Consider the following 288,358-nt stretch of genomic DNA (forward strand, 5'->3'; position numbering starts at 1 on the left):
TCACTCATGGCCTGGGTGAGACAGATGAAGCCTGTACACCGATAAACTCAGCTTGGTTTGGGGTCTATTAACCCTCTGGGGACCAGAGGTATTTTCTAGATTTTACTATACTTTTGATAATTCCCATTTTAAGGTTTTGTTTTTGTTTGTATTGTTTTTTAGTATGATGGCCATGTGTTGCATATAAAATGTTCAAGACAATGTTAGCCTTCAGAATGTGTGTCACATATTTGTCTACAATACTATATGTAGTAATATTTTGGCTCTGATTTTAGAAAAAAAAATCAAATGCATTTTTAGAAAATTCTTCAACTATTTTCAGACTGACAAGACTGAGGGTTTTATTTTAGCATTTATAAGGGTTAGTGGCAGTGTGAATCAATCTGACTCTTGAACAGAGTAAAGGCCCTGTCACACCTTGACAATTTAGCCTGTGTATGGCGACTATATTAAAGATGCTGGCATATGCTGGCATATGCTGGCATATGCTGGCATATGCTGGCATATGCTGGCATACGTCTAATAAATACAGTACACTCTGCATTTGTGTTTATTGTTTGAACCTTTTTGTTGTACATTATTTCACACAAGACCTAAAATTACCTTTATAAAGTGTCAAAACAGTTGTTTATTATAGTTTACTGTGTGTTTTGAACAAATGTGTGTGGAAAATTATTTTTCACTTTATTTTTTCCTTTCTTATTTCTGATTGTAAACCTTTATTACACTTATAATACACAACAAAAACATATATTCTAAAAGCACAGGGTGTCCTGAAAAAAGAGACATAAAACTTGATTGTGGGATGCAGGGAGAGCTGTTAACAGCAACAATAAAACATTTATGCCAGGCGAGTGAACTGTCCAAAAAAAATGCCCTCGGACCCCAGAGGGTTAATATAACCCTAACCACAAGCAAAACTATCCAAGTAAACAGGCCATGGTACAGTTGAAACAGACCAAACCTGATAGGCATGAAAGCACCTAAAAGAAATGACCATTTTCAGAAAGGAGCTGGCCACACCTACTTTTCAAAGGCAGTAGGACTAGCCCAGCTTTATCCCAAAGACCTAGTTGGGAGTGTTACACAGAGTGCAGACCTTCTCAGTCACCATGTGAAGCTGAAGATGTGGAGTGACATCATAAGTCACCGAGGTCTGAAACAAACTGCTTCAGTCCAAGTTTTTGCTTTTAACATGATCATTTTGACAGGCACAGACAGAGAACTTTAGGATTTTTAGATGTTTCACACAAAACCCCAATCACTTTCAACTCTAAAATTTAGAGTTACACACACACACACACACACACAAAGCAAGTTTACATAAGGGTTAGGGATACAACTGTATGTTTTTTGGGCTGTCAACCTACCTTATTTTCACAGGAAGTTAAATTCTCAGGGCAGAACAGTGGCTGAGCGGATTGCACTGTTGCCTCACTGTGAGAAGTTCATGGAATCGATTCCCACCTGTGGTCTTTCTTTGAGCTCCCAGTATTAATGTATGAAGGTTTTGATTTTGAGAGTTTTATGGTTTTTGAGTTTTAAGATATGAAATTTTGCCGGAAGGACATACAGAAGAATGAAATGTCACCTGTCAAGGACAACTTACAGTTGTGAACCAAAAAAAAAAAAAAAATTGATAGTGTGACACCTTTAACTTTCCTCCGCCTTTGTGCATTCTGTCAGAGAGTCATTAGGATGACACTCTGGTGAGGATACAGTTAGACTTTCTCCTTATGAAGCACCTTGGGGCAACATACGTTGTGATTTGGTGCTATATAAACTCTTATGTTCCATGTGGACAAAAAAAAAATGTACTAAAACGCAATTGTGTTCTACATAAATCAGCAGGTCATTAAGACATCATATCAGATTTTTACAAATGTCATCTTCAGCTTTGGAATAATACAGCTTCAAATCAATCAATCAATCAATCAATCAATCAATTTTTTTTTTATATAGCGCCAAGGCGCTTTATATTGTAAGGCAAGGCCATACAATAATTACGTAAAACCCCAACAGTCAAAACGACCCCCTGTGAGCAAGTACTTGGCTACAGTGGGAAGGAAAAAAAAAGGAAAAACTCCCTTTTAACAGAAAGAAACCTCCAGCAGAACCAGGCTCAGGGAAGGGCAGTCTTCTGCTGGGACTGGTTGGGGCTGAGGGAGAGAACCAGGAAAAAGACATGCTGTGGAGGGGAGCAGAGATCGATCACTAATGATTAAATGCAGAGTGATGCATACAGAGCAAAAAGAGAAAGAAACAGTGCATCATGGGAACCCCCCAGCAGTGTAAGTCTATAGCAGCATAACTAAGGGATGGTTCAGGGTTACCTGATCCAGCCCTAACTATAAGCTTTAGCAAAAAGGAAAGTTTTAAGCCTAATCTTAAAAGTAGAGAGGGTGTCTGTCTCCCTGATCTGAATTGGGAGCTGGTTCCACAGGAGAGGAGCCTGAAAGCTGAAGGCTCTGCCTCCCATTCTACTCTTACAAACCCTAGGAACTACAAGTAAGCCTGCAGTCTGAGAGCGAAGCGCTCTATTGGGGTGATATGGTACTACGAGGTCCCTAAGATAAGATGGGACCTGATTATTCAAAACCTTATAAGTAAGAAGAAGAATTTTAAATTCTATTCTAGAATTAACAGGAAGCCAATGAAGAGAGGCCAATATGGGTGAGATATGCTCTCTCCTTCTAGTCCCCGTTAGTACTCTAGCTGCAGCATTTTGAATTAACTGAAGGCTTTTTAGGGAACTTTTAGGACAACCTGATAATAATGAATTACAATAGTCCAGCCTAGAGGAAATAAATGCATGAATTAGTTTTTCAGCATCACTCTGAGACAAGACCTTTCTAATTTTAGAGATATTGCGTAAATGCAAAAAAGCAGTCCTACATATTTGTTTAATATGCGCTTTGAATGACATATCCTGATCAAAAATGACTCCAAGATTTCTCACAGTATTACTAGAGGTCAGGGTAATGCCATCCAGAGTAAGGATCTGGTTAGACACCATGTTTCTAAGATTTGTGGGGCCAAGTACAATAACTTCAGTTTTATCTGAGTTTAAAAGCAGGAAATTAGAGGTCATCCATGTCTTTATGTCTGTAAGACAATCCTGCAGTTTAGCTAATTGGTGTGTGTCCTCTGGCTTCATGGATAGATAAAGCTGGGTATCATCTGCGTAACAATGAAAATTTAAGCAATACCGTCTAATAATACTGCCTAAGGGAAGAATGTATAAAGTGAATAAAATTGGTCCTAGCACAGAACCTTGTGGAACTCCATAATTAACTTTAGTCTGTGAAGAAGATTCCCCATTTACATGAACAAATTGTAATCTATTAGACAAATATGATTCAAACCACCACAGCGCAGTGCCTTTAATACCTATGGCATGCTCTAATCTCTGTAATAAAATTTTATGGTCAACAGTATCAAAAGCAGCACTGAGGTCTAACAGAACAAGCACAGAGATGAGTCCACTGTCCGAGGCCATAAGAAGATCATTTGTAACCTTCACTAATGCTGTTTCTGTACTATGATGAATTCTAAAACCTGACTGAAACACTTCAAATAGACCATTCCTCTGCAGATGATCAGTTAGCTGTTTTACAACTACCCTTTCAAGAATTTTTGAGAGAAAAGGAAGGTTGGAGATTGGCCTATAATTAGCTAAGATAGCTGGGTCAAGTGATGGCTTTTTAAGTAATGGTTTAATTACTGCCACCTTAAAAGCCTGTGGTACATAGCCAACTAACAAAGATAGATTGATCATATTTAAGATCGAAGCATTAAATAATGGTAGGGCTTCCTTGAGCAGCCTGGTAGGAATGGGGTCTAATAGACATGTTGATGGTTTGGATGAAGTAACTAATGAAAATAACTCAGACAGAACAATCGGAGAGAAAGAGTCTAACCAAATACCGGCATCACTGAAAGCAGCCAAAGATAACGATACGTCTTTGGGATGGTTATGAGTAATTTTTTCTCTAATAGTTAAAATTTTGTTAGCAAAGAAAGTCATGAAGTCATTACTAGTTAAAGTTAATGGAATACTCAGCTCAATAGAGCTCTGACTCTTTGTCAGCCTGGCTACAGTGCTGAAAAGAAACCTGGGGTTCTTATTTTCTTCAATTAGTGATGAGTAGAAAGATGTCCTAGCTTTACGGAGGGCTTTTTTATAGAGCAACAGACTCTTTTTCCAGGCTAAGTGAAGATCTTCTAAATTAGTGAGACGCCATTTCCTCTCCAACTTACGGGTTATCTGCTTTAAGCTACGAGTTTGTGAGTTATACCACGGAGTCAGGCACTTCTGATTTAAAGCTCTCTTTTTCAGAGGAGCTACAGCATCCAAAGTTGTCTTCAATGAGGATGTAAAACTATTGACGAGATACTCTATCTCACTTACAGAGTTTAGGTAGCTACTCTGCACTGTGTTGGTATGTGGCATTAGAGAACATAAAGAAGGAATCATATCCTTAAACCTAGTTACAGCGCTTTCTGAAAGACTTCTAGTGTAATGAAACTTATTCCCCACTGCTGGGTAGTCCATCAGAGTAAATGTAAATGTTATTAAGAAATGATCAGACAGAAGGGAGTTTTCAGGGAATACTGTTAAGTCTTCTATTTCCATAACATAAGTCAGAACAAGATCTAAGATATGATTAAAGTGGTGGGTGGACTCATTTACATTTTGAGCAAAGCCAATAGAGTCTAATAATAGATTAAATGCAGTGTTGAGGCTGTCATTCTCAGCATCTGTGTGGATGTTAAAATCGCCCACTATAATTATCTTATCTGAGCTAAGCACTAAGTCAGACAAAAGGTCTGAAAATTCACAGAGAAACTCACAGTAACGACCAGGTGGACGATAGATAATAACAAATAAAACTGGTTTTTGGGACTTCCAATTTGGATGGACAAGACTAAGAGTCAAGCTTTCAAATGAATTAAAGCTCTGTCTGGGTTTTTGATTAATTAATAAGCTGGAATGGAAGATTGCTGCTAATCCTCCGCCTCGGCCCGTGCTACGAGCATTCTGACAGTTAGTGTGACTCGGGGGTGTTGACTCATTTAAACTAACATATTCATCCTGCTGTAACCAGGTTTTTGTAAGGCAGAATAAATCAATATGTTGATCAATTATTATATCATTTACCAACAGGGACTTAGAAGAGAGAGACCTAATGTTTAATAGACCACATTTAACTGTTTTAGTCTGTGGTGCAGTTGAAGGTGCCATATTATTTTTTCTTTTTGAATTTTTATGCTTAAATAGATTTTTGCTGGTTATTGGTGGTCTGGGAGCAGACACCGTCTCTACGGGGATGGGGTAATGAGGGGATGGCAGGGGGAGAGAAGCTGCAGAGAGGTGTGTAAGACTACAACTCTGCTTCCTGGTCCCAACCCTGGATAGTCACGGTTTGGAGGATTTAAGAAAATTGGCCAGATTTCTAGAAATGAGAGCTGCTCCATCCAAAGTGGGATGGATGCCGTCTCTCCTAACAAGACCAGGTTTTCCCCAGAAGCTTTGCCAATTATCTATGAAGCCCACCTCATTTTTTGGACACCACTCAGACAGCCAGCAATTCAAGGAGAACATGCGGCTAAACATGTCACTCCCGATCCGATTGGGGAGGGGCCCAGAGAAAACTACAGAGTCCGACATTGTTTTTGCAAAGTTACACACCGATTCAATGTTAATTTTAGTGACCTCCGATTGGCGTAACCGGGTGTCATTACTGCCGACGTGAATTACAATCTTACCAAATTTACGCTTAGCCTTAGCCAACAGTTTCAAATTTCCTTCAATGTCGCCTGCTCTGGCCCCCAGAAGACAATTGACTATGGTTGCTGGTGTCGCTAACTTCACATTTCTCAAAACAGAGTCGCCAATAACCAGAGTTTGACCCTCGGCGGGTGTGTCGTCGAGTGGGGAAAAACGGTTAGAAATGTGAACGGGTTGGCGGTGTACACGGGGCTTCTGTTTAGGGCTACGCTTCCTCCTCACAGTCACCCAGTCGGCCTGCTTTCCCGGCTGCTCGGGATCTGCCAGAGGGGAACTAATGGCAGCTAAGCTACGTTGGTCTGCACCGACTACAGGGGCCTGGCTAGCCTGAGGAGTTAAACCTCAGCCACCCACTGAGAGCAAAATGACATAATTGCAGATCAAGTAGCTGTGTAAAGATGAGTGACGCGTCTCTGAATCCATGGTATTTCATTTTGTAAAAGCTTGTATTGAACTCAACTATGCACATACTTTGTACAAAATCACCAGATCACACTGTATGCAAATGAACCACCCCTTTGTGATGCACAGCGCAGTTCTCATTGTGAAGGAATGCAAAGGAATGACAATAAATGGGTGTTCTAATACAGATTTTATAGAGCAGAGTTGGTGGGGGGTGGGGGGGGCGCTGTGGGCTGGCAGCTGTTGCTGCTGTGCGGGGGCCCTCGGGTCTTGGCCTACCCCTAATGGTCAGACCAGCTGTCGGAGTTCTGTCTGTAGGGATGCGGGGTTTCAAGAGGCGGGGAGGGCATGAGAACTTCCACCCCCCTGTCCTGGGGGGCGGGTCCCCGCCTTGTCTGCCCTCCTCTGAAAGGAGGTGATTGATGGCACAAGGTTGACACCATGCTTCCCCAACAATTGACTCGGGGAGGGGGACAGAGGATGAACAGAAAGCTCAGGACCCCTCTATGTCTTTCTCCTCTGGTTTTCAGAGGCAAATGTGGGATCAGTCGTAGTTAGAATTCAGTCATTTTTCTCAATATGTCCTTTATTTGACAATTCTAGAGGAGCATATGCCAGTTGGAGCACTTTACAGAGGCGACGTTGCAGTAATTCTTCATGCAAACTCAGCCAGACCTGTGCTGTACATGTCAGATTACACAGATCTGAGCTGGTCAGATGTTCTGATCATCACCTTTTGTTGCAGCAGGTTGTCAGTACCCTTGTTCTTAAACCAACTTAATTACTCATGACAATAAAATGGAGACCCGGGTGGGCTCCAAGGTGAGCCTCGACCTCAAGCGTGTGTGCCGGGTCATTTGTGGGTATCGGCTTAGCGATTTGGCATCGACGCCTGCTAATACAGTGCTGACCTTTTGCACTAAGCCCCAGGAACCTCCTTGGATCCCTTTCAGCAAGTCGCCAGCACCTCCGTTCTCTACTGAGATTTACAGCCCTGCAGAAGGGAAGAGGAGGTGAGGGGAGAGAAAGGGAGAGAGAGGACACTGTCCGGCAGCTGTTCACAGTGGTCTTAATGCAGCTATTTCACAAGGAAACACAGACACGACATTCAGAATTCCTACAGCGGGCCCGAATCCAGCTCTGTCTTAAATGCATTCCTGCACAGAGCTGTCTTTTTCACTCTGTCTCTCCTCCATTCTCACCCTTCTGTTGATGCGACGCCTTCACTGACTTAATATCCACCACTATGCAGATTTATATTTCAAGGGGCTACAATTCTTCCACCTTCATTCCTGACAAAGACCCTTAATCCCCCGTTAGCCAGCACAGACAAAGACATACATGCCTCCACATCTGCAGGACTTCTACCTCCTGTCTGTCTTCTGGGATGACAGTTTATCAAGAAACAGGTACAGTGAAAGAGGGGTCAATGAAACAAATGGCATGGAGGTTAAAATTGCTTTTTTTTTAACCCTTCTGTCCTCTACAGAAACAAGACGTGTGCACACATACAGGATTTAATAGCCGTTTAGAGAGCTTGTGTGAAAGTCAAACACTTTTTCCCACAATCCAAAGAGAGATCCATCATTCACATGTGTTTACTTTAGGCAAAAAGCCCGAGTCTCCAACTCTGTGTGGGTTGTGAACGTGTGACGGGGGGGTGACCAGTGAAAGAGGATACAGAAAGTATGAATACAAACACAAGTCCAGCAGTAACTTTTGCTCCTTTAGCGTGCAAGATGATAAATTATGTCACCCATTTTCAGGACAGCGGAAGCGCAAAATACGAGGTCTGTTAGAAAACTATCCGACCTTTTTATTTTGTGGAAAAACTATATGGATTTGAATCATGTGTGATTGCATCAGCCAAGCTTGAACCTTCGTGCGCATGCGTGAGTTTTTTCACGCCTGTCGGTTGCATCATTCGCCTGTGAGCACGCCTTGTGGGAGGAGTGGTCCAGGCCCCTCGTCGGATTTTCATTGTCAGGAAATTGGCTGATCGACTGCCGCTTTGCTTCATTAAAATTTTTTCAGAAAGCGTGAGAGACAGCCAAGTGGAAACCATTTGGAAAATTCAGATGGCTTTCGTGAAAATCTTATGGGGATCACACAGATTAAGAACAATTACAACTGGATTAAAGACGACCCACAGCGGCAGATGGCGCGCCGCACACCGAGCGGCGATCAACAGGCTCAAACGACCAGATCATTTCCAAAGTGAACGCTTTGTTGATCCGGGACGTCGTCTGACTACCAGAGAAATGGCAAGACAGATGGACATAGCATTTTTTGGCACATTCCACTGTTACAGGAGTTTTTGTAATGGAAAGAGGAGCGGAGAAATTCGCCACGGAGCCGCTCATGGCGCGAGACGAAAGCACCTCCGTGTTGGTCTCACAGGACAAGCCCTAACATGCCCAGTCCTTGCACCATTCGGAAAATACAGACGGCTTTCGGTGGCTTTTCAGTCGTGTGACTATCCGAGAAATTGTGGACGAGCTGGACATGCCACAACATGTCCTGTGAGGCTTCATCACAGCGTTGCTTTTTGTTCTGTGCCCTGCGCCTCCATCCCGACGCGCGAAGTCCTCCGCACGTCTTTTCATGACAAAAATCTGCCATCCATCCGCCGCTGTGGGCCGTCTTTAATCCAGTTGTAATGCTCCTTAATCTGTGTGATCCCCATAAGATCTTCACCGAAAGCCATCTGAATTTTCCAAATGGTTTCCACTTGGCTGTCTCTCACACTTTCTGAAAAAATTTTGATGAAGCAAAGCGGCAGTCAATCAGCTAATTTCCTGACAATGAAAATCCGATGAGGGGGCTGGACCACTCCTCCCACAAGGCATGCTCACAGGCGAATGACACAACCGACAGGCATGAAAAAACTCACGCATGCGCACAAAGGTTCAAGCTTGGCTGATGCAATAACACATGATTCAAATCCATATAGTTTTTGCAAAAAATAAAAAGGTCGGATAGTTTTCTAACAGACCTCGTATAAGCAAGCCTGATGAAAGGCCAAACAGGAGAAGGTATTGGGAAATATTTCAAATGCATCATCATGAGAACGCTCAGAGTTATGAAGCAGCACTTACTAGAGAGTTTACATCCACTAAAGGCCAACAATCAACTGAAATCACAAAGTACTACTACAAAAAGAATAATAATAAATAAATAAATTATTGGGGAAATGTGTATATTTTCTACGATGGTCCATAGTCTGCATGTTTTCTACAGATATGTACATTACTTTCTGCATTACTGACAAAAACATCCCCTTCTCAAAATTTTATGGGATAATTTTGTGTAAAGAAGAAATATTAGTGTTGCTACTTTTTGAAATATTCTGTATTTGACAAATAAACCAAGACAAGAACACAACCTACACACAGTTGTGTCCATAATTGGACAGTGACGCAATTTTTGTCATTCTGCTTCTGTCACCAGAGTGGAGTTGAAATGAAAGAATCAAAATGTGCAAGATTTTCTGCTTTAATTCATGTAGATTTAACAAAAATGGTCACATTCACTATTTAGGAATCTCCGCCATTTGTATGCATAGTCCATTTTCAAAGGCCATAAGTAATTGCCAAACTAAATGTAGTGATTCCTTTTTAAATAATTGTATTTCTTAATGGTTGATATTGTAAATGAAGCTCAAGAAATATTCAATGACTTAACACTGATTAGTTTTTTTTTTAAACTGGCTATAAAAGTAATTATTTGTAGTAAATTTATATATATATATACACACACACACACACACACACACACACATATTTGTCCAATTACATATGGGCTATGAAAATAATGAAAATAGGGGAACTTTGTACACAAATGGCTGTAAATTCCAAATGGCTCATGCGGTGCTTTTTGTTAAACCCCATGAATTACAGCTAAATTCTACGTGTCAACCACATACTGTTTGGCTTATTTCAACTCCATTGTGGTAAAATTACAAAAATTATGTCAGTGTTCAAATATTCCAGTCAGTTCCATAAACACTGACTGGTGTTTAGTCATGTAACAAACTGAAATAAAAAAGTTCATGCTATTACAAAACCCTTACAAATTCCACATGAATAAATATGCTAGAATTCAAATCCAAATGGACAATTTTGATGATAATTAAAAACCTGTATAGTTAGCACTTAAATATCGCCTATTTGTTTTCATGTTTGTGGTCTTCTTTGTAAAAACTGGGGGAAATTGTGATTTAAAAGAAAGAGCTGAATAAATACAACAGTACATTCTCCTGAAAAAAATCAAGTCTTCCTTTGTAACTGAAGTTCAACTCTCCCCAACAGAATCAGAGTGTTATTACACTGTAGTTTGTATGTATTCTTGCCTGTGTCATATAGAGACAGTGGCAGAAGTGTGTCTAAGATCTTCAAAATTCTCAAATGCACCACACGAAGTGCAAACCCACAAAGCCCAAATAAAGGGATCATATGAAAATGAAGCAACTATAAAGGGAACGTCCAGACCATCATGATGAACACTGCGCACCAATTGACCCGACGTCTATCAGTAGGAGGTCTCAGCTGCTGATTGGCCGTGACCGGTTTTGTAGAGGGTTTTCTAATCCTCTCCACACTCCCTGTGGGTGCTCAGAGGGCTTTTCCCACATAAATCAGTCTGGCCTGGGTGGTAAAGTCATCATGTCCATGGTGTCCACGCTCACTGCCTGTTAGCACCATACAGCACATGGAGAGTGCTGGTTCTAACTATACTCTTACTCTACCAAATAAATAGAATAACATTTTGTTGTCATTGCACATTGCAGACAGTGAAATCTGTCCTCTGCATGCAACCAACCCTAATTATAGTGTTAAACTACAAATATATAGGCTGGGGTTTGATTCCTGGTGTATGCTTCAGGGTACCTGTCTGTGTCCTTGAACAAGACACTTCATCTGCATTACACCAGCCCACTCAGCTGTAACTGGGTACTTGCATTAGACTGGCATCCGATCCGGGAGGAGTCAGACTCTCGGCTGTGCGGGATACTGCTGCGGCTTCCCCACTCTCACATTTCCTCAATTCGGATGACGGACTGTTTCAATCAATCAATTCAATCAATCAATTTTTTTTTATATAGCACCAAATCACAACAAACAGTTGCCCCAAGGCGCTTTATATTGTAAGGCAAGGCCATACAATAATTATGTAAAACCCCAACGGTCAAAACGACCCCCTGTGAGCAAGCACTTGGCTACAGTGGGAAGGAAAAACTCCCTTTTAACAGGAAGAAACCTCCAGCAGAACCAGGCTCAGGGAGGGGCAGTCTTCTGCTGGGACTGGTTGGGGCTGAGGGAGAGAACCAGGAAAAAGACATGCTGTGGAGGGGAGCAGAGATCGATCACTAATGATTAAATGCAGAGTGGTGCATACAGAGCAAAAAGAGAAAGAAACAGTGCATCATGGGAACCCCCCAGCAGTCTACGTCTATAGCAGCATAACTAAGGGATGGTTCAGGGTCACCTGATCCAGCCCTAACTATAAGCTTTAGCAAAAAGGAAAGTTTTTGTTTTTTAAACTTTGTTTCAAAGTTTAGTGTACATAAACAATGAAATGTATATGTATGGTTGTTTTAATTCTGATGTGTGCCATTATTACATTCAACTTGTAATAATTGTGGATTAATTGTATTTTTGTCTGAGGTGACTGGGTGTGAAGAAATTTCGCTGCACTTGTAATAACAATAAATATATCTATCTAGCTATGCACGTCAAGCTGTGGTACTATTCAGGGATAAGTACCTCAGAGCATGCACAGGACTTGCTTCTTACTTAACCACTAGGAGCATCGTCCACAGTCTTGCACATGTGGATGATCTTGCACGCCAATCTTACACTCCATATCTACAGCCACATCCTCATTCAATGGCAGTGTAAGAGGTATCATTATTAAAAACAGCTTTATGTTGATTTCAGGTCCACAACCACTACATTCTGTCTCTTATGAATCTAGAATGCAGACTGAAATTATTACACCCGTGTGTAACAGTAGCAGATGCTGGGTATTGATTGATTGCAATGATTGAGAGTCAGCCAAGAACAAAGTTATTTGCCACTGTTGCCACAGAGAAAAATCAGTTAAAAACTAGCGCACCGCGCTCATAGAGCGCAAACCTCTGCCGACACTAGTTTCCAAATCCACAAATTTTTACCTTGGAAAAAAATTTCAGCATCAAAGATCTGTTATAAGTGGGTTTTCATCAGCTAAATTAGATGTGATCAGATGTCAGGAGGATGTATTTAGTTCATGCACTTGAATCAAAGCTCTTTTTATTGTGGTGTTGTGATTTTTTTTCAACTTTTTTGGTTTCTGAATTCTTTTTCAGATAATTTTCACAAAACATTGGTTTTCTCTGTTACGCACAATTTGTCATTGCTTTTTGGCACTTGATTTCCGGCTGAAAACTGGAAGACAGACAGGCAGAAAATTAGAACCTCCATCCAATGTTGGTGGTGCAAAAAATCCACAATCCGGATCAGGTCCGGATCAAACTTTGACAGCTCATAGCGAGTGCCAGTCTGCACCTCACTTTCAAATATGAGAGTGACTGGGGCATGTTTGATTAAGATATGATGTAAAATATACACTAAATGGTGTTTTTTTTCTGTTAAATTTAAATGGCCACAAAATCTGTAATCTGGATCAAACTGTTAGTCAATAAAGGATACCATCCTACATAACGCTGTCAAATATGAAAGAAACTTGATATTTTTTGAGTTATAAATTTTTGAAAATTCATTCAACGTTAAAAGACAAGCTTTTGACTCATGACCTTGAAAATTGAATCACTTCTTGCCAATCAGGAAATAAATCTTCAGTAAAACTTTCATAACGATATATGAAAATTTGTGGGCTCCAGGCTGTTCACAAACAAACAAACAAACAGGGGCAAAAACATAACCTTCTACAACTTCATTGGTGGAGGTAATAATAAGGCCATAATAATAATAATAATAATAATAATAATAATAAGGACACAGTCAAAATCTGTGCCCAATGAAAACTGTTAAACACTAAGGTGAATTCACATATATCAGCATTCTATTATCACATGATCTTTGAGTTTGGGTGACACTGACCTAACCTGAACTAAACTAAACTAAACTTCAATAAAACAAAATAAAGGAAAACTTGAAGGAGAGATGCAGGAATGGGCCCTGAAAGTTGATCAAAATCATCAACTCTACATATAGTGCTGCAGATAACAGAATATTTACAGAGGAATCCTTCAAATGGTGATACAAGCACCAAATTTGGCAAAAACACACCTTAGATATTACTCTTTTGAAAAAAACTGACGGCCCACTTGAATTTTCAATAGGCAGCCACGTGGGGGTCAATTGAAGAATTACATAGGGGTCAAAATATAAAAATGCTCCAGACATATTGAAAATTATACCACATTATTTGTCTGATTATAAAGATTCCAAAAAGGTAATCCAAGTAGCTCAATCAACAATTTGCACCATTTTTTACTAAAATTGGAGCAACTTTAACTTTTGACCCCTGTACAAACTGAAACTGACCTTTGTCACCATTCTTAAGGTTTTTACCCCATAACTCCATAACATTCAGTCATAGATAGTCCAAACTATACCTTTTTTAAGCTAGTATGTGTATTCGGATGTAGCCATGGTTTTCACTGAATGCCTTTGGGCTGCTTTCACTCTTGATGGCACTAATTTACAGTCACATTCACATCTACTTCTGGATAAAAGCCTTTTGTTTATCTTTGTGCATCACAAAAATGCACCTTATCCCGAAGTATCAAACACGGAACAGAAGGAATTAGAGATCGTGTCGTACAGAGTGGTTTACTAAAGTAAAGACACTGTGCTGCATGAAGGTAAACCTGCTATTTCTTCTGATTTACACCTTAGTGTTCAAAGGAGAGAGCTGCTTCCTTTCCAGCAGAGAACATAGTTATAATTGGCAACCTGTCACATCCTTGTTTGTGTGAGTGAAGATTCCCTCTGACCTCTGCTCAAGAACTTTATCACCAGACCTTTCACACTCACATTTTCACGCTAACACAAACATTTTTTTTTTTTTTTGTCTCTGCAGAGGCAGTTAAAAGCAGACAGCATAACACAATCTAATAAAAAACACATTACACAGACAAAAAGTATCCTATTATTAAACTAGAGGATGTTCCACTGATGTTGGTTCACACAAGATTTAGTTTACTGCCCTTTCATTTCAAAAACAATCAAAGAGAGGTCAGATTTCCAGAAGGAAAGGCTGGACCAGCCAATTCCACTAATGACATCACACAGAAAGCAGACAAACTGGAATTTTCTGATTGGTTCTCAGTTTTCTTGATGTTAAGAATCCCTGATTGTATCCTCTTGTACAAAGCACTTTAGCTGAAGAGTCTGTGATTGCTTTGGGGATGTAACTGCAGACACTCTGATTACATGGGGGTGGGGGGGGTGGGGGGGTAGAATTTGTTCAGAGCTGAAAGTAGCATTTTGAAATACCTGACAGCGCTCTAAAAGAACTGGGGCTCATGATATTCAAGATTCAGTCTCACTGTCTGAAGTCTTTCAATGACTTCCTGGTCTCAGACAAAAGCAGTGTTTCAGTATGCGGCGAATGTATGGAACTTGTAGAAGCAAATCCTATATAGGTCCCTGAGGCCCACTGGTGCCGGTGCTCATCTCTGGAGTCCGTAGTATTGAGCAGATGAGAGTCTACAACTCTGCCTTGTCGGGACGTCAATCTGATGCAGGTTACTCCCCCAGACAAGGCTGGTACCCATTTTTAGTTAGGTGGAATGACACAATGTAGAGGAAGTGTCTTATCCAAGGACACCAACAGGTAGCGTGGACAAGATGCAAACTCAGGTGTGCAGATTGGCAGACTAAGACTAAGTCCCTGTTACACACTGAGCTACCTGCTATACAACTACTTGTAGAGATCTTCACATGCTACCTTCAAAGTGGAATTCATGTTTCTTGGTCCTCAGCCTTTGAAGTTGGAAAACACCTAGAAAGAGTTTATGGAGACAAGGAGTCTCTGAACAAAGGTGTTTGCAATGTTGGGAAAGTGTAGGAACACGGACCCACAACAGGGGGCGCAAATTAACGGACAATGGAGGAAGTCAAATAACAACACTTTACTGTTGTGAATAAGCACAACAAACACAACGGATCACAACAATAGACAAAGAAGTCAATTCACAAGAATGTGTCACGTGGGCAGGCTCGAAGATAAGAGACATCTGTCCAAAGCAGAACCGGAACCACACGATTTCCTCCGCCACCGAACCCCGGGAATACTGGAGCCGCCAAGTCCCGAACTCCCAGGTGGCCACTGCCTCCGCGTGTCGGATCTGGTACTGCTGGCGAGGAGCAAAAACAGTTAGAAGTGGGTGCGTGTGCACCCAGCAACACGTATGGTGGGAAACCACCTCCACCTCTCGTCGAAAAAAGAAACGGAATATCCAACTCACACAATCAACAGATATTCTTTATCAAAAACACAGTCAGCTGAGAAATTACCTCCTTGGTAGAGTGATATCTCGGCAGAGAAGTGGAGATGACGTCTTGCAGATATACCGCTGCGGATCAGATGATTGGTAACAGCTGTCGTAGGTGTCAGCTGTCACCCCGGCTGCTCCTGTGAGATGGCAGCGCCCTCTGGTGCCTGGAGCCCGCACTCCAGGCAGGGTGCCCTCTGGTGGTGGTGGGCCAGCAGTACCTCCTCTTCAGCGGCCCACACAACATGCAATGCCGATATCTGCAGGGGAATGATGGTCCAAGTGTTTAGGGTTGCAGTGCTTCCTATCTATGAGACTTGGTTGCTAACCAGTGAAACACGTCGATGTCTTTCATATGAAGTCACTTCCAGTGGCTACCAGTGGAATGACTTTTTGTCAAATGAATGGTTACTTCGGCAGACACAGATGGGGAGTATCACTTTTATTTTGAGGGAAAGTCAGCTATAACATTTTGGCCATGTCACACATGACGTTGGGCATCATCCAGCACACAGGTCCCTAAGTACTGAGACCCCCAGTGGCTGGAGAAGGCTCAGGGGACACCTATGTTTCATCTGGCTGAAACACATGGATGGCTACTTTTGAGAGGAGGAGATGGACCAGTTGTCTACCTGAGTGGTTCCTGCCAAGGACTCAAACCGGTTTTGTGTGTGGTGAATACGGCAGCAAGCAGTATTAACACTTACTCCCAGACCTGACCTGACCTGACCTGAGTCTGACAAAGTTTAGGAATCCAGCACACTGGGTGTACAGTACCTTGAAATGTTGGCGGTGTTCCATTGTTCTTACTGTATATCACAGGAACTAAAATAAAAAATAAAAAATACAATATAATGCTTCCACCAAGGGAACCAGGACATATTTTCAAAATACCAGCAGATTCCATAATCACACTGTAGACGTGGTGATTTCTGTGTGTCCAAGAACAACAGGGGTGGAGCTTACAGCACCACGGGGCACTGATTGGTTAGCCACTAAAAAGTAATAGAGTAGTGCTTTTATCCTTTGCTCACAGAAGACAAAGGAAATGAAAAACACAACTAAATCCTCAACACCCTCCATGCTGTTAACCTCCCTCTGTTTGATTCGAACTTTTGAACTTTGAAAACAGCGTGCATCCATGTTGCACATCTGATCCCTTTCTGCGAGGCTTTTGCAAAAAGTACAGTGTGATAAGGAAGAAAATATAATGCATGAAAGCCTGTGTTATCTGAAGGCGGTTATTATTCACAATTTTCTAAAAATTGAAGATTCATATTCTCCAGATCCATCAGGCATACTAGAAATGGCCGGCAGGAACTTGGCCTAGACCCAATCCGTCTGTTGATCACATAGTTCATCTTACCTGCACTCCTGAACAAGACTCAGAGATACTTGAACTCCTTCACTTCTGGTATTAACTCTCCCGAGGGGACAGTCCACCCTTTTCCAACAGAAGGCCACGATCTCTGATTTGGAGGCGCTGATCCTCAACCCAGTCACTTCACACTCGCTCTCAAACCTGCCCAATGCACAATGAAGGTCACTGTTACAAGCGATTCTGGTACCCCATATTCCCGTAGCACACCCACAGGACACCTCGGAGTCAGGGTTGTACACCTTTTCCAAATCCACGAAACACATGTAGACTGATTGCACGTACTTTCACGTCCCTTCCATTATCTGTGCAAGGGTCCACTGTTCCACACTGAAAAAAGAGAATAGTTAAACCAACTTTAAAAAAGCATTATAATTGGTAAAACCTGAATGAATTAAGTTGTTCGAACTTAAGTTTGTAAGTTAGAGTTGATCTAGTTTTGCCGCCATCTTGAACAGAGACTTCCGGTTAGTGAACCTCTCGCTTGCATGTTTGGCGTCATTAGAAACAACAGCTTGTTATAACGCCTCATGGAGCGGCTGACTGAACGGATATTATGACGCCTCACGGGGTGGGTAACCGAACAGATGTTATGACGCCTCATGGAGCAGCTGACTGATCGGATGTTATGACGCCTCACAGAGCAGGTAACTGATCAGATGTTATGACGCCTCATGGAGCGGCTGACTGATCGGATGTTATGACGCCTCACAGAGTGGGTAACTGATCAGATGTTATGACGCCTCATGGAGTGGCTGACCGGATGTTATGACAGCGACTGATCAGATGTTATGACGCCTCATGGAGTGACTGACCAATCAGATGTTATGACACCTCACGGAGCAGCGGACTGATCGGATGTTATGACGCCTCATGGAGTGACTGACCAATCAGATGTTATGATGTCTCACGGAGCGGCTAACCGATCATATGTTGTGATGCCTCATGGAGTGGCTGACCGATCAGATGTTATGACGCCTCATGGAGTGACTGACCGATCAGATGTTATGATGCCTCACAGAGCAGCGGACTGATCGGATGTTATGACGCCTCATGGACTGACTGACCGATCAGATGTTATGATGCCTCACGGAGCGGATAACCGATCGCATGTTATGATGCCTCATGGAGTGGCTGACCGACCGGATGTTATGACGCCTCATGGAGCGGGTAACCGATCGGATGTTATGACGCCTCATGGAGTGGCTGACCGATCCGATGTTATGACACCTCACGGAGCTGCTGACTGATCAGATGTTGTGACGCCTCACGGAGCGGCTAACTGATCGGATGTTATGACGCCTCATGGAGCTGCTGACTGATTGGATGTTGTGACACCTCACGGAGCTGCTGACTGATCGGATGTTATGACACTTCACGGAGCGGCTAACCGATCGTATGTTATGACGCCTCACTGAGCGGCTAACCGATCGTATGTTATGACACCTCACGGAGAGGCTAAATGATCGTATTATGACACCTCACGGAGAGGCTAAACGATCGTATGTTATGGTGCCTCACAGAGCGGCTGACCGGACAGATGTTATGACACCTCATGGAGCTGCTGCCTGATCAGATGTTGTGACGCCTCATGGAGCGGGTAACCAATCGTATGTTATGACGCCTCATGGAGTGGCTGACCGAGCGGATGTTATGACACCTCAGGGAGCTGCTGACTGATCGGATGTTGTGATGCCTCACAGAGCGGCTAACTGATCGGATGTTATGACGCCTCACGGAGCTGCTGACTGATCGGATGTTGTGACGCGTCACGGAGCGGCTAACCAATCGAAACTGGACACTGGTTAAACAATGTCTCTTGAAGTCAACTTGAGTTCAGAATTAGCATCAAAACTACTGCACAGATTTTGACAACATTTTCACCACAGATAGATGTTAGAACAAGGAAGATTCCATTGAATTTTGGAGGTGATCCAGATCTGGATCTGGATTCTGGATCAAGTTTCACTTTATATAGGCCTTGAAGGATTATGGTTAGCAGGATTACATCAAAACTACTGCACGGATTTTGACAAAATTTTTAACACAGATACATATTAGGCCATGGGAGACTCCATTAAATTTTGAAGGTGATCTGGATCTGGATTCTGGATCAAGTTTCACTTTATATAGGCCTTGAAGGATTATGGTTAGCAGGATTACATCAAAACTACTGCACGGATTTTGACAAAATTTTTAATACAGATACATATTAGGCCATGGGAGACTCCATTAAATTTTGGAGGTGATCTGGATCTGGATTCTGGATCAAGTTTCACTTTATATATAGGCCTTGAAGGATTATGGTTAGCAGGATTACATCAAAACTACTGCACGGATTTTGACAAAATTTTTAACACAGATACATATTAGGCCATGGGAGACTCCATTAAATTTTGAAGGTGATCTGGATCTGGATTCTGGATCAAGTTTCACTTTATATAGGCCTTGAAAGATTATGGTTAGCAGGATTACATCAAAACTACTGCACGGATTTTGACAAAATTTTTAACACAGATACATATTAGGCCATGGGAGACTCCATTAAATTTTGGAGGTGATCTGGATCTGGATTCTGGATCAAGTTTCACTTTATATAGGCCTTGAAGGATTATGGTTAGCAGGATTACATCAAAACTACTGCACGGATTTTGACAAAATTTTTAACACAGATACATATTAGGCCATGGGAGACTCCATTAAATTTTGAAGGTGATCCGGATTGGATTCTAGAACAAGATTTCACTTTATATAGGCTTTGTAGGATTACGTCAAAACTACTTCACAGATTCTCACCAAATTTGCACCACAGATAGATATTAGGGGATGGAAGACTCCTCTGCATTTTTGGAGGTGATCCATATCCGGATTACTGGAAATCTCTGATTGCTCTTGTATTGTTGATAAAATTGCTACTTCTCTTGCAAAAACATCGTTATTCTATAGTTTTCACAGAAAAAGCCAATATGGGTTATTACTCCATGGTAAGTTTCTCCATGTAATATAAGTTGCATCAGGAGGGGCATCCGGTGTAAAACCTGTGCCAGTTTAACATAACAAGCAGATCCAACTCGGATTTGCTGAGGCGACCCCGAGTGAAAACAAGGAAGCAGCCGAAGGGACTTACTTTACTGCATGGTAACAAGGTTTTCAGCTTTTCAGAATGATGCACATGAGGCAGTTGTAGAATTTAAGTACATGGATATGCAGTACATCTGGAATTAAAATGCATGCAGTATGCTTAAAATATAAAACACCTCCAAGGATGACGTGAAAAGTAACACAGCAACACAGTACACAGCAACGTACAGCTAGACACACAACTCTGCTGTACACTGGGAACTCTCTTCCTGGGACATCAGCCAACTGGACGCCACCCAAAATACTGCCAGCACCTGCCAGAGTGTGTTTGTCATGCATCTACTACATCCCCAGGAGATGTGAGACATATTTTACAGCCAGATGAAAACGCTAAACTGTGGACTATTACACTTACCTGTAACATACAGTGCATAACCTCGGCTATACCTCCCTCATTGTGTGTGCTTGCAGAAACCTACAAAGAGCACATAAACTCATATGATCTTGCATTAAGCTTTATTAGGTTTTAAGATCTTTTAAAGCAGTTGCAAAAACATTGTAGGGGAAAAAAAAACTAATTTGTCGAACTTTCGCTGTATCATACGGTGGATGCCAAATGAAGCAGGTGTCTGCAAGGTCTAACGAGCTCTTCGCACTCACCCTTATGGATGAAGTTACACACAAATAAACTTCACTCCAAACCAGCCAGCTGCATTCATGGCCCTCTAATTTATTCAAGACCAGGAGCAGGAATGGTGCAATGGAGAGCGGGGGAGACCGGGGTGGAGGGCCTGAATATTAGTGCGCTGTCCTCCCCTGCAGAGAGAAACTGTGTCATAATGCCGTACGCCTTTTATGATTCAAATTAAGTCTATTGTCTCTGTTAAAGCAAGCGGCTCCACTATTTTCCACAGAACAGCCGAGGCACTATACACCGGCTGGCGAAAAATGGGTCCGCTATGGTGCAGCAGGACAGCGCCTCAGTGCATTGGCAGAGGGGTTAGCTGGAATCTGTGCTTTCACTTCATCCAACACAGTTTACTTTCTTATCATCAGTAAATCAACGTCTGCATGGGATTCCAATCTGCGTCTTTATTACAGCAGCACAAGCAAAGGTAGCATCTACGGGACTTTGTGTGCATATGTGAGTCTGATTTGGCACAAATTTGGTGAAATTGTTGAGGATCACCCAAGAACAAAGTGATCTGAGTTTGAGAAAAATTGGTTAAAAGTCGAGATCTCAGGCCAAGGTCAGAATTGGGTCCAGTGCTGAGGGGATATTTAGAATTGCTGTTTTGAGGAACTAATTAAAGATACACCCATGGCTACAATTAAACATGAATATGAAGTCATTTATCAGCTTTCTATGGATCACATGTCCTTTGACCTCGGATGATTTTGAAAGATCAAACCCAAGTCATAATTATTTAACGTAAACCATATGGAGCAGATATAAATATAACAATGATGGAAGGGTTGTGTGTCCACTTTGGACAGAACTGATCAAATGTTAAGGCCACGCAGAACCATATTTTATGCTATCACTGAATCACAAAGAACAAATACACTACCCATCAGGGCAAGGGACAGCCCAGACTCACAGCATGTCGTGATTCAGCAACACTAAAGATACATTAATCTATTGGTTTGTGATATTGTCACCAAAAGAGACACATTTTTGTCACAGCAGGACGAATTCATTCTAATATATTCCGTGATGGTTGCACAAAATTAAATTATTACGTTATGGTTGGGGGTAGGAGTAGGGTTAGTAATAGTGAGGTGAGTTTAAAAAAAACCCTGGCTCGAGAATCTGAATCATTTCGGGACGGGGGGGACAAAAAAAGACATGAGACTGGACTGTAAGGGACACAACTGTAAATTGATTCTTGTCTGTCAGCCTTGCCACTTCTCAAATGAATCAACAGTTGAGACCTTGCTGCACATTTGAGTAGCTTTAGTCACCATCTAGTGGCCAATGTGAGCATTTCAGGGCCTATGTTATATTTCCTACTGGAAACCCATAATTCAGTAAAAAGGCATTTATAAATGTCAAAAATGCATGGTTTTGCAGCAGGCAGAACTCTGACCTCCCAGTATTAAAGCATAAAAATTTCGAGTGTTTTATGGTTCTTGAGTTTTGGGATGCCTAAGTTTTTATTGTACGGACATACAGAAGGACAGATGAAAGGACAGCAATTTCTCTTGACAAGCACAATTTGCAGTTGTCAGTTAATTTGCATTGTGTGGACAGCGGTGAACTTTGTAGGGTTATTTTATTGCCAGTAAAAACACAACTAGCAAAGCTTTCATAAGGGCACATATCTTTCTGATGTGTTTGGGGAGATTCTTGAAAATGGATATTCTTCCTCAAGCTCAACCATCAACCATCCTAGAAGAAACTTTTAATGTTATAAATGGGGTTTTTTTTCTGAGTTTTTCTACTGATTTGTTCTACTCACTTTTCATCTATATTTCTCACTTAAGCTAAACTACATAGTAATAATAAGTTAGTGAAGTGTAGCGGAGCACTCGGAGAAAAGAAGCACTTTGCCCGGACTATTTGTCCCGCGCGGGATTGAGAGAGGTTAATGGAGAACGGAAATCAGAGAGAGAGAGAGAGAGAGAGAGAGAGAGGCGGAGTGATAACAGGAGCAGGGGCTAATCGGGAAGGAAAAGTTTTTCAAAAGTTTCAATAGCGGCGAAGAATCACAGCAGCGGTGGACGAGCTGCGGAGACAGAACGGGTGATTGGGACTCTACTCTGCGTGTCACTGGCTAACTTTATCACAGATTTCCCATCGACTTTGTAGGCTTTATCTTTATGTGAACTTGTAAAGGATGTATTTCTGGTAAAAGCTCAGTTTGGAGCGCTGGAAGCTTTTCCACCGAAATGGAAGGGATTATTCCATGGATTATCTTGTCATCCTTGTTGTTTAATCATAATTGCGAAGGTGAGTGTGGTTTTTCTTTATTTTATTTATTTATTTTTTCTTTTAACTTTTAGCATCTTTAGCTTGGACGCATCCACAGGTGGACATGTCTGGACATCGGCCAAATTTACCGGTGCCTGCTTCTGACTATAAACGTTTTATTTCATTTATTATTATTATTATTTTAATTTATCCTTGTCAGAGGTGTTGGTTTGTCTTAAAGGAACCAAAAAGGAGTACTAATAAAGTTCTGAAAAGTTTAGTTACTGATGAGGTGAAACACGTGTAGACCCTTATCTCGGTACCCTGTTAGAAAAAGTAGAATAAAACTACAATATAACATTTGCAACAGTTAAACTTTTCCTTATTTAGCTTTTTTTTTTTTTTATTAAAACTCTTTAAAATGATAATGAGTAGGGGGCAGGGTGAGAATCAGTTTACCGAAAGAAGGGGTTTGAGACTGTTAGATCCCCCTCCCCTTTGTGAACAAAGACCTTTTAAACATCTTAAGGCTTTTACACTGAAAATGAAAAAAACATTTTAAACAAACACTCATTTATTTATTTATTTGTACACTTTTTTCCTAGCCATCAGTATCATGCGTGCAATCTTTAAACAACCTTAAGCACCTATCATCAGCGTTTGCCTCTCTTCTGGAATCACTAAACTTTATCGTCTTTAGTCAAAGTAAACAACAAAGATGTGGGTGTTACTGAATATATGTCAGTTTTAAGAATCAGAGAGCTCCTCCACCTGTCTGGTAATGAAATGTCACTCCACTTGTGTACCATGATTTGTCGGAGGTTTGCTAAGATTTCCTACAAGTGGCATGAAATGTTTCAAAAGTTCATTGAATGATATATCAGTGAATGTTTTGGTCGAATTGGAGTTCTTTTTTACTCATTTCTATGATTTCCACAGGGTTCCGTTGTGTGGATAAATACAGGCCTTGTGAAAATGGAGGGACTTGCATAGATTCATCTTCTCGATGCATGTAAGTGGAACATGTGTGAAGATGCAGCAGGAAATACTCTCCTACAGCTTTCTTTCTTTTTACAGACCTTTGTTCTTGTGTACTTGGAGTGTACACCTCGACTAAATGGATTCACAACAGAAAATTGATTTTGCAGTGATGATCGTTTTGTTGGTGATGGCATTATATTCTGTTGGCTGTTAATTTACAACATTCACACAAAGTGCTGAAGGAGATAGGACAAATTGATTAGGCCTACACCAGTGTGCATCAACAAGCCTCAACATGCTTGTCTGCAACACTCATCTCCTGCACCTGTTCTCCAGCTTTGTCAGACATAAATCACAGCATTACAGTTTGGCACAGGCAAACTTTTTTTTTTAGGAAACCTTTTGAAGAATTGTTCAAGTCTCTTAACTGCTTTGGCTGGCCATATTGAGTTGTCACATCTTTTCCAAGTGATAAGATCTGTTTTTCAAATTGTGATTGGTTGTATGGGAGTTAAATAGTAAACAGTGGCTTCATTTGTCTTTTTTCCCGGGCACCTAATGGCAACTTCTGCTCCTACTGGCAGTTAGGATGGGTTAAATGCAGTAGACACATTTCATTGTGCAGGGAATGTTCTTCTGTACATATGACAGTAAAATTCCTTTGAATCCTTTAAAATCCTTTGGCCTAGGAAGATACAGTCAGTGTTACCTACTTGGTTGCCAGTAGCTTCCCTCTAAAATACTGAATTTATTATTTTATTGGTGTGGGCTAGCCTTTTACTTTTCCACAAGGGTCGAAGTTGAGTCAGTACACGAAGTGCACTTTATAAAGGTACTGGGAATGGTTTTAAAAATAAAAAAAAACAGATTTTAACAAAGTAATTGCAGAGTGTAATGAAATCCCACTGTCATTTCTGACAGATACGTTAGCAAATGTGTAACTTGGCTGCACATGCAACAGGAAACTATCAGCTACATCTTTTTAATAAGTAACTAGGAACAAAGACACATATGTATTGTTCATTGAGTAAATGTATAATTTTTCTTCAGACAAATTTGCTAAATATTTCACACATCATTCATTTTCAGTCTCATTTTTATTACACTCAAGTCTGAATATCACCAGATCATTGGGTTTGTGTTTATTTTTGATTGTGCATTGATGGTTTGTTGCACATTGGGTTGTGCATATTGTGGTGAGCTGTCCCTTAAGGATCTTTTAATTCACTCAACTTGAAACCCAGAAGAAAAAGCAGTTAAAGTGCAATGGGAGATTAATTTGAGTGTGCATTAAATCTCACAACGCACAGTGTAAGAGTCCCACAGTGGGCAGTGGAGCGGAGCGTGGCCACATGAGAGCGGTCAGACCAGTCCTAAACAGAGGTGAGTGGTGGAGCCACCCCACCCCTTCCCCTGGGAACCTCCAGTAACAGGAGACCCAAAACAGCAGAAAAGATCCTTTCTTCTATCAGATACCTGGCTGTAACATGGCACCATCAGAACAGGCTCTAAAGGGGTGAGAATAATGACCACAGCAGAGTCCGATACAGAAAAAAATGAGAAACTTCATGTGAATAAAGAGACATTCTTGTGCTTGAATTTAAGTGTAACTGGGATATTTATTAGAAAAGAACTTTGCTTGATTTCATCAGCAGCCGTTTTTATTGTAGAGAGCATTGATCATCTGCTCTAAAATTGTCCCGCCAAGATTTTTTTTTGCATTTTTCGGCAGCATGTAGTTTCTCAAGTAACAGTAATAGCAGCTGCTATTGTCAGTGTCCCAGATACCTATGTATCTCCTGTCCTGATTGTGACACCACAAAGTACCTATAACAGACAAAACTCACAAAGTTCTCTTTAGCTAGTTATTTTCTTAGAGTGTCTGTGACTGGACTAGCATCTTCCTCAGGTGATTTAGTAAGGGTCACAGGCTGGAATTACAGGTGTGGCATTACAGGAGTAATCCTTAATAACCTGTTGGCGTGAATAAACCCTTTGATACTCATTTCATTTGTTTCAGTGACCCAAGAAAGACCTGTGTTTGCTGTTTTCTGGGAATGCTAGGAGTGTCATGGATCACAAAACCCAGGGCTTGGTGGTTTTTAAGTCAATTCTTCTTAACCAACTAGGGCTGGAACTAGAGTAAATGCTATTAATGTTAGTTAATCTCCTGGTTATTTGTACAACTGCATATAAATTGTTTAGTCTATGAAGTTTAAAAAATACTTTTGCCACAGACCAAAGTGATCTTCAAATTGCTTGAAGATCACTTGGTGGTGGGTAGGTGAAAACACCTACCCACCAGTTCATCACCCAAACAGATTTCATAGTGACACAATCCCTATATTTCAGAAGCTTTGAACAGTCAAAATTTGACATTTTTGCTTTATAAATTACTTAAACTGATTATGAATACAGTTGTTGATAATTTATTGGGACACCATGGTGGTTTAGTGGTTAGCACTGTTCCCTCACAGTGGGAACGTCCCAGGATTGCTTCTGATCTGGTCCTTTCTTTGTGCAGTTTGCATGTTCTCCCAGTATTTGTGTGGGTTATCGCCGGGTGCTTCGTCATCCTCCTTCCAAACACATGCCAGTTAGGTGACTCTTTATTGACCATTGGTGTGAGTGGGAGCGCAAATGTATCTGTCTGTCTGTATGTGTGGCCTTGCGATAGACTGTTAGCTTGTACAGGCTGTAGCCTGTTTTTCATCTAGGAGTGGCTCAATCATGCCTTTGACCTTTACTTGGAATAAACGGGTTTGGAAAATGGATGTAGCTATTCAATTTGTTGATTGACTCTTAGTCGGTCAAATAATCATATCAACTCTAGACCTGTCTTTAAAGGGCATATCACACTCCAGTCAACACTGTCTGAATCATTGCTTCCAATGCTTTAACTTGTGTGAGTCCTGATTTAGTTGATAAAATAAAATTAGCCTTACAGCATCTGAAAAATGCACAAAGATTCAGAGCTATTCTTAGCCATAAAAGTGACGTAACCTGAGGCGCTGAGTGTTTGCATCCTGCAGGTTACTCCAACTGTGTTCAGCCACAGTCCACTTCATGTCTTACTCCAGTATATGCCAAGAGTAAGAGCCCAGTCAATCTGGGCTGTTTTTGTCTCCAAATGTATTATGGCTTTAATATGCTTTTAATTTTGGCTTTCAAATCAAATTCTTGTATTTTGAGATGAATAAATGTCCGTCTTCGCCTCTTTGTAATAGGAATGCACCGATCCACACTTTTTCACTTCTGATCCGATCCCGATATGTGAATTTGGATGTGTGCTGATACTGATACTTTTCTGATACCAGAGTTTGCTTTAATGTTATTATTATCATTATTGTTGATTTTCTTAAAAAGAAGACCTGAAAGCTACAATTTGCCAGAAGGTGTATCTAAGATGAAATCCTAGATTTGATGTTTTGGTGAAAGAATGAACTACTTCTATTTTTTATAGACTTTTATAGCCATATTTTTAATAGACTCTCTCTCTCTCTCTCTCTCTCTCTCTCTCTCTCTCTCTCTCTCTCTCTCTCTCTCTCTCTCTCTCTCTCTCTCTCTCTGTCTGTTTCTCCTCAATTTTCAATTTCAGTGTAGCTTTATTACTATGGGAGAGATATGTTTACATTGTCAAAGCAAGTGTTCATAGTAAAAATTAAGTCCCCTCTCTCTGTCTCTCTCTGTCTTTCTGTCTGTGTCTCTCTGTCTTCTCAATTTTCAGTGGAGCTTTATTGACATGGGAAACATATGTTTAGTTTGTCAAAGCAAGTGTTAAGAATTACAGTTAAGTTCCCCCCCTCTCTCTCTGTCTGTCTCTCATTCGCTTGCTCTTTCTTTCTCTCTCCCTCTGTCTCTTTCCTGTCTTTGCTCGTGTAAATGGGCCTTAACACTGGGGCTACTGGTAGCGCTTAGCTTAGCCCTCAGTTTAGCTCAACTTAACCTGTAACTGAAAGGCCTGGGAGCTGGTTCACATCACAGCTGTCCTGTTAAAAGCGTCCACTAGCCCTGGGCAATATGGCAAAAAATGTGATCACAATTTTTTTTTTCATATCGTTCGATCTCAATTATCACAATTTTTTTATTTGTTTCAAACTGCCAGTTTTAAAGTATCTGCAATGAAAACTGAAGAAACTTCAACATTTTATTAACATACGAAGTAAAAACAAAGCAAATTAAATGATGAATATATATATATATATATATATATATATACACACACACACTCAACAGTAAAACAAGTAGAAAAACACAGCAACTAGCTTACACTCAAGTGCTTTTGCTGGTATGAAGGACCCAAAACAAACAAATTGCCCCCTTGGGGAAAATGAAAAAATGTAAACATTATCACTTTCAAGTAATGATTCTACATATGCTGTTAGCATCATTGCTACTTGCAAACATTCATAATCTTTAATAACAGTGCAGACTAGCTAGTTTCAAGTTAAACTCAATGCAAAACAAACATCTAACCATATAAATATTAGCAGCATTGAATACTGCAATTGCCTTTTGCAAACAACAACATTCCTTGTGGTCGAAATTTCAAACAGTAAACCCAACATTATATTAACATACAAAGGAAATAGAGCAAAAAAAAAAAAAAAAAAAAATATATATATATATATATAACTATTTTCATTCAACGGTATTTTTGGAAATGCCCCTCAGGGATAATGAAAACCATTATATGTAAACATCATTTTCAAGTTATGATGCTACATAGCGTACACTGTTAAATCTTTGCTTATTTCAAATGTGCATCATCTTACATGCTACAAAACACCTGAATAAAATGTGCAAAACTTGTAAACATTACACATGTTGAAATTATCTAGTGCACATTATTTAGGACTTAGGCTTAGGTTTTTTGCCAGAAAGACGAGCCTGTCTACTGCATCTGGCCTTAAAGCTGCCCTGTGGCAGGACACGATACTGCCCCCTGTACTAAAAGCCCTCTCTGAGGGGGAGCTGGTGGCAGGAATACACAGGTACTGCCTTGCCAATAGGCTAACTTTGGGATATGTTTCGAAGTGGGTCTTCCACCATGCCAACGGATTGGTTTCACTGTCTGCATTTGGCGCTTGCAGATAACTGTTTAGTTCTGCCTCAACAGCCTGCTGGTCAGTTAGACCAGAAGTAGAAACGGAGTAGGGCTTTTTGAAAAAGCTCCCCAGTGTTTTCTTCTGTATTTTTACTGGTGTAGCTGAAGTTGTAGCTTCTACTGCTGTAGTAGACCTACAGTGTGATGTCTTCCATTCATCCAACATTTGAGAGACAGCACTGGCCCTAACAGTCTCTACTTTGTCAGCCTGGATGTAGTAAATCTTGAAGCGAGGATCTACAAGGGTTGCCATGCACAGGAGGTCATCAGTAGCAGCATCATCAAATTTTTCATTTAGGTAGCTGGTGACTGAACTCTTGATGGCCTTGGTAAGGTCTGTGTCAGTATCTGCCGGCTTCAAGACCCCTTCATTGAAGAGCTGAAGGACAGGTTTCACACAAGAGACACTAACATATGCTTCTCCTGAAAGGGCATCGGTAAAGTCAACAAGTGGATTTAGGGCCTTGTGGACAGACTCCAAAACATCAATGTCCTGCCATGTTGGAATCAGATGCCTGTTTTTTCGATCATCTGATAAAACCTTTGCAATAGCCTTCTCCTGCTCCAGTACTCTTGCTATCATGGCATGCCGAGACCCCCACCTGGTAGGGGATTCTGTAATCAACCTGTGCTTTGGCAGTTTGAGTTCATCTTGAGCAGCTGCTAGTGCCCTTTTCTTTTTCCATGAGTAAGAAAAAGTACTGACCACTTTTTTGGACACACTGATGGCTCTCTCAATTCTCTTGTCCTTCATGCTTCCCTCTGGAGAAAAGTAAAAGTAAAAAAAAAAAATAATAATAATAATTACAAACTTTTAATATAAACACAATATCATATCAGTTCACATAAATTTAGAAAAATACTTTATATCTCAAAATATTCAGGAACTATTAGCAAAAATTATTAAGGGACAGCCAAAAACGTGATATGTCAAACAGATATAGCATCAGAAAGAATAGTAAATCAATAAAATAATAACCAGTATCATTCTGTTATTTTGAAAGCTAAACATTAATATGGAACAACTTTCTTTTTTACTCACCTATAGCTGAGTGCCGCCGGTGACCAAAACACTGCAACCGAGTCCAGCCTTTCAGAGCAACAGCTTTTACTATGTTGGCTCCGTTATCTGTTGTGATGCACACCAGTTGGTCTTGGCTCAGGCCCCATGATTTCAGTGCGTCCTCCAGCCCCTGACTGATTATTTCGGCAGTGTGGTCCTCTGGAAAATACACCGTCTGCAAGCACCTGCTTTGAAGACCCCACTCCTTGTCAATGTAATGTATTGTGAGACTCAAATAAGGCTCCGATGTGCGACTTGACCAAAGGTCACTGGTAGTTGCAAAGTATTTCACATCTTTAAGCTCAGTCTCCAGCTTTCCTCGGCATTCATCATAAAGCTGTGACATTGCAGTTTGAGAAAAATATTTTCTGCCAGGGATTTGGTACCTCGGGTCCAGCACTTTGATTAAATGCTTAAATCCCTCTTTCTCCACTGAGTTTAAAGGCATCATGTCTTTTGCAAGGCAAAAAGCAATTGCGTGTGTAATAGTTTTTCTCCTCTTAGAATGTTGCTCATATGGCGCAATGGCTGCAAAAGATGACACGATTGATTGCTGCTTTGGTTCGGTGGCTGCACCACTCGAAGCAGCAGAACTGCTAATGCTACGTGTGCTGGAGGCAGTGGCAGACTGTGAGGACTCCGCTCGCATGTTCATGCTTTCCGTATAATCACTTGGGTGGTACTTCTTCAGATGATTAAACAGATTTGTTGTGTTGCCGGTTTTTGAGGGCACTGACCGCCGACATACCTTGCACATCGGCTTAATTTGCTCCGCGTCACTTTGGAGATATCCAAACCAACGCCACACAACCGACGTTGAGTGACTTTTCTTCCCAACAATAGCGTCATCTTTGGAGGATAACTCCAAGTCATGGCTGACATCTGTTTCGCTCACTGAGCTCAGTGGTTTCGCTGCTCTCAGCTCCGCGTTTAACTCCATTTTCGCTCATGCTGTTTAGAACGCGAAACAGAAGCGAAGAAGTAAAAGGTCGTCTCTGATTGGCTGTTGTCACGCATGTGACCACGTGCGTCTTCTTCATCGAGTATGATGGTGGTTTGCATCGTAGTGTTGCATTGGGGCCACCAACTGTATTATATGTGTATTGCAACAATGTGCACGTGTAATCGAGAAATATGCTCAGAGCTGATCATCGTAATCGACCTGAAATTTATCACGATCATCGATCATGATCACATAATCGCTCAGGCCTAGCGTCCACTCATCCGATCATAGAAGCGGCTTCCTCAGCTAGACTGGCCGGTGTCCTGCGTGTAGACGCTTAGGTTAGCATGACGTGATACCACAGCACAATCCACAAACACAGCCAATTCAACACTTTAGGGAGAGGGGACACACTTTGTTAAGAATTTTCTCTTGGCCACATGAAAGAAACAGATAAAAGCCATGGTTAGGTCCTTTTATTTTTTTTTTAAGACCATTCTCTCGCTGTGTTCGGCTACATTGCTCTGTCCCAGACAAACTCCTTAAAAAAAAACCTCTCACTTTCTTCCTCAAAATGTTATCTTTGAAAAATTTGTCCATTTAATAAGCAATAGTTGTGTGAGTCCATCCTTGCAAAACACACATTTTATCGATTTTGACATTTTCACTTTCAAAGAACACAAAAAACACTGATTTCACACTGTAAAAAATGATGTTTTCCCCCATTCATTTTAAAGGAGTGACCTGAGATGATGTCACCAAAATTCATATTCATCACAGCTTGAGGTTTCTGAGGATTTATCAGAGGCATATGAAATCATGCCAATTTCTTCAAATTTATGACTTAATTTCTCTGGGCATATGGCACCAAAAATAAAATGAAACACATCAATATTTTCATAATTCTTTATTTATTTAGAATAGTTGGCTCATTTGAAAATGTCCTTACTCGTGATATGCACTTTAAACTTGTTTGAATATTTTGATTATGGCAAGATGTTACATTGACTTTTCCTCAGGTGACAGATAATCCATTAAAAGCTGTACTATTGTGATTACATCTGGTGTTTTATATAAGTGCTACAAAACATTTGGTGAGAAAGTACAACTGTGTGAATTGATATGCATTCATCTACAGTTGTAAAACTCTTAAAGCAGAAAACTCAGTATTTTACCCATAAAAAATTCATGCTCAAGATTTGTTGAAACGTTTAGACACGATTTTGCATATGAAATATGAAAGTAGCACAGCATGAAAGGAGACATCTGTGCACATGAAATTTACATGGATCTAGGGAGGAATGTCTGCATGAAGGATGCTGGGAGGGACACGCCGACTGCCAGTTGGTGTAAATAAAGGTAGCTTGATGTCACCTGGCTACTTGCTTGAACAAAATAAAGCAAGATGGCAGAAAACACTTCAAAACAGCTTATTTCTGTATGAATCAAATGTTTTTCTTTTTTATGTGTTGTAAAAGTTAGCAAAAAATAAACATTTCCAAATCTAAACATTTTGAAACCAGATAACGCCTCTGAAGTGATTTACCAGACATCTTGTGGATGTTAATGGGCACATGCCATGGGAACGCACATCAAGCAAGTGGGTCAGGTCATAGTAATCTCAGCACCTCATACATGTGTACACTTCTTCCTGCAGTCTGTCTGCATGACGGTGATGAAGTTAAAGAAAGTATTCACTATGGATTTCCCCCTAGATGAATATATTTGCTTCATTAAATTGATGTGACAAAAAATAAACCTACATTATTACTTGGATCTCAGTAGAAACTAAATATTGTCTTTTTTGTGAAATTTGAAAGGCCGTACAGCAGGCCTCTGCAACCCTGATCCTGGAAGACACCTGTCCGGCGTAGTTTATCTGTCTACTTGCTCTAGTCAAACCTGATCAATTAACGTGTGTGTTTCCCAACTCTTGATTAGCTGAGCATGCCTGACTGAGTTAATTAACTATGGGTGGAGTAGAGAGTGTTGTAAATATACTAGGCAGGGTAAGAGCTGTACAGCCTTAATCCTTTGTGTCACTTCTCTAAATTGTACTTACAGTGGTCCGACATTATTAAATCAAGGGATATCCTGACCTTATTTGTTGAAATCCAATCGGAATCGACCCAATAATGGCATTTTTTTAATTGATTGTGTCTGTTAAATTAAACCCAATTCACTAAATCAGTGTGTGTTTCCTGTTTGTTGCATATAGACAGTGTCTGTACAAAGTTGAATTGAGGAGCCATATAAAAAATATTTACTCATTTTTCAAAAAAAAAAAAAAAAAAAAAAATCAATTAGACATAAAGGTGTAATGGTGCAGCCTCTTCCTGCTTCACTGAGTCTCACTAATTCAGTGCACCTGTTTCTTCACACAGCTGCTGTCACTTTTATGATCAGTGTTCAGTCACTCTTCTTTGTGAGTCAGTGCTAGATTGTAAGTGTTCCATTGTGGTCTTCTCGCCAGCAGCCCTTGTCTGAGTTTTCTTGGTTTTGATTGGTTGACCTTGGCTTGTTTAGTACTCTGCTGCCTGCCTTTGACCCCGTTTTCCTAACTGAGAGTTTTTGCCTGAGCCCTAACAGATTTTGTCTGCCACATATTTGGATTTCCTGTTTATGACCAAAGGTCGTTTGATGACTGCCACACCCTACCTGATGAACAATGGGAGCTCTCTGCTTTACCACAGCAGTCCAGTAGCAGTGAAGAGGATTGTGAGAGCTATTATTTTTAAGGAAACACAAGTTTGCTTTTGGTGAAGAGGATTTATTTTGTCTTTAAGATCTTTGTACAGTGACGTGTGGCCTGTTTGGCCATTCGCACTATTAGCATGAAAACAGTCAGCAGACGATCACTTTCGAGCTGGATGTGAAATTTGTCTAGGTGCCCCCATGAGTGTGGTGTGAAAGCAACACACGTGGTGCATGTGTCTTGCACGTGTGCATATGTATCGGGAGAGCAGAGGGGAGCACACTTGCATAACATGCTGATATGTATGTACAGATCTGATCACATGGGGGTCGGACAGTGAGGTCTGAGCGCACACAGTACGGGGAAGTGCCTGTCAGCTGATCGCAGCTGGATGATGGCTCAGTGCACACATTAAAAACACAGAAACCACTGCCATGACAGCTATATAAATAATTACATCAATACTACAATTACAATACTACAATATATTACAATTACATCAGTAATGAAAATGAATGACCACATAACACAGAGAGTGACACGTTTGTCTGGGTACTGAACGGACAGGGGGCGTGTCTGCTTACAGCAGCTGCTATTGTGATCTGTACTCCTGGACGTCCTGGCTAGAGAACACTTAAAATGTTTTGAAGGACATGAGCTTACTACATTCCTCCGTGAGGCGTGTGTCTGTACCTGCTGTCCTCACGTGGAAATACATAAAAACATATATTGCTTTTGCGACGGGCTGGAGAGCGAGTACATTGACAGGCAGTCCCAGCTGGAACGGGCCATCAGTTCATGTGGACATGCAGCAGGTGATTTTAATGTCACGTCTGTCTGACAGAACACGCGTGTCCTGTGAGCGGCACATCGTAGGACCATATGACAAGCCAACAGTGCAACAAATACTCCACTTTCAGTCACGTATCAGAGAAATACGCCATAACAAATGCCATTTGGTCAGTTATCACGGCACTCTTTCTCTTTTAAAAAAAAATATGTTTATCTGCTTGTTGATTTTAGCCATTTCCTGTTATAAGACCGTGATTGTAGTGCAGTAGTAAAGTTTTCGTCTGGTAATCAGAGCTTGCATGTTCGATTCCCGTGAGTGGCATTTATTTTTTATTTAACCAGGGTTATTTAACCGCGGAGTTCTGTATTGTGTCCCCTTTTATTTATTATTTATATCAACCCAATGATATTCACTATTTATACAGCTGGTTTTTATTGTATTTTTCTCCACATCAGCGGCACAATGTGCTGCACCACGTCCCAGCTGCTCACACTGTATCGCAGCAGGATCATATACACCTGCCCGTCAGCTTGATGTTTTTGTAGTTCGCTCATACTCACTTTTCCGCCATGATTCGCCCTGATTTGTACTTATTCGTACCACAAGCCACCGTGTGGGCAGCATTGTGGCTTAGTGGTTAGCACTGTTGCCTCACAGCGAGAAGGTCATGGGTTCAATTCCCGCCTGTGGCCTTTCTGTGTGGAGTTTGCATGTTCTCCCCATGTTTGTGTGGGTTGCCTCCTGGTCCTCCGATTTCCTCCCACATCCAAAAACATGCGGGTTAGGTGGATTGGAATCTTTAAATTGTCCATAGGTATGCATGTGGGTGTGTCTGTGCTTGTTTGTCTATATGTGGCCCTGTGACAGACTGGCGTCCTGTCCTGGGTGTACCCCGCCTTGCGCTCTATGACTACTGGGATAGGCTCCAGCCCCCCGCGACCCTTAATGGGACTAAGCAGTTGAAGATGTGTGTGTGTGTGTGTGTGTGTGTGTGTGTGTGTGTGTGTGTGTGTGTGTGTGTGTGTGTGTGTGTGTGTGTGTGTGACAACTTGTTAGCAAGTTTAAGACCTAAATGACTCAAAAACATGACTGAATTTTAAATTTTATTCACTATTATACAGCCCTGCACCGTCTCAGAGTGAAAGGCTGATAGTGTTGCAGAAAGTGTGGCCTTCAAGGTGAGCAGTCAGGAAGTCCATTTGAAGAGCCTTTGGTCCCACAGCTACGCCCACAGAGTGGAATGTGCTGCTTTGGAGAGGGCCATGGCAGCACAGCCAGAGGGGAGATAATTAGGCAGGTTGAGAGGGTGTCATTCAGAGAGGATCCAGCTGGAGGGATCAGGCTGGGGGTGGGGAAGAAGTAGAGGGTGACTGTGGAGGAAGGAGAAAGGGGGGACTGCCTAGAGGACAGCTGGTGGATGTTGTGATGGTAATCCAGTGAAGTCAGTTCTTGACAAAGGGAAAGCACAGGACCAGGTGCTGCCATTGAGCAGTCAGCCACCCCCATACTGCGAGAGACAAGCTAGTGTAGGAATGGAGCCGGTAGCTCACAGTCTGTCCAGCAAGTGTTGCCTCTCTCACATTGAAGGAGCACCCAGGATCTCTCTGTCTCTCATGTTGTCCTGGCTGTGGTAGCTCATCCTCTGACTCTGTCTCTGAACACAGCAGCAAATCGCTGATTACAGCCAACTCTTTTCTCTTAGATCCTCGAAGCTGAATGGAAATGAATATGAGGCTTCATCACTGTGTGAGGCCCAAAGATGGATACCACAGTCCTCTGTGTGATATTAGTGCTTTGGCCTTGGCTTAAGTAACAGTCAGCACATAAATCCTGAGTGTTGTGTTATGACCCAGTGGCAACTCCCAAACTCTTGGGACTTGATAAAGGGGGATATCACTGAATTTCATAGGGAGCAGCAGACTTTACTGATAGCGTACAGTGTTGTGACTTGTAATGAAAAGTTTGTGTCTTGTGTACTGCTTGTAAAATAAAATGTTAAATGTGTTTGAGGGGTGACAAATCTCCTTTTCATCCTTCTTTTAAGTGTGGGAAAACACAGTTGTCTCATGGAAGAATTATATCTCTTTCCACATACGAATTGCACTACCTGTGATCAAAAAATTTGCCCAAATGCAAGAGAAACACAATTCACCCACAATTTTAAATATACAGGCAGTGCAAAGTGATATTTACAAGGACCAGTGCAAAGAGACAGATTATATTGTTGGTTTAGTTCAGGACACCTCGGGGCGAGTGTTTTCTTTAGCATCTTTATGGTGGATTAGAAAGGAATACTTAGTAAGATTCCTGCTGTCCCTCTGGTGCTTTTAGCTTATTGTCCTCACCTCCCATCCATTCACCCTAGGAGCCCCTTCAGGAATGCTTTAAACAATACTGTCAGCAACTCTAATTGAAAATGGGATGTTTGGAATGACTTGTTTGATTTGCAATTAGTTACTTTTCCATTTTGTAAAGCAGTTTACAGCCCATATTACTCTTGCTTCACCGACAGGCAGATGGAGCTATTGTAATGTCATTATCCAACACCAAAACTGAGCCTAAGCTGTCCCTGTAGATTACATTTGTCCAAACAGGGACATAGTGGCCATGTCCATCAGTAGATGAGTATTGTCTTTAGTTGATCCCAACACACTTAGGCGGTTTGGGTCTTTTCTTTCCTTTTGGTCAATATTGGAGACTGGGTGCTCTTGTTCCCAGGCCCCATCACAGGAAGTGGTGCCTTCTGACCTTTATGTTATGCACATCCTCTCTTATCAGTGTAGCTTAAACAGTGTACTCCAAAACAGTCATACTTTGCTACACTGTGATTCCATTTCCCTTTCTTCCAATAGGGCTGCATTGTACTTATGGTGTAGTTGCTTCATCTTTTTTATTTATAACCTAAAATGTGAGCAGTTCTGTGTTTACTCGCACATCACACATAGAACCAGAAGACTAGTTAGTTACCCAAACCATCATCGTATAAATCGGATATTCACACTCGCCGGACAAAAGCAAAAGTCCCAATGCTTCACTTCTTTGACATGAAAAGATTTTTATTGTAAAGCCCATTTGGGGAAAAAATGTTTGAAAAGTACATTTTTATCACCTGTTGACCGTTGAGACTTTCCTCTTCACAGAATAACTTGGCCAAAATGCATCTGTTTTTCACCAAGTTTGAATGGGACATATGAAATTTATTGTATCTCATTTGGTGTAGGATTTGAGCATGATCATGTTTTACCAAGACCCTCTAAAGACAGTCCATTTTATTGAGCAGAGTATTATTTATTGCTGTAAAATTTGTTGTACATGCATGTTTGAAAAGTGCTTTAACGCACTGCTTTGCTTTAAAATCACACTAAGTCCATTTTATTCACACAGATCATCAACAGGATGCACACACTCGATTTATCGATGCGTCTTTTGAGGAAATCAATGCAGAAAAGGTGCACTCAGCACCCCCAGGAACATCACTGCTATTAATGTTTTACAAATGTTACTGAATTTTTTTAAATGAGCAGTCCTGTACATTTCTGTTCTGGTAAGATCAAATCATTCACCTTAACATGATGCAAAGAAATAAAAATTAACATGCCACACTTTATTAAGGAACAGAGGAATTTGTGCTTCTTCACAATGGGGTCTTGAGGACTTATACCAGGTTTGTTTTTGATTTAGGCTGTCAAAATAAAGCGTTAATTTACAGTAATTAATTGCAATAATGTGTCAACTTTTTAAATCTAAATTTATCACATTTTGCGGTCACTTACTTGGTTGATAAATAGTGTTACTGGTTGCAGACACTTTCTAGTTTGGAACTTTTTCTCAAGCCTGCACAGCTTTCTGTTTATTTGGTTTGGATTTTGGAATAAGGCTGTGCAAAAGCCGTGCAAATGTGTTCAGAGCTGTGCACATCTAAACCATCAATTGATCATCTCTGGAGAGATCTGAAAATGGCTGTGCACCGATGCTTCCCATCCAACCTGATGTTTGAAAGGTGCTGCAAAGAGGAATGGGCAAAACTACCCAAAGATAGATGCACCAAGCTTGTGGTTTATGGAATCGATAAGGCTCATTAAAAGTCTGTTAACGAGTCTTTCATTGGATTCAGGTGTGTTGGAGCAGGGAGACAACTAAGAGTGTCAGGAATGTGGCTCTCGAGGACCGAACTTGGCCACCCCTGGTATAGACCCTCGGTCAAGTGATCTCCTGCATACCACAAAACCAAACCAACAACTGATCTGAGAAACGACACGAGACAGTAGATTAACCCCACATACAGCCCTCCATCACAAGCGCAAACACAGCGCAATTGGCATGACAGTCACACAACTGGTCAAAGATAAACCTTTCATGTAGATATATTTACAACAATACATAACTTAAATATCTGTCATTGCGGGCGACTGGCCGTGAACGGAGGGACTAAGAAAATGCATACCGCACGACAACAGCATGTTATTTGCATTATTATCACTTTTTACTGAGATACACAACACGTAACGCGTACATAAAAAGTTGGCTCACTTAACTTTTGTCGTGTCGGCTAGCTGGCATGCGATGCTCTCCAATTTAGCCAGTGGGTCCTCATCAAGCTGGCTGCTTTAGCTGCTGTTCATTGTCGTACTATCCATGAGAAAATCATCCGGAATATCCACATTGGGACCAAAACTTCTCACACTTCTCGCATTTTCATCTTTTCCTCTGCGGACAGTTTTTTTTCCCCTTCTGTGGACAGTTCTTGGGCTGCGCGTGCGCTATGACGTCATTTGTTACGCATAGCGGGCGGGTATAGCCAGGTACCGTCGACATAAATCTACGATACCGGCCCAGCAACGCCCCGGTAAAGTGATAATAATATTGAATAACTAATATTTTGCTATATTTTCCAGTATTTCTTTTTCTTTCTTTTTTATTTTTATTTTTTTGTTAACTCTCACATCCGAGGGGGCAGGATTGATGACGTGAGGGGGCGTCGCCCCCAATCGCCCCCTCGTGGCGCCGGGTCCGTGTACCATGCATTTTGTTTCATTTTATCATGCATCTTTGTTCCATACATTTCGCTCTACTCAACAGCCACATTCGATTTTTTTGGAAAAAAAAACTCTTCCATGATACAAGGAAGCTAAATCCACCAGCCACAATGTTTGTCGGGACATCTTTAGTGGCTGTTGTTATGGTGTCAGATGAACAACTGGACAAAACGTATGATTTTTTTTTTCACTAAATTGAAGAAAATAGATTTGTGCTCCACATACATTGCTCCTCAGTGGCGCTAAGGTTGGGGCCGATCCAATCCTGGTTACCAACGTAATTCGCAGATCGGAATTTCCTGATCCAACCTGCAGGATTTTCCAATACCGGAGAGAAACCACGTCTGTGAAACCTCTCTCGTGCTGCCTTCTCTCTGCTCTGTTTACTGCTGAGCGGGATGAGACGAGGAGGAGGCGGAGGTTTCTGAGCTGAAGCCGACCTGTTTCTTCCGCGCACCGCAGCCAAGATTTTAAGCCACCAGTAACAGCAAATTTCTGCCCGGCTCTTGGTTTCAAATGGTCTGTGCCGCCCAGCATGGATTTTTCCAAAAAATTAACTGAATTGTTATTAAAAAAATCAGCCGCTTCAACGTCCCAAGGCTGTGAAACACTTTAACAGTAGCTTAGAGCACAGCTGAGGAGGGCAGCCGAACAGAGATTCACTTTTTTCTCTCCACTGAATGGGAAACCCAGAGTTACCCGCGTGAGTGCCGCTTATGATACATTTAGAAATTTAGAGTTTATTTTACAGTTGAAAGACTTTGTGTTTGCTCAGTAGGAAAACGACGAGCGAGGGACAATGTAACCATATGTTTCCTATGTCAATAAAGCTCCATTGAAATTGAGAAGGAGAGAGAGAGACAGACAGAGAGAGAGAGAAAGAGAGAGGGAGAGAGAGAGAGGAGAGAGAGAGAGAGAGAGAGAGAGAAAGGGGAGACAGACAGACAGAGAGAGAGAGAGACAGACAGACAGAGAGAGAGAGAGAAAGGGAGACAGACAGAGAGAGAGGACTTGATGAAGGTATAATTTCGAAAAACTGGTAGATCTTCCCAGGGTCATAAGTTCATTCATATCTGCATTTCAACCAGGAAATAGGTACCATAAATAAATGTAAATATTTATTATAAACACAACAGGAGATGATGTAACAATGGCTGCAGTGTGTCTGTTAATTGGGCTTTCTAAATGTGACATAAACCTCATGATGAAATCATTTTTTTTAATTCAGTCATTTCAACATTTAATTATGTCTGTATTCACTATATGATTGATTTTTAATGTTGTAGCTAATCAGGACAGAGTAATTACTAAAATATGAATTTGACTATTCTAGTGATTGTGAATGCTTTGAAATTATACACAATAGAGGTGAGGCTTCTTCTGCCTGTACTCTTATTGACTAAACTTTGACTTCATGGACAAGTTTATTGATTCATTCATTTTATGTTAAAATATAAAAGGAAACAGCTTTTTCAAGCAATAACATAGTTGCTGTGTAAAGAGCCTTTGTTTATTTAGAAGCATAGCAGCAGATGTGACTTTGCAAAGATGACAGGTGAGCTGGACCCTCAGGAGATTTAACCAGATGAAGGTCTCTTCTGTGGCTTTGACCTGTTTCTGGAGTTTTTCAAGACACTTTCTTCACATTTTGAAATGCAGAGATGTTCTTTTCTTCCATCTGGACTTCAGGTTATGCAAACGCTTCAGGGGAGCCAAGCCTAAGCAGCCCTCGAACCCCTGGCTTCTTAAGGTGATTTTTCCATCCCGTTACACTGAGGAAAAAAATCCTGCAGAGAGCCCTGTCATGATGAAGTGGTATAGAGGAGAATTTTCTTAAAAAGAAGACCTGAAAGTTTAACTACAAATTGCCAAAAGGAACATCTGAAATGCAAGCCTAGATTTGATCTGTTTTGGTGAAAGAAAATCCTTCTCCGCTCCACTCCACTATGAAGCTAAAGCCCAGGTTACACATAGACGGTTTTGTCGGCGGGTAGTACGTAGACCGAAGTTCACGGTAGTTCCGGCTGTTTTCGCAGTGGAAAGGGGCGGAGCATTTCGCCGGCGTTTTGAGCGCCGTACTAGCCACAAATACGCGGATAAAACGCTGCTAAATCCGCCGAATAAAGCGGTGTTTTGACGCCGTAGCATCCGGCACACGTCAGGCAACGGGGGTTAATACCCAGTTCTATCCTTTACAATCGCAGGTTAAGACACGCGTGAGAACGGCGGTGTTCTGCTGCCGCCGATAATGCCCTGTGTACCGCTGGATTTATCCAGGCAAATCCTGCGTTACTGCAGGAACTTTTGCGTATAGGCACCGCCCCCAGAGTATAATAGGCTGAAGCAGCTGTCACTGGAGGGGGAGGGAGCTCATCCTCAGCCTTTTCTTCTCCTTTCCTTTTCCCCTCCTCAACGTGTTGCTCGTCTCCACCACAGGCCTCTCCTCTGCTTCTGAACCAGACCTCTTGGTAAGTCCTTGCCGCTGCCAATTTTCTTTTAGGAGGCATACTGGAGCTTCTCTGCAAAAATATCTGGAGCTGGCCACGAGTGAGAGGCCTGCATGCAGCACGCTAGCGTTTTTATACTGACCGCTGCCTATCGGCCGTTTGGAACGCCGTTAACCTGGAGGTGGCGTTTAGAACGGCGTACTCTCCGCTAGCGCCGCCGTTTTGTCTGCCTCTGTCGCCGGTTAAAACGCCTTTGAGGACGCCGATGTGGGCTCTATCGCTGTTTTACATGCTGTTGATTAGGGATACAATGACGGCCGCCAATTACGGCGGTGTAAACTGCGGCACTACAGGAAGGGGCAGGATGAAATGGCGATTAAAAAGTATCAAACGCCGTTGTCTCCGTCGTCACGCGAATTCTCCGGGAGCGCTCCCGGAATTATTCGACATGTTGAATAATTTTTTCGACATGTTGAATAATTTTTTCGACGATTCCCGGTAAAGCCGGAACTAAGCCACGCCCCCTAGTGTCAGCGTTAACAACGGCGTTTGATCCTTAAGACGGCCAAAAACTCTTTTTGGGACGCTTCCGGGAGCTCTTATCGTCTATGTGTAAACGGAGCTTAAGAGTGGTGATGCAAAATGCAAAATTTGAACTGTGCACAATTTCTTCAATCACATCTACATGAGCCTATAACTTTTTCTGGGTGTCTTGGTGGCTTTCCTCACTCTTCTCCTTCTTGCACAGTCATTCAGTTTTTGAAAACCGTCTACACCATATAGATTTACCACAGAGTGCCATACTGTTTGTATTTTTCATAATTGATAAAGTCCAAGACATATTCAGTGGCAGCTTTACCATCAGAGAGTCTCATTCACAATGACCACAAAAGACTCCAAGCTGTCATTGATGTTAAGGGGAGCAATACACTGTATTACGAACAAAGTATGTAAACTTTTGGTTGGGGTAATTTGGGTAGTTTCTGTTGTTGTAATTGAGTTAAAAAGGATAAACAGTTGTTTACAGTTGTTTGACAATAAATGGCTTCACCCAGCCACTAACCATGAGTGAAAAAAGTTTTAGTGTTATCATTCATATTCTCTGAAAAATGCCCCCCCCCCCCCCCAAAAAAAACAAAACTCTGCCAGAGTATGTAAACGTTTGAGCACGTGTTGAGTAATATTTAGGTAGACTCTCCAAATTGGCGGACTAGTTGGATCATACGTAAATTCCGGCTTATTGCACCAGCATGCAACTGTTGTCTTTGAATTTTGCTGTTGTTTATTATATTGTTTAATTAATTATTAATTTCACTATGTGTTATTGTTGACAGTATTGTTTTAATATATTCATGCCAATAAAGCAAATTGAAATTGAGAAAGAGTGTGTGTGACAGAGAGAGAGAGACAGAGAGACTGACCTTCTCAAAGATTGTATCATATTTCTTTTCCATCATTGTCGTGAAGTGAGCTTGGTCTCCTCTCAGTCACCCACATGTTCAAGATTGCTTCAGTCAGGATATTGGCTTGCCGAGGTGTGCATGTTATTGGCTTGGTAAGAAAGTCGTCCATTGAAGAGGAACGTATTTTTAAGCACTGTAACATAGCGTTATAAAACATTAGCGTGATCATATTTCCTATTCAAACATGACATCACTATTATAACGTTACAGCAAACAAATAATATGTGTGCTAAAGCTAATGAAATTGTCATTAATGCTAATGTTTACAGTAGGGATGCACGATCCGCAATTCTTCCACTTCCGATCCGATCCAGATACCCGAATTTGGATATCTGCCAATACCGATACTTTTACGATCTGATACCAGTGCTGTGTCTGCTTTTATATTATTGTTATTATTATTATTATTATTATTATTGATTTTATATGAGGATTTTCTTAAAAACAAGACCTGAAAGTTGAGCTACAATTTGCCAGAAGGTGTATCTAAGATGAAAGTCTAGATTTAATGTTTTGATGAAAGAATTACTTTTATTTTTATAGATTTTTATAGCCTTATTTTTATATACTTAAAGAGAAAAGACAGCACTCTCTCTCCTTGCGTGTCTCGCTGTTTAAGTGCTGCACAAACTTCGAACTTTTGGGAAACACGAAGCCTTTCAACTGTAAAATAAATATATCATCATCGACGCTCACGCGCAGGATTTTAATGGAGACTTTTTCCCTTTCAGCAGACAAAATCTCTGTTGGGCTTCTCCTCCTCAGCTGCACACTGAGCTGGCTCTTCATAGCGTTTTATAGCCTTGGGACAGCGAAGCGGCTAACTTTTTAGCACACATTTTCAGCAACAATTCAGTTAATTTTTCGGAAAATCCATGCTTGACAAACAATTTGAAGCCGAGAGCTGGGCAGAAACATTCATTAATGTTAGCGGCTAACTAGCCAGTTAGCTTACGACTGTCCCTCTTCATCAGTATCTGAATCAAGCACATCAGGCTTCCTTCTCAGATGTCCTGCCTTGCAGATTTTGCATTGCACGTTTTTCTCTTTAATTTGGTTAAAATGCTCCCAAATTTTTGAGCTCCATTGCCAGCTAGCCATGATATTGTTTGGGCATAACTTTTCCGGTAACACCACGGCTGACCCCAATTAGGACTACTGCACATGTGCATCAAGGACAGAAAGGCAGAGGAAGGTACACCAGCAGTTTTGAGAGAAAAACAAAGCTTAAAAAAAAAATATGTTGATTATTATTAGTCACCGACAATTTTGATAGTTGACCTATTCATGATTAGTTGACTAATCGTGGCAGCCCTAAATCTCCTCTGCGCCCTAGTGTGTAATGCTCAGCATACCTCTGAACACACAATGAATATCTTGGGAATCCATTGGTCATTGTTCTGATCACAAAACAACAAAGGTGGAATGTAATTTCTGGTTATGGCTGTGTGAAGTTTAGCTTGGTGTTTTTTAACTACTTGTTTGGTGAATTTTGGAGGTAGAGTGATAAAACTATTACTGTTGTCATCTGTGGAGCCTCTGCTTTCATATGGTGTGTAGTTTGTATCAGTAAAGTAGCACAAACGTATATGCTGATTTTGCGAACGTGCGAGATTAGCATCTTTTTCCTTCCTGCTTGTTCATGTAGCTGCTTGGTGTTGGAATTGTGTTTTGCTTTGGTAGAAATAGTTGTTGGGCATTTATTGGAGATTCTAACCGTTAAGTGGTTATGCAACATGCACTGGATGCTACATGTTTAGCATGATTTTAAATATTTTTTTGCTGCCCCTGGCCCTGGGGGTGCTTGGGTTTTATAGGTCATATAGAAAAACAGTTTATGAATGGGGTAGTATGAAGCCTAATTTTGTCAAATGTGTTCTTCTGGCTCCTAGACTGTGATGTCAAGAGTTGTAGCCAACACCCCCCCCCCCCCCCCCCCCAAAAAAAAACAAAACAACTGGGTATGTTGATTCATCCACTTTCTGAATCTGCCACAAAATTGAGTGTAGCTTCACTTCCAAGCCAGGATCAAGCTTTTCAACAAATTTCATGACAAATAGCTTTGTTTGTTTTTAAGTAATTCTATTAGCCAACAACCCCACCCCTGCTGCATTTTTCTATGTAATGTGGAGTTGCGTCAGGAAGGGCATCAAGCTTAAAACCTGTGCCAATTCAACATGCAGATACACCTTGATTTGCTGAGGCGACCCTGAGTACAAACAAGGGAGCAGCCGAAGGAACTTACTTTACTATCAGCCAACAGCAAATTAACCGATAAATATGCATGCAGAGGCATTTCCTTTTTGGAAGAAATTACTAGGGTCAGACTTTGCTATTAGTTTGAGTCAGCACAGAAATGTCCATCTGGGATTTGGAGTCTGTATATGTCTGAACCACATGCTTAGGTTGGGATAAGATGGCCTCTGAGATCTCATCCCCTGGTTGCTTGTTCTTATCCAGCAGACAGTGCTCGAAAAATCCATTAAAGCTGAACTGATTAGAATAAACCCGACCAGCCAGCTCAGTTCCCTTAGCGTGTCTGTCATTTTGAGAAAAGGAAATGATGGGTCCATCTTAACGTGATTCAGGAAAAAACACTTCTTTACTACTTCCACAGTTCTTTGATCTTAGTACATTACCATAAATTAAACATAGTCCTTGTCCAAAACTAAAGAAAAATAAATAACTTGCATGATTGGCCTGCATTCTTCAGCTTAACCATCTCTCCTGCTTCATTTATTGGTGACCGGGGAGATAATTCTCCCTACAGCATATAGTCACATCCACGCCTCTGTAGGACCACATAATTCTTATTTACCTTATTTTGAAGAGATTCACAGTCAGCCTTTTTTTTACAGTTTGCTCCAAGTGGCACAGCCAACGTTAAAAATTGATTCAATAAGTGTAAACCATTCTGTACAAACTAAGTAACAAATAATAAATACATACCATTGCAACACAACTGCATCCCACTAATTTCATTTCTTAAGCGGCACACAGCAGTTAAGGAAAATATTGTCCTACTGTCTGACACTGCTTTCTACTTTACAGGTCTTCATAATCTAACATATTTCAAAGTTCCACATCATGGTCATTAAACATTGCTTGCCATTGTCTCGTCTTTTGATTATTTCATTTGTCCAGCCACAGAGCATAAGCCAGTAAACATAGGTATCGCTAGCAGCTAGCAGTGCTAATTTCTTCCAAGTCCCATATCCACATTACAGCTGTCCCATTGAGCTTGCTAATGCAACATCACTTCCTCTCCAAGCTTTCACGGTAACGCTGTTGTTGCGTGGCTTTCTCATGGAAACATGAAAAAAATAAAAATATAAAATGTGGTGGACATCAACCATTGTAACTTTTAGTCAGACTGGAAATTGGTCTGACTAAAATAAATTAAAAAAAAATGGATGTTGACAAAACTGCATTCTGAGTTGATTCTTTGTTTCTATATGCAATAGGAAGAATTATTCTTAGGCTGTTTCCTTCTCTGCATATCACCATATAACATTAGTGGGACTGGAAACAAACCTCATTTTGTTTTAACTGTAAGGATGAAAGAGTCTGTTATTATTTCACTTAATCTGCATCATAGTTATTGGCCATGATATTAAAATGCTGCATGTTTTATCACTAGTGCCGGTTGCTGTTTCTGTGATTTATGTCTCAGATGATGTAAAATAATCACAATGAGCAGTAGGCTAATATATAGAATGGAACGTTGGATGGTTTGAACAACATCTGTTGCTGTGGCAGGGGGAGGGGGGGTGTCTTCCTTTTAAATTTCAAAGTTTTCCTGAAATCTGGTTCAGGTTAGGTAGTTGGGTGGGGGTTTTTGTGGTTGAGTCCACTGGAGAATGCTTTGAAAGACCTCGTCTCAGAGATTCATGCAATGCGGTTATGGGCAACTGCACTGCTATTCGAAAAATGTGACGGAGTGTTCCACAAATCTGTTGACACCGTGGGCAAATTTCATCTAGTGTAAGAACTAAAAGTACAAAAACTTTGAGCACTTTAATTACAGTATTAGTGAATACATCTTGGTACAACATTTGTGGGCTAACAGAATAGTTGAATTTTCATTCTTACTTTGTTTTTATTATGCACCCAGATGTTCATATTTGGTAGTTGATGGAGGGGAGAATACACTGTCAGCCTTACCGTATTTTAGCCAGTTTTATCGTTGCCTTTTTATGAAGAGTAGCTTGTCTTCATATTCAGATATTTGTTATTCAGACTCTAGGTTGCACTGAAAGCCTCCCTTTGGAAATTTCATTAAGGCCATTATCTGTCAAACACGGTTGAACTGTACTTTGAATTTTAAACCGTGAAGCATGCATTCTGTTAGTTATGATCATAGTCGATTACTAAATAGAATTGGTTCCGTGCAGTGCCTAGTGCCACCTGAAAATGTGGGGATCAGACATCTGCAGTCCTCCAACTGTCCTCATAGAACCCTTTTTTCTCATTCTGGTTTTCTTTCACCATGGGTTACTGTTGCCAGGTTACAGCCCAGGTCTGTTGGTCCGTGTAAGCTTAGGCCTGAAAGACTAGCTGTTTGGGTCACTGCTCCCCCCCCCCCCCCCCCCCCCCTTTCATACAAAAGAGTTCTCACTACTTTAGCTCTTTTATTTGAGCCACAAAACCCTCCCCACCCCCAATGTAGCTCTCTGCTGAGAGAGAGAGAGAGAGTAGAGCAGAAGAGACTGAGGGGGGGGATATGGATGGGTTCTTGTTGGCAGTGTAATGTCAGTAGGGACTCTTTTTAGGAAGAAGTAGAGTTTGTTCTTTCTTGTTTGCTGAAAGAGGACTGTGCTGAGACCGAAATGTAGGTTCAAAATATCAAAGCTATATATTGAATCAAGCAATGTAGGTGCTAACACACATAAAGAACTTATTCATTCACGTGAAACACAAGTGAATGAATAAGTTCTTTGAATTGAACTTGAATGGAACATTTAGAAATATTTGTTTTGAAACAGTGGGTAGTGTAATGAGGCCCCATTAATCTCACCATGTCATGCCTTCCTTTTGATCAGGACACTAGAAACAATGGTGCAAAGGTTCCAAAATGTTCTGGAACAGTGTTTTGAGGTTGCTGTTAGTAGTGTGCAGTAGAAACAAAACATTTTGATGGCACCCCCAGCCACACTTTCTGTCCATTCGTTTAATCTCGTTTGTCTTTCTCCTTCTGTTGTTTGAGTCCGTATTTGCCCATGTAGTAAGCATAATGTTTCTCCACGTGGATGCTAGCTTGACTTGGTAGCTGACGCTGACTCGAAGGTGGTCAGTGGTCGGTGGAACACATTGTTGAGCCAACGAAGGTACCCAGTGTTCAGCAGATGGCAGATAAACTGCATATAAGTTAAAGTACAGCTGTTCATAATTTTCCATAATCCATTCAGCATCCACTAACCATCCAGCAGATCACAGCAATTACTTTGTAATATCACAGGCAGAACAAATTTGCTTTTGTGATTGAACTGGTGCATCAAAGTTAATCTGACGTATCAAAGTTAACTAAAATCTAACTGCTTCATCTTCATTATGTGATCTTTTATTTAGAGATGGGCCTGATCCAATCCTGTGTCGGGTCCGATATTGAGGACATCATTCACACATCAGATATTGGACAGATAGGACCAATTCACTTACATGTACATATTCCATTCTGCAGCTTGTGCAGGACCATGACCATGTAACTGATCCTAGTTCCATTCCACATCTCATCATCAAATCTCAGCAATATCAGTGAGTTTGTAACTGAATGAGCATGTCATCTGTTGGTTTGACTGAAATGCCTTTTGTTTGGAGATATTTTTGTCTAAAAAGGGCAAAAAGCAAAACAGCGCCTTGTAATGTGCATAAACCCAGTGTGTCAAGGGGTGGAAGTACGGTTGCATCATACAGTACGACTAATTTAATCAAGCACATGCAGAGGTTTCAAGTGAAAGCGTACCATCAGTTCATGTTAGCTAACAGACAAGATGACACCAGCAGGCAGGGGATACTCTAATGACTGTGTCACATTGTGATGGATAGAACAAACAGATTAGTTACGTATTTAAATATTTTGTCTGGTGGCAATATTGCTTCATTCATCTGTGTCCTGTGGAGGGCTCTGGTGGATAGATGATGTTACATTTCCACTGACAACACAGAGAGCTGCATTCAGCAGAATGATTTTCCCGGTTTCAAGACATATATGCGTGTTAGGGGGGAGCTGGATTTGAGTGGGATTTGCAGAGGTCTGATCGCAAATGTGGATAAAATCCAGTTAAACTCAGGATCATGACGTCATACTTCCTCACTATGTTTGTGCGCTGACAGTTGTGTGGCTGAAGCAGTGAGAGCATCAAACAGCTCTGCGGCACCTGCTCGCCAAGAGAGTCCACTGAGGGCACTCTGATGTCCAGATAAAAAAGCACACAGCCATCTTTTTCTTCGGTCTTAACTTGGCTAAATGAACCATCGTGCTCCATGTTCCTGTGTCGGAAACCATCTTCTCTCCTCTCATGCAGAATTCACACCCTTTCCCCAGAGCTTTGGCCATTCAAAAGCCCAGTCTGAGGTATCGAACAGCCGTAGGATATAAATGCATGTGTGTTGTAAAAGTAAACAAATAGAGGACAAAACAGTAATTTTGTGGCTGGGAAAATGACTTTTGTAGGACAAAACAAACACAAACGGATATCCAAAATTTGTATCAGCTCCTCATACGTCTCCTTGATCTGTCATGGTGTGATGTGGGCTTAAAAGATTAAACTGAAGTTTACTTTCTAATAACAGCAGGAAAACTGTTCCACAACGTAGGCACACTGTACACAAAGCCTCTAGAACCTGATGATCCTTAACCCAAACCGAGGTCACATCCTGTGATTCCAAGGCACGAGAAGGCACATAAGGTTTAACAAGTTCAGCAAGAGTTCTTGTATCGGGATCTGTAATGGCATCACCAGTTGTGTATTGGAATCAGCTAAAAATATGTGGATTGGCCCATTAAGTTGGTATGTTCAGGGCTTTAGTCAAAGTTTTCATTGAAAGAGTACGAAGTTTGTGGAAAAGCTGCACTGCACAGCCCGTTTTTCACAGGCTGCCTTCACTAACACGCACAGCTGCTCCACTGAGGATTACACTGTCGCCTACACTTACAGTCTGGGAAAGTTCCGAACTCATGACAACGTGAAAAAAATAAATAATTACCAGGGAAAAGAGAAAAAGAACACTCTAAATTTGAAAATCTGCATGATGGCACAGTCATGCCATTGCTTACAGAGAGCCCTGAATGTTAATGCTCATGTTCAACGTTTGCTTTAATGTTCTTTACAGCCCAGCAAATTGAGCAAACATATAGCATTATTGTCAGAAACATACATTTTTCAGATTGGTAGCTTACAATATTTTTAACTCTTATGATAAGTGAGATTGCAAAACGGCATAGGCTTCTTCTCGTCTCTCCACGCACTAAGTGAACAGCAGGAAGAAGTGAACCTCACCGGGTCACTGTAAACAGAAACCTTTTAAATAACAAATAAATAAAAATAATGGTATCTTACTAATATTTTTAAATAATGACTCTGTTCCAGAACATGAAAAAAAATAAAGTTTCTGGTTTCGTTTTTGTTCCGTGAACTGGTTCAAAGCCTTGGGTAGCATTGACTTATTATGACTTACACAATCCTGGCTGGGATGATCTAACCCTAACAAACCCTAACAGTGTTGCCGGGACAACACACTTTTCTTTCTCTTTGCATGTATGGAAGCTGAATCTTGTCCTGATTCATAATATGGTAGTTCCCTTGCTGCTGCTACTCTTCTTTCTTTTAAAAATTGCCCTCTATACATGTTGCTTTCTGGAGCATGACTGTGTGTATGAACCGTGTCAGAGATTACAGCCTCTTTGTTCACAGGTGAGTCACAATCTGACCTCTGTGAGAGGAGATGCTATTATATAGCAGAGGATGAGCTCAGGTTACCTTGCTTCATTGAACCAGAGAACCGGAAAACTGGCATTTTGTTACCCAAACATAGGTGACAGGATTCACTGAATCAGTGGTTTTAATGAATGGTTGTTGGAGAACAGTGGAGAAACTGCACAGTGCTTCTAGAATATCAGTCTTTTTTCTTTAAATGCATTTTTAAACATCATTTGCAGTAGTGAATGTTTGAAAGCTGCAATCTCATTTTTTTCTTGTTCTGTAATTTTCTCAGTGGCTCCTCTACTTTATGAGGTCACAATTGTAGCCTTCCTCAGAGGATGAGGCTGGTTGTAAGTTTCTTCACCTTGTGTTTGAGTGTGTAGTGGTTGTTGCATGTGTTTGCTTTGTTGCTGTGGTGCCTTTACTTAACAGTTATGAAAGTGTTTACAGAGGAGTTTTTAATGCATGCGTTTGTGAGAGTTGACCACATCTTTACAGTGGTGTGAAGTGACCCGTGTGTGATTGTGTGATGGTGTTTGGGCTAGTTCCACGGGCAAAACAAATGTGCTGTTTTGCTCAGCCTGACAACAGAGGCAGATGCCAGGCACCTGGAGGTGTTCTGACAGATGCGGACAGATGCTTGGAACCGAAGCTGCAGCTGGTAAAAACCTTCATATGTGTTGACATGGGGAGATTACCATCTCTTCGCTGCACTCGAAGACCTCCTCATGTGCTGCTGTTGCTTCCTCAAAGGTCAGAAGTCAGCACTCATTAAATGCGACTAAGGCATCCATTGCACAACAACAGCCTGCACCTGTCCTCCATATCAGCCACAATTAAGGTTGGGCCCTGGCAAACGTACAATTCCTGTCCTGCTGTTCCCAGGACCAGTGGAATCCACAAGGTTGTAAGAGCCAGATAAGGTGGCTCAGCTCTCAGGTGCACCATGACAAAGTTGTGTGTCTCTCAGGCTCTGTACTGATAGCACTTGGATTTATGTGTTATGGGAGTAGCATGTTGGCAGAGAGTCAGGTCTAGACAAAAGAATGTGTGTTTTGGCTGCTCAGCTCAGTGTGGATTGTGAGGACAAATAATTTAGCAGACATTCCTAGTATTACCATTCTCTACACATAAAAACAAAAAACAATTCATTCCATTCTTAAAACTGAACACACCTTTATTCTACATGCCATGTGCTTTATTCTTATCCACTGCAAGTCTGACTCAGGCACTTAGACATAATGCATTTCCTAAGAGGAGCTGTAAATTGTTCTCTGTCCACAAAGCGTTGCCTTGGTCTTTAGAGAACAACAGCCCATTAGGACTGTAGCCATTTGCCTTTTTTTAGTGGTCAAATGCCCACAGTACGCAACAGCCCCAGAGGAATTCCGCTGTCAGTCTGTGTTGTATTTTTCAGCCATCTAAGCAGCCTTATGCCACAGTCCCTCCAAAGCCATCTTTGTGCCACAACTATGTTAAATTTTTTAGTGACACCCTAGATTCCAGACATAGTTAATTTGCCTCTAAATAAACCTAGCCAAGCCATGACAAATAGCCAAGGGGGACAAGGCTTGGCGGCGGGGCGGAGGGGGGGTGGTTGTCAGGCTGGGTTGTTCATTTGTGGGGTTGCTAAGGCAATGAGCATTCAGAGTGTTTTCTGTGTTTTCAGCACACAGGACGAGGGATTACAGGAAATATGACATGACATTCTTTATGGACCAGCCCAGTCCCTCCCACTACTCATCCCTCTCTCCACCAATTCCAGCTTCCAAAAACATTTTATCCACCTGAGTAGCCCCATCTCACTCATTGCAGCCTGAGTGACATATCACGATAATCATATAGGGTCCTCTGACATTCGACCTCTCCGTGCTTTAGGGGAGGGGGTTGCTCAGCAGAACCACAGGAGATAATATCTGAAGAAACAGAGCCACGTCGTTCAACTTGAGGACTGACTTTTATGTTCTAGATCATCCTTTCTCAGAGAGTGGTCTGCAGACCACTGGTGGTCCTTGAGCAACCTCCAGTGATCTGTGAGTACAACCCCAATTCCAATGAAGTTGGGACGTTGTGTAAAATGTAATTAAAAACAGAATACAATGATTTTCAAATCCTCTTCAACCTATATTCAATTGAATACACCACAAAGACAAGATATTTAATGTTCAAACTAATAAACTTTATTGTTTTTGTGCAAATATTTGCTCATTTTGAAATGGATGCCTGCAACACATTTCAAAAAAGTTTGGACAGGGCAACAAAAGACTGAGAAAGTTGATGAATGCTCAAAGAACACCTGTTTGGAAACAGGTGAGTGTCATGAATGGGTATAAAAGGAGCATTCCCAAAAGGCTCAGCCATTCACAAGCAAAGATGGGGCATGAAAAAAATAGTCCAACAGTTTAACCCTCTGGGGCCAACGCCGTCGTATACGACGGCTAATACCAAGCTTTACTAAATTATAAATAACCTTTTAATGTTTGAGATAGAAACTTACTTTTTTGCAGAAAAGTTAACTCTGCGGACTTTAGAGCCAGCCATCGGCTATTTTTGTACTCCTTATAGAAGCTGTGTGATGACGTGTGCAATGTGAGTGTCCAATCGGAATTGGTTCACCGGAATTGGTTCAATTGGTCACATGGTTTTCCAAAATCCTATCGTAGGGCAAATTTTACCTCACGTGAAAAGCCAAAGATTGTTTTCAGGAGTGATATGTTACTAGTTGGCCCGTTTGAATAGCCCCCTGGGTGCTCCAATGAGTACATACTATTGGTCTCCATGCGCCCTGCACCATTACGCACAGCGATCAGTGAAGCAGACGGAGAGCCTCTGATGACAATCTCACGTGCTCAAACAAAGAGTGTGTAACTATCAGGATTGCTCCACTAGTTTGCATGTGAATGTTACTGGATAACTCTGTTGCTTTCTCGACGTAAAACACTGTTTACCATATCAATGGACAACAAAATGCATACACCATTTTGTATATATTGTTCAAATTGTGCATTTGTGTTTATTGTTTGAACCTTTTTGTTGTACAGTCTTTCACACAAGACCTCAAATTACCTTTATAAAGTGTCAAAACAGTTGTTTATTATAGTTTGCTGTGTGTTTTGAATAAATGTGTGTGGAAAATTATTTTTTGCTTTATTTTTTCCTTGCTTATTTTTGATTGTAAACCTTTATTACACTTATAAAACACTACTATGGCATATATATTCTGAAAGCACAGGTTGTCCTGAAAAAAAAAGAGAAATAAAACTTGATTTTGGGATGCAGGGAGAGCTGTTAACGGCAATAATAAAACATTTATGCCAGGCGAGTGAACTGTTCAAAAATGCTCTCGGACCCCAGAGGGTTAAGAACAATGTTTCTCAACGTTCAGTTGTAAGGAATTTAGGGATTCCATCATCTACAGTCCATAATATAATCAGAAGATTCAGAGAATCTGGAGAACTTTCTACAAGTAAGCGGCAAGGCTGAAAACTAATATTGAATGCCTGTGACTTTCGATCCCTCAGGCGGCACTGCATTAAAAACCGACATCATTGTGTAAAGGATCTTACCGCATGGGCTCAGGAACACTTCAGAAAACCATTGTCAGTTAACACAGTTCATCGGTACATCTGCAAGTGCGAGTTAAAACTCTACCGTGCAAAGCGAAAGCCACACATCAACAACACCCAGAAACGCCGCCACCTTCTCTGGGCCTGAGTTCATTTTAAATGAACAGACGCAAAGTGGAAAAGTGTGCTGTAGTTTGATGAGTCCACATTTTATATTGTTTTTGGAAATCATGGATGTCGTGTCCTTCGGACAAAAGAGGATAAAGACCATCCAGATTGTTACCTGTGCAAAGTTCAAAAGCAGTATCTGTGATGGTATGGGGTTGTGTTAGTACCCATGGCATGGACAACTTACACATCTGTGATGGGACCATCAATGCTGAAAGGTACATCCAGGTTTTGGAACAACACATGCTGCCATCCAAGCAACATCTTTTTCAGGGACGTCCCTGCTTATTTCAGCAAGACAATGCCAAGCCACATTCTACACGTGTTACAACAGCGTGGCTTTGTAGTAAAAGAGTGCGGGTACTAGACTGGCCTGCCTGCAGTCCAGACCTGTCGCCCATTGAAAATGTGTGGCACATTAAGAAGCGCAAAATACGACAACGGAGACCCCGGACTGTTGAACAACTAAAGTCGTACATCAAGCAAAAAAGTGGGAAAGAATTCCACCTACAAAGCTTCAACAGTTAGTGTCCTCAGTTCCCAAAACCGTGTGCAGGCATCCATTTCAAAATGAGCAAATATTTGCACAAAAACAATAAAGTTTATTAGTTTGAACATTAAATATGCTGTATTTGTTGTGTATTCAATTGAATATAGGTTGAAGAGGATTTGCAAATCATTGTATTCTGTTTTTATTTTCATTTTACACAACGTCCCAACTTCATTGAAATTGGGGTTGTATATTGATAAAATGACATTTTAAAATGATCATATTCTAACTTAAATGTTTCTCACATTGTTAAAAAAATACTCCAAAGTCTAATACTGTAGATAGTAATATACTATTGTAAGGTACTGTTAGAGTGGTAAATCAAATCAAATCAATTTTATTTATATAGCGCCAAATCACAACAAACAGTTGCCCCAAGGCGCTTTATATTGTAAGGCAAAGCCATACAATAATTACAGAAAAACCCCCAACGGTCAAAACGACCCCCTGTGAGCAAGCACTTGGCAACAGTGGGAAGGAAAAACTCCCTTTTAACAGGAAGAAACCTCCAGCAGAACCAGGCTCAGGGAGGGGCAGTCTTCTGCTGGGACTGGTTGTGGCTGAGGGAGAGAACCAGGAAAAAGACATGCTGTGGAGGGGAGCAGAGATCAATCACTAATGATTAAATGCAGAGTGGTGCATACAGAGCAAAAAGAGAAAGAAACACTCAGTGCATCATGGGAACCCCCCAGCAGTCTAAGTCTATAGCAGCATAACTAAGGAATGGTTCAGGGTCACCTGATCCAGCCCTAACTATAAGCTTTAGCAAAAAAGAAAGTTTTAAGCCTAATCTTAAAAGTAGAGAGGGTGTCTGTCTCCCTAATCCGAATTGGGAGCTGGTTCCACAGGAGAGGAGCCTGAAAGCTGAAGGCTCTGCCTCCCATTCTACTCTTACAAACCCTAGGAACTACAAGTAAGCCTGCATTCTGAGAGCGAAGCGCTCTATTGGGGTGATATGGTACTATGAGGTCCCTAAGATAAGATGGGACCTGATTATTCAAAACCTTATAAGTAAGAAGAAGAATTTTAAATTCTATTCTAGAATTAACAGGAAGCCAATGAAGAGAGGCCAATATGGGTGAGATATGCTCTCTCCTTCTAGTCCCTGTCAGTACTCTAGCTGCAGCATTTTGAATTAATTGAAGGCTTTTAAGGGAACTTTTAGGACAACGTGGTAATAATGAATTACAATAGTCCAGCCTAGAGGAAATAAATGCATGAATTAGTTTTTCAGCATCACTCTGAGACAAGACCTTTCTAATTTTAGAGATATTGCGCAAATGCAAAAACGCAGTCCTACATATTTGTTTAATATGCGCATTGAAGGACATATCCTTATCAAAAATGACTCCAAGATTTCTCACAGTATTACTAGAGGTCAGGGTAATGCCATCCAGAGTAAGGATGTGGTTAGACACCATGTTTCTAAGATTTGTGGGGCCAAGTGCAATAACTTCAGTTTTATCTGAGTTTAAAAGCAGGAAATTAGAGGTCATCCATGTCTTTATGTCTGTAAGACAATCCTGCAGTTTAGCTAATTGGTGTGTCCCCTCTGGCTTCATGGATAGATAAAGCTGGGTATCATCTGCGTAACAATGAAAATTTAAGCAATGCTGTCTAATAATACTGCCTAAGGGAAGCATGTATAAAGTGAATAAAATTGGTCCTAGCACAGAACCTTGTGGAACTCCATAATTAACCTTAGTCTGTGAAGAAGATTCCTCATTTACATGAACAAATTGTAATCTATTAGATAAATATGATTCAAACCACTGCAGCGCAGTGCCTTTAACACCTATGGCATGCTCTAATCTCTGTAATAAAATTTTATGGTCAACAGTATCAAAAGCAGCACTGAGGTCTAACAGAACAAGCACAGAGATGAGTCCACTGTCTGAGGCCATAAGAAGATCATTTGTAACCTTTACTAATGCTGTTTCTGTACTATGATGAATTCTAAACCCTGACTGAAACTCTTCAAATAGACCATTCCTCTGCAGATGATCAGTTAGCTGTTTTACAACTACCCTTTCAAGAATTTTTGAGAGAAAAGGAAGGTTGGAGATTGGCCTATAATTAGCTAAGATAGCTGGGTCAAGTGATGGCTTTTTAAGTAATGGTTTAATTACTGCCACCTTAAACGCCTGTGGTACATAGCCAACTAATAAAGATAGATTGATCATGTTTAAGATCGAAGCATTAATTAATGGTAGGGCTTCCTTGAGCAGCCTGGTAGGAATGGGGTCTAATAGACATGTTGATGGTTTGGAGGAAGTAACTAATGAAAATAACTCAGACAGAACAATTGGAGAGAAAGAGTCTAACCAAATACTGGCATCACTGAAAGCAGCCAAAGAGAACGATATGTCTTTGGGATGGTTATGAGTAATTTTTTCTCTAATAGTTAAAATTGTATTAGCAAAGAAAGTCATGAAGTCATTACTAGTTAAAGTTAAAGAAATACTCGGCTCAATAGAGCTCTGACTCTGTCAGCCTGGCTACAGTGCTGAAAAGAAACCTGGGGTTGTTCTTATTTTCTTCAATTAGTGATGAGTAGTAAGATGTCCTAGCTTTACGGAGGGCTTTTTTATAGAGCAACAGACTCTTTTTCCAGGCTAAGTGAAGATCTTCTAAATTAGTGAGACGCCATTTCCTCTCCAACTTACGGGTTATCTGCTTTAAGCTGCGAGTTTGTGAGTTATACCACGGAGTCAGGCACTTCTGATTTAAGGCTCTCTTTTTCAGAGGAGCTACAGCATCCAAAGTTGTCCTCAATGAGGATATAAAACTATTGACGAGATAATCTATCTCACTCACAGAGTTTAGGTAGCTACTCTGCCCTGTGTTGGTATATGGCATTGGAGAACATAAAGAAGGAATCATATCCATAAACCTAGTTACAGCGCTTTCTGAAAGACTTCTACTGTAATGAAACTTATTCCCCACTGCTGGGTAGTCCATTAAAGTAAATGTAAATGTTATTAAGAAATGATCAGACAGAAGGGGGTTTTCAGTGAATACTGTTAAGTCTTCAATTTCCATACCATAAGTCAGAACAAGATCTAAGGTATGATTAAAGTGGTGGGTGGACTCATTTACATTTTGAGCAAAGCCAATTGAGTCTAACAATAGATTAAATGCAGTGTTGAGGCTGCCATTCTCAGCATCTGTGTAGATGTTAAAATCGCCCACTATAATTATCTGAGCTAAGCACTAAGTCAGATAAAAGGTCTGAAAATTCACAGAGAAACTCACAGTAATGACCAGGAGGACGATAGATAACAACAAATAAAACTGTTTTTTGGGACTTCCAATTTGGATGGACAAGACTAAGAGTCAAGCTTTCAAATGAATTAAAGTTCTGTCTGGGTTTTTGATTAATTAATAAGCTGGAGTGGAAGATTGCTGCTAATCCTCCCCCTCGGCCCGTGCTACGAGCGTTCTGGCAGTTAGTGTGACTCGGGGGTGTTGACTCATTTAAACTAACATATTCATCCTGCTATAACCAGGTTTCTGTAAGGCAGAATAAATCAATATGTTGATCAATTATTATATAATTTACTAACAGGGACTTAGAAGACGTGAATTACAATCTTACCAAATTTACGCTTAGCCTTAGCCAGCAGTTTCAAATTTCCTTCAATGTCGCCTGCTCTGGCCCCCGGAAGACAATTGACTATGGTTGCTGGTGTCGCTAACTTCACATTTCTCAAAACAGAGTCGCCAATAACCAGAGTTTGTTCCTCGGCGGGTGTGTCGCCGAGTTGGGAAAAACGGTTAGAGATGTGAACGGGTTGGTGGTGTACACGGGACTTCTGTTTAGGACTACGCTTCCTCCTCAGTCACCCAGTCGGCCTGCTTTCCCGGCTGCTCGGGATCTGCTGGAGGGGAACTAACGGCAGCTAAGCTGCCTTGGTCCGCACCGACTACAGGGGCCTGGCTAGCTGTAGGATTTTCCACGGTGCGGAGCCGAGTCTCCAATTCGCCCAGCCTGGCCTCCAAAGTTACAAATAAGCTACACTTATTACTAGTACCATTACTGCTAAAGGAGGCCGAGGAATAACTAAACATTTCACACCCAGAGCAGAAAAGTGCGGGAGAGACAGGAGAAGCTGCCATGCTAAACCGGCTAAGAGCTAGTAGGTGCACTAAGCTAGCGGATTCCTAAAAACACACAAAGTGAATAATGTGTAAATAATTTACAGGTGATTCAGCAGAGGGAGTGCTTTAGTTAAGGCACGTGAAGATTACACTGTGAAACAAATCGTTATTTAGTTAACTAGATCAATCTAACTGCGCAGATTAAACAGCTAACAGATACAGCAAAACACCGCTGTGCTCCGGAACAGGAAGTGATACAATACCGCAGTGAGCGGTAAGCAGACTTATTGCTTTTAGATATTTGTGGAGTTAGGTGTTCTGTGAAATGTTTTTTGTTTTTAATTGGTTAAGAGGTCATTGATTTGAAAAAGTTTGAGAAATTCTCAGTCCACTCCTGCGGAACATCTGAAACTATTAGACTACTGATAAACCTTCTCTGTGTTTCCGGTTTCTGACAGAGGAAGGGACAAGAAACAAGAACCACTTGGCCCTCTGATGTCAAGTGGAATGGAGGCAAAAAAAAAAATGCATCTGGTTTACTGATGTCAGTGCTAACCAATCAGCATACAAGAAACTTGCAGCTGTTGGAAGTGTTGCGTCAGCATGTTATAAATTTTGTCTGACATACTTTCTCCTGAAATGAGGGTTTTTATTGTCTTCAACAGACAGTATTAGATTGGTGAGCCTTTTAAGCCCAGTATACAGTGTGTAAACGTTTGGCTGTCCCAGGTGAAAGATGAGTATGCTGAAGGAAAAGTGGCAGTATCTGGTTGTTTCTCTGAAACTTCAGTCTCAGATCGCACTGTGTCTCAGATGGCCATTATCGCATTCTTGTGAGCAAAGATAGCCTGGGAAAAATATCACACAATATGTTATGGTTAGAGGTCCAAACTAGACCGGACCGGTTGAGGCTATGGACCCAAATGCTGGGAGCAAGGAACAGAGCAATTTGTGAATGAAAAGATATTTACAGAAAAGTATAAATAATAATGCTGCGCTGGGGGTGTCTGCAGAGTGGAGAGTCAGCCCGCTTGTGGCTGCAGGTTCCCAAGCAGTGTTGCAAACAAACTAAGCAGAGAACCGTAGAGTTCCCAAGTGACGTGGTGCAGATAGGGCCCGCTGGTAGCGGTGGACCCGGGAGTTGATGCAGTGTGGAAGCTGCGCCCAATAGTGTCTGGGAATCAGGGATTGCTCTTGCTGAACTTGGACTTGGAACAGGAAGACTCTGGCTTCATGAAGAGGATCAGTCTCAGAAAGAGTCATGGAAGACTCTGGCTCCCTTGAGAGAAATATGACTTCATGGCATGAAGAGGAGGCAAAAAAGAGCTGCTTCATCGAAGGGAGATGGAGATGAAATTTGGCTTCATTTCATGGCATGGCATGGCATGGCATGGCATGGCATGGCATGGCATGGCATGGCATGGCATGGAGACCAAATGAAAGGATTTGGCCGTGAATGTGCTGAAAGCCTGAGTTTTTGTAACGCGCTGCTGATGAGCCTAAACGCATGTCAGGTGTGTGGTGATGCCAAGATGCAGGTGTTCCTCGGCTCTGCAGCGCACCCTGGAGGGGAAACAGATGAACAACACACAAAAAAGGACTGACAGGGCAAGGACCAAGACAAACCATGGCACAGTGTTTAAAATTCTACACCCTACATCTAGAAATACAGCATGAATTGAGGCAATATAACCTGTGTCCATAGTTTGTTTATTTATTTTCTGGCAGAAAAGCACAGACAAGTTGCTGAACAGAATTTAAAAATAAGTGGGCATGGAATATGTTTCTTTGACAACAATAAACAGCTCATAAAAGCAATCACCCTAACCAGTTACTATCATTAATAAGCTTCATTGTCTCTCTTTTGCCAAGCAGGCTGTCAGTACCATCTCATGTGTCCAAACAACCACACCTATCCAACCTTGATATACCATGGTCTACGCAAAAATTTATGACAGCGGAATAGCTACCATGGTGGTAGCTATAACCAGGTAGGGGTCAATTAAAAATTACACAGGGGTCAAAATTTAAAAATGTTCCTATTATATACCACATTATTTGTCTGATTATAAAGATTGCAAAAAGGTGTAATTTGGATTGTCTATGACTGAATATTATTATATTATGGGGGTAAAAATTGCAGAAATAGTGACAGAGTTCAATTTCAGTGTGTACAGGGGTCAAAAATTAAAGTTGCTCCAATTTTCCAGCCACGACCCAGAGCGTGCACACTAGTTAACAAACACGACGTTGTGTGCATATCATGCAAAGGCGTAGTCCTGACTACATAGTGTGTGTAAGTTCAACCAACCAACCAACCATTGCTGCTAATTTTACTGTGGCAAAAATAAAAATTAAAAACTTGCCCTTTGAGGCACCGCAGTGGCCTCTGTTGTGAACCCATGTTGTATCCATGGAATGCATTTTTGAACTTCTAACACACTACTACCTAATTATAATGTAAGCCTATGAGACAAGTATGTGAGAAAAACTGTGTTGTGTCGTGTGTGGGTATGTCACATAGCTTATCGTGGTAGGTGGGCTCAGCCTTCTGCCTTTCCGAAAGACGCTCACTACATCTTCACTGTGCCTACAGGCAGCCAAAGGATGGAATAATTTTCACCTTTTAGCAGATTAGACAAGTGCTTTGCACCATAAACATTATAAGATCGTTGTCAGTTGTTTGTTTGAAATAATTAAATGAGGAGCACATAATAAACACACATACTTGTGGTTTAAAAAAAAAACACAGTAAATGCACCATATTTTATTCCTCAGGACACACTTTCCTCTTTTCCTTGGAAAAATTGCACACAGTGCTTCTGGCTTCAACATATTTATTCCCATTTCAGAAGAAAGCATAGGACCTTCCACAAAGCAATCGTCAGGAAAATGTACACTCCCAACTATAGGTCCAATTTGTAGCTGTCCCATGTTTGGTGTAATTATGACATTGTGCATCTCTCTCATTTGAGCACTCAGCCACAGCGCACCTACGAGGCATAATCTGATCAGTATCAGAGCTACAATCTCTGCATTTTCAAGCCGTGTGAAGCAAAGGCTTCCTTTAGGCTAGTATCTCACTGAAGCGTGACTGGTGGAGAGCAGGTGGAGACACAAAATCACACGAAAATCACACGAAAACTGACATGGTGCAATGCAAACGCGCAAAAGTTAAGGGGCACTGGCGTGGTCTTTGCAGGTGCAAGATTTGCACGTTGCTGTCAGTGTTTCTGCTGCGGGTCGCAGCGCTGCTTGAAGCGGCAAAGCTTGAAGCAGCGAAGCTTCTCTGCTTCGCAACTTTTCAGAAGCGACAGGTCCACAATTTCTTCATTGACCCCTCTCAAATCCATTTTAAATGTCACTCGTGACTCACCTTTGTACTGCTTAAAGTCACTTAACTGGGACTCTTGTCTCATTATGGGCAAGAAACGAGAATCGTACCTTCATTCCACACCGGAGTTTTAATTCATTCCTCATGAACTTTTCCTGGGGTGACGGTTCTCTTGCGTGAACTGGACCTGCTTCGCAGATTCTTAAACTGAAGTTTCTGTCCTTCAGGTAAATGGAAATTATTATTAGGGCCCGAGTAGGCAACGTCCTACGAGGACCCTATTGTAATTGCGCTGTTTATTATTATTATTATTATTATTCTCACTCTTGAAATCGAAATTTCGGCCTCTTCCCATGCTCAAAAACTCACCAAACTTTCCAAAGTCGTCCGGCTGGATCCGAAATTCAATATTTTGGGGGCCTCGCACATGGTCGCAGAAAAATCGCGAAATAGCGCCCCCTAGAAATTTAAAAAAACCCCTCCGCATTGGGCTTTTTTCGTCGTAGCCTCACGAAATTCGGTACACATATTTACCATGCCAGGACGCACGAAAAAGTCTCTTACTGTCATGGTGAAATATCGACAGGAAGTCGGCCATTTTGATTTTAAGTTTCGATTTTGAGCAAATTTTTGCCATTTTTGGCCATTTCCACTACTTACATTTGAACGAACTCGTCCTAGGGATTTCATCCGATCGACTTCAAATTTGGTCAAAATCATCACAACACAATGGTGATCAAAAGTTATCAAAAGATTCTAATTAAGTCAAAAGCTTTTCGGAGCACGCCATTTCACTTCGAACGGCTGTCACGCCCACATACTTCATCGTAGATCCTTCAAACTTGCTGGACATGATGAGGGCTCCGCCCTCAACGTCTACATATCTTAAGTTCCCACCTGCGCCATAGCGCCCCCCGGTGGTGGCGGGAAATGTCCTATTTTTACTTTAAGAGGTCCTGATGTCACATACTTAACCCAATCAACTTCATTCCACTTTTAAAACATGCAGAACAAATTGGTGAACATAGGGGATAAACGCTGTGATGTTACGAGTAACGGCGTCCGTGTGGCGGCGTACCGAATATTGCCCATTCGCCATGAAATTACGTTCTTCCTTTTGACGGCTTTAATTTTGTCACATCATCATAAAAATTGATACACAGGTCGAGCATGACAACCTCTTACAATTCATAGGGGCGTCGCCCATGGGCGGGGCAAAATGCCTCAATAGCGCCCCCTTGAAACTTTCAAAACCCCCTCCCTATAGGGGTTTTTTTGGAGTAGGGAGATGAAAATTGGTACACGTGTGACTTGCATAGATGTACAAACAAATCTCTTGCACCATTGGTCTACTCCAAACGGGAAGTCGGCCATTTTGAATTTTCTTCTCATTTTGGCGTGATTTCCACATGTTGTATTTGAACGAACTCCTCCTAGGGATTTTGTCCAATGCACTTCAAATTTCTTCCAGATCACCCAGAGACAATACTGACCAAAAGTTATCGAAAGCTTTTCCGTATGTCGAAGGGTGTGGCCGCTATGGTGCCGCCATTTTGACCCTTCGCCATATGAACATTATACTTAAACAGGTACTGAAGTCACATATTTAACCCCATCAACTTCCTTCCACTTCTGAAACATGCAGAACAAATTGGTGAACGTAGGCGATGATCGCCGTGAAGTTACTAGTAACGGCATCCGTGTGGCGGCATGCCGAATATTGCCCATTCGCCATGAAATTACGTTCTTCCTTTTGACGGCTTCAAATTTTTTTCATATCATTCTGAAAATTGAAACACAGGACAAGCACGACAACCTCTTACAATTCATAGGGGCATCGCCCGTGCGCAGGGCAAAATGCCTCAATAGCGCCCCCTTGAAACTTTCCAAAACCCCTCCCCATAGGGGTTTTTTTGGAGTAGGGAGATGAAAATTGGTACACATGTGTGACTTGCATAGACGTACAAAAAAGTCTCTTGCACCATGAGTCTACTCCAAATAGGAAGTCGGCCATTTTGAATTTTCTTGTCATTTTGGCCTGATTTCTACATGTTGTATTTGAAGAAACTCCTCCTAGGGATTTTGTCCAATGCACTTCAGATTTCTTTGACAGCATCCAGAGATGATACTGACCAAAAGTTATCGAAAACTTTTCTCTCTGTTGAAGGGTGTGGCCGCTATGGTGCCGCCATTTTGACCCTTCGCCATGGAACATCAAGTCATGATAACTCCTTCATGCTATGCTTGATTGACATGAAACTTCACATGTATGATGACAGTTGGCCCCTGAACACACCTGGCCCCTCTGTTTGTACACTGAGCGCTCCCTAGTGGATGAACCATCAACATGTCATAACTCCTTCATGCATTGTGTGATTTGCTTGAAATTTGAACTGTGTGATGAGTGGTTGCCCCTGTATACACATGCCCACAACTGGTCACAAGGGAACACACTGCCCTGGGTAGGCGGTTGCGCGGAACGAGGGCCCGTATATGACTGCTTGCAGTCCTAGTTATTATTATTATTATTATTATTATTCTCACTTTTGAAATCGAAATTTCGGCTTCTTCCCATGCTCAAAAACTCACCAAAATGTCCAATGTCGTCCGGCCGGATCCGAAATTCAATATTTTGGGGGCATCGCACATGGTCGCAGAAAAATCGTGAAATAGCGTCCCCTAGAAATTTTCAAAAACCCCTCCGCATTGGGCTTTTTTCGTCGTAGCCTCACGAAATTCGGTACACATATTTACCATGCTAGGACAAACGAAAAAGTCTCTTACTGTCATGGTGAAATATCAACAGGAAGTCGGCCATTTTGATTTAAATTTTCGATTTTGAGCAAATTTTTGCCATTTTTGGCCATTTCCACTACTTACATTTGAACGAACTCGTCCTAGTGATTTCATCCGATTGTCTTCACATTTGGTCAAAATCATCACAACACAATGGTGATCAAAAGTTATCAAAAGATTCTAATTAAGTCAAAAGGCGTGGCTGCTAGGGGTCGTCAAACTTTGGCGAGCTTTTCGGAGCACGCCATTTCACTTCGAACGGCTGTCACGCCCACATACTTCATCGTAGATCCTTCAAACTTGCTGGACATGATGAGGGCTCTGCCCTGAACGTCTACATATCTTAAGTTCCCACCTGCGCCATAGCGCCCCCCGGTGGTGGCGGGAAATGTCCTATTTTTACTTTAAGAGGTCCTGATGTCACATACTTAACCCAATCAGCTTCATTCCACTTCTAAAACATGCAGAACAAATTGGTGAACGTAGGCGATGAACGCCGTGAAGTTACGAGTAACGGCGTCCGTGTGGCGGCGTGCCGAATATTGCCCATTCGCCATGAAATTACGTTCTTCCTTTTTACGGCTTTAATTTTGTCACATCATCATGAAAATTGATACACAGGTCAAGCACGACAACCTCTTACAATTCATACAGCCGTCGCCCATGGGCGGGGCAAAATGTCTCAATAGCGCCCCCTTCAAACTTTCAAAAACCCCTCCCCATAGGGGTTTTTTTGGAGTAGGGAGATGAAAATTGGTACACATGTGTGACTTGCATAGACGTACAAAAAAGTCTCTTGCACCATGGGTCTACTCCAAACAGGAAGTCGGCCATTTTGAATTTTCTTGTCATTTTGGCGTGATTTCCACATGTTGTATTTGAACAAACTCCTCCTAGGGATTTTGTCCAATGCACTTCAAATTTCTTCCAGATCACCCAGAGACGATACTGACCAAAAGTTATCAAAAGCTTTTCTTTATGTTGAAAGGTGTGGCCGCTATGGCGCCGCCATTTTCACCCTTCGCCATGGAACATTATACTTAAACAGGTACTGAAGTCACATAGTTAACCCCATGAACTTCCTTCCACTTCTAAAACATGCAGAACAAGTTGTTGAACGTAGGCCGTGATCGCCGTGAACTTACGAGTAACGGCTTCTGTGTGGCGACGTACCAAATATCGCCCCTTCGCCATGAAATTACGTTCTTCCTTTTGACGGCTTTAATTTTGTCATATCATCATGAAAATTGATACACAGGTCAAGCATGACAACCTCCTACAATTCATAGGGGCCTCGCCAATGGGCGGGGCAAAGTGCCTCAATAGCGCCCCCTTGAATATTTCAAAAAACCCTCCCCATAGGGGTTTTTTGGAGTAGGGAGATGAAAATTGGTACACATGTGTGACTTGCATAGACGTACAAAAACGTCTCTTGCACCACGAGTCTACTCCAAACAGGAAGTCGGCCATTTTGAAATTTCTTCTCATTTTAAAATGATTTCCACATGTTGTATTTGAACGAACTCCTCCTAGGGATTTTGTCCAATGCACTTCAAATTTCTTTGACAGCATCCAAAGATGATACTGACCAAAAGTTATCGAAAGCTTTTCTCTATGTTGAAGGGTGTGGCCGCTATGGTGCCGCCATTTTGACCCTTTGCCATGGAACATCAAGTCATGATAACTCCTTCATGCTTTGCCTGACTGACTTGAAACTTCACATGTATGATGACGGTTGGCCCCTGAACACACCCAGCCCCTCTGTTTGTACACTGAGCGCCCCCTAGTGGATGAACAATCAACATGTCATAACTCCTTGATGCATTGTGTTATTTGTTTAAAATTTTAACTGTGTGATGAGTGGTTGCCCCTGCATGCACATGCCCACATGTGGTCACAAGGGCACCAACTGGCCTGGGTAGGCGGTTGCACGGAACGAGGGCCCGTATATGCGGCCGGCTGCAACACCGCAGCTCAGTGGCTATGGTGTTAAATTTGTCTCATTTATACCTGAAAAGAAATGGTTTTGACAAAAGCTATAGATTTTGTTTATTTCTATTTATGTCCAGAGATCTAGAATCCAGTGACCATGGACAACTTTTATTTATTTTTATTTATGTCCAGAGATCAAGGATCCAGTGGCCAATTTCATATTTATTTACTTTAAGACTCAATAAAATGTTGTTACATAGAAAACCTGTAAAGCCTACTTTTAGTACACAGAAAATTCACAGGAGGTATTGATAAGGGAATCGATAAAGAATCAGATCAATAAGCGTAATTGATAATAGCATCACCCATCCCTAGTGTCTCTCACAAGTTGTTACCCCTTGTTGTGCATGTTCTGAGTTGCAGAGGCTATGTGGTGAAGGGTATGAGGTGCCCACCTGATGATTTGGTGAGGGAGTTTATTTCGCCAATTTTTTTTGGTGTGTTCAAAAATCAAATGACGAGCAGATGCCACCTTGCAGCTCAGGTGAGGGGACGGTGAGCGGCTGAGAACCTTATGCTGAACTGTACAAATTTCCTCGCAGATGCTGTTCGCAAGCAGTCGCAGCCCAATGAGATACTACCTTTAGTGATATCACTAGGGCCTCCAGCTTCATTGAGAACTTTGAAGGAAAAATTTTTGTGGGAAATCTTGTCAAATTATCAGTTGCAGTAAAACTCGCATATATGTACAATCTTGTTATGTAAGGAACAACAAACCATGTCAGTTGCACTTTAATGTCTATCATGTTTACCTGACAGAAATCCTCAGTTTCTCTATACTAAAATACTCCCTCTCTTACTAACTAGTTTTTTCCCCACTGGTAAAGATAAATACATCCAGTTTGTATTTGTTGCTGCAGCAAGTGGAAAAAGTTGAAAATGTTCCAAAAGAAAGTTTTTACATAGTGGCTTCCCATCTTAAAACAGATTATCCATATGCTGTACAGTGATGCCTTACTCTTTCTTCTTTTCCTCCTTTTTATTGATCAGAGATTTCCTTACACAAATGGAATTTGAGCTGCCAACACATCAGTTTGTGGATACCTTGTTCACCATTCTTAGTTATGTTTACATTGTGTAATTATGGTAAGAAATTTAAGTTTGGCTGTAACCCCCCAGTTTTGCAAGGGAGGTATACACCTATCTTTTTCAAGTCGCTTGACTTCAGACAAATGTTGCTCTGTTATCAGGTTCCCATTAATATGGGGACTGCATGTGCCAGTGCGCATGCCTGGAAGTAGCCCTTTCAGGGGTGGGCATCGAGGGCCGAGACACTGCAGGTTTTCCATGCAACCATTCACCTCAGCAGGTGGGTTGCTGATGAGCTTCTCCTCTGAACATAAACACCTGGTTGTCAATGAAATCACCTGCTGAAACACCTGATCATTAATGAAATCACCTGCTGAGGTGACTGGTTGCACGGAAAACCTGCAGTGTCTCGGCCCTTTATGGCACATGATTGCTCACCCCTGCTCTGTAGTCTGTATGCCTACAGCCAGCATTTATGGATGTAAACAAAGAGGAGTGCGGCACTTTTCAGCAAATTTTGGACCCGGAAAATATACCTGGAGCTGTTATTAATTCACCATTTGAGGCAGCAACAGTAGCGGAACTAAAAAGATTGTTAAAGTGCAGAATTGCAAGTTTAAAAGGCAAGAAAAAAGATTGAATAGAGAGGTAAGTTCCAACTAACTTGCTCAAATGTGGGTAAATCACACATATTTAGAGGCTATATATCAAATGTGCTTTGTAATTGTCCCTTTTCTACAGGAATAAAAAACTATTGTATTGGAGATAATCTTATCTGCGCATGTTTGAGCTCATACATATCATTTCTTGGTGGATGGGACTCTGAACCTCATGGGAAAGAAAAAGCGAGAGAGTCATTTCTGCACTAAAACACTGCAAGAGAAAGCTGCTCTGGGTGAAGGCGGGGGGGAGTATTTCGTGAGGGATTTGCTAAATTACGCGTCAAAAGGCAGCTGTGATTTTGCCACAAGTTGTGGACAAAACTACTATATTGGTGGTTTTGATGGAAGTGGTTTGAGTGGAAAAACCCTTGGTGTGTCTCATGTAAGTCTTCTGGCTGCTGGAGACTCAGTGGGTTGACATAGGCTTGAACTTACTAAAGTTTTTCTTAATTCCAGTCTTTTCAGTATTGTGAATCCACTTGTGTCTAAGTGTTGCATTCTTATGAAAAACATAGACGTTCACGTTTATCCCTGAGATTGTTATTGAAGCATCCTTGGACGCAACAAGTAATCCCAGCATTCTGAGCCTTTTCTTTATGTTCTGACCTCTACATAAGGAAACTAAACTACAGTCACTTGACCAGTTCTGGATCATTGCCAGTTCCGGATCACTGCTGTAGTATTTGCGCCGCCGTTTCTCGTAATCACTGAGAAAAAGCTAATGCTTGGTACCAATGGAAAGACTGATGTTTTGCACGACTGGATCCAGCCATCTTTGTGATCAGCAGAGGAATCAAAACATCTGGTCTCCGTGGTGTGCTTGCGTTTTCTGACTCACTCATTTGTGTAAGTGTGAAGTGATGATCTCTAAGAAGTAGAAAAGGTGAGTTAGCCATTCAGTGTTTTTGATTTTAGAGTGGGAAAATACTTACTTACTTGGGTAGAAAATATCAGTGTGTTATGTCTTGCTGTTTAATTGCGCGCATTTATCTCTGATGCGAAAATTTGCCAGTTGTGGATCACTGAAGCAGCAGCCTTGTGTCAATACTTGTGAGCCATGTGTACTTTGGGGGTCATCTCAACATCACAAATGGGCATGAATGTGGGGCTTTTACTTTTTAATTTGGGAGAAATCTCACCTCCACACTTAATTTTTTGCTCGTAAAAATGTATAACAGTGCCTTTCGAAACTAAGTGAATTCTCATTTAATAAGTATAATTTATATCATTTTGTGTTCAAAACACATTCTCAGGCACAGTGTGTATCATTCTGCATTAGAAGGGCTCCAGCCAGATGCCAGGAATGCCCCCAAAGTGACACAGAGTGTAGTGATCCAGAACCGGGCAAAGTGATCCATTTCCGGCAAATATTTGCACCACACATAATGTGGCTTCACACTTTAAGTAGAAGGGCTACCCCATCCTGACATTTTCAGCTAGATAACATCCAAATACCCAATACAACAATACACAATAAAGGGCATTCAGTTGCATTATGGCTCCGTATAGCGGGACTTTCAAAAAAGTGATCCAGAACTGGGCAACTGTCTGTACTAGTTGCCACTTATGTGTTCAAGATTCTTTGAGCAAGGAAGGAGAGGAGAATAAAGCAACATGGCTTGTCTGTTTGTTTGTTTTTTTCCTTCTTGCATGTTTTGTCAAGTGTGTGATTTGTCTTCTGTTTATTTCAAGTGACATTGGCCATAGTAGATAGTCACCCCACTGAGTCCAACCTGCTTGAGATTTTTTTCCTGTATTCAAAACACTGAGGGAGTTTTTCGTCACCGCTGTCGCCAGTGTGCTTGCTCATGGGGTGGGTAAAATCTGAACCGTACTCCCGAACCTTACTTTGAGGTAACATGATCAGTACTGTTTAAATAAACTAAATTGAATAGCAAAAAGCCAGGAAGGACCTGACATAATTTGTAACTTTTTGAGAGATATTTTGACAGCTTTACTTGTTTTGTGTGCCAATTTATCAGCTGTGTGCTGGTGTTAGACATGCTAGTGTTATTTTCAATGGGTGATAGTGAAATATGAAGAAAATTAAAAGTGAACCACAACCATTAGGTAAAATGCAATATCCAAATGTTACCCTAGAGCGTATAATTTGATTCTTTCTGTGTGGAGTGCTGCTTCTTATGCATCCCCTAAGTGCAATTTGTCTGACACAGGGGGCGTTTTCCCTAGTTTGGCAAAAATTTGTCTGGAAAACTAAGCAATGGCCTTTATTATGGAAACATATCTGTAGCAGTTCTTTGTACAAAGGTCCCAGTATAATCCTGCTGACACTCTCTCTTGCTCAGGTACAAATATTATGCAATTATGCACCTAGGACATGGTATTTTGGAGAAAAATATTTCTCTATTAAAGTATTTCTCTACAATTTTTTCCACTGTAATAATCAAAGCAGTGGGTCTTTTGCATTGTATTCGAAGTTAGCTAAGTATAAAAATGGCCAAGAACTGTATGAACTGCAAAACGAAATACAAAATTAAATTGCCAGGGTTTGATACTAATACATGTCCAAATGATGTTCTCTGGTTGAAAGTTTTCCTGGTTTAATGCACCACGTGTCTGGCTGTTCCATCTGGTCTTGTTGAAAATATATCCAGTGTTTCGAACACCATCATTTTATTTGTGGCAGCCACAATGTGGACACTAATCGCTACATGATGGATTTCCTTTCTTTCTCAAATACTTTTTTTTTTTTTTTTTTTTTTGGGTGGGAGAGTATTTAAAATGGTTACAATTATATTTCATCACATAGCTGTGGACAGCCTATTGAGTCACTCCTCCCTCTCTCTCGCAAACACATAGAAAACAGATCGGGTTGTGGTTGTGAACTCTCTCCTCTCTGTGCATGTTCTGAATCAAAATCATGTTTACAGAGTTTCAAGTTAGTATTATAACCACCTCTGCACAAATTTGTCCAAAACATGCATATATAGTTCATTCTGATTACTTAAGGCAGCCAGATACTCCAAAATAATCAATATGAATATGTGTTAGAGTGGAATCATACAGAAATGCACACAGCATCACAGCATGTGCCTACAGTATGTCAGAACTGCCTAATTTGAAGCCCATGGGCCACATTGGGCGGCACTCTCTTTGTTTTGGCCTGCCATTGCCGTTGATGAGCCCTCTGCAAATTAATAAATTACTGTGAAGCATGTCACTTCATCTGCATTGTCCCAGTCCATCCAGCTGTAAATGGATACTGGCCTGGGCTAGGGAAGTAATGTGTGGGAGTTGTAGAGTCTTGTCTGATTCGCTCTACAGAATCTGAAAAGAAGCACAGTGATACTACAGCTTAATGCTTCTCTGTAATGTCACCGTGGTCATTCCTGCTTTCCTGATAGAAAACTGGGTGTATTGGCATTCTGCACTAACAGAGTTCCTCTCTCACATTCCATTTTTGCCCATCAGATAAATCAACATTATGATTGACACTGTAGCAAGCAGAAAAAGTTAATTTTTTTAGCATTTGGGATGTGGTATGTTGTATTACATATGTTTATATAGTTTCTGTGTCTGTGATGCCACTTTAGCTTTTCATTTGGACTACCAAATACATAGGAATCCACAGGAATCATCCTTTCCATCTGTCCCTCATCTGTCCTGGTGGATTTCATTGAAACTTCACACAGTGGTTGCATATGAATATGTGAATGAAGAAAAATATTTCTGGTCCTACATTTTCAAGGGAGATAATTTTATACATCCTATTTGCCAGTTGCATGCATAACATACAGACCTGTTTGATCTTCATTACAGAGGTTGACCAATTATTAGTTCGGTAAAATAAGTATTGAACATGTCACCATTTTTCTCAGTAGATGCTATTGACATGAAAATTTCACCAGATGTCTGTAACAACCCAAATAATCCACACATGCAAAGAAACCATAACAAATAACTACAGAATGTCTGTGTAATAAAAAGGAATGACACAAAGAAAAAGTATTGAACATACTTACTGAAATTTATTAATACTTCGTACAAAAGCCTTTGTTGAGCATGAAGCTTCAAGCCACATCTTGTGTGGAGAAACTAGTCACATGCATTACCCAGGTGTGATTTTGGCCCATTCTTCCACTCAAACAGTCTTCAAATCTTGAAGGTTCTGGAGATCTCTTCTGATAATTTTTCCATAGATTTCGGTTAGATTGGCGATTGGCTGTTTCATTCCAGCAGCTTTATTTTCATTCTCTGAATCCACTTGAAAGTTTCCTTGACTGTGTGTTTGGGATCGTTGTCTTGCTGAAATGTCCACCCTCATTTCATGTTCACCATCCTGGTAGATGGCAGCAGATTTTTATCAAGAATGTCTGAGTACATTTTTCCATTCAGCCATCCTTCAATTATATGAACTTTGCCATTGCTTTATTCTCAAAAACAGCCACACACCATGATGTTCCCTTCTCCAAATTTCACTGTTGGTATGGTATTTTTGGGTTGCTGTGCCGTGCCATTTGGCATCCTATTATGGCATCCTAAGAGTTTAATTTTGGTCTCATCTGACCAGACTATATACCCCGGTATTTCACAGGCTTGTCAAACTTTAAAGGAGCTTCAACGTGCTTTTTCTTCAGCAGTGTAATCTTGCGTAGTGAGCGTGCATACAGGCCATAGCAGTTGAGTGCATTAGGTGTTTTCTTTGAAAAAATGTAAAATTCCAGGTCTGTCTGAATGGCTCCACAAGTGGTCTTTGGCTCTTGGACAACTCTTTTGATGATTTTCTTTTTCACTGTATATATGGATTACTTTGGTTGTTATAAACATCTGATGAAAATTTGATATCAATAGCGCCTTTAGAAATATATTTACTGAGAAAAATGGTGATATGTTCTATACTTATTTTACCCACTGTATTTCATCACAAATGGTTTACGAGCACCGATATATAATATATGCACTGAATGAAACCTAGACTGTATACATTGTTACCAACAGCAACAACATTTAATCAGGGAAATTAAAAGCCTATTAACACATAAGAGGCTTTTAATTTGTGAAGATTCACCACTATCTATTTGACATTAACAGCTCTTCTCATAACACAAGCTGCTGCTACACTACTACTCACTCTAATGAACAACGGGCATGTCAAACAAAACAGATTGGCACATGATTTGTTGAGCCTGAGATACAATACAGTACTATTGGTTTGATTCCCTGTCGGACACAACAGTCACTAAGGATCCTTGAGGAAGGCCCTTGTAAAGTTGAGAGACTTGCATGGCGACACACTCACATCACTATGTGAATAGGTGAATGTGTGCCATCATTGTAAAGTCCTTTGTGTGTGCAGATTGGTTTGAAAAGCGCTATCAAAATGTAGTCCGTTTACTGTTTGCTTTAAGTGTTGCCAAAGTAAAAGGTTATTGTCAGATAAAAAAAAAATAAACAGTGATTTACATTTACTTTGACTTCTGTTTCATTGCACACAGTATGAACCCATCATGTTTCTTCTTTTGTGTGGTCAACTTAATTTCATTTGTTAATGCACATCCACCCTGTGACCTGATCTCGGATAAGCGATTGAAAATGAGAACAAACCTCTTTTCCTGCATTTCAGGGATGCAACATATTAAAAAAAAAGCTGGGACAGGAACACTCCAGTGTTCTAAATTGGGTAAATAAATAAATAATGATGTTATTTCAAACATGTGCTTTCAACAGGTGATTATAATTATGATTTGGCACAAAAGTAGTATCCATTGGTCTTGGATGGGCAAAGATGGGCAGAGGATCTCCAGTTTGTCCATAAATGCTATAAAAAAAAATGTTGAAATGTTTAAAAACAACCTTCCTTAAAGAAAGATTGGAAGGAATTCACATATTTCTCCCTCTACAGTGCATAATGTTATTAAACAATTCAAGGGCTCTAAAGAAATTACAGTGTGTAAAGGGTAAGGGCGCAAGCTAATATAGCGACACGGGTAAGGAATTACCTTGGGAAACCTTTGTTGAGCACTACAATACAGAATTATATTACAAATGCCACTTAAAATTACTATTTCTTTGCAAAACAGAAACCTTACTTTAAACTTGTACAATAACGGTGTTCTGGTCATACTTATTCTAGTCCAAGACTGAGGCTGTGTCCCAATTTAGGGTCTGCACCCTTCTAAGGGCTGTGCTCCACAACACCTTTCATTCAGCCTTAAGCCATTCAGACACATCGGACACTGGAAATGAGATGGTCCAGCCCACAGAGCGGTTTGCTGTTGCATTCCCCACCCCTACCTCCTGTACACTCTAAAACATTGCAGCTGTGTTTAGTTATGTCCACTTGCTCTAACATAAAGAGCAAGTGTACAACTCAACTTGTAAAGTTGAGTTCAACATCCAAAACTTGTAAGAGCTCTTTATGTTAAAGAGAAGTAGCAAGTGGACATAACTAAATGCAGCTGCATGTTTTAGAGTGTAGCCTGGGAACCTTAACAGTTGCACACACCAAGCTACCGTAGTGGGCATATCCCACAATTTAGTCATCATTTTTTAACTTTATATTAATGTTTTGCTACTAAATGTTCTTATTTACAATTGTACATACTGTATGGAGCCTAAAAGTGTCATTTTAACTTTTTAAAATTTACCACCCATTTTGTCTTGGGGTAAAAAAGTCACACAGTAGCAGAGGAATTGTTTGGGCCATGAACGATTAATCTGATGTATCCTTCACTTGCAGCAGAAAGAAGACTGCCAACGTTGGACACTTCACAAGCATCTTATGAAATGCGACCACCTAGCTCTGATGCTAGTTATGACGTAATCTGCCAATGATTACAGCCTTAGGAGTATCCAGCTGCTGAATTGGGACATAGCCTGACCCCTGACAGAATAGTTTTGCTTTCAGTTCCAGGACGAGACTGAGTAGGTGAAAATTTGGTGTTGAGACCAAGACTGAGCTAGAATACTGCAACACTACTCTTGACTTTACCCTTGTAGCTTTGTCATGGATGCACTATTGCATATGTTGGATTATGGTTGATTTATGATATACTTTTATAACTTACAGTCAGATAGGTACATAAGTACTGTGCATTATAATGTGTATGCGTATATGTGTATGAGTGCGTATATGTGTATGAGACAAATAAAGCTGAAATTGAATTTAACTGTGTGCATATTACGGAGGACATGATATTGTGTGTGTGTGTGTGTGTGTGTGTGTGTGTGTGTGTGTGTGTGTGTGTGTGTGTGTGTGTGTGTGTGTGTGTGTGTGTGTGTGTGTGTGTGTGTGTGTGTGTGTATACATTTTTCTGTGTAACTATTTTGACAGGACTACAGTAAAACTCACCTAAACCATCATTGTATAAAACGGATATTCGCTCTCACCGGACAAAACAATCCTGATGCGTTTTACATGTAATAAACACTGTATATAAAGGATTTTGTATAACAGATTTTCGCTCACATCAGACACAATGTCCTGTATGATCGCAATGCATTTTCATTAACAACCCCTTGCATGTACCAGACAGATCAGTCTGGACATGCCCAGTAAAGCTGGGCAGACACTGTACGATATTTTCAATCATTGTAGTCGGCTCCAGCTCAAACTGTACGACAAAACTGCACGGTGTAAAAGTTCAGAGTGCACAACTTATGTTCTCACACTATACGGCCCGATGCTCTGATGCGATCTGACTGCTCACATTGTACGTTCAAAAACCACACGTCGGACTCGTGTTTCCAGCAGCAAAACGTAAACAGAAGCTTTTTTTTTTTCAAACTTTATTTACATTTCTTATTTTTACAAAAACTCTCGATGGGAGACATCAAAGTAAAAAAAAAATTACAAGACTACATGAGTTGAAGAAAGGGGGGGAATGAAGCAGAAGCTGCTCTCCCAAAGAGATGATCACTGTTTATGATCGTCCCAATTCCACATCAGTGTTTTGCGCATGCACAGTGCGAGAGGTTGAACGCATGTAGCGCTTCAGCAGTGGGATACCCTCAAAGATGGGCGACCAGAATATCAAACAGGTTTGATTTTCATCCGACCATACGATTGCCGATCAGGAGGTGGTCGTGAGAGGTTAAACGCAGCTCGTTTCTCCATGTATACTACACGATGCAGGACATGCGATTAAGCTGAAACTTGGCGCGATCCAAAAAATTCTCGCACAAGTGAAAAATCGGCTGAAAAAGGGCCAAAACTCGCACAGTGTAAGCCCAGCTTAACTGAGGTATGAAATGAAGTTCAGCACTGACACTTGCAGATTCGAGGAAAGTGGGTACTATATTTCCTTGATCAAAAGCTCGCCCATTTATTTTTTTCAAATCGTGCTCAGGCCCTGCACCTAAACAAGGCAGGGCGTAATTCAAGGCCGGTGATAATAGCAAAATTCGGCATGGACTATCTTACTGAGAATAATCTCTTTGAGCCACTGCAGAAAATATCATTCTACAGAGACAGCTCTCACTAAAGTGGTGAATGATCTTCTGCTTGCAATGGATTCGGACACCACTGTGATTCTTATGCTGTTAGATCTCAGTGTTGCATTTGATACCGTGGATCATCATATTCTACTTGATAGGTTGGACAGTCATTTTTGGATTACTGGGAGTGCCCTTGCATGGTTGACTTCATACTTGTACAGTACAGTAACACTAGCTCTAACCTTAGTGACATGAAATTTGGGATTCCACAGGGGTCCATCTTAGCCCCCTGCTTTTCTCCCTTTATATAGCACCCCTTGGCCACATATTGCAGCGCTTTGGGATTACCTTTCACTGCTATGCTGATGATACTCAGTTATACATGCCATTAACTGCTGGTAATCTCAGCCACATAACATCCTTAGAAGATTGCCTTGCATCAGTGAGAAGTTGGAAGTCTAGAAACGTCCTACTTTTAAACTCTGTTAAGTCTGAAATGAGGGTTCTTGGTCAAGTGAGACATCGACATCAATTTGACCAGTTAACGCTTAGCCTAGGCTTGTGTGTCATACATCACACTGACAAAGTGAGGAACCTTGGGGTAATTTTTGATCCTACATTGTCCTTTGACCTCCACATTAGAAATATTACGAGGACTGCTTCCTTCCACCTGCGAAATATAGCGAAGATTCGTCCTATCCTGTCTTAGGCTGATGCTGACACCCTGATCCATGTGTTTATCTCTTCTTGGATTGGACTTCTGCAATGTTATGTTTTCTGGTTTACCGCAGTCCAGCATTAGGGCTCTCCAATTGGTTCAGAATGCTGCAGCCAGACTTTTGACACGAAGCAGAAAGTTTGACCTCTTTACACCCATTTTGGCATCCCTTCACTGGCTTCCTGTCCCACTGAGATCAGATTTTAAGGTTCTGCTAATAGTCTGTAAAATTGTTCACGGACTGGCACCTCCCTACCTAGCTGACCTAATTAAACCTTACGTGCCAGCCCGGGCTTTGCATTCTCAGGGTGCAGTACTACTTTGTGTCTCTAGGGTGAATAAGAAGTCTGCAGGTCTTAGAGCTTTCTCTTATTGTGCCCCTGTTCTGTGGAATGATCTCCCTGTGTCAATAAAACAGTCAGATTCTTTGGAGACTTTCAAGTCCAGATTTAAGACGCACTTATTTTGTCTTCCATATGGCTAGCATACTGGCATAGTATAGTTCTACGCTTTTTATTCTTTTAATTCATTTTATTAGGAAACGGAGCGTGCCGCAGCCTCAACTTTACCTAAATTCTGGGTCTTTTAGTGAAGCTTAGGGCTAGTGGTCGGCTGTTTTTCTTGTTGTTTAATGCTGACAAATTATACTACATTTGCTGTCTTTCTGATGTCTGATTCTGTTTTTTCTCTCTGTGCTGGAGACCCTCCTGTCCTGTGCACCACCAGCATTTCCTGTATATTCGTTTTGTGAATTGTTCTGTAAATTATGTTTTGTAATTTATGTCTAGCATGGCCCAAGCAGAGGGTCACCCCTTTGAGTCTGGTCTACTTGAAGTTTCTTCCTCAGAGGGAGTTTTTCCTTACCACTGCTGCTCTGGGGGTTAGTAAGGTTCGACCTTACTTGTGTGAAGCGCCTTCAGGCAAATCTGTTGTGATTTGGAGCTATATAAATGAAAATAAATTGAATTGAAAATAAATTGATAAAGAAGTGGAGCTTCTTGAAGGATAAATTAATCCAGAAAAAGCTGCTGTTCCTGCGACAAATTGCATTAAGGCACGATGGAGAACATTGGCCACGGAATTGTATGGCCATGTAGTTGCAGAAGCATAAATCACTCCACAGCAGTGGATTTTGTCTGTTTTATACATTTAACAGATTTTGTCCTTTTTATACAAATAACGGACTAAATTTGTTGGTCCACCTGAATCTATATGTTAGTTTTACTGTATTATTTTTCTTAAAAAATATAAGGAGTAAAAGAGTGAAAAATAACACACACTTTGTATGCTCATAAAATAAATAAAATATTCTTAAGCAGCTGGAGGTCAGGGAGCTGCCCCACACTCCAGCTGCTTGAGGTCTTTGGCTCTCCCAACAGCCCATTTGTGGCATTTCCTGGCAGTTTTGGCTTCAAATTAAAATCATTTCCCAAGGGCAAAAATAGCATATTTTCCAATAAATTGATTTGTTCATTGTTTATGTAATCCTGCCATAGTCTCCAAAACTTTAATATTGGTAAAGATGACGCATTTCACAGAATTTAAAATATATGTCATATGAGCATATCAGAGCGGCACATTGGCTGAGTGGTTAACTGTTGTGTCACAGAGTGCTTCGGCTTTCTCCCACTTCCAAGGGCATATAGATTAAGTGAATTCTAAACTTTAAAATTGACTGTCGGTGTGAGTGAGAGTGTGAATAAGTGCGTACAGAAAATTAATGAATATAAGCATGCCAGACAACACCCAAAAACTAAGGGCCCCTTCACACATAGTACGAATGTGGTCGAATTGCACATGAAGCAGGAATCGTATGCAATATGTGTAAACTCGTAGCTGCCTCCAACGCCTCGTACACCTGTTGCTACAACTATTTGCGAACACCAGCGGCTGAAAGACGTAGAGAGGGATCAAATGAGGTCTCACAGGGATCAAATGGGGTCTCACAGGGCACACTGTAAGACCCCATTCGATCCCTCTCGCAGCAGGTGTCAGCCAAATTCCAGGTAATACACACGAACATCTAACACCGCTCAACCCACCACTGTAAACCCAAAATAAGTGTGCAGAACTATAATAAATAAATTAGTTTGTTTTCCAAAACAAGTTAATAGAATGTTACTTAACTCGAAACTTGTAAGTGGAACAAATGTGGTTAATTTCTTGGTTAAAACAACTTAAATGAGCACAGTGTAATCTAAAAAAATAATAATTCAGTATGTTGTGAACAACCTATTCAACCTTCTGAGCCCCAGGTACTGATGTAGCTGTGCTAACATACTGTATTTTCCAGAGTATAAATTGTTCCTTTTTTCTAGATTAGCTAATTAATTTGGTATTTTGGGGCATTGTTGTCACGCACTTCTTATTATTGGCATTTTTAGAGTTTATTTTGTTTAGTGTTTTCATAAGGGAAGGTGATAGTCTAGTGGTTAAGCATTGGGCTTGAAACCAGAGGATCCTCATTTCAAATCCCAGCCTGACTGGAAAATCATTAGTTGGGCCCTAGTAAGGGATTACTTGCCCTAGTAATGGATGGATGGATGGATGAGATTTATTGTCATTGTCATTACAAGTGCAACAACATTGAGATTATGTTCACACTCACATTACCACAGACAAACAGCAATTAATCCACAATTATTACTTGCTTACCGTATAATAATGGCACACATCAGAATTAAGACAACACATATACATTTGACATTGTTTATGTGCACTAAACTTGAAACAGTCCATTATCCACATTGAGGTGATGTGAGTGTGTGGTAGCCACTGCAACTGGAGTCGCACCGCCGCTAGCTTGGGGGGAAGGGGAAGGGGGTGGCATGAGCAGAAGCCAAAATGGGGTGTGTGTGATGGGAGTAGGAGAGGGGTGGGGAGAGGGAGTAGAGCATGCTTCAGTCCTATGAAAAACAGTTTATTGTCTTTGTGGGTTGAAATAAGAAGGAGCCAAATAATCACCAAGGCCTGAAGACATTCCTCTGGAGGAAAACAGTCAGGCAATTTGTCCTTCAGGCTTGATAAGCCTGCCGTGTTGTGGTTTGAGCAGTGAAAAACACTTTTTACAGTTCCACTTGAACAACCAAATCCCAATTATGAATTAAGAATATTCCCAATTATGAATTAAGAATATTTCCCGGCCTCCGAAATCTTCAACTTCATCTGCAAGGCACGCATCTGCTCCAAGATGTCATTCAATTGACATCTTGGATTCAAAAAGTCATCGTGGTCTGAGAATGCAATGCCTTGCCCACCTCGTTAATCATGACAGACAAGCGAGGGGCTGTGGTTCTTGATGCCGCCGTCTTGCCAATTTTCTGATAGATCAGGGCAGCACATAAACCAGAAAGTACCAGCCCTGCTACCATAAGACCATATATGAATAAATCCTCGACATCCTCAACGGAGAAAGGCGCCAAGCATGCAATACGCTAAGGCCCCCAGGAGTCGAGAACATAGCCTGCAGGATGCAGTCCATCTGGGCAGGTAGGATCCCCCGATCCTGACCTTCTTGTAGAAAAGATTCCATGGTTAATCCAGTAGAAGTCCAATAGAACCAGTATCCAATATAATTTGAGGAATTCACAGTCTGGTGAAGTAGGGACTTGAAGGTTAAAGCAGAGAGCAGAGATAAGGGAGAGTGGAGGAGATGCGACTGCCCTCGTTGGAGTCCCAAGCTGTCCCCTAGTTGCTCCCGGTGTGTACTGAGTACCATGTATGACAGCAGCCTGACATCTGGGTTAATGTGAGTCATTATTGTAAAGCGCTTTGAGCGTCTGATACAGATGGAAAAGCACTAAATAAATGCAGTCCATTTACCATTTATTTACCGCTCACTTGGCACTTAGTCAACAGTGAGCAGATGATCACTTTCGAGCTGGATATGAAATTTGTCTATGTGCCCCCACGACTGTGAAGTTGCAAAAAGCAACACATATGTGGTGCATGTGTCTCGCACCTGTGCGCATGTCGCCCACCCTGTGAGGTGGGATGGATTATCATGGCAAAGTGCTCACTAACACAGATTTAGACAGATTTGTGAACAATATTTGACAGAAATGGGTGTTTTGTATATATAGAAAATGTTTTAGATCTTTGAGCTCAGCTCATGAAAAATGGGAGCAAAAACAAAAGTGTTTCATTTATATTTTTGTTCAGTGGGTATTGCTATGGGCAAAAAAAAATTTGCAATGTCAATATTTTACAATTTATGTAGCCCTAATGTGGCAGTACTTTTACTCACAGAAACCAGGATTACCCACCTCTACTATTATGTCATTGGATAGTAGTTTTCAATTTAGCATCATTGTGTGTATAAGCAGGGCAATGAATTTGACTAGGACCATACAATACCAGGGGCTGGACTCTATCCTCTCAGTGGTCACTGGGCATGAGGCAGGGTACACCCTGGATAGACTGCCAATCTACGACAGAGTCTAATCCAGTAATCTATATTACAATAGTCAAGTGGCCTCTGTGTGAGCGTATGCTTGTGTATGTGTGTATGGCTTTGATCACGGAAAAACTGTGGAGAGCTGACATTTGCCATTTGGTATGCTTATGTATTTTGAGTCAAGGGTGAACGCTGTGAAAACGGAAAATTGATAGGACTGATATTTTTGGAGAACTTAACGATATTAGCTAACAACAGTGATCAATGGACGTTGTGCTGCAAAGCACCATGGGAGTTCGGGGTTAAGGCTTTTAAACGTTGTTATACTGGTTCATGTTAGTTTAACAGTGTTGTTAGTGGTATTGATTCATTGCATTTTTGTAGTTCAATTGGTTTAGTCAGGTTAGTTAAGTGTCATGTTGCCGTTGCCATGAGTGAGAAGTGTAGTGTGTTTAATGTCTTCTGCCACTGTCCCTGTTTGTGGGTGTGAAAAAATAAAAGCACTTGCTTGCCTCAGAATGCAGAAAAGGCAAAAATCTCTGAGTGTGTGTGTGCATGCGTGTGTATAACTTTGATCACGGAAAAGCTGGCGAGAGCTGACATTTGCTATTTGGTATGCTTATGTATTTTGGTTCAAGGATGAATACCGCCAAAACAGAACATTGATAGGGCTAATATTTTTGGAGAAACTACGGATATGAGTTAACAACACTGAACAATGGATGTTGATAATTACATTCTGGATTCACATGTCACTCCAGCAGGGAGCGGTAAATCATCTATATATTAAAAGTGTGTGCGCATGCATGTGTGATTTTATTTGGTAAGATCAATGTAAATACATAATATAATTGCAAATACGTTAAAAATACATGGATGACACAAGAAAGGAAAACACTTATTTCCATTGTTCCATTTAAAAATCAAATGACAAAACAGAAGTAATACTAATAATAATACTGCTAGTAGAAATAATTTAATAAAGTTTTGAGTTGCACTGTTTCTTGATCTTTTGAAGGCATTTGATCACAGCCTCTTATTAGAAACTCTTTACAAACATAGTGTCTCCACACATGCTGTCTCTTGGTTTGCCGATTATTTGGCATTGCATTCAGATGGCTGGTGTTTGTTCCACCTTCCTTAAGGTCACAAAAGGTGTTCTCAAGATTTAGTTTTAGTTTTAGGACCTGTTTTGTTCACAATTTATATTAGTGATATGTGTGCAAACCTATCAAACGCATTCTATCATCTTTACGCAGATGACACTGTAATCTATTGTTGTTCAAACTCTGTTACACAGGCATTTGAATTTTTTGAAAAATAATGTTTTTCAAAATCATCTACTTCCTTGGAGAATATGCCATTTATTAAAACTGCTCGAGGTAAAACGCTCGAGCTTGTCAGCAGTTACAAGCATTTTGGATTCATTATTGACACAGAGCTTTCTTTTAATGTTCATCTTAAACACTTTATCTACAAATTAAGGGTGAACCTAGGCTTCTTTTATAGAAATAAGACATGTTTTTCCTCAAAAGCTCGGAAGCTCCTGATAACTGCTACCTTCTTGCCTGTACAGGATTACGGTGACGTTGTGTATATCTGTGCTTCAATCATCTACAGTCCTTGACCCCACTGTATCATTGTGCTCTGAGATTCATCACTGGTTGTAGCCGTCTCACCCATTACTGTGAGTTGTATGCTAATGCTGGCATGCCTCCAGTAAATGTAAGGCGATATACACATTGGATGTCTCTGGTTTACAAGGCTCTTACTGGGTTGGTTACGATTTATTTAAATTTCCTGTATTTTATTTGTTTTTAGCATTCTCTTTATGTTGTTAACTTCTTTATTATGACGTGTGCTGCTGTCCTTTTTGGCCAGGTCGCCCATGTGAAAGAGGTTTAGATCTCAATGGGCTTTTTTATCTGGTTAAATAAAGGTTTTATATATATATAATAATGATGATAATAATAATAGTGGATATGATAACAAAACCTTAAACCATTTATAAATATATTAAGACAGAAAAAAAGACAGAAAAATTAAGTAATTAACAGGAGATAAAAGGGTTGAGTTCTTCTAAAAACTGTTGAGTTCTAAGGTTATAAAAACATTCTGGACTCACACCATTCCAACTCATTATAGAAACTTTGCATAATATATTACCAACTTTGAAAAATGTCAGCTATACAGTAAAATCACCAGTGTAAAACTATCACTGACATTGTTAAATTAACACTGGTGATTTTACTGTGTACCTATTTTATAAACACTACCCACTAGAACCTCTGGATCTCCACGGGAAATGTGCTAGTATAATATATCATTCTGAAACAGTAAAGATGGGTGGCACAGTGATTTAGTGGTTAACACTGTTGCCTCACAGCAGGAAGGTTATGGGATTGCTTCCCACTCTGTCCTTTCTGTGTGGAGTTTGCATTCTCTCCTTGTTTTTGGATGGGTTCCCTCCAGGTGCTTTGGCTTTTTCCCAATTCTATGATAGTAAGTGTGAATGTATTTGTCTGTCCATATGTGGCTCTGCAATAGACTGGTGTCCTGTGCAGAGTGAACCCCGCTTCATGCCTTATGACTGCTGAGATTGGCTCCAGCTCCCCATTGACCCTTGGGTCCTGTTTACTGTCATACACTAATAATGATAAATGTTTCAGGACTAGTGGAAACTGCACTCAACATTGTAACATTTGTTCATATTACATACAAACCATGTTGTCAAAATGCCTTGGTGTTGTGAGAGTGGGGAAGAGGATGAGCTATAGGGGGTTGACTGGTGCTTTCAACAAGCACATTGGAGTTTCTGTGTAGGCTCTCAGTTGTCCAGGTGGTTTCCATAGTAGAGAAGCTTGAATCTTCGACTGGACTGGGTTGCTTGACGTGAGGACGTTTCGCTTCAAATCACAGAAGCTTCCTCAGCTAAAATTCTTGCTCAGGTAGTCTGACTTCTGTGTTGACTCTTGTAGAGAAGAATAAACCAGAAGCCAACAAAAGCTGGAGTTTTTAACCTAACCAGACCCCTCCTACCGAGAGGCTGACTGCTATAGGCTAGTGACTAAACAATAGCTCTAATTAGCACCTATTGTGCTCTAGTTAGCACTCTCCTAATGATGGGACGGAAGCCTTCCCTGATGGCTCCCTTGACGACTCTCCTGATGACGTGAATGACTCATTACCATGAACAAAAGACTGAAACTGCTTTGACCTGAGTACCCCATTGTAAACAGGGGACAAAGCGTGTCTGAGACCCGCCCCCCGGTTAAGGCTGGGTTTCAACTGTTTTACAAAGAATGCTTCCTTGACACCTCTCTCAAAACATTTCTTCTCTCTGGCTAAGATTGTAACTTCCTTGTCCTCAAACGTGTGGTTAGTGTCTTTCAGGTGGAGATGAACTGCAGACTGAGGTCCACTGGCGACCTCTCTGTGGTGCTGGTATAGCCTCTTGTTTAAAGGTTGCTTAGGCTCACCTATGTAGTGTTCATTACAGTTTTCCTGACATCTGATATAATACACTACATTGCTCTGTTTGTAACTAGGGATCCTGTCCTTAGGGTGAACTAATTTCTGTCTCAAGGTGTTAACCGGTTTAAAGTAAACTGGGATTTTGTGCTGTCTGAAGATCCTCTGTAGTTCTCCCCTACTCCTGCTAAATAAGGGAGAGACACTCCTCTTCTTCTTGTCTCCGTCTCCTGCTGAGGAAGCTTCTGTGATTTGAAGCGAAACGTCCTCACATCAAGCAACCCAGTCCAGTCGAAGATTCAAGCTTCTCTACCACATTGGAGTTGTTTTATATTCAGAGTTGGGTAATCCCGGCTTCAGTGAGTAAACGTCCTGCCATGTATTCTTTCTACCTGTGAACCTAAAACAGGTATTTCACTGATTAGTGAAATCATGTACCTCCTTCAAGAGTTGAACTAATTAGAATCAGCTGGTTAACTGGGTGGATGGAACAAATATGTGGTAGGACTTTTACTCATTGAAGCTGGGATTACCCACCTCTGTTTATATTACAGGCTTTGATTTAAGGTTTGGAAATTTGGAGTTCCTGGGACTCCATGGTGTAAAAAATTTGAATTCTACTTGTCATTTGATGGAGTCCCCATTCAGTCAATCAATTTTGATGTTCAAATGCGATGTACAATGAATACAACCCATTTACCTTTACTACATAGTATGCACAGCTTAATCATAATTTTTATTAATTGAATTTATATATATATATATATATATTTGTTGTGTTTTTTTTATACAGCATGCTTCTCAGTTTGTGATATACTGTTATCATCACGCATATATCATAGAACTTACATGGATTTTTTTTTACTACTTGAAATAGGTGTGGATGCATCAACCTCTGTCATAAGGGATCTTCTAGATCTGTTGTTTTTATTTATATTTTGGCCTTAAATACAGAGGTGTCCAAATTCTCACCTTTGTCTATGAATTAATGTGATTGTAGGGCCATGGGCCAAAAATCTGTATTACATACAATTTCAACTCAATGTGTTGTATTTTATCCAAAACTTATATTCGAATTTTCAAATGAAGTTTCAACATAATAAAATCACTTTTATGTAATTTGCTTAACACTAATTTATTATTAACACGGAGCTTGTCAATTGAAAACACTGGCCTAAAACACAGGAAAATCTGGCGATGTGGCCTGTGGGCCGCACATTGGGCAGCTCTGCACATAGATTTGCATAGTCACAAAAAGACAGAAGAAAGAAGCTTTTTTTTGCAAAAGAATTGCACCACTGTTGTTGATCCATGTATTTTTCTGATCAGAGCCTATTGAGAGAGTTTATATGAGACTTTCCATTCACATTCTCATTCTGTTTAAAAAGTGATTATTAAGGTCCAAGTAAATATTGCTGTTGTTTCAGATCCAGAGCGGAACAGTCAGAAAGAAAGCAGACTGTTGAGTCTAGATCCGTAGCATTGTATTATGCTTCGACTGTATGTAAAGCAGCTTCAACCTTCTAACCAGCAGCAAGATCAAGAAAGGGGAAAAAAAAAAGAAAGAAAACAAACATGCACCAGTATACTGCTTCTATAAAAGAGTACATAGGAAAATCTATTGTTAATCAAGCCCAGGGTTCCTTTCCAGTGAAAGATAAGAACCCGGTCATCACTGTCCTGTCATCGACATCAAAGAGTAAACTTGTCTGCAGGCAGAAGCTCGAATTGTGGATGTCACATTGTCATCTTAATCACCTTTACCAAACACTGTCAGATCTATAAGGGACTGTTTTGTATGTTTATGTGTCTAGGTGATATTTGTCCAGGTTTAATCAGTCAGTCAGTCAAACTTTATTTCAGACACTATTGTGCCATATAAAAATTAAAAATTATAAAATAAAATGAAATATATTTTTTAAAAAACAACAGACAATATAGAGAGTACGTACTCTATAAACACTCTAGTCATCCATACAAACACATTCTCCAGTGTCTCCAGTAACAGGAGCTGTAACTGATGCTGCTCTTTTGTGGCATTATTAAAACAACAATTATTTTATTTTTGGAGTCCTACAGTCACAATAAAAACTTGTACACACGATTTCTGATCACAGCATTTAGAGTAGGAACATTATTTTGCACAAACAACTGGCTGCCACTCGTCCAGCGAGGGACCTTCAACAGGATCCGTAGTGCATCATTATATGCCATTTGTAACTTCTGCATCTAGGCCTTACTATAAATGCACCACAAGTGGGCAGTATACTGTGATGTACAGTAGGCTTTAAACAAAGCAACTTTAACAAAATCTGAACACGTGGAATGTACGTGCCAACATGTTTGCTTGTGCATACACTTTACAATACTGTCTCTGTATATCATCATCATCACATAGGGCATTTTTAAAAATATGACCAAGATATTTGACCTTGTCCACAACAGTTAATACATTGTCTGACAGTGTGTTCTAGCCTCCTTTGTCCTAACAACCATTACCTCAGTCTTTTTTGGGTTAAACTTAATGTCAAATTGTTGACCATATTCTGTGCAAACTCTGAGCTTAGTTCAAGTCAAGTCTAGTTTCATCAAGATAATATTGTGTTCTCACAGTTTAGTCCCAGAGAAGAGTCGTTGATCAGCCAGCCTTGATTCAGCTACGTCAGCTACTTCTTCTATTCATTTAAAATGTTCTCTGTGTACAGTTCCCAGTTTTCCCACATTAATATTTATTGGCACTTACGTAGTTTCCAGGCTGGTGTTTCAGGGTGTGTTCTTAATATACAAGACCAGAAACAAGACCCAGAGTGCAGGGAAAAAAATGTGTGGAGCAGTGGAAGAATGTCAGCAGACATGGAGAAACTGAGGCTGTCCAGCTGCTGGAAATGACAAAACAGACTGTGCTGTTTGAAAACTGAAAGACACTGTGAAGTGGCTGCTCTCTTTTTCCATGCAGTAGCTTGTATCTGAGGTGTGTGTGTGTGTGTGTGTGTGTGTGTGTGTGTGTGTGTGTGTGTGTGTGTGTGTGTGTGTGTGTGTGTGTGTGTGTGTGTGTGTGTGTGTGTGTGTGTGTGTGTGTGTGCGTGTGTGCGTGCCTAAATCCATGAACACCCGATTACATGATTATTACTCGAGGCAACTTGTGTTGTTCCAGACTTACCCAACCCCTTTCAAGACCCAGAAGCCTTCCTCCAGCCAGGGTATGAGTCAGGCAGAAACTCTTGCCAAGGTGTCATGGGGCTTTGAATGCCAAACCCTAAAATGTTAAGGACTGTGATGGAAATTTGGCTACACTGGATGTGTAGCATTACATCTTAGTCTCAAATACGTATGCTTATGTTCAACAACATCTTAATGTATTTATGTGTTTGTTTGCTTTTCATCTGTTATAGATGTCGTCCAGGTTACATTGGTACTCTGTGTCAACATCTGGATCCCTGTCATCGATCTCCATGTCTGAACGGAGCAGCATGCAAGAGCCAGGTGGTCAGTGGCATCCCACAGCATACCTGTGTGTGCCAGAGAGGGTTCAGAGGTACATTTGTCAGACTTTGTCTTCACTTGTTAGATCTGGTTTGAGAAATGTAATTAAAATCTTTCCTTATAATGGAATACAATTCACTATTTAATCTCCAGGGCAAGACTGCTCCCTCATTGATGCTTGTGCCACAAGTCCCTGTGCCAACGGTGCCCGCTGTGCCAATTGGAATAATCACTACAATTGCTCATGTCCACCTGGTTATCAGGGAAAAAACTGCCGTAATGACATTGATGAGTGCCGCAAGTCTGGCACTTGCCTTAATGGTGGTCTTTGCATCAACACCCATGGATCCTTCCGCTGTCAGTGCCAACCTGGATACAGCGGGCGCACATGTGAAGTGTCCACTCTACCCTGTGCCCCCTCTCAGTGTCTTAATGGGGGCACCTGTCGACAGACCAGTGACCATTCCTACGAGTGCGCCTGCCTGCCAGGTAGAATTACTTTATCATAACACATACTGACATATATGTTACACCAAAATTATACCACAGCCAGATCCTCAGCTCATTACTACAGGCATCAAGGTGTTCCCAGACTAATCATGTAGATATCAGTACTGCAACTGTCCCAGGTGAGTTTCCTCTCTGCTAATAATAGGCACATAAGGCAGATGGTATGGTAGGAAACTTAAAGAGCAAGACCTCTCTGATGTTCTTTTCACTGCAAAAGGAATTTACTTCATGAGCTTTCTGTTTTCCCACTGGGAATCTGAGAGGAAATGTCTTTTGGTGAAGCGGAAGTCATTGTAACTGTGAGTGATTATAAAACTAGCAAACACTGCAGGGAGTGTGGACCTCTGAAGCAGACAGGAGTCATGGCTGTTGCTGGTGTTGTGTGGGAAGAACCATAAGAAGATGTAAACACTCAGACACTGTGAAAGTTTTACTGCCCATGCTGCCCATACTTCCAGCCGTGTGGGAAATATGTCAAAGTTAGGAATAAAAATTCAATCAATCAATCAATCAATTTTTTTATATAGCGCCAAATCACAACAAACAGTTGCCCCAAGGCGCTTTATATTGTAAGGCAAGGCCATACAATAATTATGTAAAACCCCAACGGTCAAAACGACCCCCTGTGAGCAAGCACTTGGCTACAGTGGGAAGGAAAAACTCCCTTTTAACAAGAAGAAACCTCCAGCAGAACCAGGCTCAGGGAGGGGCAGTCTTCTGCTGGGACTGGTTGGGGCTGAGGGAGAGAACCAGGAAAAAGACATGCTGTGGAGGGGAGCAGAGATCGATCACTAATGATTAAATGCAGAGTGGTGCATACAGAGCAAAAAGAGAAAGAAACAGTGCATCATGGGAACCCCCCAAGCAGTCTACGTCTATAGCAGCATAACTAAGGGATGGTTCAGGGTCACCTGATCCAGCCCTAACTATAAGCTTTAGCAAAAAGGAAAGTTTTAAGCCTAATCTTAAAAGTAGAGAGGGTGTCTGTCTCCCTGATCTGAATTGGGAGCTGGTTCCACAGGAGAGGAGCCTGAAAGCTGAAGGCTCTGCCTCCCATTCTACTCTTACAAACCCTAGGAACTACAAGTAAGCCTGCAGTCTGAGAGCGAAGCGCTCTATTGGGGTGATATGGTACTACGAGGTCCCTAAGATAAGATGGGACCTGATTATTCAAAACCTTATAAGTAAGAAGAAGAATTTTAAATTCTATTCTAGAATTAACAGGAAGCCAATGAAGAGAGGCCAATATGGGTGAGATATGCTCTCTCCTTCTAGTCCCCGTCAGTAGTCTAGCTGCAGCATTTTGAATTAACTGAAGGCTTTTTAGGGAACTTTTAGGACAACCTGATAATAATGAATTACAATAGTCCAGCCTAGAGGAAATAAATGCATGAATTAGTTTTTCAGCATCACTCTGAGACAAGACCTTTCTGATTTTAGAGATATTGCGTAAATGCAAAAAAGCAGTCCTACATATTTGTTTAATATGCGCTTTGAATGACATATCCTGATCAAAAATGACTCCAAGATTTCTCACAGTATTACTAGAGGTCAGGGTAATGCCATCCAGAGTAAGGATCTGGTTAGACACCATGTTTCTAAGATTTGTGGGGCCAAGTACAATAACTTCAGTTTTATCTGAGTTTAAAAGCAGGAAATTAGAGGTCATCCATGTCTTTATGTCTGTAAGACAATCCTGCAGTTTAGCTAATTGGTGTGTGTCCTCTGGCTTCATGGATAGATAAAGCTGGGTATCATCTGCGTAACAATGAAAATTTAAGCAATACTGTCTAATAATACTGCCTAAGGGAAGCATGTATAAAGTGAATAAAATTGGTCCTAGCACAGAACCTTGTGGAACTCCATAATTAACTTTAGTCTGTGAAGAAGATTCCCCATTTACATGAACAAATTGTAATCTATTAGACAAATATGATTCAAACCACCGCAGCGCAGTGCCTTTAATACCTATGATATTAAAGGCACTGTAATGTAAATTCTTACATGTTGAACAGCATCTGCTGAATATTCAGTGAAGAATAAAGAGTGTGTGTATCATCAGTATTGCTTCTCTCCCTGTGTCAGGTTTTAAGGGACACAACTGTGAGAATAATGTGGATGACTGTCCAGGCCACAAGTGCATGAATGGTGGAATATGTGTGGATGGCGTTAACACCTACAATTGCCAGTGTCCACCTGAATGGACAGGTACAGCAAACTTTAAGATCTTTGAAACATAACTTTCCATTCTGGTTTTGCTTGACGTCACCGCCTCCTGTAATACTGTTTATTGTGTCATTTTAAGTGATAGACCTAAAATATTCATTTGGTATAACTGGTCATGTTCCAGTCTGATTGATTTCAAACGTTATGGACAAACACTTCCCGTGTTTGATTACTTGGTTTAATTCTGCTCAAAGTTTTGCAAGGGTCAGTGCTTGAATGTTTAATCTTTAATCTCTCTGTGCTCCTTAGCAATGTAAAAGAAACACGATGGGCTTTATCGTCTTCAAATGTCCATTTTAGAACAGACAGTTTTTCACTCACGATAATAAGTACCAGGGGTGTTTGTGTGCATGCGATGCATTTGTACTGTATTTTTCTATTTTTGTTCAGCATTTTGCCTTGGAACTTAGGAAGAGCTGTGATTTGTGTGTTGGTGGGTGGGCCTTCCACCTCACAACTGGGAGGATTATTTTTGGATTTTCTGTGATCTGACTTATTTTTCTCTGCTGCCCCTGTTACATGTTTCCACACTAGGTCAATACTGTGCTGAGGATGTCAATGAGTGCCTCATGCAACCAAACGCTTGCCACAATGGTGGCACCTGCTTCAACACCATTGGTGGTCACAGCTGCGTCTGTGTTAATGGTTGGACTGGAGATGACTGCAGTGAAAACATTGATGACTGTGCCATTGCTGTTTGCTTCAATGGTGCTACCTGTCACGACCGAGTAGCATCCTTTTTCTGCGAGTGCCCGGTTGGAAAAACAGGTAAGTCGAAGCAACTAATCATTTTTGTTGCTTTGATGCTCTTGAGTTGCTTTTTCGCGGATAATTAAACTGCCTTACTGTGTATCCTCAGGTTTGCTGTGCCATCTTGATGATGCATGTGTGAGTAACCCGTGCAACGAAGGGGCAGTATGTGACACAAACCCCCTAAATGGCCGTGCCATCTGCACCTGTCCTGCTGGCTTTGTAGGAGGAGCCTGCAATCAGGACATGGATGAATGTTCAATTGGTAGGGCATTTTTACATTTGATGTTGTTCCATACTATGATGATATATTGATCTCTGTTGTTTGGCCCCCAGGTGCCAACCCATGTGAGCATTATGGGAAATGTGTGAACACAGAGGGCTCCTTCCAGTGCCAGTGTGGTCGTGGATATGCTGGGCCGCGGTGCGAGATTGACATCAACGAATGCTTGTCCATGCCCTGCAAGAACGATGCTACATGTCTGGACCACATCGGAGAGTTTTCCTGCATCTGCATGCCAGGTACTCAAACGTAGACGGTTATAGTTTGGCACTACAAGAGAAAACAGCTCAGTTAAAATTATGTACAACAGCCAGTCTTGACAAAACAAAACAGAAAAACAACCCTGATTCCTGATGACTCTCTGAGGATCAGCATTTTATTGAGGCCTGTCATATTTGCCAGAAGTGTAGACTGTTATGTAATACATTCCCACTGATGTTGCAGCATATGGGGGCACTTGTCAGCACTCAGTCTCCTGTATAGCTCGCTAGTGTGCTAGTTTGAATGACGTGATGGTTTGGACACTGAAAAAAACAAACAAAAACAAGCTCTCACACACAGTCCTATATGCATGCTAAGGTTTTGGGAACTATACAAATTAGAACTGGGAGATGGGTCTATAGGACTGGATGTGAGAGAGGGCCAGCAGTTAGGGGGAGGAGTGTGCGGTGAATACTAATGAGCTGTAGAGTGGTGGGAATGGAGTGCAACAATAGAGCCCCTCTGTGCTCCACTTTGCACCCCTCATACTCAGAGAGGGAGAGAGTCCTTTTCCCAGAGCCTCCCCCTATTCCCCTTCATTTCCAGAGACAGCCTCTTCCTCTTCACCCTCCTCATCATCAGCCAGCCTGGCAGAGCTCACGTGGAGCTGCTGATTATTTCTGAGTCGATGCTAGCCTCTCCTTGGGAGCAGCACTCTGCTCCACACTCTGTTTCACCTCAATGAGGGGCGCTCCATAGTTTGCTGCTACAGAATGTGTAAGACGTATCTAGTGAATAGAGATTGGGGCTGCTGTATAGACAGTAGGGTGTGGTGATTTCAGGTCAGCAGACTTGGAATGCTGGGAACGCTGTAAGGAATGTTTTACATTCTCTAGTACAGCAGGGACAAGTCACCGAGAACTCCCACCTTTCCCCGAAGAGACTATATATATATATATATATACACATATAATATGAACATTTCTTTTGTGTATTCACCTTCAATATGTCTTCCAGGTTATACGGGGACATACTGCGAGATTGACATAGATGATTGTGAAAGCAGTCCATGTGTGAATGATGGCATCTGCAGGGACATGGTTAATGGCTTCACGTGCACCTGCCAGCCAGGTATGTTTCTCTTCTGACTGAGCTTTACTTGTAGTCAATGCAAATTTCAGTTCATCTTTACAACTTCAGTGCATTGCTGGTATCAATAATAATAGAAAGGATAAGCTTAAATTTTCCAGAGCCAGAGGGTGCAAAGAGAGTCTGGCTTGTGTTTGGTAGGGTTAGAGCCACCACTCGCAGAGCCACCAAAAGCAGGCACGAAAGGCTGCCTGTCCTCTTGCCCAAACAAAGACACTATTGTGACCCTGTTCCCCTCCTCTCTGGAATGTAGAAGGGACAGCAGTCTCCCTCATCCTGCCGTCGAGGTGGTGGGGAACAGCAGTCCTGCTAATGAGATTCTTTTCCACGTCCGCAATTTACATCTGGGACAGACGTTCCCCCCTGCACCCCCCATCTAGCTATTGAGCCTGTGGAGTTGATGCAGGAAGGGGTGGGGGTTCCCCAAAAGAGAAAACAATTCACCGTCTCCTCTAACACCTCCCCAACCCCAACCCAAGCAACAACATACAGCCAGTCCTCACACTGTTAATCAACAGAGCGGTACACTACCAATGCACCAATTCACCCTTGTCTGGGCACCATGCCCGCCGATTTCAAGCCTGTTGAGTTTCTCAAGCTTCTTCAAGCTAATACATTTTATTTGATCTTGAGGTATTGTCATTATTTTTTCCTGTGCTAACAGTTCTTAGACCTCCAAAATGTGTGACTCAAGCAAATAAAATATACATGAGAATTTTTAATTTTGCATGACAGTGAAAATTAATATAAAGATGAATTGATTATTAGTATCTGGTGTAATGCAGACACTGAAAAGCACAACATATTCCACGTTCTTTTAAGTTCATAACCACTTTTATGTGTTGGAGTCATTCTCAGAAACATTTCCAAGGTCACAGGTTTTCCATTACTTTTTGTAGTGATCATCTCAGTGCACAGAAGGCAAGTCCTTAACCAGTCGAGACGCCCTAAAACCCAACTTCAGGCAGATGTCACTAACCTAGCCAGTGACCTCTACCCTTCTGAGAAAAGACAAAGCTGCCCTCTGACCTGAGTCAAGGCCCTTTCACTGGACCTTCCTTCTGACCCTTCACCTCTATGTTTGTATGTCCCAGGGTTTACTGGCAGCATGTGTCACATCGACATAGATGAGTGTGCTAGCACGCCCTGTAAGAATGGAGCAAAGTGCTATGATCGTCCAAATGGATTTGAGTGCCGTTGCGCTGAAGGTAAGGGCTTCTCTTCCTAAAATAGTTGTCAAGTCAAAGTACATGGGTAGTTGACAGCTCAAGATGTCCAGTCAGGCAGAAGAGCAGCTGTGCCTTGTGCCCTTATTGGGGTCTGTTTGGTCTTTGTTAAGCATTCAGTGTTTTGAGGGGTCAGCTATTTCCCTGAATGTCTGCTGGCCACGTAGACTGATCTGAGGCCCCTAATCCCCCATTTTCCCCCATCAGATCAGGGGGTCACTGAGGACCAGCAGTTGCAGAAAAGCAGCTCTAGTCTTCACCCCAGCATCTGTTCATCTGTTCAACCCCCACTATCCACCTTCTGCTGCATCTGAACTTGTACTCCTTCACATTCCATTACATTGTTTGGGGGGAAATGCACCTACATAAAATAGTCTACAGCAGAGTATGTCAAAAAGCATGCAGAGTATGTCAAAAAACATGCATGTATATATGCATCAACTGATATTTAACATGATGTTTGTGGGGGAGCTTACTTTTTTGTATGTGTGGCCAGCTGTTTGGTATTTCTGTGTCTGTGGGTCCCTTCTGTTGAGTGAAGTGGCCCAGTTAGACACAAAGCCCTTTTCCACGGATGCAGCTTCGGGGCTGGTTCAGACCTGGTGCCAAATTTTGAGCCATGTCTTTGCTTTTCCCCAAAGAAATGGTTCCTCGAAAACTGGTTCCAAACTGATTCTAAAGTAGCACCAATCTTTTGCTGGGGCAAGAGTCAGAACCAATTACGTCAGGTGCTGTGGGTGGGTTTGGAGGCTGGATTATCGGAACCAAGACAAGATACAAGAGATACAAGATACAAGATAATTTATTGATCATATGCAGGTTAACACAGAGTCAACAGTGCAATGAAATGCTTAGGATGAGAAGGACTGTTCAAACTTGCAGGAAGTACTAATAGCATGTAATATTAATAGCGAAAATATAAGCATATGCAAAAAAAATAAAAAATAATAATAATAGTCAGCAGTAGTCAGGTTGTAGTATTCACAGGTTGTAGTATTGTTCATATTGCACATAGTATTATTGCACATGACATATTGCACAGTTGTGTAGCAAGTTATTGCACAGGTAATAATAAATAGTAAAAACTGAGATGAGTTATGAAAGGTAAGGTGGTGACATACAAGATACAGTCACATTGAAAACAGCAATAGACATATAATGTTAAAGAAGTGGATTAGTGCAGTGTTATTATCATAGTTCTGTGTTATTTAGAGTTCAGTAGTCTGACAGCCTGTGGATAGTAACTGTTCCTGAGTCTTTTGGTACGGGCTGGCAGACTCCTATACCTCCTGCCAGAGGGTAACAGTTTGAGTAGTCCTTTTGCGGGGTGAGTGTGATCCTTAATGATGCTGTGTGCCTTACGCTGGCACCGACTGTGGTAAATGTCCTGGATGGTGGGAAGACTGCTGCCAGTGAGGTCCTCAGCTGTGCACACCACCCTCTGCAGTGCTTTCTGACTCTGGCTGGTGCAGCTCCCGTACCACACTGTGAGGCAGCCCGTCAGCACACTCTCGATGATGCACCTGTAGAAGTTCGTGAGGATGGTGGTGTTCGTGCCAAACTTCTTCAGGCTTCTCAGGAAGTATAGTCTCTGCTGGGCTTTCTTAACCACAGTGTCTGCATGTAAGGTCCAGGATAAGTCCTCGGTGATGTGGACGCCGAGGAACTTGAAGCTGCTGACCTGCTCCACCTCAGTGTTGTTGATGTGGATGGGGGAGTGCTGACCTCCGTGCTGTCTCCTGAAGTCCACTATCATCTCCTTAGTGTTGCTGACGTTCAGAGAGAGGTTATTCTCCTGGCACCAGCTGGTCAGTGATGTCACCTCATCTCTGTAGGCAGTCTTGTCGTTGTCAGTGATGAGGCACAAGATGGTGGTGTCGTCAGCAAACTTGAGGATCATGTTAGAGCAGTGCTTGGCTGTACAGTCATACGTGAAGAGGGAGTAGAGAAGTGGACTGAGAACACAGCCCTGAGGAGCACCCGTGCTGAGGACAAATGTGGAGGAGAGGTGTCTGCCGATTCTCACCACCTGTGGTCTGTTAGTGAGGAAGTCCAAGATCCAGCAGCATATGGACTTCTCCAGGCCTAGCTTGGTGACCAGTTTGGAGGGGATTATGGTGTTGAATGCTGAGCTGTAATCAGTGAAGAGCATTCTCACATACGTATTCCCCTTCAACCGGTTGGCTGAGGGAGGTGTGAACTGCCAGAGCAGTGGCGTCCTCTGTCGACCTGTTTGCTCTGTATGCGAACTGCAGGGCATCTAGGGTGTCGGGGAGGGAGGCACAGATATGTTTCTTAATGATCCACTCAAAGCACTTCATGATGACAGATGTGAGTGCTATGGGCCGAAAGTCATTTAGGCAGGTTGCTGTGGGGGTCTTTGGGATAAATGGTAAATGGACTGCATTTTTTTTTTTCCATCTGAATCAGACGCTCAAAGCGCTTTACAAATAATGCCTCACATTCACCCCGATGTGAGGGAGCTACCATACAAGGCGCTCACTACACACCGGGAGCAATAGGGGATTAAAGACCTTGCCCAAGGGCCCTTAGTGATTTTCCAGTCAGGCTGGGATTTGAACCCAGGATCTTCTGGTCTCAAGCCCAATGCCTTATCCACTAGACCAGGGGTGGGCAATTAATTTTTACAAGGGGCCACATAGGGAACCTGAATTATGTCCGAGGGCCACACCATCGATAACTCGGCTGTCTCCATTACAAATTTTACAAATAATTACCTATTTAATAGCTTTTATGGGTAATTTTTATTCTTGTAATAATATGTAAATATTTAAATATACCTAAATAAGCCTCTCTAATGATTTGCAACACACAAGCTTGACATTTTTAATATATGTAATAATAATGACAGACCTCATGAGGGCCGGACAGAGACATGCAAAGGGCCGCATGTGGCCCCCGGGCCGCAGTTTGCCCAGGTCTGCACTAGACCATCACCTCCCCGATAGGAAGGATAGGAACAACGGTGGAGGTCTTAAGGGCGGTGGGCACAATAGACAAGCTCAGTGACAGATTGAAGATGTTGGTAAACACCTCGGCGAGTTGGTCAGCGCAGACTCTCAGCACCCGCCCTGGGATGCCGTCGGGTCCGGGAGCCTTACGAGGGTTTACTTTCTTGAACGCCCGTCTCACTGTAGCTGTGTCTATGTGGAGTGTGGCGTCCTCACTGTCCACATGTGGTTTGGTGACAGGTGTGGTGTTGTCTGCATCAAACCGGGCGTAGAAGGTTTATTAAGTCTCTGTCGAGTTCTGCACAGAATACCGGCTCTTTTTCCTCTCCGTGTCTTTTTCTTTGTCCCGCGGCGTCGTGAAGAACAAAGAAACGAGCGTGTTTAGGACCAGGGGCAGCATGTCCGCTGCACCGTCCTCGAAGAGCAGCTCCTCTCCCGCTGAGGAACGTAAATCCAAAAGTGTTGCACGGTCATACTCAAAGCGGAGTGTCTCATGCGGTAAATTGCAAGTGCAAAAGGTAAAATAAAACAAAAAAAACGAGCAAAAATAGTGCAAATTGAATGGAGCTCCCCATCAGTGCTGCCGTCTTTTGGCGCAGCTTGATGACGGCAATCTTTGTACTCACCCTGACCAACTGAACATTTGAAAATGAAAATAATCAGTACAATGGAAGTGAATGCAAGAACACATGCTATTTCCTTGTGTTGTGTTCTTGATTCTAAACTCCGCCTCGGCCAGAGCAACTCCTAGGAGATGGTAGCTACAAAGCTCTGCTGTTCTCGGTAAGTTTTCTTAACGGTCATCTGTTTCATAACTGTAAAGCGAGCTTTTCTTTCCTGACTTCAACACTTTGTTTATATATTCTTAACTTGATAACATTAGCTGACCAGCTAGTTAACAAGCTAACATGCTAACTGAAGCTAATTTTCGCATGAGACTTTAAAATTTAACAATGTTTTGCTTCACAAAAGACTGAAATTGTAGCAGGTGTGGTGGAGACGTTTGTACTTTAAAACACTATTGTCTTGTTTTTTCTTGTCTTTAAAGTGACGGTGCTATTGTTGAAAGTGACCGCAGCACCGCACCACCCAAAGCTCTAATTTAAAGGGTTAAAAAAATAATAATAATAATTGACAATGAAGTAATTACAATTATTATTACACAGAGTCTGTACTTTCAGATATCACATGTAACTGGACAAACTGATATGATCTTTTGGTCTGTTTTCATCTTTAAAAATCCTTTGTTCCACACTAAACTAGCTACAGTTGTGATTATTGAATCCTTCTAGTTAGAATTAAGTTTTCTATTTATTTATATATGCTACAGATGATGCATTTGCATTACAGTGGTTTATAACTGTTTTCAGCATTGCTATCTATCGAGACCATAAAGACCTGTATTAATTGTTATTGTTGTATTCAGGCAAAATGGAGTGAGACAACAGTCAGGAGCACCTGGAGCACACAAGACGTTCTTGGAGCTCAACAGGGATATGATGAAGAAGAGGGAAGAGGATGTCAAGTACATGCAGACGGTGCTACAGGCCCAATCCCAAAAATGACTGGCTGGAGAACAAATGCGAAAGTTTTCCTTTTTTTAAAGTGGATATTGCACTCATTTCCTGCTCTGCACAAGGCACATTAACATTTTCGCTTGTTGCATTGACACTATTTCTTCTGTCTTTGCAAATAAACAGATTTTCTGAACAGACATGCCTCCTTCCTTAATGCTGTCAGATTTTTGTTAATGAATGGTCAGAGATATTGTTTGCAAAGTCTTTTAATGTATGAAAATATCTCCGTGTAGTGTTTAAGGTTCACATGCTGTTTTTGACAGTCAGTCTAATCCAGCTGTCAGGGATACAAGTTAAACAGTATTTAATTAAATACGAAATTTAAATAAATGCTTTGGAATGGGCACCACCTGCATACTGCAGGAACTTGATTATGTTATGATCGATATTAATCAGTCTTTGATCTGAAAGTCATAAGTTCTGGATACAATTGATTAAACACATGTCTTAAACTGGACACAAGACAACACAACCGGCATTATATTTACCCATTTATTTACATCTGTACAGGTACAAACGCATGGGACTGAGATTTTGACAATATGAATAAGGATTCATAGTTTTATTACTGAGACGATCTGCTGATGATGACACGTGAAAAGCAAGAGAAATGAAAGAACAAAATATAGCACTAAATACAGAAATTAATAGGAATAAACCTGGTTGGAATTTAGCGGTGAATTTTGAGTTCACACGTTATTGTTATTATTAAGAAAATTTAACAGAGGAATCCACTTTGCATCACTGACAGCAGTGACCATCAGAAAACTTGAAGGTTCACTTATCTGGATCCTTTGGATCGTTTGAAGTGGAGTGAAGCATTCCGGTCTAGTCTGGTTTCCTGATAGGTCTTTACTGGCCTCCTTTCACCTGCATTGGGTTAACCCACTGGATCTCCCAGATGACTACAGGTGTGCATTACTCCTTGGTTGGTTTCACACCGGGACCAAACGTGATGGTTCAGCCATTCCGTAGAAGTTGAGTTCACAACCATCCCAAGATGAAGGTTTTTGTGTTTGCTGTCAAAAAATACTGCGGCAGCTTCCAAAACTTGTGGAAAATCAATTTGACGTCTTTGTAAAAATTTAGAAAAAGGTCATGGTTTTGCAAAGAAAGTTGTGTAGAAAAATTAAAGTTAACAAAAACACTTTTGGCATTGAGTGGAAAATGAAGAAAGAATCACAAATTCACTCTTAATTTGAAAAACTCGGCTCGGAAGTTGTCTTCAAAAATGCAGAGGACTTTACTTGATGCCTTAAAAGTTATTAAAGCCAGAGCATCAAACAATGAAAGTTATGGAACAAAAAGAAACACAATGAAACAAAACCCATGTCCTAAGACTAAGGACTTAGAGAGAAGAAGAGAGGAAGAGTTGAAGAGGGGTGGAGGGGGTAGAAGAGTGAGTTCCCTTGTTTCAGGGTCATTTTAAAGAGGCTAACTTGGCCAAGTGGTTCGTGCACTTGGCTTCAGTGCGGAAGGTTCTCAGTTCAAACCCCACCCTGCCACATTTCTCCACGTTAATGTAGAATTGCATCAGGAAGGGCATCCAGCATAAAATTATACCAGTTTAACATGCAGATCCACCTTGGATTTGCTGTGGTGACCCCAAGTGCAAACAAGGGAGTAGCTGAAGGGACTTACTTTTACTTTTTTTAAAGAGGCTAAGCACATGGTCATAAGCTCCGCCCACTTGGCCTCAGGTTTCTCCTAAAGAAAGTTACTTAAAAAACACACCAGATACAATAAATTACATATGCCTTCTTTCTTCTTTGGCTAACAAAATATATGCTAAGTTTCCTAAACTCATCCTAGAAAAGGGTAGTGATTAACAACACATTGTTTTCACCAAGACAATTCATTAATAATCCAACAGTTCACAAGTTTTTCCTTACCACTGTTGCTCTGGGGGTTGGTAAGGGTAGACCTTACCTGTGTGAAGCGCTTTGAGGCAACTCTGTTGTGATTTGGCATTATATAAATGAAAATAAATTGAAATTGAAAATAAATTGAAATTCAGTTCAATTTATTTCATTTATATAGTGCCAAATCACAACAAAGCTGCCTCAAGGCACACAAGTAAGGTCTAACGTTACCAACCCTAGCCCTATTCCCTATCAATGTTGGTTGTTTTTATGACCTTTGATCTTTTATCATCTGACTGGTTGAGCTGATCTGTTTTATTGATAAGACATGAAGGAGAATACATTGAGGACCCCCTCTGGAGACGTCAGATGCTATAAATTGATTACAGAGTATTTGGGTGTTGATATTTCCTGGCTCCGTTTCAACAAGGGTCTTTGATCCATAGGGACTGTTTATTGAAGCTTTCCAGAGGTGTTGTAAATTTAGTCAGGAAGTGTTTGGAAGACTGGTTATTTTGTGAAAAGGTGGGGGCTTTCAGTGCCTGATACCGAGACATGCCTATCTCGGCTTTCAGTGCTTACCATTCGAGTGAGTATAAGAGAAATTGTGGAGAGCTGGGCTTGTCCCAACTTGTCCTCTGGCAGTCCGAAACGGAGGTGTTCCTTTGTCTCGCTTCATCAGCGAATCGGTCGTGACGTGCGAAGCCTCCGCGCGGCTTTCCATGACAAAATCTCTTGTTAAAAGTGAAATCTGCCGGAAAATGGCTGATGTCCAGCTCTTGTGATAACCAGAGAAATTGCACACGACGGTGCACACAGCGATCTGTTTAGAAATGATGTGGTGGTTTCTGCCTCTCGATGGCGGCTCGGAGCACGGCGCGCCCTGCGCCATTGTGGGCCGTCCTTAAAGCTGTAGTAACACTCCTTATTCTCTGTGAAACCCGTAAAATTTTCACCGAAAGCCAGATAAATTTTTCCAATGGTTTCCAGCTGCCTGTCTCTAACAGTTTCTGAAAACATTCTGCTGGAAAAAAAGCCAAAATCATTCCGCCATTTGCTCGCAATAAAACAACGACGAGAGGGGTGGACCAGTGCTCACTCAAAGCCTGCCCACAGGCGAATGATGCAACCGACAGGCGTGGAAAAACTCACGCATGCGCACGAAGGTTCAAGCTTGGCTGACATAAAAATATATGAATCAAATCCATATGTTTTTTGCATAAAATAAAAAGGTCGGATTCTTTTCTCACAGACCTCGTACTATCCCAACACAAACACACGATCGGAACAGAAACCATTGTGATCAGAACCAAAATCCTTACAATGTTTTATGAGAGAGTAGGAAACAGCCGGACTTAGAAACACAAATGAAATGGCAAAATATACACACATTATATATTATTACAGGATTACAGTGATTAAAAGTGACAGGAATAAGGAAGAAAGCAAAGCAGGCTGTCATGCTTAATTTTTAGAAAACAGCTCTTTTTCACAGATACCAAAAATGTGAAGATTTGTTACATCATTTGGTGTAACATCCTCAACATCATCATCATCATCATCATCAATTTTATTTATATTGCGCCAAATCACAACAAACAGTTGCCCCAAGGCGCTTTATATTGTAAGGCAAGGCCATACAATAATTACGTAAAAACCCCAATGGTCAAAACGACCCCCTGTGAGCAAGCACTTGGCGACAGTGGGAAGGAAAAACTCCCTTTTAACAGGAAGAAACCTCCAGCAGAACCAGGCTCAGGGAGGGGCAGTCTTCTGCTGGGACTGGTTCACATCCATTGTGTGTTTTTCCTTTCTAGGTTATGAAGGCACCCTTTGTGAGAGTAATATCAACAACTGTCAGCCTGACCCATGTCACCATGGTACTTGCATCGATGGTATTGCCAGCTACACTTGTAACTGTGATGCTGGGTACACGGGCTATCGCTGTGAGAACCAGCTCAATGAGTGCCACAGCAACCCTTGTCAAAATGGTGGCAAGTGTGTGGACTTGGTCAACAAATACATCTGTCAGTGCCAACATGGAACCTCAGGTAAATTTGAAAACTACATAAGCACATTCAGTTATTAGACACCGTTTTTGGAAAAATTTAGATTGTTACACATACAAATCTAACCATTCTTTGCAGATTTATTTTAAATTAAATTTTTAAATTTTACATGTCTACTGGTGTGACATCTTTGAATGGTATTTATTTTTTCTTCTAAATATAAATGTAAATATTTTTGGTTACAAATGATCTATGCCAGATTTTGATTGCACCCAGTAATAAAAACAGTATCTTTTTTAAGACATCACCATCATAATACTTTAAATTTGCTATATGCTTTACTGCACAATATTTGATAAAATTTTCTACACTGAATGCTGTTTGTATCATTATTGTAATATTAACAGTATTAGTACAAACCGAATGAAAAACCTCTTCTTGGTCTACACAGGCACTAACTGTGAGATAAATTTTGATGATTGTGCCAGTAACCCATGTGACTATGGCATCTGCAAAGATGGCATCAACCGCTATGACTGTGTTTGCAAACCTGGCTTCACTGGTAAAGTCCCAACTTTTAGATTAAATGTAAATTTTAGCAAAAGCACTGACTGACTTTGACTAAAACGGAAGTCTCTTTGGAAAAGGTCCCAAGTGTAATGTGGAGATCGATGAGTGCACATCTAGCCCATGTCGGAATGGAGGGACATGCGTGGATGAAGAAAATGGATTTCACTGCCAGTGTCCTGAAGGCTTTAAACCACCGTACTGTTACTCCCAAGTGGATGAGTGTGGTAGCAGTCCATGTGTCCATGGCTCGTGCAGAGATGACATTAATGGGTATGAGGTGTTATGTTCATTCTTACTGTTTAATATGTCTCACATGGATGTAACCAATTTATTAGATAGTTCCTTTTACTATAACTTCCATCTTGTGCATAATTAGTAGCTTTTTAATGCAGTTTTATTATGATGTGGATTATTAAGTGAGCTCTTATCTTTCTAGGTACCGCTGTGACTGTGAGCCTGGATGGGTAGGAAAGAACTGTGACCTAGACAGAAATGACTGTCTGCCCAGTCCCTGTCAGAATGCTGGCACATGCATCGACCAGCTCAACGGCTTCAGTTGCAAGTGTCGCCAAGGCTTCCGAGGTGAGAGAATGTCACTGTAGCTCATGGTTACTGTTAAAATTCCCAATATATATCAGTGCCAGTGCTGAAAGATTCCTGAATAATACCACATTTACATATTGGGGATAAATCTTTTTTCTTGATTCTTTTTTTTACACTGACATGGCTGTATGTTCCTGCTACAAATCTCATGCTAATGTTGTGTTTGTCTTCCACAACCTCAACACGAGATAGGATTCCATCATAGAACATGTTAGTACACTCACTGGTTTTTGAGCCAACGGATCAGGCAAGATAATTAGTTTGTTCTGAGTTGCACACTAATCAGTTGAGAAGCATGCCTTCAAATGCTACGATCAGTTTAGGTGCTGTTTGGAGTGATGGTTTTTCTCCAAATTCTGTGAAGAAAACTTTGTGTAGGAAAGCTACACTGCAGGTGCAGGCCATTTATGTTTTGTGTTTGCTGTCTCAAGTGCCATTTAAACACAGGCACAGGAAGACTTATTACTGATGCAAAACTTTTCCCCCCTTTTCAGTTAAAAGAAAAGTTATCAAAATTAGAAAAACATTGTTGTGGCTATAAAAGTGATAATTTTTATCATTTATTTGAACTAGTTTTCTCGTGTTTTCTCAGTGCTGTAAAGTTCTCAGCTTACCAGTAAAGTTGTTGCTATGTATGTGGAGTTTTTTAGTATGTTTGATTTATTATAAGTTTTTAAACCACACAGTGCAGTGGGAGGAAAACAAATATGTGCAATAATTATTAAAATTATATGCATAATTAGCAGATTTAGCAGGGGTCATGCAACTCATCAAAGCCATGTACTACAGTAAGTTGTAATGATACTTGACTTCTTCACCAGGTAACCTCTGCCAGGTGAACATCAACGAGTGTGCCTCCAGTCCGTGTCTGAACAAGGGCACTTGCGTGGACGGAGTAGCGAGTTTCACCTGCGTCTGCGAGCTTCCTTACAGTGGACCTACTTGTGCTGAAGTCCTCACCCCTTGCTCCCCGAACCCGTGTGCTAATCATGCCATCTGCACTCACTCACCGGATTACTTGGGCTATCAGTGCAACTGCCAGCCAGGGTGGCAAGGTTTGAACACTGCTTTTACTCATCAGTGTTTGCTTCTCTAGTAAGAGAATCTGTCTGATTGTTCATAATATCATGTAAACCTTGAATTCTAACTTACTACCCATTTGTTTACGTTTTACAGGTCAGCTGTGTAACAGTGATGTGAATGAATGCATCTCCAACCCCTGCAAGAACCGTGGGACCTGCACAAACACACTTGGAGGCTTTGTGTGCTCGTGCAGAGCTGGATATACTGGATCCACCTGTGAAACTGACATCAATGACTGTTTCCCCAGTGAGTAGCTGCTGAGCGCATTGAATTACTTTGGCTTTTTGTTCACAGCTGTCACATCCATTGTCAGATCAATACATTTATTTGACCACAGTCCTCCTTTGCTTTTGTGCCATCAGACCCATGCTTAAATGGAGGTTCCTGTACAGATGGAGTGAACTCCTTCCACTGTAGCTGCCTGCCAGGTTTCTCTGGGCCCCGCTGCGCTTTAGAGATCAACGAATGCCAGAGCTCCCCCTGCAAAAATGGGGGCACGTGCACAGACTATGTTAACTCGTACACCTGCACCTGTAGACCTGGATTTACCGGCATCCATTGCGAAACCAACATCCCTGACTGCACTGAAAGGTGACCATGTTTTTCTTGTGTATCCTTTAAAATCATTACAAGATGCAACAAGTCACTGTGATTATCCAAATTTGTTTGCCAGTGGCCCAAACCTGCATGTAATTACTGCACACTTCAACAAACCTGGAAAAACAATTCTTGTGTTAACCTGTTTACAGCTCTTGCTTCAATGGAGGGACATGCACCGATAAAATCAATGGCTACTCCTGCACCTGTCGCTCAGGCTTCACTGGCTCCCACTGCCAGTATGAGGTCAATGAGTGTGACTCACAGCCCTGCCTCAATGGAGGCATCTGCCAAGATGCACTGGAGTCATTCCGTTGCTCCTGTCCAAGAGGCTACACTGGCAACCGCTGCCAGGTCTGCCCACACAAACACACTGGAAAGTCAAAGCCTTAATTCTTTATATGTTTATGTCTTTAGACCATAAGTGATGTCCATTTTTTCATTTTCTTGCCTACGCAGACGCCACTGGATTGGTGTAGGCGCTCTTCTCCCTGCCAAAATGGAGGACGTTGTCGCCAAAAGGATGCTTCCTTCGTCTGTGAATGTGCTGGCAGCTGGTCTGGTCGTTACTGTGACATCCCCCGGGTCTCCTGTGAGACAGCTGCTCGCCAGAGAGGTATGTTTGTCAAAGGATGAGTTTTCTTTATGTGTCTCAAATGAAGTTCAAGGTGCCACCATATGTCTCATTAGCACCAGCATCTCTACTGTCTCTTTATAAACATGGGGAAGTACAATGTTTTGCAGGACAGGAGTCACATGCATTAAACTTGCACGCATGGCCAGTCCGACTATTTAAACAATGAATAAAAAAAGCTCAAAACACACACAGAGGGTGTATTGCTTCATTCTCTCTGCAGGGCACTGTTAACATCCTACATCTTTAGGTGGAAAATAGCTCTTTTGATATTGATGTTTAAAATGCCATTTATAGCACCTCTAAACATGTTTCATTCCAAATCTTTCTATCAAGGTCTCCAGACAGATGAACTCTGCCATCACGGAGGTCACTGTGTCAACACTGGGAATGCCCACTATTGCAAATGTCCAGCTGACTACACCGGCAGCTACTGTGAAACCCAAATGGATCACTGTGAAAACAAACCTTGTCACAATGGCGCCACCTGCAGGGCATATGTGGGAGGTTACCAGTGTGATGTGAGTTTATTATATCGTCAATACTGAGTGCTTCATTGCCAGCTTTCAGTGAGGTCACCCAAGTGATGGGAATTGATAAGATTTTATCAGTATCAATGGCATTATTGATTATGTTTGCTGGACTATTCCTGCTGAATTCTCTGTAGAGAAAAATGTAGGCCTGAATAGATGTTCAGCGTCAGTGCACCTGTCTTCTTTGTTGTACAGGTTTTTGTCATGCAAAAACTTCAGGATAAACACTCCAGCATTGATAAGAGGAACTGATAACATCTGAAGCATATACAGTGCATTCAGAAAGTATTCACAGTGCTGCACTTTTTCCACACGTTTTTTTATGTTACAGCCGTATTCCAAAATGGATGACATTCATTTTTTCCCTCAAAATTCTACACACAATACCCCATAATGACAATGTGAAAAGATTGTTTTGTTTACGGATTTTTGCAAATTAATTAAATTCTTAAATTAGCTTACCCTCATGCGTCACCTCTTAGCAGCTTGTATCCTCTCGTTTTGAGCTCGATACTGTTGTATGGCTTCCCAAAGTCTCCTGTACATTTCAAGCATGTTTCGTCCTGCTGCCTGCAGCCTTCTCTTAAAAACCCACAGAAGCAAGCTAGCGTCATCATAAACAAGAAGACTTAAGGCTGTAATTGCTGCCAAAGGTGCATAAACAAAGTATTTAACAAAGGCTGTGATTACTTACGTACATGCGATTTCTTTGTTTTTTATTTCTAATAAATTTGCAAAAATTTAAAAAAAAAATTTTTCATGTTGTCATTATGGGGTGTTGTGAGTAGAATTTTGAGGGAAAAAAATTAATTTACTCCATTTTGGAATAAGGCTGTAACATGAAAAAATGTGGAAAAAGCAAAACACTGAATACTTTGCTGATGCACTGTACTTAGAATGGATTTTTTTGTTTGTTTTGATAAAGAGGCACCACTTCTCCATTCCCATCCTCTAGGTCACCCATTTCATACTCCATAGTGACTTTTACAATTTCAGGAAATGCCTAATTGTTATTGTCAAATTATTTCAGTGTATGCCAGGATATACCGGGCAGAACTGCGAGATAGAGATCAATGAGTGCCAGTCTCACCCGTGCCAAAACGGAGGCACTTGCATTGATCTGGTTGGCCATTACATCTGCTCCTGCCCTCCTGGCACACTGGGTATGCAAGCATGTGTTCACTACTCTAAAAATAAAGACACTCACTTTATCAAATTAGATTTAGTGAATGGATGGTAATACATGTTTTTGTGATTTTTTTTAAGGTGTTCTCTGTGAAATCAACGAAGATGACTGTGCTCCACCACTGAGGCTGCGCAGCGCTCCTCCAAAGTGTCTGAACAATGGTACCTGTGTGGACAGAGTGGGAGGATACCGCTGTAATTGTCCCCCAGGCTTTACAGGAGAAAGATGTGAGGGGGACATCAACGAGTGTCTTTCTAGCCCCTGCAGTCACACCAACACACTTGACTGCATCCAGTTACCAAATGACTACCAGTGTGTCTGCAAGCCTGGCTTCACAGGTTAGGCCACTAAAGGATGTTTTTTGTGATGCTCTTTCTCTTTCTGTGTTGATTTACAATACTATTAATAAATTATATTATATTGTATTATTTGTTGCTGTTAGGTCGTCAGTGCCAGGGCCGGTTCAGTGTTTGTGAGTCTCAGCCCTGTCAGAACGGAGGAGCCTGTTCTGTGTCCAGCGGCGTTGCACTTGGATACACCTGCACTTGTCAACTTGTAAGTCTGCATTTAAGTATTTAATTTAATTATGTTACATCCAATTTAATTAGGTCGTTTGCCGTGTGACCATGACATGGTGGTCCTTTGTCAGATTCATTTCACAGTACACATAGTACAGTGACCCATAGCTTCCAGCCATATTTGGGTTTAAATAGTGTTTTGCGATTTTCTTTTTTATATTTTGTTTCTTATTTCACATATCAGTGTTGTATGTTTTCGGGCTGGTGCTATCAAAACATCTGTCCATTTTTTTAGTCAGCATTATTTATACATTTACTGAATTTAATAATTTGTCAGAAAATTGTTTTAAAAGTTTGATCACAGTACCCAATGACATGTCATCACATTTCTTTGGGTCAAAATCCAAAGAAAACTGGTTTTGGAATTAATGCTTTTTGGCATCTGTTCACAACCTACATAATTAGAATTTTGAATCCAGTCTAAGCTAATTTAACTAATTAAACTACAGCTGTTTATTACAGTTTAATAAGGGAGGGTAATGGGAATCAACACTGTCCTTCCTTCCGTCTGTCCACGAGTCTTTAAGTGCAGTTCCTCCTAAACCAGTTGCTGGGTTTCAATAAAACTTCACACAGTGGAAGCGCACCATATGAAGATGGGCATGAAGGAAAATTATTCTAGTTTGACATCTACAAGGGGAAGTAATTGGACTTTGGTTGTTTTTAATACATCATATTTGTCAGTCACATGTGTAAAAACACACTTATTGGGTTCTTCAATACAGACGTTGACCAGTTATTTAATTTAGATACATCATCACAAAAAAACTTTACAACTACCAACATATAAACACATGCAAACAACTATTATGTAGTTTAAAGCTGCTTAAACTACCAAATGTTGAATCCAGATATCCCAAATGAAACAGAAAAGAGCACAAATTAGTAATCAGCCAGCCAGTTGTTTGGAATCGTGGTGCCTTGTGCTGAATTTAGACCTGAATTTATTTCATCTGTTTTAAGGGCTACACTGGGTCCAACTGTGAAAGGAGTTTGTCCTGTCGGGAGCTGTCCTGCTATAATGGCGGGAGCTGTGCACTTACCACACGTGGGGCACGGTGCACCTGTTTGAAAGGTTATGGCGGGCCGCAGTGTCAGCACCGCAGCAAAGAAGGTTGCTCCTCCCAACCTTGCCGTAATGGAGGGTTGTGCACTGAAGAGACCAGTTTCCCTTTCTTCCACTGCCAGTGTCCCAGTGGCTGGACTGGCAAGCGCTGTGAGCACAGCAGCAGACTTTTAGAGCCTGTTCCACTTTCCTGCCCACTACCAGACTGTCACGGCAAAGCAAATGACGGCGTGTGTGACAAGGAGTGCAACACATTCCCCTGCCACTGGGATGGCGGTGACTGCTCTCTGACAGTGAATCCCTGGAACCGTTGCACAGATCCTCAGTGCTGGAGCGTTTTCAACAACAGTCAGTGCGATGTGTCCTGCAACAACTACGACTGCCTCTACGACAACTTTGACTGCAAGACCAAGGAGAAAGTCTGCAAGTGAGTTCCAGTGCACACAGTGATGAAGGTTCCCCTCAGTTTGTGTCCGCTTTGAGTAAACTGTTCGTTCTCCTTGTCTTCTCCAGCCCCATTTATGAGACCTACTGTATTGACCACTACGCTGACGGTCAGTGCGACCAGGGCTGCAACACAGAGGAGTGTGCCTGGGACGGCCTGGACTGTGCCACAACCGTTCCAGAAGACCTTGCGAAGGGTATGTTGGTCTTGGTGGTCCTGCTGCCTCCAGAGGAGCTTCTCCACACCCGCACAGCCTTCTTGCAGAAGTTAAGTGCCATCCTGCACACCTCAGTGCGCTTCAGGCTGAACCAGAAAGGAGAAGCCATGATCGAGCCCTACACTCGCCAAGTGGCACGCCTCAAACGCGAGCTCCAGCCCCAAGTGGAGGTTATCGGGTCAGTAAACCACACGTGAGCTGTAACAGTTGAAGTGCTGCTTATGGTTTGCGTGTAACACTAAACTCTGATTCCCTCTGCTCTCCCTCTAGCTCCATAGTTTACCTGGAGATAGACAACCGTGGGTGTTATCAGAGCTCTGAGGACTGTTTCCCTACAGCTGAAAGTGCCGCGAGCTACCTGGGAGCTTTATCAGCTGTAGACAGGTTACACTTCCCTTATCCAGTCAAAGAAGCCCGCAGTAAGTCAAGACACGCAAAGGCCACTAATAACTTGTACTAATAGAACAAATATGTAATTATAATGTGTGCTTTATCACCACAGGTGAGCCTTTCCCACCACATACACATGACCCCATGCGCGACTGGGTCAAGTATATGCTGATGGGGACAATGTCTCTGTTACTGTTGATCATCCTTATGATTGGCATGCTGATTGCACATCGAAAGAGAGAACATAGCACCCTGTGGATGCCGGAGGGCTTCTTCCTCAAGAAAGAACACAGCAGCAACAAAAACCGCAGAGAACCCGTGGGTCAGGATGCTCTGGGGTTGAAGTACGTATTTTAAGAATAATCCCTGAGAAATGTTTTCATGTAATTGATCTGTGCGCTTACACTGATCATTCTTATTCTTTCCTCAACAGACACATGCCAAAAACAGTGGAGGAATCTCTGCTCGCAGACCACAGCGATCAGTGGATGGACTCGGACTGCCCTGAGGCAAAACGGCTAAAGGTCAGTTACTGAACCGCTTTAATGAATTTACATAAAACCGTCACTGTCACACATACAAACGTTTTGTGACTGACCGAGTCACAAAAGTAGTGAAGCTGAGTTTTGTCCTCTTGTGAGTCCAGCTTGAGGAGCCGAGCATCCTGTCGGACAGCGAAGATGCAGTGGACAGCAGGCAGTGGACACAGCACCACCTCGCAGCTGCAGATATCCGTGTACCTCCCACAATGGCCCTCACTCCTCCCCAGGGAGAGTTTGAGAGCGACTGCATGGACGTCAATGTCCGAGGCCCAGGTTGGCAGTGAGCTATTAAAACAAATTTTCAAGAACAAGCACGATATGCGCCATTCTGCAACTTAATGCGCGTGTTCATCTCTTCCCAGATGGCTTTACACCCCTGATGCTGGCGTCTTTCTGTGGTGGCAGCTTAGAAACAGAGGTGGCGGAGGATGACGAGTCAGAGGAGTGCTCAGCCAATATCATCTCTGACCTCATCTACCAGGGTGCGTCTCTGGCTGCACAGACAGACCGCACCGGTGAGACTGCGCTCCACCTGGCTGCTCGCTACGCTCGTGCCGATGCAGCCAAGAGGCTGCTAGACGCTGGGGCGGACGCCAACGCTCAGGACAACACAGGCCGTACGCCGCTCCATGCTGCTGTGGCTGCAGATGCACAGGGCGTCTTCCAGGTAAACACACGTGCACGTACACGGTGCATTCGCTGCATGCATCTTCTTGTTGAAACACAAACTGAACGTTGTCTTTTCGGTTAGATTCTGATCCGAAACCGAGCTACAGATCTGGACTCACGCATGTACGACGGCTCCACTGCGCTGATCCTTGCTGCGCGGCTGGCAGTGGAGGGCATGGTGGAGGAGCTCATAACCTGCCACGCCGATGTCAACGCGGTCGATGAACTCGGTATGCATGCACTGATGAAATGTTTTGTATTTTTGTTCATGACTGAGGATGTAAACATGTTGATTCACTGCTGCTCGTCTCTTTCAGGCAAATCTGCACTGCACTGGGCGGCTGCCGTTAACAATGTGGACGCGACCGTTGCCCTGCTGAAGAACGGTGCCAACAAAGACATGCAGGATCTTAAGGTATGAAACCCAGTGCTTTGATTTTAGAGAAACAGTCTTTGCATAAGTGTGATTTATTTGATCTAACTCTGCTGCTCTGCATTTTCGTCCTGATTTTTTTTTTCCGTTCAGGAGGAGACACCTCTCTTCTTAGCAGCCCGGGAGGGCAGCTGTGAAGCTGTGAAGGTGCTGCTTGCACATTTTGCTAACAGAGAGATCACAGACCACATGGACAGGTTGCCGAGAGACATTGCTCAAGACCGCATGCACCATGATATTGTGCAGCTCCTTGACGAGTACAACACGGTACGGAGTCCCCAGGGCCACGGAGGAGGCGGACACCACCTTGGTGGGGGGCATACGCTGTCCCCTCTCATGTGCCCACCCAGTGCCTTCCTGCCCAGTCTGAAGACCACGCCACAGGGTAAGAAAAACCGTCGGCCTGGGGCCAAGGGTTCCAGCCTGGGAGGACAGCATGCTGCCAGTCTGAAGGATTCAGTCAAAGCCCGCAATAAAAAGCTGACCCTGGACATGCAGAGTGCATTACTGGAGAGCTCGGTCACCTTATCCCCCGTCGATTCCCTGGACTCACCACACGGGGGAGCTAGCAACGCTGGCTACATCACCAACCCCACTTCACCTGTAACCATGCAGTCACCAGGGCTCTTCCACACCACCATGTCTGTTCCAACCACCCCGATGGTGCACAGCAGCATGTTGGAGGGAGGCGGCCCTTTTGCTGTGTCTCTAGCTCAGCTCAATGACCTGGGAGCTGGAGGGATGTCCCTGCAGGGGCGTGTCTCCATGGCGTCGGATGTCAATCACGGCTATGTGCTGAGTTCAGGCCAAATGGGGCTCAACATGGGCATGGTCAGTCCAGTCAGTGTGCCCTTTGACTGGCACACCCGGATGCCTTCCTCCTCCCAGTGCGGTCAGCAGGTGGTGAACCTGGTGCAGAGTAGCCAGCCGGGCATGCACTCCCAGAGTCCAGCCATGCAGCAGCAGCAGCAGACCATGATGATGCACCAGCAGCAAATGTACCGTAACGCCATGTTACAGCCCACACCTGTTACCTCCACACCGTCTATCAGCCCCGTCAAGCTGCCCACCATTGCAGAGCAACAGCAGCAGTCGCAGCAGCTGATCAACCACACCATCACCAGTCAGCAGAGCTTGGTGCGCCACAGCACGTCCACCCCACCAACACCCCAGAGCGCACAGCCCCCACCGGCCTGCTTCCAGCAGCAGGTTCCCCAGCAGCCTTCCCAGCCGCAGCCTGCTGCTCAGACTCCACAGGCTGCCACGCCAGCAGCCCAGCCCACTCAGGCCGCTCCCCCTCAGGCCAGTAGCAGCAATGCAGGAACAGAGGATTACCCCACCCCTCCCTCCCAGCACAGCTACTCGTCTGCACACGATGCCACTCCCAAACATTACCTCAATTTGGCCACCGAACATCCCTACCTGACCCCCTCCCCAGAGTCCTCTGAGCCGTGGTGTAGCCCCTCTCCTCACTGCGGCTCTGATTGGTCAGATTCCACACCCAGCCCAGCAGTCGCTGGCCCCAACCAAACCCAAATTCCCCAAGTCCCGGAGTCCAGTGGCAAGATGCAGGTGTTTGCATAAAGATCTCGAGGCTCCTGCTTGGAACAGGACCTGGGAGAAAAGAGTATGTGGGCCGGCTTTGAGGCCTGTCTGTGCTTATATGTGTCAGCCTCTTTCCAAGATTTTTCATTGGATTTGGATTGACTGTGTTTATCACGAAGACCGTCTGCTAGTGATTTTTGCAGAGAAAAAAGTAAAGGGAAATAAATGTGTTGTCTGATAAAAAAAAAAAAACTGCAGGCAAATTAATGAAGTATTTCTGTCACAGATGGACTTGTTTTTTTTATTATTAAAAAATTATATGAAGAAAACCAAGTCTTTAGTTCAAAGACTTTGGGATCCGCTGTTGAAACTAACAAACATTTCAAAAATAGATAGGGTGGGGGTAAAATGTTAAAGGGAATTCATTTATTTTTTTATTTATTGCTTTTTATCTCTGAATTGTTTTTCCTGGTGTTTTCTCCCTCTTTCAGTCATGGCCTCTCACATAATGCGCCACCCTCTCCCCTTTTATACGTTTGAACGTTTACGTCTTTCTTTGGCCAGTGCTCAGAATCGATGGTTTAACCTGCTTTCAGCAACTCAAGCCGCTCAGCAGGCAGAAAGAGGACGTTTCACCTTCACAGATATTTATTCAGGCCAACAACAGCCAGTAAAGACAATAAACTGCTTCTAGCACAAATATATATTAAGAGTTACTCACTGATGATCAAATTATGGTGATTAATTTTGATACATTATGGATAAGAATATGGAGTGCCTCTGAAACACTTGGAGCCTCGGGGGGGGGGGGGGGGGGCGCTCTGAGTTGGGCTCAGTGAACAACTTTGGATATTTATGTCATTATGACATCATCGCATACGTTCCTGAACGAGCTCTGAAATAGCAAACTGAAATTTTGTTCTGATGCTCAGTGGCGCGTCTCAACTATTAAAGTGCGGATTCCAACAATAGCCATGGTAACTGTCGTCCTGGCGCTTGCTTATGTTGATTCTATAAAAATGTTCAGAACAGAACGTTTTACCTGTAAAATCAGCCCGTCACTGCCTTTTTTAATTTTTTTTTTTAAGTTGGCATTTAAGTTTTTTTTTTTTTCGTTTTATACTCTGTATATTTTTGAAAAACTGTAGATACCTTATTAAACATCACTTCCGATGTGCTAAGCTCTGCTTATCAGCTGCTATTTTCTGTCTCTAAAATGGAAACATTCCTTTTTTTATTTTATTTTGTTTTAATCCTTATCCTAAGCCTGCACTGGTGTCTTTCAGCAGCTTCCAGCACACAGGGTGACCAGGTTGCGTTGTGTATGGGACCACGGTCTGTGTGCTGGTGTGGCTGCTGGACTCTGACTGCTGTTACCCCATCACTCCTCAGGGAGGCGTCTTACGGCACGCAGCAGGATGGTTCGGCATCTAGAGCAGCTTCCGGTCCACAGGCCACATAGTTGAAGTCTAAACATGACTCATTAGAAGACAGTGAAGGAGAGAACACTACTGTGTAGTGCGGCGCTCTTTAATTAATAACTCGGAGACAACACACCCGGTGATCCGGCTGTGACAGACTGACTCTTTACGCCCAACATATCCCGAGGTTATGGCGTATCGGTCGTCCTCTTATAAATTCTTCAGAAGATGTGATAGTAGAATTCTTAGCACCTTTGCATTTTTATTGTAAACAGAACGTAGGCCATCTCCAACTAGTTATCTTAGCGGCCAAGCTTGTCGTGACCTAACATTTGCCCCGCCTTTATTTGTGTCTTTTGGTCATTTTCATTTTCGCAGACCGCACTAAGTTTTTTGTACATTCCCACCTTCCATCTTCATTTTGTAAATATGTTTGTTATGAGTAGATCTTTGCGCGAGTCACATGTTTCTAAAATCAATATGTACTAAAAAAAAATTTCATCATAAATTCTTGCTCTGTTTAGCATTCTTGGAAGCTCAGACGGTGACTGATATTTTATTGGTCTTGTATTATTAGAACATAGATATTTTCTATCATTAATTTCTTTACTTGTTTAAAAGTAGTTCCTTATCATTGTACAGAAAATCTTTCCACGGTTTTTCTTTCTACAGTCAAAAAGTTGTAAAATTAAAGTTGCTTATAATAAAAAGTGTAGGGAACTACGTTTTTGCCTCCTGGTGTCGATTTTATAATTTAAAGGATGTTTTTTAATTTAGGTCCTGATATTCATGAACAATGCAGCCATTTAAAGTTAGTTCAGTGTTTTCTAGTCTGAAATGTTCCTCTTTCTGTAAAATGTAATTAAAAGGTGTGCTGAGTCATTTAACGTGTTCTCTATACAACCCCTGGCAAAAATTATGGAATCACCGGCCTCGGAGGATGTTCATTCAGTTGTTTAATTTTGTAGAAAAAAAAAGCAGATCACAGACATGACACAAAACTAAAGTCATTTCAGATGGCAACTTTCTGGCTTTAATAAACACTATAAGAAATCAGAAAAAAAATTGTGGCAGTCAGTAACGGTTACTTTTTTAGACCAAGCAGAGGGAAAAAAAATATGGAATCACTCAATTCTGAGGAAAAAATTATGGAATCATGAACAACAAAAGAACGCTCCAACATATCACTAGTATTTTGTTGCACCACCTCTGGCTTTTATAACAGCTTGCAGTCTCTGAGGCATGGACTTAATGAGTGACAAACAGTACTCTTCATCAATCTGGCTCCAACTTTCTCTGATTGCTGTTGCCAGATCAGCTTTGCAGGTTGGAGCCTTGTCATGGACCATTTTCTTCAACTTCCACCAAAGATTTTCAATTGGATTAAGATCCGGACTATTTGCAGGCCATGACATTGACCCTATGTGTCTTTTTGCAAGGAATGTTTTCACAGTTTTTGCTCTATGGCAAGATGCATTATCATCTTGAAAAATGATTTCATCATCCCCAAACATCCTTTCAATTGATGGGATAAGAAAAGTGTCCAAAATATTAACGTAAACTTGTACATTTATTGATGATGTAATGACAGCCATCTAATGAAAGCCATCTCCCCAGTGCCTTTACCTGACATGCAGCCCCATATCATCCATGACTGTGGAAATTTACATGTTCTCTTCAGGCAGTCATCTTTATAAATCTCATTGGAACGGCACCAAACAAAAGTTCCAGCATCATCACCTTGCCCAATGCAGATTCGAGATTCATCACTGAATATGACTTTCATCCAGTCATCCACAGTCCACGATTGCTTTTCCTTAGCCCATTGTAACCTTGGTTTTTTTTTCTGTTTAGGTGTTAATGATGGCTTTCGTTTAGCTTTTCTGTATGTAAATCCCATTTCCTTTAGGCGGTTTCTTACAGTTCGGTCACAGACATTGACTCCAGTTTCCTCCCATTCGTTCCTCATTTGTTTTGTTGTGCATTTTCGATTTTTGAGACATAGTGCTTTAAGTTTTCTGTCTTGACGCTTTGATGTCTTCCTTGGTCTACCAGTATGTTTGCCTTTAACAACCTTCCCATGTTGTTTGTATTTGGTCCAGAGTTTAGACACAGCTGACTGTGAACAACCAACATCTTTTGCAACACTGCGTGATGATTTACCCTCTTTTAAGAGTTTGATAATCCTCTCCTTTGTTTCAATTGACCTCTCTCATGAAGCCATGATTCATGTCAGTCCACTTGGTGCAACAGCTCTCCAAGGTGTGATCACTCCTTTTTAGATGCAGACTAACGAGCAGATCTGATTTGATGCAGGTGTTAGTTTTGGGGATGAAAATTTACAGGGTGATTCCATAATTTTTTCCGCAGAAATGAGTGAGTCCATATTTTTTTCCCCGCTGCTTGGTCTACAAAAGTAACCGTTACTGACTGCCACAATTTTTTTTTTCCTGATTTCTTAGTGTTTCTTCAAGGCAGAAAGTTGCCATTTCAAATGACTTTAGTTTTGTGTCATGTCCGTGATCTGCTTTTTTTCTACAAAATTAAACAACTGAATGAACATCCTCCGAGGCCGATGATTCCATAATTTTTGCCAGGGGTTGTACATCAGTTGTCAGATCTGGCAGATTTTTGTGAAAAGATTTTTATACAAGAAAGTCTTGAAAATTGAAAAAAAAAAAGTCACCTTGACTTTTAGAAAATGCACTTAACATTTTGACAGCATACATGTATTTCAATATATATATATATATATATATATATATATATATATATATTTTTTTTTTTTTTTTTTTTCTATTTTTAAATTGCAAACAGCCACATCTGCAGAAGCGCATGTGGTGTCTCTATGAGGCTGCTGGTATGAATTTAAACTGTTCTAAAACGAGCTGTACTGATGTGAACACATGAAAACAGTGTAATCTATAGCAACTAATACCACCTTTGTGAAGCTTATATTGTTTAATAATAAAATATTTAAAGTTGAAATAAGACTGTGGTGTTGATGAATGATATCATCTTAATCCTCTTATTATTAAGGGCCTTCCACACACGGGGCACACTTATTTTTCCATGTTTCATGATTATTACTTTTTAAGCAAATGTTTTGTTTCATGATCCAACTAGAGGGTGTAGTTCTGCCAATGTCCATCTCTGGGCGTGCAGGTAGGGGCGCTGTTTCACCACAAGACATAAAAAATAATACGTAAATTAATGGAGACAGACCTGTGACACACTGGCAGCCTGTCCAGGGTGTGCCCCATCCAGTGCCCACTAGAGTAAGTTCTAGCCCTCGGTATAGAAAAAAAAATTAATAATAAGAAACATTTTAAAAATATTCACAATCAACTCTTCTTTTACCCAAGATCTACCTCTCTTCCAAATTCCTTTGCCTTTCTAAGATATCTTGATAACAAACAGTCCAATGAGCTGACAAACTACAAGCGCACTAGGTGGTGTCCATATCTTCACCAAGGCTTCACATTTCCCTTTAAGGCCCAAACCAAATTCCAATCCTGAGTCCACATTAGTGGACCAGCACTCCCTCAAAATGACACTTATGTCCACCTGATTATTATCTATCAAAGTACAGATATGATGGATAAGCTGGGCATTGTTTGTTTTTAATGGTGGTGCATTAATTTTAGAGAAATTAGTCGACACATCATTGGAATGTCAACAAAAGTGGAAAAATTGATATGTCCCTTGATCCAAAATGTACTGGCCTCTTCCTTGATTACAGCACTTGAGAAGCTCACTGAGGAAGTGCTGTGCCTTGGTTTGCGACTGTCCTGCATCAAGACAAAGGTCAAGGGTTTCAGTGACTTCCATGACTGGACCATCATATAATTTTTTCAACTTGTAGGAACAATCTCTTATTTCAGCAGGGACATTCATGTCTCTGGGTCCTCTGTCTCTGAGATCAAGTGACACATGGTAAAGGTTTATGGAGGTTGCTGGAGAGAGATGTTTCAGAATGTGAAACATCTTCAAAGAGGAATGAAGGTCCAAGTCTTTTTGCCGTGGTTCTTCCTGTCTCGCTGTATGATAATGAGACGTGGATGCCAACAACTGACCTAAGGCGACGACTAGATGCCTTTGGTACTGATAGCTCAAATGATCCTTGGGTACCACTAGACTGTTTAAAACGAGCCATTACTTGAGTAGTCAAAGGTGAGGGTTATCACTTGAATTTTCAGAGAACATCAGCTGTGACATTATGCCCATGTGGGACGCTGCTCCATGCCTGATCCAACACACACGTGCCTGAGTGTTGAGGAACCCAACCGTTGGAGAAGCGCACGAGGACGTCACCCACATGTCAGCTGGCTGTGGCAGGTGATTACTTTAGAAAGGTTGAAATGGGCTGGTTGTCCTAAAGTGGTTTTCCACTGTCATTAAAGATTGTTTCCTCTTCTAGCAGGCGGCATGGTGGCCACTGCTTAGATTTGATTTAGATTTGATTCTCTGAATTCACTGAAAGAAAAACAATCATCCATTCTCACGATAAATTCCTTAACTGAGGAGTACCCATTGTATTGTGAGGGAGAAACTGAGCACATTTTAAACAGCCATCAATCAGATATTATCATCGTTCCATTTCCTTTAAACAGCTCTAAACCGACGGCTTGATCTATTTTATCGCTAAATGTCATAATCTATTTACAAGCTAATGTGCAGGTGTCATAACCATCCTCCTTTGACCTTTTGTACCGTGCCAACGTCACGGTGCAGCAGCCTGCAAAATGGTACCACTTTATCGCTGCACCGGATCACTGTCATTGAAGGATGATTTTAAGTGTGTGAAAGAGCATTTTTCTTAAGGACCCCGTAACCGATGAATTATTAACCAAGTTCATTTTGTTTCTGCTCTGAAGCCTGATTTAATGTGTGAAATGAGAGTGTGATTTTAACAGTGATTAGCTGTTTTCTCCTGCAGACTTTTATCTTATCAGCTGTGCTCCTGGATGGTTCTGGAGTGATTGTGTGACACCAATATTCTCTGTAAGAAGGAAGTGAAAGCGCCACGGTGTAAAAATACTCGATTACGATTTAACGGCCTTTGAGCAAACTCATGAATGAAGTAAAAATACCAACAGGAGCCAACAGAAGTAAGCGGAACTCAACATCACATACAAATGTCATATGATTCAGAATTGTGGCACTTTTCAATAAATGTGCTTTCACTAAGTTGACAAGTCAAGTGTTTCCTGTCACGAATAATCAATAACAAATATTTTAGAAAGACGATACAACACGATTGCAAATACAGGCACAGACAATGCAACAAAAGTCAGTAAAGGTATTTATATAACATAAATCATCACTTTTATAACCAGATTTCATGAGACAAGTCAGGAAATGGACACATGAACGTTTCATTTCTCGTCAACTCCTTGAATATTTTGTGGAGTTAATTTATACCAATTAATAATCAACTTGACATTGGTGTATGAGTGTATGTGTGAACTTGAGGCATCATTGTAAAGCACACTGACCTGATTGAGATGGAAAAGTACTATAAAATGCAGTCCATTTACCACTGAGGATCATGCCCATAGAAATGTGCCACATGGCCAGAATGTCATAGCTGATTCTCCCTCACAATACAACAGGTACTCCTCATCTGAGACTCACTAAGTAACCTTCATTTGACACAAAGTCATTCCACTGGTACCCAAGGGTCCTCTGACAAGACCTGGTACAAAATATGTCTCTTCCTTGCCTTAGGTTACTGGTTAGTGTCCAAGTCTCACAACCATTCAGTAAGACAGGAAGTACCCACACTGTAGATACCTTTGTTCTTCTGCAAAGCCATAGGCATCACCAGACACCTCAAGCCAGTAACCTCATGACTCCATAAGCTCTTCACGGATGTTTCATAGTCTCAAATGCTTGACAACTCAGAGAGATGAATGTCACTGTTGAGATCTGTGAATGGCTTTACAGGTCAACACTTTCACCACATATAGGTACACCTCTGATGGCCAAGTACAGGACATCACTGAAAACCGTCTTAAATGATCTTAGTGTTGATCCAGGATAATAACAAACCCAGACACTCCACTTCCTCATTCATGAAATCAAGTACTGCAATCAGGATCTCCATTGGTTCTGAAAAGATCACAGCATTGTCCGTGAAGTCAAGGCACCGAATCTGCAGTTTTCCACAACCCTACCCAAAGAAACATGTTAATTTAACTAAAAGAGCATTTTTCCGTCAAGTAGTATTGGTGTCAGGACACTCGTACTTGGTCAACTGATGCAAACCAGACCTGGATAACCGGCAGAAGATTAATGAATGAATAATTAATCAAGTGAGGGCAGCTATGAAGAGGATGAAGAGTGGAAAGGCAGTTGGTCCAGAGGACATTCGGTTGAGGCATGGAAATGTCTAGGAGCGATGGCAGTGGAGTTTCTAAACAGATTGTTTAATAAAATCTTGGAAAGTGAGAGGATGCCTCAGGAGTGGAGACAAAGTGTGCTGATTCCTAATTTTAAGAACAAGGATCATGTGCAGAGCTGCAGTAAATACAGAGGCATAAACTTGATCAGCCACAGTATGAAGTTATGGGTAAGAGTAGTAGAAGCTAGGCTTAGAAAACAGGTGAAGCAGCAGTATGGTTTCATGCTGAGAAAGAGCACTACAGATGCAGTGTTTGCTCTGAGAATACTGAAGGAGAAGTATAGACATGGCCAGAAGCAGTTACATTGTGTTTTTGTGGATTTAGAGAAAGCTTATGACACAGTGCCAAGAGAAGAGTCGTGGTATTACATGAGGAAGTCTGGAGTGACAGAGAAGTATGTGAGGGCAGTGCAGGACATGTACAAGGATAGTGTGACAGCAGTGAGATGCGCAATAGGAATAACAGACTCATTTGAGGTGGAGGTGGGATTACACCAAGGATCAGCTCCGAGTCCTTTCTTGTTTGTAATGGTGATGGACAGGTTGGCAGATTTCAATTTAATTCAATTTATTTCATTTATATAGCGCCAAATCACAACAAAGTTGCCTCAAGGCGCTTCACACAAGTGTGACTGTAGGACGGGTCGGCGGTGGGATTGAACCCTGGACTGCTCACACTAAAGACCAGAACTCTACCAGGTCAGCCAAAGGGGAATTCCCCATTAGCCAAACTAGCAGGAACGTCTTTTCAATTTGGACTTCATCTTGCTACATATATCCCCAAAATGTTTGAGTTTGTCCCGAAGTCACAGGTGCATTTAAGCATGTTCTGTGACTACCCACATCGTGCCGACAACTCTAATTGTGACTGTAGGACCTTTGTGGCCGGGACGGTGGTGGGATCGAACCCTGCACTAAAGACCAGAACTCTACCAGGTCAGCCAAAGGGGAATTCCCCATGAGTCAAGCTAGCAGGAACACCTTTTAAATCCGGACTTCATCTTGCTACACAAGTAAACCAACCACAAGAGCAGGCACACAGATGACAGCGGTAAGGAAAAATTCCCTCTGATGATCTGAGGAAGAAACCTCAAGCAGACAGACTCAAAGGGGTGACCCTCTGCTTGGGCCATGCTACCAACACAATTGACAATACAAATATACAGGTGAGAATATACAGATGAGATCAGACAGAAGTCTCCATGGAATATGTTGTTTGCACATTAGTCCGACAACCAGCCCGGCTATGAATTGGGTTGGATACTGGCCTCCATTTTGTAGTGTGATTTCCCAATCCTAAACAACCAGTAGGAGAGCAGCACTCGCGCCTCATCAACGTAAGGCTGATGCATGGGCTGACGTCAGCATCTTGGCCACCAACAAATCACAGGCTAGGAGAGAGAGGCCAGTATCTGGCCCAATTCTGGGCCTATTTTCGGGCTATTTGCAGACGACACTGTGATCTATAGTGAGAGTAGAGAGCAGGTTGATTCTAGCCTGGGGAGATGGAGATATGCTCTGGAGAGAAGGGGAATTAAAATCAGTAGGAGCAAGACTGTGTGTGTGTGTGTGTGTGTGTGTGTGTGTGTGTGTGTGTGTGTGTGTGTGTGTGTGTGTGTGTGTGTGTGTGTGTGTGTGTGTGTGTGTGTGTGTGTGTGTGTGTGTATAAATGAGAGGGAGCCCAGTGGAATAGTGCAGTTACAAGGAGCAGAAGAGTTTAAATACTTAGGGTAAACTGTCCAAAGAAATGGAGAGTGTGGTAGCAAGGTGAAGAAGATAGTGCAGGCAGAGTGGAGAAAGGTGGCAGGAGTGATTTTTGATGGATGAATATCAGCAAGAGTGAAAAGTAAAGTCTACAAGACAGTAGTGAGACCAGCTATGTTGTACAGCTTAGAGACAGTGGCACTAACAAAAGACAAAAGCAGAGCTGGAGGTGGCAGAGCTGAAGATGTTGCGATTCTCTTTGGGAGTGATGAGGATGGACAGGATTAGGAATGAACAGCTCCGGTGGACCGGTTTGGAGACAGAGTCAGAGAGGCGAGGTTGAGATGGTTTGGACATGTGCAGAGGAGGGACCCAGGGTATATAGGGAGAAAGATGCTGAGGATGGCGCCACCAGGCAGGAGGAGAAGAGAGAGGACAAAGAGGGGGTTTATGGATGTGCTGAGGGAGGACATGCAGGTGGTTGGTGTGACAGAGGAAGTTACAGAGGACAGGGTGAGATGGAAACGATTGATCTAGACCCCTAACAGGAGCAGCTGAGAGAAGTAGTTTCCTGAAATCAATTAAGTTGAAGTAACTTAGCAGGTTTTACAGTGCAGGAATGTCTATTTGACCATGTCCCATGGACAGCACGGCTGGTTCGCTGGTCTGATGGGAGTGCCAGTCAGGAGAGGCTTTATGACCGTCGTTCCAGGCCGAAGTCCACCTGAAGGCCTCACACAGGCATCAGTCTGCTGAGGGGTTCAGGCACCCAGACTGCCTTTCTCTGGCTCTCTCACTGCCGTGTCTGACAGGATGGCTGCTTCTCCAACAATGAACATCAGCCTGCACTAACTCTGGCACCACCACCAGGAATGGACCTACTTGTTCATCATCCACCGGAGTGTCAGCCCAATGCCCAGGACACGGTCGGCTATCCAGAGGACGTGTCGACTTCAGCTGGCTTGTCAGGTGAGTAACTGGTGCAAGCGTAAAAATAATGAAGTACAGAAAAGCGTACTCCTAAATATTAATAGCAACATGTCTCACCCTTAGTGAAGAAGGTTCAGGTCACAGTAGATGCAGTGCACTGTAATAGGAAACACTAATAACATATATAAACAAATGTAAAAAAATATCAAAAAAATCTAAACTGATTCTGATGAGAACATTTGGGAGAGTGACAACAGTGACTGGTGAGACTTATGTAATGGTCAATCATATCTGTAAGTAAATCATACTGTGCGATAAGGTGATGTCTGCAGCACCTGGATGGTCGTGCACTGTACATGCACTGTTCGCTATTCTGTCACCAGGTGTGACATAAACCTCATCAAATGACCAGAAAATTGAATACGATTTGGATTTTACATTTTTATGTAATTTATATTGAGTTGTAGAGATTTGTTTAGAAACTTGAATATACAGAAGCCTGAATTTCTTTTCTTTTTTTTTTTTCTTTTTTTTTACAAATGCCATAAAAAACAAATTAAAACATTAAAAGCCCAAGGGCATGAGTACTATTTATAGACATTGTAAATTGTAAATAATATATTTCTGTGTAGGCTCTCAGTTGTCCAAGTGGTTTCCATAGTAGAGAAGCTTGAATCTTCGACTGGACTGGGTTGCTTGACGCGAGGACGTTTCGCTTCAAATCGCAGAAGCTTCCTCAGCTAAAATTCTTGCTCTGGAAGTCTGATTTCTGTCTGACACTTGTAGAGACGAATGAACAGAAGCCAAAAAAAGCTGGAGTTTTAAACCTAACCAGACCCCTCCTACTGAGAGGCAGACTGCTATAGGCTAGTGACTAAACAATAGCTCTAATTAGCAACTATTGTGCTCTAGTTAGCACTCTCCAAATGACAGGGCAGCTGTCCCTCCTAATGATGGGATGGATGCCTTTTTTGATGGCTCCCTTGATGACTCTCCTGATGACGTGAATGACTCATTACCATGAACAAAAGACTGAAACTCCTTTGACCTGAGTACCCCATTGTAAACAGGGGACAAAGCGTGTCTCAGACCCCCTCCCCGGTTAAGGCTGGGTTTCAAACATTTCACAAACAATGCCTCCTTGACCCCTCTCTCAAACCATTTCTTCTCTTTGGCTAATATTTTAACTTCCTTGTCCTCAAACATGTGGTTAGTGTCTTTAAGGTGGAGATGAACTGCAGACTGAGGTCCACTGGTGCCCTCTCTGCGGTGCTGGTATAGTCTTTTGTGTAAAGGTTGCTTGGTCTCACCTATGTAGTGTTCGTTACAGTTTTCCTGACATCTGACATCTGACTCCACGCTAAAGAACAACGTGTCCGGAAAGCCCTCACAGTATGTGGGTACCCACAATGGTCCCTGGACAACGTGCAGAAGTCCCAGAGTTCAAAGAGACCAGATAGACAGGAGATGGACACAAGAAGAAGAGGAGTGTCTCTCCCTTATTTAGCAGGAGTAGGGGAAAAACTACAGAGGATCTTCAGACAGCACAAAATCCCAGTTTAACTTTAAACCGATTAACACCTTGAGACAGAAATTAGTTCATCCTAAGGACATGATCCCTAGTTACAAACAGAGCAATGTAGTGTATTCTATCAGATGTCAGGAAAACTGACCTGTTTGTTTGTCTGTTAGTTTATCTGTGAACAGCCTGAAACCCACAATTTTTCATATATCATTACGAAAGTTTTACTAAAGATTCATATCCTGATAGGCAAGAGGTCAGAGGGCAAAGTCAGGAAAAATCTTGGAAAACTGGACTTTAACATTCAAAACCTCATAACTCAAAACTAAGATCAAATTTCTTTCATATTTGAGAGCGTTATTTAGAATGGTCGTCTTTATCAACTGACAAAGTTTGATCCGGATCTGATCGAGATAACAGATTTTGTGGCCATTTAAATTTAATATTGAAAACTCCATTTAATGCATATTTTACATCATATCTTCATGAAACGTGCCACAATCACCCTCATATTTTAAAGTGACGTGCAGACTGGCACTCACTATCACCTGACAAAGTCTGATCCAGATCGGATCTGGATTGTGGATTTTGTGGACATTTGAATTTAATGGAGCTGTTCATTCCTTTTGGTGTACATTTTGCACTATATCGCAAACAAAAGTGCCTCAGTCACCCTCATTTGTGAAAATGAGGTGCAAACTGGCACTCTCATAGATGAATCTGCATCTAATCCGTATTATGGATTTAGTGGCTATTTCATTTTCACATTGAAAAGCCCTTTTGATCTATATTTTGTATTACTGTATATTTTAGCTTATGAAAAGCCACTTCTAACAGGGTCTTGACCTTAAAAAATTTTTTCCCAAGGTAAATGTTGGTGGAATTGTAAACCAGTGTTGGTGGAGGTTTATGCTCTACAAGCACGGTGCTCTAGTTTTTATTTAATGTAATTAAATAATTCAAACATATAAAACCACAAGAACGCACAAAAAATTTTGGCAGCACTGGATGATGCACCGCATGCAGTATCTGAAATCGGTTTCATACAAATTTAACACCTTTACTTTCGCTGTGGTGATATTCTGCAGCAGAGACGCTGCAGACGGACCGGGCGGGTACATCCGAATCCCTGGAGAGCTGTCCCATTTGTGGGGACAAAGTGTCCGGATACCACTATGGACTGCTCACCTGTGAGAGCTGCAAGGTAAACTCATGCCTCAAACACCGACGTCTGCAGGGGCGGCTCACATTTTAAATGCATCGCTGTATTTCATGGTAACGTCATTTGTTGTTTTTAGAGTTTTTACATTGAACCTGCTGATTTGCAGGGATGTTCAAGAAGAATGTGTCTGTGTTTGCAGGGCTTCTTTAAGCGATCAGTGCAGAACAACAAGCATTACACCTGTGCAGATTCTCAGCGCTGCCCCATCGACCTTTCACAGCGGAAACGCTGTCCATTTTGCCGCCTGCAGAAATGTTTTGCGGTGGGCATGAAGCGAGAGGGTGCGGTACACAGCGCAAACATGCACACACGGCTTTGCTCACACATTCTGCAATGTTTTCACTTTACTGTTGACATCAGTGTTCTTTACTCCCCTGTGATGGTGAGAGGAAGTCCTAAAACCGGCGCTGCCATCGGCTGCGCTGTGCCACATTAAATACGATGTCTGATTTGTTGATCTTTTGTCACGTGTCTGAGCTAAATCACTTTCTTTCCACAGCGGTGAGGGCAGACCGCATGCGAGGGGGCAGGAATAAGTTTGGGCCTCTGTACCGCAGGGACAGACAGATGAAACAGCAAAAACTTTGCCATCCGACAAATGCTGCCCCCTACAGGATAAAGCTGGAAACTGCGCAAACGTACCAGCCCACAGGTCCAGCAGGTCTTCACCTTACGAGTAAACATGTAAACATTCCGTTACGTTCCGATGCCATTCATCAATCCCACGTTTGTCCTCCCAGCACGGGAGAGTTCTCCGGGCCTCTGGATTGCACTTTGAACTCAGGCAAGGAGGTCGCATCATCACCTGGACCGTACCACGCGCCGTATCGCCACAACTTGTCTGGATACCTCCAGGAGAGCAGAGAGATGGTTTTCAGCTATAACCTGACTCCCAGTAATTACCCGACGCACACAACTATGAACACTTCAAGAAACGCACCAACATCATTCCTCTGCTCAACACCTGCGATCCAGCTTCCCTTCCAAACGTCAGCCAGCTCCACGTCTCTGAGCTTCCTCAGCCAGCTGCTGGAGGGGGAGCAGGACGAGAGCCAGCTGTGCACCAAAGTCCTGTCCAGCCTGCAGAGAGAACAGGCCAGCCGAGGCAAACACAACCGCCTCAACACTTTCAGCATCATGTGCAAAATGGCCGACCAGACTCTGTTCTGGCTCGTGGAGTGGGCCCGGAACAGCGCCCTCTTCAAACAGCTCCAGGTGATGATGAATTACGTGGAAAAGCACTTCTCAGTTTAAAGCAGTAATAGAAAACGTGTGTGATCTTTTACAATATTTTTGTTTTTAAAATATCAAGACAAAATTATTAGAAAAAAGTTTTTTTTTTTAATAAATTTATATATTTTTTTATTATTATTATAGTTTGTTTTGTTTTGTTTTTTACTCCCCTTGAAAATAAATCCAAACCATACTAACTAGACTAGAATGTGTACCTCCCCCAAGGCCACATGTTTCAAATGTCTTCTGAATCCTGGATCCAAAATATGTCAAATTCAAAAATCATATCATCAAATCATTTCATCAACACCAAATTTCATCAACACCATCTCAAAAGCTTTTTGAGTTAAATGTTGCCACGTGCCAAACATTCTTATAGGTCACAGTTCCAGCATATATTTCTGGTCAAAACTGAAGTATTTATTTCCAAGAACATTATCTACAAGTTCACCAAATTTCATTGAAATCTATTCATTAGTTTTTGAGTTATCCTGCTAACAAACAGGCAAATGTCAGTGAAAACATCACCTCCTGGAGCAGGTAATAAAATAAAAATATAAAAGCCCAAATAACTATAAAAAGAACTATAATACAGCAAAATTATTGCATTTACAGATTTTTCTTGAGACAGTTCAGAGGAGCCAGAAGAAAATTTTCGAGGCACTGAAAATCTCATCACATTAATTAATCAATTAACAGAGAAATTAGAGATTTCTGACATCCACCAATGCGGATCCAGATCACCTCCAAAATTCAGTGGAGTCTTCCATGTCCTAATGCAAATTTGGTGAGAATTGTTGACGTAGTTTTGACGTAATCCTATATAACCCTATATAAAGTGAAACCTGATCCAGAATCCGGATCTGCATCCAGATCACCTCCTAAATTTATTGGAGGCTTCCATGGACTAATCTGTGGTGAAAATTTCATCAAAATTCTTGTAGTAGTTTTGACGTAATCCTGCAAATAAACACACAGACAAATAAATAAATGCCAATGAATTCATTATGTCGTTGGAGGACGTAATTAATCGATACAACCAGTGTGGTGGTGTATGGTTTATGTGCCTAAAGCAAGCCATCCACAAAAACTGCATGAGCGTGTATGAAGGAGCTGAGTGAGGGAAGCCACCAAGATATTCGTGACCACTCTGAAGGAGTTACAGGTGACTGTGATCAGAGTGATTCGGCATTGATCAGCTGTTGTCTGCTGCTTGGCCAGTCACAGCTACACGGCAGAACAGAGAGGGAGTTTGTTAAAAAAGATGATGTGAAATCTCAGCAACAGTTTGCCAGAAGTTTTATGGCAGTCTCACGCCACGGTTTCAGTAGTTTTCTTTTCATAAAGTCTTTATCTGCTCCACTCTGTGGTATGAAGCTGTGACTGGTGACGCCACAAACCAAAGCTGCCGATGAATACTTCCTCCAGTCGCAGCCACTGAAGTTTATTAATTCCTTCAGAGTTGTTTTTGTGTCTTGGTGGCTTCCCTCACTCATCTTCTGCACGCACGCTCATGCAGCTTTTAAGGACGGCCTGCTCTAGACAGATTTACAATGATGTTTCTTTTTAAGGCGTATTCTGTGACTTGAAAAATGTTCTTGTATCCATTTCCTGACTTCTGGTATTAAAAATGTGCCGATAACTATACTTTCCATTATTTAGGGTTTTATATTTTGAATATTGATCATTTTGTAGAGGTTTGTTTTCACAATGAAATGAAAATGCACAACCTTTAAAAGAACAAGTAGTATAATTACCAGTGCTCTGCATGCGGGTTTACCCATGTGGAGGCTGCTGATTTGGGTTTAAAGGTCACACATGTCTATATATTTTTTAGCCAAGTGGCCTCTGTGTGAGTGTCTGTGTGAATGCACGTGTGCGTGCGGCTTCAATCACAGAGAAACTGGGGAGAGCTGACATTTGCTGTTTGGTATGTTTATGTATTTTGGGTGAAGGATGAACGCCATGAAAACGAAACGTTGCTAGGACTAATATTTTTGGAGACATTATCGATATTAGCTAACAACAGTGAACAATGGACATTGATAATTACATTCTGAACTTTAAGCGCCTTGGGGCAACTGTTTGTTGTGATTTGGCGCTATATAAATAAAATTGATTTGATTTGAACTTACACGCCATTCCAGCAGGGGGCAGTAAATCATTTATATACTAAAAGCCAAGTGGCCTCTGTGTGCATGCATATAACTTCGGTTGCGGGCAAAGTAGGGAGAGCTGACATTTGTCATTTGGGTCAAGGATGAATGCCGGCAAAATGGAACCTTGATAGGACTAATATTTTTGGGGTAACTACCAATATTAGCTAACAACAGTGAACAATGGACGGTGATAATTACATTCTGAACTCACACGCCATTCCAAATCATTATTCACGGTTTTAGAGTATCCCAGAATCCTTTACACGCTGAGGAGGGACGCTTGATAATGGCTCAGCTTAATGCTAACTTTAACATTGAAAATGCCATAGACATGCTAACGCGTTAGCATCTGTCCCATTTTTAAGTTATAAAATACATCTATCTACTGTTTCAGAAGACCATAACAGGTTGGTTTAACATAAAAAAGGTAAATATTACTCACAGACACATGCTCTTTAGGATTTTAGCGGGGAAAAATTAAGATAAAGTGAAATAAAACAAAGAACCAAAGAAGCAGCTGATCGAAGATCAAAGCACTGCTTCATTGGTTCAAGGTTCAAAGTAAAGCTGCGCTGCAGAAATGGTTGATTATACAGACACGCTGCAGGGTCTGTAATCAATGTAGAGAAATGATCATTTTCCTGACAAACACCCCCAAAAAGAACGGCCACTCTGAAGGACCGATAAGGGAATTGATTAAGCAAAAAGCCTATTGATGTCGATGGATCGAATAATTTAAGGATACCCGAAAAGAACCGGTTCCCGACATGCAACCCAAACAGCAACACGCTTTTTTTTTTAATATAAAACTCACATTAAAGACTCATGATTATCTTAGTTAAATACCTAAATACATATTTTGGTTGAACTCACCTCCATAACGACGCAATGTTGCAAACAAGTTGCCACAAACGCTTGTTTACACTGACAATGAAATCTCGGCCTCACCAGCGAGAACGTGATTACGCGCGAGATTTGACACCGTAAAGGCATCAATAGAAATGTTGCATAATTTATTACCTCCCTTGAAAAATGTCAGCTACCTAATTTATAAACACCACCCAATCTGGAGCCCATGGAGCCTCACGGGCAACACGCTAGTTTTAATTCATGCAACATGTGAGAATTTAGCTGGTAAACGCTGGACACTCCCCACAGGTGGACGACCAGATGGTGTTGCTGCAGAGCTGTTGGAGTGAGCTGCTTGTTCTCGACCACCTCTGCAGGCAAGTGGCCTACGGCAAAGAGGGCTGCATCTACCTGGTCACGGGACAGCAGGTGACCTTTAAGGCCACATTCATAGTCTTCACTTCAAGTGTCTTTATGGCTGACTGAATGCACAAAGTTCAAATATTTTCAGATCGCCACCGCCTTTCTGTTGCAGATTGAGGTATCGACCATTATCTCTCAGGCGGGAGTGACGCTGAGCAGCCTGGTATCCAGGACTCAGGACCTGGTGTCCAAACTAAAGACACTCCAGCTGGACAGACATGAGTTTGTTTGTCTCAAATACTTGGTGCTGTTCAACCCCGGTAAGCTTTCCAGTTGGACCTGGTTGTGTTTTTGTGAAGTTTTACTGTTGCACACGCTCTGTTATTACTGGATGTGTGTGTGAACTGTGCCTTTAAAATTAGGCTCACTGTGCATGTCTGCATGTCAATTTTTGATAGCATGTTGAACTGTGACATTATTTCGGCAAACTATTACTCCTGCAACGGCACCATTTGCTTTCGCGAGGCCAAAAGCAGCTGAAATGCAGCAATCTCAGTGTGACATCGCTGAGCGGAAAATACTAACAGAAGATGAAGTATCAATTATATCTGGTGATCAGGCGACCTTTATTGGCAGGGGGAAAATTTGGGGATTTCGATGTCCAGGGTTGCATGCTGGAGGGTTTATTTTATAACCATTTTCTGACCAAACCCCCAACTAACTTGTACTGCATAATTTATGTTATTTATTTGGGGGGGGGGGTGTTGCAAATTTTCACCTTTTCTTTGCATTTACTCCAAATTGATATCACAACTTACATGTTTGATTGATAAGATTACTATCAAACAAATCAAACATTTATTTATATTACCCTTTACAGCAGTCAGACGACATCCCAAGTGCTTTACAGTACAAACAAGGAACAAGAATTCACTAAACTAAAAGCAAAACATACAGCAGAATTAAAGAGGCACATAAAAACAAAACATGTCAAAGAACCAGTAAGCACAGTGCATCCGGAAAATATAAACAACGCTTCACTTTCTCCACATTCCAAAATGGAGTAAATTCATTTTTCCCCTCAAAATCTACTCACAACACCCCATAATGACAACATGAAAGCAGCTTTCTTTTTTATTTTTGCAAATTTATCACTCATCACTCATTTTTAACCACTTTTCCAGGTTCGGGTCACAGGGGCGACAGCTCCAGCAGGGGACCCCAGACTTCCCTTTCCCGTGCAACACTGACCACCTCTGACTGGGGGATCCCGAGGCGTTCTTGAATATGATGCCACAAGCTTGGTGCACCTATCTTTGGTCACTTTTGCTCATTCCTCTTTGCAGCACCTCTCAAGCTCCATTAGGTTGGATAGGGAGCGTTGGTGCACAGCCATTTTCACATCTCTACAGAGATGTTCAATAAGTTTCAGGTCTGGTCTCTGGCTGGGCCACTCAAAAGACATTCATAGAGTTATCCTGACACCACTCCTCTGATATCTTGGCTGTGTGCTTAAGGTCATTGTCCTGCTGAAAGCTGAACCGTCGCCCCAGTCTCAGGTGAAGAGCGCTCTGGAGCAAGTTTTCATCCAGGATGTCTCTGTACATTGCTGCATTCATCATTCCCTCAATCTTGACTAGTCTCCCAGTTTCTGCTGCTGAAAACATTCCCTACAGCATGATACTGCCACCTCCATGCTTCATTGTGCTTGGTTTCCTCCAAACATGATGCCTGGCATTCACAACAAAGACTTCAATCTTTCTCTCATTAGACCAGAGAATTTTGTTTCTCATGGACAGAGTCCTTCGGGTGCCTTTTGCCAAACTCCAGGTGGGCTGCCATGTGCCTTTTACTAAGGAGTGGCTTACGTCTGGTCATTCTACCATACAGGCCTGATTGGTGGATTGCTGCTGAGATGGCTGTCCTTCTGGAAGGTTCTACTCTCTTCACAGATGAATGCTGGAACTCTGACAGAGTGACCATCGGGTTCTTGGTCACCTCCCTGACTAAGGCCCTGCTCCAGTGATCACTCAGTTTAGACAAGCAGCCAGCTCTAGGAAAAGTGCTGGTGGATCTGAACTTCTTCCATTTATGGATAATGGAGGCCACTGTGCTCATTGGGACCTTCAAATCAGCAGAAATGTTTCACTACTCTTCCCCAAATTTGCGCCTCGAGACAATCCTGTCTCGGAGGTCTACAGACAATTCCTTCGACTTCAAGCTTGGTTTGTGCTCTGACATGCACTGTCAACTGTGCAACCTTATATGTAGACAGATGTGTGCATTTCCCATTTATGTCCAATCAACTGAATTTACCCCAGGTGGACTCCAATTAAGCTGTCGAAACATCAAGGATTATCAGTGGAAAAATTATGCACCTGAGCTCAATTTTGACCTTCATGGCAAAGGCTGTAAATGTTTATTTACATGTGATTTTAGTTTTTTTTTTTTATTTTCAATAAATTTGCAAAAATCTAAAACACCACCACCTTTTTTACATTGTCATTATGGGGTATTGTGTGTAGAACTGAGGGAAAAAATAAATTTCCTGCATTTTGGAATAATGTGGAACGAGTGACGCGCTGTGAATACTTTCTGGATGCACTGTTGATCCATTTTAAATGCTCACATTCTGTCTGTCATCTCATTTATGGTCACCACCTTTTTTAATCAATATCAGAGGTCCACTCCCTGAGCTTTCAAATGGAGGAAACCAAAGACTCGCTGGAGTGGCATCACATGCACATCTGTTTCAACAGGAACTGGGAAGGGAGATTTTAAATCTTATAATTTTGTCAAAAAAGAAGTTTGTAGCATTTTAAACAATTTTGACCTTCAGCCAAAGTGACACATTTGACTTCTGGCAAATTTGATTTTACCTGGGCAATTCCAGAAGCCCTAAAGAACAGCCACATGTATGTGGCTTCTGGCACATACATGTGCCATACATTTTTCACACCAATATTGGACATTGGTGTGAAAAATATTTGTTCCTTTGATCCCATGGACCTTGACTGTTGGTGAAATTTTTGAGTTGACCTTCATCCACATACCACGTTTGATGGAACTCAAAGCATCATGGAGCTGTAGAGGAACAAAACAGACAAATGCTTAAATTATGGAAAATGAACAAAATAGTTCATTTGATGGGTTTGGGTCGTTTAGATCAAGTTGTAAATTTTGTCCAGCATCGTGTTTAATCTGTGGCTACAAAATAAGCATAAAAGCTTCAGATTTTTATATGTGCATGCATGTGAAAGCTTTCAGTGGCATTGGATGCTACATCTGGCATGTTTTAACAAAAAATGTTTCTGCTGCAGATGTGAAGCTGGTGCAGAGCCGCAGGCAGGTGGAGCAGACTCAGGAGCGGGTGAACAGGGCCCTGATGGAGCACACCCAGCAGAGCCATCCAGGTCACACTGACAAGTTTGGCCAGCTGCTGCTCCGGCTACCTGAAGTGAGGAGCATCAGCTTGCAGGTGCAGGAGTATTTGTACCAGCGCCACCTTGTGGGAGACTTGCCCTGTAACTCTCTGCTCACAGAGATGCTGCACACAAAGCACAGCTGAGAAGATGCTGAAGAATGGTTTCATTCTGTTCCACTTATCCTCTTTGTATGTTGACAAGCAGTGAGAAAGTATGCCTGTAACACAAGCTAAGCCATTAATGAATAAAGAACTCAAACCTTGCAAATTAGTCACATTTTTTCAGTCTGTTTCTAATATTTTAAGAACATTTCCTTTGGCCTGCATCCACGATAGAGCCACAACGATAAACCAGAGGGTGGACTCAAGCAACCGCGTGCCATCAAGGAGGAAGTGCAGCCATCACCGTGTGGGGTAACTAATTCTGCACAACTTTTAGCAATGTTGAAACAGACTTCACCAGGTTCATTCCCTATTCACCATTGTAGTACTTCATATACGAGGGCTGTCCGTAAAGTATAGGTCCTTTTTATTTTTTTCCAAAAACTATATGGATTTCATTCATATGTTTTTACGTCAGACATGCTTGCACCCTTGTGCGCATGCGTGAGTTTTTCCACGCCTGTCGGTGACGTCATTCGCCTGTGAGCACTCCTTGTGGGAGGAGTCGTCCAGCCCCTCGTCGGAATTCCTTTGTCTGAGAAGTTGCTGAGAGACTGGCGCTTTGTTTGATCAAAATTTTTTCTAAACCTGTGAGACACATCGAAGTGGACATGGTTCGAAAAATTAAGCTGGTTTTCAGTGAAAATTTTAACAGCTGATGAGAGATTTTGAGGTGATTCTGTCGCTTTAAGGACTTTTCACGGTGCGAGACGTCGCGCTGCGCTCTCAGGCAGCGTCATCAGCCTGTTTCAAGCTTAAAACCTCCACATTTCAGGCTCTATTGATCCAGGACGTCGTGAGAGAACAGAGAAGTTTCAGAAGAAGTCGGTTTCAGCATTTTATCCAGATATTCCACTGTTAAAGGAGATTTTTTTAATGAAAGACGTGCGGACGGGTCCGCGCGTCGGGACGCAGCCGACGCGGCGCAGCGGCACAGCAAAAACACCTCCATGTTGATAACCATTTGTAAAATCCAGGCGGCTTTTGATGGCTTTCAGTGGAGTGAGTATATGAGAAATTGTTTATCAGCTGGAGATGTTCCAACTTGTCCTCAAGGCTTCCAACAGAGGTGTTTTTCCTGTGGCGGAGCGTCGCGGCGGCTGCGAGCCAACGCTGCAATCCGCCTGCACGTCTTTCATTAAAAAAAATCTCCTTTAACAGTGGAATATCCGGATAAAATGCTGAAACCGACTTCTTCTGAAACTTCTCTGTTCTCTCACGACGTCCTGGATCAATAGAGCCTGAAATGTGGAGGTTTTAAGCTTGAAACAGGCTGATGACGCCGCCTGAGAGCGCTGCGCGACGTCTCGCACCGTGAAAAGTCCTTAAAGCGACAGAATCACCTCAAAATCTCTCATCAGCTGTTAAAATTTTCACTGAAGACCAGCTTAATTTTTCGAACCATGTCCACTTCGATGTGTCTCACAGGTTTAGAAAAAATTTTGATCAAACAAAGCGCCAGTCTCTCAGCAACTTCTCAGACAAAGGAATTCCGACGAGGGGCTGGACGACTCCTCCCACAAGGAGTGCTCACAGGCGAATGACGTCACCTACAGGCGTGGAAAAACTCACGCATGCGCACGAGGGTTCAAGCATGTCTGACATAAAAACATATGAATGAAATCCATATAGTTTTAGAAAAAAATAAAAAAGGACCTATACTTTACGGACAGCCCTCGTATTTAGATTTATGATGTTTGTGACCCCGTGTTGCCATAGAAATGCCTTACAGCCGTGTGTGTTACAGTAGTTTTAAAGTAAAACTGCTGGAACAAGTTTTTTTTTTTTTTTTTTTAAGAAACTGCACCACCATGACCAGGCGCATTACTGAGCATGATGATAGTGTGTATAACATTAACAATTGCACCTCGTTGAATGGAACATTTCATCTTTCACCAAATGAAATATTTTCCATTGCACGAATGAAAAAAACATTCATTATTTGTTTTATATAACACCTAAAATAGATCCTTTTCATTTGTTTTGTTTTTTTTTTTAATTTATAAACAAGAGAAAAGGGACTTACATTTTGGTGTGTGTCAATGGTCCTTTGAGGTCAAGAGCTTCCAGACAGTCCAACACTAACTTTAAACAGCACCCAATCCAATCAATGAAACATCAGCTTTGGTAATATCAACATCTCTCATGGTATTAAAATGACGATATGGTCCGTACCTGATGCCATGCATTGACTTCTTTGTGTACAGACTGCTGTCTGCTTTCCTCAGTCCAGTGAAAAATTGCAACAGAAAATTGTTGAGCTCTTCATCTCACAGCTAGACATCCCAGTGAATACTGCAAACGCCTCCAGATGCCTTACTTGATTTGGGTTTTTTTTGTGTGTGTTAAAAGAATGAGCACGATCAATAACCTTGTTCAAGTAGTCATGTCACCAAAACAAAGCCCACCATGTTTATTTTTAAGATAAGCACCATCGCAGCTAGTGTGAGCGTGTGGTAGTTGCGGCATGCAATAGTACAAAAAGTATGGAACCAAAATTGCATGCTAAATGAAACCAAATTTGCACAGTAACTGCAACAAAATGGCAAATGGGATGAATGATCAATATCACGTGACATACAAACCAAATGACAAGGATCTCTTTAGGCATTATATAAATTAATATAGACACAGCAGAACACTGCAAAGCTACAGAAATATTCAGTTTGTATTATGAATCTTTTTACATTTTGCCAGGAAACTCATTATCTACCTCTTCATTTTTTTTTGTGCAAGACTGATGCAGAGACTGATTTTTAAGTATTACTTTTTTCTAAGTCACTGAATTCGGTTAAGTTGAAATGGACTGCATTTATAAATGTTACACTACAACACCAGTTAGTGACTCCAGCTCAAAGCTGTCCAAGGACATTCTGAACCTAAATTACCAGCTCAAGGTAAGAAATTGTACTTTATCAAATGAATTTCACCAATTTCTATTTCTTTATTTTCATGATTTCAACTGAATTTATGTACTTCTTCCCTGTCACATGCCTGGATTCTATTGTTCACGAGAGTTGTATTTCTTGCCTCATTTAATGACGGCGGTGGCTCCTCGCCACATTTTAGATTACGGCACAGGGAGTCCACCTTATGGTTCTCTGACATCCACCCACTGAGGCTGTTGAGAAGACAGTGTAAAGCATCAGGTGCAACTATTACAAAGAAAAGCAGGAGATGGAAATGGGGAAATTAATATGGGCAAAGAAAAAAAAATGGCAATGATTTAAAAAATGATTTTTATTTGTCTGGTCCAGTTGCAAAGGATTGTCAGTTCATGAATTAAACATACATAATGTGGTGGCACATAAGAGAAAAGGAAGACAAAAAAAATGTCATGACAACTTTTGTGAAATGAACGAAAGTATCATGATCATCTCACCCCCCCACCCCCACCCCAAAAAAACAGACAAATGTAATCAAACTACAAACATCAGATGCACCATCTAATCCATAACAAATAAATAGGTGTCCAGGTGACAGGGGATTTCCACAGGAGAATTGCACAGAGTCAAAATAGTGTTTAACTACAAGTCCTTATAAACATAAATACACACATCCTGCACACACATTATCAACATTTTACCTTTTTCCCCACAATTCAGTTTTTTGTTTTTTTAATAAACTATTCTTCTGGAATCTCAAACATTTCTTGGAGGCAGTTGGAATGGTGACAGAAGGCCGCTGCACAAAAACAGCAAGTGGCATTCTAAAGACTGCAGAGGAAGCTAAGAGCCAAAACTCCACAGAGTTTGTGGAGATACAGAGCTGATCACTGGCAACACAAAGAGTTTTTATTATGGGCACAGACAATTATGGGGAAGGAAAAATCTGTTTGGTGCCTGTATGGCGGAGATGAGGGCTGTTACAGTCTAGAACACAAACCTACTGTTCACGTACACAAACGGGGAATCACAATATGAAACAGGTTCATACTGTCCCAAAGGATTTATTTATCCCAATGCAAAATAATAATAATAATAATTATTATTATTATTATTAAGCTCCTGCACATTTCAGCTGTGTGACTTCTGTTGATTCTCATTCACACGTTCTCTTTTCAAACAAACATACACCAAATGCTTTAGCAGCAGGCTAGCTTATTTGTAGTGTACAAAGGTCAACTTATTTTATACAAATCATTGTCTAAATAATCAAAATTGTCAGCATTCAGAATATATTAAATCAGCACTGATGATCAGTTCCATACAGAGCCGTTGCACGATTACGTCCTTCATCTTCCAGTATTTTTGCTCAAAATAAGCTGTTAGTATGTCAGAAACAGAAAAGCAAGCTTTATTCTTCTTTCAGCTCTTTAGACTGAAGACGTTTTTGGGCTAATTCATGCCAAAAGACATTTATTTATTTTTAACAAAACAACATCCAGATGTCTACAGCTGAAGGAAGAGTCGGAGTCAAGTGAGCAAGTCCACTGACAGAGCTGTGAATCCGCCCACAAAGAAATCATCCCTGAAAACAATGAGTGGTTAATGCGCCCTACATTCATCTCAGAGCAGCCTGCTTCGTGTTTTCAGCAGAGTTCTCCTGTCTGATCTGAGAGATGAGCTACGTGCCTCAGCAGACCGGAGAGTGAGCCCTAGAAGAAGAAGGAGAAAAGGCAGCAAACAGGAAAAGCAAGTAGGACAGAAAGGGGCAGGAACTACTTTAGCCCAAAATACTGTTCCGTGGGCAAAGGCAGTGTGGTTTTATCACCTTATTCTTACCACAAGAGTTAAGGCGAGGCAGGAGGTTAGAAAAAGAATTCTGCATCGAGGTGGAATCAGTCAAGTTGCGTTTTACATTCTAGGAAATCTTGCAGAGCAAAAACAATTGCTGCTAAGCTACCGTAAGAACTGAATGTGCGAGTGGTCAGCGGCTTCTTCTGGGCATGTTGGGTTGGCTCAGAAGAATAATATTGAGAAAATAATCTCAGGAATTTAAGTGGGAGTTTGTTCCCTGAATCAATGCATCTACAAGTCACATGTAGCAGGTCTTTACTTGGGGGTGCCAAGCTTCTTAGGGGTTCCTGGGCGCTTTTGCCAAAAGTGTCCAGGGATGGTGAAGGCGTCTACGCTCATGGACATGGTTTTGGATGGGATGACTGTGAACTGCTTGCGGTCTGAGCTGTACTTGTAAATGGACTCAACCATCTCGAGTGTGATGACGCGCGGGCCGATCCCAGTCAGTCGTACCATCTCATCCGTTTCAGGGTTCATGGTGTAAACAGCCCTGAACTGGCAACTGGAGTCTCTGAAGAGGATAAGAAAGTGGTTGGCCGTACTTTTCTCCATTTCCTGAAATGGGAGAGACAGAAATTTAAGGAGAAAAAAAACAAACAAACAAACAAAAAAAAACAAAAAAAACAAAAAACAAAATCACACTCATTTGTGGTCTGGTGGAGCTGCAAAGACACAGAAGGAACTCTGACCTCTACAATCTTGTTTTTCTGTGGTTCATTGACCTTTCCAGCCAGGCAGCAGCGAGTGAGAGCATTGTGGACGATAAACTTGTTGGACTTGAAGCTTGGTTCCTTATACAGCTTCGGTCCTGCAAACATACAACATTTAAAACACATTTACTTAAGAAGTTGCTTCATTTTTCTAATCTTAGTTTGGAAGACGTCACTGACCTGTATATTCCGGCACTGACGCAGGAGAGGAAATTGTCGAGTCATTTTCCCAATCCTTCTCTCCGTTCTGAGAGCTCATTCTTCTTGGCGACATGAACCGGGAGGGAGAATGTGAGCGGCTGGAGGAAGGACAAAAGGAGTTTGGGGGTCAGACTTTTTAAATACCCAGAAAATCTCACTTCTCTTGTCTCGGATTCATGATGTCTGACAACTTATTTTCCTTCATGCAGATCTTCGCGTGTGAAGTTTCACATGAAATTCATAAAGCGGTTGCGGAAGAAGTTATGAAATCAATATCATACAATGTATCAGTCAAACACAAAATTCTAATGATCTCCCTTTGTCCAAAAACATTGTCCTTCATATAGTGTTCGACCATTGCAACTTTCACTGAATTCCACCAAACGTTTCGACAGCCTGGCACACCTCTGCTTCCATGTTTCATTTCCAGGAGACGGTACCATCAGATGCAGACAAAACTGCCTCTGGACACTATTGGGTAGACATCCAACCAGTGATAAAATTTAACTTTTCTAGAACCCAGTCGGGAGTAAGTCAAACATCTTTCAAAGGAAGGCTTTTAGAGCCGTTTGCGTTCTTCTTTTAAAGACTTCATATTATCCAGATCACTCAAAACAGAAGAGCCGTTTCAAATAACCGTTCCTCACCTAAAGCCCACCCCATATGAGATAAGTGGTTGTGATTGACCTGGCTTATTTTTGGCTGAAAGGAAACTGTGAATTATGGGTATGGTTGACCAGGCAAAGGTCTGGAAGACTTTTGCTTGCAAGACCCATGGACAGACAAGGTGATTCTTATATCAAACCCCACCAACCAAATTTGTTTGCAGGGGTATGATAAAGAAATCACTGCTATGATGGCTGCATTGAAGGGCAGAGGAATAATGGAACTATCAAATGGCACCTTGACACTTGCACAAATTTGATCCCCGTACTGCCACAGAATATTGAGTGCCAATGAGTAAACTCGTCGCAAACTATGCGCGCAATGACAGTGTTTGCGAATAGGGTGCACAGTGTTCAAGACTAGTTCATGCAAGTGGCACGAAATTTATGCGTGACAGAAAGTTTGAACATTTCAAAATCATCATTGCACATTGGAACACAACCACGGACAGTTTATGACGGGTTTACTCACTGTCATGCTAAATGATGTGCTGGTGCGGGGATCAAATTCACGCAAGTGTCAAGGCACCTTAATTAAAACAAGTCCACTGTGTCAGATGTGGTACCTGGGCGACTTTCTGACAGATAGGCCTCCAGAATCATTTACCATTGTAGACAGGTTCATGGTGGAATGTGAGTAGACTCTGCTGCCTACAAGGAGAAATATGCATAAATGAGGGTTTTGTTTTTTTGTTTTTTTTTTTGCAAGAGGAGAGCATGGAATGGAAAGACAACAGTAAGCAGTGGAACTATTTACCTATGAAACCTTTGACAGGACTACGAGAGAGGACAGAGTCATCTCTGAACACAGTCTTTGGTCTCTGCTTCTTCACGCCACGAACAGTTGTTGGTTTCTGCCTCAGCACCTTGTCCAAGTCTTCCATGATCTTCAGCTGGTGCCTCCGTTCATACTCCTGCCTGGTGAAGTCTCCCCTTCGTTGCGGAGTCCCCTCAACTGGAGGAGTGCGTGATGCTGGAGGGGTGCCGGGAGTTTGGGGTCTGCTCTCATTTTTGTCCCCCCAGCCCTCAATGACCATCCACTGGGGCTTGCTGCAGAAGTTAGAATGTGACAATTTAAACCATCTGAACTTCTACAGATGGTCAGTACAAATGTGGGCAACATGGAGCGTGAATGGCTGAATTTTAAAATGCTGACTTGGACTCTTTTTCTTTCTCCTGCTCAAGTTTGCGTCTTCTCATCTCCTCTGCTCTTTTCTGTTGTTTCTCCAGCAAGGCTGCTCTCCTCTGGGCCATCTCGTCCTCCGTCTGCTCCTGGTCATCCTGAGAACAAACATTGACAAAAAGCCAAGGTTGCATGAAAGTTACGAAAGCAGCAACATTAGATTGCTAAATAATGTTTAATCACTTACCTTAAAAAAGAAACCGACTCCTCCTTTCATCTCTGGTTCCGTCTGGTCGCTCACAGCATCTGACAAGACGTCGAGTCCTTGACCATCCTCCTCCGACTCCCGTCTCAGATCAGACAGAGAGATCTCTATCAGGCTACTGCGTTTGCCGTTTAGAACCGCTGCAGGGACGTCGCTCTCAAAGGAGCACTCAGATGGAGCACCAGAGCTGCACCCGCCAACTCCGGTTCCTCCCGTCCTCGCTGGAGTGCCACGTGAAGATCCAACCTCCATGTCCATGCTGAATATACTGTGATCGTCATTAAAGCTGACATCTGACATGGCGTCATCTGCAACCAGATGAGGAGTGGGCGTGGGAGTGGCAACAGGAGTGGGTCCAGATGAGCTGCTCTCATCTGGTCTGTCGGAGTCACCAATACAGAATGAGGAGGAAGTCTGAACCTGGCTTTGAAAAGGATTTACACGACGAAGGTGGGGGATTCGGTCAACATTTTGAGGTGGTGTGAGGACTCTCGCCATGCTTGGGACTTTTGTGTCGATGGGATGAGTGTGTTTGTGGTGTTTGGGGCTTTTAGGGGGCACAGACTGCGCTCGACGATGGACTGATTGTGGAGATTTTGGAGGAGTGGTGTGATTTGTGAGTTTTCGGGATGGTGAATGAGAGGAAGTGAAGGAATTCAAGTTTCGAGTGGATTCTCGTGACAAGCGTGGAGGAGGTGTAGACGTGTAGGGTTTTGGGCTTGCTGGGATAACCCAGGATTTGTTGCTGGGAGATGCAGCTTTTTTCCTGATTAGCTGGTTCTGTTGGTCAGTCAGCCGCTGCATGTCACTTTGCAGGGAGCTCAACGCTGCACTCAGCTTGGATACAGCGTTGTTATATTCCCCAAGTGGAGCTCCTGCTTTTTCACCAGCTGTCCCAGAGCCCTGCTCTCCTGGTGTAGCTGCTTTTTCTTTGAAGAGATTTACCTGCTTGTTGAACTGAAGTCCTTTGACTTGATTACCCTCATTTGCCACTAAGGGGCGCTGCTCCCCTTGTTCCTGCTGCTGCTGCTCTTCCAGGGTCAAACGAGAAAGGTCATCTTCTGTGGTTGAGCTGCTGATCCGACCCTCCCTTTCGTCTCCTTCCCCTTCATGCGGCTCCTTCTTCAGCTGCAGAAAGGCCGTCTTGCCTAGTCTTTGTCGATGCTTTGCAAAAATGGCCTCAATGCGTTTTTTCTGAGCTTCGATAGCCCTTCGCTTTTCTTCAAGACGAACTCCCAGCTCAGACATCTCATTTTCTGCTGTCTTGCCAGTGGTTTCCTCAGACTTTTGTTCCCATGTGGTGATCTGAGGGGAAGAAGGCTCACTGGACTTGGGAGAATCCATAACCTGCTTTTTCTTACGCTCTGCAAAGCTGGTCATTTTCACACCGCTGTCTGACATCTCTTTGCTATCACGTCCTGCACTAGAATGTGCAGCAGATGCGGGTGTGTTTGGGGTGGAGTGGGCCTTAGGCAAATCCTCTGAGGCATCAGAGCCCACACTACCATCTCTCAAGACTGAGTCATCATCTCGTGAACATTCAGAGGTGTTCCTGGTACGATGGGACTTCCTGGACTCTCCTACAGGCCGATACTTCATTCCTGAGTGTGTTGGTGCAGAGGAGCTGATGGGTGTTAGGTTACCATTATATCTAGAACTTGCAGGGTCATCAGGAGAGTGAAGGTAGAAGACATCAGGAGCACCGTCTGGGTGTAAGCGAGGCTCCATCCTGCTCCCGTTTTGAATGATTTTAAGTGCATCTTCAATTGAAGGCAGTTTTCCCATCTCGTTCTCCCCATTGCCATTCTCCTCTGCCAGTTTAGGTATAACGGTAGAATTGGTTGCCCACAAAGCTCGATGAGGACCATTGGGTCCAGAGTGTTTATTAAGTAAGTGGCTGAGGTCTTCAGGGGGAGTGTAGGGAACCTGGGTCATGCTTTGGCCAGCAGGGCCAAGTTGGTCTGAGCTCATGGAACGGGTTATAACAGGGTCACCCATCACGATGTCCACATCGCTATCCAGGCCAAAGGGAATACTGAAGGATACCGCTGACAATGGTCGGCTGAGCAGAAAAAACAAAAATGTACACATGAACAATAACAAAATGAGATATATATATATATATATATATATATATATATATATATATACACACACACACACACACACACACACACACACACACACACGCACAGTGGTGGGCACAGTTCCGCCAACCGTAATTACCGAAGCTAACTTTATCATTAGTGGATTAGCTTTTCAGCTAACTTTGAAAGCCATCAGTGGACCAATTAACTTCTGCTAAATTTAGTTCTGCTAACATCTTTATGCTGGCATAATGAGTACAGCTTAACGGTAAAAAACGTTTGTAAACCCTAAAATCATACATATTAATTCCTGTCTGTTGCATGTTTTGAAACAGTCAGGCCACTGTGAGGAGCTCAGCTCTCCTCCGGCAGAAAGGGGGGGCTGCGCAGCTGCTGCTGCAAAAAGTGTCTTACTTTTCACATATAAGAACACAGACAGTAGCAAAAGAGGCCAAACGCAAAGCACTTTTCACTCATGGTCACAACATAACTTCATCAAACTAACTACATTACTTGACCTATCAAAACAACAAAACTATAACATTGACAACACTGCTAAACTAACATGTACTACAATAATAATAAAAAACCCAACCCAGAACTTCCATAATGCATTGCAGCAGCGATCAACAGTGTGTCTGCTTTAAAGACAGCGTGTATGTACATGCAAATCTTTTTTTAAGTGAAAAGACATTTATGGAGTTAAATTTGTCTCATTAATACCTGCAAATGCACAAAGCTTGATCTACAAATAGACCTTGATTTGCGTGTGTTTTGCGATCCACAAACACAAATTTACGATTTTTAACTTGGGTATTGGTTTTTACAACAAATAAATGCGTATATGTAAATGTGTTTTTTTTTTGTTTTTTTTACAAATGAAAAAAATAAGGGATTTGTAAAACTGAAAATTCTGTTTGTGACATGTGATTCAGCATTTGTGGATCTGAGTGCAAAACTGCATTTGAGATTCACAAAACACTTTAACTGCTATTCACACTCCCATCCAGTAGATAACAGTGTTCCACGCAATTTTTTGGGGTGGGTGGGGTGCTTTTTGGCTCTGGCTTTTGGTGCTTAAACTCTAAACTGGCTTATCAGTAGCTGGCAGTGTGCTGAATCAACACCAAAAGGCAGCGGTTAGCTGTAACTTCCACTAAATATTTCAGAGGTTTATCGGTTTAGCGGTTATCGAAGCTAACTTTTCAGTGTGTGTGTGTGTATATATATATATATATATATTACATATTTCAAGTGAATATGTGGAAAGTACCTCAGTGGTTTCTTGCTCCACATCTTTCCAACTCCTTCTATATGAGACATTGAGGCAGACTGAGTCAGAAATCCTGAGCACACAGAATAAAGGCATGCACAAACATAACAGAATAAAGGAAAACATGTGTACAAATGGGTCAAACCACATGAAACGAGAATGACAGGCAAAACAAAATGAAGAGAATATAACAAAGGAATAATACCAAACACAAAATACTGATCTTACCTGACACTGGGGAGGAGATGGGAAGGAAGGGTTTCTTAAAAATGGAAGGGGAGGTACTGTAAAACACAGAAACGTGCTGTAAGTTCACATAATCACTCATTTTGAAAGACTACAAATATAAAATATTCTGAAGACTTTTGTACCTGGTATTAGATGGTGTTGATGGTTTGGCAGTACCTAAGGGCGGGGGGGGGAAAAAAAATCATTAAGACAGTCACAATTACTTGTCTTACCATTGCAGTGTAACTGCAATTGTAAGATATTCACATAAGACCACAAACTTGTTGACACCTTACCTGAAAGATCTACCGGCTCAACAAACTCTGGCTTCTGCACTTCAAACCAACTCAGTAGTTCTGCTATGAAGCAGAGGAAGTTGATCTAAAAAATTAAAGCAGGCATGTAGAGCAAAATTCAGATTTTGAGTCTGTAATCTGACCGAGAAGAATTGTAAATGGGATTATGACTGTATTATTGTGTACCTGAAGCTCCTGTGGTGCGTATAACATGTCCTCCAGCGCCAAGTGACAGCACCTCTTTAGACAGCTGTCACAGAATTCACGGATAAACTGCAGGTTGTACAAGTTGTCTTGTACAGACATGGATTCCTTCATACAAATGTCTTAGGAAGACGAGAAGAAACAAACATTAACCAAAAAGAAAAACGTAGACATCCTGCAGTTCTGGGTTAGGAAACTTCTTGGTACCTTCAAGTCTCAACAGGCCAGGACAATAGTAATAAATGACGGCGGCAACCGCACAACCACTGGACAAGTCTTTCACTTCATTCACCGATGGAAAGGCGAGCGTCTGTCTGGACTGTATTTTATCCTTCCTGTAACGGAGCTAAAAAGAAATTGTATAACATGATTCAATGTTATTTTGTATTTATATTTGAAATATTGGACATATTAGTTAATGTTAAAACCAAAAGAAAAGGCTCCAAATGTGAGTGCATGCACGTAAGAATGATTCCAAAAGTAGGGCCAACAACATCAGCAATAATTACAATATTATAATAAAGTACGACTTATAGTACATAACACAAGGTTATCCAGTAATTCAAAATGACACTGCTAGCACTCAAACAAAACCCAAAAATATGACCATATTATGGCAGCATTAGCCTCGCTTCTTTGTTTTCTGTACATATGCTATAAGAGTTTAAATTTTTGTTGACAACATATAAACCTACTGCAGCTTTGTCAGTTCTCATGAACCTTTGTGGATGCACCTCCTCTTGATAATGCTTTTTCACCTGTTGAATATTAAGTACTCAACAGGTGAAAAAGAAGCCAGCAGGCTACAGGGCTTTCCTTTTAAATGTGGAATAACCTGCCAGCTGGGATAAGAGAGTCTGATCACCCCCATGGGTTTGGATTTCATTGCAAACACTCAAACGGTGTATTAGTCAAGCATTGGACTCCCCTTTTGATGAGGATGTTTAAACGGTTTTAATATTTTCATGCTAATAACTTGTGTTCCATTTTCCTTTTGCCAACCTGTGTCTTTTACCAAACACCATGTCCCCTGATCTCTTCACCTCATGTCCCTGTTGATCCTTCGTTGGTACTTAACCCTCTGGGGCCGACGCCGTCGTATACAACGGCTAAGACCAAGCTTTACTAAATTATAAATAACTTTTGAATGATGAGATAGAAACGTTTTTTTTTTTTTTGCTGAAAAGTTAACTCCGCGTACTTTCGAGCCAGCCATCAGCCATCTTTGTACTCCTCATAGAAGCTGTGTGATGACCTTGCGCAATGTGAGTGTCCAATCGGAATTGGTTCACCGTCACATGGTTTTCCAAAATCCAATCATAGAGCAGATTTACCTCACGTGAAAAGCCAAAGACTGTTTTCAGGAGTGATATGTTACTAGTTGGCCCGTTTGAATAGCCCCCTGGGTGCTCTAATGAGTACATACTATTAGTACATACTCAGTGCGCCCTGTGCCATTACGCACAGCGATCAGTGAAAGCAGGAGCACACAGAGAGCCTCTGATGACAGTCTCACGTGCTCAAACAAAGAGTGCGTAACTATCAGGATTGCTCCACTAGTTTGCATGTGAATGTTACTGGATAACTCTGTTGCTTTCTCTGCGTAAAGCACTGTTTACCATATCAATGGACAACAAAACGCATAGACCATTTTGTATATATTGTTCAAAATGTGCATTTGTGTATTGTTTGAACCTTTTTGATGTACAGTCTTTCACACAATACCTCAAATTACCTTTATAAAGTGTCAAAACAGTTGTTTATTAAAGTTGCTGCTGAACCTGACCCCGACCTGCTGAACAATCAAGCACCGCCTCCTCACAGAGAAAAAGAAACGTGTAAATGGAACCATGTCTGCATGCACACCAATTTAAATTCATGCATCACTCATTCACCAACACCAACAAAACTGTTCTAGCTCATCTTGTGACCTGCACAATTACATTTAGAGCACTAAATATAAATTTCAATGCAGACGGAAAAGTGAAAAACATGAACATTCTCACATCAGCATGGGGGAGTGGGGGGGCAACAAAAACCCAACAAACAAAAAACAAAAACAAAAAAAACACACCTGACTATGAAAGATCTGCTGACAGATTTGATGAAGACACTGGAGGAATGGAGGGAGAGGAAGGAGGAGCTTAGGAAGAAAGGGAACTTACAGGAACAAGTTTCCAGTACCAGCGAGTAGGACACTGTCAGAGGAGGAAGACGGTAAGAGCAAAAGAAAAGGAAATGGAGAACAAGAGGACAGGAGAGGAATTAAGCCTACAGCGGTAGAACCACAGAGCCCCATATCACACAGGACTATGTGGGCAGAACTAACTGTGACATTCATATAATGTGGCCCTCGCTGTGCGTTGCTTTTGGGTTATACTTGTAAAAAGCTATAAATTATTTATGATGAGGAAAGTTCAGCCCTATTTCTAAAATTTTCACAGAACAAACTTCTCTAATGTAGCATGGATGTGCTTGCGCTGCGTTCCATTTACCTCGGAATAAACACATTCCAGTTTCCACACACCACCACAAGTCGGAAAATAAGCTGGACACCTTTAAGATTTTGGAGCACAGCATATTAGTTTTAAAGCTGTACACCACACACATGATCACTAAGGTGCCAAAAAAATAAGCCATAAATTTAAAGAAGAATTTTTGGCAAACTTTGATCCATGTAATTCTTTTAAATTTATTTTTTAACCAAGCTTTTGGCCAAACCAAAAAAACTCGTCTTTAAACTTATGGAGTACAGAATATTACAAAAATAAATTCAGTCCACCAAAGAGATCTTATGGAAGCGATGGCACAGAGGTTACAACATTCAAGCTCACATTTTGACCCCAACCAGGAAGTGCAGTTCCTTGACTGGCCGCTTGAGGCTGGCTCCAAAACAGAGCACATTCCCATATAACCCCATTTTAAAATATCCAACTTTAGAGCAGAAATAAACATGTAATGTGGAGTTGCGTCAGGAAGGGTATGTGGCATAAAACCTGCGCCAATTCAACATGCAGATCCACCTCAGATCTGCTGTGGCGACCCAAGTGCAGAACAAGGGAGCAGTCTACTTTTTACAGCCTGGTACAAAAAACGATTTTGGTCTGTATGGATAGTTTCCTCCTCCATGACAACTGTATGGGGGGGGGGGGGGGGGGGGTGTGTGTGTGACTTTTTTCTAACTTCTTAATTTAAGACGTATAATAAATGTTTCCTTTCATAGTCTCAGAATAAAACAGTCACTCACTTTTGTGACAGTTTGGAATATTTTATTATGAACACCTGGAATAATACAGCTCTTTGTGCAGTGAAACGTCCTAATGGATCACCTCAGACGTCCCTGTTGCAATACTGACACCGAGTGAAACTCTAGTCTTATTTAATGTCGTATGATAATGGTGTTAGCACTTTTAGCAGCTGTGGGCAGGTCCACTTAATGCACGATTACTGCATTAACGCACCACAAACAACCTTTTCTGTCCACACCAAAGCAAACTGTTATGAGAACCACCTCACACTCCCTAAAAATATGAATTAATAAACCCCCAAGTCGAGGTTAGCTGTTAGCTTGTGCTTCAGACTCGGGAGGGGGGCGTGTTCGGGCGTTTTCCAATCATACACGGAGCCTCCCACGCTCCACCCCTTTATGCATTAATGAGTTCATGAATCAGTGTGGGCAGGGCTCTCAACATGGTGACGCCCAGAAAAGGGGGACATTTCGGCTGTTCCGGGTCTCTATAGAAAACCAATGAGTGACGTCACACAGGCGTCGCCCAGCAAATATACACATGGTCTATGGTTACAATAGCATTTTAATTTACCACTTCGTTTGTAATGCAGTGTAGACAATGGTCATTAGCCCTAGCTATCGGATTAGCCAGTTTTAGCACCACCACTTGATAACCAAGACATTACATGGCATTTCACACATACAAAGATTGCAGACAAGTCCACAGACAGCAGCAGGGCAGTACTTGTGTACAATTGATTAAGTTAAACAAAAACAGAAGTGCGCAAAAACATTAAAAACAGCAGCATTCCACTGCTGTTGCTGCAGAGAGTGGCCATTTTGGATTGTGACCTCCGCATATGTGAGGTTCTGACAAGTTGTTTCTGACTTCAGGAGGTGTTACTGGGCAATTCTCACCTCAGAGTATAAATGTAACACTATGGAGCTAAATCAAGGCCAAAAGTTTTGTAATCTGAAAAAATAAATAAATAAATTTTGAAACTGAAAATTAAAGTTTTGTTCTTGAATTTTATAATCATTTAAAAAGTATTATCAAATTAAAAATAAGTGTAAGATATATATTTTTCACTTTAAATAAATTTTTGATTCAGCTCTCATTTTTTTTTATCAAATAATTTATTTTCATTCATATTTCTTTTTTTCACCTTCAGATCTTTTTTCACTTTAAGATCTTATTTTTTCAGTTTCAAACCTTTGGCCCCTTTCTGGTGTGGGAGGGCGTGGCTTCGATTGAGAGGGGTGTGGAATTGTGAGTGACAGGAGAGCAATCAGTCCTCACATGATGGTGCATTCAGGAAACGTGGGTACTTTGATAGATAATGACTCTGCTCCCGTCTCTATTATTTATTTACTACGCGGCTGGCGTGTGAAAGAAAATAGAGAGCATGAAAGCTTATTACGAGGATTTAAACCCTTGAGATGAAGCTGTTTATTGTCATCGATGTGTAATAGTTGGTTCAGTGGATCCGTATGTTGTACCGGATAGTGAATTTAATGACGATGTAACAAAGTTGACTGCCCGTAAATCCAAATCCAAAGCCGCCCGGAATATCGCTCCGGCTACCGGCGGTGTGAAGAAGCCTCGCCGTTACAGGCCCGGCAGTGTGGCACTGAGAGAGATCCACCGCTACCACCGAGCTGCTGATCCACAAGCTGCCCTTCCAGCACCTGGTGAGAGAAATCGCTCAGGACTTCAAGACCGACCTCCGCTTTCAGAGCTCCACTGTGTGCAGGAGGCCAGTGAGGCTGACCTGATCGGCAGCTTGTGGATCAGCAGCTCGGTGGATTTCTGGTAGCAGCGGAGTGCCACATTGCCGGGCCTATAATGGCGAGGCTTCTTCTCACCGCCGGTAGCCGGAGTGCTCTTCCGGGTGGCTTTGGATTTGGATTTACGGGCGATCAACTTTGTTACACTTTTTAAATGATAATTGTTAATACATTTTAAATGATTATAAAATTCAAGAACAAACACTGAATTTTCAGTTTCAAAATTTTTTCAATCTTTTTTTATTTTCAGATTACAAAACTTTAATTTTCAGTTTCAAAATGTATTTTTTCAATCTTTTTTTTATTTTCAGATTACAAAACTTTTGGCCTTGCTTTAGCTCCATAGAACATACCATTAATGCAGCTGCTTTCAAAACAGAGGTTCCTGTTTCAAGAGAAACGGTGCTAAATCAATATGCAGATCCATACTGAACCCACTTTGGCGACCCCAATCAGAAAGAGAAAAGCCAAAAGAACTTACTAAAGTTAGCTCATCTGTCTTACATTTCTGAAAATACCTTATTTCAGCAAAAGGAAAAACTCCTTATTGCACAGTTTCTGTGCGTCTTTGTTTTTATTTTTCTTTTCTAAACATTGAATGAACGTCACACTAAACAAACACGAGAACGGGTTGTGATAACAGTACTTTCTTGGAATGACAACTTTCTTGTTGACAAAGCAATGACAGCGCACGTGATTGTACTGTGTCAACAACATCTGTTACACCTGCAGCCAGTGAGTGAAGGCTAATTAATGCACCAGAATCAATCAGCCTAATGTGCAGCACGCCGCGCGCTTTCAGAACAGCACAATACCACAGATGGTGATGGGAAAGGAATACTCACAGAGGGTTGCACAGGCTGTGGCTCTGGAAGGGCCTGAGAGGCATCATTCTGAGATCCTTCAAAATGTTCCTTCAGCTTCTGGTTTAACTGAAACGATAGAATCGTATGAAACGTCATCGGTGACCTACATAAACGTACAGTGGACTAAACAGCAGACTGCACAAATTTATCATTTTTGAAAAGAAATGGTGGCTATCCACTTCAAACAGATGCTATGTTATTAGAGCTGAAGAACAATCAATTAAACTGACTAAATTAATTTGGTAATAGATTAATAGTTTTGAGTCTTTTTTAAATGTTCAAATTCTCTGATTTCAGCTTTGAAAAATGTGAATATTTCTGGTTTCTTTACTCCTTTCTAACAAAATATATTTGGATTCTGGACAAAACATAAAAATCTGAGGATATCACATCTGGCTTTGAGAAATATTGAGCAACATTTTTCACCTTTTCCAGATATTTTATGGACCAAACAACTAATGAATTTATAACCAACAGACTAAGTGATAATGATAATAATTGTTAGTTGCAGGAATATAAAATGTTTTAGGATTTTACTTTGTCTTTTTGAGTTTAAGGAAGAGACAAAGCTGAATGCAAAATTTTCCTTTCACCCCCCCCAATTAATACCTTTTTAGTTTTTTATCCTTTATATGTTGGGGCCACAAAAAATGGGGGGTGGGGGGGAAGGTAAAATAAATACATAATTTTTATTACAAATTTTATGAATGCAAAACTGAAAGTTCTCAATATTTTTGTGGTTATTGTTTAATGATAAATTAAACAGGGAACAATCAAATAACCAGAAAGACTAATTAAGACATCATGAATCAATTAATTGAAAAAATAATCAGATTATTAAATTGTTAATTGCAGTCGTCGTTGGTTATGCCTTCTCACCAGATTAACCCAATGAAGCACACCATCCTCCCAGCTGGAAGCTCCGCCCAGCAACTCAGACGCACCACATGTCTTCACCGCAGCCACAGTCTCCATGGCTGCCACAGCCATCAGAGCATCTATCACTGCCAGGTGGGCACTCTGTCCAATCACACGGGAGAGAAAAGAGGAACCATCAGAGGTTACCCATTAAAAAACAAAAAGCCTATTCCCAGCGTTACTCAAAACCACGGAACAGATTAATGCTGGACAGTAACATTTCTACAGGTCTGTAAGGCTGATTTCGGTTATATTGCAGATATCACTCAGTGCTACATCAGCAGTATCTACCAGCAGCATCCTCTAGGGGTGACCAGAAGCCAGCTGTGAGCCACTGCTGACAAAGACAACAGGTCTCGGCAAACAAGCACAAACATCAGTACAGCAGGTAAACTTTGGACCATGTTCTTACAATCATTATGCGATTAAACAGAAGACGGTCCTGTACAATGATGACACACGTGTCTTAGTCATTTCTTAGCTGGTTTCCCTTGATTTACCTTATCTTTGTTTCCTTTGTTTTTTTTGCACAGTGGAACATTACCTTATAACTTGTGTAACAGGCTGCAGGATACAATGAGCTCTTAAAAAGAATAACAAAGAACAGTCTATTAGAAAAAGGGTGGTTTCGTTTTTTTTTTTTTCTTTTTTAAATAGACGTGTGAATAACAGGCCAGCTTCAGATCTTCTCATGAACAAACAGTAACACTCTTTCACACATTTAACATTTTCATCCAAATGACATAGTAGGTGCTGCTTTTCCTTCGCTAAAGGTTTCAGTTTCTAATGGCCAGAGAACGCCACCATTAACGGCTCAGAGTGAACGTCTTAACTCTATAAAACTGTTTAGCCTATCAGCTGCTGTTACCACTTCAACAAAAAGTACTTTATATGTCCATTCTCCAAAGTCAATCAATCAATTCAATTTTTTTTTATATAGCGCCAAATCACAACAAACAGTTGCCCCAAGGCGCCTTAAATTGTAAGGCAAGGCCATACAATAATTATGTAAAACCCCAACGCTCAAAACGACCCCCTGTGAGCAAGCACTTGGCTACAGTGGGAAGGAAAAACTCCCTTTTAACAGGAAGAAACCTCCAGCAGAACCAGGCTCAGGGAGGGGCAGTCTTCTGCTGGGACTGGTTGGGGCTGAGGGAGAGAACCAGGAAAAAGACATGCTGTGGAGGTGAGCAGAGATCGATCACTAATGATTAAATGCGGAGTGGTGCATACAGAGCAAAAGAGAAAGAAACAGTGCATTGTGGGAACCCCCCAGCAGTCTACGTCTATAGCAGCATAACTAAGGGATGGTTCAGGGTCACCTGATCCAGCCCTAACTATAAGCTTTAGCAAAAAGGAAAGTTTTAAGCCTAATCTTAAAAGTAGAGAGGGTGTCTGTCTCCCTGATCTGAATTGGGAGCTGGTTCCACAGGAGAGGAGCCTGAAAGCTGAAGGCTCTGCCTCCCATTCTACTCTTACAAACCCTAGGAACTACAAGTAAGCCTGCAGTCTGAGAGCGAAGCGCTCTATTGGGGTGATATGGTACTACGAGGTCCCTAAGATAAGATGGGACCTGATTATTCAAAACCTTATAAGTAAGAAGAAGAATTTTAAGTTATATTCTAGAGTTAACAGGAAGCCAATGAAGAAAGGCCAATATGGGTGAGATATGCTCTCTCCTTCTAGTCCCCGTTAGTACTCTAGCTGCAGCATTTTGAATTAACTGAAGGCTTTTCAGGGAACTTTTAGGACAACCTGATAATAATGAATTACAATAGTCCAGCCTAGAGGAAATAAATGCATGAATTAGTTTTTCAGCATCACTCTGAGACAAGACCTTTCTAATTTTAGAGAAATTGCGTAAATGCAAAAAAGCAGTCCTACATATTTGATTAATATGCGCTTTGAATGACATATCCTGATCAAAAATGACTCCAAGATTTCTCACAGTATTACTAGAGGTCAGGGTAATGCCATCCAGAGTAAGGATCTGATTAGACACCATGTTTCTAAGATTTGTGGGGCCAAGTACAATAACTTCAGTTTTATCTGAGTTTAAAAGCAGGAAATTAGAGGTCATCCATGTCTTTATGTCTGTAAGACAATCCTGCAGTTTAGCTAATTGGTGTGTGTCCTCTGGCTTCATGGATAGATAAAGCTGGGTATCATCTGCGTAACAATGAAAATTTAAACAATACCGTCTAATAATACTGCCTAAGGGAAGCATGTATAAAGTGAATAAAATTGGTCCTAGCACAGAACCTTGTGGAACTCCATAATTAACTTTAGTCTGTGAAGAAGATTCCCCATTTACATGAACAAATTGTAATCTATTAGACAAATATGATTCAAACCACCGCAGAGCAGTGCCTTTAATACCTATGGCATGTTCTAATCTCTGTAATAAAATTTTATGGTCAACAGTATCAAAAGCAGCACTGAGGTCTAACAGAACAAGCACAGAGATGAGTCCACTGTCCGAGGCCATAAGAAGATCATTTGTAACCTTCACTAATGCTGTTTCTGTACTATGATTAATTCTAAAACCTGACTGAAACTCTTCAAATAGACCATTCCTCTGCAGATGATCAGTTAGCTGTTTTACAACTACCCTTTCAAGAATTTTTGAGAGAAAAGGAAGGTTGGAGATTGGCCTATAATTAGCTAAGATAGCTGGGTCAAGTGATGGCTTTTTAAGTAATGGTTTAATTACTGCCACCTTAAAAGCCTGTGGTACATAGCCAACTAACAAAGATAGATTGATCATATTTAAGATCGAAGCATTAAATAATGGTAGGGCTTCCTTGAGCAGCCTGGTAGGAATGGGGTCTAATAAACATGTTGATGGTTTGGATGAAGTAACTAATGAAAATAACTCGGAGAGAAAGAGTCTAACCAAATACCGGCATCACTGAAAGCAGCCAAAGATAACGATACATCTTTGGGATGGTTATGAGTAATTTTTTCTCTAATAGTTAAAATTTTGTTAGCAAAGAAAGTCATGAAGTCATTACTAGTTAAAGTTAATGGAATACTCAGCTCAATAGAGCTCTGACTCTGTCAGCCTGGCTACAGTGCTGAAAAGAAACCTGGGGTTGTTCTTATTTTCTTCAATTAGTGATGAGTAGAAAGATGTCCTAGCTTTACGGAGGGCTTTTTTATAGAGCAACAGACTCTTTTTCCAGGCTAAGTGAAGATCTTCTAAATTAGTGAGACGCCATTTCCTCTCCAACTTATGGGTTATCTGCTTTAAGCTACGAGTTTGTGAGTTATACCACGGAGTCAGGCACTTCTGATTTAAAGCTCTCTTTTTCAGAGGAGCTACAGCATCCAAAGTTGTCTTCAATGAGGATATAAAACTATTGATGAGATACTCTATCTCCCTTACAGAGTTTAGGTAGCTACTCTGCACTGTGTTGGTATATGGCATTAGAGAACATAAAGAAGGAATCATATCCTTAAACCTAGTTACAGCGCTTTCTGAAAGACTTCTAGTGTAATGAAACTTATTCCCCACTGCTGGGTAGTCCATCAGAGTAAATGTAAATGTTATTAAGAAATGATCAGACAGAAGGGAGTTTTCAGGGAATACTGTTAAGTCTTCTATTTCCATACCATAAGTCAGAACAAGATCTAAGATATGATTAAAGTGGTGGGTGGACTCATTTACATTTTGAGCAAAGCCAATTGAGTCTAATAATAGATTAAATGCAGTGTTGAGGCTGTCATTCTCAGCATCTGTGTGGATGTTAAAATCGCCCACTATAATTATCTTATCTGAGCTAAGCACTAAGTCAGACAAAAGGTCTGAAAATTCACAGAGAAACTCACAGTAACGACCAGGTGGACGATAGATAATAACAAATAAAACTGGTTTTGGGGACTTCCAATTTGGATGGACAAGACTAAGAGTCAAGCTTTCAAACGAATTAAAGCTCTGTCTGGGTTTTTGATTAATTAATAAGCTGGAATGGAAGATTGCTGCTAATCCTCCGCCCCGGCCCGTGCTACGAGCATTCTGACAGTGTGACTCGGGGGTGTTGACTCATTTAAACTAACATATTCATCCTGCTGTAACCAGGTTTCTGTAAGGCAGAATAAATCAATATGTTGATCAATTATTATATCATTTACCAACAGGGACTTAGAAGAGAGAGACCTAATGTTTAATAGACCACATTTAACTGTTTTAGTCTGTGGTGCAGTTGAAGGTGCTATATTATTTTTTCTTTTTGAATTTTTATGCTTAAATAGATTTTTGCTGGTTGTTGGTGGTCTGGGAGCAGGCACCGTCCCTACAGGGATGGGGTAATGAGGGGATGGCAGGGGGAGAGAAGCTGCAGAGAGGTGTGTAAGACTACAACTCTGCTTCCTGGTCCCAACCCTGGATAGTCACGGTTTGGAGGATTAAAGAAAATTGGCAAGATTTCTAGAAATGAGAGCTGCTCCATCCAAAGTGGGATGGATGCCGTCTCTCCTAACAAGACCAGGTTTTCCCCAGAAGCTTTGCCAATTAAGTGAGACACACACACACACACAGATTCTCCTCTTGTATTTTCAGAACAGTAAAGACAAATTTACTTGTGCATCTGTTGAGTTGTGGTTAGGTTTAACTGAATTACTGTTTTCCAAACTGTTTTTACTATTTCATGTAATTTATCCTATTAAGACTTCATTTTATCCCACTTCTTTAACTTGCTACACAGTTGATGTTTGTGCCTTTTTAATCAATATTCTTCATAATAATTATAACTAGTTATATAGGGCTTTCTGAGGAACCAAAGCACTAAACAAAATAAATGCCAAAAATAAAAAGCACACTACAACAATGGACAAAAAAAATAAATAAAATAAAAATAAAAGAGATAATAATACAGAAAAAGGTGTGACTCATACATATGTGTTTTACCTCTTCAAGAAGGTTTTTCTTTTTTAAATAAATGCGACTTGCACTACGGAAAAGAGACTGATATCCTTATTCCAGCTTTACAGCCAGCAGGGAGCAACAACTACAGTATAGTTCTTGTTCACCTGTGATTGGTGACATTAGATTTGTTGGATTTACTGCAGTATACCACTTCTCACATCCTCTGTAGGGATAAAACTTCACCTTGGTACCACAGGATTGGCACCATCTGCCACATGATAACAAAAAAAACAAGTCTGCATTCCAGAACATGCAGTTTCTTCAGTTATCAGCATCAATTGTGCTCAGTAAGAATTTCTTTTTTTAAAAGTAACTACAGCAGGAGAAAGTTAAAACTGTGGAACAAACACACATCTGCAAGTGTTAATCTGTCAACAATTCAGTGATAAAAAGGTCACTGCATTATCTTTCAGTTTTATCTCATTTTTATTTGCTATTCAATTCAATCAACCAGAACTTTCACCTCACAACTAACAATGAAAAACAAACAAACAACATCATGAGATTTCATATTTTGAGATCAAGCAACACAGTCCCCTCATGAGACAAGTACAGTTTCATGTTTGGAGCCTTATCTAAAAAAAATCCGAGCCTGATCCCCATTACTACTTATAAATTCCATTTTAGCGATCAGACATTTTTCATCAAACGTCTTACAGTGAGCTGGATGAGGACTGGTGACAGAGCTGCTGGATATGTGACCCCTGTCTGCAAGTGTGTGCTCAGCCCTGAAGTAAAGTGCTGAACAGGGCAGACCCAGTGCTGGGACAGGATATGCGAGGAAAGACCAGTCAGACAGCACCGAGTCTGGCTCTATGGGTGTGCTGGAGCCAGAAGCAAACCTGCTCTCATAACAGGACAGGGTCAGCCGAATGAACTCTACACCTCAGACTTGTGTGACTGGTGAGCCACATACAGACCTCTGAATAAATCAATCATAGACAATGAAACATTTTTATATTAAACATAATTTTTTAATTAACTTGCGAGAAATGGTGTCTTACATCAACTAATGCCCTGTCTACATTGGACTGAGACCTGTATAAGACCTACAAGATCATGAAATGTTGCCAACTCTCACGAATCTTGGCTGGTCTCCATTTTGATCCATTATTTGCGTTTACACTAAGCCTGCATTGCAACTGAATTGTGTGAGTGAAAAAAAAAAATGTTAATAATCGCAATCACTGATGCAAGAGTCAGGAGTCTATCACGACCCATGGGATGAAGTAGAGAGTGAGATGAGACCTGTGACAGTTTATCAAGACCGATTATGAGACCTATGTATCTGTTAACTGGTCACACAACTTGTGCAAGTGTTTTAAACAGTTCAATACACTCCCACATATGTTGGAGACCGATGGAGAGTGATGGTGACCAAGAGGGATAATTTTTCCAACCAGGGAGCCCAGCCATTGAGACCAGCCTGCAACCCCAACGAGAGTCAGTGAGTGTGAAGGCGAGCAGAGGCCATTTATCGATTGCAGATCTGTCATGGACTCTGTAAATGGGGCGTTAGCCATTTGTAAAATGCTGATCCCTCAATAGATGGGTTTCCATTGTAGATTTGCACAAACGTTAGCAACGTTTTTAGACTGCTGACAAGAAAAAAAAAAGAAAAAAAAAGAAAGGCAAAATGACATTTCCATCAACTGATTCATGCCACTGCTGGGTTTTGTCATCTCTCGATAATAGTCATTCTCGTGAGGCTCCCGCGAGAACTGACATTCTAATAGTCATGGCGATGGATCAGTAGGCCCCGTTAGATATTGGCATTTTGTGGTTAATCGTTTTCCCACAGTCCTGTCATAACATCATCTGTTATGTTTAAAAAGCTCTCCATCTCTTATTTCATCCAATCATATCACACCATGTATTTCAGAATGTCATGTGATTTTCTGTAGATCATGTGTCCTGCAGTAGAAAGTGCTTCAATTTCAATTTATTTTCATTTATATAATGCCAAATCACAACAGAGTTGCCTCAAGGCGCTTCACACAAGTAAGGTCTAAACCTTACTAATGCCCAAAGCAAGAGTGGTAAAGAAAAACTCCATCATAGTTCTGCGAAATAAGGTTTGTGTTTGTTTCTTTTTTGGAAATCACCTGAAAAACCACCTCACGCAACATAAAGGTTTGTAATATTTGAAGTTATTTTTTACAAAATCTACACATTTCCATCAAATGTATTTTCAAATTACTACTTGAAATTTGACAGTTTGGATGGTAATAGAAATCTACCCATTGTTGGCATTAATACCCTTTTGTTCCCCTTGAGAAACTGACACAAAGAGAAAGTAAGACACCCCATCTCACAATGTCAAAGATAAAAATTCATTTATTCACAGATCTGACGGATCATCCACAAAAGACTTTAAATGTATAGCCCCTGGCCCATGCCCCACAGCGTCATGAAAAATCGGTTCAGCAGGGTAGGCAATGACTGAAAATGCATTACGTCCCAATGTTTAATTAGAGGTAAGTCCTATATACAAACACACACACACACACACTATAAAGGCTGTTGGTGGCTGTGCTTATCCTAAGATGCACGGCTGACACCCATTTACAGCTGGATGGACTGGGACAACACAGAGGAGACGTTTTGTCAAAGGACAGACAGGTAATGTGACTAGGAATCAAACACAGGCTTATATATTGGTAGCTCAACTCCTTATCACAACACATCTTTACGCAATGTTAAAGGAAAAAAAAGTACTGCATCCATCCCTTTATTTGGAGCCAAACTTAAATATAATCATTTGTTGTGTGGTCCATTCCCCATCATTCAAATGAATTTCATGAAAATCAGTTAAACAGATTTTACCTAGTAACAGCCAAACATGGCTAAAATATTTTCTCCCTTGATAGATGTAACATATAACAGACAAAAAATAGTTGCTGGGTTTCCATTATAAATTTGTGCAAAGGTTTAGTGCTATGTTCAGAGTGAATTGTATGTGTATATAGAAATTGCAAAATGACAGCATTTCCACTGAGTGATTTATGCTACTGCTGGGTTTTGTCAATTCTTCTTTCATTCTTGCAAGGTTTGCGTGAGAACTGGAATTTGAAGTGTCATAGCAAAGGATCGGTAAATCCTGCTAAATATTGCCAGTTTTTTTTTTTTGTTTTTTTTTTTGTATTCCAGAGTTGCAGCTCTCAGCCTCTCACTTCATCCATACACATTCATGTCATAGTGCAGCAAATAACTGAAACAATACTTCACATGGTGAAACAAGCACCAAATCCAGCACAAATTCTCCTTAGACATTGCTCTTTTGAAAAAACCGACAGGCCACTTGAATTTCAATAGGCGGTCACGTAGGGGTCAATTGAAGAATTACACAGGGGTTAAAACATAAAAATGCTCCAATCATATTGAAAACTATACCACATTATTTGTCTGATCATAAAGATTCCTAAAAGGTATCGTTTGGACTATCTATGACTGAATGTTATGGAGTTATGGGGTAAAAACCTTAAGAATGGTGACAAAGGTCAATTTCAGTTTGTACAGGGGTCAAAAGTTAAAGTTGCTCCAATTTTAGTAAAAAATGGTGCAAATTGTTGATTGAGCTACTTGGATTAATGAATGGAATAGTTTTGACTGTGCTGAATGCTTGGTCTCTAAAGTAAAGGTCAAATAATGTTGATGTCCATTGAATTCTATGACATGTGACATATGTTACCCTGCAACGTGATAACTAAGCATGATACATGGTGAAAACTATTCCTTTTTGAAACCCTATTAACTGAACCAATAATTTGCATCACCTCTGAACAAAATTGGAGCAACTCTAACTTTTGACTCCTGTACAAACTAAAACTGAACTTTGTCACCATTCTTGTTGTTTTTACCCCATAACTCTATAGAATTCAGTCATAGATAGTTCAAACTATACCTTTTTGAAATCCTTACAATCAGACAAATAATGTGGTATAATTTTCAATATGACTGGAGCATTTTTATATTTTGACCCCTATGTAATTCTTCAATTGACCCCTACATGGCCACCTATTGAAAATTCAAGTGGCTCGTCTTTTTTTTTTTTTTTTTCCCAAAAGTGTAATATCTAAGATGTACTTTTGCCAAATTTGGTGCTTGTATCACCATTTGAAGGATTCCTCTGTAAATATTCTGTTATCTGCTGCACTATCATGTATTTTACAATTTCATGTGATTCTTTCTGTACGCCCTGTGATCTGTAATAGCGGAAAAAAACTGTTTCCCTGCAGTTTTTTGAAATAAGGCTTTTCTGAATTGCCTGAAAAACCACATCAGGCAAGCATAAAAACCCTTTTTTGTGATATTTGAGATTTTTCAAATCGCAAGACTGCCTAAGGTGCAATTAATAAGGAAAAATCATTTTATTTGCACATGCCATGCGGCAAGATTTAACAGTCAAATGTTTTTTACAGAGTTAAAAAAGGAAGCTGGTAGTGTTTTTGGTCAAACTGTGGCATGTCATTGGAACTGGGGAACTTCAATGGTTTATTACAAATGAAAGTCATATGGTCATTGCAATATCGAACCGTGACATTGCACATTGCACGTTTTTCTCATATCACGCAGGCCTAAATCTAAACCTGCCTTGTGTCAGATGTACAAAAAAAGGGCTAACCATACTGTCATGCTGAACAGAAGCTATTTAGAGGACAGACTACTGAGTAATTCATGAAAGAAAACGTGTTAGTGAAAGGAGGTAAAATGAGACAGCGGGGAGTTACAGATTTCTCATTGGAGGAGAGCCTCAGTAAGCTAAATCACAAGTCTCCCTAATGAGAGGGGAGCAGCTCCAGAACACAGCACAAACCCTGCCAGATCACCATAACAACCAAGCAGATGACCCACAATGCACCTCAACGCAAGCCTGACCGCCACACTGCTCCGCGGCTCCTGGCCAGGTGCCCAAACTGCTCGGAAATATCCAACCGGCAAACAGTTAGCACTCCTCAAACCGATGTGACCTTTTAAACCCCACCAATATGAAATCATTACACATTTGGATAATGGGGTCGGCATCAGGGCCAAACAAAGAATGCAACTGCATCTTGTTGATTATCAAGTGGGATTATGATGAGGGCAAAACCTGATTATGTCTGAATTATGACTTAACCTCATTTGCCTCCTGCAGAGACAAATCAGGGGGAGGCAAGCGGGGGGGGGAATCAGCAGGTTCTGGGTCCAGAAGGCGATTTTGCACAGGAGCTTCCACCAAAAACAACACTGTCATGCACTTTTAATTCTATACTTGAATTTGTGGGAGGTGGAATTTCTCTTTCTATACAAAACCTGTTGACATATTCGGAGTGGCTATACGCCCAACCGTTGGGTCAATAAAGTAAATTCGCGAGCATATACACCGAACCACAACTGATCAATGAGCGCGCTTGTAAACTCACTTCCGGTTTCAACGCGGGAGAGGAAAAAAGTCAGATATTTTCTCGCCAGCTGCGGGAGGGTTCGCAGCCCGCGGAGGAGCTGTGATCTAAAGTGGTTCTGTTTGGCTCATCACACCCAGGGAACTGTGACAAACTAACACCATCTTACAGCCAACAAGCAGCATTTTGTTCAAAAACTGTTTCATCGTTAACAAAATGCTTATGAAGTTTGTCTGTTTTTTTTATGCAGTCTGTCTGTTTTCATCCATTGCGGTGTTTTCGCAGTAATTAAAGACTGCAGTCATTAAATGTGTCAAACATACGCCGCAACAGAGCATTAAACAGTGGTGTAAAAAAATGTAGTTTAGATGCACAAAACGTGTCAAATACACAATCACGGTTGGGCGAATAAGATAAGACATTATATTTTTCTGCCAAACGGTTGGGTGTATAGCCTTTGCCTTACATTTTTCCCCTCCTTGCAACACTGTGCTCAGATCTTACTACCAGTCCACATTATCCATTCATTCATTCATTATTTACTACACGTGCTTACTCCAATCAAGGGTCACGGGGAGCTGGAGTCTACTCCAGAAGTCATAGGACGTGAGGCGGTGTAAATATTGGACAGGATTCCAGCCTATATTGCAGAGCCACATATGGACAGTCAAACTCATTCACATTCACTCACATTTCTACAGTCAATTTAGAGTCACCAATTCTTTGGAAGTGGGAGGAAACTGAAGCACCCGGAGAGAACCCACAAACACGATGGTGAAAACACACACACACACTCCAGACAGAAAGGCCCCAGGTGGGAAGCAATCCCACAAACCTCTTGGTGTGAGGCAACAGTGCTACCCACTGACCCACAGTGCCGCCCCAGTCAACATTAACAAAGAACTAATTTTGATCCAATGAAACACTCTGCTGCCTCAGTTTTCAATTAATGTGTCGAGTGAAGCCGATCGGAAACCTGCAAACACATCAGGACAATCTGAGACCAAGTATCAGTTCTGATCCAAAACTGACAGGATCCACTGCGGTTCTGCTGTATTATGACTTTAAAGCCCAATTTACTCATTAACAGAATGTTTGACATTCATCATAAAGATGCAGCACTTTTACCACTAACAAATTTATCAAACTAGTCTGCCGTTGTGGGAACAGACTGGCAGATGTTGAGGCACTGCTCGGCTCTAGTATGGCATCCAGTCGTGGATGATGACGTTCAGTCTGTATAGCAGATTATCGCTAATCTTCATAGATCTCTATCATCAATCTGAGTAGTAAAGGGGGCGGCGCCACAACCAGAGGGACAGTTTGCCCAGAGAAAGGAGGCAATGGACGAAACCTGATTCCATCAATGAGGAAGCAACTTCACAAGGCTTTTCTTTGAGGATCACTAAAATTGTGGGAGGATGTTCACATACATTCTTCATGGAAATGAGTCAGTACTGGACTGATCTCTATGAACCATTGTCTCTCGGTCATCAAGTATTTGGTTCAACAAACAGGAGGTCACCGGTACTCTGTCCAGATCCTGTACAACTACTCCTATGGGTTCAGCTAAACCTACATCCCCGGATTTACCGGCTCAATCTTTACATGCTTTGAACATCAATCATGTAAGATGTGGAGTGAGTAAGAGACATCAACAGTGCTACAGCAGATTGCTGCTGCTTCAAAACCATTTACTGGACAAGACCCACTCTGATGCGCCATCCTTCTAATGCTGCAGCAACATGACCCACTTTCACAGCCTGCCTCACTGTAGCTACAGTGCCAGTCAGTGGCAGACAAGCTCAGAAAGCATCGCAGGGCCAAGCAGTGACAAGAAGGCTTAAATAGCACAGCAGCAAAAAGCAAATGCAGCATTAACTGTTACTGCCAAAATAAGAGTTTAGTGAGCAGGAATTACAGCAGAGATGGTCCATGACTTGATCTGGCAGGCCAAATCACAGATAAAGAGGCACACAAACAGCTAAATTCAAGAACCCAAAGACACCTTTGAAAGCAAGTTAAGGCACTGTATAATTCTGACTACAACAGAACTGTCTGTAATGATTTTGACATTGCTGGGTAGTAGGGATGTGAATCGTACAACAACTCACGATTCAATTCGATTCCGATTCTTGGGGTGACGATTCGATTCAGAGTCAATTTTCGATTCAAAGAGCTCTGAGAAAGTTATATTACTTAAAAAATGTTTATGTTTAAAGTAGACCTGCATTGAAATAAATGTGGTCAGATTTCAGAAAGAAATAGCTGATATGTATTTATAAGACCCTTGTGAATGCAGTAAAATAAATCTGTAAGCCCAAATTTGTAATTTGGCGGAGAAATCTTCGTTTAAAAATGACAAATTTGCAGCTAAAATTTAGCCCGTGAAAACAGTTTGTACAGCCGTATCATTTCCATGACGTCAGGGACAAGACGATGCGCTCCCGCCTTCAGTCCGATCCCGCGTTGAAATTGATTTTATCTGTTAGTAATGTTACTTATACACGTCTGGTTTCAACATCCAAAAGTAAGCTGCAATGAATGTGCGATACAGATCTGTGTGCTCAGATCAGAAACGACATCGACAGCGGGCGGCGTTCTTCCTCTCCTGCTCTCTGCCTCCGCTGCGCTTATTAAGTCTGCGGGCTCGTTAACGAGCTCATTAACCGCCGACGCGGGCCACTCACACCGCCCGTGTCTGCTTTGCAGCCGGTGTGCCAGATTCAGCGCACAACACCGGCATCACCTCTCTGTCTACTGAATGGAGCTGCAGCACACTTGGAACAAGTCCAGAGACTACGCTCGCCGTTTTGATGTGGAGCGGTCGGTGACACCTGTTGCTGCAAGGACAGACTTCTTGCCTCAAAATCCACAGCACCGCACGTCTCGGCAATCGGAGCCCCAGAGCTCCATGGACGCTGAGAGAGGTTTATATATTTTTAATGACGGATTCTTTGCGGGTCTCGCCTCCATATCCCGCGATGGTAACGGAGGCGAAAGACAGTAGATTTTCACTGCGACACAACTCAATCAAACGGGCGTATGAAAAAGTCCCCCAAGATAATTTTCAAGCACAAATAAAAGAAATGTGTACTCACCAAACGTGCCGCAAGACAATATGAAGTTTTAAAAAAGTAGATCCTTCCGTATCAGGCAAGAAAAAGGTGCAGATGCAAACTGACATAAATCCACAAATTACAATTGGCGCAATGCATGCTGGGAGAGGGTCTCGTCCGTGACGTCTCGGCAGCGTCCATGATGAGAGGGGCAATCTGCGGAGGCCTAAATGTTAGCTGTAAATTTGTATTTTCAAATGAAGATTTCTCCGTTGAATGACAGATCTGGGCTTGCAGATTTACTTTACTACATTCAGAAGGATCTCATGTGTAAATGTAAGTCATTTTTTGTTCAAAAAATCTGACTGCATTTTTTTCAATGCAGGTCTCCTTTAAGAAAATGCAGCTTTATAAGGTTAATCAAGTGATTCTAGATGTAAATTTACTTATCTGCTTCGCTCGTTCTGAGTTGGATGGCAGTTTAGCGAAGCGCTGGTCAGTAGTCAGCAGAGACCACTGCTCCCCTCTTTTAGCTCCGGGTCATAGCGTAGCATGTGGGCTTGCGGATGTGAAGTGTTTCCGAAGTACTTCATTTTGCAGATTTTGCACACTGCATAAGTCATGTCAAGTTCCTTCTTATGCAGCAAATAATAAAATCCAAAATGCACCCAAACATTTGCCTTCAGAAAAGACGGTGCTGGCTGAATTAGCTTTTCGTCTGCCATGCTAAGCTACAGCCACTGAACACTGCAGCTCACGAGTGTTTGAAGCATGCTGGACCACTCCCCGCCTCACGGGGACGCTGTAGTACAGAAGCCGTTGCTTGACAAACAGTACACGCAGCGAGTAAGCAAGAAAATGTAAAAAAAATAAATAAAAAAAAAAAAAAAAACTTTTTAAAAATCGATTCTTGGACATTGTGGACCGATTCAGAATCGTAATAAATAAGAGTCGCGATTCGGACGTGAATCGATTTTTTCCTGACACCCCTACTGGGTAGTGCAAGATAGCACTAGACTAGTCACCAGTGGTTGAGACATTGCTGTCATGTATAATAAGATGTACAGTTCATTTAATTGCATCTGCTTAGTGCCAGCACAGAGCAGCAAAGACGACCAAAAAAAAAAAAAACAATGCCCATCCGACAACAAAGGGAACTTCTTCACAGATCTCTGGAGACATCGGCAAGTGTTCAAAAGAAGCCTGTATGTGAATGAACCGTAAGGGAATTCTAGACAAACACACAAGATCTGTGCGTCTTTTTTTTGGCCATTTTTCAGAGAATATGAATCATAAACTATTTTCCCCCACTCATGGTTAATGGTTCTGTGAAACCAGTTATTGTCAAACAACTGTATTTACTCTCTTGCATTCAATTTCTCTGAAAAATGGCTAAAAAAAAAAAAAAAAAACATAAATCCTGCCAGGGTATGTAAACTTCTGAGCACAACTGTATATTGCAATGGGAGGGAATACAGGAATTTTCCAACTTAAATGGCTATTTGGAAAGAACAACTAATTCTATATTGGTTAGGGTGATTTTGTAGGACAATGCATCTGTACAGAAAACAAAACTTATACAACCAGAAGTTGAAAAACGCTTCAAGAAACACAAATTAACTGTTGTTGGTCAACGTCATCCTTACTGCACCCCAACTCATTCCATTCAACTGACGCCAATTTTGTTTTTGTGCACCATTTGTGTTTTTTCTTCTGTTTTGTTCATTTTCAACACTGCTTTACCAGACAAAAGATTCTTTCACAGTCAAATCACACGGAAAACATATGGTTCTTCCATTCTGACAATTAAAAAAGTCCTAGCTACAACGCTACTGACCAGTGGGAATGTGCATCAACTTGAGCATTTTGTGAAAAGACAAAGCAATAAAGTAGTTAATGTTTTTGAGGACTGTTTGGGTGGTAGCTGGCACACAGGGTCCCATTTCCAGGAACCTCTTTGTCTAGAATTTAATACTGACGGGCAGACATGCACCAGAGGATTGTCACCAAAAAACAAACAAACAAAACTGTATGGAAGAACCCTTAAATTGGAGTAAAGTGTGTTTTTTTCTTTTTCTTTTTTTAAAAAAAGCCATTACAATTCCTTGTCTGAATGCAAATTAATTCAGTGTGGGTTTTCAGGCTGAAGATTTTAGTATCATACTATTTATTGTGTGCCATAAATACCAAGAGGAAAAAAAAAAATTCTGTCATATGCCAAGAGGACAAACCGGTTTCTCTTGATTCATGTTACTGAGACAATACTCCCTCAAACCATAAAGTACATACAGTTTCACAAAAATCTTTAGCTATTGTTACGCACACGATCCAGAGCTCACACCCTGAAATTAAAGGAGCGCTCCTGTGTGTCGCCATTGATTCTTCAGCTCTTCAAAGCTGGAACCACTCATCCTCCGTGATGCGGAGTGCAGCGTGGAGGATGGGAGCTGGGCTGAATGAGTGAGGGATATTTTTGATGTCCTTTAATCCACAGAATCAAAGCACCTACGCAAACAATCGGCACAGGACTCTGATTTTCTACAAATGCCTGGATAGTAGAGTCCAGTAGAGCGAGATGGGAGGGACGGCCTCCTGATCGGCAAACAAAAGCAGTTTTTAGTCCAAACAGCTCAAATGTCGCCTTGTATCAGTGAAGACTGCTACGAAAAAAGAAGAAAAACTGACAAAGTGATGTGGAACCTAATTACTGAGTGAAAGCTCTCATGTAAACACCACAGCATTTTTGTTTGTTTTTACCATTTTGATGGGATTATGCCGGAGATCTGCATCAGTCACTGGTGCATCCTGGTCTTTAGAAACAAGGCCTCTTTGAGCAAGGAGCTGCAGCAGGGTGGTGTTGTCTTTGGGTTGCACCTCGGCTCCAGTGTCCTCTGTTAGCTGGCTGTAAGTGCGGCAATAGACCTCTGAGGACTGTAGGAGGCGTGCGACAGGAGGTTTAAGGTGCTCCTGTTCATACTGGTCACAGTAAAAGGGGTCACGTAGCTCCGCTGGAACATTCTCTACCAAAAATAAAACAACCATGTAAATTCAGAGACTGGCAAAGGTACTGTAAACAGAAATTAACAGAAAATATCTGCACACAGAATCACAAATGAGATACGTCATAACACTCAGAAAATAAATTTAGAAAAGATAATCATGTCTTTATTATAAGCATGAGAGAGAATGGATAAATGTTATACAGACACACCAATAAAATTTGTAGGATCTCCACAGCCTGCATGGCACACGTGGCAAATAAATGCACTATGTGGTGAGCCAGATTTGCTTGCTCCGTTACAGAACAGACTCACATCAAGACAGACATTCTCAAAGTAAAAAAATAAAGACTACCAGCTCCACTGAGAAGAACAACCCCCCCCCCCCAAAAAAAAACTGAATAGGGCAGTCACCCGCTTGTAGAATAATAACCACACACTGATCACACACGATCGTCAGCTGGTGTTGCAGAGCTCCTCAAAGTTATCTCACAATTCTGGCACGTTACAAAATGGTCCATTATCTTCTGAAAATAGTGTATTGTGACTTTTTTCCAATGTAAGAAATCCATCTGCATGTCCAGGCAGCCTGACAAACAGGTCGTGGAGACATTCCACATACTGTGTCCTGTGACACAAACACCAGCATCACCACACGTTAGGATCCAAAATCCGACAGACTGAAAAAAAAAATTAAGAGATGCAGGGTAAAGTGTGTCGTCTCCTGTCATGTATCCTCTGTAAATCCGAATCGTCACTTTCGAATGAAAGCTCAGAAGCTTCGTTATTGGACAAAGCAGCGTTCATTTCCCTCTCTCTGTCAGCCATCGGGATGTTTCTGCTTTTCCTGCTTTTTTTTTTTTTGGACAACACAGAGGGGTATCAAAATCTGAATCACAAGGACAATGTGAACTTTTCACAGTTTGAAGTGAATGCCAACAGCATGGTGACATTGAGACTTGGGAATTCAAACTTTTCAAATTGAAAATTATGCAGGGGAAATATGTAAAAAAAAAAAAATAAATAATAATAATAATAATAATGTCTGGAATGTCCCCCATTTTAAATGGTCTCTCTGTACATTCTTTTCTCTATCAACTAAGTTTATTGTATATTCGAAACATGTACGAGGGCTGTCAATAAAGTATAGGTCCTTTTTATTTTTTCAAAAACTATATGGATTTCATTCATATGTTTTGTATGTGGAGGTTTTCAGCTTGAAACAGGCTGACGACGGCGCCTGGGACCGCTGCACGACGTCTCGCTCCGTGGGAAGTCCTTAAAGCGACAGTATCACCTCAAAATCTCTCATCAGCCGTTAAAATTTTCACCGAAAACCAGCTTAATTTTTCGAACCGTGTCCACTTCAATGTGTCTCACAGGTTTAGAAAAAATTTTGATCAAACAAAGCGCCAGTCTCTCAGCAACGTCTCAGACAAAGGAATTCCGACGAGGGGCTGGACGACTCCTCCCACAAGGAGTGCTCACAGGCAAATGACGTCACCGACAGGCGTGGAAAAACTCACGCATGCGCACGAGGGTTCAAGCATGTCTGACGTAAAAACATATGAATGAAATCCATATAGTTTTTGAAAAAAATAAAAAGGACCTATACTTTATTGACAGCCCTCGTATACAGCGTCAATGAAACGCAAACATTTTAGATTAATTTCACTAATCAATAATCAACAGCAGAGTGTCAGACCAGAAATGGTATTAAGAGATTTTAATTTTTGTCTTAGGACTTCAGGACACAAGGTCAGATAGGACCCTGAGTGGCAGCGCTGTGCGCCGCTCAGGGTGATAGTTGCCAACAGCCCCCTTACACTAAAAATATCTGGGGAGAATCCTGTGTAATCATATGAGTGAGTAGAGCATGAAGGTTAGTGGGGCATGACAAGGTCAGTGAGGCTGACAGATTAAGAAAGAAAAAGAAAAGCTCTCTGTCTTTCCCATTCCAAAAGCCTTGGCTTGTGTTTTGTCAAAGTTTAATGAAAAATGCTACTTCAAATTTTCACAGAGACTGATGCATAACAAAGTGCGCAACATGCAAATGCTTCTTGATTCAATTATTCAACCATAAACTAATCCACACAAAAAAAAAACCCAGAAATGCCTGTCTCAACAATGTGTTGCCCTTTCAAAAAAAAAAAAAAAAAAAAAGGGGGGGGGGGGCAAATCACAGTAAACATTATCCTAAAGACACACCCTCTGCTAAACAGGTTTCTCTGACGAAACCAGCAGCACACCAAACAGGACGTGTTGATGCTCAAACAGACCAGAGAAGGTGCGTCACCATTTTAAATTCCCTGAAGGAAATGTGTCCTCACAGCTGAGAAACAGAAGGACTAGTCATAGGACTGGGCAATATGGTGCACAACAAAGAAAAGGAGTGAGGATTTTTTTTTTCCTGTATCATTATCAATATTTATTGTTAGGGGTGCATCAAAAAACAGTATAATTTACAAGTACAAATAAAAAAATGTGAGGTCTGCTGCAATAGTATCTATGAATTACACTGTCAATGCCCAAATGTTTGCTTTTAATGTTACTACACAAAATTTTATGAATTCTAAAATCTTCAAGCAGAATGTGGAAACCATAGCTCTCAAACCCAATCAACAATTCAAGTGTCAATATTTAATAATCTTTGTAATTCCATGAAAGTGTTTTGTTATTTACCTATATAAAGAAACCTGATGGGAGAGCACTGTGATGTGAACCATAATGTGAACTGTGGAGGTGGTGGACAGTCTCACGCATAACATTTATCACAATATATCATTTAATAATGATGGCAGTTTGAAGAGTATCCTGATAATGACACAAATGTTTAAAAAAAAAAACGGGAGTCAGTTAAGTTGTTTTTGTTGCTGTTGCTGTTATATTTTGTTTTGGAAACACTTTGTAATTTTACACACACACACACACAGCTCGATTGTACTAGACAAATAAATATTAATCCTACTATGGTAATAAGAAGACAATGTCTAGTGTTTTTAATTGTGGAAGGTCGGGCCAGGAGGCATGTCTATCGCCAAGGAAAATGCCTGATGGTGACTACAACTGCAGCAAAGTTTTTTCAAAGCTTGCAATACAATCTTTGAAAAATCTTGGTGTCATGTTTGATCAACAAATTAGAATGACAAATCATGTGAATTACATCTGTCAGAAAGGTTATCATCAGTTGAAACGAATAAGACAAATAAGAAAATATTTGGATAAATCTGCCACGGAGAGAATTGTGCACGCTTTTGTGACCTCTAATATAGACTGCTCTGCTCTATGGAGTACCGAAGTGTGTTATCAATAAGCTGCAAAAACTGCAAAATTGTGCAGCTAGAGTGGTGTGAGGGGCCAGGAAATACGATCATGTCACACCGTTGTTGAAAGATCTCCACTGGCTACCGGTGAAATATCGTATTTCCTTTAAGACTGCCCTTCTGACATATAAATGTCTGAACGGGCTAGCACCACCTTACTTAAGAGATCTTACTGAAGTGTACAGCCCACAGCGTATCTTACAATCCAGTAGCCAGCTCAACCTGAAGGTTCCGAGATGTTGAACTCAGGTTGGGACTCGAGCTTTCACACACACACACACACGTGTGTGGAACTCTCTACCCAGTGACATTAAAATCCTAGATTTGGACAATTTTAAGAGACACTTAAAGTTATATTATTTTAAACAAGCATTTTAAGCTAATATTATATTTTATCATTTTAGTATATCTGTGTTTTACTTTTATTTTTATTTAATTTATTGTAAGTGCATTGAGATGTTTATTATTATGCACTAAACAAACTGTTAAACTGTCAATTGCAGGGGTATAGAAGCTTGCAAATAAAAATAAATAAAATCATGGTTCAGTATGTACCATGGGTTAGGACAGAAAGGCCCACACCAAAAATCTTTTGGTACTATTACATGTATTATATAATGGCTGAGTGCATCCTTTATGTTCATTTGATTGGCGCTTTGTATATCACATGACATAGATTAATTCATCCCATTTGTGTTGCATTGCATTTAGAGAGCAAATTTGGTTCCATATGTTTGGTACCATTGCACTCGACCTACGCATGTCCTCGTGCACGCACACACACGCGCGCGTGGGCACGCACATCATGCGCACACACACAAAACAAAATCCACTGTGCTGGCTGGAGGCTGTGAGCAGGAAGAGAGAAGAGAAGCTGGACTCATTTCTGAAGTGATTTTTTTTTTCCCGCTGCAATGAGGACATACACAGTCTTTCTTTGGGAGTATACATACGCACAAGGACCGACCAAGTTGCGTGTGTGTGCGCACGCGGGGGAGAACAACTCTCTCGAGACATGATTTGACTGAGCTAACTGACGCTGCTGATTCTTGTAAGATACACACACCAAATCAGCTGGAACATACCACTCAACGAGGCTTCACCTCGTTGAGTGGTATGTTCCAGCTTTCACCTCTTTAAATATTCGTACCACTGAACTCAAACATGCATTATTTGTAGAGCCCGACTGATATGGATTTTTTTGAGTCCGATAACGATATTTGGATGAAAGAAAATGCAGATAATCGATAAATCGACTGATTTGCCAATAGTCGATAAATCAGCCGATATTTTATTTTTTTTTTTAATTAATGAAATGTTCTTTTTTGGACCCTTAACAAAAATGGTATGAGCTAAAAGCTGAAGCTTTGTCCTCATATTGATTAACTTTATAACAGAGAAGACTTTTCAAGTTCAAAAAATGCAAAAATGAAATTGGAGCAGTTAGGGGCTATTCAAATGGGCCAACTAGTAAGATATTACTCCTGAAAACAATCTTTGCCATATCACATGAGGTAAATCTGCCCTACGATTGGATTTTGGAAAACCATGTGACAGAGAACCAATTCCGATTGGACACTCACATTGCACACGTCATCACACATCTTCAATGAGGAGTACCAAGATGGCCGACGGTGGATCAAAAGACTGCGGAGTTAACTTTTCTGCAAAAAAAGTAAGTTTCTATCTCATATTATTAAAACGTTATTTACAATTTAGCAAAGCTTGGTCCCAGCCGTCGTATATGACGGCGTCGGTCCCAGAGGGTTAATAGCAAATGGCAGTAATTCCCAGAACCCTTCCGAACGACCAGTGAATCTGAATGTTTTAACCTCTTAGCAGTAAACAAAAGTTTTTCATGCTAGAAATAAGGTCTACACAACGTGGGCTTAATAAAAAGCGTGACCGACGCAATGAAGCACATTTGACACATTACTACATAAACTGAGTTAATCAAACTGAGTTGACCTGAAACGGGAGAAATGTGGGGTGAATGTAATCATAAAGTTATTACAAACAACATCCTTATAAACTTATTTGTATGCTTTTGTCAGCCGATCAGTGCAGTGTGACGGAAAACTACGGGGGCTGGTGATGAACACATTTAAGCAGGGGTGTAAGCAGCTCTCAGCTGAATGGAGTCAGAGCTCCATCTACTGGACAAACAGTGCAAGGACATTTTACATTGCCGACAGAAACATTATTTCAGTAACTGTTCTGTTTATGAGAAATTATTGGCGTTCTATCGGCAAAATTTCGGCAGATAGTGAGTACTTTGAAAAGGGCTTATATCGGCCGATAATATCGGCCGGGCTCTAATTAATTGTATACCATTACACTGCTACTAAATGCTAATCTCTATTCACACAGTTAAGCCTTTGTGTCTTTTCTAAACCTGCAAAACCATCAATGCCATTATAATACTTTATTAGATAATGCTTTGTCAATTTCCTCAGCTATTCCACTATCGCCCTGTTTTTTGTTTATCTATTTCCAACACTTTCTTTCCCACCGGTAGTGAGGCAAGCTAAAAACAGCAGACTTTAGCTGTGTTTACATGGATCCCAATAATCCATTTTGATTCAGAATGATTGACAGTCTGAATGCAAATATCTCATAAATTCTTCAATTACAATTAAATGGATCAATGTAATCAGAAATCCTATCAGATCTATACAAGGGTGGTTCAATCCTTTAGTAATTTATTAGATCAGAAAATACTAGCTGTAAACGTCCGACTGGCCTGTTCTCAACTTTCTGTGTATCCTTGTCAAGGACCCTTGTCACCTGGACATATTTAATAGAGCAAAATCAGTAAACCAAAACAATTATCAGCTGCAAACAACGACAAATTCACCAGAAGTCACACCTTCCACCCTGCATTGCAGCAGTGTCAAAACACACAATGACATATAAAAAGAAAAACTGCCCCAGAATGCAAACAAAGATGCAAATAACTCACTGAGATGGGACTGACTGATACAAGTATGGCTTCCAGGTGACAACATGAATAAGGACTGTGTGTCATACAGAATCAAGACTCAAAGTCCATACAAACACCAAGTTTCTAATTCGTAACACCATTTTTATAAACTCTACATCTGCATAACAAATACTGGTGGTGGTGGTGGTGGTGGGTGGGGGGGCATCCAACAACACATCTAAATGTAATGAGAGGTAAGAGTTCTTACCTCTCATGTCTTTATATACCATGTATTTGTTTACCAAAGAACCTCTTAGGTTCTTTGGTAAACACAAGCAACAAGGCGACATCCTCCTCAGGGCCTTTGTTGACTCACCATAGTTACAATGATAGAGAGGATGACTAATCTCTCCTGTAGGATTTCAAAATGGTACAAGCAGCTTTGTAGCTAGGTGGAGCTGAAGACACATTAAAGAAAAAAGGCTTTGAAACATGCAAGGTCAGAGCAGGATGCTTTGATGCAGTAGAACGATTTAATTGGAGAAAAAAGAATAAACAACTTTAGAAGTCTGATATTAATCTGATGATCAAATAAGGAATGAACAAGTTTGGATGTGGAATCATAACTAAAATTTAAGTTCTTTACCCATCGATTACAAAACAGGCTTAACAACAGAGTAGGAAAGAACTTGTATTTTCACATGTACAAGTTTCTACTAATCCTGTAATCCAGAAAATCAAGAGTTTCTGGTTTTATTCCAACATAAAGCCACAAACTAGTTTGAATCATAGTCAAATGTTCCTCATAGAGTGTGGGTAAAGTCTGAGTCCCTCCTCCTAAGAACGTTTACTTCACCTTGACAAACACAAAGCCTAGAAAGAAAAAAAAAAAAAAGCAAAATTAATACAGTTGGAAAAAATAAAGCAAATGTATTAAAAGAATCAAACTACAGTCATTTGAGATTAGGGCTGTAACTAATCAATTTGTAATCAATCTGTCAGTTTTTCTTTTTATTACCTGTTTCTTATGAGCCGTGTCATTATTTTCTGATATGTCAATTATCCTTTGGTTAATTTATAAGCAAAGCATTATATATACACACACACACACACACACAATCTACCAATCAAATGACAGGGATATATTTAGAACAATGCTTGAGGGTGTAATTGCTGCCAAAGGTGCATCAACAAAGTATTAAGCAAAGCCTGTGAATACTTATGTACAAGCGATTTCTTCGTTTTTTATTTTTAATAAGTTGGCAAAATTATATTGTCATTATGGGGTGTTGTGAGTAGAATTCTGAGGTAAAAAAAATTAATTTACTTTTTTGGAATAAGGCTATAACATTAAAAAATGTGGAAAAAGTGAAGCACTAAATACTTTCTGGATGCACTGTATGTTTTGACTGCACATAAAATAAATAATAATAATAATTAGTTTAACCATAAATGCCAGAAAAAAAATGTTTAAGCGCCCATTAAAGTCCACACAATAGGTCTTAGTTGGTGTAAAACCTTACATAAATAAAGACAAATGCATAAGTGATGACTAAAACAATTGCAGACTCCCAGAATGACATCAAGTGTCCTGGAAATGCTGAGGACCAGAAAATCTGATGCATCTCTAGCTGTGCTGTCACCACTTCTATCCATGATGTCATCTTGGTATTGCAGGACATACTTGGTGATAGTCAGTAAGGTCACTTAAGGCATTACTTAAGGCCTCACGTAAAGCCATAAACTACAGAGAGAATGACTTTGACCAATAGGTGTGGCTACAAACAACAGGACACTGGCATCCTGGACTTGAGGCCTGCACAGAATTATGCAACACTCAAGTCAGGTGGTTGAACTCAGCTCTCCACACCCCTCACCTGAGTCAAATCTGACGACAACTCAAACCACTAATGAATGACTCAGTTTTAAAATTACCTACATACAGTAGTGTTCAGAATAATAGTAGTGCTATGTGACTAAAAAGATTAATCCAGGTTTTGAGTATATTTCTTATTGTTACATGGGAAACAAGGTACCAGTAGATTCAGTAGATTCTCACAAATCCAACAAGACCAAGCATTCATGATATGCACACTCTTAAGGCTATGAAATTGGGCTATTAGCAGAAAAAAGTAGAAAAGGGGCTGTTCACAATAATAGTAGTGTGGCATTCAGTCAGTGAGTTCGTCAATTTTGTGAAACAAACAGGTGTGAATCAGGTGTCCCCTCTTTAAGGATGAAGCCAGCACCTGTTGAACATGCTTTTCTCTTTGAAAGCCTGAGGAAAATGGGACGTTCAAGACATTGTTCAGAAGAACAGCGTAATTTGATTAAAAAGTTGATTGGAGAGGGGAAAACTTATACGCAGGTGCAAAAAAATTATAGGATGTTCATCTACAATGATCTCCAATGCTTTAAAATGGACAAAAAATACCAGAGACGTGTGGAAGAAAACGGAAAGCAATCATAAAAATGGATAGAAGAATAACCAGAATGGCAAAGGCTCATCCATTGATCAGCTCCAGGATGATCAAAGACAGTCTGGAATTACCTGTAAGTGCTGTGACAGTTAGAAGACGCCTGTGTGAAGCTAATCTATTTGCAAGAATCCCCTGCAAAGTCCCTCTGTTAAATAAAAGACATGTGCAGAAGAGGTTCCAATTTGCCAAAGAACACAACTGGCCTAAAGAGAAATGGAGGAATATTTTGTGGACTGATGAGAGTAAAATTGTTCTTTTTGGGTCCAAGGGCCACAGACAGTTTGTGAGACGACCCCCAAACTCTGAATTCAAGCCACAGTTCACAGTGAAGACAGTGAAGCATGATGGTGCAAGCATCATGATATGGGCATGTTTCTCCTACTATGGTGTTGGGCCTATATATCGCATACCAGGTATCATGGATCAGTCTGGATATGTCAAAATACTTGAAGAGGTCATGTTGCCTTATGCTGAAGAGGACATGCCCTTGAAATGGGTGTTTCAAAAAGACAATGACCCCAAGCACACTAGTAAACGAGCAAAATCCTGGTTCCAAACCAACAAAATTAATGCCTTGCAGATGTGAAGAAATCATGAAAAACTGTGGTTATACAACTAAATACTAGTTTAGTGATTCACAGGATTGCTAAAAAAGCAGTTTGAACATAATAGTTTTGAGTTTGTAGCGTCAACAGCAGATGCTACTATTATTGTGAACACCCCCTTTTCTACTTTTTTTTTTTTTTTTTTTTTTTTTTACTAATAGCCCAATTTCATAGCCTTAAGAGTGTGCATATCATGAATGATTGGTCTTGTTGGATTTGTGAGAATCTACTGAATCTGCTGGTACCTTGTTTCCCATGTAACAATAAGAAATATACTCAAAAACCTGGATTAATCTTTTTAGTCACATAGCACTACTATTATTCTGAACACTACTGTATGAAAGCAACTGCACTATTGCATTTGGTGTGTCTCTTTTGTTTGACTTAATTGTGGCTGTTGTATTTTGGAAAATGCAGCATCAGTGTTCTTGAAATAACCTAGCAACATTACTTCACATAAAAAAAACACCATTAAAGGAGGCATAGCATACAACAGAGGTTCTCAAACCAATCCTGAAGGACTACTTAACCTATATATTTTCCCATCTCCCCCTGCTCGGCGCATGCAGGGTTTTTTTTTTTTTTTTTAATCTGTCAATGTGAAATTGTACATACCAGTACTTAAATGTTCACCATTCCATGGAATTACAGTCAAAGCAGGCAACTGTAGCCTTAATGGGGTCAAAATGTGCAAATGCAACTTTTAAGTTTACCTTTTACAAAGAAGCTTCACATTAAAGAGCTTCCAAATCAATTTTATTTTTGTGTTTGTAGAAACCCCTGTGCTGTAAGTAAATTTAAATCTGGAATGGTTCATTTCAGATTTCCCTGATTCACGTTTGACATGTGAGACACAGTGGGGTGGCATAGCTAACCTATTCTTCAATTTGTCATAAAAGTACCAAATTTGGCACATTTGTAGGTTGATATACTAGGAAGGAATGTAGATATAGAGCCGTTGCAGATTTGTCCTGAGACAGCTGCAGTAGCCATTTTTAAAAATGGCTGCCGATTTTTGCCTTTTGAGTACCTGTATACTTGGTTTTGAGGGAACATTTTCAAACCTCCAATGTTAGGAGCCTAGAATACAGTTAAGACCCATTTCTTGCCTTTAAGAATGTAATTGAAGGCAAACAGCATTAAATTCAACTAATTATTACATGGTATTCACAAGACTGGTAAAAAAAAAAAAGAAAAAAAAAAAGACCAATAATTCCAGGGACATTTATTGTATTTGCAGCAATATCACTAAGCATGAAGACCTAACCTTAATTTAATGAACCCAAAATTTCTAGCACTTATTTTCTTTAATTAATCCATCAGTAAATTTTAAAATCAACAGTTCAGTCACACTGAGCATTACAAACACTTTTACAGTCATGGACAAATAACACAGCAACACTGACTTCAGCTTGCTGCCACAAATCAAGAGCTCTTTCAAGTTTGAGGAGAAAAATAACGGTTTGTCCCAGTGGTATGCTCCGGAAACATCTTCATGAGAAGAGTCCGATTTCAGACTTCTTTTCTCAGCTCTCTCCATCTTGGTCTTGTTGAACCACAGCCTTCATGACTAGTGCCACTTAGATGTTTTAGCAAGGCAAATCCAAGCTCTTGAGTGAAGTGACGATGACGGCAGCTGCCTCAGTTCACTAAACCCATGCAGATTATCAGATGAGGATGCATAAGCATTTCCAACATCCTTCCTTTCGGATTATGTTGGATCTGTCAATGTTTCCTTTGTTTCACCATGACCTGTAGTCCAGTTTGTCTTAGTAACTGCTTTAGTTGAAGATGTTGAGGGCCCCTGGACATTCTATGTCTTGTACACGGAAGCGTATAGCCATTGTCACTACCTAGGTCTTCATCTTTCGGGATATACAATCAATCATCACTAGGCCTACAGCTGCTCACATATCAGTTCCAGCATTAGGATTTACAGTACAGTCCTAATATACAGCTGAGTCATGCCCAGTGAAAATGCCTCGTATTACACATTTACCACACATAACACTGGTCAGCATGAAAGGGGATGCACAGTGTAGAGGAGAGCTCACACACCTGCTTATGATCCTGGCTGGAGCATCTTATTCTTGCACCGTTTGTCTTGAAGTACTAACAAAGAGTTGATTTGATCTTCATGAATAGTGCTGTAGTCATGGCAATTGAGATTAACTTTTCTGTAGAATATACACCTACAATATTTACAGCTAAATGCCTAACTTGAGCGTCCCACACATGGCAACCATATTTTAAGTAGGGCAGTTGCTAAAGAGATATTAACCCTCTGGGGCCGATGCCGTCGTATACAACGGCTGGGACCAAGCTTTACTAAATTATAAATAACTTTTTAATGATATGAGATAGAAGCTTACTTTTTTTTTGCTGAAAAGTTAACTCCGCAGACTTTCGATCCACTGTCAGCCATCTTTGTACTCCTCATAGAAGCTGTGTGATGATGTGCGCAATGTCAGTGTCCAATCGGAATTGGTTCACCGTCACATGGTTTTCCAAAATCCAATCGTAGTTCAGATTTACCTCACATGATAAACCAAAGATCGTTTTCAGGAGTGTTATCTTACTGGTTGCCCCATTTGAATAGCCCCCTAACTCCTCCAGTGCACCCTGCGCCATTACACACAGCGAAAGTGAAAGCAGACGGAGAGCCTCGCATGACAATCTCACATGCTCAAACAAGGAGTGTGTAACTATCAGGATTGCTCCACTAGTTTGCGTTTGAATGTTACTGGATTACTCTGTGGCTCTCTCCCTCTGGGGAGAAGCACTGTTTACCATATCAATGAGGTAAGGGAGGGGCCACTCCTTAGACTGGAGCATAAACGCATAGACCATTTTGTATATATTGTTCAAAATGTGCATTTGTGTTTATTGTTTGAACTTTTTTGTTGTACAGTCTTTCACACAAGACCTCAAATTACCTTTATAAAGTGTCAAAACAGTTGTTTATTATAATTTGCTGTGTTTTGAATAAATGTGTGGAAAATTATTTTTCACTTTACTTTTTACTTTGTTATTTTTTATTGTAAACCTTTATTACACTTATAAAACACAAACAAAAGCATATATATTATGAAAGAACAGGTTGTCCTGAAAAAAAAGACATAAAAATTGATTGTGGGATGCAGGGAGAGCTGTTAACAGCAATAATAAAACATTTATGCCAGGCAAGTGAACCGTCCGAAAAATGCCCTCGGACCCCAGAGGGTTAAGCCACATTTCCACCAAGCAGTCTGGGTCGATCTGAAAAGCTATTTTGTGCGTTTCCACTTTCAGATTTAGGGATGGGTACCAAAATAACAGACTCATACCACTTTTTGGCAGCCTTCGCTTGGTGTACCAAAATAATGAAATGGTAACAAAAGAGAGGAGCTAAATTGCTGTTCATTGATTGGCTCATAGCAACATAGGAACATGTTATTACCCTCTGACAGCTTATGCGCCTACAGTCGTCTGAAACAAATACTGCGATTTTTTGAAATAAAGTGCCACAACCTGAACAGGAAAATGAGAAGCTGCGTGTCTTCCACTGTTGTTCATTATTAACACAATTGTTGCAAGGGTATGACGTCATGCTGTCCATCTCAATGACGTGCATGTCAACATCTACCATACTCCACCTACCAAACAAAGGGTACTACTGGTGGTGGAAAAAAAAAAAAAGCCAAGCTTAACCATTCCAAACCGTATCCATACCATACAGTGCCGTACCAACCCGGACCACTCTGTGGAAATGAGGCCTTACATGCTAAACAGTTTCAATGATTGTTGTTAGGTGCTTATCCCTGAGCACAAATGAAATAAAACAATGGTGATGAGTGATTGCAAACGCCCATTTTGTAAAACGCCTACCATGGTCAGATGGAAAAATTGTAAAGACCCAATTTCCAGATACTTTTTTATGATATTTTCCTACTTGTGTGCCAAATGTGGTACGTTTATGCTGAACTGAACAAATGTTCTGGTATTTTAACTCTGCCGCCCCATGAACATGCACTGATCCACTCTGTAATACATCATGTTCTGAGGGAGAGAAACAAAAATATACACCCATGGCCACACTGGTTTCAATAATTACTATATGGACTTATCATACAATGGAGGACTTCAAATTTTTCCCTCAATACTGCACAGTGTTTACACGTTTGTTTATATAAGAAAGTTACCAACATACGTCAACACGTTTGACTGTCACTTTAGCTGCAGGTTCACAGGCTACTGTGTCCGACTTTCACAGTGGATGGAGGTCAAACTGCTCTCTCTCACACACCCAGAAATAAGTGAAGTGTAGATAACATGTTACTTGACACGAGTAGGAGTTTTTTTCTTGTCAAGTGCATAATTGTTCTTTCAAACCAAGAAGGTTTGGAAGAACAAGTTCAAATTAACTTTAAAGCTGCACTCCTCAGCTCTGCTGCTGTGGGAATGGTTTGGGTTCAAGCCAATTGAGAGGGGAGCCCAATGTGCATGAGTCGGTATGTCAACTGTTTAAGCCCCTTTGTGATTGTTACTAACAAAGTCAGAGAGTTTATTTATATTATACTTATTTAGGATTTTTTGGGGGGCCACATTTCAATTCCAATGCCTGATTTGTGTTACCAATTGCATAAAACTGTCTTAAAATGACAATATTTTTGGGACACGATTATCAGACAAAAATAATCATAGCGTGCTTCTGCATTTAGAAAGAAGACACGGCAAAGAGTAGATCTTCTCAACACCTGTAATATCCATTTTTAAGACAGCTGGTGAGATTCATAATCTTGCTGAAAATGAATATGTCCCTTTAAGTGGGAGGGACCGTGGAGCATGACACCCGTACAGTGCACACTTATGCTGTTCACACAGATCTACCCACTTGTTAAACCAATGTTAGGGTAACTTTGTTTCATGTGATGGTCTATGGAAATGAAGCAGTAGTCAGTGATGCCGGTAACACGTTACTTAGTAACGCGTTACTCTAATCTGACCACTTTTTTTAGTAACGAGTAATCTAACGCGTTAATCTCTCCAAATCAAAAATCAGATTAAAGTTACTTCTCCAAGTCACTGTGCGTTACTATTATTTTTGCATTGTGGGTCGATAGCAGCATTAAACTTTGTCCATGGGCAGGAGGTCGGGGTTCGACTGCACTGCCAACTTTAAGCGAGCTGTGAGCTTTTCATCCGCGGTTTTCTGCAGCAGCTATGACTTGTCCCCACCTCTTAAAGCGCGGTGACAACAGCACACCTGCACTGAGCTTTACAAAGACATTTCTATACTTTTTTTTCTCCTTTATTTAGAATTCTGAGCTGAGCTGCTCCGTATCTGCTGCTAAAAACAGCTGATCCTCCACGACGCATCAACAACTAACACTATTTTCCACTCAAATGCACCTAAACTCTCTTTCTGAGAACCACATGATGTGAAAACGCAATAAAACTTTCTTACCTGTAAATGTGGTCATGTTTTCTGCATAAATAAATGTTATCCATTCTTTGTGCTCAAACGCCAAAGCAGGAGCGAATCCAGATGGAATGGGGGCGTGGGGCAAGGATGTGCCCCACCCACAACACCCCTAGATTAGATTAAAGGTCCAGTTTTGAAGTCTTTTTTTACTACAACTACTAATACTACTTATAATAATAATTTTGACAAGTAAAATGTTTAGAGAGAATTTAAATGTTAGAAAAATGTTAGAAAGAATTTAATAGTTACATTTATAAACAATGTAGGTTAGAAATTGCAAGTTTTACTGTTACAGTGCTGTCAACAGTTAAATATGAGGTCAAGAAAGAGGTCTTTATTTTACTTTTTATAAAACAAGTATTTACTTTCATTGAAGTCAAGAAAGGGTGACTATAAAGTGAGTTTTGGCAAAACAGGTGTCATTGTCATGTTGAGGTGGCAGAAGGTTGTTGTCGGCAGCTGGGGAAATTAACTAAAAAAGTAACTAGTAATCTAACTTAGTTACTTTTCCAATTGAGTAATCAGTAACTGGATTACTTTTTCAAAGTAAATGTGGCAACACTGGCAGTAGTTTGCTGAGATGACCTCTGTGAATCTCTCGATAGAGTAAGGCCTGGTTCACACGGGAGGATAATTAGGCTCATATCGGACCCGATCTTCCCCTTCCGACAATCTTAAGGATGCCCCGACAATCGTGATGACGCTAAAGATAATCTTATCAGATATTCCTGTCGTGTGTGGCGTGTTCAGAGCGCTCTGATCTGCTCGGAAGGGCGTCAGGAGCACTCTGATCGCAAATCGGGGCTATTCAACATGTTGGATTTTTTTGGCCCGATATCGCAGCGTGTGTTGTGTCCCCCGACCACAAACGAGCTCACAGCCTGCTGAATGTGACATGCAGCCAATCAGAAAGCAAGGTACCGGACGTACGGAGTGGAAAATAAAATCAAAACAGCTGTTCTGACTTACCAGAAAGTCCGGTGGTCGCGCTGTCCCCACTCCTTTAAAGAACGCCTTTTCTTTTCTTTTTGTATTGTTTTTTTCCCCTCTGTTTTAAATAGTCCACAAAGTATCTGTTTGTTTACTCTGAAGTCACATTTAATCTCGAGAGATTTTGTGAGATTTTCTGTCTGAGTTGGGAATGTTCGTGTGTTAAATCTGTTCGTGTGTGGTGTTGTTGTCCTTACCGTGTGGCTGAATACCACACACTGTACGACCAAACCTGTTAGAGCTATGATTTTTTTATCTTCATGTGTGTGGTGTCTCAGGTTTTGGAAACCTAAAGATAATTTTAAAATCCTGTTGTGTGAACCAGGCTTAAGTAGGAGTGTGGTTATGCTTTTCTGTGACAGACATCACAAAAGTGTAAAACAAGCCGTTTCAGATTTGCTGATAGACACTGCAAATATGACACTGCAGGAGAAGGGTGTGACCATACTGCATTATATAAACAAAGGCAAAGGGCACATTGAAAGTTGGCAGCTTTTGTTTTGTGTCATGTTTGCGTAATTTCACATGACTCAATATGGTTTCTGCACATGTGGACTACAGAAATAGAAGACAGAGAAGAGAAAAATTTATTTTGCATGTTGTCAATCATTACAAGTCAAGGCCAACAGATGGAAGATCTGACAGGAATACCTTAGATTGGTCAGGATAGCCTGGGTAGATATCATGGAATCTAATCGGCCTCATATCAGGTTTGTTACAGCCTACTCGACTTGCTATGTCAACATAGACAAGATTTCATTCATAGTCATAGCCCAATATTTAATAAAGAATGTTTAAGCCTAGTTATCCTAGGCAGACAAGTCAGCAAGTTATAACAAAAAATTTCCATCACATTATGAGACTTGAGACCATTTTAATCATTCATTTCTTCAACTGTTTATGTAGGGATAGTTAGAAAAGGAAAACAAAAACAAAAAAAACAACTGTAATTGACTAGTGCTGCAGGATTAATCATATTTTCATCATCATCTTGATATGAGTATGAACAATTAGGGCTGCAGCTATCAATTATTGTAGTAATCAAAGTATTCTAGCAATTAATCAGAAAAAAGTAATTTTGCATTTTTAAACAACATCAATAGTCCAGAGCTCTCCCTAAACAATGACACAATGTTGCTGTGCCATCTCGCAGATTGTCAAATTTAGTGTATCACTTTCTGTTTTCCTGAGTAATTATTTTTTTCACGTCTTTACAAGTTTTGGAACTTTCCCAGTGTCAGGAGCTCTGCCCTCCCGAGACCGGACCGTAAGCACAGGTGGTCTGTGTAATCCTCAGTCAGGATGCAAGGGAGCACAGCCTGTGAAAAACTGGGCTCTGGGAGGGGTGAGATGATTTTCCCAAACTGACTCCAAATGACTAAATGAATGAAGTACTTTTATTTATTTTCAGAAATCCGCTCCGTTATCAAAACAGTACATGAAGCACTCTCTCCCTCCCTCCCTCGCTGTCTCTTTAGAATGCTGAAACAATAAACAAGGGATGTTTAAGCACATTTGTGAGAACTGGCAATTTTTTTTGGGGGGGGGGGGGGGGGGCATACAACATAATCTGAACTTTAAAATCGATCAATTATTGCTACTTTGAATTTGTAAATATTTTTATGTATATTCTATTATTTAATTGTTTTCTGTCACGATTAATTTATTTTGGAATGTTGTGTGTTCTTAGTCTGTTTCTATGTTACTGGGACTACGGATGGAAATTAGCATCCTGCTATAATCCGGCATATTTACATGCAACTATGTTCATTAATATGCATTGTCCCATTTCAAATAAATGTGATGTGAAGATCTGATATTAAAAGCCCTGATGAGGCAGCAGTTTGTACATCTGCAAAGGCGTGTGGTGTTTCCTCTTCATGTACAGTTTTGAGAATAGAGTGCATTTACAAAAATAAAAGCACTTCATTTAGTCATATTTGGAGTCAGTTTTGCTTAAATGCGCATTAATTCTATTTCAGATGATAACTGTGGACCCTCTCTCTTTAAAGGCTTATTTTATTTTTTTGTGTCACGTTGGAAAGCTGTAGCTTCTGGTGCTACAGATTAGCTCTTACATGGCTTATGCCGATGCTCTAGTCTTCTGTTTTTTTCTGTGGACATTACAGTGCCACACACAGGCCTGGCATATGTACTATTTTGTTAAATGGAGCCGCAAGGCACAGAATTTGCCTTGAACATTTTTTTTGTAATTGAATTATTTGAGTTACTCTACTAATCTTTCAGCTCTATGAGCAATAAACATAATGAACCTACCATAAATCTATAAATAAACCTACCATCCCTGGTTCTCAAGACCAGGCACTCTACTCTTCTATTCTGCTGTTTTGTTTTGTTTTTAGATATACCTTAGTATACACTACTAGAGTTCTACTTTAGAATTGGAATATATTATAAAAGACATACCTTACTGAATTTTCATGAAAGTCTGCCTAAGGTGCATATAAGAAAAAATTTTATTTACACATACTGTGACATGGGTTAAGATTTGACCATGAAATGCTGCACATGGCAGACTTGCCCACACTGAAGCCAGGGTCTTTCAACTCTAGATTTTGAAAATTCCAAATTTCGGTTTTCCAAGCAGTATTGAACGCAGCATTACTATAATAAATAATATGAAGCTGTTGGTGGAGCTGAGAGACATGGTGTTGGCATAGTATGATCTTGTCATATCTAACCCCACTTTATGACTTTTTTTGTTTGGCCAACTTTCATTTTTATTACCAATGGTAATGTTGCATGGCAGCAGGGTGTCTCTGACTCCATTGTATGGCCTAACAAGGTGCTATGGCTACTATGAAACACTGATTCTGTTTCCACTTCAAAGTAAAAGCAGAACAGTCAGGTGTTTTTGTATGTGTGTATATATATATATATATATATATATATATATATATATATATATATATATATACACATACACACATGCTGAGAATTTAATAGCGCTTAAATAACTGATGGGAAGGGCTCTGTGCCTGCCTGTATCTAGCAGGCACATGTGAAGTTGTGTTAAATGGCGAATGCGAAGACCGTACTGTTTGTACCAATACTACTGCAAATGAGTATTCAATCAGATACTAATGTTTAGTATCAAATTATTTTTTGAAAATCCCACTAAAAATGGATAAATGGATCCAGTGCGATAAAGGACTGGTGAGAAAGTAACTTTTTGCTCAGAAGATTCAAGATTCAAAGTGTTTGTCATATACAGCAAGAAAAAAACAAGTTACTCTGTGCAATGAAATTCTTACTTTGCTGTCCACACTGGTGCCAAGTTATATAGTAAAAAATAGAATAAAAAAATACAATAAGTAAAACATAGAATGGGAACAATATCAGATATAAACAACGTGTATGATACCTACAATGGAATGTGCAATTAAATGTGGCATATACAATGGGATATGAAATGTGCAATAGAATATGCAGCGCAGCTGCAAGTTGTTTAAAATGTAACTGTGTACAAAATGTACAGAGATGAGGTAGTCCATGGTTGAGACTATACTGAGAACACATTGATATATAGTAAAAAATTAACATGTAGCTGAACTAAAGTTTAATTTGTCAGTTACATGTGATTATCACATTACGTTTATACTATGATTTTCACATACTACGCAAGATCTGCCGGGTTTTGTTAACACCATGACAAATGGACAAAAAAAAACGCAGTTTAAAAAAAAAAAAAATTGAATGGGAAATTTACCATATTTTAAGTATAAGCACTAATATACGAGGGCTGTCAAAGTATAGGTCCTTTTTATTTTTTTCAAAAACTATATGGATTTCATTCATATGTTTTTACGTCAGACATGCTTGAACCCTCGTGCGCATGCGTGAGTTTTTCCACGCCTGTCGGTGACGTCATTCGCCTGTGAGCACTCCTTGTGGGAGCAGTCGTCCAGCCCCTCGTCGGAATTCCTTTGTCTGAGAAGTTGCTGAGAGACTGGCGCTTTGTTTGATCAAAATTTTTTTCTAAACCTGTGAGGCACATCGAAGTGGACACGGTTCGAAAAATTAATTATTTTTTTAATGAAAGACGTGCGGACGGATTGCAGCATCGGCTCACAGTCGCTGCGACGCTCCGCCACAGGAAAAACACCTCTGTTGGAAGCCTTAAGGACAAGTTGGAACATGTCCAGCTGTTAAACAATTTCTCATATACTCACTCCACTGAAAGCCATCAAAAGCCGCCTGGATTTTACAAATGGTTATCAACATGGTGGTGTTTTTCCTGTGCCGCCGCACCGCGCCGGCTGCGTCCCGACGCACGGACCCGTCCGCACGTCTTTCATTAAAAAAAATCTCCTTTAACAGTGGAATATCCACATAAAATGCTGAAACCGACTTCTTCTGAAACTTCTCTGTTCTCTCACGACGTCCTGGATCAATAGAGCCTGAAATGTGGAGGTTTTCAGCTTGAAACAGGCTGACGACGGCGCCTGGGAGCGCTGCGCGACGTCTCGCACCGTGGGAAGTCCTTAAAGGGACAGTATCACCTCAAAATCTCTCATCAGCCGTTAAAATTTTCACCGAAAACCAGCTTAATTTTTCGAACCGTGTCCACTTCGATGTGCCTTACAGGTTTAGAAAAACTTTTGATCAAACAAAGCGCCAGTCTCTCAGCAACGTCTCAGACAAAGGAATTCCGACGAGGGGCTGGACGACTCCTCCCACAAGGAGTGCTCACAGGCGAATGACGTCACCGACAGGCGTGGAAAAACTCACGCATGCGCACGAGGGTTCAAGCATGTCTGACGTAAAAACATATGAATGAAATCCATATAGGTTTTTGAAAAAAAATAAAAAGGACCTATACTTTATTGACAGCCCTCGTATGGGTGATTCTTTAACTACGGGCACTATTGTCCTTGTAAATGTAATTTCCACCACACCATTGCCTTACAATATAAAGCGCCTTGGGGCAACTGTTTGTTGTGATTTGGCGCTATATACGTGCTCTGATGTCACTGTTTATCTCCATAGAAACTACCCAAACAATCTTTCATACAAACTGTTTAAAGGGACATTACAGTGTTGTAGTCGAAATTACGGCAATAGTGTGGGACAACTACATTTTGTTTAAAAAAAAATCACAACAGTTGTATGACATTGAATACTCCAATTATGTTTTGATTATTTTACTGATATTTTATTCAGATATTTTAAAACATTAGAAAAAACGTTTCTTTACCATTCATTTTTATCATTGAAAATCAAAAGTCTGGGTGTGGGACAAGCACAAAATGGCAATATTTGCATATAATGATGCAAAAAAAAAAAAAAGGTGAAAAAGTCATCATAGACTACTAGAACAAATTTCTTAAAACACTTTCATTGTAAAGATAACTATAAAAGTGTGAAATTTCCCCTTTTTACTGTTTTTCATACAATATGATCAAAGGACATAAGTGCCCATAGTCTAAGAATCACCCATATGTCATAATAATTTGAACTGACCAAATTAACGAATGGAGATACCTATTTTAACCAACATGAAAAACAAACATGCCAAGCTTCATAATTATAGCACCGGAAAGCATTAAATTCCACTATTGTAAAGTCTACTTGTGTTGTGATAGATGCATAAATGCAAAACTGTTTTCAGATTTGAAAATGAATCTTTGTAAAACTAGTCTTCTACTGATGAGCAGGCCACAAAGCTTACATTGAAAGCTGCTCCTTGAAATTTCCACAGTCCTCCTCCATATGGTTTACCTTCCTCAATTTCATGCAGCCACCACTCCTACACAGCAACTTCGCATATTTCTGGAAGCCCTGCACAGTGAATTCCGATATGGTCTGGGTCCAATTTGAAGTGGACCACTTCAAATATTGCATGCAACAGAAACATGCTAGCTGTAGCAGATCAAAGACACAAAATAAACAAACACTGACACATTTACTCCACTGCATCACATTTGTTTGGTATCCACAAATGGCCCCAGGTGTTACTGTATCTGGTCCACACCTAAGTGAAGGTAGACAAACTTTGACATCTTGTACTCCTGAAACTAACCACTATTCATGGACGGGTTCTGGAAGGAAGATGTAAAGTGATGTCTCAGCTGTCTAGCAAATGATTTCCTCCTAAATGATTTTGGGTTAGGGTTTATTTTTAGTAAAATAAATAAATGAATGAATAAATAAATAAATAAATACATACAGTAAAACTCGCATATAATGGATTCAGGTGGACCAGCGAATTTTGTCTGTTATAATCTAAATCCACTATATGTAGAAAACGGACAAAATACTTTTTTTTTTTCCTAAGTCCGCTGTGGAGTGGTATCTTAAAATCTTAAACCCTGATTTATGCTTCTCTAGCTCTGTAACTCCATGGCCACACAATGACGTCAACATGCATATGATCGTTTTAAAATTCTCAGTCGCGTCTTTATGCAATTTGCCACAGGAACAGCGGCTTTTTCTGGATTAATTTGTCCCTCAACGAGCTCAACTTCTTTATGCAATCATAAACTTCCACACCAACGACATGGTACGTACAATTTTCTCCATGAATTGTGGGTCTTTAGACCACCTTTTACTGACTCCTTGTTGTAAAGTTGGTCACATTTGCAGACTTTTCTGTCAAACGCATCTGATCCATGACCGAAATGTAATCGGCGGGCGTACTGTAAAAACTATTAAAAAATGATGGGAGAGGAAGGAGTGAAAACATAAAAGTGACAAATCACAGCCCTCTACAGTCTCCGGTTTGCAGCCACGCAGAGGCTGCGATATAAAGCAGCTTGGTTTGTCACACCCAGGGATATGTGTGAAACTTAACACCATATTACAGTGCAGGCAACAAGCAGCATTTTGTTAATGATCACCAGCCTCGGATTACGCCCTGCCTCATTTAGGTACTGGGTCTGAGCACAGTTCCAAAAAAATAAACGGCCGTGCTTTTAATCAGAGAAATACGGTACACACTTTCCTAGAAATGGAGAGCGTCCGTATTGAACTTCATTTCATACCTGTTAGTGGGCACGTCCAGACTGCGCTGGACTTCTAGTGGAAATGCACTGTGATCGGACAGGACATTTTGTCTGATGCAAGCGAAAATCCGTTACACAAAATCCAGTATACAACCCCTGGCAAAAATTATGGAATCACCGGCCTCTGAGGATGTTCATTCAGTTGTTTAATTTTGTAGAAAAAAAGCAGATCACAGACATGACACAAAACTAAAGTCATTTCAAATGGCAACTTTCTGGCTTTAAGAAACACCATAAGAAATCAAGAAAAAAAGATTGTGGCAGTCAGTAATGGTTACTTTTTTAGACCAAGCAGAGGAAAAAAAATATGGAATCACTCAATTCTGAGGAAAAAATTATGGAATCACCCTGTAAATTTTCATCCCCAAAACTAACACCTGCATCATATCAGATCTGCTCGTTAGTCTGCATCTAAAAAGGAGTGAAGACACCTTGGAGAGCTGTTGCACCAAGTGGACTGACATGAATCATGGCTCCAACACGAGAGATGTCAATTGAAACAAAGGAGAGGATTATCAAACTCTTAAAAGAGAGTAAATCATCACGCAATGTTGCAAAAGATGTTGGTTGTTCACAGTCAGCTGTGTCTAAACTCTGGACCAAATACAAACAACATGGGAAGGTTGTTAAAGGCAAACATACTGGTAGACCAAGGAAGACAAAGCGTCAAGACAGAAAACTTAAAGCAATATGTCGCAAAAATCGAAAAATGTACAACAAAACAAATAAGGAACGAATAGGAGGAAACTGGAGTCAACGTCTGTGACCAAACTGTAAGAAACCGCCTAAAGGAAATGGGATTTACATACAGAAAAGCTAAACGAAAGGCATCATTAACACCTAAACAGAAAAAAACAAGGTTACAATGGGCTAAGGAAAAGCAATTGTGGACTGTGGATGACTGGATGAAAGTCATATTCAGTGATGAATCTCAAATCTGCATTGGGCAAGGTGATGATGCTGGAACTTTTGTTTGGTGCCTTTCCAATGAGATTTATAAAGATGACTGCCTGAAGAGAACATGTAAATTTCCACAGTCATTGATGATATGGGGCTGCATGTCAGGTAAAGGCACTGGGGAGATGGCTGTCATTACATCATCAATGAATGCACAAGTTTATGTTGATATTTTGGACAATTGAAAGGATGTTTGGGGATGATGAAATCATTTTTCAAGATGATAATGCATCTTGCCATAGAGCAAAAACTGCAAAAACATTCCTTGCAAAAAGACACATAGGGTCAATGTCAATGAGCAGATCTGATTTGATGCAGGTGTTAATTTGGGGGATGAAAATTTACAGGGTGATTCCATAATTTTTTCCTCAGAATTAAGTGATTCCATATTTTTTTCCTCTGCTTGGTCTAAAAAGTAACCGTTACTGACTGCCACAATCTTTTTTTCTTGATTTCTTATAGTGTTTCTTAAAGCCAGAAAGTTGCCATTTGAAATGACTTTAGTTTTGTGTCATGTCTGTGATCTGCTTTTTTTCCTACAAAATTAAACAACTGAATGAACATCCTCTGAGGCCGGTGATTCCATAATTTTTGCCAGGGGTTGTATATGGTGTTTATTAGATGGAAAACCATACAAAAGCAATGGGACTTTTGCATTTGTCCGGTGAGTGTGAATATCCAGTTTATACAACGAAGTGGCTAAGGATACGTACATCTGTATCTTCTGCGGGACTGCTAAAGTATCTTTAGAACAGTGTTCACTGAAGATGCGGACAATGTACGGATGAGTTTTGAAGCCTTGCCGGGCCTTTACCCACATATTTGCGCATTCTGATTGGTCGGTAAGACACCCTCCATATCTTTAGAACTGTCTCTGTAGATACGGGTTCGTACCCATAGCCACTGCTTTTATACAATGATGATTTAGGTGAGTTTTACTGTAAACACATTCCAACAACTTTAGGATCTGTGCTATGACTTTGTGGAAATCTTCAAGTCCTACACAATGACATGATTCCAATCTAGTCTGGTCCAACTCTGGAATTTTCCATCTTTAACATACTGCTGGGAATATGACAATGAGAAGGATGTATAGCAGGGTAGTGCTGACATGGACAAAGCTGCAGAACAAAAAGGATTGTTGACATGCAACTTCAAATATATTTTCCCGTTTCTATATATTAAAACAACTACTGATTATGCACGCAATTCGATACCTCTTTGTCTCTCCCAAGAGGACTAATTTGGCTGCATTCTTTGTGACCACTACCAGATCAGCCCGTGTTGCATGCTTCAATTTAATCTCGGGGTCAAAGTTTTTAGATGCACCGCAGGAGCTGGATGGTTCCTCACAGACATCCCCTCAGCTACGCAGACAGAAACCCAATTAAATACACTGACCTGCTTCACAATCATAAATACGTAGCTTTTCTGCTCCTGCATTATGAAGACTAGAGGAAGTAGGTGTGTTCATTTTAAATCAGGAGAGAGGAATGACACAAAACGTTGTTTACGCCCCTTGAGCCTGCATGCTTTAGCCGGATAAAAACACACACCACCAGTAAGCTGCAATTTATGGCTGGCGGCTAGAAATAAGGCGGAATGGGTTAGCGTGATAAGGCCTAGAGAGGAGGCCCGTTACACACGTACCTATTACAAATGTGACCACCCACTGAGTGAGAACAAATGTGTCACCAAAAGGCTCCCTTTTCATGTGCAAAAGCCCTTTTCTACTGAAAAACGCTGAGCTTCACGCACACGATGTGCTAACCAGAATATAAACAGATGACAAAGAAGCTGAGCAGGCCTGCAGCCTGGACTCGGACCTACCTGTACTGCCGTAGGAGTTCGCCAACAACCAGCCGACACTTGCGCATATTTTTGCCTTATTGCGGTCATACAAATCCAAAGGTTTTATGTCCGGGACTAGAAAAGTCTTCCTCGTGGCTGAGGAGTCCACCATGGCAAGTCCGTAAAAATTAGGAATTGAGGGGGAACAAAGACTACTGGATTGTATACGTTAAAAAAAAAAAAAAAAAAAATCAAACTATCATTCTTTCTTTTGGGAAGCAGCCGGAGCTGGAAATGCGGGTTTCTACGGGGAAATATCCGCCCCGGAGCGGCTTCCAAACCACTTCCTTCCGTGTCGTTTTCGGAGCGGAGTACTTCTGGAATAATGCCTCACGACCTAACAAAGAGCTGAGCCGCCGGGTTGGAACAAAAAAACTGGAGTATTCAGCTGGTTTTTGCCCTTCTTCGTCCGCATAGCTGTTCCCTTCACTGTACGCAGCCGCCGCTGACTGACTTCCAGGTGCTCCACACTGGCATCGCTCACTCATCCCGCTGTCCAATAGGATGGGAGCTTTAACCGCAGGGGGGCGGGACTTCGCCGTGCGAACGGAGGCAGCAGGTAGAGGCGGGGCCACCTCTGCAACAGGTGCATGACACACACACACAGAGGATATTTTTTTAATAACTTCAGGGGACATTACTTTTGAATTGAACTGATTTATTTATGCGATAAACAGTTATTCACAATCCAGATTAAAAATACAACATATTAAATTAACAAACTAAAAATATAATAAAACTAAACTAAAATAAAAATCTGCAGAGTAAACAAATTGCTATAGACAAGCAGCATAGCAAAGTTATCACAAGAATGTGATATTCTTAATTGCATAACATTACAGAGCATTTATCAAAACTTTGCCCTAATCTAATTTTAATGTACCACTAAATTATGCATGAATTTAAAATAAATAAATCTAGGCCTAACCTATTTAAAAAATAATAATAATAACTAGAGTCCCCACAATGTGACTTCAAGAAGATTTGTACACTAACCTGTGGTATGACCTTTGTTTTTCTACACATATTACACCATGGGTGACTGCTGGCCGGGGCACCAGCTAGGGTCTGATCAACCCTGGTCAAGTCACATGGGTGAGGGTGTATGATGTTTGAAAGACCCGCAACACCTGATGACGCCAGGGTACATCACTGATGATGTGCATCAGCACAGCATCAAAAGATGTTTCTTTGGGAGACACCTGTGCATGGTAGCATATAGAGGGTATTTATTGCTTAGGGTTATGCATATCCATTTAACTGTGCATCCTTTGTGAAGAAAACTGTTTGAAGGCTTTTGGTCTGATTTGAAGCAAACTTGGTAGAAAGAGTGCAAGTCAGTTGCAATTCAGTTTTGCAATTCAAAGTAAATTTTTATCCTGAGGAAAATGATTAAAGAAACATCCATGGTTACTATTACGTAAACCTAAGCCATATATCATCTTTCCATTGGTCACATGACCTTGCCCTCTGAGTCCTCCTTTATTACTTTGTTTGTCTGGCATTAAAACACCATAAATTAAAGTGCGATATCCCAGAATCTGCAACAGACTGGCATCCTGTCCAGGGTGTACCCTGCCTTTCACCCTATGACTGCTGGGAGGAACAGATCCAACATGTGGCTCGATGACTGTTTGTGTTGTGAACGTACCACTGAAATTAAAAGAGTCCCTCAGGTAATAGTGGTTTAAAACCCCTAAACATCTCCCTTGCTTACAGAACAGTATTGCAAGGTGCAGTCAGGGATTGAAGAGTCTCCTATTTGGTGACCTCAGAGTTGCATCTCTGCTTTTTGCAGATAATGTTCTGTTGGCTTCGTCAGGCAAAAACCATAAATCCATCAGGACTGTTGTGTAGCTGACCCTGACCTCTTGTTGAGTGCAATACATAAGTATTACAAGATTAGACATTTGAAAGATTGGCATTTAAGATTATAATATACAGTAAATATTTTTGTGACATTGCCATCTTTGTTTACTGAAGCAATGCCTTGTTTGAGGTAGCATGGTGGCTTGTTGGTTAGCACTGTTGCTTCACAGAACAAAGGTTACGGGATCACTTCCCACCCAGGGTCTTGCTGTGTGAGTTTGCATTTTGTTCCCATGTTTGAGTGGGTTCCCTCCAGGTGCTCCAACTTCCTTCCATATACAAAGATATGTAGGTCAAGTGGAAACTTTAAATTGACCATAAGTGTGAATGTATTTGTCCGTCTATATGTGCCCATGTGATAGACTGGCATCCTGTCCAGGGTGTCCAACGCCTCTTGCCCTATGACCGCTGGGATAGGCTGGGTGATCCTTTAACTACGGGCACTATTGGCCTTGTAAATGTAATTTCCACCACACCATTGCCTTACAATATAAAGTGCCTTGGGGCAACTGTTTGTTGTGATTTGGCGCTATATACATGTGCTCTGATGTTACTGTTTATCTCCATAGAAACTACCCACACAATCTTTCATACAAACTTTTTAAAGGGACATTATTGTTGTGGTGGAAATTACGGCAATAGTGGGGACAACTACATTTTGTTTAAAAAATCACAACAGTTGTATGACATTGAATACCCCAATTATGTTTTGATTATTTTACTGATATTTTATTCAGAGATATTTTAAAACATTAGAAAAAACGTTTGTTTACTATTCATTTTTATCATTGAAGATCATAAGTCTGGGTGTGGGACAAGCACAAAACGGCAATATTTGCATATAATGATGCTGAAAAAAGGTGAAAAAGTCATCATAGACTACTAGGACAAATTTCTTCAAACACTTTCATCGTAAAGATAACTATAAAAGTGTGAAATTTCCTTTTTTCTTTTTTTCATAAAATATGATCAAGGGACATAAAAGTGCCCGTAGTCTAAGAATCACCCGGCTACAGCTCCTGCGACCCTTAATTGGAGCAAGTGGTACAGAAAATGTATGAACCAATTTACCTCCTGCACTATATGTTCATCAATTTGTTTTCTAGACCCAGTTACTTGAATTAAGAGTCATAGGGGTGGTGGGGGATATCCCAGTGATCATTGGATAAAAGGCGGGACTCATGCTGGACAGTTCACTACTCTATTGCAGAACTTATATAGACAGGTAAACATTTAAATGTGTAATTAAAATTATGTATTACTGTATAATATATGTCTGAGGAAGAAGGTAATTCAGTTCTGATGAACCGGTTTCCTATAAAGCTTCTCTAAGAGCTGAAACAGTGACAGCATGAGGGTGGATGAATATTCCTTATACTTTTGAACAAAACGTATAATCACAGCATGCTCAAAGGGTTCTATTTTAATTGTCCTTTTCAACAGCGTGGAATAAAATGAACATCTGTGGCACTGGATATGGTCGTCACTGTAATCAGGGCAATCCTGTTAAAGTCATGCAAATCTATGCAAGAAAAGTACACTTCTGAAAAATTGTCAAGATCACCATTGAGATACTTGACATGTTCTGTGTAGTCGTGAGGTGTGTTTGGAGTAACGCCACACAATGGGGAAAAACAAAGCTGCAGTTTCCCCATCACATGATGTAGCTGAAAAGTTTGGAAAGTTCTCTGTGCACTAACTTCCTAAAAGGATTACCACCTCTCAACTATTCTAATTACACAAGAAACTATTTCACTATTTTTTCGGTGTTATGTCAGTTTAACTCTTTAAAGCAGTAGTTAGCATCAAAAAAGGTTAAATCTACATCACACATAAAGTTTAATTCAATGTACAATTGCAGACACAAGTTTACATACACCTTGGTTAAAAACTTTAAACTCAAATTTCCCAAACTGCACATATTCCCTGTTCAATGCCAAAAGAACATAGCACCAGACCCTCTACAGACTCCCTGCAAGTGGTGAGCCCACATGGAGAAGACATATCTGTATTGTATCAGTCTATCCAGTTTCAAATGCACACCAGCCTAGGCTGGAGGAGCACCAACCTGCGATGGCCTGGCGTTCTGCACAGGGGGAGCTGTAGACTCTCTCCCACCTCTCCAAAGCAGTCATTTACCACAGCCAGATGATTCACGGGTGTGCTTTTGATCTTTTTCATGTGCTGGGATCCTCAACACGTGCTGCATCACTCCCAGTTGAGTACGCCACATGACCGTGTCATAACTGATGTGGGCTTCCTGTGTGACTGTGAAGGCGAACCTGCAGTTTGGGGCGGTGTAGCACTAATGGTATTGGACTGCCAATATGTCCTGGTGTGTCCTTTGACAAGACAATTAATCTGCATTCTCAGTCCACCCAGCTGTAAATGGGCACCAGCTTTGACTGGAGAAGTAACCTGCGTCAAACTGGAGTCCTGTCCAAGGGCAGTCCAGGACTCTCATCTGCTTCATGCTATGGAATCTGGAGATGAGTACCGATACCAACAGGCCTTGGGGTTTATATAGATCTTATTCATCACATTCTACACAGATTTATAGCTCTAAAACACTCATAATGTATAGTTACATAATTTCATAACTCACGGGAAATCGTATTCTCCTTAAACAAGGGGAAGGTTTTCAGTGTATGACCCATACCAAGGTTGTGTAGCCAACATTTGACTAATTGACTAATAGTGACTATTTAAATAGCTATTTTTTTTAATGCACTACAGGTACACTTTAAATGCAGTTTCTGTCACTGCATTTTAAAGTGGATGTCTCCTTTGATAATCTGTCACTTTTTTTTCCCCATAAACAACAGGGGCTGGGGGGAGCATAAATTTTGTGTTACCATATTAAAAATTCTATGCAGTCATTGTTTCAGTTGCGCCAGTTCTGCAGAGGCCTCAAGTACAGTTCTGTAATTGTGACAGTACAAGTTTCAGGAAGTGGTGCCCTTCTTGAGAGCTCGGAGCTGCATCACATATACTTTGAAACATTGCTCATATATATCAATCAATCAATTTTATTTATATAGCGCCAAATCACAACAAACAGTTGCCCCAAGGCGCTTTATATTGTAAGGCAAGGCCATACAATAATTACGTAAAAACCCCAACAGTCAAAACGACCCCGTGAGCAAGCACTTGGCGACAGTGGGAAGGATACGAGTATATATATATATGAGTATATTCAAGGAATGTCTAATGTTTACATTTATTTGTTAAATATTTAACCCTTGTGGATTAATATTTAGTATCTAGTACTTATTAGAGGCCACTTTATTAAAGCTGAACACTGAAAAAAATACCAGACTAATACATTTACTGTAACACAAAAACTGACCTAGAAAATATGCTGCCACTATCACTTGCTTTTCAAGTACATCTCTCAGATTTTATTAAAATATACAGACTATAAGTGAATATTTACAGAATTATTTAGAATTCACATAACCAATTATATGACTACAGGGGATATTCCAATGAATTTTTGTTTGCAAAATTCTGTTGTTGCCACATTTCAGTCATCTTTAAGACCTCCAAAGACAGCCGAGGGAACACTCTTCTGTTCAAGCTGCACCTCTGCAACAGACCAAGAGAAGAAAACAATTATCACAAGAATATGGACATCAGTTTACACCACCACTGCATTTATGTTTCACTCTTCAGGTGACAACTGTATACACCTGTCACTCACCCTCTGGACCTTGGTCTTCATCAGCTTCATCATCATCATCGATGTCAATCTCATCAGGATTAGCTTGTTTAGAAAGTTCAGCCAGCTCGCTGAGGGACGTATCACTCCTGAATGGGTAGATGCAGAGAATCAGACAAGTTCCACAACTTTCAGTGACATAATGCTACAGCAGCCAAATCCCAAACATAATTACACCACAGCCCACCTTTTTTCTTTGCTTCCATCCAGCAGACGTTATCGGGCCTTCAAAGCCCAGACTACAAGACTTTCCTAGAGCCGTTACGGAATTGAACAGACATGCCCAAGCTCCAGTCAAAACAATTGCATTACTCTAATTAGAACAAGGGGGACATATGCAATATTTGTTTTTAACTAGGTTTTTAAGTTGGGTATTTTAAATGTTAACTGATGTTTTAGAGGGATATGTGCAATATGGGACATGTGCAGTATGAGACATCTGCAATATGGGACAATGACAATGTGGGATCAGTGCAATATGAGTTATAAAGACCGAATCGTATGTTGCAGCGAATCAGGTATCCCATATTCCCACAGAACCACCCACAGAATACCCTGAGGGACCCGGTCAGGGGGTCAAGTCCTGTCATATATGGTCAATTGACGGAAATCCGTTATAGCGATGGAGAACTTTAATCCCTATATACGTATATTGTAATTACCTTTTAAAAATAATCAAATTGTTTTGGGTAATTTTAAGTGTATTACAAAAATAAAATGTTTTTATTTTTAATGACCTTTCACAACCCACCTGCAGAACCTTGACAGTCCACCAGGGGGCTTTGTGCTCCACACTTTATGTATTACAGTACAGGCTTTGCAGACACGTGACCTGGCCACTTCCAGGCCACTCCCTATCACCATGCTGCAGGTCAACTGCAGGGCTTCCAGGATTATTTACAGGAGAAACTCCTTACAAACTACAACGTTTTGGACAAGCTTTGACATAAATTCATCATCTCTGAACCTGAAAGTGAACCTGGAGCGACATACATTGTTCTCACCGCACGTGCAAGTGCTTAATAAGAACTTAATAAGTGAATTGAGGACTGCAGACTTGCATATTTCTAATAGCATTTAGTGATAGCATGTGGCTTCCTTCACAAAATGAGCAATGTTTTCGTGGTGCATTTATTATTTATTTAAGTATTTCTAACTCTACCCTTTGTGATATTATTCATCATTAACTTTATTTGTGTGCTACTGTGTGTTTGTGGAGAGAAATCCAGGTCACTCTTTTTCTTTTTTTTTGTGGTTCTGTGGCTTTCCTTAAAGAAAAGGAGCAATGTTTTAGTGGTACATTTTTTTCAAAACTTACTATTTGTAACCCTAACCATGGTGTAATAGCAGAAAAAATGGCAGAAAAAAAAAAAAAAAAAAAAAAAACAGAGGAAAGAGGAGTTGAGATGTTTTCACAGCCAAGTGTTTTGTGACTGGGTAAACTTGACCTGCAGCTATGGGTGGTACCGCCCTGCACGTGACCTGTGATGTCATGTGCAAAGCCTGACAGTCATACCAGCAAAGAGAGCCCATTAGAACATTTTGTGTTCTCTGTTGGACAACCTCACAAGGGTTGCTAAATTGGGAAAAATGAAGTCTGGTTAGATTAAGATTAAAAAACAGACAAGACCTGACAAAAAGAACTTTCTCTCGAGGCTTTGGTTTGTCCTTCTCAGCCTCTGCAGCAAGCTGTTGTGCCTTTTGTTCCAACATCTTCATATCATCAATCCCCATTTGACCAGGAGCAAGATCTGACACTAGACATAAGCACAAAAAATATAAAATAGTGAAACCATAGAAACATTAAAATTGCACAATACCACATTAATTCTTATTCAAGTCAAGTTCTTACGGTTTTGGATGTAGTTACAAAAAGCAATATGACTTCCGAGACAAATTCATACTGGCCATTAACAAGAGCTGATCATTTTCATTTTTAAACTTATGATTGTTCAAAATGTACGTAACTCCAATCAGGTTTGTGCCTGTGTGTGTATTCAACCGAAACACTATTAATCAACTGATTTGAATTTTTTTTTCACACACGTTAGGGTGTCAGTTTGTCACTATTATTTTTTAAAATTGTCCACACCATTTCCCTATTATGGCATCTTAATAGTAAATCAACCCTGAAACACTGGAACCAGAATATTTTACATTTTTCCTTGCTATATGATAAATGTCTGTCACATACCTATCAAAACTAACTATTGTTTAATGTCTGTACTCTGGCAAAATAATTTCCTTCAGGATGAATCAACTTGATCTTTAAAATTAAAACCCAACTTTATGATAGAATTGGGGGTGAAAAAAAATCATCTGAACTGGTCTCTTTGGATGTAGTACATTGTTGGAAACTGCCCGAGAAGATAAAGTTTCGTCAACATGTCTCACCAGTGCCGGTGGAACTTGTTGTGGCTTTCAGCATCTGAGAAGACATGAAGTTGACCTGTGTGTTGTATGTGGCCTGGACACTGCGTTTGAGTCTCAGCATTTCTCTAATAGTGTCCTCATTTCCATGGCGGATTTCAAATTCTTTCCAGGTCTGCCAAAATTTAGCAGTCACCTGAAACAACAAGTTGTACATCAGCGAAGGTGTCATATGAGAGCCAACGGATAACAAAGTGTAACGGTCTAGTCAAAAAAAGACTGATGTAAGAAGATCTCACCCTTGGATCACAGAACTCTGAGCAGTAGGAGTAGATGGCTCTGGCCCGGTCAATCTCTCCCAGTTTACTCTCCATGTCAGCAAAACGCAGGCACATGTCTCTGGCATATTCATCTGGGAGGACCTTGATCAACACAAAATTCTACAATTATACTGAAATGTATCCTCATCATAATGTGACATTTCATGATGATTCCAAGTTACTAGAAAATAAATAAAGTGATGCAAGAATGTTTTGAGGTTGTAATTGTTTAATCCGACAGACATAGTGCAGCAGATAAATGAATATTTACTGAGGGATCCTTCAAATGGTGATGCAAGCACCAAATTTGGCACATGTACTCGTTAGACAATACTCTTTTGTAAAAGCACATTAGCCACCTACATTATAGTTTGGACTATCTGTGAATTAATGTTATGGAGTTATGAGGTAAAAACAGCAAAAACACTGAGAAAGGTCAATTTGAGTTTGTACAGGGGTCAAAAGTTAACGTTGCTCCAATTTGGGTAAAACGTGGTGCAAATTACTGGTTGAGCTAATAGGATTAATAAATGGAATGGGTTTGACTGTGTTGCGTGCTTGGGTTTGACTGTGTTGCGTGCGACAGACAGACAGACAGATAGATAGATAGATACTTTATTGATCCCAGAGGGGAAATTCAAGGCATCCAGCAGCTTACACATTAGACAAGACACACACTTTGCACCAGACACACAAAATCGGGTTAAGTAAATAAAAGAACAATGGACTAATCAATAAAAGCTACTAACTAAAAATAAAAAATAAAATTTGTGTGCAAGTGCAGCATCCAGTCTCAGAGAATATGACGGAGGAGTAAATGTAGTAGTGCAGTAGTGAGGAGGTAGCACAGATGTAAACAGTACACAATGTGAACAGTGTAGGTTGTGCAAAGAAGTAAGCAGTGTAAACAGTGTTGGTAGTGCAAAAGAAAGCAATAAAAGACATATGCTACCCTGTAACATGATAACTAAGCATGATACATGATGCAAACTATTCCTTTTTAAAACCATATTCACTCAACTAATAATTTGCTTCACCTTTTACAAAAATTTGAGCAACTTTAACTTTTGACCCCTGTACAAATTGAAATTGACCTTTGTCACCATTCTTGCTGTTTTTACCCCATAACTCCATAACATTCATTCACAGATAGTCCAAACTATACCTTTTTGGAATCTTTATGATCAGACAAATAATATGGAATACCTTTCAACATGACTGGAGCATTTTTAAATTTTGACCCCTGTGTAATTCTTCAATTGACCCCTACCTGGCTGCCTATTGAAAATTTAGGTGGCTAATGTGCTTTTACAAAAGAGTATTGTCTAAGGAGTACGTGTGCCAAATTTGGTGCTTGCATCACCATTTTAAGCTTTTTGTCAGTTATCGGCTGCACTAACAATGGGTGTCCTGCCTTGGCTCTCCAATGGCCTCCTCCCCTTTTACAATGAACTGTGTGGTTCTTGTCTATTAAAAGCAAGTTTTAAATTCTTCACTTATTAACTATTTGTCAAAAACACCTGAAGTATTGTAACTGGATTTTTTAATGATTGACAAAATAGTAGTATGTGACCCCGTACTGGTTTGTGATCATATCACTTAGTCTTGACTTGGAAAATAAGGAGAGGTGCTACACAAAACATCTTTGCATTAAAGATTTGCTGTGACTTTTCGGCATGATGTTTGTTTCAGTCATTGCTTTTAAAGCATGTTTTTCAGATTCAGCAATCAGGAAAAACTTTGGACTCGATCGCTTCACCTCTCACGTTCTTGTAATATTGACTCATCCTGAACTCAAGGCAAGAGGTTAAGAGCGACATGTTGACATATGTAACACCAAATTGTATGTTATGGTCGTTATCATTCTACATGTACGTTACCTCAATAGCTTTCTGGTAAATCGCTCTGGTATATGTGACCCCGTATATTTCAGCTGCTCTCTTGATGTAGATATTGAACATGTGATGCCTCTCATCCGTTTCCACTGCCTGCGTTGCTCTTTCATAGACAGCCATGGCATGCCGCGCTAATCCATACTCCTCTTCCAATTTAGCATACAGCAGGTAAATGGCTGGAAAACAAGCAATGTTGGGGACAGACATCAGCACACTGCATTGTAAATGTAAATATATATATATATATATATATATATATATAGAGAGAGAGAGAGAGAGAGAGAGAGAGAGGAGAGAGAGAGAGAGGAGAGAGAGAGAGAGAGAGGAGAGAGAGAGAGAGAGAGAGAGAGAGGAGAGAGAGACAAACACACACAATTCCCAAGTGGAATTCAGTTTACTGTGGTACACCAAAACAAAATCAATCTGGTTTGAAACAGTATTGAGATAGCTAAACCATCAGTGTGTTTATTATGATTTTTACCTGTATCACAGAAGGCAGGGCAGGTATAGGAACTGTTTGACTCTGTGTGTGTGTGCCCATGTGCGGTGCATGCAATGTCAAGACTTTGTGTATCAAAGTGAAACTTGGTACACAAAGTCACCTCACTAATCCAGAAAATGTTTGACGACATACGCATTTCAATATTGAAATGCGTATGTGATCTGAAAACATTTTCTCTACAAGTCTTGACTCTTGTAGAGAAGAATGATCTGAAAACATTTTCTGGTGGCACATTCACATGCTGTGGCGAAGAACAGTTGTGATGTCCTATACACCCAAAGAATGTTTCTGCCTGGTATTCCCATTTTTGCTTGGGGTCACTGGAGCTTACGTGGCATGTCGATTCAGCACAAGTTTTACATTGGATGCACTTCCTGACAACACCAGATGTACATGGAAATAAGGGCAAGGATGGCTTTGAACTGAACACCTTCCAGATGGGATGCAAGAGCACTACAACTTTGCCATGATATCCCAGAATACCACAATTAAATCTAGATTAGGACAAACGTTTTAAAAATGTTCATGAAAATTGTTTTTAAACAGTAATATACATTTCTCCATGTGATGTGGAGTTGCGTCAGGAAGGGCATCCGGCGTAAAACCTGTGCCAATTCAACATGCAGATCTACCTTGGATTTGCTGTGACGACCCCAAGTGCAAACAAGGGAGCAGCCGAAGGGACTTACTTACTTACTTTAATGTGTATATCAATTATGATTTCTTAATGATATTAGGTTCAAAAACAAAATTTTTCTTTCAGACAAGAAAAAAAAAAAATTTCTACACATGGGGGGGACAAAATATCATATACATCTCCATTGTAATTCTAGGGCATATCTGGTACTTACTCTTAGCAAACTTGGGTGGACAACCATCCAGGGCTTGTTCAAATAAATCTCGTGCTCTTTCCAGCTTCTTGCCCTCATAACGACCAATGAATTTGGTGAGGTAAGTGTTCCAAATGTCATAAACATTTGGCCATTTGAAGAGAGCAATACCACGCTCGTACGCCTAGAATGATAACAGGAATCATTATGTTGAGCAAGGCAGGAAGACATACCAACATTAAATATCAGAGAAATTGTGCAGTAGTGTATTATTACTTTGAAGCTCTCTTCAAAGTAGTTGTGCTCTTCAAGGAACATGGCAAAGTTCATGATGATCTGTGGTGTGGCAATGCGAAGGTCAATAATCCGGTCATAGACTGCCTTTGTAGACTAAAAGGAAGAAAAAAAATAAAATAAAAAAGAAATGACATTTAAATACTGTGAACATGTCAGGTCAGGGAGCACACACACTGTTGCTGCTTATCGCCACATTTAGCACACTAAGCAAATGAATAACAACCACTCAGGCAAACAAGAAATTCATCCCAAACTCTTAAAAGTAAGAGCCAGGTAAAACATGGCCTTTTCCAGTTCCTGGTGTTCTCAACCCTGAAGCACCTGTGTGCTGGATCATGATCGAAGAAATTAATCCTATAGTCATAATGTGGCAGACGTTCCTTGACAATGCAAATGACACTCCCCATCAGAGTCTCCCTAAAAAAAGCATTCGTTTGACACAAAGTCATTCCAGCAGTACCAAAAAAAAAAAAAAATCCTCTGGAGACCTTGTTCCAAAGACATTTAGTCTAAAGTCACTCGTTAGCATCCAAGTATCACAGTAAGGCTGGAAGTACCAGGACCCTAAATACTTGGACTTTTGTTCTCCTGTAAAGGCATTGGTATTGCCCAACACATCTGTGCCGGGACCTTGTGACTTCCCCAACTATTCTCAGGCATCTCTCAATCTGAAAGGCTGAGAGGACTCAGAAACATGGACGTCAATGCCAAGGTAAGTGAATTACTCAACATGTGTGATATTTCCAAAAACAACTAATGGGCAAATCCAGAAAGGTTTACTTACTGGTCTTAATCAAGCCCAACTGCAAACCCTATTTTTTAACATTATTTTTATTATTATTCTCCTCCAAAATAAAAACAACATTTTACATTACACTGCTTATTGGTCAGGTACTTTTAGATCTATAAAATAAATAACCAGACTTCTGCAATCTCCCTAGTCACTTTTTTTGGTTGGAGGGATGGCTGTGTGCGCCTCACGAGCACGTATCATTGGAGGAACACACTAATGTGATTATTATTCATCTGCATGCAATGTGTGGTATGCGTATCGCGCGCCTTAAAAAAAATTAATTCAGGTGACAAACTAATGTTTATATTCCCATATGTGGTTGTTTTGTGCAAAGTTATGTTCATGCTTCCCAGGACATTAATTTCAAGCCCTAACTGCAACCCTACCAAACAACTTGTCTATGCCAAGTGCTGAATGGTGTAAGAGCTAGAACGCATCCCTGATTAACACCAAAAAGAAAACAACTTCAACAGCCCACAAAGAGTGAAGTGTCACACACACAGATATTTTCATGTTTACCTGCTGTGTATCACTGTCTTGAGCTTCAGAGCAGAGAGGTATAAAAAAAAAAAAAAAAATAGTAAAAACCACAACTTTGCCTGGAAATAAACACAATAGCCATACCTGGAAGGTGCCAAGGCTTTCCTCCAAGTCAGCCAACATGGACCAGACCTTCAAGGACTTGTAGACTCTATTCTGGACAGGCTCAGATGCATCAAAGTATTCAGCTTTCTTGGATGGGATGGCTGTAGCTTTCTGTATTTGGATCAAGCAAAAGACATATGTTGCATGGGTCGTTCTACAAAAGATGTAGTATGAGGGCAACTGCTATGGCGAGGGAGCAGAGCGACCACACGAGCGGTCTAAATATAGCAGTCATAGAGCGTGAAGCGGGGTACACCCAGGACAGGACGCCAGTTTGTCGCAGGGCCACAAACAGACAAACAAACACATTCACGCCCATTCGCACACCTACGGACAATTTAAAGATTCCAATCCACCTAACCCACATCTTTGGATGTGGGAGGAAACCCACGCAAACATGGGGAGAACATGCAAACTCCACACAGAAAGGCCACAGGCGGGAATTGAACCCATGACCTTCTCACTGTGAGGCAACAGTGTTAACCACTAAGCCACCGTGTTGCCCTATATATACAACCCTTGGCAATAATTATGGAATCACCGGCCTCGGAGGATGTTCATTCAGTTGTTTAATTTTGTAGAAAAAAAAGCAGATCACAGACATGACACAAAACTAAAGTAATTTCAAATGGCAACTTTCTGGCTTTAAGAAACACTATAAGAAATCAGGAAAAAAATTGTGGCAGTCAGTAACGATTACTTTTTTAGACCAAGCAGAGGGAAAAAAAATATGGACTCACTCAATTCTGAGGAATAAATTATGGAATCACCCTGTAAATTTTCATCCCCAAAACTAACACCTGCATCAAATCAGATCTGCTCATTACTCTGCATCTAAAAAGGAGTGATCTACACCTTGGAGAGTTGTTGCACCAAGTGGAATGACATGAATCATGGCTCCAACACGAGAGATGTCAACTGAAACAAAGGAGAGGATTATCAAACTCTTAAAAGAGGGTAAATCATCACGCAATGTTGCAAAAGATGTTGGTTGTTCACAGTCAGCTGTGTCTAAACTCTGGACCAAATACAAACAACATGGGAAGGTTGTTAAAGGCAAACATACTGATAGACCAAGGAAGACATCAAAGCGTCAAGACAGAAAACTTAAAGCAATATGTCTCAAAAATCGGAAATGCACAACAAAACAAATGGGGAACGAATGGGAGGAAACTGGAGTCAACGTCTGTGACCAAACTGTAAGAAACCGCCTAAAGGAAATGGGATTTACATACAGAAAAGCTAAACGAAAGCCATCATTAACACCTAAACAGAAAAAACAAGGTTACAATGGGCTAAGGAAAAGCAATCGTGGACTGTGCATGATTGGATGAAAGTCATATTCAGTGATGAATCTCGAATCTGCATTGGGCAAGGTGATGATGCTGGAACTTGTGTTTGGTGCCATTCCAATGAGATAAATAAAGATGACTGCCTGAAGAGAACATGTAAATTTCCACAGTCATTGATGATATGGGGCTGCATGTCAGGTAAAGGCACTGGGGAGATGGCTGTCATTACATCATCAATAAATGCACAAGTTTACGTTGATATTTTGGACACTTTTCTTATCCCATCAATTGAAAGGATGTTTGGGGATGATGAAATCAGTTTTCAAGATGATAATGCATCTTGCCATAGAGCAAAAACTGTGAAAACATTCCTTGCAAAAAGACACATAGGGTCAATGTCATGGCCTGCAAATAGTCCGAATCTTAATCCAATTGAAAATCTTTGGTGGAAGTTGAAGAAAATGGTCCATGACAAGGCTCCAACCTGCAAAGCTGATCTGGCAACAGCAATCAGAGAAAGTTGGAGCCAGATTGATGAAGACTACTGTTTGTCACTCATTAAGTCCATGCCTCAGAGACTGCAAGCTGTTATAAAAGCCAGAGGTGGTGCAACAAAATACTAGTGATGTGTTGGAGCGTTCTTTTGTTTTTCATGATCCCATAATTTTTTCCTCAGAATTGAGTGATTCCATACTTTTTTCCCTCTGCTTGGTCTAAAAAAGTAACCGTTACTGACTGCCACAATTTTTTTTCCCGATTTCTTATAGCCGGTGATTCCAATATATATATATATATATATATATATATATATATATATATATATATATAGAGAGAGAGAGAGAGAGAGAGAGAGAGAGAGAGAGAGAGAGAGAGAGAGAGAGAGAGAGAGAGAGAGAGAGAGAGAGAGAGAGAGAGAAATCGGATCTACCACAACTGGAATCTTTCAGAGACACATTGTCATGTGGTGTCAATGTCATATTTACTCAAGGAAAAGATCGTTTTTAGTAATAATTAAAAGATTTGTATTTTTTTATGGTAAATGGACTGCATTTATATAGCGCTTTTCCATCTGCATCAGACGCTCAAAGCACTTTACAAATAAGTTATAATTTATTCTTCTCTACAAGAGTCAAGACATGTAGAGAAGAATAAGTTATAATTTATTCTTCTCTACAAGAGTCAAGACAGAAGGTCAGACTACCAGAGCAAGAAATTTAGCTGAGGAAGCATCTGCGATTACAAGTGAAACTCGCGTCAAGCAACCCAGTCCAGTCGAAGATTCAAGCTTCTCCACTGTGGAAACCACCTGGTCAACTGAGAGCCTTCACAGAAACATAGGGGATTAAGGACTTTCAGAATTATGGATTTTTTTTAATCTATTGTAGGAGCCACAACTTGAGTCAGTTTCATGATTTTGCTGCATTTCATGTCATTTGATGTTATATATTAGTCATAATTAACATGTAAGCCCCTGTCACACATAGCAAGAATGTGCAGGAACCAGGCCAAAATGCCAAATATTACCATCACTGGACACCCTCAGGAGGAAAAGAAGGCGTGGTCAGCAGTGTCAGAACGCAGCCAGATTACCTCATCAACACCTGCACGATGGCATCCAAAGCGCATGTAGACAACAGCTTAGATGACACAGACTGCTGTCAGACGGGCATAAAAGGCGCTGAAGACTGCCCGATGTCCAAATGTCTGGATGGCAAACACAGGACCGGAGTGAGTGCGTGCGAGAGTGTAGCACGCGTGTGCACATGCTGCACGTGTGGGGCTCAAATTAGCACTTAGCTGTTTGTGTGTGTTCCTAAAGACTGCATGAGCCACTAAGAGCGTGCACGGGGCGCACATGCGCGCCACTGGACACCGTTGCTGAAAGTTTGCTGGCAGTGGACCAAGCAGTCACACCATGCATCAGATGCAGCCTTTCCAGCAAACTTTAATTTCTTTTTTGCTTACTTCAGGAGCACAACACAACTCTATACACCCTGATGTCAGTTGGATTATCACAAGGGATTTAATTTTTGCAGCCGAGGTGAGGTTTTTCACTACAGGCTGTGGTTTGGTTCCTGTGCGCTCTGCCCTGTGAAAGGATCGTAGTTTCGTGCTAGAGGTGAGTTTCAAGTTTGATAACGTTGTCACGGCGTGGGATACAGTTCCACATCACACCTCCGACAGAGTTTAGATAGTGATCAGGTAATAATATGCATATTACAGCGGTGAGATCCGTTCAGCTCCGTGCCTGACGAGTGATATGACGCATTACTGTGCATGAGACCACAGAGAGGCGTAGCGGCACACGGTACTTTCGGTTTGATTGTGCGCTGTTCACATTCACGGTATATGATAAATGTGTGCCACATACATGTTATTACATATTAACATTTCCTTTGGCCTCCCTGGCTGGGGTCCAGTGGAGGTGGACATCCGTGGCATAACATATCGACAGGCTTTCTGTGACCGAATGATCTCAGAGCTCAATCAATCACGATCAGATTGTTTGAGATGCTGTTTTGATGCTATCAGAATATGTAAACTGCGATTAAATGATGCAAAAACTGCATATAGACCGCCACCAGATATGCGTTCCATCTAGATGATGCCAAGAGTGATTTGAACATGTGCAAGACACTCAGGACAGCTGAGTGAATGGGACCAAATATGTAGATGCTCACAAACTGCCGTCCATTGGTCTTCGGACTGCAAGTCAATATTTCCCAATTGTGGCCAGATGTGTCATTCTGACTCAATTCGTTCTCAATCGGTGTATGTGTGATGGGGGAAGTAAAATACTAAAAACACATTAATATTTGATGGATATGGTGTTTGCTGCCCTGTTAAAAAAATGTACATATAGTACCTTTAATCTGTGAGCTGTATCACACCATGAGACAGGGTGTAAATGTAAACTTTCTTTTTTCACTATACTACATCTTGAATGAGATTACAGCACTTGTTGTCAGAGTTGGGTGAATTTACTCTGCAGCACTTGTTTTTTTTGTCTAGTTGTGTGATGTGTCATGCCACACTGCCACACATTTTGTTTTGAGTTTGTTTACTTTTTCCGCAAATTATGGCATGTCATCACCAAACATCCCATCTGTGAAATCTTACACCAATTCATACAAAATGTCAACTCTGTAATAAATTGGTCATGCTGTCTGTTTAAATGCGCATGCAATGCGGTCTGATCTGATACAGAGACAGTGATTTACCGCTCTACGTTTTAAAATTTATGTTCCTAGTTTGGAAGAAAATGGTAAGTAAACAAATTCCATTTATTTTTCCAAACATTTCAGACAGAGTGATGCAGACACACACAGAGCTCGCTGACTCCTCCTCCTGCAGACAGCAGGAACAGCGACAGAAGTGAGGAGTGAGGGGGGCCGGCGGTAAGCAGAAGCAAACAAAATAAAGAAGACCTTATTTAAAAAATTGATTTCTCAACGTTTTGAATTTATTTTTATTGGCAAAGGATAAGCATTTTGTTTAAGAAGCATGCCACTTCGGGATTAATCGGCAATTCGGTAAGAGGGCACACAAAGAGAGTAAGGGGGAGCAGCGCCTGCTACCCAATTTAGATAAAAAGCCTGTGTTGTATGACAGAGGTATCTGTACTAGTAAATTAATTGTCTGGTGATCTTAAGTGTGAATGACAATAATACACAATGTCTCACCCTCAGTATGCGCAGCGCCTGCTCATAGTTTTCATGGCGTAGCTCCATCTCTCCATATTCACACCACACATTGGCCAAGTCTTCAACCTGCTTGTAGTTCACCTTAGTAGCTTTCTCAAAAATAGTCCTGGCCTGAGTGACAGGAAGAATACACATCATAAGAAAAGTAAAAAGAAATTTTTAGGGAAACTGATATTTGGAGTAATACAATAAGCAGTCTTCATTAACTTACATCATCCAGCTGCTCATTTTCTTCATAGAACTTTGCAAAGGAAACCCAGAGAGAGTGAGGCTTCCCTGTGGCCTTCATTGGATCCACAGTCTGCACAGCCTCAGTGTATGTGTTGATGATCTGCCAAAGACACGTTGAGCAAGATCTCATGAGTAAATTTGAACAGGCACTAACAAACTACAGGCTCTACTTTGTGAATTTAAGTCAATTTTTAACATATATTTATACTGACCATATGTAATGGATCCTGCCAAGACATCAAACAATTTAAATTTTGTGCATGTAGCAAATGTGCTAACAGGACTATGAAAACACTTTTAGCACTGGGTTTGATTTGAAACAACAAAAAATGAACCTTGAATTTTGTGAGTGGTGAATTTTGATACCAAGATGTTTACACTGATAACAGCTGAAGCAAAATTTGATGTGGGTTATTTTTCATGACATTTGTGCCATTGTGATGGAATAGCACTCAAACTATGAAACACTAATAATAGGCTGAAGACAGGCCAAACTGACCATGCACCTTTTCTGCCATCAAACAGGATGTAAAGTGAGAGGGCATAAAACTCACTTGCCGTGGGTTGCCCTCATATAGCTTGATCCGTTTATGCCACTCATGGACATTATGAGGGTTCTGCCGCAGTAGCACACTGTTCAACAGAAGAGGGCGCCGTGTTATCAGCTGTTCAAAGCGTGCTAGCCTAAGCTCCAAGTCGATGTCATCTGAGAGAGCAAGAGAGAAAGAGATCCACATTGAAAAAAGTAACAATACACACTTGAGCTGTCTAATGGCCATCAAGCTTTCAGGCACATTAAAGTTTTGATAAAACATAGAACTTCTAAATCAGGAACAGAATTTAATTAATGGTTGAAAAAAAAAAAAACAACATTTAACTTCATTACAGCATATGTATCAAGTAGCAAGCACATAATTTATGTTCAGACATACACCCACACATATTGCAGTCGGATAACATCAAAGCAAGCTGGTCATTTTAAACAAGTCCTACAAACCATCTTCATCCTGCCCCAGCTCAGCAGTGGTTTCCATTTTGGCAGCAATCATGTTCTCCTCAAACTTGGCATAACGATCAAACACTTGTGTAAAATCCCTGACTGTCACCACAGTGAGAATGGCCTCTTCATAAACATCACGGGCCTGAGAGGGACAACACACATTAAGACTCAACATATGGTACGGTTTAGTATTTTGTATTGTTTTGGATTACTCTGATATGAAGTCCTGGAATGTATAAAAAATACCTTCTCAAAGTGGCCACTCTTGATGTAATAGTCAGCTAAGGAGCACCAAAGTTTGCCAAGTTGGTCTGTGAAGCGTGTGAGGCCTCCGCGAATGATGGCCCCTACATTCAGAGAGGTCACCTTATCGGGATTCTGAGAGATCAGGTCGCACAGCTCATGCCACAACTGTTACCCCAAAATAAGAAGCAAAAAAAAAAAAAACAACAACAAATAAACACAACTTAGCAAAAACATGTTGGGCAAGTCAGATAGATCTGTGTGTGAAGTCTTACTTGGTAGTTCGACTTTCCCTCTTTGGATACAAAGTTTTCATCATTGACAACAGCTGCAAGTCGAACAGCTGCTTCATCCAGGCGGCCAACAGACCGCAAGTAGTCTATATATTCTTCTGCATTCTCTGGAGACAGCTGCACAGCAGAGCCAGCAGACATCACATTATGAGAGCTCTCACACACACACACACACACACACACACACACACACACACACACACACACACACACACACACACACACACACACACACACACACACACACACACACACACACACACACACACACACACAGCTGATGGCCCTGCCCCACCACCTAATTATGATTTAATTTACACATTATTCTGTTTAAATTGAATAATATAGGTGGAGCAATTGAAATTTCTCCTCCCAGATCCACTAACATTGTAAACTGATGGAAGACACTTTTTTTTATTCTTTTCCTGCTCCAGGGTAATACATCAGTCTAAAGGGGTGTAGTATACTATGAAAAACACCAGTGATTGGTGATGATATAGCAACGCAGTAGCATGACTTTGACGTCTTCTCCATCACGTTCACACATTCAATTTGATGCACACATCTGCACAGACTCAGTCGGGATGCAAAAGGTGACTTTACACCTCATTTGCATTCATTTTAAACGTCAGTGTAGCAGATCACACAGTTAAACTGTGGACTTTAACTTGCACTCATGTTTACTGTGTCAGATTAACTCACAGTTACTATATATATAGACAGGGAATTATTTGAACGTGGCTGTTACACAATAGGATATGGCCGCATCTATAGTGGGGCATAATCTGTGAGTCGCAATTCATTTTTTTATGCTTGTTAGGTACACATAAACAGAATAGAAATGTATAAATGAGAATATGTCCATTAGGTCACACTGAAAGATAGCAGACGTGACAATTAACAGCATAAAGGGACAAAATGGGGACAAAATGGAGTCTAGATAGCCATGTTTGTGTCCCTGCTCCACATCAACTTAAAGACCTTGAGGACTCCAAAGACAAACAACCTGCAGGAAAAGCAGCTACTGCTACTCCATCAAGTGTGTGCTGAAGAACTGCATATCAGAATGGCATGCCAGCTACTGAACTGGAGAGTCACCAATATGGGCCGCAGGATCACTGGCTACTTACTGTCCACTGGAGGACTTATTCAGCTCTCAAATCAGTAGAGGAGCAAACATACTTATTTCCACCCTCAACATGAGCTGTTTGACCTGCTTCCCCCAGGGGCAAATGCTTTGTTCCCATTTTATCATGGACAAACAGGAATAAGGAGAGGTTCTATAGTGCCCTATGAGAACTGAACACTATCAAAAACTGACACTGATTGTTTGGGACCTGTGTCACCATCAGTACTGCATAGATGTTTAAGTTTCAACTGCACTGTTTCTGTGTATATTCTCAACTGCATTACCACTATATTGAGCCAGTACTATTCAGCAATATGCAATATGCCAGATGATAACGATAGGCTAGTGTATCAGTTTATAAATGCTTAGTGTTTTTATATATATATATATATATATATATATATATATATATATATATACATATAGGCAAATTACTGGTACTCGGTGTGCTTGTGCATGCTAAAAATAAATGATGTGCAGCAGAAAACACAAGGGAAGCACTTCATAGGAGGAAAGCAATTACAGATTGTAGGAAAAGTGTTTCCCTCTGTGTGCTGTCTGCTGTGCATCAATGATTTTTAGAACACACGAGCATGATAAGTACCAGTTATGTGCACCCCTCTATATAATATACACACAAAAACACCTGAATAGATCCTTGTCATTTGATTGGTGGTTTGTATGTCACGTGACATAGATTCAGAATCCGAAATGGCAGATCATTTCCAATTGCCCCTCATACACGATCAGAATGCTTTGCATGCCATATAAATATTTACATTGCAGTCAGACTGCACTTCGACCGCTGTTTGTTAGTTTTCCGCCTCAAATGTTTTGCACATGTGCAAAACATTCGAGGTGGCCACAGGAATTTGCCCGACTGTTTAGTCTGCTCTCAGAATACTGTCCAACATCCTTGAATGCACCTTGACACTACTGGAATGTGGGTCTAATTTTCATTTGGACGGCATTCGGCTTCTAGTGTGATTGGGGGGGTGGGGGGGTGTATATAACTTTTAAAGCTAGAACCCCAAACAGACATTACATAAAAAAGATATTGCTACAGATCCCACTTTAGTTATGCATAAAAGTTAACTAAACTTGTTTTTATATGGCTCATCAATTCAACTTAGTCCAGAACTATAGTAAAACTTAGGCCCAGAGAAATACTGATTTAAACATTTTCTTAAAATTATGATCTTTATGATCTTATGATCCACCCCACCACCAACAACACCCTCTTTCTATCTTGATTTGCCCCTCAGCAGGAACAAGAATTTGTGTATTTATGTACAGAGCACGGGTTAGTGTTTGTTGGTATTGCGTCACAGGTCTAACTGTTTTTAGTTTAACCACAGTGAGGACACTCACAGAGACACTCAGAGCAGACTTTGAAAGAAAAGTAAACTTAACGATACGAGTGTATCCGGAAAGTATTCACAACGCTTCACTTTTTCCACATTTTATGTTACAGCGTTATTCCAAAATGGTGTAAATTCATTTTTCCCCCTCAAAATTCTACTCACCACATCACACAGGACAACTGTGGACAGGACAACTTGAAAATTTTTTTAATGCCCCGCGCGGCGCTTGCACCGTGAGGCGGGCATACAGCATCCGGGTTGTCCGTCCGTCCATCTGTCCGGCCGCAATTCGTTCGCCACAACGTAGCTCGACACCTATTGCTCGCAAAAACTTCATATTTGGTGGGTACATGCCTTGGAGGAGTACTTTGCATGGGTTCGAAGGCCAGTGACCTTGACCTACTTTTGAAGGTCACCAATGGTCACAACTGTCATATCCTTTGCCACAACGTAGCACGGCACCTTTTGCTCACAGAAACTTCATATTTGGTGGGTATTTGCCTTGGAGGAGTACTTCGCATGGGTTCGAAGGCCGGGGACCTTGACCTACTTTTCAAGGTCAATAATGGTCACAACTGTCAAATCCTTTGTCGCAACATAGCTCAGCACCTATTGCTCACAGAAACTTCATATTTGGTGGGTACATGCCTTGGAGGAGTACTTTGCATGGGTTTGAAGGTTGGTGGCCTTGACCTACTTTTCAAGGTCACCAATGGTCACAAATGTTAAATCCTTCGCCTGAAATTTGTTAGCCGCAATGTACCTCGGCACCTATTGCTCACAGAAACTTCATATTTGGTGGGTACATGCCTTGGAGGAGTACTCTGCATGGGTTCGAAGGCCTGTAACGTTGACCTACTTTTAAAAAAATTACCAATAGTTGCATTTGTCGAAGGCTACCGACTTATAATGTCAATCACCAATTTTTACACTGTGTATCCCAGTTTACAGCAAACACATGAGGATTCAACCAAATACCTACCTCACAAATGTACATATTACTGCACTTTACATGGAAAATAGTACTGCGTGTGGGGCATTTCATGACGAATGTAATATATTAAAATAATAATAATAATAAAAAAGCCTAAAAAACTAAGAAATCACACATATATAAGTATTCACACCCTTTGCGAATGACGTCACCGACAGGCGTGGAAAAACTCACGCATGCGCACGAGGGTTCAAGCATGTTTGACGTAAAAACATATGAATGAAATCCATATAGTTTTTGAAAAAAATAAAAAGGACCTATACTTTATTGACAGACCTCGTATGTTTGTAAAACTGCACTCTGCTCGCTGTGTCGCAACAGCACTAACACAAACACACTAGAGCCCCCCCCCTCACCGGAACAGACACGGGGACTTGCTGCGAGCAGGGGCAAAAAAGACAGACATTCTAAAATCGATTTTTGAACATGGTAAATTTTATATCTTGCGCCCAGCCTTGAGATTGCATCAGGATGGCTCAGTGTGAACCCTGCCTTTTGGCAGCCCAGTTTACTAAAATCCATTGGAGCGACAGAGAAATTTAATTCCCGTACATAATATCCTAAATTCTGGAGTTAAATGAAAGCTATATCCTTACCTTAAGGTACCTGCGATACACCCGGATGGCTGTTTCAGGCAGGGGCAGGTTATGGACAAAGCGGAGATACAGGGGCCAAATGCGTGGATGTTGTGTAACAGGAAGTGCTCTGAGTGCACGGTCAAATGTTCGCCGACTTCGTGTGATCTTACTCTGACTCACAAGGAACTGGCAGTAATCCAGCCATATTCTGGGCATCTGGTATGAAGAATAAAAAAAGCATTAGATTCAAGAAAGGTATTCACAGATCACTTTGTACTTTTGTGCAGTTTTATTCAAGTATCACCTTATGCATAAACACCAGTGCTCTTTCATGGCAATTATTGACCTCTTCATAGACTGGCTCAGTGATGCATTTCCCTTTGACTTGTTTCCGTCTTTCTCTCAGGTAGTTGTACCACAGCTTGTAACTGTTATTGAGGAGAAAATATGTTGAGTATAAACTGTACAATAAGTCAACATTCCCAATAAAGTTTTAGATTGAAATGTCTCTTCTTCCCAGGTCTGGCTGATGTTCAATCCCTGTTCTCAGTACAATTAAGAGTTGGGACACGTAAACTCCAGCCAACTGCAGACAAAATACCAACTGGAAGGGAGAAACTGTATTGCTCAGTGATTCTCGCATACTTCAGTTATTGTGCTGAAGTCTGGGGAAATACATATAACAGTACCACAGCCATTGTATTTGCTACAAAGGAGAGCCATTAGAATAGTCAACAAAAAAAATTCCAGAGAGAATAGTAAAAATTTGTTTATTGCTAAGCATGGTATTTTACCAGATGATGTCCAAAATTTATTCAGTTTTGTTACACAGGCCACTTGCCAAAGAAGAAAATATAACTTTCAGGTTAGGCCGTGGCTACGGGTACGGACCCGTATCTACAGAGACCGTTCTAAAGATACGGAGGGTGTCTTACCGACCAATCAGAATGCGCAAATAAGTCCGTACCCGTACCATATGCGGCTAAAGATCCGGCAAGGCTTCAAAACTCATCCGTATATTGTCCGTATCTTCAGTGAACCCATGGAGCTGTATATGAGAACAAGAGAGCGCACTCCCAATGCTGCACACCAAACGAAAATGTCCCTTCATGGACAGCGATATGGCGTCTCCTAACCGGGCAAAATATTGATGAAGTACCTGGATGTTAATGCATTTTCAATGAGGATTTGCGACTGAACACACTCAGAAAAATGCTTCCAAATATGTGTTAAAATGCCATTTTGACCTGGATATGGAGCCAGTAAAATTAATTTACATTAAATTATGTCAGGAAAGTATTAAACTTACTCTGACACACACACATTCCCAAATATTAGTGTTGAAAGTTACACAGATCTGCGCTGTTCAAGCTGCTGAGCTGAGGCGTCCTGCTGCAGCTGCTGCTGTGTTCAACGTAATGCGGCTCCGTACCTTTAGCAGTCCCGCAGAAGATACGGATGTACGTAACTGTAGCCACTTCGTTCAGGTTAAGTTCGCACAAACTACTATGAAACAGAAGTGTCCCTCTGTGCATGGCGTAAAGACTATGTCAAAACATGGCATGGTTTAGTAGGACATAATAAACAAGACCTGAAAGGTAAACAATTCAAATTTAGTGGGCAGACACTGAGTATGGAATGACTGATCAAGGTATAATAATTTGTTTGAGAATTTGACTGAACAAAAAAGTCACAGAAGTTACACACAGATGTACGCATGTTAAGTTGATGGCATACAATGCAGATCAGTAGAGGATGACTGCTTAACTTGTAGTCCAATCGCTTCAGACACATTCAAACAAAATAAGTCCCTTTGTCTGCTCTCTTGTTTTCACTGTGGGTCAACACAGCAGATCCGAGGTGGACCTGTGATTTTGCAAAACTTTTATGTCGGATGCCCTTCTTGACGCAAAGTTCTCTTTTTGTCTAAATGCAACAGAAACGGGGGGGGGGGGTGTTATTTACGACTGTACAAATTATATCAACATGGTGTTCCACTGCTATGCATGCGATTGCATGAGCCATCAGAAAAAGGGCTCCTTATCGTCTTCCCGCTGATAAAGAGTGGTGTGAAAAATGGGTGGCTGTTGTGCGAAGAGAGGCTTGGCACCCGACCTGACCCAGTATTCCTGACTATTCGCCGTTTTGCAGTTGTGAATCTCACACCATTTCACAGTCCATGACTCACGTGAGAGGTTAGTTTCAACAGAGTTCCGTTTCAGGGCACAATGTAAACAAACCTTGTAAAGAATGGACAACAAGACAACATCGGAGCACGGCAGAAGTCCATCACAAGTGCTGCATCTCCTCTAGATAACCCTCTCAACTTGAGAGAACATGTCATCATCATTATCTCCCATGAACTCGCTGGATCAACGGCATCCACATCCCCGCTAGCCATTGTTTACATGCGCTGCGAGACGCCGGAACTCTGCTGGCACCGCAGTACATTCTGGAGTATGACCACATTCTGCACCCATCCAGCCACGAAGAAGCTGTAGACATCCAAACTTTTATACACCTTCAGGGTTTCTCCTGTTTAGGGTGATGGGAGTATTGATAAAGTAGTTGAAAATGTGTGGATACTGCACGCCTGGCTTCCGCTCAAAACTGAAAAAACTGGTGAACGTCTCGAGGGAAATATTGTAGGGATCAAAACTGATTGTCAGTATTTTAATATCTCTTCTGATGTTCAAGATCAGACAAAATAACTTGGCCGTCCACTGACAATGCGGCATCGGTCATGCTGTGGTGTACACAGAGCTTGCCGTCCATTATGGTTGCGTAAACGTAACCACGTGTTGCGTGTGACATCATTGCACATGGTCTATTTTGGAGTTATGTGTAACTGGCAGGTTTAAATCAAAATCAATGATTTAATCTGTTTTTTTCTAAGTAATCCTGTTTACACAGAAACTCATAATATCTTATTTGCAGTGTTACCTTCCAGGCAGTTCTTTCAGAGCCCGTTCGTATATCATATTGAGGGTGGATTTTGGTCCATTCTGTTTGAATTCAAGGTACCGCATCCAGCACTTCACTGAGTATGGGTTCCTGATGATCTCCTCTTCATAAGGTAGATCGTCGTCCTCCTAAAAGAGTAAGAAACACGTTACGTTTGATAATGCTAAGGCAACAACTTAAACCTTTCTGCAACGTTGGAACTGTTGACGTGAACTATAAATAACTATACAGGATTAATATTAAAATACTATGAGTTCAGAATATAAACACGGTAAGCTTTAACTAGCTAGCTAAGCTAGCCACAAGGGGAAGCGGCGAAGCTAATACAATCTGTGGATGAACCCCAAATAGATTATGTTGCTATATAACAACAGAAGACAGAACTTACAAAAAATACATCATTTTTTCCGCTGAGTGAAACCATATTTTCAAGAAAACGTTTGCTTGCTAGAAAACTTAACGTGGCTATTCTTCCTCTTCCTCCACTACTTTTTTCTTTGAAATTTTGGCGGTCGGTAAACAAAGTTACTGCCACCTGCTGGCCAAACAAAACTACTCGAGAAAGTTTGAACAAAATTGATTGTTGTCTCATAGTTCCTTTTGAGAAATATTTTATCAGCAATTCCACACATAACTTCTGGGTTCAATGTTACCTAAAGATGGAGAATCAGATAAAAAAAAGACTGACAGGTGGACAGAGAAGAGGATTCATTGGGGGAAATGATGGATGTGCACAAAATGAGAATGCTGTGAATAATAATAAAGAAAACAGATAATCAGAGGTACAACAAAAGTACAAGGATTTGTTAAAAAAAAAGTGCATGATCATAGACTGAGGTGATTTGGACACATGAACAGAGGAGATGATGAGTATCTGGGTAAAAGAGGAATGATAATGTAAATACTATTGAAGAGATAAAGGAAAAACCCCAAGTAAGGGTCAGGTTGGGTTTGTAGGAGCATACATTGGCTTCATGCATCACTGCTGCTATCACACCATGGAATGGATGGGAATCTCCCAGGCAGACAATTGGTCCATGGTAAATGGTAAATGGACTGCATTTATAGCAGACACTCAAAGCACTTTACAATTATGCCTCACATTCACCCCGATGTCAGGGTGCTGCCATACAAGGCGCTCACTACACACCGGGAGCAATAGGGGATTAAAGACCTTGCCCAAGGGCCCTTAGTGATTTTCCAGTTAGGCAGAGATTTGAACCCAGGATCTTCTGGTCTCAAGCCCAACACCTTAACCACTAGACCATCACCTCCCCTGTCCATGCCCACCTCTCAAAAGAAGATCTGTATCTGCAGCATTCAGGTGAAATATGGGTGTCTCTACAGCCTTTTCCAGTTGCTGTGATCCCCAACACTGAAGCACCCACATGTTGGATCATACCTGTTGGAGAAATGTGCCACATGGTCAAAATGTCAAAACTGATCTTAACTCATGATGCAATTTACGCTCTTCATCTGAATCTCACTAAATAACCGGTTGAAGCAAAGTGAGTTTCAGCAGTAGCCAAGGATCCTTTGAAGAGACCCAGTACCAAAGACATCGTATTGTCACCTTAGGTCACTACTTAACTTCAAAATCTCACAACCATAAAACACAGGAGGACCATATAGACTGGGACCTTTGTCCCAGAAGGGCTTGGATGTGCTAATCAATACTATAACTAAGATGTATCAGGCATGTCTGGCTAATGACTATGTTCCCAAATTGTGGAGACTAGCCAAGGTGATTTTTTTACCCAAGCCAGGCAAACCTTCTTACAAAGAAGGGCATAATTCCACCTAGCTGGAAACTGGCGGAGGGATGCTTTGTTCCGAAGGAGGAGAGGTCCTCCACAATCTCTCAGTTCAGGACAATCTCTCTCCTTAGCATAGAGTGTAAGATCTTCTTCTCTGTTCTGGCACGAAGAATTACCACCTACATGACACAGAACCAATATATCAACACATCCATCCAGAAAGGTGGCATCCCAGGCTTTTTGGGCTGTCTGGAACACACCTCGATGATCAGCCAATTGATTCAAGAAACAAGGCAGAAGAAAAGCGACCTAACAGTCGTCTGGCTAGACCTTGCCAACGCTTATGGGTCAATTCCACATGACCTCATCCAAGAAGGGCTTGACCATTATTACATCCCTATGGCAATTCGAGTCTTGATTACCAACTACCTTGCGGGATTCCGACTCAGGTTTTCATCAGCGCTCTTTACCACCAGCTGGCTGGACCTCCAAACGGGGATTCCAACAGGGTGCACCATCTCCCCCATCTTGTTCATTATGGGAATTAACCTACTGTGATCTGCAGCAGAGGGCATAACCCGGGGCCCCAAATTGGAAACCAGTGTTGTGCAGCCAGTGCTGCGAGCATTCATGGACGACATCACTGTACCAACTGTGATGCATGTCCAAGCAAGATGGGTGCTGGAAACCTTGGGCAGTGTCACCACCTGGGCAGATATGCTGTTTAAAGCCAGGAAGTCCAGGAGCATGGTCATTAAGAAGGGCAGAGTCACCAGCAAGTTTAGCCTCAAAGTCCAGGGTGAGGTCATTCCATCCATTGAGGGCAGCCCAATAAAATGCCTGGGAAAATGGTTCAACGCATCGCTGACGGATGGCGACAATGTTGCTGAGGCTGTGAAGCAGACCGAGGAATGGCTGAAGAAGATAGACAAGTCTTTACTCCCGGGCAAGTTCAAGACCTGGCTGTATCAACATGGCCTCTTGCCCAGGCTACTTTGGCTATTCACGGTCTATGAGTTTCTCATGACTACCATTGAGGTCACTGAGAGGAAGACCAACAAGCACCTGCGGAGGTGGCTGGGAATTCCCCCAAGCTTCTCAGCAGTGAGCCTTTATATTCGGTCTGGTCAGCTGCAACTCCCCCTGTCATCAGTTGTTGAGGAGTCCAAGGTGGCAAAATGCAGGGTCGTCCTAAGCCTGAGGAATTCTAATGACGACCTCAGCAAACAAGCTGGCATTACAACCAGGTCTGGACACAAATGGTCTGTCACCACAGCTGTGGAACAGGCCGTTGGTTCCCTGAAGTTGCGGGACATAGTTGGCAACCAATGCGTCCACCAACAAGGTCTCGGCTCTGCACAATTTCAAACTTGGGGAGGCGCAAACATGAGAACCAGGCGAGGCATGGTGCAGGCAGAAGTGAGGAGCAGGGAGGAGGAGAAGCGAGTAGCGAGAGCAGTGCAGCAAGGATCCCAGGGGGCCTGGACAAAATGGGATTTGCCCAGGCGCAAAGTTACGTGGAGGGAGCTATGACACCTGGAGCCATACCGCATCTCCTTCCTCTTGCAGTCGGTCTATGACACTCTCCCCTCCCCACTACATCTGCACACATGGGGGCTAAGAGAGGATCCACGTTGCATGTTGTGCAGCCAGAAGGGGACCCTGGCCCACATACTCTCTGGGTGCAAAACATCTTTAACCCAGGGGCGGTATAGATGGCGCCACGACAAAGTGCTCCTCTCATTGGCTGACACCATAGAGCGGGATGGAGTCAAGAAGAGACCAGCCCACACAACTGCAGGAAGAGTGATCACCTTCCTTAAGGAAGGAGCCAGGCCTGTACAGACTACCAAAGGGAAAAGACCCAGCATACTTCATGCCGCAAGCTCCTGGGAGATGAGGGTGGATCTAGGGAGGAGGTTGCAGTTTCCCGAGGTGGTGTAAACATCCCTCCACCCTGACATAGTGCTGTGGTCGGCAAGAGACCAGAAGATAATCCTGGTCGAGCTGACGGTGCCGTGGGAAGAGGGCTGCGAGGAGGCCCACGAAAGGAAGGCTGCAAAATACCAACCTCTGGCCCAAGAATGCTGAGACAGGGGCTGGCAGGCATGGGTTTTCCCTGTAGATATAGGGTGTAGGGGCTTCCCAGCGAAGTCCACATGGAGCTTCCTTTCTGCCATAGGGATGGACGAGCAGAGTAAAAAGCAAGCGGCTCACCGGATGGGGGAGGAGGGAGAACATGCCTCATGCTGGGTCTGGAGCAAAACGGAGGAGGAAAGCTGGAAGCCGGGGGCAGATGGGCAGTGAGCTGGCCACTCACTGCGGGCCCACCAACTGGAGGGTGTTGTGGTTCAGGGCCGAAACACCCGGTGAAGGTTGGACACCACCTGACGACATCTGCCCCTGGCCTAAAGCTACAGCTACCTGCTAAGGTAGCTGAGGAAGGCACCAACAAGTGTATTCATCAAGCACTTAGTTTTATCAGTCTCGCATCTTTCCTTTTGAAAGGTTTGGGGAGACTGATTGATAGATATGTCAGAGATGGTGTCCTTAAAAGGTCACTATTCAATGAAAGGCAACATGCATATCAAGCAGGGCTCTCTACAGAGACTGCCCTGCATGATCTTGTTCGGAGAATTGAGACAACCCTATGTCATTGACAGTACAGATTAGGTTGTTTTCTTGATAATGAGGGAACAGTTGTTAGTGTATCAGGTGATTCTATCAAGGTAGCTCTGCAGTTCAAACATGTGAACAGCACTGTAACCAGATGGATTGTTGCCATGCTTCAATGTAGGACGGCAAAGACTTTACTTAGTGACAGTACAGTGACGATGGCAATGAAGTGCAGGTGTCCTCAAGGAGGGGTTATCTCTCCTCGTTGTTGATTACTTGTTGGACAGCCTTCTCGCTGAGTTAAATAATCTCAGACTGTACATCCAAGGGTATGCAGATCATTTAGTTGTCCTTATTGAGGGATTCTGTTTGAGGACTATTTCAGAACTCCTGTGGAATGCTCTCAAGATAGTAGAGAAGTTGTGTGTGTCCAACAGTTTGTCTGTGAATCCACACAAAACAGTTAAGACAAATAAGACAACCAAATTTGGCCTAGTTCTTCCAAAATTGGGCGTTATTGAGCTAAGACTATCTGAGTCAGTTAAATTCTTAGATAACAGTATGTTATCTAAGAACTTACACTCAACAAAAATATAAACACAACACTTTGGTTTTGCTCCCATTTTGTATGAGATGAACTCAAAGATCTAAAACTTTTTCCACATACACAATATCACCATTTCCCTCAAATATTGTCACAAACCAGTCTAAATCTGTGATAGTGAGCACTTCTCCTTTGCTGAGATAATCCATCCCACCTCACAGGTGTGCCATACTAAGATGCTGATTAGACACCATGATTAGTGCACAGGTGTGCCTTAGACTGTCCACAATAAAAGGCCACTCTGAAAGGTGCAGTTTTGTTTTATTGGGTGGGGGATACCAGTCAGTATCTGGTGTGACCACCATTTGCCTCATGCAGTGCAACATATCTCCTTCGCATAGAGTTGATCAGGTTGTCAATTGTGGCCTGTGGAATGTTGGTCCACTCCTCTTCAATGGCTGTGCGAAGTTGCTGGATATTGGCAGGAACTGGTCCACGCTGTCGTATACGCCGGTCCAGAGCATCCCAAACATGCTCAATGGGTGACATGTCCGGTGAGTATGCCGGCCATGCAAGAACTGGGACATTTTCAGCTTCCAAGAATTGTGTATAGATCCTTGCAACATGGGGCCGTGCATTATCCTGCTGCAACATGAGGTGATGTTCTTGGATGTATGGCACAACAATGGGCCTCAGGATCTCGTCACGGTATCTCTGTGCATTCAAAATGCCATCAATAAAATGCACCTGTGTTCTTCGTCCATAACAGACGCCTACCCATACCATAACCCCACCGCCACCATGGGCCACTCGATCCACAACATTGACATCAGAAAACCGCTCACCCACACGACGCCACACACGCTGTCTGCCATCTGCCCTGGACAGTGTGAACTGGAATTCAAACGCCAGCGAATGTGAGCATTTGCCCACTCAAGTCGGTTACGATGACGAACTGGAGTCAGGTCGAGACCCCGATGAGGACGACGAGCATGCAGATGAGCTTCCCTGAGACGGTTTCTGACAGTTTGTGCAGAAATTCTTTGGTTATGCAAACCAATTGTTTCAGCAGCTGTCCGAGTGGCTGGTCTCAGACGATCTTGGAGGTGAACATGCTGGATGTGGAGGTCCTGGGCTGGTGTGGTTACACGTGGTCTGCGGTTGTGAATTCTGTGTTGTGATTCTCTGAAACGCCTTTGGAGACGGCTTATGGTAGAGAAATGAACATTCAATACACAAGCAACAGCTCTGGTTGACATTCCTGCTGTCAGCATGTCAATTGCACGCTCCCTCAAATCTTGAGACATCTGTGGCATTGTGCTGTGTGATAAAACTGCACCTTTCAGAGTGGCCTTTTATTGTGGACAGTCTAAGGCACACCTGTGCACTAATCATGGTGTCTAATCAGCATCTTGATATGGCACACCTGTGAGGTGGGATGGATTATCTCAGCAAAGGAGAAGAGCTCACTATCACAGATTTAGACTGGTTTGTGAACAATATTTGAGGGAAATGGTGATATTGTGTATGTGGAAAAAGTTTTAGATCTTTGAGTTCATCTCATACAAAATGGGAGCAAAACCAAAAGTGTTGCATTTATATTTTTGTTGAGTGTAGATTAAGAACTCTAGTATGTACTTAGATAACAAACTTAACTGGAAAAGACACATAAAAGAGAATGGACATAAGGCAATTCTCAGTTTACAACAGTGCTGTCGTATTGTCGGACGAAGATGGGGAGTTAGTCTCGATGTGATGAGATGGATCTACACTTCGGTGGTAAGACCCATGCTAAGTTATGCTGCGATAGTTTGGTGGATCAGAGTGGAGCTTCGAGCTGCAAGGGTTATGCAGGGTTATTCAAAAAGTGGCATACCTTTGCATCATAGGTGCCCTCAGGACAACACAGACAGCAGCTTTAGAAGTGCTTCTGAACTTAGCCCCTCTGGACCTCTACATTGTTGGAGAGGCAGTCTGTATGTCAGTAAGGCTGCACCAGTTGGGCAAGTGGTGAAGACTAGCAGATGCCAGTCATACCTTAATCTGCAGATCTTCCGCTTATTACTTTCCCATGTGATAGGATAGGTAAAAGATATTCTTTTGTTAATACATTCAGCACAGTGATAAGAGGGAGCAAGTCATGGTCTGACTCAGCTCTGAACACAGCCTCATCTGTAATCATTTGCTTTACAGACGGGTCATTGATTGGGGGAAAGCCGGAGCTGGAGTGTTAATATGGCACAATGGCCTTACACAGGAAAAGAGCTTTGCACTGGGCAGATACACTACCGTCTTTCAGGTGATATGGCAGGTGAGGTGTTTGCTGTCATTCAGTGTGTGGAGCTCCTGCTTAATCTCAATTTTAGGGGTTAAAGAGTTTTTATTTACTCAGATAGTCAGGTGTGTATAAGAGCTGTTAAAGGGCCACTCTACTAGACAAATTATAATGTATTTGGTCTTTCTGCCACCTGATTCTGTTTTTCTCTCTGTTTGAGGTGCGTCTCCATTCAGAGATGGGAGTAGGTGTCTTCTTCTGCAGGCCTCCCGTCCTGTACACCAGCATGGACTTCCAAAATTTCCTGTATATTTGTATTGTCAATTGTGCTAGTTGCATGACCCAAGCAGAGGGTCACCCCTTTGAGTCTGGTCTGCTTGAGGTTTCTTCTTCAAATCATCAGAGGGAGTTTTTCATAACCACTGTTGCCTATGTGCTTGTTCTATGGTTTGGTAAGGTTAGACCTTACTTGTTGTGTGAAGCACCTTAAGGCAACTTTGTTGTGATTTGGCACTATATAAATAAAATAAATGAAAATAATGACTCTACTCATCAGCTTTGGTGTTTGTGTGCCCAGGCACGTAACACACTGAGAGACATTAATGATGCAGTTGTAGTGTGGGTACCATACAGGCATTCCAGGTAATGAGAGAGCGGACCAGCTCACAAAGTCGGGCAACTCAGCTAAATTGATGGGTCCAGAGCACGTTGTAAGGCTATCAACTGTTGAACAGAAGACCGCCCTCCAGAACTGGATCAGGAAATAGCACCACAAACGATGGCAGCGCTTGAGTAATTGCAGGCAGGCAAGACTGCTCGTGGAAGGACCAAACCTAACGTTTTCCAGGGAGCTAGTTGGCCTGCCTAGAAGTATAATAAGTTCAGTGGTTGGGACTCTCACAGGTCACAACCTATTGAACACAGAATGACACTGAATGGTATTGAGACTCCAGCAGTTCACTACATATATAGCCTGTGGGGAGGAACCTTAGACATCATTCCACTTTCTGGGCCAGTGTCCAGAAAGGGGTAGACTGAGGCAGAGGTTTCTGGGTTCCTTTACTTTGGAACCTGACCAGATTAGGAAACTAAAGTTAAGAAACCTGGTATCCTTTATCAAAGGTACCAAAAGGTTTAACCAAGAAGCTTCATTTTGGGGGGAGAAATGGGTCCTTTTGTGGCCTACACTCTGTTGGGCTGAAAGTTCACCCCCTCTTTCCTAACTTAACCTAACCCCACTCCCTAAAGAATTTATTGTACCCAATTATAGGCTGTCTATGATGTCCAGGAACTTGTTGGATATGTTGCATTATCAGGATATCCGAGAGAACAACCCAGTCAACTGACTCAAATGCTTTGTAAAAATCAACATAGTCTGAAAACAACTCAACTGCAGCTTTACCCACCGTCAGCAGTTGTACTGCCTTTGTGATCTCACTAACATTTGGTGGTTTGCATCTGACTGAAGGATCAACAACAAGAGCCATGGCACCAGAAATGTCTAACATCCCAGCAGGAGGATCAGCCCTGTACAACTGGTCAAAGTATCCAAAACAACAGCGCAGTATAGCAGAGTTATCTGTTCGGAATGTCCCATTCTGTCATGCCCCGCCCAGTTCCAGGCTTCAGCCCTTATTTTTCCTCTTTATTTGGTTCTGTTCCTTTTGTCCCAGCCTTGTTTTATTAATTGCTTTCTTCATCATGTGTTTATTCTATGTTCTATTTTTGCTTTGGCACATTCTTCTTTGTTACTTTTATTCTTCAGCCATGTTCCAGTTCCGTTCTAGTTTTGTTCTATCAGTCTGTGTTTTCATGGTTTATCATTTAGTTATTGTTTGCCTATTTTTGCTGCTCTCATGTCTGTAATATGTAGTACTGTGATGCCAGGTTTTGTTATCACTTAGTTTCTGTTTTTCTTATGGTTTTGTCTGTTTGTTCCACTTGGTTTTGTCACAGTGTGTTATTTCCCATTATTCTGTTTATCATCTTCTGGTTTGCTTTTAAGTCCTGTTCGAGTTTAGATTCCTGTTCATGTTTTTCTTTGTATGATCTCTAGTTGTCTGTAATCTCGTCACCGCTCACTTGCACCTGCCTGTCATTCTCTTTGTCTGCACTTCTCTCAGGTCTCTAAGTTGTCATGTCCAGTTTCATTGTTATCACAGTCTCTTCTGATCACTGCACTCTCATGTCCCGCACCTGCACTTTGTCATCACTGTTGGCCATGCCCAATTCATCTGTCATTTACTCGCCCATTTGTCACCGCCTTTCTGCATCTCTTTTGCCTCTTAGTTGTCACCTGACCACGCCCCCTTCCAGGCCCTTCCTCCTCCACGTGCACCTCATTATCTTATTAACACCTGTTCTTATTTAAACTGCTTCTGTTCACTTCCTCTCTGCTCGTTTGTTGATTCATTCACTCACCAGCACTTTGTCTCAGTCCTGTTTTGCCAAGCCGTGTTTTCTGACTCAGCTCTGTGTACCGGATCCTGCTTTTTGCCTCAACACTGACAACTCTGTTCGCTCGTGTACTGACCCTGCTTGTTTTTGACCACGTCCTCTGTCTTGTCCCTGCCCGGTACTTTTGCTCCGCGGATTGCCTTCCTGTTACTGAACCCAGACCTGAATAAAACCATCCTTTACGCATACGTCCTGTTGTGAGCCTGCATTTGTGTCCAGCCTCTGTCTGTGCCTTGCCTCCGCTCAGTCCTGTCACATTCTACCATGACAACAATGGCATGAGGTGCGGGTTTCGAGGGATGAAGAACTTTGATTCTGAGTGATTCTCATATTTACTTTGACTTGAATATTCTTGCAGACAGTATGGACCCAAGATATTTCATGTTTTGTGTGGTCAACATTATTTCCTTTGTTAATATACCTCCATTCATGCATTTCAAGCCTGTTACATATTCCCCAAAAAGTTGCGACACTAAAGCCACTTTGTAATGTTGACATTCTTTCTCACAACACTTCAAAGATGTTTTGGCACTGAGGATACCAAGCCTGGAAGCGTTTCAGCTTTTATTTCGTCTCCTTTCTGCAAACATGTCTTAAGGTATGTAACAGTATGGGGTTGTCACTGTTGCATTTTGGTTTCATAATTCTCCACACATTCTCTATTGGGGACGGGTCAGGAAGGCAGGGCAGTCAGTACCCATATCCTCTGCTCGGATATAGCTTGGTGTAGATGTGGGTGCAGTCAGAGGTATGGAGAGTGAAGAGCAGCAGGCTCAGCACGCGGCTTTGAAGGGAACTGGTGCTGAGCGTTAGAGCTGTGGATATGTGAGAGCCAATCCTGACTCTCTATGAACGGTCTGACAGAAAGCCCTTAATCCAAAGACATGTTGAATGAGGTAGACCAAGGTTCAGCAGTTTCCTCAAGAGGCCATGGGGGAGGATAGTGTTGAATGTAGAGGTCACAACAGTGCTTTCCGCACTGTGCTGTCCTACCTGGAGCAACAGGGTAACTGTATTCTGTCAAGGGTCACAGGGAGCTGGAGCCTATCGCAGTCACAAGGCAAAAAGAGGCATACACCCTTCCCACATAGTACGAATAAGTACAACTCAGGGCGACTCACGGTGAAAGAGCTCGTATGAGCGGACCACGAAAACATCGTGCTGACAGGCAGGCGTGCACAATCCCGGTGCAATGGTTCGTGCACACGACGGTGTCTTTCAAGTAGGAACACAGTGCGAGCAGCTGCACCACATCACGCCACCGATGTGGAGAACAATAAAATAAAACCCAGCTGTATAATTAGTGAATATCACTGGGTTGATATAAATAATACATAAAAGGGGAAGCAATACAGAACCCCACGGTTAAATAACCCTGGATAAAAACAAGAAATATCACTCATGGGATTCAAACCCATAAGCATTGATTACCAGACAGAAATGTTACCACTGCGCTACTATCACTGGCCTGTAATCAGTGCAGAAAAATGCCTGAAATCAACAAAGACATGAAGGAGCTGCAGCCCCGCGCAAGGGTGAAAGATGTTTTGTATATTCCCACGTGAGGACAGCAGGCAGAGACACGCACCTCACAGAGGAATGTTGTCAGTTCATGTCCTTCTAAACATGTAACGTGTTTTCAAGCTAGGATGTCCAGGAACACAGATCTTTACATCTGCGGATGTGAGCAGACATGCCCCCTGTCCGTTCAACGCCCACACGCCTGCTGCGAGAGGGTTCAATGGGCTTGCACAGCTCACACTCTGTCTTTCAGCCGCTGGTGTGTGCAATTAGTTGTAGTAACAGGTGTACGAGGAATTGGAAGCAGTTACGATTTTACACGTTTTGCATACGGTTCCTGCGTCATGTGCACTTCATGCTCAATTTGTCCAAATTTGCACTATGTGTGAAGGGGCCCTAACTACTAATCCACGGTGTTGCAAGTAATATTATTACTGTTGCTGTTATTTGTATTTTCCATATTGTCCCAACTTCATCTGATTTGAAGTTGTAGATGCATATGTTTATTGTCTATTTTAATAAAAAAAAAAAAAAAAAAAAAAAAAACATAAAATTTACACTTTTATAAAGATATGTGGTTGGTAGTCAAGGGATTATGTGCACTTGTTTACAGTGTGCAAGGTTTCTGGTTTAAGGTCACCCCTACCCATTTTCCATGAAGTGTGGTGTTGCATCAGGAAGGGCATGCAGTGTAAAACTTGTGCCAAATCTACATGCAGATGCACCTCAGATCTGCTGTAGTGAAAACAAGGGAGAAGCCAAAGGGACTTTTTTTTAATCAAGATATGTGGTTGTAGTCATTTTAGGTCCAAGGAAATTGTTTATTCTATTTCCACATAGTTCAGTTTTGACATTTCTGAATGCACACCATTGGATGATAAATATGTAAATGTTTGTATTTCTTTATTCACAAACATTTAAAAACAAAGTTGTAGAATAAAAGGCCCATATTGCTAATTGTACTTACAACATCATTATCACTATTATGCATCTTATCAATAAATATTATACAAGGTTTAGCAAAATAAAGCTCAATACTCATACAATGTGCAAGATATGGCAAAATTTACAATGTGTGGTATATGGCACATGTCAGACTTTACGTATAGCCTTTCTCTAAGCACAATGGTTTTGATGAAGTACAATACTTGTGAAACAACTCATTCCTGATGACGGAGTTAACATTTTTGAAATCAGCAAAAACCACATTACATTGACGACTGAATCTGCCACGTTTGTCAGCAGTTAAATTAAAAATATCTTCATGAAGTTCATGACCCAAGGTAGCTTTATCAATCCTAGGTACTCTAACATTATTCACACAAATAACAGGATCCGATGGTCTAGGCCTAGTATACTTGTAAATTATAAGCTCTCACCTTTTGCCATTAAACAAAATGTCAAATTCTTTAGCATAATTTTCACAAAGTAATCATACGTTCGAATGCACAAATACTAGGTGTCAGCAATTTAATGTCATCTGCATAACTGAATGCACCAGCATAAACACTACCCTTATGACAGCCAACACCCTGACTTTTTAGGAATGATAAATGTTACCAGAATCATATAAGAGATTTGTCTGGGATCAGTTCTAGCAATTTCTCAAACAGTGACACATAGTACTTCATGGACAGTAAGTTTCCATAATAGCAACAACAACCTTGGGAATGTAGCACCAGGATACAGATCTCTGATATCTGAGTGGGACTTATTATAGGTCTTATGTCAGCCCGGTTGGCTAATGTTGTTATCCTTTTAAGGACAGGTGTAATGCCACTTGAACTTTACAGAAAGACTCTTTCATTCTGTTTTATTAGAGGAATACGAGATGTCTGAATGTCCTGCAACCATAAACCAGCGACACTTGAGTGCTTCTCCAAAAGTCAGTTCCATTCCTGGCTATGAGTGCACATGTTACAAGGATAAACAGAGACAACTTCTAATTATAAAGCAATTCAAGCTACTTGAAGTAAGATATAATATAAAATTATTAACATAAAACCTTTAGCAGAGCAAATTATTATTAAAAAAATAATAATGGGGTGTGCTGCAAGCCATCTATTTTGAGACATACTTTGGACATTACCGTCACACGTAGTTTTAATCAGCATAATAAAAGCTATGTCCAACATTTCTTTTCAAACCTGGCTGCATTATATTATTACTTGTGTGCGATTTAATCTGTTTATTAAAGTGTAGAAGGGATATGAATTCTAAGACCTTTTTAAATTTACTGTTCACCCAGAGAGAAATAATGCTGATCCTAAATTTTCTTTTTAATGCCAGGGATCTGAAATATGGACAACTTCTGACACTCAATACCAATGACATTTGCAATAAGTGCAATGGGTTTATGGAACCAAAATGATAAGTCAGTGCACAAATGTTGGAATTTAGCTTGTGTTTATCCATTATTAAATGTAATACATTTTATAGTAACTACAAATAATAACAACAAAAATTTAAACTAATAAAATGAAATAATTACTTTGTAAGGCAATTTAAAGTCGAAATTAAAATCTTCTATCTTCCAATGTTTTCGCACTTTATTTTTTAAGTTTCCTCCAAACTGATCATATTTTGCTGTGTGGAAATATCATTCATAGGTTTTTATGCTTGAATACTATTTGCCATTGCAGGGATGACATAAAAACAGCTCACTAATCCAACAATGTCACAAGATGAGTCCCAAGATGATTGGGATACTTGACCAAATCGAGTGTTGCCCTGCTGCTGAGCAGACTGTTTTAGCCTGTATAAAAGCACCAGCTTCAGGTTCATCTGAGAACTGACGGGTATCCCTCACAGGTTTGTACTTTTGTGTGCATTTATGCTCATCTAACCCTCTTTCTTTAATGGCACAAGACTAATGCTGCCATGTTCCATGTGCAATAATTTTGTCATGATAAAGGTGCTTCTTTTTTCAATTTTTAATCTGTGCCACTTAGAAAATAGCCATCTTGGAAGTGCATATATTGTTTTTCTTATAATAGCTTAACAATCTGTCAGTGATGGGTGCAGATTCTGTGAAAGTAATGATTAACAGTGGTTAATTTGCATTCATTAGATAATTGTAAAAGCTTTTGAAGTTTAAGTTTAGTAGAATAGGTTCCAGTTTATGCAGGTGAAATGTGTTTCATACTTTGGTAGATTCATATGACATTTAGCAAACATTTCTAAGGATGAAGCCTGGAAAATGTGTTGGTTTTATGTTGCCTTGGATGTTCAACGCACTATTTTATTTAACAGCAGCTTGAGACGACCACAGCTACTGTGCCACTCAGTTTGGATAACTGAGGTAGGACACGATGAATAAATAATAGAAAAAAAAATCATCCATAATATACTACTCAGACTACAGCATACTGAAATAAACTCAAACTCATTTAAGTTGCTGATGTTTTCAGCTCCAACTAAAGTGCCATCATGAGCACAGACGCAGAGATGCAGCAGTATGGCCCTGCGTCCGTTTACCTCCGGAAGCCAGAGAAGGAGAGGATTGCGGCTCAGGCAGCTCCGTTTGATGCCAAAACTGCCTACTTCGTGACGGATCCTGATGAGATGTATGTCAAGGGTAAACTCGTCAAGAAGGAGGGTGGCAAAGCCACAGTTGAGACAGCGTCAGGAAAAGTGAGTGAATGTTATTTCTGACATTGAAGTTACAAAGATATTTGAAATTCTACCATAATTCATTTTTTCCCCACTTCATCTCATATTCAGACTGTCACCGTGAAAGAGGATGACATTCATCCCATGAATCCTCCAAAGTTTGACAAAATTGAGGACATGGCCATGATGACCCACCTCAATGAACCTGGCGTGCTGTATAACCTCAAAGAGCGTTTTGCATCATGGATGATCTACGTGAGTGTCGAACGTAAAACAGCTTTTGTGTGTTTGCTTCACCTCTCACTGCTCTCCAACCCATGTAGTGGAATGATTTTGTTTGGTGTTCTCTTAAGAATTACAAAAATAAACAAAGAATGAAATGAAATGGTGTAAGACTGAACACACCACAGAGTTAAGAAAAACATCAGCAATGCCGATGAGAATCCCAGCAGCTGGCTAGATGATGTAATTCCTATTCATTTTTAAAATTTGTGATTCATATTGTATGTACATTTGAAAGTTCTGTATAAATGCTACTGTGTTATGCTTGTTGTGTCAGAAACATCTGAATATCACAAAATATTAACTGCAAATCCCAATAAAAAAAGATAAAACTATACATAAAAAACAATTGGTGGATAATGAGAATTTTGAATCATTTTCCCGGCTGAGTAAATAACAGCTATCTTTACTAGTTTATTTGCATGATACTTTCTAATATGATGACTTAATTAAATGGTGCATGTTGGCTTAAGATGAAAGGTAAGTTTTAAAATATAAAAAAATCCAATGATGACATTTCTACTTTGTCTACACTTACACGTGTTGGAACCCATAGCACATTCCTATTATTTAGGAATAAAATATATTTTTAAAAAATCCAAATGCAAAAACCAAAAGTTAGTAAAATAATTAGGTAGCAATTTTTTGTAAAAACTGGAAGAAAAACCTCCTTGTGTTTGTTTTCACTTTGATCAACTGACAATGGATAAAGTTTGAATTGGGTACATATTATATTCTTCATATAGAGGCACAGAGCGTGGCATGAACTCTCTCTTCTTTTCACAGACCTACTCCGGGCTGTTTTGCGTCGTCGTGAACCCATACAAGTGGCTTCCTGTGTACGATGCTCAGGTTGTTGTGGCCTACAGAGGCAAGAAGAGAGTGGAGGCTCCACCCCACATCTTCTCCATCTCTGACAATGCCTATCAGTTCATGCTCACAGGTGAAGTCTTTAGCTAAAGAACACGATCCATGAATTTATCTGTCAATGAAGCAATTTGAAACATAGTAGTGAGACATGAATATGACTGTACATAACAAAAAAGACAGTGTAATGTTGTTTTTCTCATTACAGATCGTGAGAACCAGTCTATCCTTATTACGTGAGTGATGTGCAAATTGCTGAAGAACTATGAAGGACATTTCAAGTTATAAAAGCAAAGCTAAAAGCTAGGTGTCTCTATCTTCCCCCAGCGGAGAATCTGGTGCAGGAAAGACTGTTAACACCAAGCGTGTCATCCAGTACTTTGCAATAATTGCAATGACTTCATCAAAAAAAGCAGAACCAACACCAGGCAAAATGCAGGTAAAGCTGATAGCCTTGACTGAAGAGGAAACTATAATTAAGTTTGCATGGATTCTATTCATTCTGCGAAATTTGTTTTTTGTAGGGGTCGCTGGAAGATCAAATCATTGCAGCCAACCCCCTGTTGGAAGCTTATGGTAACGCAAAAACCGTGAGGAATGACAACTCCTCTCGCTTTGTAAGTGTGAAAAGAACCTATAGAATACACCCTTTATTGGACCACATATCAAGCATCATTCCAACTTTCATGTAATATGTTCAGGGTAAATTCATCAGAATTCACTTTGGGACAACTGGTAAACTGGCATCAGCTGATATTGAAACATGTAAGTTATACACTTGATGCATGTTGTGCAAAATGGAAATGGTCACATCGCTCTCACAGAGTGCCAGTCTTGAGTATGGCTAGGATATGGTTATGATTATATTATGCATGATGTTATGATGTTATGCATACAAAACAGTGCAACCATATCTTTATTTATTTATTTTTTAATAATTTTAGATCTGCTGGAGAAGTCCCGTGTAACCTTCCAGTTGTCCGCTGAGAGGAGTTACCATATCTTCTATCAGCTGATGACTGGCCACAAGCCTGAACTCCTGGGTATCATTTTCTGAAACAAATTAGCAATTGAAGTAGGCTCAAGAAAATTAATGTCAATTTTTTTAATCCATTTCTCCAAATCTCTTGCAGAGGCTTTGCTGATTACCACAAACCCCTATGACTATCCAATGATCAGTCAGGGTGAAGTTACTGTCAAGAGCATCAATGATGTTGAGGAGTTCATTGCAACTGATGTGAGCTGAAAATTAGGATATATCAGTCTTTTATACAGATGAACACATGCAATAAAATATGTCAAATACATCTGCTTCCTTTACAACACAGACTGCCATTGACATCTTGGGCTTCACCCCTGAGGAAAAGAACGGCATCTACAAGTTGACTGGTGCTGTGATGCATCATGGCAACATGAAATTCAAGCAGAAGCAGCGAGAGGAGCAGGCTGAGCCTGATGGCACTGAGGGTAACTAATAATACAAATAGAAAAGTGTTGATTATATATTTTGACAAAAATGTAAGATGAATTTGTTGTTAATATTGTGCTTTTTTTTTCTCAGTGGCTGATAAAATTGCCTACCTCCTGGGCCTGAACTCAGCAGATATGCTGAAAGCTCTGTGCTACCCCAGAGTCAAAGTCGGAAATGAGATGGTGACCAAAGGTCAGACCGTTCCACAGGTAGATTATGAGAAAGAAAATAAAACCACCTCCCACCCCCATCCCAATAAATAAATAAATAAAAATTAATAATAAAATAAATATAGTAGTACAAGTTATCTGAAGAGATTTCAGAGAAAAGTATTATAATTTTTTTTTTATCGTCATTCCTAGGTCAACAATGCTGTCTCAGCTCTTTGCAAGTCCGTTTATGAGAAAATGTTCTTGTGGATGGTCGTCCGCATCAATGAAATGTTGGACACAAAGCAGCCACGACAGTACTTCATTGGAGTGTTGGATATTGCTGGGTTTGAGATCTTTGATGTGAGTGATTTGAAGAATCTATCATTTGTATAGCTTATCAAAATCATTTTTACATCAAACTGAGGTTGTAGTTTTTTTTTGTTTATTTGTTTTTAATAGTTCAACAGCTTGGAGCAGCTGTGTATCAACTTCACCAATGAGAAATTGCAGCAGTTCTTCAACCACCACATGTTTGTCCTGGAGCAAGAGGAATATAAGAAAGAAGGCATTGCTTGGGAGTTCATTGACTTCGGTATGGACTTGGCTGCCTGCATTGAGCTTATTGAGAAGGTCAGTAAATGCTTTATTAAAAATGATCTATTGTTGTCAAGTGGATCTTTTTTTGTTTTAACATAAACTACACCTTCTTCTCAGCCAATGGGCATCTTCTCCATCCTTGAAGAGGAGTGCATGTTCCCCAAAGCCTCTGACACAACCTTCAAGAACAAACTGCATGATCAGCATCTTGGGAAGAGCAAGTGCTTTGAGAAGCCAAAGCCTGCCAAGGGCAAGGCTGAGGCTCACTTCTCCCTGGTTCACTATGCTGGTACTGTTGACTACAACATCAATGGCTGGTTGGACAAGAACAAGGACCCCCTGAATGACTCCGTTGTTCAGCTCTACCAGAAGTCATCAAACAAACTTCTTGCTCTTCTGTATGCAGCTCATGCTGGAGCTGAGGGTAAATAACTGATTTCCACTATGTGGTGAAATGTTTGTTGTTGTTTTTTAATGTGGCTGAATTGATTCAGAAGCACTGTTTTCACATGAAGATAATATTTAGCAAAGACAAGTAAATATTCAATGACCTTTACTTACAGAGGCTGCTGGAAAGAAGGCTGGAAAGAAGAAGGGTGGTTCCTTCCAGACTGTCTCTGCTCTTTTCAGAGTGTGTATTTAGTCTTGTCCTGCAAAACATAGCCAAAATTTCAAACAACAATGAATTGTATTTTGTGAAGGTTGGTTATTAAACTAGTACTGCTGATCCACAGGAGAACTTGGGCAAGCTGATGACCAACTTGAGGAGCACTCACCCTCACTTTGTGCGTTGCCTGATTCCCAATGAAACAAAGACCCCAGGTAAAAACATACAATCCTCTGTGCTACGTCCAACAAAGTCATCAAACACAGGAATCTTACCAGCAACATGTACTTGGGATGTTCAGGTCTGATGGAGAACTCCCTGGTCATCCACCAGCTGAGGTGTAACGGTGTGCTGGAAGGCATCAGAATCTGCAGAAAGGGTTTCCCCAGCAGAATCCTCTATGGTGACTTCAAGCAGAGGTTTGAGCCATTCAAGTGTCTGACAACGAACACTGTGAAAAAGCAAGATGAGTATAATATTATTTCCTTCCTCTTTCAGATACAAAGTATTGAATGCCAGTGTCATCCCTGAGGGACAGTTCATTGACAACAAGAAGGCTTCAGAGAAGCTCTTGGGCTCCATTGATGTGGACCACACTCAGTACAAGTTTGGACACACAAAGGTACATTCATACAAACAGTTCGAGCAGGTTTCACTTGTCTGATCTTGTGTGCATTAATGGCTAATTTATTTCACTTAATGAAATGTTGCAGGTGTTCTTCAAAGCTGGTCTGCTGGGCACTCTGGAGGAGATGAGAGATGAGAAACTGGCTGAGCTGGTGACCATGACTCAGGCTCTCGCCAGAGGATACGTCATGAGGAAAGAGTTCGTTAAGATGATGGAGAGGAGGTAAAATTATCACAGTGCTGAAATTGTACAGTGCATTTTGTGATATTTGTCTTCATCAAGTTGATACAAATCACAGTAAACTTTGATTTTTCTCCAGAGAAGCAATTTTCTCCATCCAGTACAATATCCGTTCATTCATGAATGTGAAAAACTGGCCATGGCTGAAGCTGTACTTTAAGATTAAGCCTCTTCTGAAGAGTGCTGAGACTGAGAAGGAGCTTTCCCAGATGAAGGAGAACTATGACAAGATGCAGTCAGACCTGGCTGCTGCACTGGCAAAGAAAAAGGAGCTGGAAGAGAAGATGGTTTCCCTGTTGCAGGAAAAGAATGACCTGCAACTGCAAGTAGCTGCTGTGAGTAGAGAAAAAAACACTGAAATTCTCTTTGGGTTGTGTTTCATCAATGTTGTATGAATTATTCCTTTAATGTGGCTTTGCATACTGTATGTTCCACACAATACAGGAAGTTGAAAACCTGTCTGATGCTGAGGAAAGGTGTGAGGGACTCATTAAGAGCAAGATCCAGCTTGAGGCTAAACTCAAAGAGACAAGTGAGAGACTGGAGGATGAAGAGGAAATCAATGCTGAGCTTACTGCCAAGAAGAGGAAACTTGAGGATGAATGCTCTGAACTGAAGAAAGATATTGATGACTTGGAGCTCACCTTGGCTAAAGTGGAGAAAGAGAAGCATGCCACTGAAAACAAGGTCAAGATATTTAAAAGTTGGGCCATTTCAATTTGTATTTGGAAAAAAATAACTTGGCAGCAAAAGTGATACATTTTCATTTCATGTCATCTTTAGGTGAAAAACCTGACAGAGGAGATGGCATCTCAAGATGAAGCTATTGCCAAACTAACCAAGGAGAAGAAAGCTCTTCAAGAGAGCCACCAGCAAACACTGGATGATCTCCAGGCAGAGGAAGACAAAGTCAACACTCTGACCAAGTCCAAGACAAAACTGGAACAGCAAGTGGACGATGTGAGAAAGCAATTTTGTCACTGTTACATTTCTGTTTAATTATGAAATTAATCATTTTTATACTGTTGCCACATGTTTACTTGATTCATCACAAACACTCCAGTGCAGTGACGGATTTGCATTAACTGCTGTTACTCTCATTATTTCCAAAGCTTGAGGGATCCCTGGAGCAAGAGAAGAAGCTTCGCATGGACCTTGAGAGAGCCAAGAGGAAGCTTGAGGGAGACCTGAAACTGGCCCAGGAATCCATAATGGATCTGGAGAACGACAAGCAGCAATCTGACGAGAAAATCAAGAAGTAGGATTTTTTTGTTGTTGTTGTTGTTGTGCAGAACCTTGCTTTTTTCAATCCCCACAAGGCACCGTAATCAACACAAGTCAAACTGACAACACTGACAGCATTCTTGTTTTCCTTTAACAGGAAGGACTTTGAGATCAGCCAGCTCCTCAGTAAGATCGAGGATGAACAGTCTCTTGGTGCTCAGCTTCAGAAGAAGATCAAGGAACTCCAGGTAACACTCTGGAGATGCATGTTTAGTGACTGACTCTTTTGTACTGCATTATCCTTTTTAACAATAATCTCCTCAAATCTCAGGCCCGTATTGAGGAGCTGGAAGAAGAGATTGAGGCTGAGCGGGCTGCTCGGGCCAAGGTCGAGAAGCAGAGAGCTGACCTCTCCAGGGAGCTGGAGGAGATCAGCGAGAGGCTCGAGGAAGCTGGTGGAGCAACAGCTGCTCAGATTGAGATGAACAAGAAGCGTGAGGCTGAGTTCCAGAAGCTGCGTCGTGACCTTGAAGAATCCACTCTGCAGCATGAAGCTACTGCGGCAGCTCTCCGCAAGAAGCAGGCCGACAGTGTTGCAGAGCTGGGAGAACAGATCGACAACCTCCAGCGTGTCAAGCAGAAGCTGGAGAAGGAAAAGAGCGAGTACAAGATGGAGATTGATGACCTCTCCAGTAACATGGAGGCTGTTGCAAAATCAAAGGTGCAGTTTCTTTTTATCATCCCAATGCTAAATATTGGTTCAGACAACAGATGAATGAGCTATAAACCATGAAGAAATAGCACTTATATTGTATAAATAAACATTTTTCAATGCATTTATGAAATTATTGTCAACAGGGCAACTTGGAAAAAATGTGCAGAACTCTTGAGGATCAGCTGAGTGAGCTCAAATCGAAAAATGATGAGAACGTTCGCCAGCTGAATGACGTGAATGCACAGAGGGCAAGACTGCAGACAGAGAATGGTGAGTTACTTTTAATGAGTCTGGGTGCAATTCATCATTTCCATAATAAAATTTTTTTTTTTTCTTTTAAATTTAGGTGAGATGGCTCGACAGCTTGAGGAGAAAGAAGCTCTTGTTTCCCAGCTGACCAGGGGCAAGCAGGCATACACTCAGCAGATTGAGGAGCTCAAGAGGCACATTGAGGAGGAAGTCAAGGTGCGACAAGTTTATGACTGTTATTAGTCACAAATCACTTAATAAGTCATTCATACAACAACACTGCATTGAGAAAACGAGTAATATTTTGGTTGCCATTGATTTGGGGTTTGAAAATAATCAAGAACGTCCAAAAACTTATTTTGATTTTCTACAGTGTCACATCATTAAAATGTGACATATTGGACATAAATTTTATATCATATAAAATAAAATAGCAGATGCTCATATTTGAAAAACATTTCCTGAAGTAATATCAATGTGTCTTCTACTACTTCTATAGGCCAAGAATGCCCTGGCCCATGCTGTTCAGTCAGCCCGCCATGACTGTGACCTGCTCAGAGAGCAGTATGAGGAGGAGCAGGAGGCCAAGGCTGAGCTGCAGAGAGGAATGTCCAAAGCCAACAGCGAGGTGGCTCAGTGGAGAACCAAATACGAGACTGATGCTATCCAGCGCACTGAGGAACTGGAGGAAGCCAAGTAAATAATACATTTCTTCCTTACCATAGAGCAATTTAAAATTGTTGTTGTACACTTAAGTAGAATAAGCTCCTGTTTGTTGCAGGAAAAAGCTCGCCCAGCGTCTGCAGGATGCTGAGGAGTCCATCGAAGCTGTGAACTCCAAGTGTGCCTCTTTGGAGAAGACCAAGCAAAGGTTGCAGGGTGAGGTGGAGGACCTCATGATCGATGTGGAGAGAGCTAATGCTCTGGCTGCCAACCTCGACAAGAAGCAGAGGAACTTTGATAAGGTGAATGTTAACAAAATGTTTCCTCAAAACCAGCTGATAAATGTAAAAATACCAAAAAATAAATTCACATTTTCCTGTTGACTAATGATAATCTTTATAATTGCAGGTCCTGGCAGAGTGGAAGCAGAAGTTTGAAGAGAGCCAGGCAGAGCTGGAAGGAGCTCAGAAAGAGGCTCGTTCTCTCAGCACTGAACTGTTCAAGATGAAGAACTCCTATGAGGAGGCTCTGGATCACCTGGAGACCACAAAGAGGGAGAACAAGAACCTGCAGCGTATATGCTCTCTGCTAATTTGAGATTCATTACATTAATTTTATACAAGTTTCATACATACTTATAGGTGCATTTGATTTGTTTCATTGTAGAGGAGATCTCAGACCTGACTGAACAGCTTGGTGAGAGTGGAAAGAGCATCCATGAGCTAGAAAAAGCCAAAAAGACAGTTGAGACTGAGAAATCAGAAATTCAGTCAGCCTTGGAGGAAGCAGAGGTATGACGTATTTTGGAAGAGAGAAGAAATCAAAAACCATTCAGCTGTCACATAGATCATAATTGGCCTTAGCAATAATGGAAAACCATTCTCGATACGTGTAGATGTTTGTGTGCTTTTATGAGTTATTCTTCTACCATGAGTGGAGTTCAACATATTATATGATAACAACTCTTCAACTATAACAACATGTTGAGAGAAAAAAAAAATCATCCATTAGATAATACTGAAGTGTCTGTTTTGACTCAAAGGGCACACTGGAACATGAAGAAGCCAAGATCCTTCGTATTCAGCTTGAGCTCAACCAGGTCAAAGGAGAGGTTGACAGGAAGCTGGCAGAGAAGGATGAGGAGATGGAGCAGATCAAGAGGAACAGCCAGAGAGTGATCGACTCCATGCAGACTACTCTGGACGCTGAGGTCAGGAGCAGGAATGATGCCCTGAGAGTCAAGAAGAAGATGGAGGGAGACCTGAATGAGATGGAGATTCAGCTGAGCCATGCCAACAGGCAGGCTTCTGAGGCCCAGAAACAGCTGAGAAATGTCCAAGGACAACTCAAGGTGAGCTTGGTACAAACAGTGAGCTAAAGGACATAGAGCACAGAAGGTTCATGGTTTTCTTCTTTGCTGTCAGGATGCCCAACTGCATCTTGATGATGCCATCAGAGGACAGGAAGACATGAAGGAGCAGGTTGCCATGGTGGAGCGCAGAAATAATCTAATGCTGGCTGAGATTGAGGAGCTGAGAGTTGCTCTGGAACAGACAGAGAGAGGACGCAAAGTGGCTGAGCAGGAGTTGGTCGATGCTAGTGAGCGTGTCGGACTGCTTCACTCACAGGTTTGTGGTCATGATTTCAGACATACGTATTGTAACTCATGAAAGAAATGACACATCCCTTCAATATATTGTCTTGTTTCCTTGAATGTTTAGAACACCAGCCTGATAAACACCAAGAAGAAGCTTGAGGCTGACCTTGTCCAGGTTCAGGGTGAAGTGGACGACGCTGTCCAGGAAGCAAGAAATGCTGAGGACAAAGCCAAAAAGGCGATCACCGATGTGAGCTTATACTTACGAATCTTCTGTTATGTTCATAAACTGTTTTAAATTTAGTTTAGTGACATATTTGATCACTTAAGTCCAAACTTCATAAATATTTCTACAAAACTCATCACTTTAGGCTGCCATGATGGCAGAGGAGCTGAAGAAGGAGCAGGACACCAGTGCTCACCTGGAGAGGATGAAGAAGAACCTGGAGGTCACAGTGAAGGACCTGCAGCACCGTCTGGATGAAGCTGAGAACCTGGCCATGAAGGGTGGCAAGAAGCAGCTCCAGAAACTGGAATCCAGGGTATGAAATGTGCCACACATTATTTACATCCTCAAACATTCCAAGATAAAAGTTGCACAGTAAAATCTTTATCATGATTTTATAGGTGCGTGAGCTAGAGTCTGAAGTTGAAGCTGAGCAGAGACGTGGAGCCGATGCCGTTAAAGGACTTCGCAAGTATGAGCGCAGAGTGAAGGAGTTGACCTACCAGGTAATTTGTTCCGTTAAAACAATAACAACTACAACAAACAACAGAATTTGACACTTTATATCCCCCTTAACTCATAAAATGGATCTATATAGACTGAAGAGGACAAAAAGAATGTGCTGAGACTTCAGGACCTGGTGGACAAGCTGCAGCTTAAGGTCAAGGCTTACAAGAGACAAGCTGAGGAGGCCGTAAGTAAATGGAATTAATCTTTCTCCCTACTGTGGTCAGGATTTGCAGTGCTACATAAAAGTCACTATAATTCTGAACTGTTTACAGGAGGAGCAGGCCAACACTCACCTGTCCAGGCACAGGAAGGTCCAGCATGAACTGGAGGAAGCTCAGGAACGCGCTGACATCGCTGAGTCCCAAGTCAACAAGCTGAGAGCCAAGACCCGTGATGTCGGAAAGGTAACTTTGTTATAAGTTCTTTGCATGATTACAATAGCAACTGTATTGAATTTCCTCATCTGTAAGTTTGTTTGGCACCCTCCATTTTCAGTCGTGTGAAGGAATGTCATAAATATTTAATACCTGAATTCCAACATTAATCAAAATTTCATTTGATTATTGTGTTGCTTATTGATTTTCTTTTCTCTTTTAGAGTGATTCTGCTGAGTAAGTCATCATGAAGTCAAGACTCTTCTGCATCGTTCATAAAATATGAACCTGTGATTGAGGGCACTTTAGCAATTCAATAAAGAAGATCATTTTTATAACTATCCTGGATCCATAATTTATTTTCTCTGTTATCTAGTTATCCAAAGTGAAGTCCTCATCACCAGCTGGGTATCACTGCTACAGTTACTGGCAGTTAGTCCTTGAAATGACCTTTACAAAATCATTAGCATCAAACCCATTAATAATGAGGTGCTGTAGGCCAACAAGAAGATGTATTTTCATCATTTATTTATCTAGATGTAAAAATGCTCCTCTAAGATTCCAAGATCCAAAAGATTTACTGCCAATCAGGATTCCATTTTTGTTTTAAATTCATGCAATGTTTCACTATACTTTGATGTGGTGAGTGCATAAAATATAAATGTCTTTCTTCAGTACAGCGGAGTGAAAATATACAGAAAAGCTGCAGAAGATGGTAATCACTTAAGTAAAATACTAGTACAAAACTCAAATAAAGGCTATTGAATATACATTTTAACTATGATGTACGACCAATAACAAGACGTTGGAGTTAAGAATTTGTGGAAGTGTTCTTTTTCGTAATATCGGCCAACTGAGGACACATTTAAGTTATGGTTCACCATCAATACCTTTTTATTTGGCTTTTTATTTTTTATTTATTAATTTTTTTAATAGAAATGTTATACACAATTTGTTTTACTACTTTTGAATGCAGGGATCTACATTTTTATGGCACTCATTTTAGCAAACATACAAAAGAAATTGACAGTCGATAAAATAACAGGAGACCAATGTGTCTCATGTTTGCAATAAGACCAGTAAACTCAAAGCCCATGTTCAGCTGTCTGGCAGAGTCCCATGAGGGATGACGACCAAAATACTTTTGTGAGAATATAATGGCTATATTTGCGACTGGCCTAGATGGAGATGCAAGAAACAAGGTAACATTATATAAACATGGTATTTCTGTGCTTTGCACACTGAGGAAGGGGGGGGGGGGGGGGGGGGGGGGGGAGGGGGGGGGGGGGTGGGGGGGGGGGGGGGGATCCAAAGGAGCTGTACCTTATGTCTGAAAAAGAGCAAATCCTTCTCAGATCTCAAAGACTAGTACCACCTTTATAAGGGACAGAAGAGAGTAAGCCTGGTACAAGTTAAGTTACTTAGGCTTTTGCACAACATAACACAATTCATGTAAAACCATCCATCCATTTTCGGAACCAGCTTATTCCGTTTAAGGGTCATGGGGAGGCAGGAGCCTATCTCAGCAGTCATTGTGCAATAGGCAGGGCACAGTCTATGGGTTTTCCACTGGACAAACCACCAGTCTGTCACAGGGCCGACACATATAGACAAACACATCCTCACAAGTAAGGTCAATTTAGAGTCAATAATTCACCTAATGTGCATGTTTTTGGAAGTGGGAAGCCAGACTACCCAGAGAGAAAAAACAAGGGAGCAGCCAAAGGGACTTCCTTACTTCGTGACTATGCAAGACACCAAAATATTTGGGAAATTTCCATATAAAAGATTTTCACATTTGTAATATCTCCTATATTACAGAAAGTGACAGAATTGTGGTCTGCATTGCACAGTTGTGTGCATACTCATTTTTTTAATGAAAGTGGATAATGGTAGAGAAGCTTGAATCTTCGACTGGACTTCTCTACTATGGAAACCACATGGACAACTGAGAGCCTTCACAGAAACAAAAGTGGATAATATCATTCACTGACTTCATATACTTGTTGCTGACACGATAACTCAGACTTTATTTTTACAGCTTCATAAAATAAAGTTCTTGAAGAAAACACTTTGGCTTGTGTAACTATTACTAGCAGAGAAAGACAAATTGAAAAAGGGGTTTGTTTTTTTGTTTGTTGTACCTTTATTACATGTGTATTTCTATGCAGACAATGGAAAAAGTCAACAGAAGTTAAGCCAAGAGTGAAGAAAACCATTACAGTATTATCTGAGATAGCTCTCCTGCTTCTATAATTAAATACTTTCCATATGAGAGTTAATTTGATTCATGAAATCCACAATGGAGCTAAGCCTTTAGACTTTCCAAGTCATTTGTCTCAAACGTCTTTAGCAGGTGTCAGTTCTTTAGTATCAAATGTAGAAACTGGATGCAGTTCATTTTCCCCTCTGTGGAACTTATTTTGAGCCTAATCCCAAGTGAGTTGGCAACTGTTATCGTGTCCATTTAGGGAAATATATAACAGGCTACTGAACTTAAATGGACAACCTCACATCTTTAATTTTATTACAGAAATATGAGATGAGGCAGCATCATGCAACAGTAGACCACAAGCATTTGGGTCCTTTTCCAAAACTGAGTTCCGCACATCCAAAGCTCCATCTGAGATTGCCAATTCAAAATGTTTATATGATACCACTCAGTCACTCATCCGTCATTAACTGCTTACTCAAATTAAGGGTTGCAAGGGGCTGGAGCCTATCCCAGCACTCATAGGGCGGGGTACACCCTGGACAGGACCCCAGTCTGACCCATTATATGAACTTCAGTATCTCTATTAATAAACACTACAAATTTTAAATTGACAGTTTTGCATTTATGCTGTGAAATATTGAAAGCACAAAGCTCAGGAGTTAACTGTGCTTACACACATAAATTTCAAAGTTTCACAAGCACAATGAAAGTGTTCTTCAATATACCTCAAAGCAGAATGGATGATTTACATCTTCACCCTTCACACAACACTTAGAAGCTACTGTTACATTCAGGCAGACATCAAGGACTATTAAATTAACTTGTGCTGGCAACTGTTTTAAACTGCAGTCATTTAGAGGTGAACTTTCTTTCATTTCAGAAATCTCAATGTGCCAATGTCTTGCAACTGAATACCAGTGGCATTTGGACGAGTTTCCAAAACCATCCCCTCAAGCCTACCACAAATAAAAATTGTTAACGGTGACAACATATTACAGATTTCATGTGCTTTAAGTCTAAATCTATTATCCCTGAAACTGGAGAACACAGTTTATCAAAGGCACAATGATATAATCACTTACATAGATGCAAGTGATTTTATATTTTACCCAACAAGCTTTTAACAGTTGATCTTGTGGAAGTATAAGCGTTCCTGGCACCTGTCTGAATCCTTTAATAGTTATTCACACTTTAAATCCTATTTTGTCCAAAGGAAAGTCTTTAATATAATTAATTTAATATATGCCACATGTGATTTCTTAACCAGCACTCTTCAAGTGCTCCTTTGTTGTGGTCTTGCTGAGAATGCGTCAACATGCCTGGTAAAAGTGAGTAAATGCCTTGGCAGCATTCAGGTACAGAGTTGTCCAGCATTGTCCACATAATCAATCTATAAGGAAATGTGCAAGGAAATGTGAATATATATATATATATATATATATATATGCAAATTTTACACAATGTGTTGTTCACACCCATAAAATTAAAATAAAATCACATTTTGCAGCATGATCAATGCATTATCTTATGGCCTTTTTCATTTTGCCATATAATGAATTGCTTGCAAGCTCTTGAAACATCCTTGTCACAAAATAAGCAACAGGATGAGGAGAGAGTGTGACCAAACAGAGTGACAGGCTGCTGCTGACCAGACATTCTCTCTATATATAAAAGAGGCAGCTCTGGGCCTGTGCATGGACTGATACGCTCTCACGACAGGTGAGTATATGGACCGAGACCTTAGAGTATCTATTCTCTTAAATGGGAGGTGCATTTAGCACATTACTGATTATTCCTGCATGTTTGTGGCTTCTGCCTATCAGTCACCTTTGTTTAAACTAAAGTCTCACAGCATATTAAAGAAACTGGTGTCATCATAAAAACAGTTCCTTTAAGTTTTTTTTTTTATTTTGACATTCTTAATTGTGGATTAAGTGAAATCTGGCGTGTTTGACAACATACGTTTACACAAACGTTGATAATGCTCTTCTCAAAATTGATTTTCTGAACACAATCCAGTATTTCAACTCTGCTACAAGTATACAAATTATTGTACTCATCATGAACATTTTTCACAGCATCTTGAGACTCCACCAGATTCTGTACTACCCATTCTCTTTTGGAAGTGAGGTAAATGTTTGAGCATGAACAACAATGTCTCAAAGGTCATTTACAGTATAATATCGCTACCATGCTGATACATGTGCACTTTTATGTTTTCAGTCTCAACTAAAGCGCCACCATGAGTACAGATGCGGAGATGGAGCAGTATGGCCCTGCGGCCATTTACCTCCGGAAACCAGAGAAGGAGAGGATTGCAGCTCAAACGGCTCCGTTTGATGCCAAAACAGCTTTCTTTGTGACAGACGCTGCTGAGATGTATGTCAAAGGCAAGCTGACGAAAAAAGAGGGTGGCAAAGCAACAGTTGAAACAGAAGGGGGAAAGGTAGGTGATAACACACACACACACACACACACACACACACACACACACACACACACACACACACACACACACACACACACACACACACACAGATAAATAGATAGAGTGATTGTTTTACTTTTGAAAAATGCAGCATCTAAACAACTTGCAGTCTTAAAAATGTAAATGTGAACTTTTTTCATTAGGGATGGGACGTGTTGAGATTTTATTGAAATCAGTACCCTTAGCGATCTTGCTTATTGGTCTGGTTCACTTTTGTCTGGAGAAAATGTAGCCCTACACGAGTATTCAAGATCACTGCAGCTATTTTCCTTGTTGCTTGATGTAGCGTTTGGCACCATGACATCAGACGTAATGTCAAACATGAGTTTCTGCAACGTGAAAGAGCAAATACAAATAAATAAATGAATAAATCATGCAGACATTGGTAAGATGAATTCTGAAGCATATGATTCCCATCCCTATTTTACCTTGTAATTTAATCAAAGATAGGTTCTGTTGAAGAAACTTTCATCCCATAACATTAATATACACTCACTGTATGTCTTTGCAAACAAAGCAATCTGTTTAATTTTAAAATGATATTTCGCTGGGTTTTTTTTTTTCTTTTCTTAAAATTCAACAAGAACTCTTTTCCCAATTCAGACCGTCACTGTCAAGGAGGATGAGATTTTTCCCAGGAATCCTCCAAAGTTTGACAAGATTGAGGACATGGCCATGATGACCCACCTCAATGAACCTTGTGTGCTGTATAATCTCAAAGAGCGTTATGCATCATGGATGATCTACGTGAGTTTCCACTTATGAATACTGGTGAATTATATGATGTGTAAATATGGATGTGTAAGGGTTCTTACACTATGTTCTCCCCAACTACAGACCTACTCTGGGTTGTTTTGCGTTGTCGTGAACCCCTACAAGTGGCTTCCTGTGTATGACGCAGTATGTGTGGCAGCATACAGAGGCAAAAAGAGGATTGAGGCTCCACCCCACATCTTCTCCATCTCTGACAATGGCTATCAGGCCATGCTCACTGGTAAGGTTAAAGTTAGAACAGTTGCTGAAGATGTAAATATGGAAGACGACTTTAGCCTTTAAAGGCAGTTTTAGTGGAGCTACCATAAATGTTTACCTTTATATATTTATTTTCAGACCGTGAGAACCAGTCTGTCCTGATTACGTAAGTACAGCAAAAAATCTGAAACACTATAAATTGAAAATCTTTTAATTATGAAGCTACACAATGCTTTTCTAATACCCAGTGGAGAATCTGGTGCAGGAAAGACTGTCAACACCAAGCGTGTCATCCAGTACTTTGCAACAATTGCAGCCCTTGGAGCCAAGAAGGCAGAGCCTATACCTGGTAAAATGCAGGTATAAATGTTGACTAAGAATAAAATGATTTGTAACAGGGATTGAGGAAACAATTCAAATATTTAACTTGGCATTTAACTTTAAATTCATGTGTTGCAGGGTTCTCTTGAGGACCAAATTGTTGCAGCCAACCCTCTGCTTGAGGCCTACGGTAATGCCAAGACTGTGAGGAATGACAACTCCTCTCGTTTTGTAAGTGCTCACATCCAGAAAAAACCTTGAAATCTGTTGTTAATATATTTCAAAGTTAATGGGAATAATGATGTTGCATTTTAGGGTAAATTCATTAGAATCCACTTCGGCACAACTGGCAAGCTGTCTTCAGCTGATATTGAAACTTGTGAGTTTATACCAAGGTTTCTGCCAAGAGTCAGGACTAAAATGTCAATTTTAATAAGAAATAAAAACCACAATCTGTACATCTACAATCTCTCATTTGATTAGATCTGCTGGAGAAGTCCCGTGTAACCTTTCAGTTGTCTGCTGGAGGAGCTACCATATCTTCTACCAGTTGATGACTGGCCACAAGCCTGAGCTCCTGGGTACAATTCTACACACTTGAAATTTACCCTGAAATGATATAAAAGACAAACACAAATCTACATGTTACATTTCTCTTCCAGAGGCTCTTCTGATCACCACCAACCCCTATGACTATCCGATGATCAGTCAGGGTGAAATCCTGTCAAGAGCATCAATGATGTTGAGGAGTTCATTGCAACGAGTGTGAGATGAAATTTGGCTATATCAGTCTTTTATACAGATGAACACATACAATAAAATACATCAAATACATCTGCTTTCTTTACAACACAGACTGCCATTGACATCTTGGGCTTCAACGCTGAGGAAAAGAACGGCATCTACAAGTTGACTGGTGCTGTGATGCATCATGGCAACATGAAATTCAAGCAGAAGCAGCGAGAGGAGCAGGCTGAGCCTGATGGCACAGAGGGTAACAGATAAAATTACAACATTCTTACATTTAAAGATGCATTTAATATGCAAGAAGCTGGCTAAGATAATGTGAACTGTGTGTTTGTGTTGTTTCTCTTCATCAGTGGCTGATAAAATTGCCTACCTCCTGGGCCTGAACTCAGCAGATATGCTGAAAGCTCTGTGCTACCCCAGAGTCAAAGTCGGAAATGAGATGGTGACCAAAGGTCAAACCGTTCCGCAGGTAGATGACCAGACAGAAAATCAAATACTTCCCAAAAAATTGAAAATCACAAATAAACAAACAAACAAACAAATAAATAAATAAATGCATTGCATGTTTTTTCTAAACAATTAAATCTGTTTTGTTTTTTGTTTTTTTTATAAATTGTCATTCCTAGGTCAACAATGCTGTCTCGGCTCTTTGCAAGTCTGTCTATGAGAAAATGTTCTTGTGGATGGTCGTCCGTATTAATGAAATGTTGGACACAAAGCAGCCAAGACAGTACTTCATTGGAGTGTTGGATATTGCTGGTTTTGAGATCTTTGATGTGAGTGATCTGACAAACATGGATCCATGATTATACAAAACACCAATATTTCACCATGTAATTTAATACATTTCCATTAATTTAGTTCAACAGCTTGGAGCAACTCTGTATCAACTTCACCAATGAGAAACTGCAGCAGTTCTTCAACCAACACATGTTTGTCCTGGAGCAAGAGGAATACAAGAAAGAAGGCATTGTTTGGGAGTTCATTGACTTCGGTATGGACTTGGCTGCCTGCATTGAGCTTATTGAGAAGGTCAGTAGTTGTTCTGTTAAAAATTATTTTTTCATGTCATGTGGATCTTTTAGTTTTAACATAAAATACACCTTCTTCTCAGCCAATGGGCATCTTCTCCATCCTTGAAGAGGAGTGCATGTTCCCCAAAGCCTCTGACACAACTTTCAAGAACAAGCTGCATGATCAGCATCTCGGAAAGAGCAAGTGCTTTGAGAAGCCAAAGCCCGCAAAGGGCAAGGCTGAGGCTCACTTCTCCCTGGTTCACTATGCTGGTACTGTTGACTACAACATCACTGGCTGGTTGGACAAGAACAAGGACCCCCTGAATGACTCTGTTGTTCAACTCTACCAGAAGTCATCAAACAAACTGTTGGCCTTCCTTTATGCAGCCCATGGTGGACCTGAGGGTAAGTAGCTGATCTCTAATATGTGTGTTTTTATGCAGCTGGACTGATGAAAATACGTACACTGTTTTCATTTTTTCTTTTTTTTTCTTTTTTTACCAAAGACAAGTAAATATTCAATGACCTTTACTTACAGAGACTGCTGGAAAGAAGGGTGGAAAGAAGAAGGGTGGTTCCTTCCAGACTGTCTCTGCTCTTTTCAGAGTGTGTATTTAGTCTTGTCCTGCAAAACATAGCCAAAATTTCAAACAACAATGAATTTTGTGAGGGTTGGTTATTAAACTAGTACTGCTGATCCACAGGAGAACTTGGGCAAGCTGATGACCAACTTGAGGAGCACTCACCCTCACTTTGTGCGTTGCCTGATTCCCAATGAAACAAAGACCCCAGGTAAAAACATACAATCCTCTGTGCTACGTCCAACAAAGTCATCAAACACAGGAATCTTACCAGCAACATGTACTTGGGATGTTCAGGTCTGATGGAGAACTCCCTGGTCATCCACCAGCTGAGGTGTAACGGTGTGCTGGAAGGCATCAGAATCTGCAGAAAGGGTTTCCCCAGCAGAATCCTCTATGGTGACTTCAAGCAGAGGTGAATATTACTTTAATTTGAGACATTCAAGTGTACGTCAGTTGACATACTGTGTAAAACTACAAGATGAGGCGTACACAGTGTGTAAGAATGACATTTTTTCTTTGACAGATACAAAGTATTGAATGCCAGTGTCATCCCTGAGGGACAGTTCATTGACAACAAGAAGGCTTCAGAGAAGCTCTTGGGCTCCATTGATGTGGACCACACTCAGTACAAGTTTGGACACACAAAGGTACATTCATACAAAGACTACGAACCGGTTTCACTTGTCTGATCTTGTGTGCATTAATGGCTAATTTATTTTACATATGAAAATGTTGCAGGTGTTCTTCAAAGCTGGTCTGCTGGGTACTCTGGAGGAGATGAGAGATGAGAAACTGGCTACGCTGGTGACCATGACTCAGGCTCTCTGCAGAGGATACGTCATGAGGAAAGAGTTTGTTAAGATGATGGAGAGGAGGTAAAATTAACAAGCAGACAATGACTGTACTGTCAAGATCAGTGTTTATGATATGCCCAAAGGTTATAGAGAATGGCAATGCTGAGGTGACAGTGTGCTTTGTTTCATTTGATAGAGAATCTATCTACTCCATCCAGTACAATATCCGTTCATTCATGAATGTGAAAAACTGGCCATGGCTGAAGCTGTACTTCAAGATCAAGCCTCTTCTGAAGAGTGCTGAGACTGAGAAGGAGCTTTCCCAGATGAAGGAGAACTATGACAAGATGCAGTCAGACCTGGCTGCTGCACTGGCAAAGAAAAAGGAGCTGGAAGAGAAGATGGTTTCCCTGTTGCAGGAAAAGAATGACCTGCAACTGCAAGTAGCTGCTGTGAGTAGAGAAAAAAACACTGAAATTCTCTTTGGGTTGTGTTTCATCAATGTTGTATGAATTATTCCTTTAATGTGGCTTTACATACTGTATGTTCCACACAATACAGGAAGTTGAAAACCTCTCTGATGCTGAGGAAAGGTGTGAGGGACTCATTAAGAGCAAGATCCAGCTTGAGGCTAAACTCAAAGAGACAAGTGAGAGACTGGAGGATGAAGAGGAAATCAATGCTGAGCTTACTGCCAAGAAGAGGAAACTTGAGGATGAATGCTCTGAACTGAAGAAAGATATTGATGACTTGGAGCTCACCTTGGCTAAAGTGGAGAAAGAGAAGCATGCCACTGAAACAAGGTCAAGATATTTAAAAGTTGGGCCATTTCAATTTGTATTTGGAAAAAAATAACTTGGCAGCAAAAGTGATACATTTTCGTTTCATGTCATCTTTAGGTGAAAAACCTGACAGAGGAGATGGCATCTCAAGATGAAGCTATTGCCAAACTAACCAAGGAGAAGAAAGCTCTTCAAGAGAGCCACCAGCAAACACTGGATGATCTCCAGGCAGAGGAAGACAAAGTCAACACTCTGACCAAGTCCAAGACAAAACTGGAACAGCAAGTGGACGATGTGAGAAAGCAATTTTGTCACTGTTACATTTCTGTTTAATTATGAAATTAATCATTTTTTATACTGTTGCCACATGTTTACTTGATTCATCACAAACACTCCAGTGCAGTGACGGATTTGCATTAACTGCTGTTACTCTCATTATTTCCAAAGCTTGAGGGATCCCTGGAGCAAGAGAAGAAGCTTCGCATGGACCTGGAGAGAGCCAAGAGGAAGCTTGAGGGAGACCTGAAACTGGCCCAGGAATCCATAATGGATCTGGAGAACGACAAGCAGCAATCTGACGAGAAAATCAAGAAGTAGGAATTTTTGTTGTTGTTGTTGTTGTTGTTGTGCAGAACCTTGCTTTTTTCAATCCCCACAAGGCACCGTAATCAACACAACAATCAACACTGACAGCATTCTTGTTTTCCTTTAACAGGAAGGACTTTGAGACCAGCCAGCTCCTCAGTAAGATCGAGGATGAACAGTCTCTTGGTGCTCAGCTTCAGAAGAAGATCAAGGAACTCCAGGTAACACAGTGGAGATGCATGTTTAGTGACTGACTCTTTTGTACTGCATTATCCTTTTTAACAATAATCTCCTCAAAATCTCAGGCCCGTATTGAGGAGCTGGAAGAAGAGATTGAGGCTGAGCGGGCTGCTCGGGCCAAGGTCGAGAAGCAGAGAGCTGACCTCTCCAGGGAGCTGGAGGAGATCAGCGAGAGGCTCGAGGAAGCTGGTGGAGCAACAGCTGCTCAGATTGAGATGAACAAGAAGCGTGAGGCTGAGTTCCAGAAGCTGCGTCGTGACCTTGAAGAATCCACTCTGCAGCATGAAGCTACTGCGGCAGCTCTCCGCAAGAAGCAGGCCGACAGTGTTGCAGAGCTGGGAGAGCAGATCGACAACCTCCAGCGTGTCAAGCAGAAGCTGGAGAAGGAAAAGAGCGAGTACAAGATGGAGATTGATGACCTCTCCAGCAACATGGAGGCTGTTGCAAAATCAAAGGTGAGTGGCTTCACTTGACAGTCATGCTAAATATGTGAATATGACAGAAGCTGCAAAATCTCAATTGTTTAAGTGAACAATATGTTTCATTGTCAACAGGGCAACTTGGAAAAAATGTGCAGAACTCTTGAGGACCAGTTGAGTGAGCTCAAGGCCAAAAATGATGAGAATGTTCGCCAGCTGAATGATGTAAATGCACAGAGGGCAAGACTGCAGACAGAGAATGGTGAGTTGCATTTAATGAAACAGTATGGGGAGAGTTAATGATTTGGCTAAAAACATTTACTGTTGCATTTTCAGGTGAGTTTACAAGGCAGCTTGAGGAGAAAGAAGCTCTTGTTTCCCAACTGACCAGGGGCAAGCAGGCGTACACTCAACAGATTGAGGAGCTCAAGAGACACATTGAGGAGGAAGTCAAGGTGCGACAAGTTTATGACTGTTATTAGTCACATATCACTTAATAAGTTGTTCATACAACAACACTGCATTGAGAAAACGAGTAATATTTCGGTTGCCATTGATTTGGGCCATTGAACATACAAAAGATTTATTTTGATTTGCTAAAGTGTCATATCATTAAAATGCGACATATAGGACCTAAATTTTATGTCATATAAAATACCAGATGTTCATATTTGAAAAACATTTCCTGAAGTAATATCAATGTGTCTTCTACTACTTCTATAGGCCAAGAATGCCCTGGCCCATGCTGTTCAGTCAGCCCGCCATGACTGTGACCTGCTCAGAGAGCAGTTTGAGGAGGAGCAGGAGGCCAAGGCTGAGCTGCAGAGAGGAATGTCCAAAGCCAACAGCGAGGTGGCTCAGTGGAGAACCAAATACGAGACTGATGCTATCCAGCGCACTGAGGAGCTGGAGGAAGCCAAGTAAATAATACATTTCTTCATTATCATAGATCAATTTAAAACTCCTGATGTGCACTTTAGTAGGAGAAGCTCCTGTTTTTTGCAGGAAAAAGCTCGCCCAGCGTCTGCAGGAGGCTGAGGAATCAATTGAGGCTGTGAACTCCAAGTGTGCCTCTTTGGAGAAGACCAAGCAGAGGTTGCAGGGTGAGGTGGAGGACCTCATGATTGATGTGGAGAGAGCTAATGCTCTGGCTGCCAACCTTGACAAGAAGCAGAGGAACTTTGATAAGGTGAATTATTGTGCATAAAACAAACTACTTTAACTGACGTGCAAATGCATTCAATTCTGCTTAACTTTAATGATCTATGAAATTGTAGGTCCTGGCAGAGTGGAAGCAGAAGTTTGAAGAGAGTCAGGCAGAGCTGGAAGGAGCTCAGAAAGAGGCTCGTTCTCTCAGCACTGAACTGTTCAAGATGAAGAACTCCTATGAGGAGGCTCTGGATCACTTGGAGACCATGAAGAGGGAGAACAAGAACCTGCAGCGTACGTATTACCAAAACTAAATGTGAAATCTGGCACCTTCTCTGAATTTCACAGCTATTATAATGTTACAGGTTCAGAATGAATTAGATTTTTGGCTTCTTATTGCACAGAGAGAGTCTTCTCTGAATTTTACAGACTTTGCACAACCTGAAAAGAGCTGTAGCGTTAACTGTATATTTGTCTGCTTCTTCCACAGAGGAGATCTCAGACCTGACTGAACAGATTGGTGAGAGTGGAAAGAGCATCCATGAACTGGAAAAAGCCAAAAAGACAGTGGAGACTGAGAAATCAGAAATTCAGTCAGCCTTGGAGGAAGCAGAGGTATGACATGATTCAACAATAAATCAACTGCATTTTATCATTTAATATGTAATGAGGAGCTCAAAGGACTGGTGACATAGCTGTATTTGTAACTCATACTTAAGGGCACCCTGGAACATGAGGAGGCCAAGATCCTTCGTGTTCAGCTTGAGCTCAACCAGGTCAAAGGAGAGGTCGATAGGAGGATCGCAGAGAAGGATGAGGAGATGGAGCAGATCAAGAGGAACAGCCAGAGAGTGATCGACTCCATGCAGACTACTCTGGACTCTGAGGTCAGGAGCAGGAATGATGCCCTGAGAGTCAAGAAGAAGATGGAGGGAGACCTGAATGAGATGGAGATTCAGCTGAGCCATGCCAACAGGCAGGCTTCTGAGGCCCAGAAACAGCTGAGAAATGTCCAAGGACAACTCAAGGTGAGCTTGGTACAAACACTGAGCTAAATTACATAGAGCACAGATGGTTCATGGTTTTCTTCTTTGCTGTCAGGATGCCCAACTGCATCTTGATGATGCCGTCAGAGGACAGGAAGACATGAAGGAGCAGGTCGCCATGGTGGAGCGCAGAAATGGTCTGATGCTGGCTGAGATTGAGGAGCTGAGAGCTGCTGTGGAACAGACAGAGAGAGGACGCAAAGTGGCTGAGCAGGAGTTGGTCGATGCTAGTGAGCGTGTTGGACTGCTTCACTCACAGGTTTGTGGTCATGAATTCTCACATATTGTAACTCATGAAAGAAATGACACATCCCTTCAATATATTGTCTTGTCTCCTTGAATATGTAGAACACCAGCCTAATGAACACCAAGAAGAAGCTTGAGGCTGACCTTGTCCAGGTTCAGGGTGAAGTGGACGACGCTGTCCAGGAAGCAAGAAATGCTGAGGACAAAGCCAAAAAGGCGATCACCGATGTGAGTTTAGACTTACAAATCTTATGTTCATAAAGTGTTTTACATTTAAAGTTTACTGACATATTTGATCATTTAAGTCCAAACTTAATATTTCCACAAAACTCATCACTTTAGGCTGCCATGATGGCAGAGGAGCTGAAGAAGGAGCAGGACACCAGTGCTCACCTGGAGAGGATGAAGAAGAACCTGGAGGTCACAGTGAAGGACCTGCAGCACCGTCTGGATGAAGCTGAGAACCTGGCCATGAAGGGTGGCAAGAAGCAGCTCCAGAAACTGGAATCCAGGGTGTGAAATCTATCTTGTATAAATTTTCAGAATATTACATCTTTCTAGATGTAAATTATGCTAAATTCAAGCTTTATTTCTTTGTGGTGAAATAATTAGAATGCATTTTTTTTAAATCACATTACAGGTGCGTGAGCTGGAGGCTGAAGTTGAATCTGAGCAGAGACGTGGAGCAGATGCCGTTAAAGGAGTTCGCAAGTATGAGCGCAGAGTGAAGGAGTTGACCTACCAGGTAATTTCATATTTGACAAAAACTGCAATACATTTCTTTCAATCCTGTCTTTGTACTCCTTCAGTAACAGTCTTATATGTATTTGTATAGACTGAGGAGGACAAAAAGAATGTGTTGAGGCTTCAAGATCTGGTGGACAAGCTGCAGCTCAAGGTCAAGGCTTACAAGAGACAATCTGAGGAGGCCGTAAGTGAAAATGCATTTTACTCTTTCCAGTTTTTAAATGTTGCCCAAATCACTAATTTGTGATTTGCTGTTACGAATAATAATAATAATAGTAATACAACTCTCTACTGTTTACAGGAGGAGCAGGCCAACACTCACATGTCTAGACTCAGGAAGGTCCAGCATGAGCTGGAGGAAGCTCAGGAGCGCGCTGACATCGCCGAGTCCCAAGTCAACAAGATGAGAGCCAAGAGCCGTGATGCTGGAAAGGTAAACATTTGACTGATAATATTTTACAGTCTTAATTTATTTTTCATGTAAGTGTTTAAGTGTATTTGTATGCTAAATGTGCTGAAGTAAATGTGGCAATTTCATATTTTGTGTTGACAGTTTAACTGAGTGAATGTTGCTCATATAAAATTATTTTACATGGATAGATGAATGAACTATGGATAAAATAATGGTTTCCCCTTATGTTTGCCATGATATTTTGTTGATTACTGAATGTGTACTTGTATGTGTTCATCTGTGATTGCAAATTTCATATATTAAATATGAACAACATTTTATTACCAGGTTATGGTGAATAATCTATTTTTCTTTTTCTTTTTTCAGTCTGAATCTGCTGAATAAGACACACCAGCCTGTGGGAGCCTTTCAAAAGAATTCATAAAATATGAATTCTCTGTTGAATTCCCTTCTTATACTGTATTCACACAATAAACATTCTTTTTAAATATTCTGTAACTTTTCCTCTATTTTCTCTTTGCAGTTTATGCTGGAGTTGTGCACAACAGTGTTCAACACAGTGCTTATGTGGAGTTTCTTCAGTGTTGGTTGAAAACAGTGTGGTTGGTAGACTCAGTAATTTTGGTCTCTAAAATGTAATTTTTTTCTCTGGGATAATTTCATAATTGCAAATAATTTAATCAACAGCCCTGCACAATTTCACATTTTTTAAATCAAGGAACGATTAATAGGCAAACCAGCTTAAAATATTTTACATGCACATAAATAAAACTGGTTTACCCTTTAGCTTTTAAAAATTCAGAAAATTAAAAAAAAAAATCCAATTTATATTAATATATTTTATTTAAAAATACATTTAAATTTGACCCACAAAAATCCTCATATATTATTTCCCTCTCATGATGTGCTTTTAATATGGTCTTTATCTTCAAGTATAGTGTGGTAACACAATCACCCATGAATCTTTAATATCTTACATAAGTTAGCATATATTAAACATGCAGGTGATGTACCTGATTGAGATTTTGCACTGAAAATAATCACCTATTGTCTGCGATCACACACATTTTCAAGTTACTGTATTGTGAGTTCACCAACTTTGTAAATAATGTGAAAATGTATGCAATAATTCTGCATTAGAAGACAATCTGGAAAAAAAAAAAGATTTTTCGTCTTATTTAGGATTCCCTGAATAAATCCAAGTTCAGTACTAAAGTCCTCCACTGAAAATTGCACTCGGAATTTAGCATAAGCAATTGAAGACTGTCTAATCTCTTCGTCAACTTGTTTCATTCTCTCAGCTTTTTATGAATGTCACAAAAGCAATAGTTCAGGCAGACACAGCAAATTACATCTGTCAATACATGTTGCAAAGTATCAGACTAAATTTGATTATATTTTCTACAGATTCGCCAACCAAAAAGTCCCACCATGAGAATATAGGCTTTATCCAGACTATGTAATTGATGGGTGTATACTTAGTCAAAGGTGGTATAAATGTTAACATCACAAAAATCCAAAATCATTTTTTGAATCCTCCTATGTACAGTGCTTTGATTCAGGGTAAAACAAATGAAAGCCAATGTATAGAATTATTCCAAGTAGAATAACTGTGAATCTCTGAATCCCAAAATATGTAACTCCGTATGGCCAATAATAAGACAATCTACAGTACCTCCACAGTGTCAAGGTGTGAGTCTGTGATAATAAATACTTGTGTATGTACCAAAAGTAAAGAAAATTAATTTAGCTCATGTAATTATTGATGAACTACTCTGACCCACTGATCCTGCGTCTTTTCTCAACAAAAACATTTTCAGATCGAAAAACATATAGCCACTTGGATCATCTGGATATTAACATTTACAGAAACAAAAACAAAATAGTTTCTTCAAAAACATACTTCAGGAGCAACATATACTGAAATCACAAAATGATATGTGAAAATAGCTTTATTGAGATTTTTGCAAATTTATTAAAAATAAAAAACTACAAAATTACATTTACATAAGTATTCACAGCCATGAAGATCAAAATTGAGCTCAGGTGCATCCTGTTTCCACTCATCATCCTTGAGATGCCAGGCATCATGTTTGGAGGAAATTGGGCACCGCTCATCACCTAGCCAATACCATCCCTACAGTGAAGCATGGTGGTGGCAGCATCATGCTGTGGGAATGTTTTTTAGTGACAGGAACTGGGAGACTAGTCAGGATTGGGAGGAAAATGAATGCACCAATGTACAGAGACATCCTGGATGAAAACCTGCTCCAGAGCGCTCTAGACCCCAGACTGGGGCAACGGTTTGTCTTTCAGGAGGCCAATGGCCCTAAACACACAGCCAAGATATCAAAGGAGTGGCTTCAGGACAACTCTGTGAATGTCCTTGAGTGGCCCAGCCAGAGCCCAGACCTGAATCTGATTGAACATCTCTGTAGAGATCTGAAAATGTCTGTGCACCGACGCTCCCCATCCAACCTGATGGAGCTTGAGAGGTGCTGCAAAGAGGAATGGACAAAACTGCCCAAAGATAGGTGCACCAAGCTTGTGGCATCATATTCAAGGAGACTTGAGGCTGTAATTACTGCCAAAGGTGCATCAACAAAGTATTGGGCAAAAGTTGTGAATACTTATGTACATGTGATTTATTTTTATTTTTAATAAACTTGCAAAAATTAAAAAAGAATAGGGCAGCACAGTAGCTTAGTGGTTAGCACTGTTGCCTCACAGCAAGACAGTCATGGGTTTGATTCCCACCTGTGGCCTTTCTGTGTGGAGTTTGCATGTTCTCTCAGTGTTTGCGTGGTTTCTCACCAGGTGCTCTGGCTTCCTCCCACGTCCAAAGACATTGCATGTTAGGTGGATTGGAAACGTTAAATTGTCTGTGGTGTGAATGGGTGTGAATGTGTTTGTTTGTCTATATGTGGCCCTGCGACAGACTGGTGTCCTGTCCAGGGTGCACCCCGCCTCCCGCTCTATGACTGCTGGAACAGGCTCCAGCACCCCGCGACCCTTAATTGGAATAAGCAGTTGAAGATGAGTGTGAGTGAATGTGTAAAAAGAATAAACTTTTTTCATGTTGTCATTATAGAGCGTGTCAGTAGAATTTTGTGAGAAAAAAAAAAAAGAATTTATTCCATTTTGGAATAAGGCTGTAACATAACAAATTGTGGAAAAAAGTAAAGTACCTGGAATAGTTTCTGGATGTACTGCATATATACTTGCGGCTCCAACAGATGCCATGCCGTAATGATGAAAAATGACAGCTAAGCAGGCATTTAAAAACGTACGCCTGACCTTATATGTATTCTCGTGTCAAATGTCAGTGACAGAGGAGCTGACTGCCAAATATATTTCTATTTTTGACTGTGCTGTATAACCTTACCCTCATAAGAACATGTGCAGTCATCAAATAAACCATATGCGGCCCTTTCGAAATCTGACCTTCACAGCCACATTTTACAACCATAATGAGAATTTTGAACCTTGAAGAAATTTAGAACATGGTTTCTTTCTATTAAGCAATTAAAATGACAAAAATGCAAAGCAGCTCTTTGGCAGCTTTTTAAAATAAAGCCATAAAATCTGTAGCCAGGTTTAACCTAATATGGTTTATAAATTCTAGCATAACATTATTTATAATGGAAAATTCCTAATATCAGAAACGTTGTACACACATAAAAATAACTCTATGCAAAAGCTAAATAGATACATAAAAAATTAGATAATTATTTACCTGGTGTCCTACAAAGTTAGGCGAGCATACACACACACACACACACACACACACACACACACACACACACACACACACACACACACACATATATATATATATATATATACTCAACAAAAATATAAATGCAACACTTTTGGTTTTGCTCCCATTTTGTATGAGATGAACTCAAAGATCTAAAACTTTTTCCACATACACAATATCACCATTTCCCTCAAATATTGTTCACAAATCAGTCTAAATCTGTGATAGTGAGCACTTCTCCTTTGCTGAGATAATCCATCCCACCTCACAGGTGTGCCATACCAAGATGCTGATTAGACACCATGATTAGTGCCTTAGACTGCCCACAATAAAAGGCCACTCTGAAAGGTGCAGTTTTATCACACAGCACAATGCCACAGATGTTGCAAGATTTGAGGGAGCGTGTAATTGGCATGCTGACAGCAGGAATGTATTGAATGTTCATTTCTCTACCATAAGCCGTCTCCAAAGGCGTTTCAGAGAATTTGGCAGTACATCCAACCAGCCTCACAACCGCAGACCACGTGTAACCACACCAGCCCAGGACCTCCACATCCAGCATATTCACCTCCAAGATCATCTGAGACCAGCCACTCGGACAGCTGCTGAAACAATCAGTTTGCATAACCAAAGAATTTCTGCACAAACTGTCAGAAACCGTCTCAGGGAAGCTCATCTGCATGCTCGTTGTCCTCATTGGGGTCTCGACCTGACTCCAGTTCGTCGTCGTAACCGACTTGAGTGGGCAAATGTTCACATTCGCTGGCGTTTGGCACGTTGGAGAGGTGTTCTCTTCACGGATGAATCCCAGTTCAGACTGTCCAGGGCAGATGGCAGACAGCGTGTGTGGCATCGTGTGGGTGAGCGGTTTTCTGATGTCAATGTTGTGGATCGAGTGGCCCATGGCGGCGGTGGGGTTATGCTATGGGCAGGCGTCTGTTATGGACGAAGAACACAGGTGCATTTTATTGATGGCATTTTGAATGCACAGAGATACCGTGACGAGATCCTGAGGCCCATTGTTGTGCCATACATCCAAGAACATCACCTCATGTTGCAGCAGGATAATGCACGGCCCCATGTTGCAAGGATCTGTACACAATTCTTGGAAGCTGAAAATGTCCCAGTTCTTGCATGGCCGGCATACTCACCGGACATGTCACCCATTGAGCATGTTTGGGATGCTCTGGACCGGCGTATACGACAGCGTGTACCAGTTCCTGCCAATATCCAGCAACTTCGCACAGCCATTGAAGAGGAGTGGACCAACTCACAGGCAACAATCGACAACCTGATCAACTCTATGCGAAGGAGATGTGTTGCACTGCATGAGGCAAATGGTGGTCACACCAGATACTGACTGGTATCCCCCCCCCCCCCCCCCAATAAAACAAAACTGCACCTTTCAGAGTGGCCTTTTATTGTGGGCAGTCTAAGGCACACCTGTGCACTAATCATGGTGTCTAATCAGCATCTTGATATGGCACAGCTGTGAGGTGGGATGGATTATCTCAGCAAAGGAGAAGTGCTCACTATCACAGATTTAGACTGGTTTGTGAACAATATTTGAGGGAAATGGTGATACTGTGTATGTGGAAAAAGTTTTAGATCTTTGAGTTCATCTCATACAAAATGGGAGCAAAACCAAAAGTGTTGCATTTATATTTTTGTTGAGTGTATATATATATATATATATATATACACAATCTCTCCTGCAAAAGTATTGCAGGAGAGATTTTCTTTGCCCCTTTTACCCCCACTATGAATTAAGGTGGTAAAAGAAAAAACAATGATTTGACAAACAATACTACAAATGACAGAAAGAGTGACAGTAAGAAATGGTGACAAAAACACTTCCTGTAATAAGAACAATAATCCTTGGGAAAGTGGTGAAATAAAAGCAAAAAAGCAAACAAATTGTGCTTAACAGAGGCTAATCTTCTGATGACAACAATAACTACAGAAATACACAGTTTTTCACAAGTTAAAAGGTATATTGAGCATAGGAGTATTGTATAAATGTGTGTGTCCGTTTGAGAGAGAGAGCGCGCGAGAGAGAGGTATAAGTCTATGTCCAGAATGTGACAGATACAAGATGTTTGATAACGTGAATGCTTTTGAGGAACTGTCTAGGAACTTTTTCCACTGTATAGCACAATTTAGGCAAGCACAGACACCAAGCAGACACACTACACTTTATTAACTGTGCATATATGATGATCACACTGTATGATCATTGTATATGATAAACGTAATCAAAAATGTGCCTTCAAACCACAGATGACACATCTTGAGTTACTGCATATCCCACCATTTCTTGCTTGTAATTTCTGCAGTGAAAATGATCTTCGAGTTAGAAGCAAGACATTCATGATGGATGCGCCTGTAAAGTAACAGGAACACATTTTGCTGTCATTGTAATTTCTTTTTTCTGCAGAATTGTCCACTTGTCTTTTTCTACATGATGAAATCATAATGAGCTTAACACATAATTAAGCCCATTCACGTCATATGCATTATCATATAAGAAAAGCTTTGATCACTGCATTTGGTCACAGTTGATCATGTTACAGTACAGCTCAGGTATCCCTGCCACATGGAACAGCTGCATGTGACAACTATATTGTATCTCACTCTAGCTGCAGTAGTTGTCACCCTGCCTAATGTCTGTTTCAAAGCGCTTGCTTCAATTTAGTTGAAGTCAACATATTCCCATGACATGTTTCGTATGATATCATATGGAAAGGAAAGGGAGGTGTTTCGTGCATATTACTATAAATTTCCACGCAACATGCATTGTGCATTTGACAGTCAGAAAGTCGGAAAGGAACATAGGCATTTTGGTTGGGGTTATAATAATAATAATAATAATAATAAGCCGGTCAGACCTGGCAGGCCCATACGTATCGTGAGGGTCTGCAGGGAACGACTGGCGGAACCCTCTGTCAGCGAGGTCTTCAACTCCCACCTCCGGGAGAGCTTCTTTTCCGGATGCCCCCTGGACGCCTCGCTGGAGAGGTGTTCCGGGCACGTCCCATTGGGAGGAGGCCCTGGGGAAGACCCAGGACACGCTGGAGGGACTACATCTCTCGGCTGCCTTGGGAATGCCTTGGGGTTCCCCCGGAGGAGCTGGGGGAGGTGTGTGTGGATCGGGAGGTCTGGGCGGCTTTGCTTGAGCTGATGCCCCCGCGACCCGACTCCGGATAAAGCGGAAGAAAATGGATGGATGGATAATGATACCAAAGCCTTTTTTCTCCACTGAGGAGAAAAGAAAATACAACAAGAAGAATATTGTGAACAGGGCACTTGCCCATTTGGAGAATGATTTCCCGCAGAATGAAATAAGTAATGTCCATTGGTCCACCCCATCAAAGAAGTCCTGGCTGAAATAGTGCGTAAATCAGGAGGTAACTGGTTCCACAGTCTGGGGCCAGCTACCGTAAAAGCATGATCACCCCAAAGTTTGTATTTTGACCTCAAAACATCTAAGTAAGGTTGACCAGACGCCCATAATGTCCTACTGTAAGTATGGAGAGTTAAAACTTCAGACAAGTAGGACGGTGAAGGGCCATTAATAGCTTTAAAAACAAACACTCACTCACTCATCACTCATCTTCAACCGCTTATCTGGGATCGGGTCATGGGGGCAACAGCTTCATCAGGACACCCAAAACTTCCCTTTCCCGGGTCACATTAACAACCTCTGTCTGGGGGATACAGCAGCTTCAGCAATGGAAACCTTCAACATTGCCCATTCTGGTTCAATGCTCCCAACCTCCGCAGGGATGTCAGAAAAGCTCCACTGGAGGTGTGAGTTGGAGATCTGTTGGATAGTGGGCTCCTCCCGACATTCCCAGTTCACCCGCACCATCCGTTTGGGCTTACCTGGTCTGTCCAAAGTCCTCCCCCCAACCTCTGATCCAATTCACCACCAGATGGTGATCAGTTGACAGCTCTGTCCCTCTCTTCACCCAAGTGTCCAGAACATGTGGCCTCAGATCAGATGATACAATCACAAAATCGATTATCAACCTTCAGCCTAAGGTGCTCTGGCACCACATACACTTATGAGCATCCTTATGTTTGAACATGGTATTCGTTATGGACAGCCCATGACCAGCATAGAAGTCCAGTAACAAACAACCGCTCAGGTTTAGATCAGGGAGCCCCATACAGGACTCCATTCAGGGACTCTAAGAAGGCAGAATGCTCCGAACTGCTGTTCAATGCATACGCACAAACATCCTGTTGGGCAACAGCACCGGTGGTGGCCATTGTTAACCCATGCCTCGACCGATCCAGTATTGAAATTTGATTCTTAGTCTGCATTGTTGAGTTGGCTTGTTTTACACCGGATGCCCTTCCTGATGCAACCCTCCTCATTTATCCAGGCTTGGGACCGGCAGAGTGTCCTGGCTGCACATCTTAAAATCAATTCTAAAACAAACTAGAAGCCAGTGGAGTGAGTAAAGTACAGGCATAATATGTTCACATCTGGAAGTGTTCCTTAAAAGACGAGCAGCAGCATTTTGCACAAGTTGGAGGCATGCAAGAGAAGACTGGTTAACACCAGCATAAAGTGCATTACGGTCTAAAGCTGATGAAAGCTGTCTCAAGATCACGTCGACTGAGAAAATGTTTTACTTTAGCCAGAAGACGTAGCTGGAAAAAAACTTGTGTGCACACGCCTTATAGCCGACAGACATGAGACTTTTTCCCATTGTGGTCCTGATTTAGAAAAAAAAAAGCTAAACCCAGCGTGGACAGGTACAGTATGTTCAGCCTGCTGACCATGTGTGCACACAGATCAGCAGTTGAGCTGCAGATGCTGGACTCTTTCGGCTGCTTCCAGAAGCGCGGCCTCTCTCTAATCATCTTCACTATTTTTGTGTGCTCCCAGGGAAGCTCATGGATAACTCCCACAAGGAACGTCACATCCTAGGTTTCGTACCCAGTCACTCACAAAGTAGTTTCATCCATCATCAACCCCTCACAAAGTTCTCTCACTATTCTCTCACATTATGAGTCGCAAAGACTACAGAGAACTTTGCAGAGCTTGCAACGGCTTTGATCCGATCTATATATATATAAAGCCAATTCAAGATGTTGGGGGAGCTTCACAAGGAAGTCACAATAGTCAGAACTGCGGTCCAAAGTCCTCTTTTCAGGTGAAAATATATTTTTGCATTTTGCATTTCCTTTGAAAATCAAGGTCCCAGAGTATGGTGGAAGAGTGGAGAGGCACAGAATCCAAGTTGCTTGAAGTTCAGTGTGAAGTTTTCACAGTCAGTGATGATTTGGGGTCCATGCCATCTGCTGGTGTTGCTCCACTGTGCTTTATTAAGTCCAAATTCAATGCATCCATCTACCAGGAGATCTGTGGGGTATTGTCAACATGAAGATGGAAAACACCTGACCCAACTATACAGATGACCTGAAGGCTGCTATCAATGCAATCTGGGCTGTTTCAGTGATGCCACAGGCTGACTGCCTCCATGCCATGCTGCATTGATGAAGAAATTCATTCAAAGGAAGTACTGAGTGCATAAATGAAAATACTTTTTAGAGTTTGACATTTCTCTATTAAGAATCCTTTTTGTGGATTGACCTTGTGAAAAATTGTAATATATTGAGATATGATATTGTTCTTTTTTAAAAGCTATAGGCTTTAAAAGACCTGTTGCACCCAAATCATAACAATTTAGATTTAGGCTGTTAGTGACCACCCGATGATCCACCAGGATTACTTTGTGCACTTCCATGACCAGTTTCAAAGTATACGGCATTCGCAGCAAATAGCTACGAAGACTTCCAAAAACAAAGTACTCATGAATACTCGTGTGTTTCCGACAGGTGACGTAGTTATTAGAAGCATCCCAGCATGTGCTTCAATGGAATGTAGTTGCTAATGTTAAGAACTGAGGCATAGATTAATTCCAAAGTTTCCATAAGTGTGATGTTGTGTTATGATGACTTGTTTTTAAGTGATAACTGTTCATTTGGATGCAGTGATAAAAAGTAAAAGCAGCAGCCATGAGAAGGTTTAGTGCACCTGCAGTCATGAGTCATCATCATGTTGCCTGCGAAAATGTCACGGAGACATTCAACGCCAATTAAGCGGCAATAAACAGCTGACATGCGGGTTAAAACAGCGTAGCAGCCATTTTAACCCGCATGTCAGCTGTTTATGTTTGTTAAGGAATCATTCAATATTAATTCTCTTTAAAAAGTTCCTTGTAGAGATGAACAGTTTCATGACATTTGAGAGAGTCTATAAACTTATTAGTGCTTATATATTGTTCAAATTCAGCAAGAAGTCCTTGTAAATTGGGGGTTAAAACAGCAGCTACACACACACACACACACACACACACACACACACACACACACACACACACACACACACACACACACACACACACACACACACACACCACATCCACAGACTCTCTCAAAGTAAAAAAAGTTTTACTTTCACTGAAAGCTCCATTGAAAGAAACACAGCAAAAGATGAAAAAAATTAACATTCCACTCATCCTGTTGTAAAGATTTCCAAATAACTCCACAACAAAAAGAAGCCCTCATGCACGCATTGCGATTGCAATTGCGATCGCCAGTCAAGGAAAAGGTCCACTAGTACTCACTCGCATCAACAGCCAGAGATCATTTTGAAGTTCCACTAGTCCTCAGGTACGGATGGCAGGCCAGAGACAATAATGACCAGGTCAGCTTGCCCTCAGGTTCTAATCGCGAGTGCGCATAATAGCCGATCCCAGCTCTGCTCAACTTCTGTCATGATTGTGGCATGTTAGATAGAGAGTCCATTATCTCCTGTAAATAGTGCCTTCTGAGTTTTTCCAATATGAGACATACATCTGCATGTCCAGGCACGTCCATGATCACAGCGGCACTAAACCACCATCCTGTGACACAAACAGCAGCATCACAACACTTTAATCAGACAGACTCTGAAAAAGTTAAGCATTTCGGGTGAAGTGTGTTGTCTCCTCTGTAAATCCGTGCCATCACTTTAAAATAAAAGCTCCGAAGCTTCGTTATCGGACATAACCGCATTTGTTTTGCTGTTTAGCTGTCAGCTATTGGGATGTTTCTGTTTTTTTAATAAGTACGTCACACCCCGAGAAATGCCAAGAATTGCCGAGTGAGACGTTTTCTGGGATTGCACATGTTAACTCGCTCAGGGAGAGGAATAAAAACGTTAGAGACCACTAATTATGAGCGCATGTACACAGAAAGACTTACCACCATGAATACTTTGATGTTGTGTTGCTAACTGGGATGTCTTTTAATTATCAAAATTATAATGAAAAAATGCTTGGAATATTTTTATTTACAAATATAACGAATTCAACATATAATTTTTTTTTTACTTTGTGAAAAAAACTGACAAAAAATTATTGCACTTTTTCACAAGATTCAAATTTTTTACAGATGCAACTGTATAAAGTGGAGGTACGGCATCATCACTAAATGTGGCCTATAAATATATTTTTCTCTCAACGCTAAATATGAATCACTCCTCCCTCCCTTTTCTCGATTTATTTTTAACTGGCGTTGTCGCCTGTGATACACTGGTACATTTGCAAGTAATTATCCCAGTCTATGTGAAGCATGGCAGTGAAAGTCGATCCAAGATACCATGCAAGACTACATCCTCATTAAATCCTTTCAACCTCTGGAAATACACTGGGCCCAACACCACTTGCAATTTGCATATTTTGTCTTCAATATAGTACAACGGCGCTGGTATTTCTGAGGAATTTATTTCTGGTGTTAAATTACCTGAGTTGGCATCACTGCTCCAAATCCATTCCGAGGAGATATGTAACAGCTATCAAGTGTTAATGGAAAGACCACCAGTCTGAAACTTATTTCAGATATGTAAGATTTGTGTGTGCTGAAACTATTCACCAGTGGGATTTCAGTGGTTGTCCAAATCTGAAGCTCATCACTGGCTGATATATTTAAATTAACGGGACACAAATGCCTGTCATAAACTGTGCTGATTTAAATTAATTTAACACTGCTGATTTATCGAGAGAAAAAAAAAATCCCCAAACAAACATTTACAATGATCCATGCTGTGCACATCCTTTTTGTAATCAGCAGACACACTGCTGACCCAAAATTAATTGAAGCAATAAGATTGTTAGCTGGCATCAACAGCTCTTTTTCATATAATTGTGTAGCACTATGAATTTTAAACATCTAGAACAGTATTATGATTTCATTAAATGTAATTTAAGATTATATTATTTATTGCTTCATATTAAATGCCTGACAGATGTAAAAAAAAACAAAACATAAAATTTCTCAGAAAGTGATGTAGCAAATATAGTGCAAATGGTTTAATAGGGTTAAGAAGATGCATCAAAATGAAAGTATTTTATATATTTTAATGTGTTTTCAGTTTATTTCAAAAGGCTGTCTGTTGCATTAAATTCAATATCTAAAATTTCACCATATTTATTATGTTATAGTGTATAGCTTATATAACATAATAAATTAAATAGATTTAATATTCTATCCCAATTTTATAAAATCATCATTACATAGAATATCTAGAAACAGACAGCTCTAACAATATACCACATATCACTAAAGCAGCAAGCAAGAAGGTGCCACACATTCCTGACCAAACTGAGTATGGCCCTCGTGCTGAGTATGCAGACACGATGTATATAAAAACAGCAGCGCCAGACTTCGGTTCTAACTGGCAGGCATCTACCACAGGTGAGTCCAACCAAATAGGGCAGCTGCACGTCTCTGTTCTGATTAAAACATAAGTAACACTTTACAATAATGGCACAATATTTAACAGTTAATGTAATAATAAATATAAGCTATTTGTGAATTAAGCGTTGTCATTGTTTAGCAACATTTATTAATGATGTTTATGGTAACCAAGATTTTAACTTATACATTTTGTATCTATTACAAAGAACACAATTTATAAATGATTATAAAACTCATTTAATGGTGTTTATGTTGTGTATAGTGAATCAACTAGTATGAACACCATTAATAAATAAATACTACACCTTTGCTCATTTTTTATTAACCATCAGTGCTTAGTACTGCAATAACTAGTGTCATTTAAAGTGTTGTTATTGTAAAGTATTAACAGCACATGCACTGTTACTAGTTATTTAAAATGTATTTTATGACTTTTACAATTAGAACATTTTATGATATGCTTATTTTTGCGATGTTTACAAATGTCAATTAAAAAAACTTCTGAATGTTTTACTTTGTAGCCACTTGGACATACACGGAACATCAAGTATTTTCTTTTTGGGTCGGTTAAGGTAACTACTATGCTTCATGACAAAACAAAACAAGACACAATATTATAAAAGAATACATAAGGATGTCTAAGTGACAAAATGTTTCAAAACTTTCAGACTCCATTAAAGTGCCACCATGAGCACCGACGCGGAGATGGAGCAGTATGGCCCTGCGGCCATTTACCTCCGGAAACCAGAGAAAGAGAGGATTGAGGCTCAGACTGCTCCATTTGATGCCAAAACCGCATTCTTTGTGACTGATTCTGATGAGATGTATGTCAAGGGCAAACTCGTCAAAAGAGAGGGTGGTAAAGCCACAGTTGAGACTGATGGGGGAAAGGTAGGTGAAAATGCACACATACAAACACACAAAGAAACATGTGCTCCTTCATTCTATTTTTGCTTGTGTTTTTGCTAAAGCTGCTATTGATGAAGATATATGTTTCAGCATTATTTTAAATCTAATCGTAAAACAACTCTTTTTCCCGACACAGACTGTCACTGTAAAGGAGGATGACATCCATCCCAGGAATCCTCCCAAGTTTGATAAGATGGAGGACATGGCCATGATGACCCACCTCAATGAACCATCTGTGCTGTTTAACCTCAAGGAGCGTTATGCATCATGGATGATCTACGTGAGTTTTCACTTTGCAACAGTGCAACAGTAATGTAGTTGCAACGAGCAACTACATGAACATGCTTACATACTGTTTACTGTATGTGTCCTGTTACAGACCTACTCTGGGTTGTTTTGCGTTGTCGTGAACCCCTACAAGTGGCTTCCTGTGTATGACGCAGTATGTGTGGCAGCATACAGAGGCAAGAAGAGGATTGAGGCTCCACCCCACATCTTCTCCATCTCTGACAATGGCTATCAGGCCATGCTCACTGGTAAGGTTAAAGTTAGAACAGTTGCTGAAGATGTAAATATGGAAGACGACTTTAGCCTTTAAAGGCAGTTTTAGTGGAGATACCATAAATGTTTACCTTTATATATTTTATTTTCAGACCGTGAGAACCAGTCTGTCCTGATTACGTAAGTACAGCAAAAAATCTGAAACACTATAAATTGAAGATCTTTTAATTATGAAGCTACACAATGCTTTTCTAATACCCAGTGGAGAATCTGGTGCAGGAAAGACTGTCAACACCAAGCGTGTCATCCAGTACTTTGCAACAATTGCAGCCCTTGGAGCCAAGAAGGCAGAGCCTACACCTGGTAAAATGCAGGTATAAATTTGGACTAAAAATAAAATGATTTATAACAGGGATTGAAGAAACAATTCAAATATTTAACTTGGTATTAAACTTTAAATTCATGTGTTGCAGGGTTCTCTTGAGGACCAAATTGTTGCAGCCAACCCTCTGCTTGAGGCCTACGGTAATGCCAAGACTGTGAGGAATGACAACTCCTCTCGTTTTGTAAGTTTCGTATGTTCAGAATTTTCTGATTGCGCTGTGACAAAGATTAATGTTAACATTCTCTGCCTGTCCAGGGTAAATTCATCAGAATCCACTTTGGTTCTTCTGGAAAACTGGCCTCAGCTGATATTGAAACATGTAAGTGTCATTTACGATGTAATGTGAGAGAAATTTGTGCTAAACTTTAGTGCTTAATTTGCAACATTTGTAGAAAGGTTACACATGAGGGTAAATTCAAACTTACAAGCTATATCTAGGTCATTAAATCTGACTGCAAAGCTAGGACTGATACATTGCTACTTATGTTGACATTTCTTAATGTTGAAGCTCCTCATCAAATGTGTTATTCGTAGATCTGCTGGAGAAGTCCCGTGTAACCTTCCAGTTGTCTGCTGAGAGGAGCTACCATATCTTCTACCAATTGATGACTGGCCACAAGCCTGAGCTCCTGGGTACAATTCTACACAACTTGAAATTTACCCTGAAATTATATAAAAGACAAACACAAATCTTACATGTTACATTTCTCTTCCAGAGGCTCTTCTGATCACCACCAACCCCTATGACTATCCGATGATCAGTCAGGGTGAAATCACTGTCAAGAGCATCAATGATGTTGAGGAGTTCATTGCAACTGATGTGAGATGAAAATTTGGCTATATCAGTCTTTTATACAGATGAACACATACAATAAAATACATCAAATACATCTGCTTTCTTTACAACACAGACTGCCATTGACATCTTGGGCTTCAACGCTGAGGAAAAGAACGGCATCTACAAGTTGACTGGTGCTGTGATGCATCATGGCAACATGAAATTCAAGCAGAAGCAGCGAGAGGAGCAGGCTGAGCCTGATGGCACAGAGGGTAACAGATAAAATTACAACATTCTTACATTTAAAGATGCATTTAATATGCAAGAAGCTGGCTAAGATAATGTGAACTGTGTGTTTGTGTTGTTTCTCTTCATCAGTGGCTGATAAAATTGCCTACCTCCTGGGCCTGAACTCAGCAGATATGCTGAAATCTCTGTGCTACCCCAGAGTCAAAGTCGGAAATGAGATGGTGACCAAAGGTCAGACCGTTCCACAGGTACTAAAAAGAAAAATTGTTTTTGGAAAAGCAAACATATACTTGTATTTTATCCAAATGATATTTTATTAATTAAAGAAACTCAGTCTAAACTCTTTCCTCATAGGTCAACAATGCTGTCTCAGCTCTTTGCAAGTCTGTTTATGAGAAAATGTTCTTGTGGATGGTCGTCCGCATCAATGAAATGTTGGACACAAAGCAGCCAAGACAGTTCTTCATTGGTGTGTTGGATATTGCTGGATTTGAGATCTTTGATGTGAGTGATTTGAAGAAAATATCATTTCTATAGCATATCAAAATAGTTTTTACATGAAACTGATATTGTATTTTTTTGTTGTTGTTGTTGTTAAATAGTTCAACAGCTTGGAGCAGCTATGTATTAACTTCACCAATGAGAAATTGCAGCAGTTCTTCAACCACCACATGTTTGTCCTGGAGCAAGAGGAATATAAGAAAGAAGGCATTGTTTGGGAGTTCATTGACTTCGGTATGGACTTGGCTGCCTGCATTGAGCTTATTGAGAAGGTCAGTAGTTGTTCTGTTAAAAATTATTTTTTCATGTCACGTGGATCTTTTTGTTTTAACATAAACTACACCTTCTTCTCAGCCAATGGGCATCTTCTCCATCCTTGAAGAGGAGTGCATGTTCCCCAAAGCTTCTGACACAACCTTCAAGAACAAACTGCATGATCAGCATCTTGGCAAGAGCAAGAGCTTCGAGAAGCCAAAGCCTGGAAAGGGCAAGGCTGAGGCTCACTTCTCCCTGGTTCACTATGCTGGTACTGTTGACTACAACATCACTGGCTGGTTGGACAAGAATAAGGACCCCCTGAATGACTCCGTTGTTCAGCTCTACCAGAAGGCATCCAATAAGCTGCTCGCCTTCCTGTATGCATCCCATGCTGCAACTGATGGTAAGACGTACTGATGACATGGCAATATATTCATTAACATTACTCCATAAATGTGGAATTACCAACTTTGAAGTAGTTGGCAACATAATGAGGCTTCATTTAGCATAGCTTGTAATGTCTTCTTTTTGATACAGACTCTGGTACAATGTTCGGAAACATGGGTGTTGCAAATGTTTCAGAACATTCTGAAGCATTGTTTCAAGTTAGTTATTACTAACTTGCAGTACCAAAAAAAAAAAAAAAAGCACCATACCCACTCATGTGGTTTTTCCATTCTTTAGTTCCAATTTCACCTTCCTGTTCTGTTATATATGTTGTCTGATATTGGCTCACAAAGACAGCATCATGTTTCTCCCCATGTTTGCAAGCTTGTTAGTTGGGTGGTGCACATCATGTTTCTTGCCACAAATACTAAATTGTTAGATGAATTGAGTAGTGCAACAAGCACACAACATTCTGTATTCAGGAGGAAGACAAACTAAATGTGAGTTGCTGTTTGCAAGTTTGGATCATTTGTCTATCATCCACAAACCATCCAGCAGGTGTCAGACGTGAGATTTTACAGTACATAGACAAAACAAAGATGCTCTTTCGATTGATCTGGTGCATCAAACTTCAACACATGCAATACAGTTGATACTCATTATATGTTCTCTGGATGTGGTGAGTTAAAAGATGATAGTATTTGTTGCTTTTGAGTTATTGTCTGTGCAACCTAGCTAAGATGGACAAGCTCACTCCTCCGCTCACATGCATTTTTGATGTCCAACCCCTATGTTGTTTCCAGTGCAGACAATAAACTTGAAAAAAGGTTGTAAAAAAAATGTGCAGTTATTGGTCATAATGCACTAATTACATTGTGCTTTGGAAAAAATCAGAGGGAGCTGGTGGTGGCGGCAAGAAGGGTGGCAAAAAGAAGGGTGGCTCCTTCCAAACTGTGTCTGCTCTTTTCAGAGTATGTATTTACAATAATATTTAATTCAAAACCGATGTTAAAATAATACTGGTTAATTATCCTGTGATGACAAAGGATGAAATCATCACTTCTGATCCACAGGAGAACTTGGGCAAGCTGATGACCAACTTGAGGAGCACTCATCCTCACTTTGTGCGCTGCCTGATTCCCAATGAATCAAAGACTCCAGGTAAAACGCAGATATGAATGCTATTCATCACCTTTTGGTGTTTTATTGTGCCTGATTATTTCACATTATTAAGTAAAAGCATTCTGAACTTCTAATTCAGATGTAAAAGTGCTATATAAATGCTGTCCTTTTACCATACAGAACAATCAATGCACATATTCCTTTTCAACTTAACAATGATTTTCTGGTGATTAGTGTAAAAGAAATTTTTAAATGTGTTGTAAGGCTTTGATTTTTAAAAATTGTTGATCAATTTACATTTGCAATATCCAGGTCTGATGGAGAATTATCTGGTCATCCACCAGCTGAGGTGTAACGGTGTGCTGGAAGGCATCAGAATCTGCAGAAAGGGTTTCCCCAGCAGAATCCTCTATGGTGACTTCAAGCAGAGGTGAATATTACTTTAATTTGAGACATTCAAGTGTACGTCAGTTGACATACTGTGTAAAACTACAAGATGAGGCGTACACAGTGTGTAAGAATGACATTTTTTCTTTGACAGATACAAAGTATTGAATGCCAGTGTCATCCCTGAGGGACAGTTCATTGACAACAAGAAGGCTTCAGAGAAGCTCTTGGGCTCCATTGATGTGGACCACACTCAGTACAAGTTTGGACACACAAAGGTACATTCATACAAAGACTACGAACCGGTTTCACTTGTCTGATCTTGTGTGCATTAATGGCTAATTTATTTTACATAATGAAATGTTGCAGGTGTTCTTCAAAGCTGGTCTGCTGGGTACTCTGGAGGAGATGAGAGATGAGAAACTGGCTACGCTGGTGACCATGACTCAGGCTCTCTGCAGAGGATACGTCATGAGGAAAGAGTTTGTTAAGATGATGGAGAGGAGGTAAAATTAACAAGCAGACAATGACTGTACTGTCAAGATCAGTGTTTATGATATGCCCAAAGGTTGTAGAGAATGGCAATGCTGAGGTGACAGTGTGCTTTGTTTCATTTGATAGAGAATCTATCTACTCCATCCAGTACAATATCCGTTCATTCATGAATGTGAAAAACTGGCCATGGCTGAAGCTGTACTTCAAGATCAAACCTCTTCTGAAGAGTGCTGAGACTGAGAAGGAGCTTTCCCAGATGAAGGAGAACTATGACAAGATGCAGTCAGACCTGGCTGCTGCACTGGCAAAGAAAAAGGAGCTGGAAGAGAAGATGGTTTCCCTGTTGCAGGAAAAGAATGACCTGCAACTGCAAGTAGCTGCTGTGAGTAGAGAAAAAAAACACTGAAATTCTCTTTGGGTTGTGTTTCATCAATGTTGTATGAATTATTCCTTTAATGTGGCTTTACATACTGTATGTTCCACACAATACAGGAAGTTGAAAACCTGTCTGATGCTGAGGAAAGGTGTGAGGGACTCATTAAGAGCAAGATCCAGCTTGAGGCTAAACTCAAAGAGACAAGTGAGAGACTGGAGGATGAAGAGGAAATCAATGCTGAGCTTACTGCCAAGAAGAGGAAACTTGAGGATGAATGCTCTGAACTGAAGAAAGATATTGATGACTTGGAGCTCACCTTGGCTAAAGTGGAGAAAGAGAAGCATGCCACTGAAAACAAGGTGACTTTCATACCAACATTTATAGATAAAAATATGTGGTCCCATGTGTGTGTTCAAAAATTTATATTATTAAATTGATGTCATCTTTAGGTGAAAAACCTGACAGAGGAGATGGCATCTCAAGATGAGTCTATTGCCAAGCTAACCAAAGAGAAGAAGGCTCTCCAAGAGGCCCACCAGCAAACACTGGATGATCTCCAGGCAGAAGAAGACAAAGTCAACACTCTGACCAAGTCCAAGACAAAACTGGAACAGCAAGTGGACGACGTGAGAAAGCAATTCTTTTTAGTCTTGTATTAGATATGAAAATACATGATACAAAAATAATTTACGATCCACTTTTATTTCCAAAGCTTGAGGGATCCCTGGAGCAAGAGAAGAAGCTTCGCATGGACCTTGAGAGAGCCAAGAGGAAGCTTGAGGGAGACCTGAAACTGGCCCAGGAATCCATAATGGATCTGGAGAACGACAAGCAGCAATCTGAGGAGAAAATCAAGAAGTATTTTTTCCTGTTATGTTCTGATTGAGCATTTCACCACAAACAACAGGGGTCACTGACAGCATTCTTGTTTTCCCATTTCAGGAAGGACTTTGAGACCAGCCAGCTCCTCAGTAAGATCGAGGATGAACAGTCTCTTGGTGCTCAGCTTCAGAAGAAGATCAAGGAACTCCAGGTAACACAGTGGAGATGCATGTTTAGTGACTGACTCTTTTGTACTGCATTATCCTTTTTAACAATAATCTCCTCAAATCTCAGGCTCGTATTGAGGAGCTGGAAGAAGAGATTGAGGCTGAGCGGGCTGCTCGGGCCAAGGTTGAGAAGCAGAGAGCTGACCTCTCCAGGGAGCTGGAGGAGATCAGCGAGAGGCTCGAGGAAGCTGGTGGAGCAACAGCTGCTCAGATTGAGATGAACAAGAAGCGTGAGGCTGAGTTACAGAAGCTGCGTCGTGACCTTGAAGAATCCACTCTGCAGCATGAAGCTACCGCGGCAGCTCTCCGCAAGAAGCAGGCCGACAGTGTTGCAGAGCTGGGAGAACAGATCGACAACCTCCAGCGTGTCAAGCAGAAGCTGGAGAAGGAAAAGAGCGAGTACAAGATGGAGATTGATGACCTCTCCAGCAACATGGAGGCTGTTGCCAAAGCTAAGGTGAGAGCTCTGTCAATAAGTGAAAGATTTCACTTAAAAAATTATGTTCAGAGAAATAAACTGCAGTATGAATAAACACAATTTGTTACAATAAAGAAGATAATATTGGAATTGTATTTTATTGTCCACAGGGCAACTTGGAAAAAATGTGCAGAACTCTTGAGGACCAGTTGAGTGAGCTCAAAGCCAAAAATGATGAGAACGTTCGCCAGCTGAATGATGTAAATGCACAGAGGGCAAGACTGCAGACAGAGAATGGTGAGTTACCTATGATGTCAGCGGACAGGAGTCATTACACATATTTTATATATAAAAAAAAATCAGTAAAAATGATATAAAATAAAAATACACATCAAATGCTCATCAAATGTATCATGATTTCCACAAATAACATTAATATCATGTCAAACAGGTGAGTTTACAAGGCAGCTTGAGGAGAAAGAAGCTCTTGTTTCCCAACTGACCAGGGGCAAGCAGGCGTACACTCAACAGATTGAGGAGCTCAAGAGACACATTGAGGAGGAAGTCAAGGTATGAAGAGTACCTTATGTTCTGCTCTCATAAGAACTTTCCAGGGATTAATTCAGTGGTAGATCAAGAGAGGTGTTCAAGGGTGTGGACCAAAGTTGTGATGAAATATGGGAAAGGTCTTATATAAGCAAAGGCTTAATGAACACTTGCATGAATGGTTAGAAGATTTCTAGTGTTTAAAATAAAAATTGTGTGTTAAAAATGATGACTAGAGAGACAGTATTTTGTTTCCTAGGTTGCCTTAAAATGCAGGAAAAAGGCTATCAACTTTTAAAATTTTCCAGTGGAGGGCTTGGCATGCTCCTGGATCCCCAAGTAGGGGTGTATTAGATTGGTGTCTGTGGGGTGCTACCCACAGACATCAATCTAAAGTGTATCTAAAATAATTCAATGTGAAGAGCTCCTTCTTCACACAGAATTTTCATCATCATCATAAGACACCAGGTAGGTATTGCTGCCTGTCTGCCAGAAGGCCTTCCATTCTACCCGGTCAGCCTATGGGCAGTCCTCTCAACGTGTTCCAATGACGACCCTCTAACATTCAAAGCACTCCGTAGTTCTTGACGTACTCGCCTATCCTCCCACTGATGGCGGTCTCCATAACTGTGACGTTGTTAAACTCCACTCCCAGGTACTTGAAGTGCTCTGCGGTCTTCAAGGAACTGGATGTCAGCTACAACAAAGTCCAACCCCACGTCCACGTCGTGGAGCCTGGTAATGCCAGTGGCTTGGCCCTGGCGGCTAAAGGGGCTCTGGTGAAGTCGGCCTGGCAACGGATTATTCTCTTGCTATAGTTACACAGAGAATTTTATTTTACATGAAATCAGTTGATTAAAAAGACCTTTTTGGATGCTCTGTTGATTCACAGGCCAAGAATGCCCTGGCCCATGCTGTTCAGTCAGCCCGCCATGACTGTGACCTGCTCAGAGAGCAGTTTGAGGAGGAGCAGGAGGCCAAGGCTGAGCTGCAGAGAGGAATGTCCAAAGCCAACAGCGAGGTGGCTCAGTGGAGAACCAAATACGAGACTGATGCTATCCAGCGCACTGAGGAACTGGAGGAAGCCAAGTAAATAATACCATTCTATTCATTTTAAGATCACACACATTTTTAATTCAGTCATGTTTTCTATAATTCCCCAGGTTTTTGCACAGTTAAGTTGATGAAACTCTTGTTTGTTGCAGGAAAAAGCTCGCCCAACGTCTGCAGGATGCTGAGGAGTCCATCGAGGCTGTGAACTCCAAGTGTGCCTCTTTAGAGAAGACCAAGCAGAGGTTGCAGGGTGAGGTGGAGGACCTCATGACTGATGTGGAGAGAGCTAATGCTCTGGCTGCCAACCTCGACAAGAAGCAGAGGAACTTTGATAAGGTGAATTATTGTGCAGAAAATAAACTACTTTAACTGATGTGCAAATGCATTCAATTCTGCTTAACTTTAATGATCTATGAAATTGTAGGTCCTGGCAGAGTGGAAGCAGAAGTTTGAAGAGACCCAGGCAGAGCTGGAAGGAGCTCAGAAAGAGGCTCGTTCTCTCAGCACTGAACTGTTCAAGATGAAGAACTCCTATGAGGAGGCTCTGGATCACCTGGAGACCATGAAGAGGGAAAACAAGAACCTGCAGCGTACGTATTACCAAAAATATGTGTGACTATGATTTAAGTGCAAAGAGTCTTCTCTGAATTTTATAGACTTTGCACAACCTGAAAAGAGCTGTAGCGTTAACTGTATATTTGTCTGCTTCTTCCACAGAGGAGATCTCAGACCTGACTGAACAGATTGGTGAGACTGGAAAGAGCATCCATGAACTGGAAAAAGCCAAAAAGACAGTGGAGACTGAGAAATCAGAAATTCAGTCAGCCTTGGAGGAAGCAGAGGTAAAATTTGAACTGAAATTTTTAAATTACCGAATTGATAAATTACAATGGCATTTGATCACTTCATATTGATGAGGTCATTTTGAGTTGGTTTTCTCAAAAGACTGGTGACACAACTGTATTTGTAACTCATACTTAAGGGCACCCTGGAACATGAGGAGGCCAAGATTCTTCGTGTTCAGCTTGAGCTCAACCAGGTCAAAGGAGAGGTTGACAGGAAGCTGGCAGAGAAGGATGAGGAGATGGAGCAGATCAAGAGGAACAGCCAGAGATTGATGGATTCCATGCAGACTACTCTGGACTCTGAGGTCAGGAGCAGGAACGATGCCCTGAGAGTCAAGAAGAAGATGGAGGGAGACCTGAATGAGATGGAGATTCAGCTGAGCCATGCCAATAGGCAGGCAGCTGAGGCCCAGAAACAACTGAGGAATGTCCAAGGACAACTCAAGGTGAGCTTGGTACAAACAGCGAGCTAAAGGACATAGAGCACAGATGGTTCATGTTTTTCTTCTTTGCTGTCAGGATGCCCAACTGCATCTTGATGATGCCGTCAGAGGACAGGAAGACATGAAGGAGCAGGTTGCCAT

At 41.1% G+C, this 288,358-nt stretch overlaps 6 protein-coding genes and 1 pseudogene across 10 annotated transcripts in view; 5 read left to right on the plus strand and 2 right to left on the minus strand.

Moving 5' to 3' along the window:
- Window positions 1-22,785: 22,785 nt before the first annotated feature.
- On the plus strand, window positions 22,786-118,076 carry notch3 (notch receptor 3). The gene is made up of 33 exons (XM_034191240.1): window positions 22,786-23,110; window positions 24,011-24,083; window positions 90,094-90,236; window positions 90,338-90,673; window positions 92,780-92,902; window positions 93,455-93,688; window positions 93,780-93,935; window positions 94,007-94,192; window positions 95,172-95,285; window positions 96,398-96,511; window positions 104,758-104,991; window positions 105,401-105,511; window positions 105,597-105,789; window positions 105,956-106,101; window positions 106,944-107,177; window positions 107,299-107,451; window positions 107,568-107,796; window positions 107,955-108,156; window positions 108,262-108,418; window positions 108,773-108,957; window positions 110,000-110,132; window positions 110,236-110,493; window positions 110,598-110,710; window positions 111,697-112,226; window positions 112,313-112,639; window positions 112,732-112,880; window positions 112,964-113,195; window positions 113,285-113,375; window positions 113,498-113,666; window positions 113,756-114,060; window positions 114,145-114,292; window positions 114,380-114,477; window positions 114,589-118,076. The coding sequence occupies exons 1-33, from the start codon at window positions 23,050-23,052 to the stop codon at window positions 116,077-116,079; spliced, it is 7,428 nt and encodes a 2,475-aa protein (XP_034047131.1). The 5' UTR covers window positions 22,786-23,049; the 3' UTR covers window positions 116,080-118,076.
- An 8,175-nt stretch (window positions 118,077-126,251) lies between these two features.
- nr5a5 (nuclear receptor subfamily 5, group A, member 5) lies at window positions 126,252-137,501 on the plus strand. The gene is made up of 7 exons (XM_034191087.1): window positions 126,252-126,540; window positions 129,112-129,227; window positions 129,385-129,526; window positions 129,745-130,460; window positions 133,796-133,915; window positions 134,022-134,169; window positions 137,170-137,501. The coding sequence occupies exons 1-7, from the start codon at window positions 126,444-126,446 to the stop codon at window positions 137,415-137,417; spliced, it is 1,587 nt and encodes a 528-aa protein (XP_034046978.1). The 5' UTR covers window positions 126,252-126,443; the 3' UTR covers window positions 137,418-137,501.
- Window positions 137,502-140,657: 3,156 nt separating this feature from the next.
- camsap3 (calmodulin regulated spectrin-associated protein family, member 3) lies at window positions 140,658-198,490 on the minus strand. 4 transcript variants are annotated; one of them, XM_034189473.1, is made up of 18 exons: window positions 197,994-198,490; window positions 172,155-172,417; window positions 155,989-156,129; window positions 155,089-155,175; window positions 151,392-151,424; window positions 149,434-149,572; window positions 149,209-149,348; window positions 149,023-149,107; window positions 148,870-148,903; window positions 148,727-148,782; window positions 148,499-148,532; window positions 145,121-147,200; window positions 144,907-145,031; window positions 144,508-144,800; window positions 144,317-144,401; window positions 143,065-143,183; window positions 142,864-142,982; window positions 140,658-142,729 (listed from the first exon to the last, which is right to left on the minus strand). In XM_034189473.1, the coding sequence occupies exons 1-18, from the start codon at window positions 198,124-198,126 to the stop codon at window positions 142,430-142,432; spliced, it is 4,266 nt and encodes a 1,421-aa protein (XP_034045364.1). In that variant the 5' UTR covers window positions 198,127-198,490; the 3' UTR covers window positions 140,658-142,429. The 4 variants fall into 4 exon arrangements, with proteins under 4 accessions (XP_034045364.1, XP_034045362.1, XP_034045360.1 ...); XM_034189471.1 differs by having other exon boundaries at window positions 148,499-148,535; XM_034189469.1 differs by having other exon boundaries at window positions 148,499-148,571.
- Window positions 198,491-203,261: 4,771 nt separating this feature from the next.
- Window positions 203,262-225,554, minus strand: xab2 (XPA binding protein 2). The gene is made up of 19 exons (XM_034190709.1): window positions 225,437-225,554; window positions 225,028-225,176; window positions 222,389-222,512; window positions 222,103-222,300; window positions 218,002-218,136; window positions 217,730-217,894; window positions 217,481-217,625; window positions 217,038-217,189; window positions 216,464-216,583; window positions 216,232-216,363; window positions 211,236-211,367; window positions 209,798-209,911; window positions 209,543-209,705; window positions 208,175-208,365; window positions 206,274-206,396; window positions 205,999-206,170; window positions 205,235-205,361; window positions 203,587-203,693; window positions 203,262-203,471 (listed from the first exon to the last, which is right to left on the minus strand). The coding sequence occupies exons 1-19, from the start codon at window positions 225,470-225,472 to the stop codon at window positions 203,410-203,412; spliced, it is 2,547 nt and encodes an 848-aa protein (XP_034046600.1). The 5' UTR covers window positions 225,473-225,554; the 3' UTR covers window positions 203,262-203,409.
- Window positions 225,555-238,936: 13,382 nt separating this feature from the next.
- Window positions 238,937-250,574, plus strand: LOC117528663 (myosin heavy chain, fast skeletal muscle). 2 transcript variants are annotated; one of them, XM_034191292.1, is made up of 41 exons: window positions 238,937-239,029; window positions 239,471-239,519; window positions 239,629-239,851; window positions 239,942-240,085; window positions 240,899-241,055; window positions 241,188-241,215; window positions 241,307-241,418; window positions 241,504-241,596; window positions 241,681-241,744; window positions 241,924-242,022; window positions 242,113-242,216; window positions 242,308-242,446; window positions 242,541-242,659; window positions 242,813-242,962; window positions 243,062-243,232; window positions 243,317-243,623; window positions 243,763-243,830; window positions 243,934-244,021; window positions 244,108-244,225; window positions 244,305-244,428; window positions 244,520-244,656; window positions 244,754-245,009; window positions 245,119-245,361; window positions 245,458-245,634; window positions 245,787-245,932; window positions 246,056-246,146; window positions 246,230-246,619; window positions 246,757-246,883; window positions 246,960-247,078; window positions 247,362-247,558; window positions 247,644-247,827; window positions 247,934-248,099; window positions 248,192-248,316; window positions 248,568-248,876; window positions 248,950-249,153; window positions 249,247-249,372; window positions 249,494-249,664; window positions 249,750-249,854; window positions 249,947-250,042; window positions 250,131-250,262; window positions 250,456-250,473. In XM_034191292.1, the coding sequence occupies exons 3-41, from the start codon at window positions 239,648-239,650 to the stop codon at window positions 250,471-250,473; spliced, it is 5,808 nt and encodes a 1,935-aa protein (XP_034047183.1). In that variant the 5' UTR covers window positions 238,937-239,029; window positions 239,471-239,519; window positions 239,629-239,647. The 2 variants fall into 2 exon arrangements, with proteins under 2 accessions (XP_034047183.1, XP_034047184.1); XM_034191293.1 differs by lacking the exons at window positions 238,937-239,029; window positions 239,471-239,519 and having other exon boundaries at window positions 239,648-239,851; window positions 250,456-250,574.
- A 3,498-nt stretch (window positions 250,575-254,072) lies between these two features.
- LOC117528665 lies at window positions 254,073-265,496 on the plus strand (annotated as a pseudogene).
- A 17,324-nt stretch (window positions 265,497-282,820) lies between these two features.
- The window catches only part of LOC117527996 (myosin heavy chain, fast skeletal muscle-like), a 7,048-nt gene continuing 1,510 nt past the window's right edge, over window positions 282,821-288,358 (plus strand). Inside the window, exons 1-11 of the mRNA XM_034190517.1 lie at window positions 282,821-282,831; window positions 284,836-284,896; window positions 284,980-285,369; window positions 285,501-285,627; window positions 285,782-285,900; window positions 286,769-286,965; window positions 287,082-287,265; window positions 287,354-287,519; window positions 287,647-287,771; window positions 287,912-288,220; window positions 288,294-288,358. The exon at window positions 288,294-288,358 is cut by the window's right edge and continues 139 nt beyond it. Coding sequence (XP_034046408.1) covers window positions 282,821-282,831; window positions 284,836-284,896; window positions 284,980-285,369; window positions 285,501-285,627; window positions 285,782-285,900; window positions 286,769-286,965; window positions 287,082-287,265; window positions 287,354-287,519; window positions 287,647-287,771; window positions 287,912-288,220; window positions 288,294-288,358 — 1,754 coding nt within the window. The remainder of the gene's footprint in view (window positions 282,832-284,835; window positions 284,897-284,979; window positions 285,370-285,500; window positions 285,628-285,781; window positions 285,901-286,768; window positions 286,966-287,081; window positions 287,266-287,353; window positions 287,520-287,646; window positions 287,772-287,911; window positions 288,221-288,293) is intronic.

Source organism: Thalassophryne amazonica, chromosome 16 (genome assembly GCF_902500255.1).
Source record: "Thalassophryne amazonica chromosome 16, fThaAma1.1, whole genome shotgun sequence".
Taxonomy (NCBI): Eukaryota; Metazoa; Chordata; class Actinopteri; order Batrachoidiformes; family Batrachoididae; genus Thalassophryne; species Thalassophryne amazonica.

What these genes read in the sequence shown, in the direction of transcription:
- notch3 (XM_034191240.1), top strand. Translation starts at nt 23,050, where the DNA reads ATGGAAGGGATTATTCCATGGATTATCTTGTCATCCTTGTTGTTTAAT. An exon ending in GATTCATCTTCTCGATGCAT is followed by an intron (nt 24,084 to 90,093) that starts GTAAGTGGAACA and finishes CATCTGTTATAG; the next exon opens with ATGTCGTCCAGGTTACATTG. An exon ending in ACACCTGCACTTGTCAACTT is followed by an intron (nt 110,711 to 111,696) that starts GTAAGTCTGCAT and finishes ATCTGTTTTAAG; the next exon opens with GGCTACACTGGGTCCAACTG.
- nr5a5 (XM_034191087.1), top strand. Translation starts at nt 126,444, where the DNA reads ATGGACCTACTTGTTCATCATCCACCGGAGTGTCAGCCCAATGCCCAG. An exon ending in CCCTCTTCAAACAGCTCCAG is followed by an intron (nt 130,461 to 133,795) that starts GTGATGATGAAT and finishes CACTCCCCACAG; the next exon opens with GTGGACGACCAGATGGTGTT. An exon ending in CTTGGTGCTGTTCAACCCCG is followed by an intron (nt 134,170 to 137,169) that starts GTAAGCTTTCCA and finishes TTTCTGCTGCAG; the next exon opens with ATGTGAAGCTGGTGCAGAGC.
- camsap3 (XM_034189469.1), bottom strand. Translation starts at nt 198,126, where the DNA reads ATGGTGGACTCCTCAGCCACGAGGAAGACTTTTCTAGTCCCGGACATA. An exon ending in TGCTTCATTGGGTTAATCTG is followed by an intron (nt 155,176 to 155,988) that starts GTGAGAAGGCAT and finishes CTATCGTTTCAG; the next exon opens with TTAAACCAGAAGCTGAAGGA. An exon ending in TCTGTCAGAAAGTCGCCCAG is followed by an intron (nt 143,184 to 144,316) that starts GTACCACATCTG and finishes TCCTTCCTCCAG; the next exon opens with CCGCTCACATTCTCCCTCCC.
- xab2 (XM_034190709.1), bottom strand. Translation starts at nt 225,472, where the DNA reads ATGGTTTCACTCAGCGGAAAAAATGATGTATTTTTT. An exon ending in TCCACCCAAGTTTGCTAAGA is followed by an intron (nt 208,366 to 209,542) that starts GTAAGTACCAGA and finishes CTTGTTTTCCAG; the next exon opens with CCATTTACCTGCTGTATGCT. An exon ending in TGAAGACCAAGGTCCAGAGG is followed by an intron (nt 203,472 to 203,586) that starts GTGAGTGACAGG and finishes GGTCTGTTGCAG; the next exon opens with AGGTGCAGCTTGAACAGAAG.
- LOC117528663 (XM_034191292.1), top strand. Translation starts at nt 239,648, where the DNA reads ATGAGCACAGACGCAGAGATGCAGCAGTATGGCCCTGCGTCCGTTTAC. An exon ending in ACAAGTTTGGACACACAAAG is followed by an intron (nt 244,429 to 244,519) that starts GTACATTCATAC and finishes GAAATGTTGCAG; the next exon opens with GTGTTCTTCAAAGCTGGTCT. An exon ending in TCCAGAAACTGGAATCCAGG is followed by an intron (nt 249,665 to 249,749) that starts GTATGAAATGTG and finishes ATGATTTTATAG; the next exon opens with GTGCGTGAGCTAGAGTCTGA.